This window comes from Rhinoraja longicauda, chromosome 18 (genome assembly GCF_053455715.1).
Source record: "Rhinoraja longicauda isolate Sanriku21f chromosome 18, sRhiLon1.1, whole genome shotgun sequence".
NCBI lineage: Eukaryota > Metazoa > Chordata > Chondrichthyes > Rajiformes > Arhynchobatidae > Rhinoraja > Rhinoraja longicauda.
In genome coordinates, this window is record NC_135970.1 from 18,308,940 (window position 1) to 18,541,144 (window position 232,205).

Here is a 232,205-nt window from a genome sequence, read left to right on the forward strand (position 1 = left end):
CCAGTTATTTACAGTGTATATTAATGATTTGGACGAGGGAATTGAATGCAACATCTCTAAGTTTACGGATGACACGAAGCTGGGTGGCAGTGTTAGCTGCGAGGAGGATGCTAGAAGGCTGCAGAGTGACTTGGATAGATTAGGCGAGTGGGCAAATGCATGGCAGATGCAATATAATGTGGATAAATGTGAGGTTATCCACTTTGGCGGCAAGAACAGGAAAGCAGAGTATTACCTGAATGGTGAACGATTAGGAGAAGGGGAGATGCAACGTGACCTGGGTGTCATGGTGCACCAGTCATTGAAAGCAAGTGTGCAGGTGCAGCAGGCAGTGAAGAAAGCGAATGGTATGTTGGCATTCATAGCAAGAGGATTTGAGTTTAGGAGCAGGGAGGTTCTACTGCAGTTGTACAGGGCCTTGGTGAGACCGTACCTGGAGTATTGTGTGCAGTTTTCGTCTCCTAATCTGAGGAAAGATGTTCTTGCCTTAGAGGGAGTACAGAGAAGGTTCACTAGATTGATCCCTGGGATGGCGGGACTTTCATATGAAGAAAGACTGGATAGACTAGGCTTATACCTGCTGGAATTTAGAAGACTGAGGGGGGATCTTATAGAAACATATAAAATTCTTAAGGGGTTGGAGAGGCTAGATGCGGGAAGATTGTTCCCGATGTTGGGGGAGTCCAGAACCAGGGGTCACAGCTTAAGGATAAGGGGGAAGTCTTTTAGGACCGAGATGAGAAAACATTTCTTCACACAGAGAGTGGTGAGTCTGTGGAATTCTCTGCCACAGAAGGTAGTTGAGGCCAGTTCATTGGCTATATTTAAGAGGGAGTTAGATGTGGCCCTTTTTGCTAAAGGGATCAGGGGGTATGGAGAGAAGGCAAGTACAGGTTACTGAGCTGGATGATCAGCCATGATCATATTGAATGGCGGTGCAGGCTCGAAGGGCCGAATGGCCTACTCCTGCACCTATTTTCTATGTTTCTATCTATGTAACACAAAACAAAAAAAAGAAACATCCATCACAGTGAGTCTCCTCCAGTCACCTCCTCACGGTGTTGGAAGGCCAGAATGTATTTTCTCTTCCCCTGCCGTCTTCATTACAGGAAGCTCATACAGTACACACTATACATAATAATGATAGAAACAATGCAACGACGAAAGCAAAACAGTAGAATGGTGCAAAAATTATGGTGCAATCTGGTGGATATATGGAATAAGCTGCCAGAGGAGTTAGTTGAGGCAGGTACAAGAGTCATAGTCATGCAGCGTGGAAACAGGCCCTTCTGCCCAACCTGCCTACATCTACCAACATGTCCAATCTACACAAGTTCCACCTGCCTGCGTTTGCAAATTATCCCTCTAAATCTATCTTGTTCATGTACCTGTCTAAATGTTTCTTAACATCTTAAATGTTAAGGGGCGTGGCTGTGTTCTGCAGCTGCGGCTCACCGGCAGTCTCTCCGTTTTTTTTTGTGTTTTTTTGTCATTGTTGATGTTAAATGTACGTTTTGTTTTATTTTTAATTCTGTGTATGTAAGGGGGTGGTGGGGGGGTTGGGGGAAACCTTTTTTTAAATCTCCTCCTCAACGGAGATGCGACCTTTACCGTGTCGTATCTCCGTTCGCGCAACGGCCTAACATCGTGGAGTCGGCGGCCTCCAGCTGGGATCGACCTCGAAGACTCCGGTCGCAGGGCCTGGACTTACCATCTCGGAGGCTTCGGCCGTGGGCCCTGCGGACCGCAACATCGGGAGTTCGCAGGTCCCTGGCTGGCGACCGGCTTTTGGGAGCTCCAGCCGTAGCAGCTTCGACCGCCCCGAAGCACGAGGCACGATCAACCCGCCCGCAGGCCCTTCATCGCCCTGCGTGGCCCGGCCGTAGCACTTTACATCGCCCGGTGGGGGCTCAGGACTCTCATCGCCCTGCGTGGCCCGGCCGTAGCACTTTACATCGCCCGGTGGGGGCTCAGGACTCTCATCGCCCTGCTCGGCTCGACCCTGGGACTTTCCATCGCCCGGTGGGGGCTCAGAACTTTCATCGGCCTGCTCGGCTCGACCCTGGGACTTTCCATCGCCCGGTGGGGGCTTCAAGGGGTTGGGAGCCTCGATCGCCTCGTGGCGCCACGGGAGAAGAACGAGGAGGAGATAAGACTTTGCCTTCCATCACAGTGAGGGTATGCCTAGAGCAATCACTGTGATGGCTGTTTTGTGTAAAAAATTGTATCTGTGTGTCTTGTGTTCTTTAATGTCTACTGCTGGACCCTGACGTGAGAGGACGCTGGCGTTGATTATTCGCCGCTTTTCCGTCAGGATAGTTTGTCTGTTTGTTTCTATGTTAATTGTATTTGTAAAGCGCTTTGTGCATGTGTTAAGGCGCTATATAAAATAAATATATTATTATTATTATTATTATTAAATAAATGTTTCTTAAATAAATGTTTCTTAAATAAGAAACATTTCTTAAATGTTGCGATAATACCTGCCTCAATACAATACAATACAATACAATATATCTTTATTGTCATTGTACCCAGGGGTACAACGAGATTGGGAATGCGCCTCCCTTACGATGCAATAATTTAAGTAATTAACAGCAACCCAACGAAACGAAACAATTGTAACAGTTTTTAGACAGGGTAAAGTGCAAGTTGATCTATGCGTTGTGGCCATCCGGCTCAGCAGGACCGGTTCATAGCAGCTATGGCCCTGGGGATGAAGCTGTTCCTGAGTCTGGAGGTGCGGGCGTAGAAGGCCTTGTATCGTCTGCCCGATGGAAGGAGTTCGAACAGACTGTTGCAGGGGTGTGAAGAGTCTTTGTGGATGCTGGTGGCTTTCCTGAGGCATCGTGTGTTGTAGATGCCCTCCAAGTCTGGTAGCTGTGTTCCGATGGCCCTCTGAGCTCTATGGACTACCCGCTGTAGAGCTTTCCTTTCTGCCTCCGTGTAGCTGAGGTACCACACAGGGATGCCATGCGTTAGGATGCTCTCTATGGTGCAGCGGTAGAAGGTCGTCAGCAGCTGTTGGGGTAGACCAGACTTTTTCAGTGTTCTTAAGTAGAACAGTCTTTGTTGTGCCTTCTTGACCAGCGCAGCAGTGTTATTGGACCATGTTAGGTCCTCCGAAATGTGAGTGCCCAGAAACGTGAAGCTGGACACTCTCTCCACACTGTCCCCGTTGATAGAGATCGGGGCATATTCCCCGTTATGTGACCTATGGAAGTTGATGATTAGCTCCTTGGTCTTGGTGGTATTTAGGGACAGGTTGTTATCCGAGCACCAGTCCACCAGGTTCTGCACCTCCGCTCTATAGTTTGTTTCATCCCCGTTGGTGATAAGCCCGATCACCGTTGTGTCGTCTGCAAACTTGACAATGGTGTTGGTGTCGAATGCAGTAACACAGTCGTGTGTGAAGAGGGAGTAGAGCATGGGGGTCAGAACACAGCCCTGTGGTGTGCCGGTACAGGGTGATAGTGGAGGACAGGTGCGGGCCCATTCTCACTGCCTGCGGTCGTTCCAGCAGGAAGTCCAGGATCCAGTCACATAATCCACACACCCACCACTCTGTGTAAAAAAGTTATCCCTCAGATTCCTATTAAATGTTTCCCCCTCATCTTAAAGCTATGTCCTCTGGTGCTCGATTCCTCTACTCTGGGTAAGATACTCTGTGCGTTTACCCAATCTATTTCTCTCATGATTTTGTACACCTTTGTAAGATCACCCCTCATCCTCAAAGGTACTATAACATTTAAAAGACATTTGGACAGGTATGTGGTAGCTCAGTGGTGCAGCTGGTAGAGCTGCTGCCTCTCAGCACCAGGGACCTGGACTTGATCTTGACTTCAGATGCTGTCTGTGTAGAGTTTGCACGTTCTCCCTGTGACCACCTGGATTTCTGCCTGACCGGGTTTGTTTCTTCTGGGTACTCTGATTATCTCCCACATCCCAAAAACATGCAGGTTTGCAGGTTAATTGACCACCGTAAAATTGCCCCTGATGTGTAAGGAGTGGATAAGAACGTGGGATAACATGGAACTAGTGTGAATGGGGATAACATAGAAGTAGAGTGATTGGTGGTCAGTGTGGACTCGATGGCCCAAAGGGCCTGTTTCCATGCTGTATCTCTAAACTAAATTACATGGATAAGAAAGTTTTAGAGGGATACGAGCCAAACAGGACTAGCCAAAATAAGCCAAATGAGCAAATGGGACCAGTACAGATGAGGCATCTTGGTTGGGCTTCTGTATTGTATACGATATGAGTTACGAGTCGATAAAGAAGGTGTAATAAAACAAATAATCAAATTATATAAGCGTGAGAGTCAATGGCAACACCTCTGCAAAGGATGTGAAAGAGTTGATTGGTTCAGGAGTCTAATTGCAATGGGAAAGTAGCTACCATCTTCCTGCAGTATTTGATCCATCTGATTCGATAACTGGTTGATGAGCAGTTTATGAGCAGCAACAACTACAGGCTACACTTGCAGTTTTTAATCCCGTTTTCACATGACAGGTAACATCCATAACACAATGGTGAAAATAAAGTCTGTATCAATGTTGTCAGACAGCTTGCATGATATCTAATCTTGCGATAGGCAGCAGAGCATGGTGGCTGATTAGACAGAGAGCTCCCTACAGTCGGACAAATAAACCTCTCCTAAATTCAAAGTAAGCGAGTGTTTAAGTTTTAAATGAGTACAGTACGAGTGGGGGAGTCAAAACAAAGAGCATAAAGATGCAAGAAAAGCAAGAAACAGAAGGACAGGCTCGAAGCAGCACAAACGAAGACAAAAACAAACAAGTTGACGGAGACGATGCAACAGAGGCCCTTCATGAGGGATTAAAAAGCATAAGTAAACAAATCAGCAACTTGAGAAGAGAATTAAAAGCGGACTTCACATCATTCAAAGACGAATTCAAGCGGGATATGAGAGAAGAGCTGGCTGAATTTAAACTTGAAATGAATTATCAGATGGCAGCGAACACGCAAGCAATACAAAACCAAAATAAAAAAACAGAAGAAGCCGCCGCCCGAATAGAGGAGCTGGAAACATGGAGTACTGCTGCAAACAATGTACTCCAAGAAACACTGAAAGATCAGAAGATACTTGTCGACAAACTGAACAATCTGGAGTCCAGATCCCGAAGAAATAATCTGCGGATATACAGTGTGCCGGAAGGTGCGGAAGGCAGCTCAGTACCTCAGTTTGTGGAGAAACTGCTCAGAAGTGAAATGTCAATCCCTGAACCGACAGATTTACAGATTCAACGAGCACACAGAGCCCTGGCACAGAAACCAAGCCCCAGCTCACCTCTGAGATCCATAATTGTTCACTTTCTCCAGTTTAAAGTTAGAGATGGTTCTCAAACAGGCATAGCAAAAGAAGATCCAACTTGGAGAATGAATGCTGTCTTTTGACCACGACTATACTACCGCTGTAGTACAACAACGTAAAGCATACAAACATGTTAAAAGCATCTGAAAAGAGGAAGGAATCCGCTTTCAGACACCATTCACCAAGACACGTATTCACTAGGACAGCGGACCCCAAATCTACAACAACGCAAAGGAAGCCGTACGAGAGGTACAACGGAGAGGCTACAAAGTGGAAGAGCCGCGGGGAGACACGGACATGCCGCCGCTGCTTGAACAACTCCGCCAAACGGCGCCGTGGCAGCTCGTCGGGAGACAGGGAGAATCAGAGACAGTCAGACGGACACGGGAGCGCCTCCAAGAATTCCAACGAAAGACTCATGCTTGAACTGAGATATGATTATGAAGGTATGCATAGACATGGATAATACAGTGGTCTCCGACACAATATGTTAGAATACTGAATTCTTAAGGAAACCTAGGTTTACAAATAGGTGCATAGATATGCATATTCATAGACAAATCCATTTATAAGCCTGGTTCTAAGAATATCACCAAGCATCACAGACCTCATGTGAGTGTTATTAATGTTGATTTAATACAACTTTCTTTACTAGATGAATCCGACTGTTAGGGAGATTAGCAAAATATTAGAGCTAGAATGAGTGGAGGGACCTATAGAGGGTTATTCCCCTTATCTAGGAGAGGGCCCTTTCTTAGTGTTAGGCTTCCCCCCTCAATTTACAAAGGGATTCGGGATCTATGGTGGTGAGAGAATACCCTTTTCTGGGAGTCCATCTATGTTTTGATGTTTTGTTTTGCCAGGCAAAACACCTTTGTTTGTTGATATGTTCTGGTTTGCTGTTCAGAATGGTTCTGGTGTTGAGTCTGATGTCTTTAAATGTTAATGGTTTGGGTAATCCAATTAAGAGGGCCAAATTCATGACTAAATTGAAAAAGAGAAGATGCATATTACTTTTTTACAAGAAACCCATTTATCGCAACAAGAGCACGAGAAGCTGAAAAGATTTGGATATAAAAACACATATTATAGCTCACATACTTGTAGTCATAAAAGAGGAGTGGCAATCTTGATATCAAACTCAGTTAAATTAGAAATTTTTAAAGAAATAAAAGACAAAGAAGGGAGGTATATCATAGTAAAGGGCAAAGTTGATAATAATATCCTGACACTGGTGAATATTTATGCTCCCCCCGATAGTGATAAACATTTTTTCAAATCCCTATTTGATATTATTGCAATGGAAGCAGAAGGAATTTGTATATGTGGGGGGGATCTGAATGTTGTATTGAATCATAGTCTTGATACGACAAGCAAAAAGAAGAATAAGAACCAGTTAACAAAACTACTAAACACTACCTGTGAAGAAATTGGTTTTCTTGATGTCTGGAGGAATTTTCACCCTATACGCATTACTCAATACCGCAATCAGTTTACTCCAGAGTAGACTATTGTTTAATGCAGAAAGAAGACTGCTATAGGGTAACGAATTGCAGAATTGGTGTGGCAGATGTATCAGACCATAATGCCATATACCTAACAATTCAAATGGACAGTAGAAGGAAAAACACAGTGTGGCGATTAAATGTTGGAATACTGAATGATAAAACAATTGTTAATGACATTAAATTGGAAAGCAAAAGACATCTAGAGGAGAATGACAATGGGGAGGTGGACCCATCCATACTATGGAACTCATTGAAGGCTGTAATACGAGGTAGGTTAATAGCTAGGGCATCACATATTTAAAAAAGCCAGAATGAAAACATATAATAAGTTGATATTAGATCTGAAGGATTTAGAACAGAAGTACAAAAATAATAAGGACCAGAGAACTTATAAACAAATAGAAGATTTGAGGGGACAAATGGATGGAATATTGGGTCAAGAGGTGGAGAAAAAAGCAAGATTTGTAAAACAGGCACATTATGAGCTAGGCCTTAAATCCACTAAATTACTTGCCCGGCTATGCAAACAACAGGTTGACAACACCATACACAAAATTAAGAACCCCTGTACACAGAAATTGAAGAGTGATCCAAAAGAAATAGAACATATCTTCCAGGAATATTATAAATAATTATATACACAAACCTCTACAGTAGATGGAGAATCAATGAGGACTTTTTAAAGTACAATAGATCTGCCCTGCATTGGAGAGACACAAAATAAAACAATCACAGCAGAAATATCACTGGAGGAGAAAGAGAAGACAAGCCCGGTGGGGGCTTCAAAAAGTTGGGAGCCTCGATCACCTCATGGCACCACGGGAGAAGAATGAGGAGGAGATAAGACTTTGCCTTCCATCACAGTGAGGGTATGCCTAGAGCAATCACTGTGATGGCTGTTTGTGTAAAAAATTATATCTGTGTGTCTTGTGCTTTTTAATGTCTACTGCCGGACCCTGACGTGAGAGGACGCTGGCGTTGTGTATTCGCCGCTTTTCCGTCAGGATAGTTTGTCTGTTTGTTTCTATGTTAATTGTTTTTGTAAAGCGCTTTGAGCATGCGATAAGGCGCTATATAAAATAAATGAATTATTATTATTATTAATTGGTAGGATGAAAACAAACAAGGCCCCAGGCAGCGACGGTTTCCCTATAGAATGGTATAAAATATTTTGGAATGAGCTGAACCCACTTCTTCTGAGAACCTTTAACTGGATCATCAAAGAAGGCAAGACACCCCCGTCATGGAAAGAGGCAATTATAACATTAATCCCCTAAAGAGAACAAAGACAAGGACAATTGTACCAACTACAGACCGATATCAATTCCAAATGTGGACTATAAAATATATTCTTCAATTATCTCCAAACGATTTGAAAAGTTCATGCCAGATTTAATTGATGAAGACCAGACTAGTTTTATAATAGGCAGACAAACACAGGACAGTATTAGAAGAACCCTACATATAATACATAAGATTCAAAAGGAAAGTACGCGCGCTGTCCTGATAAACCTAGAAGCGGAAAAGGCTTTCGATAGGGTTAATTGGGAATTCTTATATCAAGCACTAGGGCGGCACGGTAGCGCAGCGGTAGAGTTGCTGCTTTACAGCGAATGCAGCGCCGGAGACTCAGGTTCGATCCTGACTACGGGTGCTGCACTGTAAGGAGTTTGTACGTTCTCCCCGTGACCTGCGTGGGTTTTCTCCGAGATCTTCGGTTTCCTCCCACACTCCAAAGACGTACAGGTATGTAGGTTAATTGGCTGGGTAAATGTAAAAATTGTCCCTAGTGGGTGTAGGATAGTGTTAATGTACGGGGATCACTGGGCGGCACGGACTTGGAGGGCCGAAAAGGCCTGTTTCCGGCTGTATATATATGATGATATGATATGATATGATAAAGATTTGGCTTTACCAAAGATTCAATTCAAGTTATTAAAGCAATTTACCAGCAACCTACTGCAAGAGTAAAGGTGAATGGGTCCTTAACTGAGAGATTTGTGTTAGGAAGAGGAACGAGACAGGGATGTTGTCTTAGCCCTACCCTGTTTGCTATATATATTGAACCATTGGCTCAAGCGATCCGTCAAGATAGGGAACTGAGGGGAGTAACTATAAGAGACAGAGAACATAAAATTGGCCTTTTTGCAGATGACGTAATGATGTATCTCACAGATGTAAACACCTCCTTTCCAAGGATGATGGGGATCATAGAGAAATTTAATTTCTATGCAGGATATAAATTGAATATTTCAAATACTCAAATCCTCCTATTTAATTGTGGTCCTCCAGAAGAAATCAATCAAAAGTATAATATTAAACGGGTTCGATACAGTACACTCCAGTTGCCAAAGGACAAAGGTGGAATGGCACTTCCAAATTTTAGGATATATTTCTATGCAGCCCAACTTCGACCTCTAATTAATTGGTGTGAGGATAGTCACATAGCTAGGTGGAAAGAGATTGAGACATATATCCCTGACTTCTAGATCCAAACACTCTTGGGAGAAAAAGCGCTTCCTGGACATATCAGGAGTATAATCGATCCAATAACGATATTTACTTTAGAAACCTGGTTCACTCTTACCAGACAACTTAAATTGAATAAAGGACAAAAAGTGTTAAGATGGATAGCTTTGGATAGTGAATTTAAACCAGGGATGTATGACTCAATATTTAAAGAGTGGATGAAAAAAGGAATGACTGCATTTTGTACTGTTACTGAAAATGGAGACCTAAGAAGTTTTCAAGATTTGAAGGACAGATTTGCACTTCGGCACCAAGACTTGTTTAAATACCTCCAACTGAGAGAATATTACAACAAAAAAAGTAAAAAGGGAGGCACCAGAAGAAAATAATTCAGTGGTAGAAGTGATCGTCAATGCATATCATCAAAAAACATCAAGGATTATTTCTAAACTTTATCATAGTTTAATGGAATGTCAAGCTAAAATTACATTTTATAATAATAATAAACATTTATTTTTTATAGCGTTTTCCAAATGCTCAAAGACGCTTTACAAAAACAGTCAAGACATAAAAACAAACAGACAAACTATCCTGACGGAGAAGCGGCGAACAAATAGCGCCAGCGTCCTCTCACGTCAGGGTCCGGCAGTAGACAATAAAGAACACAAGACACACAATTACAATTTAAACACAAACAGCCATCACAGTGATTGCTCCAGGGACACCCTCACTGTGATGGAAGGCAAAGAAAAGTCTTATCTCCTCCTCATTCTTCTCCCGTGGTGCCACGAGGCGATCGAGACTCCCGACTTTTGAAGCCCCCACCGGGCGATGGAAAGTCCCAGGGCCGAGCCGAGCAGGACGATGAAGGTCCTGAGCCCCCACCGGGAGAAGAAAAGTGCCGTGGCCAGGCCATGCAGGGCGATGAGGGGCCTGCGAGCGGGTCAATCAAACCTCGCGCTTCGGGGCGGTCGAATCTGCTACGGCTGGAGCTCCCGAAAGCCGGTCGTCAGCCAGGGACCTGCGAGCTCCCGATGTTGCGGTCTGCAGGGCCCACGGCCGAAGCCTCCGAGATGGTAAGTCCAGGCCCTGCGACTGGAGTCTTCAAGGTCGATCCCAGCTGGAGGCCGCCGACTCCACGGTGTTAGGCCGTAGCACGAACGGAGACACAACACGGTAAAGGTCGCATCTCCGTTGAGGAGGAGATTGGAAAAAAAGGTTTCCCCCACCCCCCCCACCACCCCCCACATATACAGAGTTAAAAATAAATCAAAAGAAACATTTAAACGATAACAAAGACAAAAACAAAAAAAAGACAGAGAAACTGCCGGTGAGCCGCAGCTGCAGAACGCAGCCACGCCCCCTAGATGTAAAATTTATGTAAAATTTAAGTGGGAAAAGGAATTGAACATCACAATCTCAGAAGAAGAATGGCATCATATGTGTGTAACACTACAGACATCCACTAATTCACAAAAATTGAGAGAATTTAATTGGAGAAATTTGATTCATTTCTTTATTACGCCTAACATAAAAAGCAAGCAAATTCTAAGGCAACAAACATGCTGGAGGCAATGTGGCCATACAGATGCAAATCATGTACATATCTTCTGGAGTTGCCCAAAAATAGGACCATTTTGGGACAGAGTGAATTCAGTTTTAAAGGAGGTATTCGGATATATAGTCTCCAAGAAGTGTTCCATTTTATACCTGGGTAATATAACTACAGTGGTGCTGAAGGAAGATCATTACTTGGTTAAAATCCCACTTACAGCTGGCAGAAAGGCCATTACAAGAAACTGGCTTGTAGCACACACACCCAGACTTAGACAATGGTTAGACATAGTACAGGAAATATTTGTGATGGAGAAAATTACATATTCTCTAAGAGTGAAAGAAGACGAGTTTAACAGAAAATGGGAAAAATGGATTAGATATAGAAATAAAGACATAAACACTATAATTTTATTGACAATAATGTAAGTTATTGGAAAAGGTTTTAATAAGAAAATAGTTCTGTATACTGCATCATTAATTGTAAACTGAACTGTTGTAAGTTTTGTTGTTATATGTGTGTTTTATTTGTGTATGCATAAAAGCAATAAAGATTAAAGTGAAAAAAATAGAAAAGTCTTTAGCCTTATCCACAAATTTCTCATGCTTCTTAATTATTTCATTTCCTTTCATTGTAATTTTCTGAAACTAAATTAGTTTGCAAGGACATTTTGCCTACATTATATTCAAAAGCTAGATTCCATTCATTCATTTCCCTAATTCTGGCTGAACCAGATTCCCAATCCTCCAACCTCTGGAAATATTACCAGACCTTGAACCCAACCAAGTTTTCTATTCTTCTGACTAGTCCCTTCTTCATTCTCCCCCCATTCTCCTCATTATTGGCAGATATGCCTTTGTCTCCTTTAGTACTTATTCTGAAATTGAATCCCCACTCTTGCAATTCTCTTTATTAAGATTCATCCTATGAGCATGATTATTTTTCTAATCCCTCCTGTTATCTTCCTATGGTTCAATATCCATTTACCGCTACACCTTTAAAATAATATGGTGTTCCATCTACTTTAAAGACATTCTGGTGCTATTGTTCAAATAACAGATGTTTAGACAATCCATTACAATAGCTTTGGTAAGGAAATTTCTATATCCAAGTTAAGGAGGATTTTTTTTAGAATTCTCCCGAGGATCAGAAGCTCTGAGCCATTCTTTACTCTGAGCTATGTTTCATCAAAAACTTAATTTCATCCAGAATTATCTTTTAGAGATTGTTGATAATAAAGAAGGGTGATTCTTAGAAATTTTCACTTGTCATCAACTGGCACAATTAAAATCTAAAAATCTGTCTACTGTTCTGATACAACAACAGACAATAGGTTACATATTGTGCTAATGTCAAGTATGAAGTCTGAAGAAGTATCCCGACCTGAAACATCGCTGATCCATTCTCTCTGCAGATGGTGCCTGACCTACTGAGTTACTCCAGCACATTGTGCTTAGTTCAAGATTCCAGCATCTGCAGTTTCTTATATCCCCATAAAGCTCCAGTGTTGTTCATAACATGCTATATTATCCATATATTTACTATATTGTCAAGAAAATCTCAGAACTATTTCACTCTTTCAAAAAAATCTGCCACCAGGACATCAAATTGTCTTTTCTACACAACCACAAAAGAGACATATCATCATGCCTTTGGACATGAAGAACTGCTAGTCTTTTTTAAAATGTTAAAATAAGCTGCAAAAGTCAATCCTATATCTCAATTGCAACAAACTAAAAGATGCAAACCACTCAAAACATATATTAGTTATTATGGATGTGGTATTTTTCAAAATCTTAAGTTACATTACTGATTTATCTTCTTTCCACCATAAGAAAACAAACTTCCTGAAGTAGCGAGATGCAAAAATGTGCAGATATAAATTTAACACTATAATATGCATCAGTTTGCAAATAAAAACTGCTGGGAGTTTTTACTTAATCACAAAGGACCTGGAATTTAAACTATGAGTAAATTAAAATTACACTATCTTCTCATCTAAATTATGTTCCCAGATGGGTCATCAGGCTTGAAAGCTGCAAGTTGCCAAGCTTTGCTTTATCCTGTTTGTGAAAGCTGTGACAAATATGATGGAACAGATGCTGCAGTAATTCCTCATTAAAAGCAAATGGGATAATATAGGCGCCACTGATTGCATTGTTGTTTTTGCAGATGTCTCTTGAGCTTCACCTCAGAAGCTGAAAGAAGCAAGCTATAGTGGACTGAAGAATCGCAAAGTAATGTAATGTGTGGACATTTGTAAATAGGAATCATTCATCAACATTTTGGCCAAATCTGTTTCATGATCATTGCAGCATGGTTAACAAAGCAAAACATAGTCCAGGATCCATTTCAAAATTTAGCCGAAGGGCCCGTTTCTATGCTGTATCTTTAATAATAATAATAATAATGCATTACATTTATATAGCGCTTTTCTAGAAACCCAAAGACGCTTTACATATTAGATCTAACATAAAGATAAATAAATAAACAAACAGAAAAGGATGAATAAGGTGGAGCGACGGTCAATGATTGAAGGCAGTGTTGAACAAGTGAGACTTCAGTGATGTTTTGAATGTGGTGAGTGAGGAGGAGTCTCTGACGGTTTGGGGTAGTGAGTTCCAGAGGGTGGGAGCAGCGATGGAGAAAGCCCTGTCCCCCCAGGATCTGAGTTTGGTCCAGATGGGGGGGGACAGGAGGTTAGCAGCAGCAGAGCGGAGGGTGCGGGTGGGAGTGTGTCTGTGGAGGTGGTCAGTCAGGTAGGATGGGGCCAGGTTATTGAGGGCTTTGTAGGTCATGAGGAGGATTTTGTACTGGATTCTCTGGGGGATGGGGAGACAGTGGAGCTTGTAGAGGACGGGGGTGATATGGTCACGGGTCGGGGAGTGGGTGAGTAGACGGGCAGCGGAGTTCTGGATGTATTGGAGTTTATTGATGATTTTTGAGGGTGAACCATAGAGGAGGCTGTTACAGTAGTCCAGACGGGAGGTGATGAAGGCTTGGATGAGGGTTTCTGCAGCTGTGGAGGAGAGGGATGGACGGAGATGGGCGATGTTTTTGAGGTGGAAGAAGGCTGTCTTGGTGATGTGTTTAGTGTGTTTGTCGAAGGAGAGGGTTTGATCAAAAATGATGCCAAGATTCCGGATGTGAGGGGAGGTGGATACTGAGAAACCGTCGATGTTGAGGGTGAAGTTGTGGGTGGATTTGGTGTGCGTTTTTGGTCCGATGATGACGATTTCGGATTTGTCAGTTTAGTTTGAGGAAATTGATTTGAAGCCAAGATTTTATTTCAGTGATGCAGTTTGTCAGGATAGAGTGTGTGGCGGTGGAGATTGACTTGGTGGAGATGAGGAGCTGGATATCATCGGCGAAGCAGTGGAATTGGAGACCATGACGGCGGATTAATTGACCAAGGGGGAACAGGTACAGGATGAAGAGGAGGGGGCCGAGAACTGAACCTTGGGGGACACCTTGGGGGAGGGGAGCGGTGGGGGATTTGCAGTTATTAATGGAGATGAACTGGTGCCTGTCGGAGAGGTATGATTTGATCCAGGAGAGGGCAGTGCTCTAAACTGTCTATATCCTTCTTCCTTCCTGCATCTTCATGGAATCATATCCCTCACTGGCATCATCTGAATTAATATTTCTTTCCATGGTCTGCAGAGCACCTCATAACCATTTGTACTCAAAGTTAATGAAGTCACGACTTAAATTTACCTTTTCTCTTAGTAAGCCAACTAAGTTCTTATGAATTAAGATAGAAGCTTTGCTAATCCTCATCTCCACAATAAACTCTTTATTGCAACACAATTAATGTTCGCCAGCTGTTGATTACACAAGTCTTAAGCATCCTGTTCCTTCTAAAAGCTCTTTTTGCAGTTTTCAGTGAATCTTTTAAAAATGCATTAAAAATAACTCCTCCCCTCAACACACGCCCTACACTGAAATTATGAAACTGTTTCTCCCTTTCTTACTTCACTCAAACTTCCATTATTGGTATCTACGGTCTGTAAATGATCGCAAACAGCTACAAAGGAGGCCATTAAAATTAAATGTTCCTTTTCTGTGGAACTTCTAATGTGCCACACAGGATGCCTTAAAGCATTTTCAGCTATTTAAGTACTTCTAAAGTGTGATAATCATTATTATGTGTTAAATGCAGCAGCCAATTTATACACAGAAAGCTCTCAGAAATGTCAATTGAGGTTATATTTTATATTTTGAAGACTATTCCCATAACCCTCTATGAAAAGGGGATCTTTTGTACCCATCAAAGAGTGCAGGTTAGCTTGAATTTAATGTCTCATTAAAATGATGACAGTCTAATAGTACCACACCCCCTCAGTACTGCATTCTAATGTCAGTCTAAGAATATAAAACATAAAGGATATACGAGGCTCGTAACTACCTCCACCTTCATGTACATCTAGTGATGACCTGTGAAGTCAAACTAAGGTAGCAATACACCTCTAGCTTACTGGAGTCCAAAAGGAAGTTTCATATGACAAAAATGACTTTAATACTTTACCAACACATCATCCAAAAGACACCTCTAAATCTACTTGTGCAAAGGCCATGTTTGGCAGCCGAAGAGAATGAGATGCAACTGAGGCCAAGGAAAGTTCAAGAGAACCAGCAAAGGATAATCACCTTTAACATAACATCATGATGTTCAGTAGATGGCAGCATTTTGTGTCTCTCCAGGTAGTTTGCATCGATGGGTCTCAGGCAAATGCGACACATCTATGCTTAGGGTGTGCAGTAGCCATACAGAGTGAAAGCTATTAATCTTGCATCAGTTAGTTTTATTTATGAGATCTGTACATATTACATTGATGAACAAAAGTGCTGATTAACTATTATTTGTCTAAAAATTAACGCAAGGGCGTAACATGTAGTGCCTGCCTGGATTTGACCTGCTGGCTTGTTATTAGTCCTTAACTTTCCTGTTTGGCCAATACCTCTGTACTCAAGCTTCGTTAGGGTCCTGGGATAATATAGCCTCTAGTTATGGTGCAAAATAAGCCGCTGCACACACCGCTGAAGAGTGCCCATTGACCACATTCATCAAAATGGTTCAACAAACAATCTGCTGTAGGAACTGAGAAGGTGGAGCAGCATCTGTGGATTGAAAGGAATGATCAATGTTTCGGGTTGAAAGCCTGCATCAGGACTGAGAGTGGAGGGGGATGGTGAGACAGACATGGTTTCTTGTGTCTTCATTTTACTACTTCACTGCAAAGTCTGAATTTGAAGAAGTTTTCCTCATCTCTCCAACAGTAGTTATGGTACCTCTCACTGCTTCTCCATGATTTCTACTGCATCAACCATTCATTCCTCCACAGATGCTGCTCAACCCACTGAGTTCCTCCAGCAGATTGCTTGTGGCTCCAGATTCCAGCATCTGGAGTCGCTTATGACTTGATCAAAAGGGTCCCTTTAACTATTCCTGATCAGGAACAATGTTGACTGCTTGGCTTAAAATACAAACAAATGCTAAGATTAGCTACAGCCAACTCAAACTCCAAAGCTATCGTACGTTGTGATTTTCGTCTCATGGCTGAGTTGGAAAATGCATGGTACCTCTCCCATTCTGCAATGTGGTATATAGAATTAAAAATAGCCTATTTATGGAACAATCAACATCCTGGCTGCCTATGGAATTAACATACAGGTTGGAATGACTTTTTGTGTGAGCGTGCAGTTGGAAGCTCCGGACTTTGTTTGGGTTTAAAGCCAAATGTAGTCCTGCAGAATAGGGATGCAAACAAAAACCAATTGTATGAGACAGAGGCAAAAATGTTTTGAAAAATGTGTAGAACTCTGAATGTTGTTGATGGGAAGGATGGTCTAATTGCTATTTTATTGTCATTTAATATTAATTTTACTTTTTAAAAGATTGGAAGATACAGCATGGAAACAGGCCCTTTGACCCACCAAGCCCATGCCGACCATCAATCATCCTATCACACTATTTCTATGTTATCCCACTTTCTCAACAACTCCCAACACACTAGGGGTGATTTACAGAGGCCAATTAACCTACAAACCCACATGTCTTTGGAATGTGGGAGCAAACCAGAACACCAGAGGAAACCCATACGGTCAAAGGAACAGTGTGCAAACTCCACACAGACAGCACCCAAAGTCTGGAATGAATCTGGCTGCTTCAGATTCCACAGCACCCAAAGCTGCTTCATTGTGCCACACTGTAATTTTCTTTTATTGTCACTGAATTTATCATTGTTCAAGGTCACATAGATTGAATTGATTGAATTGATTGAAAGCTACAGCATGGAAACAGACCCTCGGCCCATTCTGACATGCATGATATTATGGGTACTGGAAAAATAACACTGAGGCTTAAAGTCATTTTGGACACACGGTAAATGTAAAAGATTAGTATATTGGAGCAATTGGAGGCTAGTTCTTGTATTGTTACAACAATATAAACTAGAACCTCAATAACAGCGTCCTTGATGGATATTGCAGTGTGTTTCAGTTACTGGCACTCCTGCTACAAACTTAAGTTGTGCTCAGGACCTCAAACTTTGAAAATGTGCCACTTGGGATATTGGGAAGGGATATAAAGAAATTGGAGAAAAAAGAACAAAAAAATGTTGGCAACACTCAGCATGTCAGGCAACATCTGTGGAAAGAAAAACAGATTTACATTTCAGATTGGAAACCATTTCCATGGAAGGGTTCCAGATATGAAACATTAACTCTTATTCACAGCATTTTTATTTTTTAATTTGAGATTATCATCTTTTAAAAACATTTTCAAGAAAGTAAAGAAATTACCAAATGGGACCCCTGGTCCCAACCCAAAATGTCACCTATCCATGTTCACCAGAGATGCTGCCTGACCCGCTGAGTTACTTCACTACATTGTGTCCTTTTGTGCCAATCAGCAGTGTGCAGTTCCTGGTTTCTGCATTTCAGTCTAGTGTTGTGCTGTGCTGAGAAGACCAGGCTGTCCCTGAAATGTCCAATGATTGTCATACCTGGGACAATATGTTTCAAGTTCCAAGAAATTATGTAATTCCAACCATCCCTAATGCCAAAATTACCAGACTGAATTAAATTACAATTCCAGAATGAAATTACAAAACCTTGAAATGGTTATTGTCACACCTGACTTGAAATTTAGAGATTACTAGCACGAGTGTGCCCGTTGGGCCCGTCCTCGTAGGGATCCAATGTAACCGGGAGGGGAGTGGGGGGTAGGGAAGGGGGAGGGAGGGAGGAGGGGAGGGATGGGGGGGAGGGGAGGGATGGGGGGGAGGGGAGGGGGGAAGGGGGGAGGGGGGGAGGGGAGGGGGGTGGGGGGAGGGAGGGGTAGGGGAGGGGGAGGGAGAGGGGAGGGGAGGGGGGAAGGGGGGAGGGGAGGGGGGAAGGGGGGAGGGGGGAAGGGGGGAGGGGAGGGGGGAGGGAGGGGGACCTCCCCTTTTCCCAGTACCCCTCTTTCCCCGTTGGGCCCGTCCTCGTAGGGTTTCCATTGTAACCGGGAGGAGGGGAGGGGAGGGAGGGGAGGGGAGGGAGGGAAGGGGGAGGGAGGGAGGAGGGAAGGGGGAGGGAGGGAGGAGGGAGGTGTGGAGGGAGGAGGGGAGGGGGAGGGAGGGGGAGGGAGGGAGGGGGGTAGGGAGGGGGGAGGGGAGGGGGGAAGGGTGAGGGAGGGGGACCTCCCCTTTTCCCAGTACCCTCTTTCCCCGTTGGGCCCGTCCTCGTAGGGTTTCCATTTTAACCGGGAGGAGGGGAGGGAGGGAAGGGGGAGGGAGGGAAGGGGGAGGGAGGGAGGAGGGAGGTGGGGAGGGGAAGGGAGGGGGGGAGGGGAGGGTGAAGGGGGGGAGGGGGGAGGGAGAGGGGAGGGAGGAGGGTAGGGGGGGGGGAGGGGGAGGGAGGGAGGGTGGAAGGGGGAGGGAGGAGGACCTCCCCTTTTCCCATTACCCCTCTTTCCCCGTTGGGCCCGTCCCCGTAGGGTTTCCATTGTAACCGGGAGGGGGGAGGGAGGGTGGAAGGAGTGGGGAGGGGGAGGGGGAGAGGGATGGAAGGGTGGAGGGAGGGGGGAGGGATTGGGGGAGGGAGGGATGGAGGGAAGGAGGGAGGGGGGAGGGAGGGTGGAAGGAGGGGGGAGGGGGAGAGGGATGGAAGTGTGGAGGGAGGGGGGAGGGATTGGGGGAGGGAGGGAGGAATGGAGGGAAGGAGGGAGGGGGGGAGTTAGGTGAGGAGGGTTGAGGGAGGTGGGGAGGGAGTTGGAGGAGGGGGGGAGGGAGTGGGGATGGAGGTGGGAAGGAGGGGGGAGGAAGGGGTTGAGGGGTGAAGGGGGACCTACCCTTTTCCCAGTACCCCTCTTTCCCCCACCACCAAGCCACCTCCGCAACGACCCCTGTTGTCCCCCTCCCCAGTCCCCATTCTCAGACCCCCCCCATTCTCTCTCTCCCCCAGACACACTCCAAGTGCTGTTTCGCAACACTTGCTCCGGTGGCCCACGAGCATAGAGGCCCCATGCTGATCTGGAGGGAGGAGGGGAGGGGGAGGGGAAGGGGGGGAGGGGAAGGGGGGGAGAGGGGAGGGAGCAGGGTAGGGGGGGAGGGAGGGGGAGGGGAAGGGGGAGGGGGAAGGGGGAGGGAGGGGGACCTCCCCTTTTCCCAGTACCGCTCTTTCCCCGTTGGGCCCGTCCTCGTAGGGTTTCCATTGTAACCGGGAGGGGAGTGGGGGGGAGGGAAGGGAGGAGGGAGGTGTGGAGGGGGGAGGGGAGGGGGAGAGAGGGGGAGGGGAGGGGGGAGGGGAGGGAGGGGGTATGGGGGGAGGGAGGGGGAAGGGGGGAGGGAGGGGGACCTCCCCTTTTCCCAATACCCCTCTTTCCCCGTTGGGCCCGTCCCCGAGGGGTGAGGGAGGTGGGGAGGGATGGGGAGTTAGTTGGGGAGGAGGGGGGGAGGGAGTGGGGATGGAGGTGGGAAGGAGTGGGGAGGAAGGGGTTGAGGGGGGAAGGGGGACCACCCCTTTCTTTTTTCAAAACACTTGCCCCGGTGGCCCACGAGCATAGGGGCCCCATGCTGATCTGTGTATGTTAAGTGACTTGCAATAAAAAACACAACTTTAAAAAACAATCAGCTGCTTCACACAAGCATTGTGACGTCACAAGCTGAAGACCTTGAAAAAAAAGGTTTAAAATAAAAAGATGTAAATTTGTAAAGAGTAGACACCCAATAGCAGCTGCTTGTCCATTGTGACATCACACGCTGAAGGGGGGGGGGGGACGGGGGTCAGCTCGAGCTCATCTCACAGGGGCATTGTGACATCACAAGCTGAAGACCTTCAATAAATCCGCACCACAGCGCCCCCTATAAATTAGGGGGGGGGGGGGGGAGCGCTTTAAAACCTCTGTAACTTAAAAAACATGCGACCGAATTAAATAAAAAATAATTTTCCAGCAGATAACCGCGTGGTAATTAAGGTGGTGCAAAAATCGTGGCGCTACGGTTCACCGTTTTGACGAAATCAGAGAAACCGTTGTTACGCGCATACCAGGTCAAACCCCCAAAAAAAATATACACAAGAAGTGAGTTTTAATAGTATACTAGACCAAGTGGGCCCGTTGGGCCCGTCCTCGTAGGGTTTCCATTGTAACCGGGAGGAGGGGAGGGAGGGAAGGGGAGGGAGGAGTGGAGGGAGGAGGGGAGGGGGAGGGGGAGGGGAGGGGGGGAGGGGAGGGGGAGAGAGGGCGACCTCCCCTTTTCCCAGTACCCCTCTTTCCCCGTTGGGCCCATCCTCGTAGCGTTTCCATTGTAACCGGGAGGGGAGTGGGGGGGGGGAGGGAAGGGAGGAGGGAGGTGTGGAGGGGGAGGTTGGGGGAAGGGGGGGAAGGAGGGGTAGGGGGAGGGGGAGGGAGGGGGATGGGGGGAGGGAGGGGGACCACCCGTTTTCCCAGTACCCCTCTTTCCCCATTGGGCCCGTCCTCGTAGGGTTTCCATTGTAACCGGGAGGCGGGGAGGGAGGGAGGAGGGAGGCGTGGAGGGAGGAGGGGAGGGAAGGGGGGGAGGGGAGAAGGGGGGAGGGGAGAAGGGGGGGAGGGGAGAAGGGGGGAGGTGGTGGGAGGGGGGAGGGAAGGGGGGAGGGGGACCTCCCCTTTTCCCAGTACCCCTCTTTCCCCGTTGGGCCCGTCCTCGTAGGGTTTCTATTGTAACCGGGAGGGGAGTGGGGGGGAGGGAAGGGGGAGGGAGGGAGGTGTGGAGGGGGGAGGGGAGGGGTAGGGAGGAAGGGGGGGGACCTTCCCTTTTCCCAGTACCCCTCTTTCCCCGTTGGGCCCGTCCTTGTAGGGTTTCCATTGTAACCGGGAGGAGGGGAGGGAGGGAAGGGGGAGGGAGGGAGGAGGGAGGTGTGGAGGGAGGAGGGGAGGGGGAGGGGAGGGGTGGGGGAGTGGGGAAGGGGGGAGGGAGAGGGGATGGAGGGGGGTATGGGGGGGGAGGGGGAGGGATGGGGGAGGGGAGGGGGAAGGGGGAGGGGAGGGGGAAGGGGGGAGGGAGGGGGACCTCCCCTTTTCCCAGTACCCCTCTTTCCCCGTTGGGCCCGTCCTCGTATGGTTTCCATTGTAACCGGGAGGCGGGGAGGGAGGGGGGAGGGAGGGAGGAGGGGAGGGGAGGGGAGGGGGGAAGGGGTGGGAGGGGAGGGGGGAAGGGGGGAAGGGGGGGGAGGTGGAGGGAGGGGAGAAGGAGGGAGGGGGACCTCCCCTTTTCCCAGTACCCCTCTTTCCCCGTTGGGCCCGTCCCCGAGGGGTGAGGGAGGTGGGGAGGGATGGTGAGGGAGTTGGGGAGGAGGGAGTGGGGATGGAGGTGGGAAGGAGTGGGGAGGAAGGGGTTGAGGGGGGAAGGGGGACCTCCCCTTTCTTTTTTCGAAACACTTGCCCCGGTGGCCCACGAGCATAGGGGCCCCATGCTGATCTGTGTATGTTAAGTGACTTGCAATAAAAAACACAACTTTAAAAAACAATCAGCTGCTTTTCGCAACAATGTTGAACCCATCTCACACAAGCATTGTGACGTCACAAGCTGAAGACCTTGAAAAAAAAGGTTAAAAATAAAAAGATGTAAATTTGTAAAGAGTAGACACCCAATAGCAGCTGCTTGTCCATTATGACATCACACGCTGAAGGGGGGGGGAGGGGGATCAGCTCGAGCTCATCTCACAGGGGCATTGTGACATCACAAGCTGAAGACCTTCAATAAATCCGCACCACAGCGCCCCCTATAAATTAGGGGGGGGGGGGAGCGCTTTAAAACCTCTGTAACTTAAAAAACATGCGACCGAATTAAATAAAAAACAATTTTGCAGCAGATAACCGCGTGGTGATTAAGGTGGTGCAAAAATCGTGGCGCTACGGTTCACCGTTTTGACGAAATCAGAGAAACCGTTGTTACGCGCATACCAGGTCAAACCCCAAAAAATAATATACACAAGAAGTGAGTTTTAATAGTATATAGATAGATAAAGTGAGTACTGGGATGAGGAAGCTACAAATATTAAATCACATAAAGCTAAATGTATCGTGCAATTATACTTTTCAGCATGTGTGTGTTATTTGTGTAATGGTAAAATGACAAATCAGAGCAAGAAAATCATCCAAGACTCTCTCATGATCTGTCTGAAAGTCCTGGATACTGTGATCAACTATCTTGCCAGGTTAAGTTATTTTCATATTTAAGAACGGTTCGTACCAAAATAGCACCATTACCTACTTCTGCTGTAGTTGGAGTTTAAACCATAATCTTCTCAATATATTTAATAATTCCATATCTGCTGTCATCCTCGACAACTGAACTTGACATCTTTTGAATCTTTACCTTACTTGTTCAGCCAGCTGAACCTTAACATTCATGCACCCTTAAATAACAAGATTTTCTGACACAGACATTAAACCAAAAGATTCAATATATTTTTAGTAAATGTTCATAATTTTCATTGCCGGTCACCATACACAGCAACATACATTGATGACTCCTTTATCCATTTATATACATTAATTTATTTGACAAATATATCAATCACAAACATTTAAAATAAACATAAAATTACCTCCTTTCTATTAAAAAAATATTTTTGGTCATACTGCCCAAAAGTCTTTCCTCACCATCAGATACCTACTTCCAACAAAAGCTGTGCCTGCATTTTGCAACTAAATAGTGAAGTGCAATGAGGAATGTATTGCTAAGGTGTAGAAACAATAACGATTTCTGGACATTTTATCATTTTAAGATCCACAAGTGACAATTTATGTTGGCTACACCTTTGGGCTGTCACTCTGATCTGAATTCAAATCCAATTCCAAAGTCAAACACAACATGTTGCTTCATTCAAAAATCTTTAGGAAATAAGGTAGATTACAGAATTGATTCTAAAATGATGAAAATAATTTATTTTGGAAAGTGCTCTTTCCACATTAGCAATAGAAATTAGCTTTGATCATAAAACAGTAGCACGCAATAGTTAATTTAAAAAATAAAAATGATTATAGGGAGAAAAAATTGCTTGTAAGTAATAATTCAATTCACCTGAACTTAAAGTTTATGGCCTCAAATGGGGACGGTGGGTCAAGAATCCATTTAATCTGTTTGCCTGATCACCTCAATCTCTTTTTAACATTTCTGCGAGACTACACCATGGCAACCTAATGGCTTTTTAGAAAAGGAGTTCTGCTCTTCTTTCTCCCAGTTATAAATTAAAATTCCCTTTCAAAGAAATTATCAGCTTGGCGATGACCACAACTTTGTCCTGTTGATATTTTTAAATGGCAAAATGTGTCAATGCCAACATGCTCAACTCAATAATCCGAGCCCAAGACCATTAGTTCTTGAGAAATCTAATTCAATAGAAAGGTATAACAGTAGTACACCTCCCAAGAAAGGCTCTTTTTACTGTTTCCTGGAAAATTGCCAGTATCTTCCTTATTTATATTTCACTCAGAAGTGGCTGTGGAAAAAGAAAAGAAAACAAGATTAGTGGGCATTTGGCAGTTACATACAATGATAAATCTTGCAATAAATACAGTCGTAATTGGAGCAGAAAATATAAGGTGGCGTTTGATAACTCTAGTTGCTGCAGAATGCCTGTTGCCACAATAATTTACTAAACATCGCATGCATTCACAAATGATACCTAGTGTCATCGCATGCATTCACAAATGATACCTAGTGGTCATCCAAAATTAAATTCCTGTTCTTTACATCCATTAACTAATGTTGTTGCATTTATCTTTCATGTTTTCTCAACAGCCCTTAAATCACACCAAAATAGGTGGATGATTCAAGACAGTCAGCACTGCCAAAACCATAGTACTACATCTAGTCCTGTCTTCATCTAATACAAGCCAGTCAGTACATTGTTGGATATAAATTGTTCAACCAGGGACAATATATATAATTATTTGGATAATCAAGGCCTGATTAGAAACAGTCAACATGGATTTGTGCCTGGAAGGTCATGTTTGACTAATCTTCTTGAATTTTTTGAAGAGGTTACCAGGGAAATTGATAAGGGCAAGGCTGTGGATGTTGTCTATATGGACTTCAGTAAGGCATTTGACAAGGTTCCACATGGAAGGTTGATTAAGAAGGTTAAATCGTTGGGTATTAATAGTGAGGTTGCAAGATGGATTCAACAATGGCTGAATGGGAGATACCAGAGGGTAACGGTTGACAATTGTATGTCAGGTTGGAGGCCAGTGTCTAGTGGAGTGCCCCAAGGATCTGTGTTGGGTCCACTGTTGTTTGTCATTTACATTAATGATCTGGATGATGGTGTGGCAAATTGGATTAGTAAATATGTAGATGATACTAAGATAGGTGGAGTAGTTGATAGTGAGGTAGATTTTCAAAGTCTACAGAGAGACTTGGGCCTTTTGGAAGGGTGGGCTGAAAGATGGCAGATGGAGTTTAATGCTGATAAGTGTGAGGTGCTGCATTTTGGTAGGACAAATCAAAATAGGACGTACAGGGTAAATGGTAGGGAATTGAGGAATGCAGTGGAACAGAGGGATCTGGGAATAACTGTGCATTGTTCCCTGAAGGTGGAATCTCATGTGGATAGGGTGGTGAAGAAGGCGTTTGGTATGCTTGCCTTTATAAATCAGAGCATCGAGTATAGAAGTTGGGATGTAATGTTGAAATTGTACAGGGCATTGGTGAGGCCAAATCTGGAGTATGGTGTGCAGTTCTGGTCGCCAAATTATAGGAAGGATGTCGACAAAATGGAGAGGGTACAGAGGAGATTTACTAGAATGTTGCCTGGGTTTCAGCACTTAGGCTACAGAGAGAGGTTGAACAGGTTGGGTCTTTATTCTTTGGAGCGTAGAAGGTTGAGGGGGGACTTGATAGAGGTTTTTAAAATTTTGAGAGGGACGGACAGAGTTGACGTGGGTAGGCTTTTCCCTTTGAGAGTGGGGAAGATTCCAACAAGGGGACATAGCTTCAGAATTGAGGGACAAAGGTTTAGGGGTAACATGAGGGGGAACTTCTTTACTCAGAGGGTTGTGGCTGTATGGAATGGGCTTCCGGTGGAAGTGGTGGAGGCTGGCTCGATTTTATTATTTAAGAGTAAATTGGATAGGTATATGGATAGGAGGGGATTGGAGGGTTATGGTCTGAGTGCAGGTAGATGAGACTAGGTCAGGGAGAATGGTCGGCGTGGACTGGTAGGGCCGGACAGGCCTGTTTCCATGCTGTAGTTGTTATATGTTATATGTTATAACTAAACACACCTGACAAGATAAGCACCAGCTCATACATTTCTTAAATAGTAGTGACCAAAGATACAAGTGGGAGAAAAGCTTTGTGGGTATTTTTTGGGATCATGATAAGGGCAGCAAAGTGGTGCAGTGGTAGAGCTGCTGCCTCACAGCACCAGAGACCTGTGTTCGATCCTAACCTCAGGTGCTGTCTGTGTGGAGTTTGAACGGTCTCCCTGTGATCATGTGGGTTTTCTCTGGGTTTTCTGGTTTCCTCTCACATCCCAAAGATGTGTAGATTTGTAGGTTAATTTGCTTCTGTAAATTGTCCCAGTTGTGGAGGACATAGAACTTATATATAGGTGATCGATGGTCAGAGTAGATTCGGTGGGCCGAGGGGTCTGTTTCCACGCTGTATCTTTAAACTAAACTAACATAACACTAAAGTAAATACACATAGGAGAAGTTAACTGTTCAGACCAATCCTTAAAGGCAAATTAAAGAATTTACTACAGGATAAGATCTTGCAATAATGTTATTATTTTCAAGAATGACATGCCGTGAAACTAGGTTCTTTACTATGCAAGGAAAATCAATGCAGTTTTTTAAAAATCCATTTCATACCAGATAGTCAAGACATCTGGATTCCTCATTTTATGTATGTGTTTATATAAACAGGAGCCTATGCCTGCAGTGGCAGGGGAAAGTGAAATATTAGTGCATGTTTCTGTTCTCTGGAATGGATTATTACTTCAGTGCCAAAGGCTTTTCAAAATGCAAGTGGTTTGAAGATAAAACCTCCAGGCACAATATTATAGATTGCAGTACATTACCTCTCTGGCATCATTGAGTATGGATGTGTGGGCGCTTGGTCGCTTCCATTCACATTTATAGAGCATCCAGGCAACAGTCAGGGAGAAGCACAGCAGTAAAACTCCCAAAGTATTGGCCAAATATGCCTCAGGTGGAAGCTTCATATATGGTGTAGACGAGTTGGCAGCATTGCTAAAGAAAACCATATTGATTAGATTTTAATTAAATTGGACATACAGGGCTGTTTTATTCTATTATTCTGTTTTATTCTATTTCCCCATAGCATAGAATTCTCCTGCCCTTAGCACTGATGATGCTTTGGGGTAGTTAGACAAGATACACATGAACAACTCAAATGTTTGACAAGGTATTTTTGAACCTTTCCTGAAACTTCTCAAATATTGTCAACACATCAGTCAATGACACAGTGATCCAGCTAGTGGAGCTACTGTCTTGTGGCTTCAGTCATCCATGTTTAATCTTGACTTCCAGTGCTATCTATGTGGAGTTTGTACATTCTCCCCATGTTTCCTCCCAAACACATGCAGGATGTTAAGTTTGGTCACCACAAATTGCCACAAGCATGTAGGTGAATGGCAAAATCGTGAGAGAAGTGTAAGAGAGGCGGACTAAAGTGGAGGACGTAGGCCAAAGGGCCTGTTTTTGTACTGATAGAAAAAAGCTTCCCCCGATACTTCACAACACTGTTACATTAAGTTGTGTTAGATAAGGGGATCAAAAACCTTGTCACAAAGGTGAGAGGAGAAGTATAAAGTTAAAAAGGTTGAGAAGGGAAATCATGAACTCCAATGGCTTCATTAGACATCAAGTGAAATCATGAGCCTAAAATGTTTTCTTCCGAAGAATTTTCTAGAGTTTGTTTCGTGCAAAATAAAAGGGTAAAATGGTGTGAGCACATTTCCCATCCTCATTCTATGGAAAGGACATTTTTATTTGTATAAAATCCTGCACAAAATCAGGGTGCCACAAGCACCTTTTCAATATTAAATCAATTTTGAAGCTTAATTACTGTAGAAAGTAATAAAAGCAACAGCAAGATCTGAACCGACAATGCAATTATGATGTGAAAAAAAAAAAAAGATCAGTACATGATTTAATCTGTTTTAATAATGTGATTAAGGGATAAATATTGGTGAAGAGATCAGGAGTCATTCTTTTGATTGATAAAATAGGAACTTATGTCTCCCCAACAAGTAAAACCAGCCTTACAATAAAATTTCATTTGAAAGATACAGCCCCAATAGTATAGCAACCCTTCAGTACCAAACCAAGTTGTCAGCCTTGATTTTAAGCCTTTCATTGGAGTTGGACGACCTTCTGACTCAAATGTGTCATAGAGTACCCCATCTACCCTAGTCCACCTGCAAGCATTTGCCCATATCCCTCTAAATCTTTCCTATCCATGTAGTGTCCTGATGCATTTTGAATGTTGTTATAGTGCCTGTCTCAACTACCTCATCTGGCAGCTCATTCCATATACCCTCCATCCAGTGCTATCAACTAAACTGTGCCTGGCACTATGCTTCAGTCTGTATCTTAACACACAAATTATCCTTGAAAGGGCTGTTTACTGCTGTTTTAGAGCATTAACCACATCCTCACAACACATTCAATCATCTAGAAGACTCTATAAGGCTAATCAAGCTGACTATGTCAGGCATCACTGTAAAAGCCCAAGGAAGTAATCAAAAGGGGGCGTGGCTGCGTTCTGCAGCTGCGGCTCACCGGCAGTCTCTCTGTCTTTTTTTTTTTTTTTTGTCTATTGTCATCGTTTAAATGTACGTTTTGATTTATTTTTAACTCTGTTTATGTGGGGGGTGGTGCGGGGGTGGGGGAAACCTTTTTTCCAATCTCCTCCTCAACGGAGATGCGACCTTTATCGTGTCGTATCTCCGTTCGCGCTATGGCCTAACACCGTGGAGTCGGCGGCCTCCAGCTGGGATCGACCTTGAAGACTCCGGTCGCAGGGCCTGGACTTACCGTCTTGGAGGCTTCGGCCGTGGGCCCTGCAGACCGCAACATCTGGAGTTCACAGATCCCTGGCTGGCGACCGGCTTTCGGGAGCTCCAGCCGTAGCAGCTTCGACCGCCCCGAAGCGCGAGGCTTGATCGACCGCTCGCAGGCCCTTCATCGCCCCGCGTGGCTCGGCCGCGGCACTTTCCATCGCCCGGTGGGGGCTCAGGCCCTTCATCGGCCTGCTCGGCTCGGCCCTGGGACTTTCCATCGCCCGGTGGGGGCTTCAAAAGTCGGGAGTCTCGATCGCCTCGTGGCACCACGGGAGAAGAATGAGGAGGAGATAAGACTTTTCTTTGCCTTCCATCACAGTGAGGGTGTGCCTGGAGCAATCACTGTGATGGCTGTTTGTGTTTAAATTGTAATTGTGTGTCTTGTGTTCTTTATTGTCTACTGCCGGACCCTGACGTGAGAGGACGCTGGCGCTATTTGTTCGCCGCTTCTCCGTCTGTTTGTTTTTATGTCTTGACCGTTTTGTAAAGCGTCTTTGAGCACTTGGAAAAGCGCTATATAAAATAAATGTTTATTATTATTATATTATATTATTATTATTATATTATATTATTATTATATTATTATAACATTTTCATTAGATGTAAATACACAGCAAAAAGAATGAGAACATGTTAATTCTACCCTTAAAGGGGCTTACTATCCAATTCAGCTACTGAAACAATCAGAGAATTCATTGGAGAACGTAAAAAGACCAAATACATTTGTGAATATTTTGCAAAATTAACAGTATCTCTAATAAGATTAAATGTAGGATGGGTCCACATCAAATCAAGAATAATTCATTGTGTTTACAGACAAGAAAATGCTTTGATCTTGAAAATGTACTTACAGCACAAAAATTAATTTTTCATTGATTCCCGAGAGACAAGCAGCAATAGTCATTGCTAAGAAAAAAATTCCAAAGAAGACATGTACATCTTTGTACGCAGCTCGAACCCAGAGTGGAGTACACGGCAACAAAAAGGACAGGAATCCCAGGAGCCACTATAAATTAAAGAACAAGTTGTGTCCTGTTAGCTGAAACTAACTGTAGTAAGGATGAGAAGATGAAGGTAGCTATTAAACGAAGCTTGGACAATCCCTCTTTGAAGATTAAACTCTCCTCTTTTCAGGTCTGTCTCAATAGTTAGTGAGGTATGATAACATCTTCTAAATGGGGAGAGAATCCATACATCGGAGCTGCAAAAGGACTTGGGAGTGCTGGTGCAGGATTCTCAAAAAGTTAATTTGCAAGTCGTATTGATAGTAAAAGCAAATGCAATGCTAGCATTTATTTCAAGAGGGCTAGAATACAAAAACAGGGAATGTAATGCTGAGGCTCTATAAGGTGCTGGTCAGGCCGCATTTAGAGTACTGTGAGCAATATTGGGCACTAAATCTGAGGAAGGATGTGCTGGCTTTGGAGAGCGTCTAGAGAAGGTTTACAAGAATGATCCCAGGAATGAGTGGTGATCGTTTGACGGCACTGAGCCTGTACTCGCTGGAGTTTAGAAGGATGAGGGGGACCTCATTGAAACTTTCTGAATAATGAAAGGCTTGGATAGAGTGGATGTGGAGAGAATGTTTCTACTAGTGGGAGAGTCTAAGACTAGAGGTCACAGCCTCAGAATTAAAGGGAGTTCCTTTAGGAAGGAGATGAGGAGGAATTTCTTGAGACAGGGTGGTGAATCTGTGGAATTCTTTGTCACAGAAGGCTGCGGAGATCGTCAATGGATATTTTTAAGGCAGAGATAGATAGATTCTTGATTAGTATGGGTGTCAGGGGTTATCGGGAGAAGGCAGGAAAATGGGGTTCGGGGGGAGAAATAGATCAGCCATGATTGAATGTTGGAGCAGACTTGATGGGCCGAAAGACCTAACTCTGCTCCTATCACTTCTGACCTTAAGGTTAACAGTTAATTGTGGTGAGAGTACAGTGTAAGGGGGATGATAAATGGCAAGTTTAGTTTAGAGATACAGCACGGAAGCAGGAGTAGATCGAGTATGCGCCAACCAGCGATCCCCGCACACTATCCCACACACTAGGGACAATTTACAATTTCTACCGAAGCCAAATTAACCTACACAGCTGTACGTTTTTGGAGTGTTGAAGGAAACCAGAGCACCCAGGGAAAACCTATGCCGTCACAGGGAGAACGTACAAACTCTGTACAGACAGCACCCGTAGTCAGGAAAGAACCCAGGTCTCTGACGCTGTATGGCAGCAACTCTACCGCTGCGCCTCCGTGCCGTCCTTTGTTGTGCCTGTACATGTTGGAAAGTTTAACAGTGCAATGCAAAGTAGATTGGAAATCTCCTCCCGAGGATCAGATACAGAAGCACACACCGAGGGATATGGAATTACTAGTTAATGGTACACTAATATCTAGGGAAATAATTCTGTCAACCTTACAGAATCACAGCAATGTGATTGACTCAAATATCTCTTCAGTTCAAGGACAATTTATGATGGTCTCTAAGCATCCTTGACATGTGCGCTGTCAGAAAATGCTGCTACACTCACTAAGAGTAGCAGGGAAAGTGGCAATGGATTTGACAATTATGGTAAATTTTCAAGTGTACAAAAAAAGCATTCAATGGTTAACTTTTACTGGTTTAGGTTTAGCATTATTATTGTCACGTGTATCGAGGTACAGTGAAAAGCTTAGTTTTGCATGCTATCAATTCAAATCTGATAATAGAACTGTGTTCTTACCTGCAAGCTAAAGAGGATGACTGTTGCAAATCCCACCCAGCTGTGTATGGAATACAAATTGGGAATATGCATCTTATTGTGGAATCCAAATGCTGCCAACAACCCAATGACGGCTAGAATCAGTGCACCAAGATTCAGGGCAGCATGTACCAACTTTAGGATTATCTTGTTGCTCAACCACGTGAAGGGCAACCTGTACACAAGAATAGCTGGGAGAAAATAAAACAAGCTAACCGTTAGAACTTTCCAAATTACAAATCAATGCAGATAATGGAAACTTGGAATAAAGTGAGTGGAAAATATTAGAGAGTACAGAAAATTAACTATCTACTGTACACATACATTTGCCACATATGTCCACAAATATAGATTTAAAAATCTGCATTTTTTGAAAGTATAAAATTGACATAGCTCTGTTTTGATAATAGGAATGATGTAACTAATCAATACAGGCAGATAATCCCAACTCCGTTAAATGAACTAATTACATTGAATTGTGCCTGCTGCTGGTTGATAAATGTTCTTAAAAACACGGATAAAACTGTTAATCATTTGAACTACAATTACATATACATAAGTAGCACACTTTGTGAAATGCTGTTAGTTTACAATTGCCTTTGGTTGCTGTTGTTTTCTTCAACTATTTATGTTTGTTTTTTTTTGTTGCTTTATTGTAATGTTCCGTTTTGATCTCTGCTCTCATTTCATGTTTAACAATGTGGTTTTGGGGCTGTTTAATGTAGACATTTAGTTTAACCTTCATAGAGGGAAGCAAGATAAACCTTCAGCCGCTGTGTGGTACAGATGCAGAGCTTGGAATAAGCAAGTTTACAGGAAATATGTAAAGTTGCCTGTAACCTATTTTACTCAAACCAAATATGTCGTGAGATGTAGTAGCATTTCCTTATGATACAGGTGATGTTGGCATGTGCAGCTAATGTAGTTGTTTCAGAATTTTGCTCAAAGCCATTAAGCTGGCAGAGCATGCAACTATATTGCAAACGTATAAATAAATGAAAAGCAGATCCAATTTACAGCAAGGTTTGGAAGATAAATAGCCTCACTTTTGCAGAGCATATTGCAACACCTAAATATTAAAAGGAATCTTTAACTCTGAGGGCAAATACATTCTGGAAAAATATTCCAAGCTTACCATTGCCATAGAGCACAAACCAAGACACCATGCAAAGAGGGTGCCAGTTAAACATCTTTCCTGTTCCATCCCAAGCAAAACCTCCTCGATAACATGTATTCCAGGTAATCACGATGATTACACAAATTAGACCAAAGAGGAGAGACAAACTGTACGCAAAATAAAACATGTTGCCACTCTTCACCTTTGCCCTGCAATGGAACAAAAAGAAATCTGCAGTTTCTTCAACTGACATTTGGAGTTTGACAATATTCCTCCAAATATCTATAACGTAACGTTCCTTATTCAAATGGAGGAAGAAAAGGTCGCAAATAATTAATTAATTTAAAAAATATGTTTTACAAAATGGAACAGAACCAAAATGCTCAGTGGAGAGTTATAATTATAAATCTAAAGTTACATACGTACATTTCTTGCCATTTCTGCACAATTACGAATTCTCCACGGGATGAGATTCCCCAGGGCTGGCATTTTTTCTGTGTTTTCCTAAATTAATGCTAATAGCGTGCAAATCCAGGTGATAAATGCAGTACAGGTTATCTGATATCGGGAAAGCCGATGAAAGAAAGAGGTCCCAATTTAATCAGCAGGAAAACTGGAGGAAAATGATGAATAGAAACTACCCATGTCGATAAATATTTCCTTTGAATAAATAATCCCAAACAAGGGGCAGTCGAAGTTTAAGAAGTATGTTAAACAATTATGGTGTGTGGATGATGTCAAGTTCAAATTTATCTGTGATATAAATGAATAATCTAATAGATTTGTATCTGAAAGGCATTCCTGGTTCCTACATTTCCAATTTCTACTTCCCTCGACCAAGGTGGCAAAGGCCAATGTCAGTGTACAAGTTATACGATATGATAGAACTTTATTTATTCCAGGAGAGAAATTGGTCTGCCAACGGTCATAAAACACAACAAGATACATGAAACGTGATATTAAAGTGATGAGTGGAAAGTCTATGATTGGGGATGTGCAAAAATTGGGGGGGGGGGGGGTGGGGGGGAAGGGGAGTCAGTTGATCCGAGGGGGATCAGAGCCGAGATCGGCAAACTGAATCGACTTCTTATAATCTACTCCTTTTACATTCTCTGGCTAAGTGTCAAAGATTTTATGCACGAAAAAGAGAATACAATAACTCCAGATAAAATAACCAATTTTGAATTGTTAAATGAAGAAACAGAAGGTCATAAAACTAATTTTTTTCAAAAGGCTGATTTTAAAATTGACTAAAACTACATCCGCAAGTGAGGAAATACATAATTGACTTTTCCAGCTAGAAGATCCTTAATCCATTATAAATCACCAGATGATGTTGGCGTAACTTTCTGTCTGTGTCATCATTACTAAAACACACCCTTTGTTTCAATCACACTGAATATCTATTGCACCTCACGCTTTAACTTTTGGCATTTAGAACAACCATAACATCCTTCTCCAAAATCCTCTTTATTGTTAACCATGTGTTATTTATAGAGCCATAGAATCACCTCCAATAGTTTATCTTACACTATTATCTCTGACATTGCCAATAAATGTATAGTTTGTCCCTCCTCTCAACTCTTCCGATTGTCTCTGATTCATTACCAATCACAATAGAGAGGAAACATTTTCTCAAATAAATGTTGTGAGGACCTACACCGTTATCCTTAGTCCCAATCTCCACTTCCTTGACATCAACTCTGTTAAGCAGAGAAAATAGGCGCAGGGGTCATTCGGTCCTTTGAGCCAGCTGATCATCCAAAATCAGTAACCCATTCCTGCTTTCTTCCCATATCCCTTGATTCCGTTAGCCCAACGAGCTATATCTAACTCTCTCTTGAAAACATCCAGTGAATTGGCCTCCACTGCCTTCTGTGGCAGAGAATTCCACAAATTCACAACTCTCTGAGTGAAAACAAAATTATTCATCTCAGTCCTAAATGGCCTACCCCTTTTTCATAAACTGTGACCCCTGGTTCTGGACACTTCCAACATCAGGAACAATGTTCCTGCATCTAGCCTGTCTAATCCCTTAAGAATTTTATATGTTTCTACAAAATCCCCTCATCCTTCTAAATTCTAGTGAATATAAGTCCAGTCGATCCATTCTTTCAGCCCAATCGATCCATAACTAGGGGAAAGATAAATTAACAGTGCAATTACTTACTGCCTATCCTGTTTTATTCACAGAGACACATATTCCACACCATCCACCCTTTATATCAGCTCACTCCCAAGCAAGTGCCTGCAGGAAAGTTCCCAACTGATGCGTTAGGTGACACCTAAGTAACACAAATAATGAAGTCATATGAATACAATAAGGGGCAGCTGGTAGAGTTGCTGCCTCACATCGCCGGAGATCCAGGCTCAATCTTGATCTTGGGTGCTGGCTGTGTGGATTTTGTACACGGCTTTCCTCTGGGTGCTCTGTTCACCCATCTCAAAGACGTGTGGGTTTATTGGTTAATTGCCCTCTGTAAATTGCCCCTAGTGTGTAGGGAGTGGATATGAAAGTGGAATTACAGAGCTAGTTTGGACAGGTGATCAGTGGTCAGTGTGGGCCAAAGGGCCTGTTTCCATGCTGTACCTTTTAGATAATTCAATCAATTAATAGACTCCGTCCCTCCCTAGCATCCAATTTTAAATGTTTCTGTTTGCCACCTATGTCCCAGACATGGGCCTTTATCTCCATTCATTCTGACTATATATTACCAGAATCTACCTCTGCATTATCTCATTTGCTCTTGAAAAACATTTTCTACCTTTGTCTATTTTAAGCATCCTTGATTAGTCTCCCTCATTCTGTCAATTGATATAATGTAGTCTTCCAAAACTCAGCTGCTGAGATTCCAACACACTATCTTCAGCCATTAAAACTGTAATATAGCTCTGTACTGCATTTCTGAAGTTCTATAGAACAGAACCTAAGAATTGGAATATTAGTGCCAATAGACAATAGACAATAGACAATAGGTGCAGGAGTAGGCCATTCAGCCCTTCGAGCCAGCACCGCCATTCAATGCGATCATGGCTGATCACTATCAATCAGTACCCCGTTCCTGCCTTCTCCCCATACCCCCTCACTCCGCTATCCTTAAGAGCTCTATCCAGCTCTCTCTTGAAAGCATCCAACGAACTGGCCTCCACTGCCTTCTGAGGCAGAGAATTCCACACCTTCACCACCCTCTGACTGAAAAAGTTCTTCCTCATCTCCGTTCTAAATGGCCTACCCCTTATTCTCAAACTGTGGCCCCTTGTTCTGGACTCCCCCAACATTGGGAACATGTTATCTGCCTCTAATGTGTCCAATCCCCTAATTATCTTATATGTTTCAATAAGATCCCCCCTCATCCTTCTAAATTCCAGTGTATACAAGCCCAATCGCTCCAGCCTTTCAACATACGACAGTCCCGCCATTCCGGGAATTAATCTAGTGAACCTACGCTGCACGCCCTCCATAGCAAGAATATCCTTCCTCAAATTTGGAGACCAAAACTGCACACAGTACTCCAGGTGCGGTCTCACCAGGGCCCGGTACAACTGTAGAAGGACCTCTTTGCTCCTATACTCAACTCCTCTTGTTACGAAGGCCAACATTCCATTGGCTTTCTTCACTGCCTGCTGAACCTGCATGCTTCCTTTCATTGACTGATGCACTAGGACACCCAGATCTGTTGAACTCCCCCTCCTCCTAACTTGACACCATTCAGATAATAATCTGCCTTTCTATTCTTACTTCCAAAGTGAATAACCTCACACTTATCTACATTAAACTGCATCTGCCATGTATCCGCCCACTCACACAACCTGTCCAGGTCACCCCGCAGCCTTATTGCATCTTCCTCACAATTCACACTACCCCCCAACTTAGTATCATCTGCAAATTTGCTAATGGTACTTTTAATCCCTTCGTCTAAGTCATCACAACTACAATTAAACTGTGATAATCCAGCATCCAATTGTTTGGAGATCCTGATAGTTTAGCTGAATGTGAGCTAAGGATCCAGAATGCAAGTGCGGTGTGTTCCCAAAGCCAGAGGTTTAGAGTGTGGCCAGGGTCACGGTATGAACTGTGGGATGGATGTTTGGCTGGAACAGGGGTTGTGGTCTGAAATACCAGGTAGGAATATGGGTATGTTTGTGAGAAGGGTCCAGTTTGATGGTATATATCCCCCTCTCTTTAACATCACAGTATTCACTGCAATATTATATTACTGTGCAAAGTCTAAAAAGAATGACCAAAAGTGAAATAAGAGAAGTCTAGAAAATCTGCTAGTCTGGCACAACAAAATCCAAATGTATGATTTCAGAAAAATGACTCAACAGTTTACATTAGTTTAACTTCAGGTAGTTTAACAGTTTAACTTCAGGTAGTCCTTACTTTCCCTCACTATCCCCTCCCCAGTTCTCCCACTAGTCTTCTTGTCTCCTACTACATCCTATCTTTGTCCCGCCCCCTCCCCTGACATCAGTCTGAAGAAGGGTGTCGACCCGAAACGTCACCAATTCTTTCGTTCCTGCGAGGCTGCCTGACCCGTACTCCAGCATTTTGTGTCTACCAACAGTTTACATTTGTATAACACATTTAATGCAGCAAAACACCTGAAGCTTTACATTTAATGATTTACACCTTACATTTAATGCTTTTGGAGATTTATAAAGGGCATGTTTTTATCCCTCAATCACCACTCCTTTTGTGGCCAGACTTTTCTCTTTCTAATCTCAAACTGCAATGTCACTCTTCGAACATGTCTCAAATTCTGCATTTTATAATTGACAGTGCTTTCGGTTGTCAATGCCAATGGCCTCCGATTTTAAAATCCGATCCAACTTCATTATGCTCGTTTAAAGACACTGCTTAGAAACCAACTATGACTATGCCTTTGGTCATTTATTTTAATATTTCCAAATAAGATTTAATTTTTACTTGATAACCTAACTGCCAAGCATGTGGGATGTTTAGCTACATTAAATGCACTATACAAATGGAAGCAGTTGTTGAATAGTTTTATGAAATCATTGCACATTTTGATTTCTAAGTACAAGTAACGTCGTACAAAAATATATAGCAAGATATATGGCATAATTTTTGCTTGTGCGGATGTGAAAATTAGCGTAAAGTATATGATTTATTTCTTACCAGCAGTTTGTTCTAATGTGTTACTTTGAAATAAAAGAGGAATTATGGCCTTGAATCTTCAAACTTCTTCCTAGACAGGGAAATCCGTTTATATTCCATATCAAAAAGATAGAGAGAGCTTAATCTGAGATTGCCACTCCGTCCCAAAGGTACATTTTCTTATCTCCTGTTTGATATTAAAGTCACTTTTAAACTCGGCCTTCAGGCAACTACCCGTCTAAAGCGCATTCATTTGCCAATGTATTATGTGAGTTGTAGTCCTGAAATGCTGCTCCTGACATCAACTCCCACAATGCAACTTCTTCGATCTCTTTTTTTAAAGGCGAATCTCAGACACCCTTAAAACCAAATCTTGCTCGTATAATTTCTCCACCATCTCCCAGAGGGTTCTGCAACAGTGGCAGAGAGGAGAGTTTGAAAGTTTAATTTTGTTTTAAAGATGTATTGCCTCCATGAGACATAAATGAATGGAACTAGATATTGCAGAGAAGGAAACCTAACCTATTCAGTTTGGTCTCCTTGTGACTTGAGATCAAACAATAAAATTGGCTTTTAGTTATCCTTTGAAATGGCCAAGCAAGTGATTCAGTTAAGTGAACAATTATGACTTTACAACAAATAACAGTTCTGCCAGTGATATTCATGTTGCAAGAACAATGTTTTCTTTAAAACAGGCACTGCATCCCAAACCAACCTGTTATAGGATACTGACCTATAACAGGCACACTATCCAATATCGGGACTGTTCAGGTGACAGTAAATTAGCGATGGTACTTCTGTTCCTCCATTACATGTAACAGTGGAAACAACTTTAATTTTCACTGTTAATTTTTGTCAGCAGAAATACATTGTGACATCAGTCTGAAGAAAGGTCTCGACCCGAAACGTCACCCATTCCTTCTCTCCCGAGATGCTGCCTGACCTGCTGAGTTACTCCAGCATTTTGTGAATACATTGTGACATCTTCCGTCACCAAGCTGTTAAACCTTATATCGTGGATGGAAATCTACTGCTGTATTTGTCATTTCAACACAGTACACGAGGAAGTATTATCAGTTGAATTTATTAATGCAATGGCTTACACTGTTAAATTTATGCTATATCCCCAGAAGAAAACAATATTGTAGTAAAACTAAACTACTCATTATTTAATCACTCTCTTATCAGGAAACTACAAAAATATAAAATATTCATCAGGTTCAACTAAGGATCAAAGGCACATCATCAAACAATTGGAATGTTGTACTTTTTTTCCAAGATTAGTTGGTAGGTCTCAATCAAGTTAATTTAAATGGATTACATATAAAAAAGCCTGATGGTTGTTGGGGAGAAGCTGTTCCTGAACCTGGAGGTCATGGATTTCAGACTCCGATACCCTCTTCCTGATGGCAAGACTGACATGAGAGCATGGCTAGGGTGGTATAGGATTTTTGATGATGTTGGCTGCCTTTTAGAGACAACGCCTCTGGCAAGACAACATCCCTTCGATGGTGGGGAGGTTGGTACCTGCAATAGACATTCAATGTTTAGAAGAGGTTTTGGAACATCATGGGGTTGTGAAAAACACTGTAAATGCAAGTACATTTTATCTGCAAAAATCAGAAATACAATAATGGAACATCTGGTAAGCACTGACCTTTTACTTTTATATTTCTCTGCTCTGGTGGCTATGAACAGACAGCAAGTACTCTGTTTTGTACAGAGAGAGTCAGGCTATATTAAACACAATGAATTACTCTGCCTCTGAAGTAGAACAACGTTTCTCTTTATGGGAACACTACGCAGATCTGTTATTGAAGTTAATGTTCAGCTGGTTTATAAGTCACATTGCAGAAGATTGACTTTGTTTATTGGAAGGTGCAGACATTTTGTCTCCAGAATTAAATTTGAATTAGATTTTTGTGGCGTCAGGAATATGACATCTGGGATGCTGATGTACTCGTTTATAGTGAGATAGAGAAAAAGATACATTTATATTTTCATACTACAATAATGTGTGTGGTTGGAGTTTAATTTTTGCACAACTGCCCAGATAGTGCAGGCACATATTACAGGCTCAAATGTTAAAGATGTTAAAGACACTTGAAACGTGATGCACTTTCCTATTTGCTTTTTCCCTTTTCCCCAATCATTCATCAGCTTCTCTGGCACCTTGAAACATTGAGTCACTCCTGTGTGGCTTTTGTTAGCCAAACAATCCGATAAAAGATTTTCAAAACGTGTTATCAAATGCATTTGAACCTGAAACTTGGTTATCTCAACAATCTTGAAACATCATCAAAATACTCCATTAAAGAGACCCTTTGAAAATGCTCATTTGGGCAACACCTTCCTTGAGAACTTCATTGTTAAGAATGAAATCTGGTGAGACAATATAAATAATAGTAAGGGTTTGTTCTCCTTCTGTGCATTTTTAGATAGTTTGAGTTTCACTGTCACAGCTCGAGTCTCACTTTCTTGGTAATAGTTAAGGGGTGGCACAGTGGCGCAGCGGTAGAGCTGCTGCCTTATAGCACCAGACCCTGCTTCGATCCTGACTATGGGTGTTATCTGTACAGAGTTTGTATGTTTTCCCTGAGACCACAAGGGTTTTCTTCGGGTGCTCCGCTTTCCTTCCACACACCAAAGATATACAGGTTAATAGGTTAATTGGTTTCAGTAAAATTGTCCCTAATGTGTAGGATAGTATTAGTGTATGGAATGATTGCTGGTCAGCGTGGATTCAGTGGGCGGACGGGCCTGCTTCCGCACTGTTTCTCTAAAGTCTAAAGTAAAGAGTCAATACTCTCTCAAGAGTCGAGTCAAGAGAGTCAAGAGTCTTTAATTATCATATGCACTGAAACGGAATAATTAAATTCTTATGTGCAGCCGCACAATTTTCTGCCGTAGAAGGCAGCGGAGGCCAATTCACTGGATGAATTTAGAAGAGTTATATAGAGCTCTAGGGGCAAGTGGAATCAAGGGATATGGGGAGAAGGTAGGCACAGGTTATTGATTGTAGATGTTCAGCCATGATCACAATGAATGGCAGTGCTGGCTCAAAGGGCCAAATGGCCTCTTCCTGCACCTATTTTCTATGTTTCTAACAGGTTTGTAAACACAGTAGACAATAGATAACATAATAAATAAACATTAAAAAGTTTGGTGAAGAGAAAATTAGCTTTGGTACACCTAACAATTTCAACAACTTTCATTTTCACTGTGCACCACGGTGACCACCGTTGTTGTTCAGAAATAATGTTCTATTGTTCCATCTATACTTTGTGAATTAGACTAATGTAGTTGCTATAAAACACAACATTTTGGAAATAGTCAGCAGATCAGACAACAAAGCGAGTTAGAGAGGAAATCTTTCAAGTAAATGACCGCTCGTTAGATTATAGTTAATATAGTTGCTATATCTTCAATATAAAAAACTGGACAGAAAGCACAGTATGAGTTAACTATTTATTTTTCCACAGATACTGTCCTGTGGAGAGTTTACGAACTTTTCTATTTTCAATGTTGAAGAGGGAAACAAGGAACAGCAGATGTTGGTTTACCATGTTGATGAAAGTTGTCGAGAATACCTCCCGGTCGGTAGATGTCGTTGCAATTGGAGGAGTAACTCAGGGGCGCCGGGCGGAGGTGTAGTGGCCGAGTCCATGAGGTGAGTGGTGGGAATCAGGATGTGTCCGCCATCTGCGTCCTGCACTATGCTGGGTCTCTATATATATCTGTATATATATCTCTCACTATACTCCCTCCTCTAACTTGCAGCGTCCAGGCTGCTTAGATTGGCTACATTGGTCTCCTCTGAGGCAGGAGATTATTTAATGCCTGTTTAAATGTAGAAACAATGAACTACTGATGCTGGCTTACACAAAAGGAGACAAAGTGCTCAGCGGATCAGGCAGCTTTTGTGGAAAAAATATTGATAGGTGATGTTTCGGTTCCGGTCCCTTCTTTGGACTTCTTCATCAATTTGAAGGGTCTCGACCCAAAACATCACCTATCCATGTTCTTGCGGGATGCTGCCTGACCCGCTGAGACTGAGTTACTCCAGCACTTTGTCTCCTTTTGTGTAAACTAGAGTCTGAAGAAGGGTCTCGACCCGAAACGTCACCCTTCCTTTTCTCCAGGGATGTTGCCTGACCTGTTGTGTTACTCGAGCACTTTGTCTTTTTTTAGTGCCCGTTTAGTGCCTGGTTGAATCATCCCTGGGTTCTTATCATTAAACAACACAGAAATGGAACTTGATCTATTTGGATTGGATGTCTTTTGGAGGAGATGCCAAACATATTACTTATCTCCCCCAGACTGAGATAATCATCATCAAACAAAGATTAGGCCAGTAAAGTCAAATGGCCTTTCCTGTCCCAATCTTTTATCAGGTTATAAAATTGATTCAACCAAGGAGAAAGGCCATTCACCCCATCCAACCTTTCATGGTTTTTACTAGCGTCATCTAGGTATTTCCATTCCATAGCTCTTTCCCAGTAACTGTAATCCTTCAAGTATTCATACACTAGATTTTTGAAAGTGTACAAGAAACTCGATGCTGGAATTCCTGAGCAAAAAAACAAACAAATATTGGAGGAACTCAGCGGGTCAGGCATCATTTGTGAAGGAAATAGACGATGTTTCAGGTCAGGCCCTTTTTTCAGACCAACTTTTTAAACTGCTTTTGGTGCTCCCAATGTGGCCTGTACTGATCTATGATTCAACCAACATATCCTTTCCCACTAGTTTTAAACATAATTTGCCAGTAGAGCTAAAGGGAAAAAAGTTATTTTCAAAAAATAATTTTCCATTTTCATGTATTTGTAGACTGGGCCAGGTCTGTCTCTTGCAGCAAAATCCAGGAACAGCTTCGTCCCCTCTGTTATCAGGCTTCTGAATGGTCCTTCCATCAGCTAGGGTTGTGTCCGATTCACCTCGACCCCATTGCAGACATTTGACTTCATCTCTGGAACTGAATACAATATCTAGAACTATATTCTGCACTTTGTATCTTCCCCTTTGCACAACCTATTTTACTTGAGCTTGATTTGATTGTATTCATGTATTATCTGATCTGATTGGATAGCATTCAAAACAGAGCTTTTCATTGAAACAAAGCAAAACAAAACAAATCTTATAATGACTGAATCTGACCTAATCTAGTCCACAAATTCTGGGTGAGAATTCCAAAGATTCATTTCCTTTTTCTTATCTCCGTCATGAATGGCCTGCCTCTTATTTTGAAATTCGCCCATTATTCTGGACATTCCATCAATTCTGTATCACAGATTCTAAGAATTATGTATAGTTTATGTTACACAAAATTTTCATTCTGCTACCCATTTATTGTATAGTTATTGTTTATTGTATATTTGTTTGTTGTATTGCAGGGTTAATGTATAAGCTGTAGCAAATAAGAATTTAATTATTCTATCCATATGACAATTAAATGGTTTTGACTCTTGATTCAGGTTTGTGATTAATTTTCTCTTTTGTATGCAGCTGCATGGAGTTCAATTGAAATGGCCACCTCCAGTCGGTATCCGCAAAGTAAGTCCCAGGGGCAAGATCGGTTTGATTACTTGCAAGCTCTTGTTACTGAATTTCAAGATACTGACAGTCAAGGTAAGTGTAGGATGGGGATCCTTGTGAATTTTGAAATAATTCATGTTCATATACGTTATAGGAGCAGAATTAGGCTATTCGGCCCATCTAGTCTACTTCGCCATTCAATCATAACTGATTTATCTTTCCTTCTCAACCACATTCCCCTGCCTTCTCCCCATAACCCCTGACACTCTGTCTTTAAATTGTCTTTGATGTGTTAGAATAGTACAGCATGGAAATGGGCCCTTCAGCCCACCTCGATCATGCCAGCCTTTTTGTCCATCAACAGTAATCACTCCAGTTCTCTATGCGAGTGGCTTTACTTAATTTCAAAACTCCAGTTTCTGATTAAATTATGTTACACTTCAACTGAATGCACAATTCTATCTTGTGATAACTTGTGATAATGCGGTGCTGGCTCAAAGGGCCAAATGGCCTCGTCCTGCACCTATTTTCTATGTTTTCCCTCAGGGATCCATTATTATTAAATTACAAACGTGCCTTGGATAGTTAATTTCTGTCCCTTGGATAGTCTTAGAATGTTAATTTCTGTCCCAAATTATTCTGAGAAAACATCCTCCAAAGTATTTTTGTCAATTTGATTTCCCCAGTCCATATGAACATTAAAGTCTCCCATCATTATATTAACTCTGCTAGAAATTCTATTTTTGTGTTTAATTCTATCTCCAACAGTACAGTTTTAAGGGGTCCTGTAAACAATTCCCTGATTTTACCTCTTGTTATTGCTTGTTTCCACCCACTCTAATTTTACTTTCTGTTCTTCTGGGCCAAAGTTATTTGTCACTACTGCCACCCTTTATTGTAGATACCAAGAACTGCAGATGTTGGCTTACCAAACAAGACACAAAGTACAGGAATGGGATAGGGCGTAGACTAGTCGACTGTTTTGCTGGACACTTGCGCTCAGTCCACCAAGGCCATTTGGATCTCCCGATTGCTAACCATCTTAACACCTAGATAGAGCTCTTAAGGATAGCGGAGTCAGGAGGTATGGGGAGAAGGCAGGAACTGGGTACTGATTGAGAATGATCAACCATGATCATATTGAATGGCGGTGCTGGCTCGAAGGGCCAAATGGCTTCCTCCTGCACCTATTGTCTATTGTCTCTTCCCATTCCCATACTGACCATTCTGCCCTGGGCCTCCTCCATTGCCCAAATGAGGCCACACGCCATACTGTCCATTCTGCCCTTGTCCTCCTCCAGTGCCCAAATGAGGCCACATGCTAACTGGAGGAACAGCACCTCATTCCACATGGGTAGTTTACAACCCTTTGATATAAACACTGAATTGTCCAATTTTAGGTAAACAACCCCCAACCTAACCACACAGCCCCCTTCTTTCCTCCTCTCATTCATGTGTCCCAACTGGATGTGCACTCATTTCTCCCTTTCCCCCATTCTACCCCCTCCCACCCCGCTACCGTGCCCACTTCCACCGATATTCCTTGATCTGGCTGAACATTTCACCTCTTCTTTCCTTATCCACTTATTTCTCACTTTTTAAATTTTCATCTCTCGCCTTTGTCCACCCAACTACCAATCAACCTGCTCCCCTCCCCCCCTTCATTTTATCTATCAATCGCTTGCCTGGCTTTGTCCTGCCCCCACCTCTCTTCCAGATTCCTTCCCCTTGCTGTAATCAGTCAGAAGAAGGGTCCCGACCTGAAACGTCACCTACCCATGTTCTCCAGACATGCTTTGTCCCACTGAGTTGCTCCTCCTGAATTTTGTGTCTTTGTTCGGTGTAAACCAATATCTGCAGTGCCTTCCTACCCACAAGTGTTGCTGGAACATTGAACCATAGCCACCTGATAAGATTATGGTCCAAGTAGAATGGGATATATAGCAGTACCTTAATGAGTTTTTACTAAGAAAGCATTGTTGAGGTTTTTTTTACAGAATACTGTTCCTTGTTTCATAAAACGTTAATAACTGAATACTCACTGAGAAACAGATTGAAGGATGGCTTTATATATCAAATGTGCATTAATGCTAACTCTGTTTTATTGTTAACTTCTCAGATTCAAAGGAGCAAGTTCTGGCAAACCTGGCTAATTTTGCATACGATCCCAGTAACTATCAGTATCTTCGACAGCTGCAAGTCATTGATCTGTTTCTGGACATGCTTACAGAAGAAAATGAAAGATTTGTAGAATTTGGAATCGGTAAGAAAATAAATGTTTGTATTTAGCCATCTCACTGCCGGTACTGTAGTCGGATTATATTGATCCTGCAAATGTTGTACATTCCAGGCCACCTGTTAGAGTAGCAAATACATTTATTCATACTTTCTTAAAGATTGACACCAAACATTTGTATGTTAGGAAAAATACGACACCACAACTTATTGCAATGAAATGTCTTTTTTTTATATCCACCTATTTATTTGATGTTCTATGATGTAGGTCATGGATGGGTTTTCCGTGTTGTAGAACATAGTTATATGGCACGGAAACATGCCCTTCGTCCCTATCCGCACTAGTCCAACCTGCCCGTGTTTGGCCCATATATCCCTCTAAACCGTTCCTATCAATGTACCTGTCCAACTGTATTTTAAATGTTGTTATAGTACCTGCCTCAACTACTCTGCCAGCTCATTCCATTAACCGAACACCATCTGATGATTGTGATATTTAAAAGATACCCCGACCTGTCCCTTTAATTTCACTGCTCAAGAACTGACCCAGAGATCAATTATAAACTACTTATTGTTATTGAAGAGGAATGCATATAACTGAGAGGACAGATTTAACAGACAGGTACTTCACTTGTTATTGACATTCTTCAAAGACAGTAGACTAAGGGAATTCACACAAACCATGGACGACATGGGCACCTGCTCCACAAAAGATTGATTACCCAACATGTTCTGGTGGCCCCGAGTTCCAAATCATGAAAGATGTCATATCGATCTGCAGGAGGCTTGTTGTGAATCCACATTGCATCTCAGGAGGCAGTTGAGCGGTGATGCAAGTGTTGGACCTTTCTTGTCATATGAAAGTAGAAGATTATTACTGAAAAATGAAATTTAGATGGTATGGGGCTTATAACTGTCCCGATCAATTTGTTTTCAGGACTTGTTTACTAAACTGCATTAATGATAAATGTAAAATGATTGGCTGCCAGTTTGCAAGCCTTGGAATGCGAAGCCACTCTTCCTTAAAGACAATTCGTATCGTTTAATCTCTAGATTTTCTTGTGGAGTCAGGAATGTGTGTTTTGTAAGTAATATTAATGTCCTCACAATGTTAATTTGGTGGCAAGGTTTTCTAATGTATGTCCCATTTTTTTTTAAATGAGAAGGGAATTATGGAACATTTGACAATTAAATTCATGTTTAATGAGGGTTGGCATTCATTATATTCTTACCCATAATTGTTGTATATAATCCCATTATTTTCATAGACCCTAGATTTGACAATATTTTGATTTCTCTCAGGTGGCCTCTGTAACTTGTGTCTAGACAAACAGAACAAGGAATATATTTTACAGAACAACGGAGTTCAGGCAGTGTTGGACTGCTTATCCAGCTCTAATGAGGACACTGTGCTATCTGCAATTACCACACTAATGTACCTGACGACACCTTTGTCCCGACAAGAAATTACAGCAGCGCCGGTTATTCAGTGTATGCTACGCTTTTCTCTGTCCAAAAACAAACGTCTGAGTAACTTAGCAAACTTGTTTCTCGAAGACATCTGCTCCGCAGATGATGTAGAAAAAGCCAGAAATCTGCAGAATCACACAGCTCTCGGAATACCACTTCCAAAAGAATAGGCTCAGAAAATTCTGCAACTTCCAGGAAGGACTACACAGGCTTGTCATAGTCTGAAGCAGTGCCATCACAAAAATAGCACATAATCTCTTTGCTCCACCTGAATTGCTCTGTCAGTCGTTTGTGGTATAACGACCAGCTAGAGATACCATCACTGTTAAAAATTATATTGAGGGTCTTATTCCTCTTGTTGATGGATATAAAGATTCCATATCATTATTTTGAAGGGCAGGAGAGTTTTCTTCTACAATAATTATAATGATAAATAAAAATAAATCATTATTATAGTATAATATATATCAGTAATATAATCATTAAATCACTTAATGTGATCATTATACTATGATTTGTAGAAGATTGTTGTTCACTATTTGGCTTGTCACATTTTCTAAATTTATAACACTAATTATTTCAGAACGTTCTTCAATGAGACCTGTGAAAAGGATTTTAAATGTGATTCATAAATGCAAGCCCTTTATTACAGTTAGAATGCTCCATTATCTTTCATTAATGAATTGTAAACTTGTTATCTATCCACATCCTACACATGATGTTGATGTTGCATAGTTTGCATGAGCAGGCAGATTTAGGCAGAATATACATTTAAAAAATGTTTGGAGACATGAGAGACTGCAGATGCTGAAATCTTGAGCAAAAAAACCCAAACTGCTCGAGGAACTCAGTGGTCAGGCAAAATCTGTGGATGGAAATTGACAAGCAACCTTTCTTCTGACTAATAGAGTAGAGGGGAGACAGCTGGTAGAAAGAGGGGAAGAGATGGGGCAAGAGCCTACAAATGATAGATGTGTCTAGGTGTGAAAGGGGTTGATTGTCAGATAAGTAGGGGAGAGCAGTTAGAAGGGTGGCGATGGTAACCAAGGCTGGAGATTTAGAAGACAAAAGAGTGCAGATCTGATTTGATAAAGAAGGTTGGTGGGGAATAAAATGTAGGATTAGAGGGGAGGTAGAAGGGAAGAGGGAGGAGGATGAAAATGGAGATGGGAGGAATGGGAGGAGAGAAAGGAACTAGGTGATGGGGTAGTGGAAAAGTGTGCATGGTTTGGGGGTGGGAAGTTGGGGGTGGAAAGGGGGTGGAGAAAGTTCACCTGCAATTCGAGAATTCAATGTTGATGCTGTTATACATCTTACAGTTCCACCATTTTCTGCTTCTGCAGAGACCATTCTTTCCGTGATCCCTTGGTTCACTCATCCCACCCCTCCTGTTATTTATCCCTCTTTATCTCCCATCTCCTTCTCTCCGCTATCTGACTCATCTGTCAATCAAAATTCCTCACCTGGATCCACCTATCAGCTCTTGCCCGATAATTACCCCTCATCACTTTCTACTAGCTATCTCCTCTTCATCAGTGTGACAAAGAGTTGCCACTTGAAATATCTCTCCAACTTTATATAATGCAGAATTCAGCTGCAAGAAGAGTGTATGACCTGGTGCGGCTGTATTTGGTGTGTATTGGTGACAGAGTATACACCGTAATCTGCTATCCCGTTTAAAGACACAAAATGCTGGAGTAACTCAACGGGTCAGGCAGCACAGCTGGAGAAAATAGATAGGTGTCATTTTGAATTGGGACCCTTCTTCAGACTGAGTTACTACAGCATTTTGTATCTTTCCTTTGGAAGCCAGCATCTGTAGATTCGTTTCTGCTGGTCTCCTGCTCCTCGACCCACCATTTTACTGAGAGTTAAGCACATGGCTTATTGAAGTCCTATTGCCAGACTCCGTTTAAATGTACCATGTCCCTGTTTCCAACAGCATCTTTAAACTCACCTAATTTTCTTTCTGTGTTCCCTTTACACTCGCAAGAATTTTTATTATATTACGCCAGAGACGCTGCCTGACCCGCTGAGTTATTCCAGCTTTGATTGTGTCTATCTTCGGTTTAAACCAGCATCTGCAGTTCCTTCCTACGCATTTTGGGTTTTAGTGCTCCTGTGGTGTCCTTTGAGTGCTTTCACCCAACGCAAATTGGAGGAACAGCATCTCATATTTCGCTTGGACAGCTCACAGCCCAGTGGTATGACTTGATTTCTCCAACTTCAGGTAGCATCGGCATTCCCTCTCTCTCTACCACACCACAAGTCGCACTAGGTTCTCGTTTTCACCCAACAAACAGCTAACAATGGCCTGTTTCCTTTATCATCGTTACTTTTTTGCATATCTTTCATTCATTGTTCTTTATCTCTCCACATCTCTCATTTCCCCATATCCCTAACCAGTCTGAAGAAGGGTCTCGACCCGAAACGTCATCCATTCCTTCTCTCCAGAGATGCTGCCTGTCCCGCTGAGTTACTCCAGCTTTTTGTGCCTATCTTCCTTTGAGTGTTGCAGAAGTGAGCGAGTGGGTGGCGCTGCTCTTCCCCTCCTCTCCACTTGGTGCCACTGTTGATGGTGCGACCGGACGTGCGCGCGAATGCGCATGTTCACGCTCATGGCGTCGCGTCCTCGGTTTCCATGAAAGCCCGAATGGCTGCGAGCGTGTGGACGGCGGGCCTGGCGACAAGGTGAGCAAACGTGCAGCTCTGGCCTCTCCCCCGGGTCACTACCAAGCTCCACGTTCTCAAGTTGTAGAAAGCACATTTAAAGGTGACAGAGGCGCTATAGGGAATTGATTCTTAGTGGCGCAGCCGGGAGAGTTGCTCCCTCGCAGCGCGGCAGACCCGGGTTCGATCCCGACCTCGGATTCTGTCTGGAGTTTGCTCGTTCTTCCTGTGACCGCTTGGGTATCTTAGAGATGCTCATATTTCCGCGCACAACACAAAGCCGTGCGGGTTTGTATGTTAATTGGTCCTCTGTAAAATTGCCCATGGTGTGTAGAACGGACGAGAAAGTGGGATACCATAGAACTAGTGTGAACGGATGATCAATGGTCAGCGTGGACTCGGTGGGCCGAAGAGCCTGTTTCCATGCTGTAATTTTCAATCAACTAGTCTTTGGCTGTTAGAGGTCTGGAGAGAGAGCCTTCGGGAGCCCACCTTCTACTTTATATTCACAAGGAACACACCTTAATTTACCCTTTAGGCGATCAACACGTACCCTGTAATTAATGACTAAATTATTTCAGTTTATTACTGCCAGTTGTTGGGTGTCAGTATACAAAAAAATGTCTGGATCCTAAAGGCACCCATCTCTAATTCAAACCCGTGACCTTTAATTCCATTTTGATTCATATCAAATTATATGAGTAAAGTTTTTTTTCTGTTCACTGCTACCACAAACCAGAATCTTTCATTGTGTCTGTATTGCCTGTACTATCCAAAAAGATGAATCTGGGGAATTATTGATAGAAAATAAGAAAAAGGCAGAGATTTTGAACAACTATTTAAAATTTGTCTTCATGCTAGTTAACAACATCCCAATAATACAAAATTGTGGATAAAAGGGAGGAACTCCAATTAATCAATCTCAGTAGGGAAAAAGTGTTAGAAACAATTGGGACTATAACAGTATAACAGTATAACAGAGCTTTATTTGTCATTCGGTACCGAAGTACCGAACGAAACTACATAGCAGTCATAGAAAAAAAGAACACAAGACACATAGCCCCAACACAAACGTCCATCACAGTGACTCCAAACACCCCCTCACTGTGATGGAGACAACCTGACAAGACATTTGGACCTGTTGGCGTGCATCTGAGGGTTTTGAAAAACAATGGCTGCAATGGCTATGTGTCTAAAAGTAAACCTAGCAATTATAGACCTATTAGTTTGACGTCTGTGGTGGGAAAATTAATGGAAAAAATACTTAGGGACAATATATATAATTATTTGGATAATCAAGGCCTGATTAGAAACAGTCGACATGGATTTGTGCCTGGAAGGTCATGTTTGACTAATCTTCTTGAATTTTTTGAAGAGGTTACCAGGGAAATTGATAAGGGCAAGGCTGTGGATGTTGTCTATATGGACTTCAGTAAGGCATTTGACAAGGTTCCACATGGAAGGTTGATTAAGAAGGTTAAATCGTTGGGTATTAATAGTGAGGTTGCAAGATGGATTCAACAATGGCTGAATGGGAGATACCAGAGGGTAACGGTTGACAATTGTATGTCAGGTTGGAGGCCAGTGTCTAGTGGAGTGCCCCAAGGATCTGTGTTGGGTCCACTGTTGTTTGTCATTTACATTAATGATCTGGATGATGGTGTGGCAAATTGGATTAGTAAATATGCAGATGATACTAAGATAGGTGGAGTAGTTGATAGTGAGGTAGATTTTCAAAGTCTACAGAGAGACTTGGGCCTTTTGGAAGGGTGGGCTGAAAGATGGCAGATGGAGTTTAATGCTGATAAGTGTGAGGTGCTGCATTTTGGTAGGACAAATCAAAATAGGACGTACAGGGTAAATGGTAGGGAATTGAGGAATGCAGTGGAACAGAGGGATCTGGGAATAACTGTGCATTGTTCCCTGAAGGTGGAATCTCATGTGGATAGGGTGGTGAAGAAGGCGTTTGGTATGCTTGCCTTTATAAATCAGAGCATCGAGTATAGAAGTTGGGATGTGATGTTGAAATTGTACAGGGCATTGGTGAGGCCGAATCTGGAGTATGGTGTGCAGTTCTGGTCGCCAAATTATAGGAAGGATGTCGACAAAATGGAGAGGGTACAGAGGAGATTTATAGACAATAGACAATAGACAATAGACGCAGGAGTAGGCCATTCAGCCCTTCGAGCCAGCACCGCCATTCAATGCGATCATGGCTGATCACTATCAATCAGTACCCCGTTCCTGCCTTCTCCCCATACCCCCTCACTCCGCTATCCTTAAGAGCTCTATCCAGCTCTCTCTTGAAAGCATCCAACGAACTGGCCTCCACTGCCTTCTGAGGCAGAGAATTCCACACCTTCACCACCCTCTGACTGAAAAAGTTCTTCCTCATCTCCGTTCTAAATGGCCTACCCCTTATTCTCAAACTGTGGCCCCTTGTTCTGGACTCCCCCAACATTGGGAACATGTTATCTGCCTCTAATGTGTCCAATCCCCTAATTATCTTATATGTTTCAATAAGATCCCCCCTCATCCTTCTAAATTCCAGTGTATACAAGCCCAATCGCTCCAGCCTTTCAACATACGACAGTCCCGCCATTCCGGGAATTAATCTAGTGAACCTACGCTGCAGGCCCTCCATAGCAAGAATATCCTTCCTCAAATTTGGAGACCAAAACTGCACACAGTACTCCAGGTGCGGTCTCACCAGGGCCCGGTACAACTGTAGAAGGACCTCTTTGCTCCTATACTCAACTCCTCTTGTTACGAAGGCCAACATTCCATTGGCTTTCTTCACTGCCTGCTAGAATGTTGCCTGGGTTTCAGCACTTAGGCTACAGAGAGAGGTTGAACAGGTTGGGTCTTTATTCTTTGGAGCGTAGAAGGTTGAGGGGGGACTTGATAGAGGTTTTTTAAATTTTGAGAGGGACGGACAGAGTTGACGTGGGTAGGCTTTTCCCTTTGAGAGTGGGGAAGATTCCAACAAGGGGACATAGCTTCAGAATTGAGGGACAAAGGTTTAAGGGTAACATGAGGGGGAACTTCTTTACTCAGAGGGTTGTGGCTGTATGGAATGGACTTCCGGTGGAAGTGGTGGAGGCTGGCTCGATTTTATTATTTAAGAGTAAATTGGATAGGTATATGGATAGGAGGGGATTGGAGGGTTATGGTCTGAGTGCAGGTAGATGAGACTAGGTCAGGGAGAATGGTCGGCGTGGACTGGTAGGGCCGGACAGGCCTGTTTCCATGCTGTAGTTGTTATATGTTATATATGTGACTGCATGAATTATCTGCAATCTTCTAAAATGCTCAATGATCTGAAAAAGGTCCCAGTGAATTGGACATTTGTAGATGCAATGCTAGTGTTATGGTCTCAACTATCTATAGTGTACATTATTGACTTGGATGAAGGGATTGAGTGTATTGTCGTCAGAATTGTTGATTATACAAATACATGTGGGAAAGCAAGGTATGAGGAGGATAGAGTCTGCAAAGGGATATAGATAGGGATTTATTAATCAGGGATTTATAAAAAAACTGCCAGATGTGGAGGAAGTCGGCAGGAAAAACAGAGTCCTGTTTAAATGGGGAGGGAATACAGGACATGGTAGTTCAAAAGGATCAGAGTGACCTTGTTTAATCAAACTCAGCGTTGGAAGTAATTGGAAGTACAGCAAGTAATTATGAAGACAAATGGATTGTTGCCCATTATTATCCAATTTCAAGCTTATCGTCATGCACACCGGAACACTACTGGTACCGGTACAGGTACAATGAAAAGTCTTGTTTGCAGCAACATCACAGGTTCATCGAGCTTGACAGAACACAAAAATAAATCAAATATAAGTTACACTCCACACACTCCCTACCCCCAAATCTAAAAGAAAGAAGACAGTGCAAAAACCAAGACGAGTGCCATAAACATGTAAGAGGTAGACTGAGGCGTTCCATTGTCGAGATAGGAATAGGGTTGTGTAGATTGGTTCAATAACCTGATAGTCGTGGGAAAGTAGCTGTTTGTGAACCTGTTAGTGTGAGACTTCTATACCTCCTGCCTGAACTAGGAGATCTTTGATGATAGATGCTATCTTCTTGGAGCAGCACCTTCTGTAGATGCTTTTGATAGAGTGGGGGGCTGTGCCCAAGGTGTGCACTCCTGTGCTCTGCCATACTAGGCTATGATGCAACCAGTCAGGATAATTTCTACAGTAAATTTTGAAAAGTTTAGGGTATTTGAAAAATTGCCAAATCTCTCTAAACTTTAAAAAAAGAAGAGGTGCTGGCACGCCATCTGATTGATTCCATATGCATGGCCCAGGACAGGTCAAATAAGATGTTAACGTCCAGGAATTTGAAGCTGCTTCTTCAGTCCACTACAGACCAACCATTAAAAACTGGTATATGGTCCCGCGACATCTTGAATCTGAAATCAGTATCGTGGCACCACTCAACCAGATGTTCCATCTCTCTCCTGTATGTTTACGCATCGCCACCGGTCCAAAACTAGTACTCCTTGTACTCTGCTAAATTATTTAAGCTCTATCAGACTACTGTTTTGGATATAATGATGGAGGCATTATATTGCCAACCCCAGTAATCTAGATCAGTAACCGTGTACTGGTGGTGGTGAGTGTGTCGGGTAGGGGGGGGAAAGTCAGAATCTTTTATAATGTTTTAATGTAATGTGCACATTTTTCTATCCTGTAATTGAAATACATCTCTGTGTTTTAGTTTCTTGCAGAAACCATGACTTTGCGTGAAAGTGCCACTGATTCTCTGAGTTGTTGACATTGACTTCACCGGGGAATGCTCCAAGTATCAAGCTACAGCCTTGTGCTGTCAGTACAAATCATCATACTGATCTTTGATCTGTTGGCCAATTCCTTCTCTGAACTGTTACTGATGGAAACAGTTGTTCCTTTAATAATATTCATGTAAGTGCTGTAAAGTATATTAACACCAATCGATGAATTTACCAATATCATAAGGGTGGAGGAGAGGGGAAGGTTGATATTATATTCAATTCTTTTGATAATGTTGTTATGTTCCATTCTTTCTTTTAACATTCCATACTGAATTTGAGACTCATTGCATCACGTATTGTGTACACTGCAATCTCAGAATCTTAAAACTGTGGGACTCCTCAATTCTTCCTTTCATGTGTCTACCTATTCTTATAATTTAATATACAAGCACAAAACAGTTTGTCCCAAATTTTGTTACAACTTTGTTAAACATTTCTTCAATGGCATTGCAAATGATCCTTCTGCTTGTGAACTATGACAGGATTTAGTGTGCACAATGTTGTATTATCTCGAGTTTAAGCAGAAATATTTATAACTAACCAGTTCACTGAATTGTTCTTCTCGTAATTATTTTAAATTATTTATTCATGAGATACAGGGTTTGCTGGCAATGTTGACATTTATTTTACATTCTTAATTGCTCCAAACTGAGGAAGTTGTTAAAAATCAACCACTTTGGTTGGTCTACAGTCAAGTATAGGCCAGGCAAGGTAAGGATGGCAGATTCCCTTCCTTGAAGAACATAGAGGGAACCAGGAGGGGACATGACCATTATTAATTTGGGGTTCTTTTAAAATAAAATTGCTTGCCATTTAGGGTTTGAATTTGTTTCTTTGGATTAATGTTCTAGATCTGTGGATCTGCATACGAATTTCTAACCATATTGAAGATTATGGTTTCTATCCCAAGTTTGTGATAAAACAAGTTTCAATTACTTGGCATTTTATATGAACACCCATGAACAATATATGTAGAGTTTAGTTATTTTTTTGTTATCATCTTTATTCTGTCCTGGTAGTGCCCCTTGCTCTAGGCCATAGCTCCTCACATTGGTTTATCTGTTTTAAGACTGTATAGAGGCATACTGACAACCAGCAAGTAGTGAAATTGGAGGTTTGTGAGACTCGTATCCCTCCCAAACAAAATAATCTAGGCAGAGACGAACAGCTAAAATGTGAAAAACTGAAAGAATGCTTCTTTAAGGTTATACCAGGTTAAAACAATATTTTTGCTCTCCCCCACTTCTTCCACATAGTAAATGGACATATAAATGAGAATTTAACCTGGAAAGGATGCCTAAAAAAATCAGAAGAATGTTTCTGTGACAGGGGAGCTTCAGTTATAAATAAAGGCTGGATAGGACTTTATTCCCTGGTGAAGGAGTAACTTTCTGGAGGTATATAAAATCATGAGGGACATAGATAATGTGGATGGTCAGTCGTTTTCCCAAGGAAAGGGAGTTTAAAAAGAGAGGTCGTAGCTTTAAGGTGAGAGGGGAAAGATTTAAAAGGGACCTGAGGGCCAACTTCTTCACACCTGCGAATGGTGGTTTTATGGTATGAGTAACCAGAGGAAAGTTTTGAGGTGGGTACAATTATAATGTTTAAAAGACATTTGGATAGGTACATGGATAGAAAAGAACCAAACTCAGTCAAATGGGACTAGCTCAGATTGACATCTTGGTTGGCATGGACGAGTTGGGCCAAAGGATCTGTTTCTATGCTATGATTCTATCAGAAATATTTAGCCTTTTATGGAGTTGGAATCTCTTAGCTGCACACGTTTATTTAACTCTCGTCACTAGGAAATATTTACCTCTTAATTAACTTCACTGAAAAGAGATTGGCTTAATACACTGACGAGATTGCTGTGCACAAATTGACTGACACATTTTCTGTTTTACAATGATGACTGTGTTTCAACAGTAGGCAATTAGTTTAAAGCACTTTCATGATAAGTACTATAAAATTGTAAGTCTGTTTTTATTTTAATTGCTATTTTCTTTTAATTGCCGTTGTTTCTGTGCAATTGATACCGAAAATCTAACTATTTTCCGTTTTTTCAGCATACAAGACATTGGAATCCTCTTCAATATCATCATCATCTTCCTGATGTTTTTCAACACATTTGTCTTTCAAGCAGGGCTGGTCAAGTTGTTGATTCACAGGTTTACAGGAACCATTATTATCTCTGGAATTTACTTTTTTCTGAGTGTCAGCTTACATGTTTGGATTCAGGTATGCAAGACATGCAGCAATTAGATGTGTTCTATTGTTCACTGTATTAAATTGCAATACTTTTTAATGATAAGTGTTGAGAGTTACGTGAATGTAATCTTTCTTTATATGTCGGAAAAAGTATTTCTGGATGAATGTTGAATATTTTGGTAATTAGTAAAGATAGAAAGTCCTTAATTCAAATCAGAGGGCTTTGGAAGCAAACTTGTAAAGGACAACATGGAAAAACTAAAATCTCAAGCTCTTATTGAAGGAGAAAACAAAATTCCCTCCTGGTCTTCACTCCAGTCTGTGTCAATTGTGGAAACGTGGTTGTGATGAATAGCCGCCTTCCATATTATTAATTCCATACATATAGCTGTCTTTTTCCACATTTATTTAAAGCTTGTTTTTGTCCTCTCCACATCTGTATGCTTCTGCTTACCCCTTCGCTACTAAGCAAAACCCAGATTTGAAAGTATTGCGGCAAGAATATTGTTTTCAGTCAATTTTCAAAATAGTTTATTCTGAATGCGCTGACTTCTTGCCTGGTTTCAGCTGCTTGGATCTTCTCTGATATTTAAGTTATGAATAGTGACAGGCAATTAGTTTGTAGGGAATTACCATTAACTCAATATTGTCTGAACTGCACTCAAGCACTGACTGCTAGATGGCCGTCATCAGCAGAAACATTGCTTCATTTTCTTCCTCTGACCACTGGCAGTGCTGGTAATGGACCATTATTGTAATCAGCTAGCAGTGTGCAGATTTTAATCTGACTGTATGTTCCAGTTATTAATTAAATAAATGCTGAGCTATCAGGGAAATTATATTTATTTAGTTTATTGAGAAATTCGGACAATTTGTCAGAGCACTCAGTGTAGGATGTTGACAAAGTAGAACAGAATACATCACAGGATGAGGCAAATCACACAGCATGATTAAATATTAGCAATAGACAATAGGTGCAGGAGTAGGCCATTCGGCCCTTCCAACCAGCACCACCATTCAATGTGATCATGGCTGATCATTCACAATCAGTACCCCGTTCCTGCCTTCTCCCCATACCCCCTATCTTTAAGAGTTCTATCTAGGTCTCTCTTGAAAGCATCCAGAGAATTGGCCTCCACTGCCTTCTGAGGCAGAGAATTCCACAGATTTACAACTCTCTGACTGAAAAAGTTTTTCCTCATCTCCGTTCTAAATGGCCTACCCCTTATTCTTAAACTGTGGCCCCTGGTTCTGGACTCCCCTAACATTGGGAACATGTTTCCTGCCATTAACGTGCCCAATCCCTTAATAATCTTATGTTTCAATAAGATCCCCTCTCATCCTTCTAAATTCCAGTGTATACAAGCCTAGTTGCTCCAGTCTTTCAACATACGACAGTCCCGCCATTCCGGGAAATAACCCAGTGAACCTATGCTGCATGCCCTCAACAGCAAGAATATCCTTCCTCAAATTTGGAGACCAAAACTGCACACAGTACTCCAGGTGCAGTCTCACTCGGGCTCTGTACAACAGCAGAAGGACCTCTTTGCTCCTATACTCAACTCCTCTTGTTATGAAGGCCAACATTCCATTGGCTTTTTTCACTGCCTGCTGTACCTGCATGCTTCCTTTCAGTGACTGATGCACTAGGACACCCAGATCTCATTGTACCCACCCTTTTCCTAACTTGACACCATTCAGATAATAATCTGCCTTCCTATTCTTACCACCAAAGTGGATAACCTCACATTTATCCACATTAAACTGCATCTGCCATGCATCTGCCCACTCACACAATCTGTCCAAGTCACCCTGCAACCTCACAGCATCTTCTTCAATTCACACTGCCACCCAGCTTTGTGTCATCTGCAAAATTTGCCAATGTTACTTTTAATCCCTTCATCCAAGTCATTAATGTATATTGTAAATAGCTGCGGTCCCAGCACCGAGCCTTGCGGTACCCCACTAGTCACTGCCTGCCATTCTGAAAGGGACCCATTTATCCCCAATCTTTGCTTTCTGTCTGCCAACCAATTTTCTATCCATGTCAGTACCCTACCCCCAATACCATGTGCTCTAATTTTGCCCACTAATCTCCTATGTGGGACCTTGTCGAAGGCTTTCTGAATGTACACTACATTCACTGGCTCTCCCCAGTCCATTTTCCTAGTTACATCCTCAAAAAATTCCAGAAGATTAGTCAAGCATGATTTCCCCTTCGTAAATCCATGCTGACTCGGAACGATCCTGTTACTGCTATCCAAATGTTCCGCAATTTTGTCTTTATAATTGACTCCAGCATCTTCCCCACCACTGATGTCAGACTAACTGGTCTATAATTTCCTGTTTTCTCTCTCCCTCCTTTCTTAAAAAGTGGGATAACATTAGCTACCCTCCAATCCACAGCAGCTGATCCTGAATCTATAGAACATTGGAAAATGATCACTAATGCGTCCACGATTTCTAGAGCCACCTCCTTAAGTACCCTGGGATGCAGACCATCAGGCCCTGGGGATTTATCAGCCTTCAGTCCCATCAGTCCAACACCATTTCCTGCCTAATGTGAATTTCCTTCAGTTCCTCCGTCACCCTAGGATCTCTGGCCACTAGAACATCTGGGAGATTGTTACTTAGTGAAGACAGATCTAAAGTACCGGTTCAACTCGTCTGCCATTTCCTTGTTCCCCGTAATAAATTCACCTGCTTCTGTCTTCAAGGGACCCACATTTGCCTTAACTATTTTTTTCCTCTTCACGTACATAAAGAAGCTTTTACTATCCTCCTTTATATTATTGGTTAGCTTACCTTCGTACCTCATCTTTTCTCCCCATATTGTCTTTTTAGTTAACGTGGTTTAATTTTAAATTATTTTAAAGGACATTACATTAAAGGAGAGATAATGATTAAGAACCAAGTCATTGCAAAGGATGAGTGGAAATGTAGCATATTTTTAAAGATAGTTAGAACGTCAGGATGAGGATAAATGGGTAGAATGCTTGCGAAGGTCAAGAAAGGAAAATTCAGAGTTTCTGTAAATTAGATCAAGATGATGCACGGATGTTTATGCAGTTTATTGGGTAATCAATTTTCCATGATTGAGAATGATTAACCCATAGAAACAAAGCTCAAGATAAAGCCATTGAATCATAGAATTGTTAAATCGTTTAATATAGGAGATTGTTCAATCTATTAGCTCTCGGTCTAGTGAATCTGCACCACTCTATCAAAAATCAATTTATTTAGTCTCACTTTTCTACTCTTTCTCCAAAACCAGATAATGTAATGCTCCTTCTTTATGCAACTCGAAATGTCATAAAGCAGTACAGCACAGAAACAGGCTCTTCGTTCCACCATGACCATGCCGACCAATTTGGCATACTGGGCTGGTCCCATTTGTCTATATTTGGGCCATATCCCTCTTCCTGTCCATACATCTGTCCAAATATCTATGAGTCATAATTGTATCTGCTTGCACAGCTTCCTCTGGCAGTTCATTCCAGATCTGGACTACCATTTGAGTGAAAAGGTTGTCCTGTGGCCCCTCATATATCTTTCCCCTCTTACCTGAAGCCTATGCCTTCCAATCTTAGAATCCTAAGAAAAGACTGTGACTGTTTGCTTTATCCATGACACTCGTGATCTTGCACACCTCAAAAGGTCACTCCTCAGCTTCCTACTCTTCAAAGAAAAAGAACCCAGCCGAACCAACCTCTCCCTATAATTAAAACTTGCTATAACTCAAACTCTCTATAACTTGTTATGTATAACAATCTTTGGTTTTGTTAATCTAGTTACTAAATTGGACAATGAATTTCCAGTAGATTCTTCACATGTTTAAACTATAATGTTTTATTTTTAATTGTTTACTGTACGTCATGTTATTACTTGCGAGCAAAGCACCAAGGCAAATTCCTTGTATACTTACTTGGCTAATAAAATATATTCAATTCAATTCAGTTCAATTCAGTTCTGGTTGATCTGATAAGGCTTGAAATACCATTTGGGGTAGGTATGCTGGGTAACCAGGAACATAATCAGGAATAGTTTCTTCCCCTTCATTATCAGGTTTCCGAATGGCTCTTCCATAAGCTGGGGCACCGTCTGATTTACCTCACCCCCACTGAGAACATCGAACTTTGTCCATGGAACTGATCCACTGCAATGCTGAGAACTATATTCTGCACTCTGTATCTTACCTCTTTGCACTGTCTATTGTACTTGAGTTTGAACCGCTTGTGTCTATGGTGTATCTGATCTGCATGTAAAACAAAGCTTTTTACTGCAGATGTGACAATCATAAACCTAAACCACAAATCTCTAGGATCGTAATAGAAGGATAATTTGAATCTGGTCATGTTTCTTTAAAGTTAAGATTCAGATTTTAGTTAAAAGTAAACGTCGTTCCATTTAATCTTCAAACCTAATGTAGGGAGAAAGCCAGAACATTGTATCAGGACTCATTTTGAGGACCACAAATGTTGGCAGTGTTTGTATTCTTAATTATGTCTGGGATGAGAAAGAAGGTCAAAGGGATTTGGTTTCCTTAGACAGTTAATCGTATTAGTTGATGCACAGAAGCCAGGGTGTTAAAGGCAATTCTAAATCTGTTTGCATGTCGATGAAAGTGGTTGTGTATGTTGCCATAATTATTTACTTAAGCTATTTAATCATGTTCACCTTAAATGCCTACATTAATTCTTATTTCCAACAGAATCTGCGATGGCGGTATAGGAGCAACTTCGTGTGGACAAATGGGCTTCAAGCACTTTTTGTCTTCCAACGGTTTGGTAAGAAAGTTGTCAAAGTTGCTATAGTTATCTATTTTTTAAGATACTTTTTTCACACAGCTATTGACTTTCCATGAGTTGGATTCTTTGCCATTGAACATAACAGAAGGAAATTTATTGAATCTCAGCCTTTTGCACCCAATGTCCATGTATACTCTTAGTTTTATTGAAATGTTGGTTTGTAGATATGTTCAAGAACACAGCAGTCCAAAAACGTCCAGTAATGGTATTGTTTGGGATTTATTTCTGAAATCGCTGAGATTAAATTCACAACTATACTTTGCAACACTAAACTGGAGGAAAGTAATGTGAACTGATTGTTCATGCAGATAAATGGAGAAATAAGAAACTACAAGTGCTACTTTATAAAAGTGCTGAAGTAACTCAGCGGGTCAGGCAGCATCTCTGGAGAACATGGATAGGTGATGTTTCGGGTTGGGCCCCTTGTTCAGACTGATTATAGTGGGGCAGGTAGAAAGCTGGAAGAGAGGAGGGGCAGGACAAAGCCTGGTGAGTTGTCGATCGACATAAGTAAGGGGAGGGGAGGAGGTTGACAGGCAGATTCATGCCCAGGGGTGAAAAGTGAAAAGGTGTGCAATTAAATTGGACTGTAATATGAAACACTGTAAAATCAATGAGGCATTGGCGTGAGTGAATTACAGGATTAATCCTCATCATATGCCATGCTGGAGCTCTGACTTCATACTCATGGCAAAGTGGAAGAGGCACAAGATGGAACCCATGTGATTTACGTTAGAAGGAAGCAAATATTTGAAAGCATCACTCTAAATGTCTATCATTGTGCAAAGAGAGGAGAACCAGCATTTGCTTAGAATTGAGGAACTTTACATTGCAGATTAATAAAGAAAATAAAGCCAACATTGTTCTCCAAAGTTGTCTGACTGGTTCTAATCAATTTTCACTGTTGAAAAGAATGCCAACTATTAGCAGATTGCCAATTGTTGGGGGGGGGGGGGGGGGAGTTGACAGTGATAGAATAATTCTTCTAAAACATTTTTGGTTGAGGCTGAGTTTGAAGAAACTACTTTATTGACCAATTAAGTGTTTAAACATGCATCTTGCCATATGACTAATTTATCTGCATTCAGTATGTTTATGTCAGAATGTCACACAATCTGTAATATAGAGAATTTCAAACGTGATGCACTAACCTGAAATGATTTAATTTTATTTCATTCCCAGTTGCTATGTTATACTATTATTCCTACAAAAGAACCACTCTTTGCCTTGGAGACCCACGATTATATGAAGACTCGGAATGGCTCCGGAATGAATTTTTCCGTGTTCGAAAATGAGTTGGCAGAGCATTGCAATATTCTGAATTAAAAATTGAGTATTTGACATGTTCAAAATTTGGACTAAATATAGAAAATATTTAACTTTCAGTATCCTACCCATATTTGTAGAAAATAAAATATTGTTTTTAAGACAGTTGTATGCAAATATGATTATTATTTTGATCTTGAGCAGTAAGGTGGTGATCCTCTAAGCATTTCACTGCTAAATCATGCATTTGCCATTAATTATTCTTTTCTCTGTACATTCATTATTACTTTTATTGAACTCTCACTAATCAAGATGTTTTGTTAGTTTTCTCCCACTTCATACCTTCCTCTTGGTGGCACATACTTTTGCTGTGGAACAGTTCTGTGGCACTGTTAATTCTTTCAAGTGCAAATTTGTTTTGAGCAAAGGTCCATGCATTTGTTTCTCAGCATTTTTTCTACCGCCTGTAAATAACACAAAAATTCCCCAGCCCCATTCTGCCCGCTTCGATCTACTTCCCACAAAAAATTACTCAACCCCAGATTGCCCGCTTCCATTAACTTCTAACAAAATCTGACTGCCAGGCTGAGGCCAGATCGAACATCTCCTCATGCCTACCCATTGACCCTGACCCCACATATTAACATCAAGCCTTCATCTCCTAAACCGTTACGGATCTCATCATCTCTGGCTATCTCCCCTCACAGCCTCCAGTCATATAGTTCCCTAGCCCCATACTGCCCGTTTCTATCTCCTTTCCAAAACAAAAGGTAAAACAACATTTTTCTATTGCTCCATCTGATACTCTTAGAAATTAAGTTGAATAACATCATATAACTTTGTACCCAGTAGATGCTCTACTGAATATTTTTTGTTTTATTTCCAGGGAGCTGGATGGATGGCATAGTAAGGGAACTGTTAGAATTTTGCAAGCTGTGTTGTTGTAAGGGAGGGGAACATGTTGGGGGCAGGTATTGTACCATCGCTAATTTATTGATTTATAAAAAGCACAATGAGCTGTGCCTCTGAGCTGGTTCCCATCAATAACCCAACAAATATGGTACTAAGGATCTTAATGCACTACATGGGAGACAGGTGACCAAGTTTCAGAACTAGCTGTATAAGAAAATAACTGCAGATGCTGGTACAAATCGATTTATTCATAAAATGCTGGAGTAACTCAGCAGGTCAGGCAGCATCTCGGGAGAGAAGGAAGGAATGGGTGTGTTTGAACTAGCTAATTGATCGATAATTGTTTTGAATTTTTACTCTATAGCTTGTTGTTGTATTTATCCACTTCGATCCTAACTTTTTAAATATTTTTACTTTATATTTTTGAGTCAAAATGGTATGCAGTACTTAGTTCACCCTAATATACAGTTCCATTTCTGCAATTTAACTTGAATAATGTGTTTTGTGGAAGCATTTTAAGTCCTGCTATTTTCTCCAGATGGATTTCATGATAACTGTTATTGTATTAAAATATATTTGTTTATTTTGTGAACCAGATTAGTATGACAACTTTTATAATAGATTATTTTCTTGAATATTTCTGTATCATGATTGTTTTGTATTAAATATGTAAAGAAAAATTTCAACAAGTTTATTGTTTTTTTTAAGCTGTTAATAGTTTATCATTGCCCTGGTGTTACCTTTTCGTTTATCCACCACAGTGAATAAGAGATTATTGTACTAAAGAGAGAGATACAAGGAACAGCAGATGCTGGAATCAAGAGTTTAAAAAAATTGTGCTGGAATAACTCAGTAGGTCAGCCTGCATGTATGGAGGACATGGATAGGTGACATTTCAGGTCAAGACCCTTCTTCAAACTACTAAATAGTTTTCATCGATCTCATTCCATCGGCAAGATCAGTTAATCCAGTTTGGGCTTTTCAAACATGTTCAATTGTTGAAATAAAGTTGAAAATATGTATTTTGGATTACTCAACCAAGGTGTCTTACCCTATTAAAGACAGCACTGTACACTGGATGTCATAGTTGCCACGTTGTACCAGATCTGGAGAGAGTGAAATATCAACATTGAACTAATTTTCCAACATAAAAAAAAAAAATTGTTCATGTATAATCTCAGTTTACAGCTGAGATGTTCTCATAGTAGAGAAGGATAACACGAGCTTGAATTAGTGATATTCAAAATGAGGAGTTTTGCACCAAAAGAAAGCTTTCCAGTGCAAATTAAGCATCCATTTAATTTTGAAAATTAGATTTAAGTTGATATCATCTTTTCTCTCGGGTAAAAAGCTCCAAATCCAAAGATCTCCAAATTATTTAAGGGAATTTCAAGTTGTGTGGGCACTAGTCTAGTGTAGTTTGTTTTTAAAATACTTTTCCTTTTGGTTATCGTAGCTGATAAAATTTGAGTGCGAGATTTTAAAAGACTCCATCCCCGTCTCTGTTTTAGTCCCCTCGTTATCCTGTCTCCTGCTCTCCATATCCCTCCCTCTGCCTTTACATTTCACTCTCCTTATCTGACACGCATGTCTCCTTTGTCTCTTAACCCACGCATCTGTCAATCAGACCCCCCCCTCCCCCCTTCCCTCACTTATGTCCACCAAACACGTGTAGGAAGAAACTGCAGGTGCTGGTTTAAATCGAAGATAGACACAAAAAGCTGGAGTAACTCAGCCGGACAGGCAACATCTCTGGAGAGAAGGAATGGGTGACGTTTCGGGTCGAGACTCGAAGGAGGGTCTGAAGAAGGGTCTCGGCCCGAAACATCACCCATTCCACCTCTCCATAGATGCTGTCTGTCCCGTTGATTCCTCCAGCACTTTGTGCTTGGCTGCATCCCACGTGATACCGGTTACCAGGAAATGACGCAAGGTCGCTGGAGCTGTTGTCATGGTGAGGCGAAGATGGCGAGAGGTGAGTGTCGCGGCGGCAGCGGCGATCCCGTCTCCAGCATAACCCGATTCAGTGATGCCGAGAAATATAGAACAAGTGAATGAAAGATATGCAAAAAAGTAACGATGATAACGGAAACTAGGTGAAAACCAGTTACTGACAATTAGACTCAACAAGACGACTTGGGTGGGGGAGGGATGGAGAGTGAGGGGATGCAAGGGTTACTTGGAATTAGAGAAATCAATATTAGAGAAATTAGGTTTTCCCCAACAATAATTAACAACAGCTTGTATGACCCGCTGAGTTACTGCTGCACTTCGCAACTTTTTTTGTTGTAAACCAGTGTCTGTAGTTCACTGTGTTTAGCCTGCATTCAATATGTCAATTCTTAATTTCCCCTCCTCTTCCAATGTAAATGTAGGCTGGCATTTAGAAGGATGAGAGGGGATCTTATCGAAACGTATAAGATTATTAAGGGGTTAGAAGCATAGAAAATAGGTGCAGGAGTAGGTCACTCGGCCCTTCGAGCCTTCGAGCCATTCAATATGATCATGGCTGATCATCCAACTCAGTATCCCGTACCTGCCTTCTCTCCATACCCCCCTGATCCCTTTAGCCATAAGGGCCACATCTAACTCTCTCTTAAATATAGCCAATGAACTGGCCTCAACTACCTTCTGTGGCTGAGAATTCCACAGATTCACCACTCTCTGTGTGAAAAAAAAACGTTCTCATCTCGGTCCTAAAAGACTTCCCCCTTATCCTTAAACTGTGACCCCTTGTTCTGGACTTCCCCAACATCGGGAACAATCTTCCTGCATCTAGCCTGTCCAACCCCTTAAGAATTTTGTAAGCTTCTATAAGATCCCCCCTCAATCTTCTCAATTCCAGCGAGTACAAGCCGAGTCTATCCAGTCTTTCTTCATATGAAAGTCCTGCCATCCCAGGAATCAATCTGGTGAACCTTCTCTGTACTCCCTCTATGGCAAGAATGTCTTTCCTCAGATTAGGAGACCAAAACTGAACGCAATACTCCAGGTGTGGTCTCACCAATGTCCTGTACAACTGCAGCAGAACCTCCCTGCTCCTATACTCAAATCCCCTTGCTATGAATGCCAACATACCATTCGCTTTCTTCACTGCCTGCTGCACCTGTTGGAGGCAGGAAACATGTTCCCAATATTAGGGGAGTCCAGAACCAGGGGCCACAGTTTAAGAATAAGGGGTAGGCCATTTAGAACGGAGATGAGGAAAAACGTTTTCAGTCAGAGAGTTGTGAATCTGTGGAATTCTCTGCCTCAGAAGGCAGTGGAGGCCAATTCTCTGAATGTATTCAAGAGAGAGCTAGATAGAGCTCTTAAGGATAGCGGAGTCGGGGTATGGGGAGAAGGCAGGAACGGGGTACTGATTGAGAATGATCAGCCATGATCACATTGAATGACGGTGCTGGCTCGAAGGGCTGAATGGCCTACTCCTGCACCTATTGCCTATTATAGAACAAGTGAATGAAAGATATGCAAAAAAGTAACGATGATAACGGAAACTAGGTGAAAACCAGTTACTGACAATTAGACTCAACAAGACGACTTGGGTGGGGGAGGGATGGAGAGTGAGGGGATGCAAGGGTTACTTGGAATTAGAGAAATCAATATTAGAGAAATTAGGTTTTCCCCAACAATAATTAACAACAGCTTGTATGACCCGCTGAGTTACTGCTGCACTTCGCAACTTTTTTTGTTGTAAACCAGTGTCTGTAGTTCACTGTGTTTAGCCTGCATTCAATATGTCAATTCTTAATTTCCCCTCCTCTTCCAATGTAAATGTAGGCTGGCATTTAGAAGGATGAGAGGGGATCTTATCGAAACGTATAAGATTATTAAGGGGTTAGAAGCATAGAAAATAGGTGCAGGAGTAGGTCACTCGGCCCTTCGAGCCTTCGAGCCATTCAATATGATCATGGCTGATCATCCAACTCAGTATCCCGTACCTGCCTTCTCTCCATACCCCCCTGATCCCTTTAGCCATAAGGGCCACATCTAACTCTCTCTTAAATATAGCCAATGAACTGGCCTCAACTACCTTCTGTGGCTGAGAATTCCACAGATTCACCACTCTCTGTGTGAAAAAAAAACGTTCTCATCTCGGTCCTAAAAGACTTCCCCCTTATCCTTAAACTGTGACCCCTTGTTCTGGACTTCCCCAACATCGGGAACAATCTTCCTGCATCTAGCCTGTCCAACCCCTTAAGAATTTTGTAAGCTTCTATAAGATCCCCCCTCAATCTTCTCAATTCCAGCGAGTACAAGCCGAGTCTATCCAGTCTTTCTTCATATGAAAGTCCTGCCATCCCAGGAATCAATCTGGTGAACCTTCTCTGTACTCCCTCTATGGCAAGAATGTCTTTCCTCAGATTAGGAGACCAAAACTGAACGCAATACTCCAGGTGTGGTCTCACCAATGTCCTGTACAACTGCAGCAGAACCTCCCTGCTCCTATACTCAAATCCCCTTGCTATGAATGCCAACATACCATTCGCTTTCTTCACTGCCTGCTGCACCTGTTGGAGGCAGGAAACATGTTCCCAATATTAGGGGAGTCCAGAACCAGGGGCCACAGTTTAAGAATAAGGGGTAGGCCATTTAGAACGGAGATGAGGAAAAACGTTTTCAGTCAGAGAGTTGTGAATCTGTGGAATTCTCTGCCTCAGAAGGCAGTGGAGGCCAATTCTCTGAATGTATTCAAGAGAGAGCTAGATAGAGCTCTTAAGGATAGCGGAGTCGGGGTATGGGGAGAAGGCAGGAACGGGGTACTGATTGAGAATGATCAGCCATGATCACATTGAATGACGGTGCTGGCTCGAAGGGCTGAATGGCCTACTCCTGCACCTATTGTCTATTGTAAAGCACTGTAATCTTTCTTGAAATTTAATTTTGGAAAATGCTGGTTAATACTCAAGCTGGTCAGGTAACGCGAGAGAGAGAGAGAGAGAGTGAGAGCGAGAAGAACAGTTTATGCTTCTGGTTAAATTATTTTTTTCAGTTCTGACAAAAGATTCCAGCTTCAAGAGTTTTTGTTTTCATTTTAACTCTCCTGCTTCTAACCTGTCTGGGCTCCCACTATTTCTCGGCATCTTAATGGTTGCTTCATCTCTAATGTTTTCTGTTGCTAGTAAAAATAAACCTGTTTCTTTTCCCAAGTTTGTACTCGATCTGATCAGTATTTAAAAAAATGCCGTTTAATGTTGTAAAACATCCTAAAATGCTTACTAAGGAGAGTAAATAACATTTGGCACTGACTCTATCAATAACAATGATCAAAGTCTGCTGAGAAGGGTTTTTAATAATTATCAAAGGAAGAAATAAAAGTAGGGGAGAGAAGATTAAGGAGGAAAGATTAGTGGATGGACCCCTGAAGATTTTGCCACCAATGGGTCTTGACCTGAAGCGTCACCTATTCCTTTTCTCCAGAGATGCTGCCTAACCCGCTGAGTTACTTCAGCATTTTGTGTCTATAATCATGGTGTAGACTAAGATGGTGTAACTGAAATTTGAATGATCCAGTGTTTGTAGAAGGTAGAAAGACCCAGGTGCATGAGGGAAGTAAAGTGAACATGGAAGTGGTGCACAGGAGAATAAGTTGTTAACGGGAGGGCCAAGAATGAAAATGATCATTTGAGTCAAAGGTTGCCGCTTGCCTGATCGGAATTTATTCGTGACTTAGAAAAGAGACCAGGCAGAAATTTCTTTGGAATTATTCCAAAATTATTCTATGATAGAATTACCTAGATTTAGCAATAAACAGTTCCAGCAATTGTGATAGTTAGAATAAACTTAAAATTAGCATGTGCTCCAAGAAAGGTCAAATTTAGCTTTTCCTGGTCATGATGACTAGTCTTTAGATAGACACAAAAGGCTGGAGTAACTCAGCGGGTCAGACAGCTGGAGGAAAGGAATAGGTAATGTTTCGGGTCAAGACACTTCTTCAAACTCGAAACATCACCTATTCCTTTCTTCCAAAGATGCTGCCTGACCCACTGAGTTTCTCCAGCTTTTTGTGTCTATCTTCAGTTTAAACCAGCTTCTGGTTCTGGTTGATTACTGCGCAAACACCTCATAAGTGATTATCTCGCGCAGGTTCCTTCCTACACATGACCAGTCTTTAGTTCACAGGTGCTTTATTTTTACTCAATCGTTTGTGAGGAACATGTACTAGTTTCTAATAATTGTTGTCTTTTACAGGAAAACCACCTCCAGTTGTATCCTTTTATGAATTAAAGATTATTCCTGATGTGCATGGACAAAGAATTGAAACGAGGAACGTTCGAGTCCCAGCTGCAAAAACTTTGCTGATTATGTCATTTTTGATTATGCCATTATGCTAGGATTATGCTATTTGAATCACATTGCTATTGTTATCTGTCCATAACATAAACATGATAATGCTGAATTGCCACCCTCATTAAGAAAAGTCTTATGATTTGGTTACACTTCTGAAACTTCAGTTAGCTAAAATATAATCTTCAATTAATAAAATGTTATTTGTGATCCTTCCTTAATTTTTTGCAAAAGCTCTCTCTGGCCCCACTGGAAATTCTCCTACTCCTCAACAGCTGGTACTTTGCAGCATACTTTGTGGCAGAGATCCTTTTTTTCGTATATAAAAGTAGGTTCTAAATCCTATGTTGTGAGTTTTAATCGTTACTTTTAATTGTAGTATGTGATATCTATGCTTATAAAATTGTATTTCTTATTTAAATTGATGAGTGGAAAAAGTAGATTGTGAGGGCAAAAAATTAAGATTTTTTGTCACTTTATTTTGAAATTTTTCAATATAGCTCTTGGTTCTTTTTTAAAGTGATATCCTTTCCAGTAGAATGAAAAAAACTGGAAGTAAAAGTTAAACATTTTAACTTGACTGAAAACTCATTACATACCTGTTTCACTATAATTTGGAGTAATTTGTGCTGTGTTACAATTCAGGTGGTACCTTTCAAAAGCCTTTATAATGGTCATTATCCCGTGATGGATTGGTTTACTGTTTGAAAGCCACAATATACATGCAAATTATTATGTGAGCTAGGATCATGAATGTCAGCAAGTTATTTTTGTATCTAAGTACTACATTTCCTGGCAGGGTAATCAGGTATTCATTGTGAGTGGGGTATCTGCCTTGTATAAACATAGTTACAGAAATACCTTTCGCTGCTGCTTACCTGCGATTAATGATCGTGGATGGACCAGTGGATGAGAGGCTTGTGAGCTATATGGGGAAATGTCATTTCATTAGTCTTACATATTTAATTTTAGAAGGAAGTAATCATTTACATGGTGACAATAAAATCCCAAATTTTGTTTGAAATATTTCAAAAACATGCGATTCTTTGAATATATGAAATTCAAGCCCTTAAGGAGAGCTTTAACATTATTAAGCACCAAATAAAGCAAAAGCCTGTTCAGAGTTTCAGTAACAAAAGAGCTGAGGCAGAGATGGAGATGGAAACAGCCGGTCTCAGTGAAAGGATATGAGATGGCTGCTCAGCCTAGAATTAGACACAATGCCAAAGATGGACAAAAATATTCAACTTAGTACAATGCATACAGTGTTTCTGAAGGTAGTGACTTTGGTATTACCAATATTCAATTGGACACTATTATTATCATATCATATCATATATATACAGCCGGAAACAGGCCTTCTCGGCCCACCAAGTCCGTGCCGCCCAGCGATCCCCGCACATTAACACTATCCTACACCCACTTGGGACAATTTTTACCTTTACCCAGCCAATTAACCTACATACCTGTACGTCTTTGGACCTGTACGTTATTGCCCCTCCATTTTGGATGCTGAGTAAGCAATGTCACAAATCAAATCCAATGAACCAGGAAAAGTTTGGTATGGGTGAGGTAGAGTTGGATGCTGTTGCCATGGGTACTAGGCCAGCAAAAGAAATTCCACAACTGAACATCTGCTGTACACTGGGGTGCAAAATGGCAAAGATTCACAACCATAATATTGAAGAATTTTCCCTTCCTCTCAATCTTAAATGGCCAACCATGTCTCCTACTAGACTTTGAGCCAAAGACAATGGTCTATCATCCACCTTGTCAATCCTTCCTTGCGTCTTGTATATTTCATGAGATTACCCCTTTTCTATTAAACTAATGTCTCTGGGAAGGCCAATATTTATTACCTGTCTATAATTCTCCTTGAAGGTGGTGGTGACTCACCGAACAGCTGTAGTTCTTTTTGGTGAAGATACTTCCATAGTCCTCAGGGGCAGGAGTTCCAGGATTTTGACCCAGTATTGATAAAGGAACAATACTGTATATCAGAATCAAGATGATATGTGCTTTGGAGAGAAATTTGCACATGTTGATATATCCATGGCCAGTTGCCTTTTGACATTCTTGGTGTTATGGAGTCGCACATTTGGAAGGAGCTGTTGGAATTATAGGGTCCACTGTTTGTCTGGGCCAATGTTCTGAATGTACTAATAACAAACAACTCTTGCTGCTTCAATCATTCCATGTTTTGCTAATATTCTTCTGCGGCAGGTCTGGGCTTGACTTAGACTTGAGATGTGCTGTTTCCATGTCTAACTTCTTGTCCAACCTGTAATGCTTTTTTGTTATATGTTATAGGTCTGGTGTTGCCCTATGCCTCTGCAGACCTGGCTTTGGATCTAGTCATGCTGTTTTTATACCTCGGGGTTGAAATAATAAGGATATTCTTTGGTAAGTAACCCCAAAACTATTTCTGAAAGTTTGAATATAGTTGAATCCCAGGGACATTATGTCTCAGACGTTTCTGCCTCATAACTTATGAAAGTAGATAATTTAGAATTCTAGCCAGTGCCATGAAGAAAATACCAGGGGGAATTTTTTTTAATTGACTTTATTTGATTGAAGGCTGAATGCAGTGTTTTGCCTTCCTTGGATCTTACTACTTGTCAAACAAAGTTTAAAAACTAATGTAGAAACAAAGAACTTCAGATGCTGGTTTATACCAAAGATAGATACAAAATGTTGGAGTAACTCAACGGGTTAGGCGGCATCTCTGGAGAAAAAGGATAGGTCATGTTTTGGGTCGAGACCCTTCTTCAGACTGATAGTAGGGGGTGGAGGGGGAAAGGAAGAGCTGGCGGTGAGAAAAGACCAGGACAAATCAGAAGCGGCAACAAATGACCTCTGGCTGGGTGGTGCCCTGGTATGATCTCAAGTGGGAAACAATGTGGTGAATTTTGGAACAGTTTAAATAACTAGGGTGAAGGAAGGGGGCAAGAGGGGAAGGGAGTGTTTGTAGCAGTTACTTAAAATGAGAGAATTCAACGTCTATCTAAAGTTAAAAAATATTTTTTGTTTTAAAAGTGATACTAAAATACTCCAGGTCAAGCAGTATCTGTGGGGAGTGAGGCAGAGTTAATGTTTCAGAATTATAACCTACAATCTGAAATTACAAAGTTATAAATGTTATAAATTTTAAGATGCAGAAAATGGCAAGAGGAGAATATAAAAAAGTATGTGATTGAATAGAAGGCAGACAATAGTAAATTACAAAATATATGATAATGCAAAACGGGATGATAAAGGGATAAGTGAAGAAACAAACAATAGGTCAAGGATGTGTAAGTGAGAATACTAGAAATTATTAAAAATAACATAATGCCGTAACTATGTACACCTTTCCCACTTCCTGCATTCCGAACAGAGAACTTACCCCCTTAACCCTCTTAAAATCTTCTTTGCACTCTTTTCAGCTTTGTGGCCACTTTCCTATTAGCAGGATGACCAAAACTGAACACAATGTTCGAAGTGCATGTCACCAGCGTCTTATACAACATATTGAATGAGTGCTGAGAAAAATGAAAAGTGTTGAGCAATTGAAATGAAGTGATGGGGCCAAAAGTACATGAACAAATTAATCTTGTGGAATAAAACTGGGAAGTAGTAGGGCAGGAGTGAGTAAATAGCATATTGCAAAGGAGACCATTCAATAAGGTAGAGAGATAATGGAGAAAATTCTGAAGGTTAACCTCTTGAAACCTGGTTCATTGGGGATTGCAGCTGTGTGGGAAATAAGTTGAGAGGGACAAATGGTTGACAATTAGGAAAGGAGAGGTGAGATTTGGCTGTGATGCCGAGAAAACAATAATTTTCCATGATCACAATAGTAAAATGGCTATTTGGGTGAAGTAACAGAGACTGGAACTGCAATTAGTCACCGCTTCTGCTGTGAAGAGCTGAATGTAAGATAAATATCTATCTAATGACTTTTTAAATTTTGCATTAGGTTCCAAGGGGAATCTGTCTCAACGCAAGGTGCCTCTCACTATTAGCCTGGTGCTTCTTGGGCCATCTACAATAATGGCAATTTACTATCTGATAATGCAGACCTATGTTCTAAGGCTGGAACTGATCATCAATGCAATATTGTTGGTGTTTTATGTCCTTGAATTGGTTCTGTACATCGTGGGCTTGATGAGTTTCTCAAGGTAAGAAGAACAATATCGCTACACATTTCAGATGATTTTCATTATTAAACGTTCATGCCTGTTCTTGCAAGCACAGTGAATACGGGTTTTTATTCAAGTTTGTAAGCGACTTTCAAATCTGGGCAAATTGTTCAGAATTTCGTGAACTCCCTTTCCTGCTTGTTAGTTGCCAAGACTGAGGGTGAAAACACTGAGCCCTCATGGAGATACAGCATGGACACGGACCCTTTGGCCCACGTCGACGATCAATCACCCGTTCACACTAGTTCTATGTTATCCCACTTTCACATCCACTCCCTAAACATTAGGGGCAGTGTACAGAGGTCAATTAACCTACAAATTCCTTGGGATGTCGAAGGAAACTGGAGCACGAAGAGTACATTGTAAACAGGAACAAGCTGGTTTACTTTGTATTCATCCTCCAAATCAGAGGCTCAGTTGTTGCTCTAGTTAACATGACCTAACCTGCCACCAAGCAGAATAGAATTCAGAATCTTCCGTTTGGTTCAAAATCATATTATACACTGAGTTGTGAAGAAAGTTAGGCTTTTCTTTAATTAGGTTAATTCTATTAAGAAGGAGCCACAGTTCTGAAATAAAATGGGAGAAGGCCATGTATGTCAAATACTGATCAATATTATAATTTGGCCAATGGCACTTCCCTTTCTAAGAAACGAGGGAGTTATTACATGTTATTGTTTTCCTTCCCAAGCAGAGGACATTGATTCAAATTTTGATTTAATTAAATGAAAATGCAAGGGAAGGGAAGACACGAGGGATAACCAAAGACATTTTCAATTTGAAGGAATTGTATGTCGACCACTATGCCTATTGTATCCATATAATTTAGTGTGAAGTCATCCCTCAGCCACACTATTCTATCAGATCATGTATCATAGAAATGGTTAGAGAGTGTGATTTGCTGCAGAAACTGTGCATCGGAATAGATAAAGTTCGTCAGACCCATTGAGATATTACTAACAGTGAAAAGCAAAAAAACATGTAACAAATTCACACATTATGGGAAATTGTATGTCTGGTTGATTAATACAGTCAAACAAATTCCAGGATACTATAGCTGCCCATTATGATACACAATCCAAGCAAACCAAGCACTTCCCGTATATCTTGCACATAAGATGAGTTAGCCTTGATCATATTCAAGTCAGGGCAGGGTTGGTAGGCCTAATCCTGTTCCTATTTCCTCATGTTCTTGTGTGCCTGCGAATATTTTCTTCTTTCCCAGGAAATTGAGCTAATTGATTTGCAATGTAAATAATAAGTTATTTACTTTAAGTTCAATCATTTAATTCCTTTTAATGAATAGTTGTTGTACCTGAGGCTTATTCCTAATATTTCACTTTGTTTTCTTAGTATAATCACCGCTGACTGAATATTTGAAGAAAGCGAACATCCCTTGAGGTGATCAACACTCTGTGCCAGCCAGTGCATATTTGTAATGCATTTATAGTATTTTTGTAAGCAGCTATCTTAAAAATAATGTTTATTATATTTTTATTAATGTATTTATTTTTGGTAATAATTCTGTAAATATTTTTGGATCTTTTTTGGTTCTAGTCTCTCCCCTGCAGTTGTCAAAGGTATCTTGAGCAAGTTTTATTGGCTCCAGGAAACATCCTCCTCTCTCTGCTGGTTCCTCCTAATTTGGTGGGGAAGATGCTGGAGTCGATTATCAAAGATGTAATAGCGGCGCATTTGGATAGCAGTAACAGGATTGGTCCAAGTCAGCATGGATTTACGAAGGGGAAATCATGCTTGACAAATCTTCTGGAATTTTTTGAGGATGTAACAAGTAAAATGGACAAGGGAGAGTCAGTGGATGTAGTCTACCTGGACTTTCAGAAAGCTTATGATAAGGTCCCACACAGGAGATTAGTGGGCAAAATTAGAGTACATGGTATTGGGGGTAGGGTATTGACATGGGTAGAAAATTGGTTGGCAGACAGGAAACAAAGAGTAGAGATTAATGGGTCACTTACAGAATGGGGTGTCGCAAGGCTCGGTGCTGGGACCGCAGCTATTTACAATATACATTAATGATTTAGATGAAGAAATTAAAAGTAACATTAGTAAATGTGCAGATGACACAAAGCTGGGTGGCAGTGTGCACTGTGAAGAGGATGCTGTAAGGATGCAGAGTGACTTGGACAGGTTGGGTGAGTGGGCAGATGCATGGCAGATGCAGTATAATGTGGATAAATGTGAGGTTATCCACTTTGGAGGCAAGAACGGGAAGGCAGATTATTATCTGAATGGTGTCAGGTTAGGAAAAGGGGAAGTACAACAAGACCTGGGTGTCCTAGTACATCAGTCAGTGGAAGTAAGCATACAGGTACAGCAGGCAATGAAGAAAGCTAATGGCATGTTGGCCTTCATAACAAGAGGACTTGAGTATAGGAGCAAAGAGGTCCTTCTGCAGTCATACAGAGCCCTGGTGAGACCACACCTGGAGTATTGTGTGCAGTTTTGGTCTCCTAATTTGAGGAAGGACATTCTTGCTATTGAGGGAGTGGAGTGTAGGTTCACGAGGTTAATTCCTGAGATTGCGGGACTGTCATATGATGAAAGAATGCAAGGACTGGGCTTGTATTCACGGGAATTTAGAAGGATGAGAGGGGATCTTATAGAAACATATAAAATTATTAAGGGATTGGATACGCTAGATGCAGGACACATGTTCTCGACATTAGGGGAGTCCAGAACCAGGGGCCACAGTTTAAGAATAAGGGGTAGGCCATTTAGAACTGAGACGAGGAAAAACTTTTTCACACAGAGTTGAGAATCTGTGGAATTCTCTGCCTCAGAAGGCAGTAGAGGCCGATTCACTTGATGCATTCAAAAGAGTTAGATAGAGCTCTTAGGGCTAGCGGAATCAAGGGGTATAGGGAAATGGCAGGAACGGGGTACTGATTGTGGATGATCAGCCATGATCACATTGAATGGCGGTGCTGGCTCGAAGGGCCGAATGGCATGGCTACTCTTTTAAATAGGCATGGGCCAAGTAACCACATACTTTGATCAAAATTTCCCATGATATTTGGCAAAGTTAGTGTGGCTGTAATTTCTCAGCACCCCATCCATCCATGTGAAGCACATTGTTTCTAAGGCTGGCACACCATTATTGAAGAGGGTGCCATCTAAAATATGCACTGTAAGAACCAAAATGTTTCTTCAATTGCATCTCCTAACCAACATTAAAAAAATAGGTGCCACAAGCACATGGTAATACTAGTCTGCAAATTCATAACTTCCAGACTTAGAGGTGTTTGTCATTATTTTCGATATGATGTCTGGGGAGCTCCAGCATCAGTTTCATGGGCACCAATGATTGATTTAAAATAACAATAATCATTTGTGCTCCATATGACATCAGCCAGTGGAGAGTTTTCCTTGTGATTCCATTGAATAATAAAGTACACCCCTTCCTTTCTACTCTCCCTATTACCTTAATCATAATAAACATCCATGTCTTGGAAGGAGTATAATTCAATAACAATGAGCAGATTATTTTGTACTTTATATATTTATATCAGATTTAAAAAAATAAAGTCCATAAAATATAACATCTACAATTTTGATTTCCATTTATTTATTTTAAAAAAGACAAGATTATCAGAATTAGAGTCCATATTTCCACTACTGCACATTGGAACATGCTATGCCAATATTATTATTCTCTGGAATATATTCTTGAAAATATGTATTTTTATATATCATAAATGTAAAGCTCATTTGCAGTAGCAAAGGAGAGGCATTACAATGCATGGGAGCCAGTTTTCAAAATACATAAAACTGCATGCATGTCCTCTAATTTACGGACACCCGACTGGTGTACAACCGTACATATGAACAAACGTTTAGGAGTCTGGCACGATGGATTTGCCAGCTGCTGCTGCACTGCAGACATCTTCTGCAATGTGGGAACTCAGTTTGCAGTCATATTTCCGACTTGCAAACTGTTCAGGTTACAAACCCTGTTGTAACTTGGAGAGGGAAGAGATGAACACATTTCTACACACAGCCGAGTGATGGGTGTGCATCCTACACTATAATCAGATATTGTATCTGGTACAATATCCAGGTACCCACCAATCTCCGTAAAAAAAACTTGCCCTGCACATCTCTTTTTAAATGTTGCCCCTTTCACCTTAAAGCTATCTCCTCTTAAAACTTTTTATTTACATCCCCTGTAAACATTCAGTAATCGGTTTGGTTGCTACTTAATGTTCACAACTTGGCATGTGAGATAGATAGGCCTACCCCTGCACCTATTGTCTATGTATCTATGTACCTTTATGTTATATTTACTCAAATAACTTTAAAAATTCTGCACCAATGCTTTTGTGGTTTGTTTTTGTTCCAATGTATCCATGAAAGTGGTGATTCTTTGAAATAGTGGCCAAAAATATTTACCTCCATGGTGAACCTAATGGTAATTGTTGATAAACTTGGAATGGGACCGTCAACTATGGAAATCTTCAAAATCGAACGTGATTCAGTCCAGTCAAATCCACATCTGTGCACTCTACTTGGAGTTTCTCATAATGGCATTGCAGGAGCTGCAAACCAAAATGATTTTTCACATTGCTCCTCTGAACTGATGCCCATGGACATAAGTTAAATCAGCACAAGCCTGAGAGCAAATATCTGAAGAAGTGTCCAGACCTGAAACATTACCTATCCATGTTCTTCAAAGATGCTGCTGCTTGACCCACTAAGTTACTCAGCACCTTTGTTTTTTTCTCTTATAAACCAGTATCTGCAGTTCCTTATTTCTATTCCAGCAAATGTTTGTGGTATTTATAGCTTTGTATCATTTCATGCAATATATTCAATCTAATGCAAATGATTTAATGCAGGTGGATCTTAACATTCCAATGGTAAATTGCATTTGTGTTTGGGAATATCGTCGTATTTTGCAGTCTGGTCGTCCACTGCTAAAGGAAAATTTCTGGAGCAAGATCTGGAGTGGGAGGCGTGATCTTAGAGAAATGTACATAATCATGAAAGGAATAGATAGGGTGAATGCACTTAATATTTTTCCAAGCATAGGGGAATCAAGAATTAGAGGGTTTGGTTTAAGGTGAGAGAAAGATTTAATATGTACTTGAGGGGCAACTTTTCTGCACAGAAGGTGGTGGATATATGGAATGAACTGCCAGAGGAAATAGTTGAGGCAGTTACTATAACAACATTTTAAAGACATTTGGACAGGAACATGGAGAGGTTTAGAGGGATATTGTCTAAAAGCAAGTAAATTGGACTAGCTTAGACGCGGCATCTTGGTCGGCATGGACGAGGTGAGCCAAAGGGCCTGTTTCTGTGCTGTATGACTCTTACACGTGCTGAAGCTTTTTTTTTCCATAAGGTCTGCACCATAGTTCCGTGTCTTTGATTGGCAGCCTCTGTTTCAGAGGTACAATTTGGCATGGCTACTCTTTTAAATAGGCATGGGCCAAGTAACCACATACTTTGATCAACATTTCCCATGACACTTGGCAAAGTTAGTGTGGCTGTAATTTCTCAGCACCCCATCCATTCATGTGAAGCACTCATTGTTTCTTAGGCTGGCACACCATTATTGAAGAGGGTGCCATCTAAAATATGCACTGTAAGAACCAAAAGGTTTCTTCAATTGCATCTCCTAACCAACATTAAAAAAAATAGGTGCCACAAGCACATGGAAACACTAGTCTGCAAATTCATAACTTCCATTATTTTCGATATGATGTCTGGGGAGCACCAGCATCAGTTTCATGGGCACCAATGATTGATTTAAAATAACAATAATCATTTGTGCTCCATATGATATCAGCCAGTGGAGAGTTTTCCCTGTGATTCCATTGAATAATAAAGTACACCCCTTCCTTTCTACTCTCCCTATTACCTTAATCATAATAAACATCCATGTCTTGGAAGGAGTATAATTCATAACAATGAGCAGATTATTTTGTACTTTATATATTTATATCAGATTTAAAAAAATAAAGTCCATAAAATATAACATCCACAATTTTGATTTCCATTTATTTATTTAAAAAAAGACAAGATTATCAGAATTAGAGTCCATATTTCCACTACTGCACATTGGAACATGCTATGCCAATATTATTATTCTCTGGAATATATTCTTGAAAATATGTATTTTTATATATCATAAATGTAAAGCTCATTTGCAGTAGCAAAGGAGAGGCATTACAATGCATGGGAGCCAGTTTTCAAAATACATAAAACTGCATGCATGTCCTCTAATTTACGGACACCCGACTGGTGTACAACCGTACATATGAACAAACGTTTAGGAGTCTGGCACGATGGATTTGCCAGCTGCTGCTGCACTGCAGGCATCTTCTGCAATGTGGGAACTCAGTTTGCAGTCATATTTCCGACTTGCAAACTGTTCAGGTTACAAACCCTGTTGTAACTTGGAGAGGGATTAGATGAACACATTTCTACACACAGCCGAGTGATGGGTGTGCATCCTACACTATAATCAGATATTGTATCTGGTACAATATCCAGGTACCCACCAATCTCCGTAAAGAAAACTTGCCCTGCACATCTCTTTTTAAATGTTGCCCCTTTCACCTTAAAGCTATCTCCTCTTAAAACTTTTTATTTACATCCCCTGTAAACATTCAGTAATCAGTTTGGTTGCTACTTAATGTTCACAACTTGGCATGTGAGATAGATAGATTTCACCTGAGAAATTCGCTGAGTGAAAGGTTTTATCCTTCCTCGCCGCTAGGGGGCAAGGCTGGTGGCACCGCGGGGGTTGATGGGATACTGGAGGACCATCACGTCGGCAAGATGGTGTTGATGAAAGGTGAGGCAGTGAGAGTCGTGTTGCTGTGGCAACCGGTGTGGTTTTCATCTCTTTGACTTACTTTGTAATTACAACATTGAATTCGTTGCAAATGTCTGCAAGCTAGTTTAATACGATTCACAATTGCAGAGTGTTTGCGGCAGTAGAGCCGCCTGTATTAGTCATTGGGTGGCTTGAAATGCAGTCCATGAGATGCCAAAGGGGTTGTTTAACTGAGAAATCTTGTTTCTTTTCGAGATTCGTTTTAAAATGGACGACTGTGTATTTTTCATCTTCCAATCATGTTCCAAAGTCAGTCATTGTGCCTTGCTTGATTGGGGTATGGGGAGAAGGCAGGAATGGGGTACTGATTGAGAGTGATCAGCCATGATCGCATTGAATGGCGGTGCTGGCTCGAAGGGCTGAATGGCCTACTCCTGCACCTATTGTCTATTGTCTATTGTCTATAATGCAAGTATCAGCACTCTTCGGAACTTTGATAATCAGAAATCCTGCAGGCACGGAATCCAACTGCAGCAACAACTAAAGATCGATGCAATAGGAGATCAGATCAAGCTGAATTTATGGTCTTGTATACAAGTATGCTGCGGCACAGGTAGAGTGAAAATCTTGCTTGCATCAGCGCCATGGTCATGTAGACTCAGATAACATAAAAACATGAGTAAGAGACAAAATGCTAGGAATAACTCAAAGGGTCAGGCAGTATCTCTGGAGAACATGGATTGGTGACATTTCCGGTCGGTACACTTTTTCAGACTGAAGGGTCTGACCCAAAACGTTGTCTATTCAAGTACACCAGAGATGCTGCCTGATCCACTGAGTTATTCCCCCACTTTGTGTTTTACTCAAGATTCTTGCATTTGCAATTTCTTGTTTCTACATAACAACATAAATTGTACACAAATTAAACATAAATTCTACAAAAGACTGAAAAGAGAAAGACTGCAAAAGAAAAACGTTAGTATGAAATACCCAATTAAAAATCGTGGTAATGAAAGAGGTGGTCCATAGTGCTCTGTTGATCAAGATTGTGCAGGTTAGTTCAAGAACCTGACCGTTTTAGGGAGGGAGGTAGATGTTCCTGAACCTAGTGATGTGGGATTTCAGGCTTCTGTACCTCCCGCCCAACGGTAACAGCGAGAAGAGGTCATGGCCTGAATGGTGAGAATTCTTGATGATGGATGCCACTTCATGCAGATGCTTCTGACAATGGGTAGGGCTGTGCCTGTGATTGGCTTGAATCCTCCACTCTCTGCAGCCTTTTGTGTTCCTGTGCATTAGGATTGTTGTATCAAGCCATGATGCAACCAGTCAGGATAATTTCAACAATGTATTTGGAAAGGGTTGTTAGAGAATTTGGTGACATGCTGAATCTTATTAAACTTCTAAGAAAGTTGAGACACTGGCCTCATTCATGATTACATTCGTGTGCTGGACTCAGGACAGGCCACCTGATATATCAACGCCCAGGAATCGACTACACCGCCGACCCACCAATGAAAATTCGATGGACAGAGTAGGGAAGAAGGATGATGGCAGATGGAGTCAAGTGATGGAGGAGGAGAGATGGAGTTTAGACAGGCAGGTCGGCGGTACCTGGAAGCTAACAAGGAGAAATAAAAGGCTGGTGGAATCAGTGTGTGGAGGGAGGTGAGGGTGATGGTGGAGACAGCCAATGGAGGGTGATAAACAGGAACACAATGTCTATCCTTGTTGGAATCTGATAAGATGGTAATAATGGGAATGGTTGAGAGAAGGGAGAGATAGAGGACAGATGGAACCAAGAGTGGGGTGAAAATTTATGATGGGCTGGTGGAGGGTGTATGGTAAAGGGAACAAAAATGGGAGGAGTGGAAGTGGATTGGAAGGAGAGAAGGAGGAAGACACAGCAGGTATAGGTTACATGAAATCGGAAAGTTCAAAGTTCAAAGTTCGTCTCATTGGGTTGTAAAGTACCCAAGCTGAATATGAGGTATTGCTCATAGTTTGCAATGGCAGTGGAGATGTCTTGAGGGCAGGGAGATTGCTGCGGGAATGGGTAACGGAGTTGAAATGACATGCAACTAGGAGCTGAGGATAGAGCACAGTACCTTTGCAAATCGGTCACTTCGCCTGGTCTTTGACTTGCTGAAGTAAAGGAAGCTACATGAGGAGCACTGCATGCGGTAGATGAGGTTGGAGGAGTGCTTGCGAATCTGTGCCTCACATGACGATCTGTTTAAGTCCCTTGATGTTGCTGAGGGAGGAGGAGTAGGAACAAGTCTAGCAACTCCTGTGACACTTGTTCTTGCACCTCCTTCCTCACCACCATCCAGGGTCTTAAGCAGCAATTACAGGTTAAAGTACCAGGGGTCAGGGAGGGATGAGTGTGGAGGGATAAGTGGACCAGGAAGTGAGTGGTCCATGCAGAAGGTGGAAATGATGGGGAGTGGAAGATGTGGCTGGAGGCAAGATCTAGTTACAGCTGGCAGAAAAGACAATAGATGATGTGCTGAATGTAGAGGCTAGTAGGATGAAAGGGGAGGACCGGGGGGGGGGGGGTCTGAAAGTGGTGTCACAGGTAAATAGGGAGGTAAAGAAGGCATTTGTAGGAAAAAATCTGCATATGCTGGTTTAAATTGAAGGTAGACACAAAATGCTGGAGTAACTCAGTGGGTCAGGCAGCATCTCGGGAGAGATGGAATGGGTGATGTTTTGGGTCGAGACCCTTCTTCAGACAGATGTCAGGGGCGGGGATGGAACAAAGATAGGATGTTATAGGAGACAGGAAGATTAGTGGGAGAACTGGGAAGGGGGAGGGGAAAGAGAGGGACAGATGAACTATCCGAAGTTAGAGAAGTCAATGTTCATACCGCTGGGGTGTAAACTGCCCAAGCGAAATATGAGATGCTGTTCCTCCAATTTGCGCTGGGCCTCACTGTGACAATGGATGAGGCCCATGACAGAAAGGTCAGACTGGGAATGGGAGGGGGAGTTGAAGTGCTGAGCCACCGGGAGATCAGGTTGGTTAAGGCAGACTGAGCGAAGGTGTTGAGCGAAACAATCGCTGAGCCTGTGTTTGGTCTCGCCGATGTAGAGAAGTTGACATCTGGAACAGCGGATACAATAGATGAGGTTGGAGGAGGTGCAGGTGAACCTCTGCAACACCTGGAAAGACTGTTTGGGTGCTTGGATGGAGTCGAGGCAAAGCGGCAGGTGTTGCATCTCCTGCGGTTGCTGAGGGTAAGAACCAGCTCTGCTAGGCAGAATCGAGTATTGGTAGATGGAGATTGGCTGGTTCTGTGGCTGAGGAAGAAACGGAGGGCTTCAAGATCATCCTGGTGGGGATGGAGGTGTAGAGTGACTGGACATCCATGGTAAAGATGAGGGAGTGGGGGCCTGGAAACCGGAAGTTATTGAGGAGACGGAGAGCATGTGAGGTGTCTTGGACATAGGTAGGAAGGGATTTGACCTGGGGGGATAGGATGGAGTCGAGATAGGATGCAGTCTAGGTAGGTGTCCCACCGAATTAATTTCCACCTACCTTGACTTCATCCAGTCACAGTGCAAAAGAAACAACGTTTGCTGAATAAGGAGGACATTTCAGATCTCCTAGAATGGAAGAACTCATCTTGAGTGCAAATGCATGGAGATGGAGAAAATAACAGAAAGGGATGGCATTCATACAAGAGAATGGGTGGGGTGTAGGCTAAGTAGTTATGAGAGTTGGGGAGTTTCTAGTAAATGGCCAGTAGATAGTTTGCTCAAGATGGAGATAGAGGTGTGGCTAATGGTCCAAGTTAATTTGAGAGTAGGGTGGAAGTTTGTAGCAAAGGTGATGAAATTGATGAGTTCCATACAGATGCTGCAAGCAGCACCATTGCAGTCGTTGTGCAGTGGAGAAAGAGAGCGTGGTAGGAGAGAAGGTTTGCAACAAGGACCGTTCATTCAGCCAACAAAAAGACAGGCCCATGCAAAAGCAGTTGTGTATTTTAATATTGAGGCCTTACCTAAGCTGCAGAAGCAGATACAATTGTGACGTTTAAAAATATTATGCCAGATACATGGCTTAAAGGGGTTTTGAGGGATATGGTCCAAATGCAGGTAAATATGATCAGCCCAATTTGGTAACTTGGTCAGCATGAACAAGTCGAGCCGATGGGCCTGTTTCCACGCTCTACAACTTTATGACTCTGTTTCAGCACCAACTTTGTTGAGGAAAGTAAGTGGATCCGCTCAAGAAAAAATTAAAAGATTTAATGGAGGTTGATATTTATTGGTTTGATGTGGAAACAAAGATCAGTGAAATCAAGGAATCCACATTTAAGTTTCTTGGATAAAACTTTCTCTCTGGAGAAAGCACTTTGAGTTCAACAACATAATGATGAACGAAAAATACAAAGTGCTGAGAGGCTACCTGACTCGCTGAGTTACTCCAGCACTTTGTGTTTTTTGCTCAAGATTTTAGCATCTGCAGTTCTTCTTATCAACATAATAGTGAATGGTTCTGTATCTGCAACGACTGCTGGTAGAGTGATGAATAATTTGAGATGATGAATTAAAATCTTTATATACTAGTAATTAAGTATATTAGTTCAATATATTTATTTCCTTTATTTTAGTGAATTGGTAAAGTCAATTATAATCCTTTGTACTAATTGTTAATTGTATTTCTATTACAGTGAATTCTGCTGTTGTTGTATCCTTTGGACTAAAATCTACCTGTCGGCAGGAGCTGTTGCATATCACTCTATTCTAGTTCAGCATTCTTGTAGCCTGCAATTGAAATGCAACATTTACTCCAGAGTGCCATTATCAGATGGGGTTGTAGACAGGGGTAGTTTGACTGTTGGTCTGACAGCTGTTGTGACTGTTGTATCTCCTTGTGAAGCAGCAATCACTCAAGAGTGGAATCAATACATTCTACATTCCAATCTTGCTCTTCAAATTTGTTGAGTCAAGCATTCTACATTTTTTTTCTCTTCATTGTCTGACCTTTCTTGCTGGCTGCTCTGTAAATCAAAAGGTAATGGCACTCATCCAGCATCTTGGAACATTTTAAATTGTGATCGATTTTAGTTTTGAACTAAATTTTCAATGCTATATTGAATAATTGTCGAGATTTTTTTCCCTCCTTGGGCATGAAATAGTATGTTGATCAAAGTTAAGACCAGTTAATTTGGCACAGATCTGAGATTGAAGCTGTGCTGATCCTGGTACACAAATTATGAGTTGATTTACACACTAAACCATTAAATTATCTATCAAATATTTATATCTTGATGTTGCAGTAAATGCAAGGATGTTTTGTTGTAGTTCTATGAACAACCTCCTCCTTGTGGAAAAATAATTTGCCATTTTAATCCTATCTTTAAGGATGCAAATTGAACTATGAAGTATGTTTTTTAGGCTTTATTGCAGGGAGACATCAGGCCAGGTTGAGATTTCTATCACTGTAACCTAATTACAAAGACAAAAGTGAAATATTTTTAATAATTACTGTGCTTCTTAAGAGAGAGAATCATTAGACTGTACACAGGATGGACAATGCTGTTGTGGATATTTAATGTTTCAGAAAGGTAGGTTGTTTACCTTATTAATTTCTTTGATATGATTTTTGATACAATTATCATTTAGCACTCAGACCAAGTGGTTGTTGAGAAGGTGGTGATGGGCTATTTGCTGCAATCTCTCTACTGGATGTACTCCCACAGACAGATAGAGAATCCCATGATTGACCCAACAAATCTGAAATCTGCAAGTTCAGAATATGGGTGAGGCCGTGGGGAAGAGCCCCTAGTGTACTTGACTTTGTAGCTTTGTTGAGGGGGATTCTGTAGGAATCCAGAAGCATCAAGATCTGAATGCTACCCGAGACAAAATTTATTTGAATGAAGTTTGGAAAATTATAAATTCATTCTTTATGTTTGTATTTACATTTTGGTGCACATAATATGCAGAAGAAATATTTTCTTTTTGCCTAAAACTTATTGAAAATATTATCTATTTTGAAAATTACTTTTTTTAAACGCAGTTTATCCTTTAATAATTTTCAGATACCAGCTTAAAAACCCTGGAGGTGAACTCAAGGAATTGTTCATGTTATGTAGTCCAGGTTGATGATATGTCGAGGTTTTACTGCAGTATCATTCCTTAACCAGAATTTCAACAGCTTTCCTCCATCCCTCTACAGATGGTTTACTATTTCAATATATTTTATTACATTTTTTACTTTCTTGTCACTTTCTTCATGATTATCTACAAAAGTAAGTTTTGCATTTTTATTACACAATTACTCAAAAAACCTTCACGTTTTTAAATTTCCAGGGAATTCATTAGTAATTTTTGACGTTTCAGGTCAGGTTTTTAGTTTCCCAGATGGTAATCTGGCTCTTGATTTGGTTCTTCTGATTCTCATGGGAATTCTAGAAGTAACAAGGTTATATCATGGTAAGACATTTTATTAAATTGTATATATTGTATTGTGCTGTCTGATCCTCTACACTACGTGTGGCATGAAGTTTAGAGAGTTCTGACACATTTAATTGGAGCTATGTTAACCTGCTATCTTTTAAGGTTTGCCCTCTGCTTCTCTGTGGAGGAAGCGAGATATATTCAACTTGAGGTAATTTGGGACTACAGGTATTTGTTATGGATGAAGAAACTTTCCCGAGAAAAACAGCTATCATGGAGAGAGGTTGAGTTGGCTATGTTTGAAAGATTTATTTATTTAAAATATCACAGTACTTTTTTTCACACAAAGTAACTCAACGGATCAGGCAGAATCTCTGGAGGACATAGGTGACATTTCAGGTCAGGGCCCTTCTTTAGAAGATTTGTCATTTATGAAATGGACGTGAGTGGCCAAAAATGGACAAATTGAGTATAATGTGGGGGAAACAGGGTTATCCAATTTTGTAGGAAGAATAGAAACGCAGAAAGTGGAGAGTCTAGGATTACGTGAGCATATAGAACAGACCCAGATCAGATCACCAGTGATCCTAGTGAATAGAACAGGTTTCAGGGCTAACATGGACTATTCCTGCTCCTACCTCTTCTGCTCTTATGCCAGGCCGCTTCGTGTCCAGACAATTTAGTGAAGTTGAATTTGAGGGTACAATTTTAAAAAATAGTCTTACATCAATGAATTGGAATGGAGAATAGTGAGGAGGGATAGAAAATAGAGAGACCACAGAATGCTGCTCTACAGAGGGATCAATGTCCTCATATGTGAAACGGAGATTAGCATATAGGTAAAGCAATAATTAGGAAGCCATTTGTCTTCATTGCAAGAGGCATAGAATCTAAAAGTAGGGAAATCTTGCTGCAACTGTTGAAAGTGTGGATGAGACTAGACCTTAAGGATAAACTTCCATCAAAGGCAATTCAGGACGGCTTCACCCTGTATCACCCAGATCTAACGTTACCTCTGCTTGATTGTATTATGATTTTCTAAAGGTTACCGTTATTTCTTAGAGTTTATTACAAGAGGATTTGAGTACAGAGGTAAAGCAATGATGTATCCACTGACTAAGGATTATAAAACATAGAATAAGGGTCAGAGAAATAGTTTTTGGCCATCTGACAAGAAATTTCTCCATGCAGCATGTGGTGGTGTTTCTTTGGAAATTTCTCTCCCAGAGGCAGGGAAGGCTCAGTCATTGATAAGATTTTCATGTATCAAGAGATATAGGGATAGTGCATGAAAATGGCATTGAGGTTAAGGTCCATAATGCTCTTGATGATTGACAAAGCAGTCTCTGATAACCTACTCCTCTTGCTCTTTCTTAAGTTTATAGCAAAATGGTGACTATCTGTCAAGCCAATACTCACAAAGCTGTCTATTCCAAGACATTAGATGGTGACTGGGAATGTGATTTTTTCCCTTTCTCAGCCAAACTAAGCTGAGCTATTTAGTGCAGTTGTTCTCAAAATGCTGCCTAGGTGACATCTAATTAACTAAGTTTGCATGTCATAGCTTGATCCAGAAACATTCTGATGATTTGATTTACTTCTACATTAAACAATGAAGATGCCTCAGATTTTGCTTTAAATTGTCTTTCTTAGTCCATCATAAAAGCTGCATTGACCTTTTTATTTATCCCCAGGTTTTAAAGGGAACCTGACTGAAGAAGCAGTTCCAGTAGTAACTAACCTAGTTCTGACAATTGGAAGTATGTTACTTTCCTTGTACTTCTTATTGTGGCAGACATATGTACTGAAAGCAGATGTAATAATTAATGCAATCCTTCTGGTAATCTATGGACTAGAGGAAGTACTGGACATAATTGCGGTTTCATCTTTTGCCAGGTAATTTGCCTTGTTTCTGAATTTAAGCATAAATGTCAGTGATACAGACACAACAATGATAACCATTACTTGTTCATCTTTGGTCCAAGAATACATATTTTGGAAGTTTTAAAAACCTGATGAAATCTCTGTTGGCTAATTAAGGATAATTGTGCTACTCAGAGTTAATTTCTTCTCAGTAAAGTTATACTGGGCGGCACAGTGGTAGAGCTGCTTGCTGCCTTACAGCGCCAAGTTCAATCTTGACTATGAATGCTGTCTGTTCGGAGTTTGTACATTCTCCGTGATTGTGTGGACTTTCTCCGGGTGCTCTGGTTTTCTCCCACACTCCAAAGACGTAGAGTTTTGTGGGTTAATTGGCTTATGTAAAATTGTAAATTCTCTCTGTGTAGGATAGTGCTAGTGTACCGGGTGATTGCTGGTCGATACACTCGGGGGGGCAGAAGGGCCTATTTCCACACAGTATCTCTAAAGTCTGAAGTCTAAAATCTTTGGTTTTATGTGATTTATGATTGGCATCAGTCAGATTTCATAGCACCAATAATTCCAATTAGAAATTGCATTTGGTTAAATAACGCAGTACTATTTTTGTGTTTTTGTCCTTCAATAAGAATATGTACTTATTTTCAGCATCCAATGTCAGCATCATGTGTGAAAATCTCCACGCTGCTTTGAAACACAGAACAGTACAGCACAGGAGGAGACTATTTGACCCAGCATGTTTAGTTTAGTTTAGAGATACAGCAAGGAAACAAGCCCTTTGGCTCACTGAGTCTGCGCCGACCGGCGATCCTCACAGACTAACGCGATCCCATACACTCAAGGGACAATTTTACAATTATACCATGCCAATTAACCTACAAACCTGTACATCTTCATAGTGTGGGAGGAAACCGGAGATCCCGGAGAAAACCCACGCAGTCACGGGAGGCCCCCAAATCCAAACTCATGTATCTCACTGGTTTCCCAGACGCTCAGGTATGCACATTGTGTCCAAAAGTCAGGTGTTTGTAACCCAGGGTGGACCTGCTTACACATTGATTACTCTCTTGTTGATAGATATCAAAATTAACTTGTAAGTCTAAACAAACACATGATTATGCACATTGACATTAGGCTAGAAATTATTAAGTGCCTGTAACTAGATTCACCTTGACGTGTTCTGTGAAAAGTTAGCCTATTTTAGAAATTATCGTTATTTTTTCTAGGATCTACATGTGACGTGACTGGACGGACGCAGCATTCATTTGGTTTGTCGACTATTTCCATTTCCTGGAGGACTTTGCAATTTGTGTCAAACAGAATCAGAACTTTTTTATTGAATAATTTCTATGAGGATATTGGGTAAATATAGGCTAATATTCTTATTTTTGTATCTAATTAACCTGATAGTCGCTTCCAAGAGGATCCGCAAACCACTGAGGCTGCTGCTTTGCCTCTTTTCATTCAACATCAGGAGGTGCCACAGTTTATCCTGCAGAAACCCACAAAACTTCTCTGCTGAGAGACAATGTCATCCATTCAGTGTCGTTCTGATTGGAAATGAAGTGGAAAGGAACATGAACCTGCATCCTAAATCTTACGCTCTGTAATCAATTGATTGAGAACAAAACTTCTTCAAATGCAACTTTCTTGATTAGTAAGGGCATCAAAGGTTGCGGGAAGGCAGGAGAATGGTGTTGAGAGAGAAAAATAGATCAGCTATGATTGAAGGCGGCGCAGACTTGATGGGCCGAACAGCCAAATTCTGCTCCGATGTCTTAAGGGGATATATTGTGTGAATCAAGGACCTCGATTGGCAGCAATTCTGTCACAATAAAATTATTTTTATATACGTGGTTACATTCTGTCTGGTAGACATTTATAGATGTCAATCATTGGGATGTTGTGTGGGATATCAGTAGCAAGGCTTCTGTGTAATGATTTATCTGACCACAAAGAGCCTTTAACATTGTGATGCTTATGCGTGAGGTTCAAGGATTGAAGTCTGACTGTTCACTAACAATGCTTCTTCATGTAGCAGACAGGTTTGAGGAGATTGCAATCATTCATCTTTGAGAGATAATGGTAGTACATCTGGTGGACTGTATCACTGTCCAACAAATATTTAGTCAAAGATCTGGGCTTCTACCTCCCAGGATTCTTGTTGCAGCATCTTGGATCATGTTGAACCATATTCAGACCGCGCATGAAGTGTGTGCCTATTTCCTGAACCACTGGAACATTTCTAGAATTACCAATGTAATAAGACCCAGTTAATGAGATAATTTGAAGATTTTGAACTTGCTGATGGAGGTAATGAAGAAATTCACATTGCTAACGGCTTTTGGAAAGAGGCATTGAAACCTTGAGATGAAGCTTCAACCTGTCCTTGCCTGCCCTAGCCAAATGATAGTGCAGCAGTTGGCTATCTGCTGTACTGCATCTACATGTGACGATGCAGGAAAAAAGGACAAAAGGAAATTTTACACATTCTACTTTAACCTTGTAGGGATGGAAGCATTTTAAAGTGTTAAATAATGCTCCATTGCCGATACTGTTATTCTAAACTTAATAAAAGACTGACCAATGCCAGCAGACAGTGTAGACTTTCATGGTCAGTACTTTATTTTCCTCAATTTCTTTCAATTATCCAGTTCTATTGAAAAACTTAGCCTCATGTATCATGAACAAATCGTTATAATCCTCTCCATCCTCCACTCCCTAAATTCTAGCCATGGTCAGGGCAAAAGATCAAACCATGATTTTGTTTTCACTCACCCTCATAATTTTTTTCATGTATGCTGGAAGAGGAAATAGTTTGGAGGCTTTCTAATTCCAATCATATTCTCTTATTAGGTTTCGCTAACTCAGGAGAGCTGACCAGGTGTAACTTGTAGCACATTAGCCACATGATATACAAGTTATTCATTAATGAACAATTTTCAATTAAATAGATTTTACATTTTCAGAAAATAGTCTTGTTTATTTTCAAGAGTCCTGCTTCAGTTATTTTTTTTGTTGCAAAACACAAAAAATTACCCAGTTCAATTATATTTATGGAAGTCAGTTTTGTCACAGGATCAGCAAGGACTCTCACTTCAATGGGGAAGATTTCAGTTGCTCAGTTTTCTAATATTTATAAATATATTGCTATTCAGGAACCTCAAAAAAATAATTTTATAAATGCTAACACAAAGTACTATTTGATTATATGAAGTTCTGTATGCTGCTAAACATGCTTAGCATTTCCAAGGATAAAACCAAATACCATCTGCAATTCATGTATGAGCAATATAAATCCATTTTATTTTTTGTCTTCAAAGAGGTAGTCGAGAGCCGGCTGCCCGGCTCTATGCTCCATGTTACGATTTTTGGTAAATTCCTTCAGCAAAGTCATTATCTCATTATCAAATTCAGGAGGAGTAGGCTTTGTTTCTGTTTAGATGAAAATGAAAGAAAAAAGGACACAAAAATCAACTAAACCATGAAATGACCAAATTTCAGAATGAGTACATGTGATTCAAGCACAATAGCCTCTTCAAATTGCACACAGCAGAGTTCTTTCCCATTAGTCATATTCTGGAAAGAAAATGAGCTTTGATGATGAAAATCATTGTTCAGATATAATCACTCCTTTTTTTGAGGACTCCGACTTTCAGGATACAACTCCATCAATTAAATGCCCACACAAAATTTTAATTCTTTATATCTGAATAATTTACTGTTCCTTGTTATTTAGTATCTCTTGATGGAAGATGTTGATGGGTACATTTTCAATAATAATAATAATAATAATATATTCCTTTATTCGTCCCACACCGGGGAAACTTATAGTGTTACAGCAGCAAAGTGGATAGCAAGAGATCATTCATTATAAATAAAAGATACATAAATTGTCATCAGTTTTCTGTGTGTTCTTAGCTGTTATTGTTGACTCGTCTGCTGGGAGCAGTGCTGGTTGTGCAGTCTCACAGCAGTGGGAAGGAAGGACCTCCTATATCTCTCCTTCACGCACTTGGGGTGAAGGAGTCTGTCACTGAAGGAGCTACTCAGTGCAGTGACAGTGTCCTGCATGGGGTGGGAGTCGTTGTCCAGCAGCGATGTTAGCTTTGCCATCAAAAGGGGCTGTGTTCTGCAGCTGCGGCTCACCGGCAGTCTCTCCGTTTTTTTTTGTTGTGTTTTTTAGTCAATGTTGATGTTAAATGTACGTTTTGTTTTATTTTTAATTCTGTGTATGTAGGGGGGTGGTGGGGGGGTTGGGGGAAACCTTTTTTTAAATCTCCTCCTCAACGGAGATGCGACCTTTACCGTGTCGTATCTCCGTTCGCGCTACGGCCTAACATCGTGGAGTCGGCGGCCTCCAGCTGGGATCGACCTCGAAGACTCCGGTCGCAGGGCCTGGACTTACCATCTCGGAGGCTTCGGCCGTGGGCCCTGCAGACCGCAACATCTGGAGTTCGCAGGTCCCTGGCTGGCGACCGGCTTTTGGGAGCTCCAGCCGTAGCAGCTTCGACCGCCCCGAAGCACGAGGCACGATCAACCCGCCCGCAGGCCCTTCATCACCCTGCGTGGCTCGGCCGCAGCACTTTACATCGCCTGGTGGGGGCTCAGGACTCTCATCGCCCTGCGTGGCTCGGCCGCGGCATTTTCCATCGCCCGGTGGGGGCTCAGAACTTTCATCGGCCTGCTCGGCTCGACCCTGGGACTTTCCATCGCCCGGTGGGGGCTTCAAGGGGTTGGGAGCCTCGATCGCCTCGTGGCGCCACGGGAGAAGAACGAGGAGGAGATAAGACTTTGCCTTCCATCACAGTGAGGGTATGCCTAGAGCAATCACTGTGATGGCTGTTTTGTGTAAAAAATTGTATCTGTGTGTCTTGTGTTCTTTAATGTCTACTGCCGGACCCTGACGTGAGAGGACGCTGGCGTTGATTATTCGCCGTTTTTCCGTCAGGATAGTTTGTCTGTTTGTCTGTTTGTTTCTATGTTAATTGTATTTGTAAAGCGCTTTGTGCATGTGTTAAGGCGCTATATAAAATAAATATATTATTATTATTATTATTATCCTCCTCTCTCCCACCACCTGCACTGAGTTGAGGGGGCAACCCAGGTCAGAGCTGGCCTTCCTGACCAGCTTGTCGAGTCTCTTCCCTTCCGCAGCTGAGATGCTGCTGCTCCAGCAGACCACTCCATAGAAAATGGCCGATGCAACCATCGTGTTGTAGAAGGTCCTTAGGAGTGCCCCCTGCACTCCAAAGGACCTGAGTCTCCTTAGCAGATAAAGTCTGCTCTGGCCCTTTCTGTATAGCGCATCGGTGTTTTCAGTCCAGTCCAGTTTATTGTTGAGGTAGACATCCAGGTACTTATAAGAAACTTATATCTTAGCTCAACAGTAATGCTCCTTATCTATGCTCATTTTGCATGGGTATTTAACCATCACTGGGGATAATTCATTGCAGTCTGGTCTATTTGTTAATGCCCCATCTGGAAACAGTCATACCTCTTTTTTTCGGGTTCCAGCATTATTCACAGAACCAACACCAGAGAAACCAATGATCTATTCATCAAATGTCGTTTTCCCACCCCTAAATCATCAGCCCTCCTCATTTCTCTGACTCCAGGTAAATGGAGAGATTGAGGGAGGTCCACTTGATCCTGGGTCCATCCATTCCAGCAAAGAAACAGTCCAGGGTTAGTGAAGTGATTATCTCCCTCTCTTGTCCACCTCTACTTGGCTATTGTTTAGGATAGAATGGTTAGCAGCACTGACCTTTTCTGTATTCATTGTTACTCGATCACAGACCTGACTTTTCATAGGTTAGAGTTACATTTTCACAGAACTCCCATGATGTTTGCAGCTTTACATGGAAAATTTATTGTTAAAGAAATAAAGTCACTCAACAATTGACTTTGAATCAAGATGGAAGATCAGTGAACAGTTGTATCTATACAAACCTGTCATCCAGTAGTAAATGTCCCAGTCGTTGGTTGGTTGATTGATCAGTTTATCGTACAAACTTAGCTGCTTCTCAGTCATTTCATTCAGATACTTTTTTGCAAAGAAACTGAAATAGAAATGTATACTTTTATTCTACAAATAAACCTCTGGTGTTGGGCTGTAACACAATATTTTAACCCTGGACAAGATTATTAGCAACTGAATTGTGCACATTTTTGAAAGATGCCACTTTTTCTAATGCTAATCAGACTGATGCCTTATCTTATGAAAAGCAACAGGCATAAAAATAGTATGAATATTAAATTCTCCAATTTTAGGTAACTACCCAAACTCCCTCCCTTTCCTTGGATTGCTTGGAATCATTTTTATTTTCATTAATCTTTGTTGAAGGTAACAAAAAAATATTTTATGTTGAGCATTAACTTATTTTAAATTGTTATGAATTCTTGGGTAAACATATTTTTATATTGTTAATACCAATTTCTGTAGAATTTTACATCTTAATCACATCAATGCTTCAATGGTACAGATCAGCTCTAAATCCTATTTCAGTAGTGATCCAACTCACATGAAGAATTCATCCAGGGATTTTCTGCTCCACAGTGATGCTGCCTGTTCTAAATTTGTGTTATAAGTCTGCTCTTTGTTAGCGGGGTAGGAATACTTAAGGCAGCAGAACCAATATAATATTTGCAGACGAGAGGAAATATAAAGTTAAACTGTCCCTACATTACCTCAAATAATTATCTGGTCAGAACAAGACGTATAATTCAGGAGCACTCTAATAATCCATTATATGGCTCTTGAGAAATTCACTAGTTCCCTGTCTGGCTCACCATGTATTGTTTGCTGTGCCCCCTTTCCACTCACTAGCATATAGTTCCATGCTTTCCTTTCACACTACGGCCCCAGTTCTAGCTTCCCATGTCACACAACTGATACACTAGAAAATTATCATACTGTGAAACATCTAAAAATGAATTAAAAGATCATTTAAGTATTAAACTGAATGACATCCACTAGTTCAAGAAAACCTGCTGATCCAGTTCCACCAAAGTTCTGAATATGCCACATAATCAGAGTTTTACTGTAATGCCTAACAGGATGGCACAGTGGTGCAGCTGGTAGAGTTGTTGCTTCACAGTGCCAGAGACCCGGGTTCAATCCTAACCTGTGTGAAGTTTACACATTCTCCCACATGTGGATTTCCTCTGGGTGCTCCGGTTTCCTTCCACATCCAAAAGATGTGCAGGTTTGTAGGTAATTGACTTCTCAATTAAATTGTAAATTGTCCTTGGTGTGTAAGGACTGGATACGAAAGTGGGATAACATGGAACTAGTGCGAACATGGTGGGCCAAAGGCCCTGTTTCCATGCTGTATCTTTCAATCAATCGATTAAAGACAGAGTGGCACCCGGAAAAGAAGCATACCGTAACAAATTGTAAGCGAAAAGTGTGAATCCATCTTCAAGTTCAGTAAGATCTCGTTTACCTCAGTAAGATGCAATTCTCTAACATTCCACGTTTACGGCTCTCATATAGCAGACGTGCTCGCTTCGTGTCCAGTGGCTCATTGGTTCGTTCTTCCCATGGAGGTAGTGGTATCCGTTTGATATCTGTCATATCATCAGAGGTATCACCACGATATGATCGCAGAGGGTAAGCGCCAAATATGGCCCTTGAAACCCTTTCTCTGGTCAGGCACCAAGCCTACAGAAAACAAGATGGAGCGTCTGCTAACCTCTGTATATTAAATTACACTGTTACATGTATCTACTTTGTAAATGTTGGTACAGCTGAGCAACAAAATTTATACAGCAGTGGTAGGTTCAATTAGGCCCATCATAGTGTAACATCTGACTGAAAGCTTCATAGAAATTCTACATAAATTTGGAGACACAAGATGCAGGAATTTAGAGCAAAATATAAACTGCTGGAAGAATTCAGAGGGCTGGTTGACCCACTTAGTCCATCTAGTGGTTTATGTTTTGCTTTATTTTTAATTTATTGCATACAAGAGGAATTTATAGCGAATGAAACCAAGACAATTGTTACTATAACATGACAAACGGCAGATGTTGGAATCTTGAGCATAACACAAAGTGCTGGATCAGCATCTGGGGAGGGACCGCCGGACAGATGATGTTTTGGTTCAGGACCGTGACAATTTATTCTTCAATTGGCACTCTGATGAGGGTGGGGAAAGGATTAGATTTGTTGTGCTGGCAGAGAATGATGGAGCAGTCCTTGAGGATATATAATTTAAAGAATATTTTTTTAAATTTGGACTCTTGGTAAATTGGGGAACAATAGAGGCCGGCAAGAATATAGTCAGGTGAGATATGGGATTGGACTGGATACAGGCAGCAGACTAAAGAGTCTGGTTCCGCTCGAGATGATGCCTTAAGAGTTTGTTGTAATCTATGATGAGGATATAGTATTAATAGTTATGGCTCAAGAAAGTTGCTAATCCAAAACTGAATATTGTATACGGATTCTAAAAACATAGAGGCAGCAAAAGTGCTGAGACAGGCAGTAGTGAGGTTAAGATGGAAACAACGCACAACATTTAGAAACCGATTTTATAATGGAAGATGATGTAAACAAGGCACAACTTGTATATAAAGGAACGATCATGACATAATTGTAAAATAATACAGCAGGGAAGAAGTTATTTGTCTACAAGTCTACACTGATTCTTAAAGAACAATTCAGGTGGAACTTTTGGAATTGGAGATGAAGATGCAGGGTGGGATGATGCTCTCGGGAGAGGTTGGAAGATGCAGGATGGGATGATGCTCTCGGGAGAGGTTTGGAATATATGTATAATATATAAAATATTGCAATATTGTGCAGACTTCACTGTCAAAACACTTCAGAGAGGTTAAAGAGAAGCTTGATCGAAAATGCCCCTTGTAACTGAATGCTGCCTGAAGAACAATGGAAAGACAGGGATAGAGATAGAGGCAGGGATGGGATTAGAGATGGAGGGCACAGGTTTAAGATGACAGGGGAAATATTTAATAGGAACCGGAGGCTACCTTCTTACACACAGTGAGTGGTGGGTGTATGGAACGAACTGCCAGCGGAGGTAGTTGAAGCAGGTACTATAGCAACATTTAAAAGGCATATGGACAGGTACATAGATAGCAACGGTTTTGTGGGATTTGAGCCAAACGCAGGCGAACGAGATTATTTTAGATGGGCTTCTTGGTCAGCATCGGCAAGTTGCCCGAAGGGCCTGTTTCCGAGCTGCATGACTGATTATAATTGGAGAAAGCTGGTTGGTTTGCCTCTGCTTTTTACTCACATTCCTAAGTATCGACATCCTTCACCTTCTCGTAACCCCGCAGCCTTACAACCCGGGGCAACGCACGGAAATCGTCGAGCTGGAGGAGCCAGGAGGGAAGGATTTGATGATATGGGGACCTACTGAACCGGCCCCGATCACCCGGGATTTGATGATATCGGAATCGGGACGAACCCGCGACGCGGTGAGCAGACCATTCACCGAGTCAAAAGCGGGGCGGAAGTACCCCCGATGTCACACATCATCGGGTCCGTGTCTCCGGCGCAGCTTGGTCCGTCCCCGAAAGGCGTCCGGGCGTTTAATTGTCCGTGTTCGCGCGGCGCTGCGCGGCTGGGGGAATGGCCGAGGGAGCCGACTTAATCGACATTTACGCGGACGAAGAGTTTAATCAGGTGGGTGAACATGAGTTCTGAGGACCGGGGGAATAAAAGTGGTGCGGGGTTTAATATTAGCGGAGAGAATAATTATTAGATCGCTCGGAGAAAGTGGGTAGGAGTGGAGATTGGCGGCCCAGGCCTTGGCTCGATTTCGAGAGCCGGGGGAAGATCCCTCTCCCGGGCTCCGCGTTAGCGGCAAAAAAAATCAGCATGGAGCCGAGTCCCGAGACCCATGAGGAGGAGAGCCCCTTACATGTTGAAATAAGTCACAGGAATTCACTTTTTTATGAAAAAATCCGGAAAATGGGAATTAACCTTGGATTTTATTGTCAATATTTTCACATAAAGAAAACATCCACGAGTTAAAGTTTATTCTTCCAGCGTGCCGCGGGTCGACGTGGATAAATAATGCATGCACTTGTAAGAAGCAATTTCATAAGCAAATAATATGACAGTAATCTGAAAGTGAGCATGATGTGCTGGCAAAAACCCACCCTTACGCCGGCATCTTAAAAGGGACAAGACGGTTTAATTGTTCAGATCTTCTCCATTAAGATCTAAATGGTGTATTTGTTGAGTATGGTAAGTTTGTTTATGTGCCTGGCAGCACGTTTGTAGTGCAGCAAACGGTTATCATTAATTGATCAGTCTGAAGAAGAGTCTCGACCCGAAACGTCACCCATTCCTTCTCTCCAGAGATGCTGCCTGTCCCGCTGGGTAACTCGAGCATTTTGTGTCTATCTTCGATTTAAACCAACATCTGCAGTTCTTTCTGACACACTCTTAATTGATCATTCCAAACGTTGTTCAGCGTGTCTGGATGTGCTATGAGAAGAGTTTTTGGCACTAAATGGGGAGAAGTAATATTAGAAAATCTAACAAAAAAACAAAACTATTGCAAGATTTATATTTTACATATATAGCTCTATCTAGGAGTGGTTTAGATGAAGACCTTTTATTTGTAGTGAATGCATCTGACATTGTTCCAATCAAAGTCAGTGTAAACAAACATAGTATTTTTTCGTTGGGTGTTTTTAAACTCCGTGTCCTTTTAGCAACTTTAGATACTGTGAATTATAGATTTGTTGACTACTTATGATGCAAAGGAGGACCATGTACTAACTCTTAACACTGACCAATGTTGACCCAATAAAAGCTGCCCAGCCTGGTTTCACGTTCAAGCACTTTACAAGTCAAATGCACATCCAAATAGTTTAAAATGTTCCCACCCTTTGGGCAGTTTGTTCCGAACCCCAACCTCCCTATTAGTGAATTTTCTTTTCCTTCCTCAATAATTCTACAAATAATGTAAATCTATTTTCACGGCTCAATGAAATAGAATCTTCCTATATACTCAATCTAGCTTCCCCACAATTTTATATGCCTCAATCAGGTTTTGTGCTTTTCTTCTCTGTTCAAAGAAAACAGGAAGAGTCACTGGTGATCAGCTGTTTGCAGCTCAGGATAACTTGGCCTTCTGCAGAAGTCTGAGATGTGCTGAATGCACCTTTAAATCCAGTGGAGGAACAGTCATTGAACAGGGGGCCTGTTTACACTTCTCTGCAGAAAGGACAAGTATACAAATGGCAACTCTACGTTGAACAGGTTGAAAGCTCTAGCAAAAGATAGATGCTGTTGAAAAATTATTTTGCTGTTATAAATTAGCTTTTTGATTTGAGTTTTAATGTGGTTCTAATTTTTATTTTTTCAAATAAATGTGTTTGAACAAGTCTTAATTTTTTAAATATCAGAAAGATTTAAATGTATTTAAGAAGCCTTTGACAACTAGCCTTTGCCAGAGGATAGGCAGCTTGAGATCTGCTCTTGGTATGGTGGCATTTCAACAATGCCAGCCACCTTTTGGATGGGGTAATCAACTCATCTGATCTTCTGCATCTGGAAAAATTATGTATGGTTGGAGAGAGGCTAAAGATGGCAGATTGAGGGCGGTCTGGTAGGTGCCATGAAAGTGGCTGCTGAGTGACAATGTGAATATTGGTAGTACCATTGATAACGTGTCTTTGACTACTGATCCCTTGAAAGTAGGATTGTAACAAGGATAGAGTTCCACTGCTCTTTACCTTTCACCCCACCAGCTTTTGTATCCAACACATCTTTCTCCGACATTTCTGCCATTTTCAATGTGATTCCACCACCAGTCAGATCTTCCTGTCCCCACCCCTTTCTACTTTCCTTAGAGACAACTCCCTCTGTACCACCTTGGTTCGCTCATCCCTTCCCACCCACACCACCTCCTCTCCAAGTAGTTTCCCCGGCAACCGCAGAAGATGTAACACTGGTCCCTAAACTTGCTTTCTCACTTACCCAGCAGCCCTTTCAGGTGAGACAGAGGTTTGCATGCACCACTTCCAAACACATCTGCTGCATTCAGTGTTCCTGATATGGCCTCCTTTCCATCAGTGAGACCAAGCACAGACTAGGTTACTGTTTCGCCAAAGACGTGCATTCTGTCCACCAAGGCCTGCTGGAGCTCCCGGTTGCTAGCTATTTTACCTCCCCTTCCCCTCCCATAAAGACCTTTCTGTCCTTGGCTCCTCCATTGTCAGAGTGAGGCCACATGCAAATTCCAGTAACAGCACCTCGTATTCTGCTTCAGTAGCTTACAATCCCATGGTGTACACTTTGATTTCTCCAATTTTGTTATACGCCCTCAAACTGAACCCCCCTGTTTTTCCTCTCCCATACCCACCCCAGTGCGCGCACCATCCACCGTCCCTCCAGTCACCCTGCTCCTTTCCCCTCCTTCACATGCGCCACCCCACCCATTTCCCTTTTATCCCCCATCTCCTTTTGGCTCCCCCACCTTTTCTCTCCCCCATCCCCTTCCACCCAAATCCCTCTCGCTGGCTTTACATTTCAAAGCTCTTCTCTCCTTATCTGACACCTTTTCATCTCCTTTTCACCCCTACCCTTTGTCACTTACTCCAACCATCTGCCAGTCATTCCTCACCTGTATCCACCTATCACTTGCCAGGCTTTATCCCACCCCACCTTTTCTTTCCAGTTTTCTCCTTCCCCCTACTCCTGTCAGTCTGAACATGGGTCCTGACCCAAAATGTCATCTGCCATTTCTCCCCCACAGATGCTGTTTGACCCACTTAATTCCCCCAGCACTTTGTGTTTTGCTGAAGTAAGATTGTAGGTAGAACATGATGTCATGAATGTGCATAAATTACACTTACCCTAATCCATTCTCAATATTTTTTGTTAACAAATTGGTTTGTATTTTTAAATATTTTGCTCTTTAGGGACAGTAAAAGCAAATAACATTCATTTGGAAACACATTTTACAATTCCACAATGAGAGAAGCAATAAGAGAAAGGCTTGTTAACTTTTTTAATTTTCAAGGATCAGCCAAATGAATTGCAGATTTTTTCCTCCAGTTCTCCATGTTGCTGTGTTCCTGCGACTTGCATTAATTGAAATATAAATGAAGACTGTAGTCTGCCAGCTGTTTTCTCAGCAGGAAATCTGAATAAGAGCATGCAATCTGTATGACCACATTTATTTTAAGGTGAAGCCATCTTAAGAATTGTTTCAGTTGTCCACAGCACATTGATCCTATCTTGGGCTACAGATAGGTAGACAAATGTATCATGGAGACCTAGGGGCCAGATATAATTTAATTCATCTTCCAATTAACTTTTATATATCTAAAGTTACTGGTATTAACACATCTTGGTGTTCAGATTTACGATTTGTCTGCCAATTAACAACAGCTTGTTCCAAATTTCCAGCCACTCAATATTCACACAGGACAAATTATATCGGAAATATAATCTCAGGACACGGGTGGCCAGGCAGCAAGGGCAAATTGTTCTTGACTCTTGACTCCAATCTGCATTTTATTAACCCAGAGAAGTAGTTTTTTTTCTGATCATGCCTGTTGGACAAGTAGTGTTATGGATGTTGCTGAGAGGAAGAATGTTCAAGGCTTCATCTCATCAGTGAGACCAAACGCAGACTAGGCAACCACTTTGCTGAGCATCAGCGCTCCGTCTGCCATGGGTACCTGGAACACCCAGTCGCTAGCCATTTTGATTCCCCTCCCCACTCCCATACCAACTTGTCTTTCCTCGGCCTCCTCCGTTGCCAGGATGAGGCCAAATGCAAACCAGAGGAACAGCACTTCCTGTTCCTCCTGGGTCGTCTATAACCTAAATCACATCAAACTTTGAATGCACTAATTTCAGGTAACTTGCTTGCCCTTAGGCCCCCTTTCTCTCCTTAATTACCCAGATCCGCACATTCCCTCCTTTCCCACAAACACCCTGATCCTTGTTTTTTTTCTCTATCCACTCCATTTGTCTCCTCACAACTCACCTCTCATATTTGGTCTCACACTGTACCTTTCCCATTATATTCTGTCAACTGCAGCAATTTGTTAACTCCACCAATCACCTCCCAGCCTATGTCACTATCTCCATAGCTCTCTCCCAAACCTGATTCCATCCACCAATCCACGCCTTCTCACCTGCATCCACATAGTGCGTGCCAGCTCTTGTCCCTGCCTCTCACCTCTAGCAATCTTCCATTCAATCTTCCATCCAAGCCTAAGATGTTTACTGTTCATTTCCCTCCACAGAAACTGCCTAAGTTCTTTCGTCTGCAGTACCTGCTGCCTTTTGTATTTCCATTGTTTTAGGTATCGTAAGTAATAGGAGCGAAATTAGGCCATTCGGCCCATCAAGTCTACTCTGCCATTCAATCATTGCTGATCTATCTTTCCCTCTTATTCTCTTGCATTCTCTAGAACTTGAAAGCTCTGTTAGTTAAAGAACAACTTGCATTTACATAGAACCTTTCATATCCCTTTTGAATTTCCCAAAATATTTTATAGTCAGTGAAGTGTTTATTGAAATCTAGTCACTGTGAAGAAGTGAAGAATATTTTATTGTCATATATCCCAAAACGGAACAATTAAATTCTGTAAGTAGTCAATTTGTGCTCCACAAGCACCAATGAGCTAATCACAAGCTAATCTGTTTGTGATGTTGTTGAATTAGGGATGGATAGTGCCTAGAAACATGAGGATAACTCTCTTGCTGTTTTTCAAAATAATGCCATTGGATTGATTATCTGCCCAGCATTGGATAAACGACGAAGAAGAAGAAGGGTCTCGACCCGAAACGTCACCCATTCCTTCTCTCCTGAGATGCTGCCTGACCTGCTGAGTTACTCCAGCATTTTGTGAATAAATACCTTCGACATGTTCTCCAGGTTTGCTGCCTGACCCGCTCAGTTACTCCAGCATTTTGTATCTATTTTCAGAAAATTGGTGACTCCAATCTGATGTTTCTTCTTACCCTAAAATATCTTATTATGTTTCCCTCTTTACTTATTTTGTGTGACTAGTAAACTCGCTATTAAACATGATTGAACCTAAGATCATCTTGCTTTTGTAAATCCAATACCATGTGTTGTCTTTCCTTATTAAATCTCAGGCAGAACTGGGGTGGTATAATTGCAATTATGTTTTCATTCTGGGTGTTTGTACCCTAACCACAGATTGCTATAAATGTTTGTGGTTTGTGCAGGAAGTGCTAGTTAATATTGAACATTCTCAATTATATTTTTATATTAGATGGTATTTGGGATTTCCCTGCACCTTCACAGATGGCGTGTGAACTGCTGAATATCGACAACATTTTCCATTTTTCTTTGAGGTTTAGGCCTTTTACTGTATTTTTATTTTATGTAATTTAATCGTGGGTTTCTGAGACTTTCGGTAGATTAATTTCTAATAGGAATGTAAACTTGGAAATCAACCTGGAGTTAGCAATTTTACTTGGGAACTGGATATTCCTCAAACCCTCATTAATGTCCAAATTACTTTAGGTCTTCTTAACAGATATTGCGTTCTTAAATCTCAAATAATCTAGTTTTCCTCAAGGTATAGAATTAGGTTATTTGACCCTTTGAGTCAATGTCAGGTCTCGGAGTAATTCCATCAATTGCATTCCCCCACTGATTTCCTGTACCTCATTTTCTTTCAAATGTTCATCATTCTGATTTTCCTACCACTTACTACATTGAGGGTAACCTAATCAACCAGCTCGTCTTTGGAATGTAGGAGGACCCAGGGGAAAGAGCACCCAGGGGCAACCTATGAGATTGCAGGGTAAATGTGCAAATTTCTCACTGACAGTGTGAAATATCAGAATTGAACCTGGGTTGCTGAAGCTATGAGACACCAACATTAATTGTTGCAAAACTGTACTATTCGTGAAGATGTACGAGTGTGGAAGAATGAAGGGTGATTTCGTTTATTTTTTAAAAAAACAAAATCATCAGGCTTTTATACAATATTGCATAGTGTGTGTGAATGTTTAATCCACTGGGTGTGATTTTTTTTTTAAATTCCAAAAATCCAAAGGGGTGATTTTGTTGAAACTTACAAATTTGTTACAGGTTTCAATGGGCTGGAGTATGTTTCTCTGGCTAAGGAAGCTAGAACCATGGCTTACAGCTTTAAAATAAGGCATCGGACATTTAGGACTGAGGTGAAGAGAAATTTCTTCACCCAGAGGATGGTGAAGCTAGAATTCTCTACCCCAGAGGATGCGGAGGCTCGGTCATTGAGTTCAAAACAAAAATTGATAGATTTCTGTATATTAAGTGTATCGTGGTAAGTGAAGCAGATAATGCAGGAAAATGACTTTTGGGATGAGAGGTCAACTTTGGTTGATGAATGGTGGAATTGACTCGGGGTCAAATAGCATCCTCCTGCTTTCATAAATTCTAATAACTTCTTTGTTAGGAGGTAATTTGTCCTTCAGTATAGATTTTGTTGATGACTTAACCATCATAGGCAAAATTCCTAGTCACTGTCATTATCTACTTGCAATGACCAGAATGTATAACTTCAATTGGATGCATCTGTGATCATGGTCAAACCACCAGGTTTCATATGAAGCTTAGACTTGGCTAATTTGACACAAGGAAACATGGAACAGATGGTTTTGTCTGAAAGGAGAAGTAACATCAATTTGGTGTGTGCAAATTATACTCGTACAGAAATTGATTAAGGAATTTAATTTCTTGAAGAAGATTTGGAATTTTTATATAACTTTGTACTTTTTCCTCTGGCTTTATGATGTGCTTATTTGAGTTGTATTTAGTTTGGAGAGCTCCACCGTGGCAAGATTAGTTTTGTTCCACCCCTTTCTTAGATTATAAGCAGATTGCCATGGTATGCTGAAATATTTACACTGCAGCAGTTGAATAGTTAAAATGCCTGTCAGCGCAATTGGTTCATTCGACCTTCCCATATGTGAGTTAGACCTGAAGCACTCCTATTTAGAAGTTTAACTCCAGGTGAAAAGTTAGCATTAACCTCTTGAGCAAAACTTTGAAGAAGGGTCCATATCCCAATCGTCGCCTGCCCAAACCATCCACAGATGCTGTTGACCTGTTGAGTTCCTCCAGCACTTTGCATAGTTCCTTGTGCTTCTACCACATACCATTTGTGGTGGGAGAAATTTGGATTTTTTGGACTTAAAAAAAAATTAGACGCAGTGGATTAAACATTCACATTTACTCTGCAATATTGTATAAAAGCCTGATGATTTTGTGTTATTTTTAATAAATTGACAGTGTCTTCTTGGTGTAACTGGTGACCACATTGAGTCTGTTGAACAACTCGCAAGTTTTTATTGAGATGAGGTGTGAGATTGTCAGCTCCCATTTGAAGTATAAGTAAAACAATGTAAACTGATGTTTTTAAATGTATAAACATGAATTTATATTCAACTTCCTTGTCTTTGTATCATCTCATTGATAGTGCTCAGTTAAATCGCCCTTGGTGTTTTCAGATTTCAAAATGCTGTGAGCAAAATACCGTAGACTAGAAATTTGAAATAAAGCAGAAAATCTTGTGAATGTCAGAGTTTAGTGTGATACATGATCAAGGCAGAAAGGTTTATAGATATATATATATATAGAAATATAGAAATACAAAATATTTCAATGACAAAAATTGAGAAGGCAAGATGAGAAAACAAAAGATCAGGCTGGGGAGATGTGGATTAGAGATTTGGAATGTAATAAGTGTAGGAAAAAAAACTGCAGATGCTGGTTTAAATCGAAGGTAAACACAAAATGCTGGAGTAACTCAGCGGGTCAGGCAGCATCTCGGGAGAGAAAGAATGGACGACGTTTCCGGCCGAGACCCTTCTTCAGACTGATGTCAGGGGAGGGGGCGGGACAAAGAGAGGATGTAGTCGGAGACAGGAAAACTAGTGGGAGAACTGGAATGGGGGAGGGGATAGAGAGGGGAAGCAGGGATCATCTGAAGTTAGAGAAGTCAATGTTCATACCGCTGTGGTGTAAACTGCCTAAGCGAAATATGAAGTGCTGATCCTCCAATTTGCGCTGGGCCTCATTCTGATAATGGAAGAGGCCCAGGACAGAAAGGTCAGATTGGGAATGGGAGGGGGAGTTGAAGTGCTGAGTCACCGGGAGATCGGGTTGGTTGAGACGGACTGAGCGGAGGTGTTGAGCGAAACGATTGCCGAGCCTGCGCTTGGTCTCACCGATGTAGAGAAGTTGACATCTGGAATAGCGGATACAATAGGAGGTTGGAGGAGGTGCAGGTGAACCTCTACCTCACCTGGAAAGACAGTTTGGGTTCTTGGATGGAGTTAAGGGGGGAGGTGCAACACCTAAAGGGACAGGTTTTGCATCTCCTGCGGTTGCAGGGGGAAATACCTGGGAAGGGGGTGGCTTGGGTGGACCAGAGAGTTTCGTAGGGAACGGTCTCTGAGTAATGTAATAAGATGCTTAAGGCACCAAATAAATGTGATTCTTTCAGTTTTTCATCTAATGAATGTTACTTGTGCAGGAAAATGCATCCTAGGAAGCAAGCTTTCACCTTTAGTAAAACCAGATGTATCTTTCTATGACCTGTAGGTGGAGGTATAGCATTCTCTTTGAAAATAAATTTTCCTTTCTTTAATTCTTAGAAAGAATATGACATTTTTCAGACACAAGAACCTGCAGATACTGGAATTTTGAGCAAACAAACAAAGTGCTGGAGGAACTTAGCAGGTCAAGGCAGTATCTGTGGAGGAAATAGATAGACAACGTTTTGGGTTTGGATCCATCTTCAAACTGATAAAGTGGGGAGGAGAAAGCTGAAAAAGAGATTGGGTGGGATAAAGCCTGGCAAATGATAGGTGGATACAAGTGAGAAGGGGTGATTGGCATGGAAGACATGGGTTAGCAGATGAGTGGAGGTAGAAATGGAGATGTCTCCATTTTACTTCTTGTCTTTGTCACTATCTCCATCGTGGTCTGGTTTGACTCAGCCACCAAGCATGACATCTGGAGGCTGCAGCACATCGTTTGATCAGCCGAGAAGGTTATTGGCTGCAACCTTTCCCCCATTGACAAACTGTACACTGTAAGGGCCAGGAAGTCAGTGGGTAAGATCATCTCTGACCCCTCTCACCCTGTCCACAAACTCTTTGAAACACTTCCCTCTGCAAGGTGACTCCAGACTGTCAAAGTCACCAAAGCCAGACATTAAACACAGCTTTTTTTCCACGGGCAGTAGCTCAACTCAACAGCTAAAAGTCTGTAGCCTCCTTTTGCTCAGGTATTTTATTTCATTCATCACGTGTTTAAATTATAATGTTTTATTCTTAATTGGTCACTGTATGTTGTGTTGTTACTTGCGAGCAAAGCACCAATGCAAATTCCTTGTATGTATACATACTTGACAAATAAAATTTATTCAATTCAATCCAATCTCCAGCCACTGATATCATCTATCCTGCTGAGTTCCTGCAGGGCTTTTTTTTTGCATATGAAACTTCACATTATTTCATAATGTGGTTTCATATGTGCCAGATAAAATCCGAATCTGAAAGCAAATTTACATTCAGTCTTCTTTGGGTATTTTTTATGCTGTTTAGCAAATTTTCGGTCACATGATCCTTACTAGGGGTGTAGGATCTCCTGAGATTGAATAAATTGCTCAGTTCATTTTATGGACCAAATTGAACTATTTATGGCCCTTTGAATGGACTGTGAGACTTGTTTCATTGTTATCATGAGTGACAATGAGTGCAATAGTACAAAGTGTAATTAGACCAGTGTGACAAAATCGCATTTTAGAAATTACTCTAGTTACACTGACTCCACATTCTTTCCTACATACTTACACTTTGGCTCGTTACCTTTTAAGAAAAGGAGACTTTGGAGGAGATATAACTGTATAAGTTGGCAATATTCACAGTGCACTAAGGAACATGTAACTGCTACTTTATATGATTGGGCTGTACATCATAAAATTGTTTATCCTGCACGTTTAGTTATACTGTTTTGAATGAAATGTATGTTTCTCTTCCAGGAGACTGATTACGTTGCAAATGATCAAGTTGACCTTTACGACGATGTAATAGCAGCTGCCGATGGTAATAACCACGAAGATCAAAGCTACGATGAGATATCGCCCCGGACACCTGGTGAGCCGCAGAAAACAGAAAATAGTGCCCGGCCAACCATCGTTTACACATATGGAGGCAAAAGGCAAGCTGTCTATGTGGGAAACCTAACGTGGGTGAGTGAATGTCAGTTTAATGTTATTTTGATGTGCATAGCTATATATTTAATGGATGACAGCTGCATTTGGGTAGGCTGAGAGGTTTCTTAATGGAGTTGCTATTTTTTTTCTGCTGTTATCCCTAATTTGCCTAGATTAAACACGTTTCTATTTGCAGATCCTGTTTAGGGCAGATAGTCTCGGTTCTTCCTACTGTTCAAGTGCATTTAATCCTATAGTGTAAAAACATTGGCACAAATCTGTTATCTATTACCTAGTCCAAAATCTCTGTAAGCAAATAATCGAATTCCTCCTAACAAGTGGATGGATGATAAGCTACAATTGAAGAATAATAATCTAATTCTCCATGGCCATTATCATAGCTCTGCTTTCTACACATTTTCAACTTGAAAATGTGGCTGCATTTTCCCTGGACTTTTCTAAAACTTTTCAGTGAACCAGGTTTTCTGAGGAAGGTTTAAAGTCTGGGACTTCCATATTTTGATCCAGTACCAGAAAACAGTTTTGTGAGAGCATAACTAAGAGTTGCCTTTGAGTTGAGGGATACTTTCTGTCTGTAGAATATTGAATGTTTTCCAGTAACATCTCTCTGATTTTATCCTCATTTGTAAAATATATCATAAGTTCCCTGTTATTGTGAGTACCATGTCTACTGTAGGTAAATGAGTAATATTTGTAATTGGCTGACATCAAAGAGATTGATGCATGCCAAAAGTCATTCTCATGGGTTGCCTTGCTTGATTGTTGCTCACATTCATTTGACAAACCAGATTAAGCAACACTGTTGAGTACACCAAATTAAATAAAGGTATCATAATATGTTAGATCTTCCACCTATGTTATGTCTGCTAGTTATGAAGCACATTTATTCCAGACTCTACCTCGGACTAATATTGTGGAAGTGTTGAGGGTAGGTTAATGTATTACTGGGTATTTGGATGCTGTCAGTTGTAAAAGGTCACAAGAATTTCTCTGTCCTTAACATTGTTCTTTTTAGGCCACAAAAGAAGCTAATTTAAAAAAGTGCATTTCATACTCTCGTTGTTCCAAGTGTTTAATGGTCAAATAATTGCTTTTTGAAATGTTGCAATGTAAGGAAATGAACCAATTTAGACGTACTAAGGTTCTACAAATAGCAATGAGATACATGACAAGCTCATTTTGCTTTTAAGAATTAAATATTGACTGTGATGTTTAGGAAATTCTATGACCTTATAGAATAGTGTTAAGGCATTTTATGTTACCTCAAAAGTGGAGCCAGGGTATTTGTTTAATGTCTTGTAAAAGTATGCAAGCATATTTGTCCCCATCACATTTTGAACTGGGACTTACTTGATTGTTGCTCGCACTCATTTGACAACCCATATTGAGCAGTAGTACAACACTGTTGAGTACACCGAAGTAAATAAAGGTATCATAGTGTGCTAGATTTTCCACCTATGTTATGCCTGCCAGTTATGAAGCACAATTCATTCCAGACTCTACATGGGACTAATATTGTGGAAGTGTTGTGGGTAGGTTAATGTATTACTGGGTATTTGGATGCTGTCAGTTGTAAAAGAAGTCACAAGAATTTTATTGTCCTTAACATTGTCCTTTTTAGGGCACACCGCTGGTGACAGGTCACCAATCAGAAAAATAACCCTCCACAACTACCCTTTGACTCCTTCCTCCAAGCCACTTTTGAATCCATCCAGATTCCATGTGATCTAACCTTCCAGATTAGCCTGTCATGTGGGGCCTTGCTGTGGACATGTCCACTGCCTTGCCCTCTTGAATCCTCTTGATGTCCTCTTTGGAGTACTCTAGCACATTTGTGAGACATGATTTCCCCAATTCAAAGTCATGCTGACTGCCTCCAATCAGCCCTTGACATTCTAAATGCAGGTAGACCCTGTTTCTCAGAATCCCCTGCAACAACTTTCCCACCACTAGCGCTAGGTCACGAGCCTGAACTTCCCTGGCTTGTCCTTCCTGCACTTCTTAAATAATTGTATAATATTATCTACCCTCCAGTCCTCTGGAACTTCACCTGTGGCAAATATGATGCAAATATCCCTATAAAGACCTTTGGAATTTCTTCCCTGGCTTTCCACAAGATCCGAGAATGCACTTGGTCAGGCCCTTTTAATCCTAATATACCGATACAATTTCTTAGGATTTTCCATGCAACTCCATATCATGTCCTCCTTTTGCTCAACTATTGCCGCCTTAAGTGTATTCCTACATTTCTTTACCCACCGAGGGATTTACTTGATCCCGACTGCCGATTTTTTTTCTATTTTCTAAATGGGGAAAGAATCCAGAAAAGAGGTGCAAAGGAACTTGGGAGTGCTGGTGCAGAATTCCCCAAAAGTTAATTTGCAAGTCAAATCGGAAGTAAAGAAAGCAAACTCAATGCTAGCGTTTATTTCAAGAGGGCTTGTATACAAAAACAGGGATGTAATGCTGATTACAGGGATGTAAGGCGCTGGTCAGGCCGCATTTGGAATATTGTGACCAATTTTGGGCACCATATCTGAGGACGGATGTGCTGGCTCTGGGGATGGTCCAGAGGAGATTTACAAGAATCATCCCAGGAATGAGTAGGTTAACATGTCGGCACTGGGCCTGGACTCGCTGGTGTTAAGAAGAATGAAGGGGGACCTCATTGAAACATACAGAATAGTGAAAAGTTTGGATATAGTGGACATGGAGAGGATGTTTCCACTAGTGGGAGAGTCTAGTACTAGAGGTCATAGCCTCAGAATTAAAGAACGTTCTTTTAGGAAGGGGATGAGGGGACATTTTTTTAGTCAGAGGGTGGTGAATCTGTGGAATTCTTTGCCACAGAAGACTGTAGTCAGTGGATATTTTTAAGGCAAAGAAAGATAGATTTTTGATTAGTACAGGTGTCAGAGGTTATGGGGAGAAGGCAGGAGAATGGGGTTAGGAGGGAGATAGATCAGCCATGATTGATTGGCGTAGACTTGATGGGCCGAATGGCCTAATTCTACCCCTATCAGATATGACCTTATGACATCTGACACCTGCTTCTTCCATTTTCCTGACCAGATCCTCAATATCTTTCATCAACCAGGGTTCCCTAAACTTGCTAGCCTTGTCCTTCGCCCTCACAGGAACATGCTGCCCTGTGCATTTGCCATCTCTATTTTAAAAGCCTCCCACTTACCTGCAAATAGACTGGCCCAAGCGACCTCCGCAAGTCCCTGCCTAATGCCTTCAAAATCGACCCTGACCTAATTTAGAACTATAACTTATGAGCCAGTCCTTAACCTTCTCCATAACTACTTTAAAACTAATAGAAGACAATGGAAGATACATTATCCCACTGCCAGTCAAATCTTCCCTCTGTACCCTTTCTGTATTCCTCAGGGTTCACTCTCTGTGATTCCCTGGTTGGCTCAACCCTTCCCCTCCCCAGGCACTCTCCCGTGCAATCCAAGGAGGTGTAACAGCTGTTCCTACACCTCCTCCTTTATCAGTGCCCAGGATTCTAAACGGCCCTTCCAGATGAGGCAGGATTTTTTTCCTGCACCTTTGTCTTTGCATTTGGTGCTCTCGATGTGACCTCCGGTACATCGGTGCAATCAACTTGGCTGCTTTGCCAAATACCTATGCTCTGTCTGCCATGGGCATCTGGAGCAAGCCATATTAATTCCTCTTCCCATTCCCACACTTACATATCTGTCCTTGGTGTCCTTCCACCAAGCCAGGGTGATATCAAACACGCACGAGAGAAACAGTGCCTCATATTCCACCTGGGAAGTCTGCCTGATATCATGAACAATGAATTCTTCAAAATCAGCTAATTTGCTCCCCCTCTGTCCCTTTCTCCTTCCTGATCTTCCCAGGTCCTCTCACAGACCCTTCTTTTCAAACCCATCCCCCAGACCATTATCACCCCATTTCCTTCGCTCCTGCCAACCACTCCACCTATCGATCCACCAGCTTCCTTATTTGGTTTCATGCTTCCTTTCCTGTCAAATTTCATCTTCTGCGGACCTTTGCCTCCAACTATTGCATCCCAATCTTTGTCATGATTTCCACTCTTCCTTCTTCCACCTAACTCTATTTGCCAATCAACCCTTCCACATCTGGATCCACCTCTCACTTGACAGCTTTTATCCTCCCCCTCCTCTCCCACACCTTTCCATGTTGGCTATAGGAGGGCCTACCTCAAAAAGGCAGCTAGCATCATCAAACACCCACACCACCCTGGCCACGCTCTCATTTCATTTTTGCCATCAGAAGGAAGGTATAGGAGTGTGAGGTTTCAGGAACAGCATCTTGCCAACAGCCATCAGGCCATTGACACGATGAACTTCAACTAAACTCCGAACTGCCTGAATTGTACAAGGGGTTTTAGGCTTTGTTTTGTTTTTGTACTATGTTGGTTTTCTATTTATATAACTTTTTTTAATTGTTTATTATATTAACAAACCTTTTCTGCTCTAACTCAATGGATCAGGCAACATCTATGGAGGACCTGGATAGGTGAAATTTTGGGTTGGGACCTTCAGACTGATTGTCGTAGGGGGAAGCAAGCTGGCAAGGAGGTGGGGTTATGTGTATCTCAAAGAGAAAGTCATGGTGATCTAGTGAGAATAAAATGCACTCGAGAGGTTGTACAATGTGAGAACTTATGAAGAAAGGTTGAATTCAAGAAAGAAGCAAAGAGCTCTCAGGCTATACAGGTGTTAGTGGAAATGTAAAGGGGTTGGATTCTCTGGTGAAACTGAGCCAGTTGGAAACAGGAAATGGAGTCTTTCAAAGTGGAGAAGGGCATGAGGTATGTCAGAGAGGTAACTCTCACTTCTCTGGAGGCTTCTGCGTCCAGATCATTAATATCATGCTGCAATATTAGATCAAAAATTACATGTGGTAATTTTCCAGATTTGTAATTTGAGGAATTATTTTGTATGCATTCCTCAAAATCGTCTTTGGGCATCTTGTTCGGCATGGGCAAGTTGGGCCAAAGGACCTGTTTCCGTGCTGTTTGACTCTTTGACCCTATAAGCAAAAGCGAGTCCGTGCAAATAAAAATAGACGGTCTTTAAGTGTAGTGAGAGTGTTATTAAGAGTGTGGTGGAAGACCAGAACGCTTTGCCTGGGTTGCTTTTGGAGACAGACACGACCGTGGCATTTAGGAAGTTTTTAGGTAGGCACATGGAAATGCAAGGAATAGAAAGACATGGATCATGTGCACGGCAGATGAGATCTGTTTAACTCGGTATGATGTTCAGTGCAAACATTACGGGCCGAAGGGAAGGTTCCTGAACTGTAATGTTCAATGTTCTTAAGGAGCAATCTACCTCACTTTTCCACCATCTTTAATGGTTAAAAAATGAGTTAAAATATGTAGTAATGAGCTGTAGTGTATTTTGGTTTCAGAACCAGCAAAAAAGTTGTTATAAATCTTATCTTTTTATCATTCTTATCCATTATTATCCTTGTGTTTTGTTTCATTCAGTGGACAACAGATCAGGATGTGGCAGATGCTGTCCATTCAGTTGGCGTGCAGGATCTATTGGAAATCAAGTTCTATGAAAACCGTGCCAATGGGCAATCAAAAGGGTAAGTGTGTGTGACTGAGCTACGCTTAATACCCATATCAACTTCACCACAAGGTATTAAATAGCACTTTTCCTATATGATGCATCTGATTCATTCCAAGATTATAGACGGTGAATTACTGTGGCTGTTGTGATACAGAAAAGCAGTGCAGGTATTTCATGTTAGGCAAGGTCCAACAGTTCTGCACACAGAACTCAGTGCTGCAATTTCACTATTGCAATGGAATCAGAGCATATTTATTGAATTAGGGTGTCAGCTGCAGCTTGCATTGCTGTTATTTACCTGCTGAAATTGCAAATGCATCAGCCACATGACACTAAAGTAATTGCATGCAAATGCTGACTGTAAATCATATCTCAATTTGTATGTTGATATATTGCAGGTAGAATCTCCATATGTGACACACTTGGAGTCACCTAAATGAGGAAATGAATTGCAGATTCCTGCCTATTTTAAACATATCTGTGAATGAGGAATTTTGATTTAAATTTAGTTTCATTCATTTTTATTAACTTTATTCTTCCTGTTGAGTTTAACGAAGGTACAAATGAGGAAAGCGAGTCAATAATTGGTCAGAAGGCAGCCAGGGTTACAGCCCACTAACTCATTATCACCAATCACTGGAGCTTTTGCCATTCTGGCCGAATCCTTTCAGTTTCATATCATATCATATCATATCATATACAGTCGGAAACAGGCCTTTTCGGCCCTCCAAGTCCGTGCCGCCCAGTGATCCCCGTATATTAACACTATCCTACACCCACTAGTGACAATTTTTACATTTACCCAGCCAATTAACCTACATACCTGCCTTCCAAAAGCAGGTTTAAAAATATATCCATTTCATCTTTGTGTTGATTGATTCCTCCCTTTGTAGGGCTTGCTACTTTCTCCCAATTAATTATTATTGGTGACAACCACATGAAAATAAGGTTGGAACTTTTTGTTGCTTCAGTTAAGTTCAGATCTCATCTTCAAGTTTAAAGTTGTTTGGTTACATTTTCAGATCTAGCACTATAAAAATATCCGGCTGCAATAAATTTTGACCTCCCAAATGCAAGTTTATGCTCGTGTTAGAAGTGTATATATTTTTGTATAAATAGTTTGGATGATTGAATATTATCCAAGGTATTTAAGTTTGCAGATCCACCTACTTTTGGACTGGTTGGTGTATTTGCTCAAGTGGTAGAGGGTTTAGAGAGATACCATGCACAAATGTACAAACCAGTTTTAAATAATATGAATATACCAGATCACTGGACAAGGAGATGCCAGGCCGAATACTTTGTAGATAGATGAGATGTAATGGGATTAGAACATGCAATCACAGAACACTTTTGATACCTGGGGACATTCCAAAATGCTTCACTGTCATTTAATTACCTTTTGACATGCGGTTTCTTTTGTGCAGAGGAAGTTAGGAAGAAGGAACAGAAATGTGAATTGCATTTCAATTGTCAATTTGTTTTCACAATAGCAGGAAATAAAAGTAGAGTTGTGATGGAGAGCCTTTAACAATATTGATTAAAAAGATGTTTTTATTAAAATATAAACAGGAAATGCCATTGAAGCATCTCTGAAGATAAATGGGCTGTTAATGCTTCAATTAAGCAATAAAAATTAGGATAACTGTGACCAAATGAGTAGCAGTGCACGCGCAAAGCACAGTACAAAGCCATGCAAACCAAAAAGGATCACAGCTAATTTACGGTCCCTACTGGGCTGGTCAGTCTTTTGTAGGGTATTAAAACAGTTCTATCCCCAAGGATGAAACTGGGTTTGACTGCAATGCCTTCACAGTTGAAAAATCTGGCTGCAGGAGTGCCGCTTGTCTGGCACTGGCAGAACTGTGTCAAAATGATGAACACCGAGGTCTAATATAACAGCAAAAAAAAAGAAGGGATGAAGCGGGTGTAGTGGTTTAATCTTGCTGTGTCTGAGATTAAAATTAGGACTGCCATTGTATATGCCTGGACAAGCTATTTCATGTTTCCTTTACTGCAAACTTATACAAACAAAACCATCATCAGATCAGAATGCAAATTTAGGAAGGTTGGTTTTGGCATATTATTCTGGATCACAATATAGGAATATGCAATGGAAATATGTGGAGACTTCACTTCAATTAGACTACACAAGTCATCCCTATTCTCAGATGCACACGCACACACTTTTTGTCCTTCCACTTTTCTCGCATACATGATCAATACCTTATCACCCAAGCATTATCTAAATGTTCATTTTCAAGTAAGAGTTTGTATTGTGAATGCTAACAGGGTGTTTGGAGCCACACTAGGATTGGTTGTTTTTGTGCACTTTCTATTAGAAATTTCCAGGATAGCAGCGAGAGCTAAGAATTTCTGATTATCAGTTATTCTCTCTCTTGTCCACTTCATGACCACCTGCACTGTGATGGTGCTGGTGCTGTTTAGTGGGTAACAACGTCACATGGCACAAACATAAACCTAAAGATAAAGATGAATAAAATGGGTGGCAGGTTTGCATCCCAGTTTATGCCCGAGCCCTGGATTTTGCTGAACTATTCAATGTCACTTTAAGATTGTATGTAGTAGATTCAAAGCATCTATTTGGAAAATGGAAAGTAGCAAGTGCTACCATTTCTAATAACAGTATAACAGAACTTTATTGTCATTCGGTATAAATACCGAACGAAATTTCAGCAGTCACAAGACACAGCAAAAAAGAAAAGAACACAGGACACACGACCCCAACACCAACATCCATCACAGTGACTCCAAACACCCCCTCACTGTGATGGAAGGCAACAAAACTTCCACTCTCTTCCCCCCCGCGCCCACGGACAGGCAGCTCGACCCCTACCGAGGCAACCGACACGCACAGCCCCCGCAAGGGGATGGAAGGCCCCGCGGCCGAGCCACACCGGGCACTGAAACGTCCCGCGGCCGAGCCGCGCCGGCGATGTTAAGTCCAGCGGCCAAGCCGCACCGGGCACTGAAACGTCCCGCGGCCAAGCCGCGCCGGCGATGTTAAGTCCAGCGGCCGAGCCGCACTGGGCACTGAAACGTCCCGCAGCCGAGCCGCGCCGGCGATGTTAAGTCCAGTGGCCGAGCCGCACCGGGCACTGAAACGTCCCGCGGCCAAGCCGCGCCGGCGATGTTAAGTCCCGCAGCCGAGCCGCACCGGGCACTGAAACGTCCCGCAGCCGAGCCGCGCCGGCGATGTTAAGTCCAGTGGCCGAGCAGCACCGGGCACTGAAACGTCCCGCGGCCAAGCCGCGCCGGCGATGTTAAGTCCAGCGGCCGAGCCGCACTGGGCACTGAAACGTCCCGCAGCCGAGCCGCGCCGGCGATGTTAAGTCCAGCGGCCGAGCCGCACCGGGCACTGAAACGTCCTGCAGCCGAGCCGCGCCGGCGATGTTAAGTCCAGCGGCCGAGCCGCACCGAGCGATGGAAGGCCCCGCGGCCGAGCCGCACCGAGCACTGAACCGATCCGCGGCCATACCGGGCGATGGAAGGCCCCGCGGCCGAGCTGCGCCGGGCACTGTTAGGTCCCGCGGCCGAGCCGCGCCGGCGATGTTAAGTCCAGCGGCCGAGCTGGAAGGCCCCGCGGGCGATGGAAGGCCCCGCGGCCGAGCTGCGCCCCGGGGAAGAGACCCAATAAAAGAAAGGTTTCCCACACCCCCCACACATACACAGCCAAAAACAGAAACAAAAACCATCCCAACACCGACACACGCAAAAAAAAGACAAACAGACTGCCAGAGAGCCGCAGCCGTTAGGCGCAGCCACACGTGACCGGAGCCATTGCAGCATCTTCTGCTGAGGATTGACGTGCCAATATAGGCCGTTAGTGTGTGTCATGACAGGAGTTAACTCGACTGTTCTCCAAGGTTGAAGAGCATACTTTTTTGTCCTATGCGTGAAGAATTGCTGTGAGGCATAAAAAAGCTACCGGAAGCATAGTACATAGATAGAGAGAAATCTAGAAATCACGCGAAAATGCTGTTTCATGATCAATAACAGATCTCTTTTTCTTTCTGTCTCTATTTTCTGATCAGGTTTGCTGAAGTGTATCTGGGATCTGAAAGTTCTGTTCAACGTCTCATGGAGCTGCTTCCACAAAGAGAACTTCATGGACAAAGACCAGAGGTCATGCCTTGCAACAAACAGAATCTCAACCAGTTTGAAGCACAATCCAAGAAAAGTAAATCTTTGGAAATTCTACACTGCATTAGATCTTCATTAACCTCTTTTCAACCCTGTATTTTTTTGACACAGAGTAATACCTGGTGTAGTGGAATTGTGAATAACTCTTTCTCATCCACATATGTCAGGAATTACTCTGGTCACTTACCAATATGCCCAATACAATCACTGTCTCTATGCAGCAGCTTATGTTTCCATTTGATTAATCTATTAAGTGCAAGTATTGTCATTAGATAATGAACTGAACTAGTTTAATGGATGCTAAATTCAGTTCTATGACTTTGTCATATTAAGATTACCAAGGGCAGGAAAATCATATTGCTCTGAAATATATACAGGGTAATGGGAAAGCAATAACCAAAATGATTGTGAGGAATTTGCTTCTGCTACGTAGCAGCAGCACTGGTAGAAGATGTGAATACTTCTCAGTATAAAAGAAGTTCTTCAGTTGGAGGATACAGTATATAATTGGATTGCTCAATTTGAGACTGGGAGATTGTTGGAAGTATCAAATCATGGACTTGCTATTGTTTTCACTAACTCCTGCCCATCTGTTTAATATGACAAATGTTTCTATTTTTATATTTGTGAACTGTAACTTTGCTTTTAAATGGATCTTATTTAAAATATGATGGAAGGAAAGCGAAATATCCTATATTCTTTCAAAAGATTTCATGTTGTGTTGTGCCCATGTTGGCCTTTACCGTCAGTGTTCCCAGAGTCCATGATCTCCTGCATGTTGATGTTGCAATAAAATCTTGTGTTCATGCAATTCACTGCACTGAGGTCTATCTGTGCTGTGCATTTGAGGGAGGAAGAGAAAGAAAGCTCTTCATTATGGTAACTATGGAGACTTCAAACTGATCGACGGGTAATGTCTTACACGTTGTACATTATTTCTCTTTACCCTTCAAGGGTTAGGAATAACTCCATCCTCAAATGCTGGAAATACCTTTTACATCACTATAAAATATGCTAAATTTGAATTTTTGTGTATCAACCACAGGCTTCAGAACGGCTTCTCAGTCCAATGGTTTTATTGGTCTTCATTTCAGCATGTCCCATGTTTCAAATGCTTGCAGTTTCGGATTAGCTTAGTCTTCCAAATGCACATTAAAAATATAATTATAAATATAATTTCTTAAAGGGGCAAGATCAACACTGATCTACCAATTACTTATAGTTTCAGGAAAAGTTAAATATTTTTGAATGATTAATGTTGGCATTGGGAACTAGCTGGGAAGTTACTGAGTCCAATGGTGTGAGGAGATTTAATTAGCATGCAGTTAATTTTCATCTATTTTTATCAAAAATCAATGCTCTTCTGAAGTTCCCTTTTGCTCCTTTAAGTTAACATGCCCCAGTCTGTGCATTCTCTCTCACAACATCTTAATTAAATCTAAATCCAAGAACATTGCATGGAGGTCTCCAACTCGTAACTCATTGTTTCACAGTAAATGTAGAACTACTTATTTCATTCAGTCTCTCTTTCTACATGAAGGTTACAGGTTTTTAAATTCTAGGATTAACATAGTTATTTCTTAACTCCTATGTTTTTAATCTTTGTTTGTTTTCTGTTAGATGGGCTTTTGTCCTTAATGGGTCTGCCCCATGCCCAGTCACCTTTTAGAAAGTTACTTAAAATGAACATGTGTTAATTCAGCTCCCTTACAGCGTCAGGCTTCATCTCATGTCACTTTTGGAGTGCTGAGCAAAATTTTATATTTTTATCCCTAGCACCAATAACATAATTGCCTTTTAGTCTGCGTTTGTACCTGTGTGTGATAAATGTTGTAACTTAAAAATAAAACACGTTGATCACACAAATCAATCATGAAGCCTGATGATACATAATGTCATAACAGATATTCCTGTTAGCTTTACTTTGCATTATTCTGTTTGTAGTTCTGGAAATTATGGTAAGTTGGCACTAAATATATAGAAACTGAAAATTTGTATCATAGAATTTAAACATTCCAACACCAGAGGAAGTATGGGCAAGATTGTTGGCTGACCCTAAAACTAAAGCAGTGTTTGTGATTTTTGTTGTTGAGTTTGATGCTACCCAGCATGTTTTGGTGTATGTGTCCACTTTAATAGTGCCAGGAAGCAGGAAAATATCGGAATGGGGGTGTAGTTAGGTTCTGTTCTTTATTAGTATTGAATTTTCCTCTCGTATTGAATACTTATTTGGTCCTTTTTCTCCTGAATATAAGGACTATATTTGTATTGGAACTTGGTTTCCTGACTGATCTTGTTATTGATCTAGTCATGACTGCCACCCCTTGTATGAAATTGAATAATTTAACTTGGCTATTGGATGTTTATTATCAATTACTTTAAGTCCCTTCCCCTTTGATTCCTCTAGCCTTGCTTTCCTCTCCACTGACTTTTCTTTCTCATTTATCTCCTGCTTTTTTTCATCCCTTTCTGCTGCATCCCTGTTCCCTTCTTTCTTTCCTGGTCCTTTCCTTTATCCTTTCCCTTTAATTCTTCTCTGCTCATTATCCTATCTTACTTCCACTTTCCACTCTGTCACTTTTATGGCTTCCCCTTAATTCCAAATTCTTCATCGGTATTCCTTTCCCAATTTTTTTCCATATCAGCTACTTGACTTTCCTGTTCTATTCTCACTGTTTTGTTTTTTTCATGCCTTATCGCTTTCTTCTTCCCCCCCCCCCCCCATTTCCCTGCATTGCTCCATGAAATCTTAATCTCCTCCCTTCTCTCATTCATCCTATACCTTTTTCAGCTTATCCTCTTTCTTCATTCTCCTTTCAGCCTCACCAGCATGCCCCACTCCCTGCCACTGCTCTACCCACACACCCCACTCTGCATACCCTTTCATTTTCTGCTCCTTCCCACACATTTCTCTTTGCTCCCATTCTACTCTATTTCCTGTCTGGTCCCTCATAGTACCTCTGTCCCCTTCTTCTTCATATTCTTTTGTTACCTCTTGTGAACCTTCTACTTCTTCTTGGGCACCCAAATACCTCACTAATTTTTCTCGCGTCTGGAAAATATGGCCTCTGACATTTTTATCACTTGCAGTTGAAATTGCAGCTTTGGTTAGCTAACTAATAATATTTTTGAACCTGGAAATCTCCAGGCCATTACAGTTTAGTATAACAATAAAAGCCATCCACATGTTAGTAACCAGACTTAATCCTACCCCCATCTCTCTTTTCCATCTTACTCCCCTCGCTCCCACCCAACAGTCAGTCTGAATAAGGGCCCAGAACCAAAAAGATATCTGTCTATTCCCTCCACAGATGCTGCTTGATCTGCTGAGAGTACATCCAGCACTTTGATTTTTGCTCAAGATTCCAGCATCTGCAGTTTCTTGTATCTCCAATAATAACCATGCAATTGTTTGTATCGGACACGAAATCTTGAATTATTCAACCGTGTTCATTCAAGTAACTTGTTTTTGGAATGATGTGTGAAAACTGTTGAATTGGTGGAGAGGATGAAACAATTTACAAAATTATAGTAACTGGAAAACACCCTGTGACCCAAGAACATTCTACTTTTGTCCCACAAAATTACTGCATCATTTCAGTTTAGAAAGTAGTTTCGTTTTAACATCTATCAGTTTTACCCATTCTCTGAGGGGCTATTGATTAAAATGGACTTCCGTACCTCTTGTTCTCCCACTGTATTAAAGGAACTGACATTAAAAACATTCAGTTGTCAGGACATTGGCAAACCCTTGGCATTTAAATCAGATAGCCATCTTCATACTAGATAAGAACACAAGTCATAATTTTATTTGAGTTAAGGAACTTTCTACATATAAGTAGGAACCCATATCCGACGTTTCCAAAAACAGTGACAGTGAGACTGTTCTATTACTATAGAATAATGAAGGTATAACTAACATTGCCAGTAAGTGAAGAAAATCCAAGTGTTAATTATATAGAAACAAAGATTTGATTCATGCAGAAATCTGATGGGACTCTCCTGAGGAGCTCAGAGATTGTGGTCCGGGGATGCGCTGTGGTGAAGCATCATTGTGTTCTCAGCTGACATGCATGTGATGGTATGCACATTACGTGCAAAGAGCCTAATCAACTGAGCCTCAATCCGGAATTCAACACAGAATGTTTCTCTATCACACGTTATTGAAAGACCTACCTTTATTCACACTATATTTTATGTAGCAAATTTCCAATAACAGGGCATAAGACTTTTCATATCTGAATGAAACATGAACAGTGAGGTTATTAAATCCCTGCCAGTCAGATAAATCCTCCATCCTCATTAATAGTTTACAGTGGTAGAAGAAATAAACAGATGAGAACTTCTGAATCGGACTTTAAAGAGCAAAATCTTATCGATTTACAATACAATACAATACAAACTTTATTGTCATTGTGCAGTGTACAAGTACAGAGACAACAAAATGCAGTTAGCATCTTAACCAGAGTGCATGCGATGGAATAGTAAAACATATAATATATACAGTAATTCAGTAGCGGTAGTGGAAATTCTGGTGAGCGAGATCAGTCACTGATGGGAGGAGTGCCCGAGGGGGGGTGGGGGTGGGTGGGGGGGTGGCAGCAATCACCGAAGCGCAGAGTTAAGTAAGGTAACAACCGCAGGAAAGAAGCTGTTCCTGAACCTGCAGGTCTGGGAACGGAGAGACCTGTAGCGCCTCCCAGATGGGAGGAGGGTAAACAATCTGTGGTTGGGGTGAGAGCTGTCCTTGACGATGCAGCGCGCCCTCGCAGACATCGCCTACTCTGGATAGACTCAATGGAGGGGAGTGAGGAACCGATGATGCATTGGGCAGTTTTCACCACCCTCTGCAGTGCTTTCCGGTCGGAGACAGAGCAGTTGCCATACCATACTGTGATACAGTTAGTAAGGATGCTCTCGATAGTGCAGCGGTAGAAGTTCACCAGAATCTGAGGAGACAGATGGACCTTCTTTAGTCTCCTCAGGAAGAAGAGACGCTGGTGAGCCTTCTTGATCAGTGTTGAGGTATTGTGGGTCCAAGAGATGTCATCAGAAATGTTGACACCCAAGAACCTGAAACTGGAAACACGCTCCACCTCCATCCCGTTAATATGGATGGGGGTGTGCGTACTACCCCTAGTCCTTCTGTAGTCCGCTTTTAAACTGGATTTAAAAGCTTAGCCAATAACTCACTAGAAATTATTAGGCTTGGAATCCTGTTTATTCTAAATTTTCTGTTGACATTTTCTCATCTCATGCTTTTAGGCATAATAGCATTGAAATCAAGGATTCTCTATTTTTGTTTCAAATGAGTCGGCAAATTTCTATTTATTTTTTCATTGAACAGAGTAATGCTGGATTTTGACCTCAGTTTGACCACATTCTGCTAGGTTGCCATGGATAAACCTTTCATAAAAGGTAGACACAAAATTCTGGAGTAATTCAGCGGGAAAGGCAGCATCTCTGGGGAGAAGGAATGGGTGAGGTTTCGGAGACCCTTCAGACTGATGTCAGGGGAGTGGGTGGGACAGAGATAGAATGTCGTCGGAGAGAGTAAGACTGGTTCCGGTTTCATTAAAGGTTCTGCAGTTTTTTGATGCTCAAGATCTCTTAGATGATATATGAGCCATGCAGCTCTGAAAGCATCTCAACCCTATTATACACTGAGTGTTATCCAAAGTTTCCAACTTTTCTAAGCTGCATACTTAAACAATCAAATCTAATGTGTACACTAGTGATACTCAGCTTTACCACCTCCATTGTTACTGTTGCTGTGCTATCTGACATTACATCATAGATGATCCTCATGTGTTGCACCCTCTTAGGCTCCCATATGCTATTCAAATCCCCAAACCTCCCTCCCTTTCTAATGTTTTGCTCTGGCTAAATCCAACGTTGATCTTACTGCTTTTTAAAATATTCCGAATGGAGTTTCAAGCCTCCACACCTGAACCAAGAGAGTCTTCCCATCCAGCATCTACCGGCCAGAACTCGTTCTTTAATAATGTCAAAACCTTAAACCAATGGCTTTATCAGTGGCAACTTTGACCATCTAATAGTGACATCCCGATTTTTAGTCCATGTAACAACGTGCCTGGGCCCTTGCATTCGTGTCTTAAGTTTGGGTAAATGGAATGAGTGGTTTTCTTGTCACTTTGTCCAGTGGCATATCATCTCTAACAAAGTGATTAAAAACGTCGTCTTTGCATTTATGAATCCTTTGCCTAGCCATGCCTCTTCTCTCTGCAGCATTACATGCTACTTGCTCCTTGTGACTTTCAACTCTTGTGTTGGTTTCTGTATCCTCACACATGTGGACACCTCATGAACTTTGCAGAGTCTTTGCACTCTGGAATTAATGAAAAATCCCAAGCATCTTTTGCCATCTTCAGTAATTTCCTTAAAATCTATTTCCCTAATCACTTCTCATAAATCAATTCCCAATTACAATTCCTTCTGATTACATTTCCAGGATACAATCAAATCTAAATGTAGTTGTTGCCACACCTGGGTTTTAAAGTCTATTTAAAATTAAAGTTTAGGTTTCTAGAGAGAACAGAGTGCAATTACATTCTGATATCTGCACTAAAGACCAGGGGAAAAGAAAGATAATTAACATTGGTGTGATGGTAGGAGGGAGAAAATAAGTTCAGATTATATTAACCAGTGCCAACAAAATAGAGACGATGTTTAAGACAGAATGGAGTCTGGTGATGAGCAAGGGGTTGGATGATACATGTGAGGCTTTCATCTGAATCCTGCATGCGAGTACAGAAAAGTGTCGGAAGATTCACTATATGTGAAAACAATAAAGATCTAGTCAGGCATCAGGCTAATAGCTGATAGTTATGAAAATAACATCACAGAATGAAAACTGGATACTCAAAATTTTCATGTCTTTCATTTATTTTCCATTGGTGCAAGCAGAATGAATGTTTATTTTTGAGTTCATGTGCGTAGGCACTTGAAAGCTGACAAGGCATTTTCTTAAAGTGACATTCAACAGATTGAGCTGAGTATATGCATATACTGACCTCTGTTAAATGTAACTCCTGTGATTATGAAGCTGAAAAGATTTATGACAAGAAAGTTATGGAAGGAAAGTAAACTTGTCTGATAGGAAGTTCTGTCACTCATGAAATCATGTTGGAGGACCTTTCCTACCAGAAAAAGTATTTGAGTCATTATTACTCTGAGGTGCAGTGAAGATTTGCTGTTTAAAAAGAGTGACATGCTGCCAACCCATCTTTAGAATGATTTAAACGTTATTTTAAATGTGTAGAATTTAAATTTGTCCAGTGACTCTCAACACCACACAAGAAGGGTGACCAGAAGATGAGGGAAAAAGATATAAATGAAATATGATCTAAGAAGACTAATTGCAAAAAGAAAAGCATGATTGTAGGGAGGGAAAGATGGATTGCATATCTGAATAAGAGAGAAAAAATAATTTGATGCCGAAAGAATTTAAAAGCAGTTTCTTATCTTTGAATCACTGGAAGCGCAGACCAAGTTCACATACCTCAAGTTTAGAAATACATCATACATCTACATTTCCTCGTGTCTTTGATGTATTAAAGTTTGTTTACAATATTCAAATCAGAAATTCTTCCAGTGTAAAGTGTTACTAAATGGAGATTTTTAATCAAGCAATTTTAATATCTTACACAAGAGCCACAGTGGTGCAGTGGTAGAGTTGCTACCTTACAGCGCCAGAGACCCAGGTTCGATCCTGACTACGTTGCTGTCTGTACGGAGTTTGTACGTTCTCCCCTTGACTGCATGGGTTTTCTCCGGTGTTCTCCCACACTTCAAAGACGTTCAGGTTTGTAGATTAATTGGCTTTGGAAAAGATTGTAAATTGTCCCTAGTGTGTAGGATAGTGCTGGGGTGATTGCTGGTCGGCACAGACTCGGTGGGCGGAAGGGTTTGTTTCCGCACTACATCTCTAAACTAAATTAAAAGAGCTCTTTACTTTGTCGTCTTTCCGCATCCTTTATAAAAATACCCTCTTTTTTGGATGGCCTTCAATAATTTTCCCAAGTTACCATTCTTGTGTGAATCTTTCTGGTGAGTATCATAAGGCTTTTATACTGTGCAAGTTTTCTTGCAGAGATGAACAGATAGCTATTTATTCTTTAAGTAGTGTTAGTGGTAGGAGGTTGATGGTGGCTGGCTGATAGCAGCATTATTTCCCCTCCATAACTTATCTAACATAGAATAATAACTTTATATCTCATGTACAGGCTAATTTTCAATAACAATAGATAAGGAAATAAATTGATGATGTTTTGGTCTATTTGTCCATGTAAACTTTTGTATAGAGTCTTCTTTCACAATACCACTGAGAAAATCCTACACAAGCAAATAGAATGAACTTTGTTGCAGTGGGACAGTTGCTAGAATCCAAACGTTGATTGCTCTTCTAATTTATTGTACAGTTTTATAATGAAGGGGAAAGATGGATATAATGGGTTTAGAATAGATTCACATCCAGTTGGTTTTTCATTGTTATGCTTACAGAGGAATTTGAGTTCACAGTGAATTCTATTGCCTCAATTCATTTGATTGGAGTAGCAGTGAACGTACTACTTCCTGAATAGAAAGCATCCCTACAATTATAGAAGCTGGTTCCTACCGACAATTCCACACTGACAATTTGGTTCAGCTGTAGGAAATTACTGAACTTAACCAATTTTTTTGAAAATAAATAACTTTCAATAAGAATATATTGCTTTCAAGTAAAATGGATGGGTTATAAAAGCCAATATTTCACCAGTACAACAGGTCATTTTATCCTAAACAGTATTACACTGAGTTAGTTATAATATTCCAGTTTAAAAAAAATGATTAACTCTGTAATTAAAGTTATTTTAGTGTCAGTTGAGGGAGCTTAAAAACTTACAAGAGGCAGAAAATAGTAACGAGTTATTTCATTGTGAATTTTCCAATGCAGATAATATAATTTTGCCATAATTGTCTCCAATTTGTTATTGAACTATCGCTGAATGATTAAAGGTGAGTCCGATTATTACCGCCTGGAGAACAAGTAATCTTGTCCATTACTCTCAGTTAGAGGCTGATGACAGTGACTTTGGCCCTTCTCCAGAATCCTCCTTGGTTCCAGGTGTCTTCTGAAGAAGGGTCTTGACCCGAAACGTCACTTATTCTCCAGAAATGTTGCCTGTCCTGTTGAGTTACTCCAGCTTTTTTTGCCTATCTTCGTTCTTCTCATTGGGTCTTGTTTCATTCAAATCTACTTAGATCAAATGTTCTCCCAATCTTTGAGCCGCCATGATATTACAAAAGCAGGATGATAATAAAACAAATTCCAGTGTTCTTCCTTTGCCTGGTCTCTGTTTAATCTTCCTTTGGCAGTAGGATTGGGAATCCAAGTTAGGAGTGGTCAAATGCTTGTCTCTTTTCTCCAATTAGTGACAAAACAGTTTTGCCTTTGAACTTTTCAGAATGCCTTTTCACATTTTTAACAAAAGCCTTAACTAAATGGAGGGTCTAGCTCAGATGTAACCAGATGTGGAAGAAATAAACACTGAAACACGAGAGAATACTTGAATACCTTTCCCTCTTTCTTGATTTTTGCTGTTGGGAGATCTTTGTAAATGTTTTTTGGAAAAGGATAAGACTATACATACATGACCTTTATTCACTTCTCAGTAACCTCTATTGTGTTCTGCTGCCACTTCCCCATCATAATTACTGTTATTTCTTTGTATAAATCGCTATCTATATGTGACTCAAAATGTTTCTTGGGAGAAATAGACTCCATGTGAAGCATCTCTTTGATTATTGAAGGTCCAATATAAATGACCTATTTTGCAGTGAGCTGATACAGCCTTTCCCAACGACTTAGCTCACATGTTCACTCCCATAATTTCCTTGCACAGGTCTGCTCCTTTGCTTGATCTTGCAATCGAATAGTGGTGACCATCCAACAGCGAAGTGTCAACTGCTGCTGGGTTACTTTCTGTAAGTGGTACCACGCTGTCGAAAAGTCATTAGCTAAGCTATGAAGGCATGACTTAGAGTAATCTGGAAGATGGAGGTTAATTTAGAAACTATTTTGCCAACAGCCTCAGCACTGCATTTTCAGGAAACCTGCTCCGTGCTTATCGCTGTAACGTGTTCTCTTTCTCTGTGAATTTAACTTGTGACGTTTGTTAATCACCTCGTGTTCAGCAGTGGGAAGCAAATACAATTCTGGCTTTGTTTTAAAATTGAAATCATTTATGGGTTTTTTAAATATAAAAACTTGTACTTGACTTTTACTTTTGTAATTATTAACCAGCAGGTAATCCTGGGTTGCATAAAGAACATTAAGTGTATTAGGCTTGCTGAATTCAGCGTTCATGTGCTTATTCTATCACACTGATCTCCTTAATCTAGGCTGCACAGAAAGCATTCACTCCACTGTGTCTATCCCAGCTTTTTGTGGACTGTGGACGGTCATTTCCCTGCTTTTGACCTATTGCTCTGCAAATTGTCTTTCCTCGCATGCTGAACCAATCCCCCTTTGAAGGAATTATCTTTTTATTAAACCATATTTCCAGCTGTGCAGATGAATTACAGATAGTTTTCAGGTGATATTTGCAGTGTCGATGGGTTAATTGGTGGTGCTTCATCATGACTGCTGCGTTACCAGTTCTGCTATTGTGCACAGCGGGAGAAACATAATATCTTTGATGTGCTGCATTTAGGGTGCGCTCAAAAATTCCAGTGTTTCTCTGAAGGCAAAAACTACATCTTCACTACCTTGAAATGAACAGCCATTGTCAGTAACCAGGACTCAAACCAGTTCCTTTCCTTAAACTTACATAGTTTTGGAAGTTTTGCAACTGGGCATCGTTTACGACCTTATGAGAAGATAAGGTGTGCAGAAATTTTGGGATAATGTCAAACATCCACATAATACATGTATATAATGCACATGTCATGAACAAGCTTGGTGACTGTTGATTAAAGATAGCGGTGCCGATCCTAATTCCCCAGTCACATACTTCTGATTCCTGATCTCACAAGCATTCTCCTTCTGACATCGATGGTGTACTGCACTAAAAGCTAAAATTACCAAACTAAGACTTGATTTTTTTCTGTTAACAGATAAATCAAAATAACTACCTTCAACATAATTGTGAGAACAAAGGATGAACCCATTCTACTATTCACTGAGAAAATGGATAATCTGTATCCCAATTCTATTAACCGTTCCTGGCTTCATAACCCCTTCATACCTTTGGCTGTTAAAAGTTTTAATATTACTGTTAAAATACTGTTAACTGTTCTTTGTGGATGAGGGTACCACATTTCTTCAGGACATTTTGTGTGTGAAAGTATTCCTCGACTTCCAGAATGGTCTGCTTTTGACTTTGTTGCCTCACCTAATCTAGGACTTTCCTTAAGCAGAAGTTGTTTCTTTTCATCCTCCTCTCAAAATCCTAAAAACTTCACTCAGTCACTCCTGAAAAAAATCTGTACAGATTTTGGTCAGTAACTACAATGAATCTGTTCTTTAGTGATTTATCTATTCTGCAATCCAGGGCATGGAACTCTACACAGCATGCCCGACGTGGTCTACCCGAGAACTTTGTTTTGCTGTAGCAAACCTTCCTCCTCATTACACCCTCTATATCTGAATCCCTAAATCTCTTTGGGTATTTAAAAGATATTCAGAATTATTTTGGACTTAACATCCATCTGCCACAGTTTTGTCTATTCAGTTAATCTATTGATGTCTCTGTAATTTTGTGCTCCTGTCAGCATTACTTTCTATGCCACCTACCTTTGCAACCATTGGCAAACTTAATAATATTGTTCACTATTGTTTTAGTTGGGCCATTATAAAATGTAATGAATATTTGAAGACCCAGCAAAAATTCTAGGGAGCACCAATTATGTTCTCAATGTATGTTCTCAATCGACCCAATTTCTATCTTTTAACAAGATGAACAATTTGCCATGCGCTTTATTTTGGGTAACAGGTTATTATATGGAAGTAAATCAAATGTCTTCTGAAAGGTCACATTAGTTTTGTTATTTCTTCAGCAATTTCGGTTTGGTTTGTTGGATACAAATCAAAATGAATGTTGAATTGAAGAAACCACAAGTACCTGAAGCACCTTCCAATTTGGATAATGACTTTAGCAAAAAGTTGAGTGTTGAACTAACAAGTCCTTACTAATGCCCTGCTGTGAGTAAATAGTCAGGGGATAATACATTAGGAAACTTCATACATAATGTTTCTGCCAACATTCTGTGAAGTGTATTTTACAATTCTTTTAATTTTTTCATAAAACCAAACACCAATGGCTTTGCTCATCGATTAATAAAGCAGGTTTCAAAATAACTTGTAGGACATTGAAGGAAGGCAAAAGAATATAGATGCTGGAAATCTTAAATAAAAATAGAAAATACTAGGTATACTCGGGTCAGGTTGCATCTTTGGAGAGAGAAAGCGCTAACATCCACCTGAAACAATAAGACAGTTTTCTGCAGATGCTGCCAGACTTGCTGAGAATTTACAGAATTTTCTGTTTGTAGAACAGGAAAGGAACTCTGGAGATAAAAAAAAATCTATTTGCCACGGTGAAAGTGGATAGTACTTAACCAGGCACATGTGTTTTTGCTTTCATTAAGTACTCGGTGTACTAGTGAGCAGTCGATAAATGGACACCAAGAAACATTTAATCTGTTTTGAACTTGCTGAATTTAGCAGGTTGAAGAAGCTGCTGTCAGCTTGCGAGTTTAGAAGAAAATGTAGTTCTGGAGACGGCAGAATCCAAATTAGATTTTGGCATAGATTGTTTTTCATTTCTTAAACTGAATAATCTAAAGCTCCTGCACTTGAGGCTGATGCATGGCTGTTTTGCCCAGATATGAAAATACTTGGAATGTTGGTCGAGGCAGATACAAATAATGGCGTATGAGAGGCTTTACGATAGGTACATAGATATGCAGGGAATGGAGGAATATGAATCAGGTGCAGACGTGCGATTATCTTATCTTGGGCACAAACATTGTGGGCCAAAGGTTCTGATCCTGTGCTTTACTTTTCTATTTTCGATATGGAACAATTTGTTGGTAACAATTTGGTGTTTTTCTGAGGCAGGAAAGAGAATGATGAAAAATGTTAAAGTAAAGAAAGCTGATACTTCTGGATTGAGGAATATCAGTAATTCATAGCAGCAGACATTATTCTGTCATTTATTGCATTTTATTCCCGTTTTGGTTTGGAGGATTTTAAACTTACAATTCTTTAAGGTTAACTTGAGAGTTAAAATAAAATTCAAACACCCCATCATCACAAGTCCTAATAGCATCTGAAAAAAAGGCAGTTGTGTGGAAGGATAGGACCTTAAAATATTTGCGTTTTTTATATTATATTACAGTTGTACAACACATTGGTGAGGCTGCATTTGGAGTATTGTGGTCAGTTTTGGTCACTGTGGGACAGGAGGGATTTTGTCAAGCTGGAAAGAGTGCAGAGAAGATTTACGAGGATGTTACCAGGACTCAAGAGCCTGAGCTATAGGAAGAGATTGGGCAGGCTGGGACTTTATTTTGGAGTGTAGGTTTAAGATGAGAGGGTGGACGATTTAATAGGACACATAGAAAGTCTGAAGAGGGGTCCTGACTCAAAATGTCCCCTATCCATATTCTCCAGAGCTTGACCTGCTGACCTATTGCAGCTTTTTGTGTATATCTTTGCTATAAACCAACATCTGCCATTAATTTTTATTACATTAAGATTTAATAGGAACCTGAGGGGCAAATTTTTCACAAAGAGGGAGGTTTGTATCATCATATTATATCATATATATACAGCCGGTATGGAACGAGCTGCCAGAAAAATAGTTGAGGTAGGTACTATAACAGCATTTAAAAGACATTTGAACAGGTACATGGATAGAAAATGTTTAGAGGAATATGGCCCAAATGCAGGCAGGTGGGACTAGCGTAGATGAGACATCTTGGTCAACAAGGAAAAGTTTGGCCGATGGGTGTTTTTTCACACTGTGTGACTATCTGACTCCATGGCAGAACAGTGAGTAAACATGCAGTAAAAATAAATACATTTCAATTGCCAAGAGGTAGTATTTTCTGCTTCCTGGATTCTGGATAACGACTTCTCCACAATTATTATTAATCATATTATTTTGCTGTATTTTCTTTTTATCTGCACAGTGGTGAGACTAATAAAATTGGGGAGAAATGTTTGACCTTGCTAGCTGGCCATGAATTACAGAGAAAAGCAAGCACTCTTCCCATTTCACCTGAGGATATATCAAATATATTACATTGCAAAGGTGGGATAAGAGCCGTGCTCTGTTCTCCCTGTCTGGAGCTGACACCCCAGCTTAATCTGAGGAGATCTGGTTGTTTGAGCAAACTACACCTAAATCCTTGGAGATAACTTTATAACCGTACTCAACAGTTCGTTCCAATTTGGCAGCAGGTACTAGGCAAGAGTGTAGTTGTTGGGGCAGCTGGTGGTTCTGTTTTCAAAGTAGAATATCTGAAATGCTGTTGACTCAGGCATTGAGGCTTGCGTTAAATATTCTTCTTTTCTTGTGCGAAAGATTTCGCATATGAGAGCATATTTAATAAAATTAGAATGCTGATTTTGTGTTATAAATGTTTTTGCAGGACAAAATCCGCAGAGAAGCCAGTCACATGACTCAATAAATTCTCCGGACCACCGCGATTCCCCATTGCCCCGGAGAGGGCCATCACCTGCTGAAAATGCAGTCCCTCCTCCCAGGAGGGATAAGTTACCACTTGCCTTCCACATGTCAGGGCGGTCTCCTTATGGTGATATCCCACATGGACTTCCACCTCCAGGCCTCCTCCCCCCTCCTATGCCACTTCCTCTCAACTCTGGATACGGGCCACCACTTCACATGCAGCCAGGGCACATGCCATTACCTGGCCCGTTCTTAGGTCGACCTGGCCCTCCTGGATCCATTGTACCTCCATTGCTACCCGGTCTGCCTCCCCATCTAGTCGTGCCTCCTCCAGGTGCCGTCCCACCTGCTCCCCACATCAATCCAGCTTTCTTTATACCACCAAATGCCGGCTTGCCTCCACCGGTTGATAACAGAGGACTCCCTCCACCACCATCAGATTCCTTTGGAAGACCACCACCAAATCAGTTCAACAGAGAGGAATTCAAGCGTGGAAGGTAGGAACAGAGTAATGAAAGGTCATCTGTATTTGACCTTCATTAGCTTCTGTTTTTCTTTTTATTTAATTTTCTAAATTTATGAGTAAATGTATTGGAATGGTATGAATCAAGAACAAAAATAGTATGAATCAAGAACAAAGATTTGAGCTGATTAATCACTAAGTGGACACATGATGAATAATTAGCATTTGTTGGTGCTTCTGATTTCTATCCATTGACAGTTGGATTGTTTGGATGTTAGATGTGTTCAGACAAGGGCACAACTGAAGCAAAAGTTGCAACACTAAATTTTGTGCACTGTTTTTAATTCCCTCTTTTAAAAAAGGCCTGGAGTGTTTGAGGATGCTTTTTTTTTTTCCGGGAGTATAGAAGGTTGAGAGGTGAACTTATAAACATTTCTAAAATCCATAAAGGACATAAAGTGAATAGCCATAAAATACCCATTTTATCAGGATGCCTCACAGCTTGGTTTGGGAACAGCTCCATCCAAGACTGCAAGAAATTGCAGAGAATTATGGACACAGCCTAGACCATCACACAAACCATTCTACACTCCATCTACTGTCCAGCAATTATCCCTTGATTTCTTCAGTGTTAAAAAATCAACTCAGCAAGTGCCAGGTCAGAAATGCCACCTTGTCTGTAAATGACAGATTCATTATCCTGAGTCTATGCTCCTAGTTCTGGGCTGTTCAGCCTGAGGAAACAGTGTCTCAGTTGCTATTCTCAGAATCATGGTAGCTTCTGTGAAATGATCTCTCATTTTTCTGAAATCTAGTGTGTATAGATAAACCTACCTCAATCATTTGTGATGACAACCACCTCAACTCAGCAGTCAGCTATATGGCACTGTCTCCAAGGCAGGGATATCCTTCCTTAGAATTAAAGACCCAAATTACATTCAGTACTCCCGAAGTGGTCTTGCCAAAGCCCTCTACTATCGCAGCAGGACTTGCGTTATTTACACTTACCCATGTGAATTTAATTATTCGGTCATATTTGTTCCTAGCTCAATTTTTTAAGGTGATTTCGTCTTTGAGAGAACTGACGAGTGATAAACAACTTTAGCATTTAAAATGAAGTGGTATTCTTTCACTTTACTTGTAAAATTGGGACACATTAATGGCACATTTGCCTGGACTGCGATGACGTTGCACACTGGGTGTGGGATAATCTCTGCCATCTGGATTCAGAGTATGTTTAGATGCATAGATTTCAGTTTGCCCCTATGAGGTCTAATAGTTGTATAAATAAAGAAAGATTCCTATTTAATAGTATGTGCAGAATTATATCAGAGATGTTGTTACTTTATTTTGATTACTGTATTAATAGTGAAGTGTCCTTGCCTTGTAGAGATCCTGATCCCAGTAGTCCTCCTTTAAATGAAGCAGATTTCGAAGAGATGATGAACAAGAACCGAGCAATCTCTAGTAGCGCCATCTCCAAAGCTGTCGCCGGAGCCAGCACAGGTCAGTGATTTTGCAGGATGCAGACCCTTCACATCAAAACCCTCAGCACTGAAAGGCCCATCAATTCAGAAAAATATATACTTGCTTACCAGGAGTCCAGAATAACTGTTTCAATAAATATCACTTTAACCGTTTGCTCTTACCTTGATCACCTTAGAGGGTTATCCTTCCAGGGGTGTTTTTCAGAAATAATATGATGTCTCACTTTCAATACAGTAATGCATTGTGTACAAAGTAAGGTATGTAGAGATAAGAAAGGACAAAAGAGGAAATTTTGAAAGATTAATATTGATTAAAGCTGCCCACTGTAAAGCAGTGTTTGCCCCTGCAGGAAGAGAACATGGTGATCAGGATGCTATGACTATGATCAGGTAGTATAAATGGAATCAAATAATATCATCCTTGTGAGCTGCAGAATACTGAGTGAGGATGCTCTCTTCTAATTAATTATATCCATTTCAATGTGCTGTTGGACCTTCCACTTTAGTAATCAACACATCAAAAGTGGAAACATTAGTCCAATAATTCCAGAGCCACAATGTTAAAATGTAACAAATCATGAACTATAGCAAACACATTCAAGAAGGACAACATTGTATTGGATTATTGGATATGTCGCCAAACAACACACAGGATCATTCCAGGCTTTTACTTTGGAATTATTAATGTGTGAATTGGTGCAGAGTTCAAACATTGGCTCAACTTTTGTGTTATGCAGGAGACTATGGGAATGCCATCGAGACGTTGCTTACTGCCATCGCATTGATCAGACAGTCAAAAGTTGCAGCAGATGACCGCTGCAAGGTTTTAGTCAGCTCTCTGCAGGACTGTCTCCACGGAATTGAGTCCAAATCATACGGGTCAGGATCCAGGTATGCAAATATTGAGTAGAAACTAGGAACTGCAGGTGCTGATTTACAAAAAAAGACACACGGTGCTGGAGTAATTCAGCGGGTCATGCAGCATCTCTGGAGAACATGAACAGGTGACCTTTTGGGTTGAGACCCTTCTTCAGACACATACTGAGCAACATCTTAGTTTTCCTGGTTGAAATTATTATCACTTATTAGTAGGAGGATTACTCTCATATGATGGTACCCAGGAGTTATTGTCCAACAATTTTTCATTAGACAGTAGAAACAAAGGAACTACATGTGCTGGTTTATAAAAAAAGATGCAAAATGCTGGAGTAACTCAGCGGGACAGACAGCACACTTGGAGAACATGGGTAGGTGACGTATCAAGGTGAGGACCCTTCTTTACAGAGTCATACAGTGAGGACACAGGCTCTTCGCCCCAACTTGCCCTCACTGGCCAACAGGGCGGCACGGTAGCGCAGCGGTAGAGTTGCTGCTTTACAGCGAATGCAGCGCTGGAGACTCAGGTTCGATCCTGACTACGGGTGCTGCACTGTAAGGAGTTTGTACGTTCTCCCCGTGACCTGCGTGGGTTTTCTCCGAGATCTTCGGTTTCCTCCCACACTCCAAAGACGTACAGGTATGTAGGTTAATTGGCTGGGTAAATGTAAAAATTGTCCCTAGTCGGTGTAGGATAGTGTTAATGTTACGGGGATCGCTGGGCGGCACGGACTTGGTGGGCCGAAAAAACCTGTTTCCGGCTGTATATATATGATAAGTTATGTCCCAACTGCACTAGTCCCACCTGGCCTTCCTAACCATCTTCTTTAGACCTTTATTATTAGACATAAACTGTCATTGGCAGACTTAACTTTAATAGATTAAGCTGAGCTAACTGTGCATAGGCCAAAGTTGAAAATTGCAATGTTCCAATATAAGAAATAAAAGCAGGACGAGGTCATACTGTCCCTTGAGCCTGCTCCACCATTCAAGAAAACGTCCACTTTCCCATCCTAATTCCACCTTCATTAATCCCTGTTGGGACCTAAGACTTGTTTTCATCATCTGAGACTCATTTCCAGATTTGATGTTGTGATACGGTTTAGTTTAGTTTAGTTTACTTTACCATTATTGTCATGTGTAAGCACAGTGAAAAGTTACCCAGTCAGCGAAAAGTCCATACATGATGACAATCAAGCCGCCCACAGTGTTCATGCGTAGTACATAAAATGTTACTGCCCAGAGTAAGAGTGTACGTGTTGGGGGTTAATATATTATCATGGGAAGACAATAGCTGACTAAGAATAAAGAGTCTGGATGGATGGGTAATTTCCTGTTTCGCAGTCAATAACTAGTGGAGAGCCGCAGGATCGATGCTGGGGACTCAAGGATTTATAATCTATATTAATGACATGGATGAATAAAAGGAGTTATTCATTAAATTTGCTGATGATGCAGTGATGAATGGGTTGGCAAATAGTGAGGACACATAAATCCTACAAAGGAATATAGAGATGGGAACAGGCCAAATATTGGTATGTGATAGGTGGATACAGATGAGGGAGTGGGGGGGGATTGATTGGCAGATGGTTGGACAAAGGCCAATGATGAAAAGACAAAAAGTGAGAGATAAGGATAGAAGATGGGCGATTGTGAAGCTAGAGGAAGAGATAGGTGATAGGGGAAAGGGACGAGTGGGTACACATCCAGGTAGGGGAACAGGGAAGAGGAGGGGAGGATTATTTGTAGGTTAATTGCCTAAAATTGGAAAATTCATAATGATGTATGATGTACTGTTCCTCCAATTTGCATGTGGCCTCACTCTGGCAAAGGAAGAGGCTGAGGACAGAAAGATCAGAATGGGAAAGGGGAGTTAAAATAGTTGTTAAGCAGGAGATCCAGCAGGCCTTGGTGGACCGAGAGTAAGTATTTGGAGATATGGTCGCCTAATCTACGCTTGGTCTCACCGATGTAAAAGAAGGCCACATTTCTGTCCTGGGCCTCCTCCATTGCCAGAATGACGTCACATGCAAACTGGAGGAACAGCACCTCACTCCTTCCCAAATTCCTTTCTCTGGCTTCACAATTTGAGACCTAATGTGTATACTAATGGATGGTTTTCAATTATATTTCTGAGAAAGGGTTTCCTTGCCTTTCCTGCTTTCAACGAACTTGTTTAGAATTTCCTCAATTTGTTTTATCTTTTTTAAATACAGGAATCATGTTAGATGCATGCTAGTCCTCTTGAATTTATTCAATTAGTTCCCTTTCCAGTTAAATTATATCACATTTTTAAGTAAGACTGTAATATGATAGTTTGTTATTTTGCACCTTTCTATTGATATGTGTCATATTTTCTCATAATGATTTTCTCATTTTATTAATCTCCTTAATACCGAGTAAAGTAGTTAATATTTAATGTTTTCCTTTTTAGTTAATTGATACTTACAACTGTAGAAACAAAAAACTGTAGATGCTGGTTTATACCAAAGATAGACACAAAGTACTGGAGTAACTCAGCGGGTCAGGCAGCATCTCTGGAGAAAAAGGATAGTGGCATTTCTGGTCGGAACCCTTCTTTAGGCTGACCTGAAACGTCCCCATCCTTTTTGTCGAAAGATACTGCCTGACCCACAGAGTTACTCCAGCACATTGTGTCTCTCCCTTCTAACTGTATCTACATTCAAATAAGCAATCAAGTGATGCTGCTGAAATTAGGGTTTAATTAAATTTGCATTTGCAGAAAAAGAGATCGATCACGAGACCGAGAGTACAGCCGTTCCCACGACAGGAGCCGCAGGCACAGGGAGCGCTCTCACAGTGAAGATCGACATGAAGATTATTATCGAGAGAGAAGCAGGGAACGTGATCGGCATAGAGACCGAGACCGTGACAGAGAAAGAGATCGGGACAGGGAATATAGGCACCGCTAAGGTATGCTTTGTAAACAAAAACAGTTGAAGTGTGATAATAACATTGCTATTATCTTCTAATTCTGCACCCAATTAAATTCTGTATGATGCAGGGGTTCTTGTGGTGTAAGCAAATAAAGAGGCCTCTTTGTACAGCAGATTCCACAAAAAAGTGTTGGGATGATGATATTGATTAAAGATAAAATTTTAACTATTTCTTTCATCTTTGAATCTAATGCGAGATCTGAAGGACACACCTCTTGAAATCACAACATTTGCTCCATTCTGCCTTAAATATTAATAATATGGATGCCACATCTGTGACTTCAAACTAGGAGAAAAACAAACTAGTTTTGTGTTCTTGTTCAGAATTCACTGACCCTGCTGGAAAGTGCAAATGCTTTGACATCAAATGAGGGCAGGGTAGGCCTTTCTCCACACCTCCCCCACCCTCCTCTGTGGTCCTCTCTAGAAGGACTTGATCGGCATGGCAGTGGACCTATTAATACCAGTTTAACTACTACAGCAAGCCAATGGGTTGAGAAGAGGTGAAAAATGGAGGAAAGTGGAAGATCAGTGATTATTTAGATGGAAGGTGTATATAAATGCAGTATCAGTGCTCTAGCCTTACGCTTATGGGTCTTACCAAACTAAATTAATACCTCTTTTTCCTCCTCCTTCCTCTCTCTCTTCCTGCCTTCAACCTGCAGTGGAGAATTTTCATCTTTGTACAGATCCTGGATCAGGAGAAAAATTTAAAAAAAAATCAGGAAGACATTTTGAAACGAGTGAAGAAAGGAGCTGAATTCTTGGGAGAGGTGTGTGCCTGAAGTATTAGTACACACACAGCTGCAACTTGAAGAATTTCTCCAGATGGAAATGGATTTCTGGAACATATTATGTTGAACAACCTGTTTTCAAAAATTACATTAAACATTTTATACATTCTCAGTTTCTTTAAAGGTTGCTGGCTGGTCAGATCTTTTTACAATGTACTGTAGGTGCAGTTGGCTGGGAGGACATCTTCAAAAGGATGTTGCATGTTTGATAGTCTGCCATGATTGCCCATGCCAATATTTTCATTGCTTACAAATGACATTGAGCCTGAACTTGCTCAGAGTCATTGATCAAACGTTTAAGGGTATAATGTTTTCAATAATATGCATCATCTTGAATAAAACCCTATAATTAATGTTATCTGTTTTGTTTTCTGTGGACACATTGGAACAGGTCTTCTGGTATCTCATGATTTCATTGGCGATAGCAATCAGAAGGATATGTTCCTGTCAGGAAGTTTTACATTTTCCATGTTGCAAGTGCACAGATGAATACTGACCCTCAGTGCTCCTGCTCCAGTCAAAGAGTAAATGTTTTTTTAATTTTTTTTGTATTTAGAGAGGATAGAGTGCAGGACAAAGAAACTTTTTTTGTGCCAAGGCCTGGTTGAAGACCCTATTTTAAAAAAATTGTATATAGACAGTGCTGTCGTCGTCCAGATCACCCCTTAGGCACCCTGATGCCAACTTGGATCACACCCAGCCAACGGAATTAATTTTTCTTTGTGATAGTAGAGTTGGAAAAGTATTTTGGTTGTAAATTTAAGATAAATAAATGAAGTTTTCTAGTATCTTTTACAATATAAAATACAGATTTTTTTAGTAAAAACCATGTGTAGAAAACCCCCTACAATTTGATGTTACCTGAAGATTTTTTTAAAACTAAATTACAGCATGCTAGTGATCTCAGATTGTTCAAGTAACAAAAGTATCTTCTCGCCACTCCTAGTGAGCAGTTTTCTTTTATGTGCCAAGCTTAGTTCTTGGAAATCCTCTCCAGCCACTTAGCCAGGCTCAATGTTACTTCACATCACTGTTACTTTAAAAGAGGAAATCTTACTGAACTTATTATTTTTGATAGGTAATAAATAATAACAGAAGACCATGCCTAAAATTAACAGTTTAACTTGTTTAAAAGATTAGAATAAGTTGTTGAGAATTACTGGGCAAGTGTTGACAACAATCTTGGTGACAGATAATGCAGTAAGCAAGACAAATCTTTCCCTTCCCAAGAAGTAAGAAGACTTTGAATTTTCTAAGCCTTTATGATTCGCACATTGTCAGGTATATTACAGCAGGGCCAGCTGCAGTTCTGCCGCAGTAGGGTGGTGAGAAATGATAAAACATTGTTATGACACCACTGCAGTCTTTGTGAAATACATTTTGCTCTTTGCCACTGGATGTCCTCAGTGAACTATTGGAATAACATATGTAACTGACTCCCAATCATCTTAAATGAAAGCCCCACTCGTTCACCATCAATATAATACAGGCTCCCCCTCGTAAGTAGCTGATAATGTCAATGGCTGCGCCTTTTATGGAGCTGTGGGCGTCCCAGGGACTCTCTTTTTGTGAAGTTTCTAACTAAATTACTTAGTGTTATTAAAGCCTTGAAGATTGCTGTAGCCTTTGTCATGCCCTTTCCCCCCTGGAAAAGAAGTCACTCACACCAGATCAGGATACACTTATATGTACAATAAATTAATGCACATGGATGACATCTAGTGGCACAAAATGAGCATGGTGAACCCTCAGCATTTTGGTTCAAGCTGGCTGTTTTAAAATCCCCAAACCAATTGTTTTCAGTTATGAAGAGCTGTTGTTTGCACACATCCAGCTTTAAAGTGACATACTTTTCAATAGTTCTAAGTAGGCTAAAAAAACTGAACACCATATCGTGCAATAATGTCTTCAATAGCGTCATGGTGGAGGTCAGTGATAGAAATCTTGAATGATAACACAAGCTGCTGTTTAGGTGCTTTGTAGGAAGTTTCTACCTGAGGACTAATGTATTGTAGACCATGAAGGAAAAGCAAGTGAGACAAACGAATTACTGCTAAAAATGTAGCTACTAATCAAGTGATTTATTTCAAAGTACACCTTGATGACTTGTTGCACAGGCAACATACTAATGGTGAGAATTTCTGAAATTTGCCAGCAAGCTTTGTGTGGAATGTTTTTTCCCTTTAAGCCCTAAATTAGGCTAGACCCTCATTAAGTTTTTGATTTTATTTGTTTAGTGCTTTGCATTTTCAAGAGTTTGAAATGAGAATACCATGACTATCCTGAGACTTGCAGCTGGGTTGGCACCTGCTGGCCTGGTGCTGCTGCAATTGGTGCCAGTACTAGAGGGGAGGAGAGGAATGCAGGAGAAATGATGGAAGAACTAAAGCATTCCACATAGAATTTCAATCTTTCTTCACTTGGGACAGTTTTCTGCTTTCTTTTTTTAAATGGTAAAAAATATTTTTTTTAGTTGTACCAATTTAAGGACAAGCAATTTGTCAGTGACTTTGTATTGTGCTTGTGCGTTTACTGTGAAATTAAAAAAATAAAATTGTTGCGTGTTTTCTTTTGTAGCTTGTTACTCTGTATATTTTAGTGACACAAAATACACTCCAGTGCATTAAAATGTAGATTCCTGATACCTTGCTGTCTTTTTCTTTTAAAGAGCTGCATTTGTAGAGGAACAACCTACAGATGAGACACATCTGCAGCTAATTTTCCACAAGGATCAAATACAATGAATTGAAGTCGTTGGGACCTGACCAAACTTATGTCCTATCTAACTGCATACTATGCTCACAAATCTAGTAAAGCTAGGGTCCTTGATAATCCAATTTGCAAGTATTTTTTAAATTATTCAACCTGAATTGAAAACATGCTCCGCAAAAAATTGAAAATTCATTTGTAAAATAGCAGTTAATCAGTTATGGGATCCATTATTTCACAAAATGCTGGAGTAACTCAGCAGGTCAGGCAGCATCTCAGGAGAGAAGGAATGGGTGACGTTTTGGGTCAAGACCCTTCTTCAGTCTGAAGAAAAAAAGCCTCCCACTTCTTCAGAATGAAGAAGGGTCTCGACCCGAAACGTCACCCATTCCTTCTCTCCTGAGATGCTGCCTGACCTGCTGAGTTACTCCAGCATTTTGTGAAATAAATACCTTCGATTTGTACCAGCATCTGCAGTTATTTTCTTACACTATGGGATCCATTACCTGAGTAATGATTTGTTCAAGACAATTAAAAATGAGGGCTATAGGGGAAGAGAATCAAAATGAGCGCCCAGAATTTTATTAGGAATTGAGATGTGTTGAGGAACACTTTAATTATATCTTTAAACATGTAGGTTTGTTAAACATACGTAGGAAGCAAAAATGATAGATGGGCATAAGGGATATTAGTCTTTACTAGTTGAGTCTGGAATTTCTGTACTAGTTGGATTGTAGCGAGAGTACTGTATACTCTATTGATCATCCACCCCAACTGGAGATAATAGAAAAGAAAATACTAAAAAAAATTATACAAGTCTATAAAAAGTGAGGAGGTAAGATACATGTTGGTTCTTTAGAATATGATTTAAGAATTAATGGAAAGAAAGGAAACAGCAGAGACTTTGAATACGTATTTTCTTTGTGCCTTCAGTTATAGCATTCCAACTACAGTGGAATGTCTGGGAGCAAAAGGAAGAGGAAAAGGAAAAAGGAGCAAAAGGAATTTTTTTAAATTCCATCTCTTGAGAAAAGGATCTGAGAATCTAATGACAAAAAAGGCCGGTAAGTCTCCTGAACCTGGTGACCTGCATCCTAGATATGGCTGCAGAGATAATGAATGCATTGTTTGTGATCTTTGAACTGGACAGGTTCAAGCAGATTGCACCATGCCTAATTAGGAAAGGAAGGAGTTAGTGAGCAATACAGTAGCAGGACACTTGGAAAATGAATGTAATCAATCAGATTCAACAAACGGATTTATCTACGGGAAATTGTATTTGATATATTTATTGGATATAACAAACAAAGTGGATAAAGACAACTAGTAAATAAAATGTATTTCAGTTCCATAATCACATTTGACAAGGCACACATGGAAGTTACTGCACAAGCATCGGGTTAATGTCGAACTATGCAGAGGAATTACACAAAATACTTGAGTCAGGCAGCATCCCTGGAGAGCATAGATGGGTGATGTTTAGGAATAGAATATATGGAGAGAGATTATACAATGCTTATGTACTGAGTGTATTCTTGTACAAGAAGCCCAGTTTTCGAACAAGTATAACAACCAACAACAAAAAATAAAATGCTGACATCTGGCAAAGGGAAAGTATAAAAGTGGCGATGACTTACAGCATTTGTACAAGACATTAATTAGTCCACACCTTCAAATGTGTGCACAGTTTTGGTTTCCTTATTTAAAAAGGAAAATGTTTAAATTAAAAGCAATTCAGAGAAAATTCACTTGTTTCTTGAAGGGATCTGATGAGGAAAGTTGAAGCAGGTTGGGCCACTACTCATTGGAGTTAGAAGAATGAGAAATTATCTTATTGGAATATTTAGGATTCTGAAGGGGTTTGGCAGGATAAACACTGAGAATATATTTGAACTCATGGGCAAATCTGGAATGTTTCAGGGTAAGATGTTGCCCGATTAAAATGGAAAAAATGTGGGATTTTCTCTCGTAAAATTGTGAATCATTTGAAAGGAACTCGTATTTCAGGTCGGAGGGTTGTCACCAGAATAGTTTCGATGAAGGGCCTCTATCCTTGAAACATTGACTCTTTTTTTCCACAGATACTTCCTTAATGTCTGAGTGTCCAACTTTTTATGTTTTTGCTTTGTAAGGTCAACTGTTCGGAATCTAAATTTAGTGCCTCAGTTGATGCTGTGGTTGTACGGTTCGGTGTATTAAAGTAGCAGATTTAATACAACAATGGCTTGCTGAGATTTCTTTTCTGTACTACATGTGCTCACAGAATGTAATTTTACTCATTGCTGTTTTGCTATTATGTTCACTATTAGTGACTCAATTAACGTTGCTCAATTATTAGTGACTCAATTTATCGTTGCCTAATTTGTTATTACATTGTCACTTACATCGCTTTATCTTCCAAGGTACGTCGCTCAGGTGATCATTGTAAATCAGTGTGGATATATCTTCCATTATTCTGTAATATTTGACCAAATATTTTCCCTGAATTAATTCTGATTACCTCATCCCAAATGCTCATCTGGTGATATGAAGGTGCCTGGAGCTAAACAGCATTGAAAGGATAAGAGTCCGCAAAGTTTGAAATTTTACATTGGCTCAACACTATTGCATGCACTGTAATTATTACAAAGGTGCTCAAGTTACTGTCAACAACAATCTTTTTTTCTCATGGTATAGCTGAAAAGATAAAGGCCAGTGCTAATAATGCCTCTTGCAGCATTATCGATAAAATTTTATCGATTTTAGGAGAATCAAAAGTTTGTTAATGGAACAAATTGAAAACTTGACGATCAAAACCAACAAAATATCCCAACAAGTTTAATGAGTATTCAGCAAAGCTAAATCTATGTTTGAAGATGTGAAGGTCACAGAAGCTTGAGGCTGGAAGGATGAATGTTTTGGAAAGGTAATTTCAATCATTTAAGCAGCGTTAGAATTTTCATAACATTAAAGGGGAAGCTGAGGCTGAAAATTGCTGCTGCTGAGAGATTCTCCTAGAAACTTCAGAAAATTATTGAGGAACAAGGTATCTCACTGAAGCATTCTCAATGTGGGTGAAAGTGGACTCTTGCAAACATGACAGATGGGCTTGCATTTCATGTGAAGGGAAGATAATGCTTGGATTTAAAGCAGTGAATGACTAATTAACTTTGCTCCTTTGGGATAATGTTACTGGCGACTTTAAAATGACACGTATGTTGGTCTTCAAAGGTGTGAAATGTGCCCTACAGATTATTAGACGGACCATCTTCCAGTGATGTATAAGGACACCAAGAAATCGTGGATGGCTTCCATTTTTAGACAAAGACTGATATTTATGCAGTTACCACATGGAACAATTATTGTTCTGAAGAGAACTTGAACATTATTATTATTTTTATTATTCTCAATGCTTCTGCCCAATCCTGATAATTTAAATGACTCTGTGGAGGTCAATTTCCTCTCTCCAGGTAGACAATAGGTGCAGGCCATTCGGCCTTTCGAGCCAGCACCACCATTCAATGTGATCATGGCTGATCATTCTCAACCAGTACCCTGTTCCTGCCTTCTCCCCATATCCCCTGACTCCGCTATCCTTATGAGCTCTATCTAGCTCTCTCTTGAATGCATTCAGAGAACTGGCCTCCACTGCCTTCTGAGGAAGAGAATTCCACAGATTTACAACTCTGACTGAAAATGTTTTTCCTCATCTCCGTTCTAAATGGCCTACCCCTTATTCTTAAACTGTGGCCCCTGGTTCTGGACTCCCCCAACATTGGGAACATGTTTCCTGCCTCTAACGTGTCCAACCCCTTAATAATCTTATATGTTTCGATAAGATTCCCTCTCATCCTTCTGATCATCATGATCATTTTACCACCACAAATGGCCTACTTTCAATTCATACTTTTAATGGTAAACCTTTAACCAATTCTTCAAGGCTATTGATGGTGATGAGTGACAAACCATAAATCTGTCACAATTGGGGTGAGGACAACATCCTGAATTGTATCAAAAGTAGTGATAGAGTATGGGAAAATGCTTCCAAAGTTTTATGCATAGTACAACACGAAGTGCTGGAGGAACTCGGCAGGTCAGGCTGCACCTGTGGAGGGAATGGACCTGAAACTTCGTCTATCCATCCCCTCCACAGATGCTGCCTAGCCCGCTGAGTTCCTACAGAACTTTAGTCTTTTGCTCAAGATTGCAACACATTCAATTTTTTGTATCTCCATTGAATAGTATTTGGCCAAGGTGAATCAATAATCAATTAGTTTGGAGGTGTAGGAGCCATTTTTGCGTTTATTAGTTATTTTTGCTTATTATTATTATTACCTTGTATCCTACTGTAGTTTGGACACTATAGAGTTAATGCGATGCTTACGTAGGGGCTGGGCGGAGCTAGAGTTACAGCAGTTGAGTACGTGCTGGCAGAGAGTGTGTGTGAACCAAGGAGGTGCTGACAGAGGTTCAGCCAAAGGCTCCGCCAAAAGATTCATTAGCCAAGATGTAATCGGTTGTAAGTCTTGTTGACGAGAAGATTAATACAAACTCCGCCAAAGTTATATCTGGCAGTTCGTATCGATCGCATAGACTGTGGTAAGATATGGAATTTTACCTAGCAAATCAATAACCAGTTGATGACAAGAGATATGCCAATATGTTTATTGCACCTTCAATAAAGACTAACAATTAAAATGTCAAGGAGGATCTCTTATTTATATTTGTTCGAGTCATTAGGCTTATCGCTCACCCCGTCTATGCAAGTGGCAACTTGGGAGCTAATTGATAGACGAGAAGCTGGCCGCTACAGGATGCTTCACAGATATTGTAGAAAGTTTGAGAATTGAAAACCCTGGGTTTGTGAGAAAGGCAGAATCTAAAGAGTTGGAAACCAAAAATATTGAGGGAGTACTTGAATCCATTTTGAGAATTCTTGAATGAGAACTTGCAATTTCCTGAACAATAAACTGCTGCAGAAGAACTCCAAAGAACGTTAAGAACAAAAAAGAATGGCAGAAACATTTCGTTTAGTCCAAATGCAATGCAGATTTTAATATACAATGACTTCAACGTACAAAGTAGCCCCACTGTCGGAATATGGAGGTTCTTTGATGCTGCCCGTGATACTTATGAAGAAAAATAAGGGAAGTTCCAAACATTCAAAATTGCATTATTTTAAACAGTGAGATAAATTATTTTAATAATAATTGACTGTGGAGGCTGGAGATCATCAGACCATAAGGCTTTGTGCTGCATGATAAAGAAATCATAGATCGTATTCATGGTTCTTCATTCACTTAAGTTTCCAACCAATGTTTCTTCACTCTTTGTACATTCTAACTATAATAGTTTTCTGTGAATTACATTTTAAGCAAGGGAGAGACTGGACCATTCTTCTGGTTTAGATTTGGTAGCTGAGAGAGGCAGAATTATAAAAGCAACTGCCAATTCATAGCTTCTAAACAGCATGGTATGCAAGGACAATGGGAAAAATACCTTAAAAGTCATTTCTTTAGGACGTGAAAGGTTTTTCTAATCAATTTTTCCAATTTATTTAGCTTGATGAGATGTGATTCTGTTTGGCAATGGGGCAAACAATGTTTTTTCCTCTTATTTTGGTGTTTTGCTACTAACTTTTAATTTAATTTGGATAAACTTCAATTTGGATAAACAACTCTAAGCCAACAGTTAGCAACAATAGCCTGGTTCGGAATGACCAAATCAATGTTTTTGTTTGGAAAAAGTATTTAATTTTAAATTGAGAGGCTAGAATTCAGAGATATTTCCTCCATACAGTTTTTCATGCTCTACAACTTGTGATATAATAATCTGTGTATTTTCTGCACGTTTCACGGTGATTTTGTCTGATGTCACAAAGATATGTTCCATCACTGTAGTTACCCTGCTCCAATACTCTGATGTCATAAAGTTGTAAAAGTAACCCTGCAGATGTAACCCGTAATTTAAAGTACAACAAGGGAAGATGGTTTATAGAGTGCTTCCAGTTGGTCTGATCAACTCAGCCCAGAAATACCTGACTGCAGAGAACTTCAATTTCAGAGTGAATGCTACCAGTAATATCTTGAAGATAAAACAGATTTGGACCATTGAGTTTTTGAAGGAAAATTCTCCTCTGGTCCACATCAGGAGCTCTCTGAGGAGGTATTTAGCTGGAGATAATAATGGGAAGATCGCATGTGATCAGGAGATTCCTAATCCTTATAACAAGTTTGTGATGATTGCACATGAAGGTGGCAAGGTCTCCTTCCAATCTGACGAGACGAAACGTTACTTGGGAGGAGCAGAGGATAATATCACTTGTTTTGCCCAGGCAATCACAGAAAGTGAAAAATGGGTGATACACCTGGCTATTCATCCCAACATCAACATGTTCAATCAGGGCAAAAAGAAATATCTGCGTTACGACGTCAAGGCGAATGCAGTGCTGTGTGACAGTGACCTGCCCTGGGGCCGAGACTGTGTTTTGACACTCATCTTTAACTTCAAAGGTACACAGATCAAGAAAACTTTGAAAATAAGTTTAAATATTGTTGACACTATCATGCAAGTTCATATGTTATAGGAGCAGAATTAGGATATTCAGCCCATCAAGTCTACTCTGCCATTTTCAATCATAGCTGATCCATCTTTCCCTCTCAACCCCATTATCCTGCTTTCTTCTCATAACCCCTTACACCTTTACCAATCAAGAATCTGTCAATCACCTTAAAAATATCGATTGACATGGCCTCCACAGACTTCTGTGGCAATGAATTCCACAGATTCACCACCCTCTGATTAATGGCCTTAAAGGTCATTAAAGATTAGGAAGGCCTTTAACGATGAATCTGACATTTACGGGTTTCCACCAGGAGATACTGGAGCGGGAATTCTAGTTCAGAGGATGTGATGCCATTTGTAGCAATCATGCTGCCATGAGATAAAACTACCAACAATAGTAACCTGTATAGAAATTTTAACGTAGCACATTATTCCAAGGCGTTTCAGACGAATATTATAATAGAGTTATTATAGAAAAGACTTACAGGGTGGCTTATAAGATGATATTTTATCAGCTAACCAAACATTTGGTCAAATAAGTAGGCGCTTGGGGAACAGGATAAAGAAAGAGGAAGGTAAAGAGGTAGAATGACATAATGGGCACTTGTGAGTTTAAAACTTTGGTAGATGAAAGTGTAGCTGATAATGATAACTCAAGCCCTCCATTCCCAGTAACATCCTCATGAATCTTTTCTGCATCCTTTCCAGCTTAATGATAACCTTCCTATAGCTGGGCGACCAGAACTGTCCATAATACTGCAAATGTGGTCTCACGAATGACTTGCATAGTTGTAGCATGATATCCCAGCTCCTGTTCCTAATGCCAAAGGTGTGAAAGAAGGTATGTCAAATGCCACCTTCACCATCCAGTCTACCTGCATCACCACTTTGTGGGAACAATGTATCTGCACCTCTAGGTCTCTTGCTCTTCAACAATCTCCAAGGCCTTACCATTTACTGTGCATATTTTGCCCTTGTTTAATTTATCAAATGCAACACCTTGTATTTGTCTAAGTTAAATTCCAACTGCCATTCTTTGTCTCCCTTCCCCAGTTTATCTAGATCCTGCTAATGTTAAATCAAATTATTTACCTTCAGTCTGAATAATCACACGTGATACTGGATTAGCACATCAGATTTATTCCACCATGGGGTTCTTCCCGAGAAGATCTCCAGACACAACACTAGTGTCTGAAGAGACCTCAACTCAGGAGAGGGGAAGAACAACTTCTCCACGATTGTTTACTTTTTTATACAGAAAAAGAGAGGTGTGACAAAAAGAAATCAAGGACCAATTACACATCTAATACAATTCCCATGGTTACAGAGAAGACAAAATCATTGATACAGGTCACATGCTCAAAAACCAAACCATTAATATAAGTCACATGTTTTTAGATAATCCTAGATAATCTTCTTCACTGATCATTATTACACTACCAATTTTTGTGTCATCCACAAACTTACTGACCATGTTAACATTGGCACCCAGATCACAAATCCAGATCCAGATAATCATGTGGTAAAGTCTCCAATATAGGCATGTATTTAATAAATGATTCTGAAACTGTTGTGCTACAATGCTGAGAACTATATTCTGCACTCTGTATCACTTCCTTTGCTCTACTTGTTGCACTTGAGTTCGGCTTGATTGCATCTGATTTGATTAGATAGCATACAAAAAAAAATTGTACATCGTTACACATGACAATATAAAACTAAACCTAAACCTACTTGTTCGTGGACTTTGAACAGAAAAGGAAGTTAGCTATTGAGTGATAATTTCGGACCACGGAGGCATTAAGAATAAGTATTTTGAGTGATTTCAATCAGAGCTATAACATCATTTTGTTGTTGACTGTAACCAATTAATCTTAGAAATATCAAAATAAGTTATAATGTTAAAATTTACTATGATATTAAAAAAATGTTACCTTTCATTTTGTTCTTGAAGAGAAGAAATACAGTATCAGGACAAGTTGTGGAGATCTTATTGCCTGCAATGGAAAGCTTGAGGGATATCAGTCATCACGGACGATGTACATCCCAGAGATAAGGTGTGGAATGCTTTGCTTAAAGGACAATGATGGAAGAGTTTTGAGTGGAAGGGACACTTATATTCGAACTTTTAAAACTGACAGTCCCAGTCTGGATGAACTCTTCTCACCTGACCCAAGCCCTGGCCAAGTCACCATTCGATCACTGTTCAGCGGCAAATATGTCAGTATTAGAACAGGTAAGAAGCAAAAAAACATTGTGACATTGGGAAACGTCATGGGAACTTTCATAAACAACTTAGATGTTAGGTATGGGAATATGAATCATTATAACTTCCCTACCAAGTTTGAGGTTCACAGCTCTCCTTTTGTTACACCAACAAAGCAGAACACTGAATAATGTAGAAACAAGGAACTGCAGATGCTGATATACAGAAAAAGGACACAAACTGCTGCAGGAACACAGCAGGTCAGGCAGCCTCAAATATTGTTTGTTTAGTTTAGAGATACAGCATGGAAACAGGCCCTTCAACAACTGAGACCATGCCGACCATCAATCACCCATTCACCTGTTATCCCACTTTCTCATCCACTCCTTATATACTAGGGTCAATTTTGCAGAGCCCAATTAACCTACAAACCCACATGCCTTTGGTATTTGGGGATGTGGGAGGAAATTAGAGCACCCAGAGGAAACCCACACAGTCACAGGGAGAACGTGCAACCTCCGCACAAACAGCACCCAAAGTCAGGATCAAACCCAGGTCTCTGGCACTGTAAGGCGGCAGCTCTATCAGTTGCAATGCTATGCCACTATTCCCCAGAGATGTTGCCTGACCTGCTGAGTTATTCCAGCATATTGTGTCTTTTTTTTACTTTAAGTAATGGTAATTTGAAAGTATCTGCTGGAATATTTCAGGAAATTAGTCAAAATAGTTTGAAGTTAATATTTCAGGTGTATTTTTTTTCATTCAACTGTTCGGTTTGGTTCCTGGCTTCTTAGAGATCAGAACCAAACAAAATGATGTTCCAAATGGTAGAGAGGTAAATCCCCATTCGCCAATGCTACCAGAAAATCCATTAGAATTTTTCCTCTCCAAGGGATTTAGAAAATACTGTTCAGTAAATAATCTGTCTGAATAATACTTCAGGGAGCTTTTTAATTAAATGCAATTACAAATTCAGACCTATCATAGGTAACTGGTCAAATTCAATGGTCCCAGTCAATCTTATGAACAGTGTGTGCCATGATAATTTGCCTGCTCTATCTATTTGAACTATTGTTGGTTCAGTAATTGTATATTGTAAATTATATAATAATTCCATTTGTTGTGCTTTGACTTAGCTAGCTTTCATATGCATTATGTAATGTCAGAATCAAATCATTAAGTTTGCCTACTTCATAGTAATGTAAACAATAGTTTCAATCAAGCTTACTAATTGAATATAACTTTATGTATGAAAGATTAGAATTAAAATCATGCAAATATTCTACCGCATTTCTCCGTCTCTTCACAAAAGTCAACCTTCCATTGAAAGAATTTGACATCTTTGTAGATTTCCAGTTTTGAAAAGCTTTACTGCTTACCCATGTGCCCAACCCTCTCTCACTGTTTTTACAGTCCATCGAACGGTTTCATTAATTTTCCAGGTTAATGGATTTGAATACTGTTTTCAATTGTCAAAATGTATGGACAACACACCTATTTGCAGTCAATACAAATACCAACATCAAAGCTAATGTTCAAAATCTAAATGTTTCAACGTCTTTTCATTTTTTTATTTTTTTTTTATTTTATTTTTTTTTTAAATTTTTTATTGGAGATAGGTACATAACCTGTTTACATCTTTACAGTCATACATTTTTAAATTGATAATATTGTCAATTATTATTATATTGTCTCCAATACCTTTTGCCCCTTTTTTTTTTTTTTTTTAAACTAGATAGAACTAAAGAAATAGATGAAGTAAAGAAAGAAAAGAGAGAGAAGAAAAATAAAAACAAAAACAAATTTTAAGATAAGGAAAAAGTTAGTTAAAGAAGAATGGAAAAATTTATTAAAATAACAAAAACTTCATTCGAGATATATTCGTACATTTCAAAGTATAGCATTTCATCCATTCTTTAGTCCGAGTGCTAGTCAGGTTCCTGTGCTGAACTATTCTGACCCTTTAAGTAATCAATAAAAGGAGACCATGTTCCAATGAATAATTCCTGTTTGTCCAACAGGGAAAATCTGATTCTTTCCACGTTTAAGGTCTCCGTCATTTCTATAATCCACATTTTGATTGTGGGGGCCGTAGTGCCTTTCCAAAATTTTAGAATTAATTTTTTTCCTGTTATTAAACTATAATCAATAAAGTTTCAATAAAATGTCAACATTTAGAAGCTACATTATTTCATATGTTTGCAAACTGTATAAAAATTAAAAAATTCTGGGTAAATATTTTCAGCATAATATCTAAAGTAACCAGCACACAATTGGACCCAGATCCAAAATTAATTATACTCGGAATATTAGAATTAAATCAAACATTTAGAACAACTCAACGTCTTTTCAAATGTACAAAATGAACTTTGCTTTAAAGTAACTATCTCCATTGAAAAAATGAAAAACAAATCCAAATATTACAAATGGACTGGGTTTTTTTCAATTTTATTTCGGTGATTACAATTCATTAACTGTAAGGATGATGGGAAAAGAATCAGCCAGGGCTATCAAAAAAATAATTGGATAAGCACTTCCAGGAAAATAACAAGTCAAGGAAAATAATTTGCACAGTGTGTGGAAAAGCTGGGGAATAGAACAGAATGGATTGTATTACCAGACTGTATAAGGGTCTTCCCCTTGCTGAACCATTTTATGATTCTATCACTTTATTAAGGTCACCTCTTCCTTCTTTCTCCTCTTTTCTATATTCCATGAATCCCCTTTTTTGTCTCCTGATTTTGCCTCTTCTCTGTCTCTCAGGTTCTTCTGTCTGTTTTTCTCTTCTTTTGCTTTAACACAAGGCAACTGGATCAATTGACCATCATCTGTGCATTTTTAGAACCTGCTTTGTTCTATATACAAAAGGAAATTTGTGGAGATGGAAAAGTGCAGTGGGAATAAAGATTAAGCATTCTTCCCAAGATATTTTTTCAGAACTATTTATTCACTGGATTTCAGTGTGGCAGTTGTACTATTGTCTTAATTCGTTCATTAGTTTGTATACCTCCATGTGGATGTACCAAAATGTGTTCTAAACCAACATTCTTTAATATACAGCACCTGGGCATAATTTGTAACAAGTGCTTTCTGTTGGAAGGTCCAAATTCTGGAACAAGCTGTTTGTAATCGCTTCAGCAAATATATGACTATTCAAAAGTGTTTTATTGTCATGTGTCCCAGATAGAATAATGAAATTCTTACTTGCTGCAGCACAACAGAATACTTAAACATAGTACACTGTAAATAATATGATAAACGAGAGAAAAAACAGTTCAGTGTGTATATATACACATGCCCACAAGTACACACACATATATATATATATATATATACATACACACATACTCAAAAAACAAACAATAGTAGAATAATAATAATAATAATAATAATAATAATAATAATAATAATAATAATAATAATAATAATAATAATAATAATAATAATAATAATAATAATAATAATAATAATAATAATAATAATAATAATAATAATAATAATAATAATAATAATAATAATAATAATAATAATAATAATAATAATAATAATAATAATAATAATAATAATAATAATAATAATAATAATAATAGTCTATTGAAGTTCAGAGCTTATTTGACGTTGACGTATTTAATAGCCTGATGTTTGTAGTGTTTAATTGCTGTTCCTGAACCTGGACGTCACAGTTTTCAGGCTCCTGTACCTTCTTCCCGATGGCAGGGGTGAAATCAGCATGTGGCCAGGATGGTGTGGGTCTCTGATGATGCTGGCTGCCTTTTTCATGCAGCGACTCCGATAAATCCCTTCGATGGTGGGGAGGTCAGAACCGATGATGGACTGGGCAATGTTCACAACATTTTGCAGTCTTTTCCGCTCCTGAGCATTTAAGCTGCCATGATGATGCAACCAGTCAATATGCTCTCTACTGTACACCTGTAGAAGTTCAAGAGAACCCTCTCTGATATACCGAATCTCCGTAATCTTCTCAGGAAGTAGAGGCATTGATGTGCTTGATTTATAATTGCATCAGTATGCTGGGTCCAGAAAAGATCTTCGGAAATATGCAAGCTCAGGAATTTGAAGTTTTTGACTCTCTCCACCATCTGGACATGAACAGGATTGTGGGGGTCCTCATCTTTCCTCCTCTAAAGTCCACAATCAGTTCATTGGTTTTACTGATATTGAGAGCCAGGTGGTTGTGCTGGCACCATTTGGTCAGTCGGTCGATCTCACTTCTATACTCTGACTCATCACCATCTGCAATTTGTTCAACAACGGTGGTGTCGTCGGCAAACTTGAAGATGGAGTTCGCAGTGTCCAGCTACACTGTCATGAGTATAGAGTGAATAGAGCAGGGGACTGAACACGCAGCCTTGAGGTGCTTCTGTACTGATTGTTAATGAGGAAGAAGTATTTCTATCAATTCGAACAGACTGTGATCTGTGGATGAGGATCCAATTGCAGAGGGATTTGCAGAGTCCCAGTTCCTTGAGCTTGGTAACCAGCTTTTTTTTCTGAATCAAAAATATTTATTCAATTATTAAAATAATATATACAATACAATAAAGCCAAAATAGAACCAATCACCGTAATACAAGACAAACAATAAAATATTATACAACTATGTTACAACCCTTGTCCATGATGCATTCAACTCCCTGCAATGCCCAGCGGTCCTGGAAATCCCCCAGGGTGCCTGTGGGCAGCGCGTAGTCCCTCTCTAACCCCACCCGGTTGCGGACGTAACCCCGGAAAAGGTGCAGGCAGCTGGCTCGGGCAGAGCCCTCTTCCGCCTGGCGCCGTGACTTGCAGATGGCCAGCTTGGCCTGATAACCAGCTTGGAAGGGATGATGGTATTGAACGCCAAGCTGTAGTCTATCAACAATAGCTGGACATAAGTGTTTTTATTGTCCAAGTGGTCCAGTGCGGAGTGGAAAGCCAGTGAGATCGCATCCTCTGTTGACCTGTTGTGACGGTTGGCGAACTGTAATGGGTCGAGGTTCTTGTTGCGGTAGGAGTTAATATGCACCATTATCAACCTCTCAAAGCACTTCATCACCACGGACGTTAGTGCCACTGGTCGAAAGTCATTGAGGCACGTCACCTTACGCTTCTTGGGCACTTTATTATTGATGCCCTCTTAAAGCAGGAGGGAATCTCAGACCTCAATAATGAGAGGTTGAAAATGTCCACAAAAACTCCAGCCAGTTGGTCTGCACAGGTTTTAAGAACTCGACCGGGTATACCGTCAGGTTCAGGCACTTTCCGAGGGTTCACTCCCCTGAAGGATCTTCTGACGTCGGCCTCTGTGACTGTGACTGTAATACCATCAGGGTGTATGGGGGATTCAGGAAGGCACATCAGTGTTCTCCCTATCAAAGCGTGCGTAGAACGCATTGAACTCATCAGGGAGTGATGCTTTGCTGTTACTTGAGCTGCCTCCTGAACACTCGGATGGTTTTTGTAGGAACACAGTCCTCCACACATTTCCTTCTGAAGTCTGTAACGACTGTGGCAAATTCATTCAGATCCGCTGCCGAGTCCTTGACCATGACCCAGTCTACTGATTCCAAGCAGTCCCGTAGTTTTGCCTCTGCCTCCCCAGACCAGCTCTGTGCAGTCCTCACCGCTGAGGGTACGCTCTCCAGTTGCTGCCTGCATGCAGAAAGAAGCAGCACCGCTGAATGGTCAGATTTCCCGAAGTGAGGGCGAGGGATTGAGCGATAGGCATTCTTGATGGTCGTATAGTAGTGGTCAAGGGTGTTTAATCCTCTGATGCTGCAGGCGATATGTTGGTTGGTGGTAGTTTGGGAGTGATTTTTTCAGGTTGGCTTTGTTCAAGTCTCCAGCTATGGTGGTAAAGGCTTCGGGATACGCTGACTGGTGCTTGTTAACTACGGCATGCAGCTCCTCCAATGCTAGACGGACGTCTGCCTGGGGTGGGATGTAGCCCGCGATCAGGATGATGGAGGTGAATTCCCTCGGGAGGTGGAAGGGGCGCCACTTCATCGCCAGATGGTCCAGGTGCAGAGAGCAGGAGTTAGAACTGCCACGTCTGAGCACCACGAAGAGTTGACCATGAGGCAGATGCCCCCACCTCTCCTTTTCCCAAACGCCTGCGTTCGGTCCATACGTTGGATGGAGAAACCTTCAGGCTGGACGGCTGAGTCTGGGGAGCTGGGTGTTGTGATATTGCAGAGACTACTTTGTTGTATCAAAGGACTACTTTGTTTGCCAGTGTAGTAATGTGTATATAAGGGAATGAGGTGATTAGGTGGCCACTCTGGTTCCAAGTGGCCTTGGAGTAAACAGCCTGGATATAAGCTCCAGCATTGTAACCTTTTAAACATGTGTACTCGTGGTCCGTCCAGAGTCTCACCAAAGGTATAACAGATACCGGACCACGAAGTACAACACTGGGGTGAGCCAGAACACACAGCATTCCCTCAGCTCCCTTTGAGAAAGCAGCCTTGACCTTAAGTCCTCCACTTTATTTTCCAGTGATTGTGCATTGGCTAGTTGGGAGAGGGGGTCTGCTGTTTCTTTTATACAGGTAAGCTGAGAACTATTATATTTGATGATTTTCTGCTGTGCTGCTGGCAACATGTCGCCACAGACAGGCACCATCTTGGGAAGGAAAAGAAAAACGAAAAGAAATAAATAAATAGAAATAAAATGAAATAAAATATAAAATAAAATAAATATTTTGAGCCGTCCATTCAGAGTCACTTTGCTATATTACTAATAATCCTGATTCATTTTGTTAAAATGAAGCGTTCAGTTCCATTGAAAACTTGATCCACTCTTCACAGAGACATGTTGGTTTAGTTTAGTTTAATTTAGTTTAGAGATACTGCGCTGAAACAGGCCCTTCGACCCACCGAGTCCACGCTGACCAGTGATTCTGGTATATTAGCATTATCCTACACACTAGGGATAATTTACAATTTTACCAAAGCCAATTAACCAACAAACCTGCACGCCTTTGGAGTGTGGGAGGAAACCGGAGCACCCAGGGATAACAGCAGTCACAGGGAGAACGTATAATCTCTGTATAGGCAGCACCTGTAATCAGGATCTATGTTTCTATGAACCTGGGTCTCTGCCGCTGTAAGGCCACGCATCACCTGCACCATAACAAGTTCTGTGAATTACTACCCACCTTTTGAGTAAGAGAGAAAAAAAAACAGACAAAAAGGTTATAATTAGTAAATGCAAATAAATCACATGTAATTTTTCACTGAAGTACTATTGTGATCCTTTGAAAGGTGCTGATGTCTATGCTCTACAGATGCAAGTAACAGACACTGAGATCTTTCAGATAATCATCAATAACACGACTAGGAAAGCTTGCTTTCTTGGTATTGGAAAGGACTATCTTTCAATGGTAAGTAATCAATTAAAGATCTGATTGAGAAACTTGGTAGGGAGTGAAGTAATCGGGTGCAGATTGGGTATACATTGGCAAATTTGATTGTTTTGTTGCTTTGATTTGAAATCCTCAAAATGTGGAGCATTATGGTTGGAAAGGTTATCAGTGTTTTAGCTAATAGTGTCAAAAGAGCTGCATTGATATCAGTCCAGAGGCAGTCTGGTATATATATGGTTTTGTGGCTGATGTATATTAAGTGTTAAGTGCCCAGTTACAATAGCCTTAAGAAATTGTTCAATGTGATTAACTATTGTACCATTTAATGTTCAGTTGAGAGTCAGTGGCCACCATTCTGTTCTTTAAATCAAAGCAGGAAATACTGGAACTAATCAGCAGGCCAGACAGTATCTGTGGAGATAGTAACAGAGTAATGGTTCAAATCCACAAAATTTGGAAAAGTTCAAAATCAAAGATATTTTAAGGTACAGTAGACAAAAGAAATATCTGTGATGGGGGAGTTCAAGAAAATCTGAATGCTGCAATTGGGGGCAATGCTGGCTAAGGGAGGTAGTTAAGGCTTGTTAATCACAGCTGATCAACCAGAATGAGGTATAAGTAGGAGATGAATATAGACAAAGGAGATTTTTTTAAATACCGCAGGAACCTGGTATACATTGCACTACATGTTCTGGAAATCTGAAATAAAAGAGAATTGTGGAAATACACATTTACCATTAATGGCCATCATTTCCACTGGTACAAACCTGAAAGACTGGTGAATTAAAATTGTTGGACTCAGTGTTGGGTCCAGTTGCATGCGATATGTCACCTGAAAAATGAGATGCTTTATGCAAGCTTTTGATGGCCATTGTTGCAACCGTGTGAGAGTCCAAAGATAGGGAGTTCAGTGTGGGAGCATGCTGGGAAATTAAACCAACAGGGAACTATTAACTCGAGGTGTGCATGAAGGAACTGCGGATGCTGGTTTAAACCAAAGATAGACACAAAATGCAGGAGTAACTCAGCAGGACAGGCGGCATCTCGGGAGAGTAGGAAAGGGGGACGTTTTGGGTCGAGATCCTTCTTCAGGCTCTATTAACTCGAGGTTGTACTTGCAGACTGAAGAGAGGTGTTTTGCAAAGTGCTAATCATTTAGATTTGCCACTGTATTGGAGATCATATTATGACCAGCAAACAGTGCACCAAACTGTAAAAAAATACAAGTGAATCACTTCTTCACCTGGAAGAAGTATTGGGTTCCTGGATGGTGTGAAAAGATGAGGTGAAGAGGAGGTGTTGGATCTCCTGTTTCTGCAAGTTAAAGTGTTGTGAGAAGAAAATGAGAATTGGGGTAGATGGGAGAGTGAGGGTATGAACCCTTTTGAATGCTGAAATGAGAGGGAAGGGGAAGATGTACATGTTTGGTACTGGCATCATATTCAAGGTGACTAAAATGATGGAGGATGATTCATTGGATGAGAGGCTAGGGACATGGAAGATGTGGCAAGGGAAATGAGAGGGAGAAAAGGAGAAAGCATGCAAGCATCTATTGCTTTTCAACATTAATACCCCACATGACTTATTTCTTCCAAACTTAATTCTATTATACCTATAATATATTCTATTTATAACAGACAAAATTAGCACAGGAATCATGAATAATTTTGATTGAGTGAACAAGCAGAAACTCTTTTCATGGCAGAAGTGTCACAAACCAGATCACATAGATTTGGGATAATTGATGAAAAGAAAAATTGGTAGATTAAAAATAATGTATGTGTTATGGTCTTGCATGGATTGTGGTTGCCCATTTTATCCTTTACATTTTTATTATTATCACTTACTTCATCCATTTTCCAATCAACCCCTCCCCCTCATCTGCATCCACCTATCACTTGCCAGGCCTTGTTCCGACCCCACTGTCTCCAGCTTTCTCCCCTATTACAATCACTGAAGAAGTGTTCCTATCTGAAACATATTTATTTTCTCCACAGATGCTGCCTGACCTGCTGAGTTACTTCAGCACTTTGTGTTTTGCTCAAGATTCCAGCATCAGCAATTCCTCATGTCTCCATCCTTTTCATTACCTTATTAGATCTGTAACATTTAGAATCCCCCCAGTCCTTTTGGCAGCATCGAAGGACTGGGGATAGAATTTCTGCTGTTACTTCCCTCACTAGCCTAGATGCAACCATCCAAACCATCCAATAGTATCTTTGAAAAGTATTGAGGAAAGGACAGGGCAACGAGCTAGATCTTTCACAGAAGATAGACACAAAATGCTGGAGTAACTCAGTGGGACAGGCAGCATCTCTGGAGAGAAGGAATGGGTGACGTTTCGGGTCAAGACCCTTCTTCAGATTGAGAGTCCGGGGAGAGGGAAACTAGAGGTATGGAAGGGTACAAAGAGAATGTAAGGTGTGAAAAGGACAGATCAAAGCAGATGGTGATCAAGGAAATGTAGAATGGTTCATTGATGGTTATGGGGAAGATGACAACAAGGCATCAAATTAATTAGGACGGTGAAATTAGACAGAGAACTCGGGTGGGGAGGCACAGAAAGAAAGGAAAAGCAAGGGTTACTTGAAGAGATAAATCAATATTCATACAGCTCGGTTGCAAGCTGCCCTAGCAAAATATAAGGTGCTGCTCCCCCAATATGCACTTGGTCTCACTCTGACATTTGAGGAGGCTCAGAACAGAAAGGTCAGAATGGGAATGTGAGGAGGAGTTAAAGTGTTTAGTAGCCGGGTGATCGTGTTGGCCCTGGCGGACAAATACAAATTGGAGGAACAATACCTCATATTTCGCATAGGCAGCTTACGGTGTACATATTGATTTCTCTAACTTCAAGTAACCCTTGCTTTCCCTCTCTCTCTCCGTCCTCCCCATGCTAGTTCTCTGATTAGTTTCATTGTCCTGATTAATTTTACTGTTTGTAGGCCTTGTTGTCACCTTCCCCTCAGCCATCAATGAACCCTTGTACATTTCCTTGAACATCGTCTGCTTTGATCTATCCTTTTCACATCTTACATTCTCTTTGGACCCTTCCATATCTGTACCCTTTCAGTCTGAAGAAGGGTCTTGACCCGAAACGTCTCCCATTCCTCTCCAGAGATGCTGCCTGTCCCGCTGAGTTACTCCAGTATTTTGTGTCTATCTTCGGTGTAAAGCAGCATCTGCAGTTGCTTCCTACACTAGCTCTTTCACAGGCCTGGTATAGGTAAATTCCTTCCTTCCATACTTTGTACTTCAAAAACGATTTGCACATCAGCTGCTGTGGTGACAAACTCATATGCTTCTTGATGCAGTTTCAAGATACCTTTGCTGGGTATTTATGTTTTAATTTAAAAACCTACTGTTATTTTTTGCATGGCTGCAGAAGGAACCGATATCTGTGAACATCCAGTGACATTGGATTCACATCAAAAACTCACAATGAATAATTAAATTAAATGTGCATTGGGAGGCCAATATGGAATTATTACTAAAAGCAATAGAACAAGGAAATTAAATTTACATTCATTAGAGTAATTTATGAGGCAGCCAGGAAGTTCGTGTTCTGGGACTACCTCAGCACAATTGGACTATACAAAGACTTCTGGATAATTTCAAACAAGTACATTAGGCAAAGGCAGATCTAAACCTGCTTATAATGTCCATTATCATATAACAATGGCAAAGAATCATTCCAATATTCTGTATCATGGCTTACACAAAAATTGATCACTTGAGGGAGGCACTAATACATTGCCACCAATACATTACTGGGGGATGACCAGAAGAATTATCCCTCTGATGTAAGTTGTCCCTTCAAGGGGCAAGAAAGATGTATTTTAAAAAAAGAATATAAATGTACAATAGGACCCTTGCATCAAATTACTTTTTAAAAATGTCTTTAGGGTCCTCAAAATACGATTGTGGGAAGCCCTATTCTGACTGATGATTGTTGGTTTAATATTGTGTACAATGGACCTAAGGTGACGATAAAGACAGGAGATGGAAAACACCTCACCACAAAGTCCAATGGTCAGCTTATGGTAGAATATTTTTCAACTGGTGAGTTACAATTTATTCTTTATTAATGTATGCATATATAGTAACATATATATTATGCTGTGATATAGCTCCTCTGATGGCCTGGTAGAGTACTCAGAGCAGCAGCTAACTGGGTTAATTCTCAGCTTGTGATTCTAATTCAACAAACCATATGTATGGAGACACAAGAGATTAAGCCTTCCACTCAAAGGCTTTGGAGATGTCCTCCTTTTTTAGGAAATTGAGCTAAACCCCTCCTTCAAACCTCCTACAAAGTGATTGATGTTGCCTTCAGCTGCATTTCCTCCAATAGTCACACATCTGCTCACAACCTGTTTCCCTCAAGCAGCATAGGGATTCCTCTTAGGTATTCAACTTTCACCCTTCACATCCAGCACATCATTCTTCGACATTTCTGCCAGCTCCACTGTGTTCCCAGAACCCGTCACATCTTCCCCTCCCCAAACCTTTCTGCTTTATGCTAGGATCACTCTCTCCGTTACTCCTTAGTTTACTCATTCCTCCCCACCCTTCCCTCCCCTGCAACTGTTGAAGGTGCAGCACTGTCCTTACATCTGCATTCTTATCATCATCCAGGGACATGGACAATCCTTCCAGGTGTCGCAGAGATTCATTTGCACCTGCTCCAACCTCGTCTACTGCATGATATGACCTTGGCATGGCCTCCTCTATGCCGGAAAGACCAAATGAAGACAAAGTGACTGTATGGTCACCCAGAGCTCACAGTTGCTAATTTTTCCAATTGCACCCACCTCCCCCCTATTCCCACATTGACCTGTCTGTCCTTGACCTCCTCCATTGTCAGAATGAGACCAAATGCAAACTGAATGAACAATACCTCATATTCCGCCTACAATCTGATTGGATGGACATTGAGTTCTCTAATTTCAGGTAACCTGCTCCACCTTGGTTCCTCTCTCCCTCTGAAGTTCTGCCCACTGGGATCAAAAAGTCACAACTTATGACCTTTAACACATTGTTCAACAAAAAATGCATCGCACAAAAATCAGCAATTTGAAGAGTTCTTGCTGGGATGCCACTTTTATATTCTCCCAGTCATTTTAGTGCAATAAAAATCTGATTATTGGCAGTGTTGAGCACAGAGCAAAGTATATCCTCACTGATAACTGCAGGAATTGATGCTTTAATCTGTGGCCACGCTACTACTGCTACTTGCATTGGCTCAGGGGCAGTTCGAGCATGTACACTCCATTCTAAAGTGCCCTCCATAATGTTTGGGACAAAGATCCATCATTTATTTATTTGCCTCTGTACTCCACAATTTGAGATTTGTAATAGAAAAAAATCACATGTGGTTAAAGTGCACATTGTTAGATTTTATTAAAGGATGTTTTTATACATTTTGGTCTCACCATGTAGAAATTACAGCAGTGTTTATACTGAGCCTCTCCATTTCAGGGCACCAAAATGTTTGGGACACAGCAATGTCATGTAAATGAAATTAGTCATGTTTAGTATTTTGTTGCATCTCCTTTGCATGCAATGACTGCTTGAAGTCTGCGATTCATGGACATCACCAGTTGCTGGGTGTCTTCTCTGGTGATGCTCTGCCAGGCCTGTATTGCAGCCATCTTTAGCTTATGCTTGTTTTGGGGTTTAGTCCCCTTCAGTTTTATCTTCAGCATATAAAAGGCATGCTCAATTGGGTTCAGATTGGGTGATTGACTTGGCCACTCAAGAATTGACCATTTTTAGATTTGAAAAACTCCTTTGTTGCTTTAGCAGTAAGTTTGGGATCATTGTCCTGCTGCAGAATGAACCGCCAGACAATGAGTTTTGAGGCATTTACTTGAATCTGAGCAGATAGGATGTGCCTATTGAGTGGTTGCACGGCAGGCGAGGTCACGCCCTCTGACCCGCGCTGTTGCCACGCAATGCCTTCTGGAGGGCACGCTGTGTACTGCAGACAAGCACTCACTAGGACAGGGGTTCCCAACCTTCTTCGTTCCGTTTATCCCTGGCAACTTTTCAAAAGTTAAGGGCCTGTCCCACTTAGGCAATCTTTTTGGCGACTGCCGGCGACTGTCAAAGTCGTAGCAGATCGCCAAACTTTTCTTTTACCCGACGACAATGACCACGACAATGCCGAGTCAGGTCGAGATTACAACGTCTTCTGAAACATCGCGAAAATTCCCACGCTGTCAATGCTTCTCCGGCGTCCTGGTTTTCGCTGAAATCACTGACAAGTCGGTAAATACTTGAGAGTTTTGAATGACAACATCTTGTATGGGTTACTTAAAAACCAAGCTTCACTGTAACAAGGAATAAACTGGATTTACCTCCAGTTTACTAATAGCTGTATTAAAATTTTTTTTTTAAAGTGGTTCAGTGGATTTTTGTGAAAAGTGTGTGGGCATTCTTTCAAAATGTAAGGGAGATGTATATCTGGTTTCTGGGTTGCATATCTGGGTTTGGAGCTCACTTTAAATGTAATGGCTGAGGCCAAAAACATCGCGAAAATTCCCACGCTGTCAATGCTTCACTGGCGTCCTAATTTTCGCTGAAATCACTGACAAGTCGGTAAGTACTTGAGAGTTTTGAACTATAACACCTTGTATGGGTTACTTAAAAACCACGCTTATCTGACCGTAAAACTGTCACCTCCAATCTACCTGTCAAATGTCCTGATGGTAAATAAATTGGTTAAACACAAGCATTTTATGGTATTTTGAAATGACTTTACTTATTTTAATATTATGTGCTTCTAAATGCATCTTAAGAGAACCTATCAAACCTGGGGACAGCATGCGACAGCGACCGCAATAAACTACGATGCCTGGCGACAACTATGTATAAACGCAGCTGTAATTTTTACTTGGTGAAACCAAAATGTATAAAAATGGCCTTTAATAAAATCTGACAATGTGCACTTTGACCACATGTGATTTTTTTCTATTACAAATCTCAAATTGTGGAGTACAGAGGCAAATAAATAAATGGTCGGTCTTTGTCCCAAACATTATGGAGGGTATTGTATGTCCCAGGAAGGTCTTTATCTGGAGGTCAGTGTGCCATTATCTCAGATCCATGCACACCTTGACCGCTCCCAAACCATTTGCTGATTTTTTTTCTCCTCACCTGCCATAGTCAGCACATGGCCAAAACCCTTGTTATAGAACAGCCAAGTGAGCCAATGCCACTGTGGAGGCTAATTATCATCATTATACTAAATTAGGTGACTGCATAATATAGGAATCCACCATCACTTAATTGCTATACTACCACCATTCCAAATGAGCTACAATCTTTCCCCTCTCCCACTCCACCCTTTTTTTTGCCTTATCTGCATGCAATCTAATTGTTGATGCCGCTGCAAATTGAACAATACAATACAATATATCTTTATTGTCATTGTACAGGGCATCCGCCCACTCACACAACCTGTCCAAGTCACCCTGCAACCTCATAGCATCTTCCTCACAGCTCACACTACCACCCAGCTTTGTATCATCTGCAAATTTGCTAATGGTACTTTTAATCCCTTCATCCAAGTCATTATTGTATATTGTAAATAGCTGCGGTCCCAGCACCGAGCCTTGCGGTACCCCACCTGTCACTGCCTGCCATTCTGAAAGGGACCCATTTATCCCCACTCTTTGCTTTCTGTCTGTCAACCAATTTTCTATCCATGTCAGTATCCTACCCCCAATACCATGTGCTCTAATTTTGCCCACTAATCTCCTATGTGGGACCTTGTCGAAGGTGTTCTGAAAGTCGAGGTACACCACATCCCCTGTCGATGTTCCTAGTTACATCCTCAAAAAATTCCAGAAGATTAGTCAAGCATGATTTCCCCTTCGTAAATCCATGCTGACTTGGAACGATCCTGTTACTGCTATTCAAATGCTCCGCAATTTTGTCTTTCATAATTGACTCTAGCATCTTCCCCACCACTGATGTCAGACTAACTGGTCTATAATTTCCCATTTTCTCTCTCCCTCCTTTCTTAAAAAGTGGGATAACATTAGCTACCCTCCAATCCACAGGAACTGATCCTGAATCTATAGAACATTGGAAAATGATCACCAATGCATCCACAATTTCTAGAGCCACCTCCTTAAGTACCCTGGGATGCAGACTATCAGGCCCTGGGGATTTATCAGCCTTCAGTCCCATCAGTCTACCCAACACCATTTCCTGCCTAATGTGAATGTCCTTCAGTTCCTCCGTCACCCTAGGATCTCTGGCCACTAGAACATCTGGGAGATTGTTTGTATCTTCCTTAGTGAAGTCAGATATGCTCTGGTCCTCCATTCACCTAAGAAGTGAACCATTTAGTTCATTTTGTTTCTCTCGTACTCCCTTCTGCTTCCCAATGTTACATTTAATTTGTTACATGTCTGCCCATTTCCCGCTGTTTACATTTCTAAAACTGTCATCATCTGCAAAGTTTGAAATATGTCTTGTATTATATCCAGGTCCCTATCATTAATATAAATCAAAGAGCAGCTTTGAATCCATTACCAACCCCTACTAAAAACTGCTGACTTCTGTGCCTTAGCTCATTTATATACACACATCTAATTCACTTTGATGTTCTGATATCCATCATGAATGCTTTAGCAAATGCCTTTTGAAAATTCAGATGCACAACATCAAACCTCCCAATGACTGAAGAAGATGGTTTTATTTTGCCAATATTAAGTTTGAAGGAGTTCTGAATAATCCATGACTTCAAAATTAAACAGGACCTTACTTTGTTAAACATACTTTATTCCACCAGTGACAAAGTTGGGTACTGCTGCTGATATTAATCACATTCCATTCAATCAGTCCCTGATTTTACGGTGGATTAATAAGGTGCCATGCAGTGACTTTCACCTTTGGGTGGGTGGGTGGGGAAAGAAGGGAAATTAATATCAAATAAGCAGGAAGTTATTAGTCCCTGACACACTCTGAATACCTACATCAGCAACTTATGCCAAATGATCACAAAATGAGCACTGACCAAAACATACAAAGAGCAAAAAAGATAAAGGAATAAAAATCGAAAGATCCGAATATGTATTCTGCCTACTAAAACTGTGCAACAATTGATCAAAGACCCCTGAAGATATAAACAGCACGTTTTGATTGTTGGTTTGCAGATAATTCTCAAGAATTCATTTTGAAACTCGTTAACCGACCACTCCTAATATTACAAAGTGATTTGGGCTTTGTGGCATTTGGTTGTGGGACACAAAGGTTAGATGGAGACAGGCCCACTTATGAGGCAAGTCGGATGACTTCTGATGAAGATGGCTACTACCAATTCAAACTTGGTGAGTTTATTATCTGCTTACTTAGTGTAATAACTCTTTTGAATAAACTTTCATTGGTTTCAGATTTGCAAAACAGCACCAGTTAACTCCAGAATAAAACATTTTTCATTTCTGATTTTTCTACCTTTTCTTCTTACTTCTGAGATGCTTTTGCAAAGGTGTAAAAACAAGAATGCCAAAGCAATTCAGCCAGTCAAGCAGTATGGAAATAGAAACTCTTTAATGTTTTGGGTCAGTGACCCTCCTCAGAACTAGGGAAGAACATAGGGTCTACAGTTGACAAATCCTCAAAAGAAAATGAGAAATCAATAGACAAATGGAGTCAGGTGGAGATGGGAGGAAAAAGAATAGAGTCAGAGACTGGTAGCAGATAGGTGCAACCAGATATGGGAGGGATCGCGGGCAGATTACTGCCTATGCTTTTCTCCTTCTTATGTTTCCACCTAACACTACCAGTCTCTGTCTGAATATTCTCCCCACCCCCACTTTGTTTCGACACCCACTCCCACCATGTGGTTACACCTATCACCTACCATCCTCTTTCTCATCCCACCCTCTCACTTCCATTACCAGCAATCTTCCCTCCTCACTCTCAGTCCTGATGCAGGGTTTTGCCCTGAAATCTTGACCATCTCTTTGCCTCCCCAAATGCTGCTAAATGTGATGAATTCTTCCAGCAGTTTCTTTTCTGTAAGCAGATAGGCACACTCTTTTCACAAACTGTTTCATCAAAGTAGATTTAGTTTCAGTGAAATCAATTTGATCCTAGAAATACTGGAAATAAAAATATGACAAAGCCAACATTTCATTTTTATCGGAACTCTTTTCTCTACTTACCCAATCCCTGGATCTTTTACTCTGTTTAGCCACTTTTAAGTACCCCTTGTTTTGTATTTATCTTTCTGCGGAATTTGCAAATGGTTTGTTTTATTTTACATTTTTCAAGGTTGGCAACTGAGACACACCATGAAGCAGCACTGAAGACAGAGCTTTATTCTCATTGCAATAAATAAATCCATCCATAAAGCTGGACATTTTATCAAAGGGGATTTATGCAGGAAAGATAATACAAACTTGGCTAAGCAGTTGGAGGTGAATCTGCCACTTGAGACTCTGAGGCAAGAAGTAATCAAGAGGCATAAATAAATGCACTGAGTATTCCCTGTATAAAGCAAAGATTCTCTAGCCTTTCATCTCTTGCTTTGTCTACCCATCTGCCAATCAAACACATCACCTGCATCCACTTATCAGGCTCTATCCTGCCCCCACCTCTATTCCTGCTTTCTCCCTCCTACTACAAACTTCCCTTGTCCATGTCCTCCAGAGATAATAATAATAATATATTCCTTTATTTGTCCCACACCGGGGAAATTTGCAGTGTTACAGCAGCAAAGTGGATAGCAAGAGACATTCATTATAAATAAAAATAAAGATTAGGATAATTGTCATCATTTACTGTGTTTTTTTAAAACTGTTACTGTTAACTGGTCTGTTGACTGGTCTGCTGGGAGTAGCCCTGGTTGTGCAGCCTCACAGCAGCGGGAAGGAAAGACATCCGATATCTCTCCTTCACAGACTTGGGGTGAAGGAGTCTGTCACTGAAGGAGCTACTCAGTGCAGTGACAGTGTCCTGCATGGGGTGGGAGTCGTTGTCCAGCAACGATGTTATCTTTTCCATCTTCCTCCTCTCTCCTACCGCCTGTACTGAGTCGAGGGGGCAACCCAGGACAGAGCTGGCCTTCCTGATCAGCTTGTCAAGTCTCTTCCCCTCCGCTGCTGAGATGCTGCTGCTCCAGCAGACCACTTCATAGAAAATGGCTGATGCCACCACAGTGTTGTAGAAGGTCCTTAGGAGTGCCCCCTGCACTCCAAAGGACCTGAGTCTCCTCAGTAGGTAAAGTCTGCTCTGGCCCTTTTTGTACAGTGCATTTATATTTTCGTTGCAGTCAAGTTTATTGTTGAGGCAAACACACAGGTACTTATAAGAGTCCACTCTCCCGATGTCCATTCCCTGGATGTTCACCGGTGTCTGGGGGATGAGGCTGCGCCTGCGGAAATCCACCACCATCTCCCTGGTTTTCCCCGCATTGATCTGAAGGCAGTTCCGCTGGCACCAGTCCACAAAGTCCCTGGTCAGTTCTCTGTACGCCCTGTCATCGTCGTCTGTTATGAGGCTGACGATGGCAGAGTCGTCAGAGAACTTCTGTAGATAGCAGTTTGCTGAGCTGTGCCTGAAGTCCGCAATGCACAGGGTGAACAGGAAAGGAGCTAGCACTGTTCCCTGCTGAACCCCTGTGCTGCAGAACACCATGTCCGAAACATAGTCCTTTGTCCTCACATACTGTGGTCGCCTGACCCTCTGCGTTCCTCCAGCACTTTGTGTTGCTTTTTTTCGTCATGCAGCATCTGAAATTCCTTAGGTGGACAGAAAATGCTGGAGTAACTCAGCGAGCATCTCTGGAGAAAAGGAATGGGGGACGTTTCTCTCCAGAGATGCTGCCTGTCCCATCAAAGATGCTGCCTGTCCCGCTGAGTTACTCCAAAATTCTGTGTCTACCTTCGATTTAAACCAGCATCTGCATTTCTTTCCTACACATTTCCTCTGCAATTCCTTATGTCTCCATGTGATAGAAGATGGAGAGAGTTTATAGAAATGTGGGCAGAATGAAATAGAGTTTATGTGCATTAGTGCAAATGGGTGGATGATGGTTGATATGGACTTGGTGGGTCAAAGGGCCTGTTCCATGCAGTGTTTCTCACTGACTTTAAAATCAAATGCTATTTTACAGTTCTATTAAATCCAACTTGCCCTTTATATGGTGTGCTCTGTTTAAAATCCTTGGTTAAGACTTGTCAACCGACCCTTTAATCTGAATAGTGGCAAATCCCGAGTTAACATCAGTCTGTTTCTTTCTGTTCTGGGTCAGTGTCCACAGACAAGTATTGGGAAATGGATAAAGATGGCTACGTCAGCGGTACAGGGAAGCAGCCAATCAACTTCATTATCCAGCTGGTTGGTTCTAACGTTCTAATCCTCAAGGCTCCCAATGGCAAATACATGATAACACAACAAAATGGAGACTTCAAAGCAACAGGGGAAGATGCCAAGTCTGCCACTATGTTTCTTTATTGATCAACTAAAGATGATCTGATTTTGAAAAAAAAAACACGTTAAATTCCCGAATAAGTCTGTATGAATAGCTAGAAATAAATTATATATATATACTTTAAGATTTCTTCTTGTTTTCTTTCATTCAGCTTAGTTTGTGATTGGGGAGCATCCTAATCAAGAGCAGGTAATTTACACGGATAGGCGACCCATTTTCGGTCCCAACTCAAAACATTGCCCATCCATGTTCTCCAGTGATGTTGTCTGTCCCCTTGTGTCAAGCACGTTGTGTCTTAATTTGTAAGCCAGCATCTGCAATCCTTGTGTGTCTACAGGTAATTTACAGTTGCTCTCCAAGACAATGTTTAAAAATGTAGAAACCAAATTAAAGATAAGGATTTCCTAACTTAATGATACTTTTAAAACAGTAGTCAAGAAGTTGCAGATGTGATTATATGGGTTTGCAAAGCTTCGTATCATATAATCAAAGAGCTTGTGTAATCTAAAAGGGAGGAGAAGAATAGAGGTCAGGAATTCTAATCTGGTGAGTTTACATATTAGATAAAATAGGAGATAGATCAAACATATTAATTAAAAATGCAATTTGATGATCATTCAAGCAATAAGAGGATGCCAGTTTAGGAAGAACAAGGTTTAGGGGAATAATAAGACTGAAGATAACTTTGAAACAGACATTGGAAGAAACACGTAAACTCAATTTCAGATCAGACAGGACGATGAAGGTAAACCCAAAGAAGGAACAAAGATGGATCCATTAAACGTAAGAGCCAGGTTGTGCTGATTGGACTTCCTATAAAATATTGTGTGAACTGTTTTCTAAGAACGGAAATAATCAATAAACAATGCCTAATGAGAGAACATGTAAAGTTCAAGAGTCAGCAATTCCACCATAGTATTGTTAAAGGATTGAAGATTACACCAATTTAGAAAATATTATGCAGACCAAACTTGGTGAGGTAATTTTCAGAACACTAAATAAAATACCAAGATCTGGAAAAGTGGAAAACGGCATTCCTGTGGAATGGGAAGAGTATCAACTTTTGTGAGTGGACATAGCATGATTTGTCTACTGTTGTTTGGAAAAATGAGCTAGATAATTATGAAATAGGTTTGGGTATGATAAGGATTTTATTTGTCGATGAATAGGGAGAACTCCAGTGAAATGAGATTTTACAGACTAGCAAATCTGAAATTTGAATATTTTTCCAACTTCTTCAATCTGATTTCAGTCAAAGCATCAGCATTTGCCTTTAGAAAATAAAATCTAAATTATGAGAAATCTCACTCAAAGTCTTAAGCAAGTACAATGGCATTATTAAAAAGCCATGGCAATGAATAGCAACGTACAAGTACTCTTTTTATACAACCCCTTGTGATTATTGTTTGGAAAATGAAAACACGAGGATATTTTGCTGGTAAGGATATGATTTGCTAATGAAAGCTGTATCTCTTTCAAATTTTTAATATCTTGAACATACAATCGGAAAAGCTATTTTTTTGGCTATGTGATTTTGTGCATGCAGTTTGTATCCATTTAAATAAAACACGTCATGGATTCCACAAGCATTAATCAAATTTTCTGTCTAGAACCAAGGGCTTCTTTTAAACTTTGCCTGTTGCTAACCAGTACTTTACTTGGGGAATTGAGAGATAAAACCATGTGGAAGGTAACTTGACCTTTCTGTCTTATTTATTTATTTGCCTGTCTTAAGTTCTTTGATTACAAAAATGTCCTGTATGATGATTGCTTTTTGATAGATTCTATGAGATTATAGGCAGAGGAAAAATGTAGCTAATGCATGGAATTGTAGTATGCAAAATTGAAGAATTGAAAAATGCGTCAGTGGTGAGATAAATCCAAGATTAAAGAGCACAACTGCAATATCCTGTGCTTTAAGTCCTTTATGTCCGACCAATCCAATACAAGAAGATCAATTAGTACCTGTTCAAAATATAATTGTTTCTGTCTCAAGTTATTTAAATATTGTCACTTTGTGTCATTTATACAGACCAGTTGTATCCAAAATGATTTCAGAATGTTTTATGATTACTGAATTATAACCAACCTTTTTTTAAAAATGGTAAATAATGAACTCATAGCTGCCTTGTAATTAATATGTACAATATATGTGCTAATAATATAATTAGCAGACAACAATCAGGTCAGAGTCTATGTTGCCTAAAGAAATCACAAAGTGAAATAACTTCTCAGCCTTCCACTTGACATGCTGTGAGAAGGAGCCACATGTTCCAGGGATTTCCATCCTGTATCTAGTATGGAATAACATAAAATTTCTGGACAGTTGGAGTCATGTTTGCTTAAATAAAACTCAATTTCTCAGACTTATTTTGCTTATTTTATCCTGAATTAATCAGAATTTTGCTTGTTTTCCTCCCACTATCTTTAAAATCATAGTCATACTGCTAACATCTCCATGCTCAAGTGTGCATCTAAGCGAAATTGATTTGCCTGCATTTGACCCATATACCTTTTAACCTTTCCTGTCCATTTTCCTGTCCAAGTGTCCCTAGTTCTTAAATCCCCAACCCTGGTTATATTCACTCCACCCAGGCCTTTCATGATTATATACACCTCTATAAGAGCCCCCCTTGAATCCCCCTCGTGTCCATAGTTCATCATTTAGTATCTCAGGAGAACATGGCTAGGTGATGTTTTGACTCTGATGAAGGGTCCCAACCCCAAATGTCACCTATTCATAGGCATCAAAGGTGAAGAATTACTCTAGCACTTTGTGAACCAGCATCTGCTGTTTCTTGTGTGTACGTCCATCGGTTAGTGTTATGCAGTGTTCAAGAGCCTGATAGTTGTTGGGAAGAAGCTATTCTTAAGCCTGGTGGTCACGGTTTTCAGACTCCTATACCTTTTTTCTGATGGTAGGAATGAAATAGGAGTTGGGCCAAGGTGTGTGAGTCTTTGATAATGCTGGCTGCCTTTCTCAGGCAGGGCCTCCTCTAGAACTCTGCAATGATGGGGAGGGTGGTCAGCACCCTTGATGGTTCAACCAAAGAGAAAATGTTTGAAACACTGATTAAGTACAAAAAATTATTTTTGAAGGGAAATGACAGGTAAGTAAAACAAAATCACATTTATTTTGGAAATTGAGTTGACTATTATTTGGTGGACGCAAATACAATCCGTTGTTTACGAATATTGGTGCTCCGTGTAAGCGTTTTAGTTTGTTTTTAAAGTATTTTGGGAATAACCTGTGTTGTTTTTGAGAAATGTGTTTACCCATATAAACTCCAGCAGGAGGCTCTTCGTTCCTGGGAGACGAACCTTCAACGTTCAGCAAAAGGCCAAGTCCAAGGTCGCGCTCTGCGCCACCTGCTGGCCGGAGGACCACGTGCCCAATCTCCCGTCTCCAGGCAACCAGCGCGGGCACAGCAGAGCGGAGTGAGGCGAGGCCGGCGGGTGCGGGGTCACATTTAACATGGAGACCCCGGCGGGTAAGGACACAAGCGGCACACTGATAGAGCAAAGAGAGCTCGAAAAGCCTGCCAGTGAGCCAAGGAGAGGAGCAAAGGATCATCTCCTAAAAATCATGAACTTGTCAAGTGTTTATACTGAGGAGGAAGGGAGGCATTTCTTTACTTTGGAAAGGGGAAGAAATGTGGTTACTGGAGAGCAGTGATCCCACACGTAAAAAAATACTATGCATTATTTGTACGAACTAAAATATGTGCAAATGCTTATAGTTTCAGGGCTTTTATTTTTCATATATAATCTCTATGCTTATTCAAGTTTGAAGTATTGGAAATGGCCCATTATTTAACATTAAACTTCGTTGCCATGAAATGTCTGCACAATTTATCCCAAAACTGAGATTATCATCTACTTTGCACTGAGCAGAATGGCATGTCATTTGGACTCGTGCATTAACGATCATCACTTGGTTGAAGTAGCAGAAGATGCCTGGTATAAGTAGAACCCATATCTTTAGCAAGGAAAGGAATAAAGTTGTTGAAAATCAAGAATGTCAAGCCGATAGTCAAGAATGTCAAGCAGGCCAGTAAGGCTAATTGCCATCCGTTATAAAAATGGGTAGGCTCTCCATTTTGAATAGTTCCAGAGTTTTAGTCCACTTCTCCAGGAATCAATTAGACCGCATGAAAAATGATTTTGGTATCATGGAAGCAAATAGCATGGAAATAATCCAGCTCTCTTCAGCTTTCTCCCCCCCGTGCCCCCACCTCTCACAATCATCTGAAGAAGGGTCCCGATCAGAAACGTCACCTATTCATGGTCTCTGGAGATGCTGCCCGCTGAGTTACTCCAGCACTTTGTGCCTTTTTGTGTACACCTGCTTTTGCAATTCCTTCTTTCTTCAGAAACAGTCCCTTTTGGCTTACCTCATACATGCCAGCCATGATACCTAGCTACACCACATTCCTGACTAATCTTTTAAAGAGATTCATGGCTTAACGTTAATTGGTGTTCAGAATGGTACGATTTTACCTTTTCTCCTCCATTTAGCTTGGTTTAGCTCATCCTTTTAATTGGACTCCAGTCTGCATGCTTGGGATAGATGAAAAAGGGTCTCGACCTGAAACGTCACCAATTCCTTCTCTCCAGAGACGTTGCCTGTCCCACTCAGTTACTCCAGCATTTTGTGTCTATCTTCAGTGTAAACCAGCACCTGCAGTTCCTTCATACACATGCATGTTTGGGATGATTATGTTCCTTTAAATATTGCAGTTACAGTTGATTCCTCGGACCTATTGTCCATGAATGGAGAAGAGAAGGAAAACAAAGGTACAGAAGGACCCACTGAAGAGGTATTGTAAATCAAATTACTTGTCTGTTTTCACCAAACTATTGCACAATGAACAGCAGGCCAGACAATAGTATGCTGGTGCAAGCTGCACTGTTGATATGTCACTGTCTTGGATTATATGATCAGTGATATGTATCATTGGTTTGCCACTGATTATGTTATTACTTGGCTTTTTTATGATCCTGCAGAACCATCCAGGAAGAATGGGGAGGCAAATATAATGATGAGACCCTATACAATGATCAGGTTTTTCATGCCATACTGGGATCATGTGAATGAGCCAAAACAAGTGCAATGAATACTTGGAAAGAAGCAACTATGTCAGGCTGACTTTCATTAAACTGTCAAAGCATTAAAAACCTCTGAATAATTTAAAGACCTGAAGAAACATTCAAAACTATGGGGGCACCTGTGGATTTGCTGCCTTACAGCGCCAGAGACCTGTGATTGATCCTGATTACGGGTGCTGTCTGTACACAATTTGTACGTTCACCCTGTGACTGTGTGGGTTTTCTCCGGGTGCTCCGGTTTCCTTCTTCACTCCAAAGACCCTTAGGTTTGTAGGTTAATTGGCTTTGGTAAAAAATTGAAAATTGTCCCTTGTGTATAGGATAGTGAAAGTGTATGGGGATCACTGGTCAGCGGGTCGAAGAGCTTGTTTCAATGCTGTATCTCTAAACTATTCCATCCAAAATCCTTTTTTTTTTAAACCCAAGGAAAATAAAATTTAAAAAAACCAAATGAGGCAGACACATTCTCTTAAATAACTACTCTAAATGCTTTTAAACATTTCACAACACATAAAATAATTTTAATTAGTAATCCTTTAGAGATTTTTTAAAAAGTAGAAAGATTTCAAATAATATTTTTTTAGCTATCTGATAGCCCACTTACATGAAGAAAACCTGAACATATCTGCAGACTGCTTAGAGCAAGTTGCCCTTCTCCCGCTGAACGTTGAGGAGTCCAATGCCAGATTGCAGCTGACTTCCCATTGGTAACCTACTGAAAGCAACTTCTGTATTTCTTTGTTTTTTTACACACAGCAGAAGTTTGGAAGTTGCCGTCAATTATGGTTGAAAAGATTTCCCAATTCCAGACTGAGTTAAAAAAAATAGACACAAAGTGCTGGAGTAACTCAGCGGGTCAGGTAGCATCTCTAGAGAACATGGATAGGTAATGTTTCAGCTACAGTCTAAAGAAAGGTCCCAACCACAGACGTCACCTATTCGGCACGGTAGCGCAGCGGTAGAGTTGCTGCTTTACAGCGAATGCAGCGCCGGAGACTCAGGTTCGATCCTGACTGCGGGTGCTGCACTGTAAGGAGTTTGTACGTTCTCCCCGTGACCTGCGTGGGTTTTCTCCGAGATCTTCGGTTTCCTCCCACACTCCAAAGACGTACAGGTATGTAGGTTAATTGGCTGGGTAAATGTAAAAATTGTCCCTAGTGGGTGTAGGATAGTGTTAATGTGCGGGGATCGCTGGGCGGCACGGACTTGGAGGGCCGAAAAGGCCTGTTTCCGGCTGCATATATATGATGATATGAAATATTCTCCAGAGATGCTGAGTTACTCCAGCACTTTGTGTCTTTTTTTATTGTATTGGCTTCCTGATACTCCCATATTTTCCCTTCCTTTCCCAATACTCAGTGACAAGGCTAACTTCTTTCTAGTCCATAAAGGGGTAGAATGAAGACATAAAGAGGTAGAAATTACGTGGCAGATGGAACAATAAATGGGCTCATGGGTTACTGTTTGTTCGTATAAGACAAAAGCAAGCTTGTGTTTTAATGATGTAAGACAGACAAATGTTGGAAGACTAGAAGCGAACGTTGCATCAATGGGAAAACTAATCCTGAAGATAACCAAATAGATGACTTTTTGTTTAAAACTTATCCTGATCCAAATCACATTTTGAAAATTGATTCCAAAAGTGAAGCTCTAATGTCAAATCTGTGTGGTGAAATAAAATAAATAAATTCTGCTTTGTTTGAAGGATGCAAAGGGGAAGGAGGCAAAGGATTACGCACTGTTTGAAACTCTGTGTGATACAGTTGTGTCATCTCTAATACTACTGCAGGGTAGCATCACTGAGGTATTCAACAGACATTCGCCTATTCACAAATCTCGGAATATATCCCTCAAACCTACTTTTAATACATAGTGTTGTAATACTACTTGATGAACCTTGTTTGTGAACCAGCACTGCATTTTCTTTTCCTCCTGCCTGGCTTTTACTGCCATCATGGGAGGTTGTTGTTATTTATGAGGACAGCCCAATAGAATCTGATCCCAACCTCATAATGCCTTGCCATATTACCTTGTTGAAGAGTCAAGCCATCTGAAATGTTTGACATTCCAAGGTAATGGCTTTTATTGATGGTGATATGTAGAGTGAAGATATCTGATGGTCTGTAGCAGGACCACAGATCGCTTTCTGGTTCTGGGCTCTGGTTCTGGTTCAGGCTTTGCCTGAGATTATTCATAGTTCCTTTAATGTACAGGTTTGTGATTAGGTGGTCCAATTGTGAATCATGGTTAAAGATTATTAGGCAGTCTGAAGGCAGCAGAGGGATTGCAATAAATCAGTGGCTTGTGGCAGTTCTTGACAAGAAATAAAATAATTGTCCATTTTTCAGAGATTTATTTTATATTGAGAACATGATGAACAGGTGAAGCAGTGTTGTTATTGTTAAAATATTTAAAGGAAAACAATGAAAGTGTTATCTACGTTAACATAATAAAATTGAATTTGAACTTGTGCCCAAGTGATTCTTAAATACAGCAAATTGCAAAACACTAGGCAGTTTTTTATACATGTGTTCAATTTATAAATGTTTCCAATATTTGCCTAATTGAGATGCTCCAATAATCCTTTCAATAGGTTCAGTAAAATAATACTTTCACTAAATGCTCATTAAGATAAAGGAAGTTTGCCTGGTAGTTGACCAATTGCCTTTATTTTATTCCTTCTTTCACATCCTACCTAACTTAAGTTTGTACAGATCTTAATTCTAGTTAGAATCAGAAATTAAAATAGTGTTATAGTAAAATACTGTGTGCATTTCCACAGTTATTTTGGAGTGCCCACTCCAAGATTGCTCCTGTTTGGAATTCCCCACCCCCTGTATCCATAACCTTGATGTGTAATTAAGCAAGAAGAGCTCTTTTACCAAGTGAAGCCACTCAATTTTGCTTCACCTATTCCATCTCAGAAAGAAGTCCTTACAACCTTATTTTCATTATTCTTTCCAGAAAATCGATGATTCTTTGTAAATTCTGAGGACTACATCTTTCACTATCATGGAGCATAAATTAGTATGAGCTATTAATTTCTCTTCATCTCTTTGGTTTTCCCACAGCTTCTGGATTTCAAGGATCAACTGATGAATCATCCTCTTCCAAGCAACCTCCTTGCTCGTTTAGTTGTGACTACAGGGAGGATTTTCCGAAGGTATTGCAAACACTCACATTGTATTGAGATTGAGATCATTGCACCATCTTTTACTCTTAACTCATTTATTCACCAGCATTTAAAAATGTGCAGATACTAGCGTCTGTTATTCATACCCTCATCGTATGATGTTGTAGTCTTTTAAAATATAACCCTTGGCATTGCCAATCCTGAATTATCATTGTGTTAACTCTGAATCATATATAGTGCTCTTCATGTGCTGCAGCTGGGTAGGTGGAAGGAGGTGGTGGCTGGGGGTGGTTTTGAAGTGAGTATAGAGAGAATCATAGTTTGTTTGAAGGAATTGGAACCAGGAACTGAAAATGGCAATATTTCTGCAAGTGTGGGAAAGTTGTGTAAAACTGATTGATTGAAAAATGCATCATGGATCACCAATTCCATGCCGACCATCAATCACACTAGTTCTGTGTTATTCCACTTCTGCATCTACTCCCAACACACTGGGGGCAATTTACAGAGGCCAATTAATCCACTCGAATGTTTTTGAGATGTGGGAGGAAACCAGAGCAGTTTGATGGAACCCACACAGTCACAGGGAAAATGTGCAAACTCCACACAGACAGGATCTGAGATTAGGATCAAACCCAGGTCTCTGATGTTATTTATTTGAAGATGGCAGAAGAAAATGGATGACAGATCAGGACCAAAATTCTTAGTTTGAAGTGGGAAGCAAATCAGGGATCAAAACCAACATATCAGAGGGAATTGAGGATCAAAACCACTATTGGAATGAATTATTTTTCCTTGTTAGGGGTATCTGGAGCCAAGGGTTGGTCATACGAGAAAAGAAGTAACTATCCCTGATGGAGGTCAGTGAAACTTTGGAATTATCTACCAAAGGTGGCAATTAACTAGCTCAGTCATTAACTATATGAAGACAGAGTTTGGTAGATTTTTATATATTAAGGGAATCCAGGGATACAGTTAGCACAGGAAAGTGATGTCAGGTTAAAGATCAGCCGTGATCTCATTGAATGTCAGAGTTGGCCTGTGGAATTAAATGACCTACTCCTCTATTCTTGCCCTCTTAAATATTCTCTTTTCATGCAATTAATAGGTTAAAAAAAAAAAGCTTGATCTAATTATGGCTATTTAGTTTGCCTCTTTTTCCATCTCATAGTTTTAACTCTTGGTGAGATACCACCATTTAGCATCTTGGCTCTTGGCTGCTTACCTAATTGTACATGGATTCAATTCTTTTGTTTTACTGAAAGAAGAAATTACTTGATGAGGTACCTGAAATGTGTTCACTTTCTGTTTTCATTGCTCTCTCTCACACCCACCCTTTTGTGTTTGCGGCCCAGTGCCTCTGACATGTTTACTCCGACCTCTGAGCTTGTCCGTCTTGTACGATTCTACGCTACTCCCTGGGAACAAAAGAAAGAAATCCTGCAGCGCATATATGTGAATCATGAGAGGTATGGATGCATGTTTCCACATTATAGAAAATTAATTAAGAATTGAATTACTTGATGGTATCATATCATATCATATCATATCATATATATACAGCTGGAAACAGGCCTTTTCGGCCCTCCAAGTCCGTGCCGCCCAGTGATCCCCGTACATTAACACTATCCTATTTTGAATAAAAAAACATCATCTGAATTTGCCGCTACACGAGAAAGCAATTAAACACTTCACTCTACAGGTTAAGAGATCCACAGCTCTAAACTGCAGGAGTATGGTTTTAATTTGATGGAAGTAAATGTTAAAGTGCTTCCATAAATGCAGCAAAGCATGACCTTAATCTACCCATAAACATAAGATGAACCCTTGCCAATCCCAAATGGGCAACTGCCTATTGGAGCGGGCCGTTTTTATAGATAAAGTTGAAAACAATATTTTTAATCTGCTCCCAATAGTACAAGAGATTATAAATGATTCTTTAAATAAAATATTTCTGTTTTTTATTTGCAGGAAAAAGCATCAGCTGAATGTGGCAGTGAGGAAACTGCAACTTCTTGATACTCAGGTAAAATGCAAGTTGGCTAGAAACAAATAACTGATCAATCAAGAGGATGTGAAGCCCAGTCATCTAAACCAGAAGCATCATGTTGATTCTTAGTTCTGGTTTAAGACAGGTGACCTCAATTTGGCAAACCTATTGGTGATAAGACAGACTTCTTTTGTATTTGGACAACAGGAAAGGTTGCTGTGAGAGTAAAATGCAGTAGGGCATTCCTTTTGCAATTCCCTTTTATTGAGACACAAGAAACTGCAGATGTTGGTTAACAAAAAAAAGGTACAAAGTGCTGGAGTAGCTCAGTGGACTAGGCAACATCTCTGGAGAGCACGGATAGGTGATGTCTGAAAAAGGGTGCTGACCTAAAACGTCCCTTATCCATGTTCTCCAGGGATGCTCTGACCCGCTGAGTTACTCTTTTTTGAGTTATTCTGATATTGTTGGTTTTCTTGTCACATTTACTGATATAGTGAAAAACTGGTGATATGGTTGCGTGCAATCAGGCAAATTATATAATAATAATAATAATAATAATATATTTATTTTATATAGCGCCTTAACACATGCACAAAGCGCTTTACAAATACAATTAACATAGAAACAAACAGACAAACAGACAAACTATCCTGACGGAAAAGCGGCGAATAATCAACGCCAGCGTCCTCTCACGTCAGGGTCCAGCAGTAGACATTAAAGAACACAAGACACACAGATACAATTTTTTACACAAAACAGCCATCACAGTGATTGCTCTAGGCATACCCTCACTGTGATGGAAGGCAAAGTGATGGATTCATGAGTACATCACATAGTGCAGAAGGGAAAATAAATAGACTGCAGATTATAGTATTACAACAACTGAGAAGTGCAGAATTTTAAAAAAGTGCATGGACTGCAACAAAGTAAATTGGAAGGTCAGGAATTCATCCTTAGTATATGAGAAGTGTGTTCAAGAGTCTGATAAGAGCAAGGAAGAAGCTGTTCTTGAATCTGGTGGTATGTACTTTCGAGCTTTTGTATCTTCTGCCCAATGGAAGAGAAGAGAAGAGAGAATGACTAAGGGTCTGAATAGTCCATGATTATGTTGGCTGCTTTCCCAAGGCAGCCAACATTAGGAAGTAATCTTTCTTCGCCCTAGTAACAATGTGGTTGGACCAGGACAAATTGTTGATGATATTTGGTGACGTTGATGGGAAGGTTGTAGTCTTGATACCTTGTTACTAAGCATTCTATCTCCCTCCTGTACTCCGTCTTGTCATTGTTTGAGATCTGGCCCACTTTTAATTTTACTTCCTGGTCCTAATGGTTTTCGTTAAGTAGTATTTCAAATTAATCGTATGTTTTCATTTTTGTTCTTGGAGCCATTTCCCCACTTTTTCAAGTGCCTCTCCTTTCCACAGTATCTAAGAGTATCAATGAATAAACAATAGACTCTTAATTAGCTAAACCTAATTGTTTTAGCTTGATCTTTGCACAAAACTGTCATTTATTGAACCAAAGGAAAATAACTGCAGATGCTAGAAATTGGAAATAAAATCAGGAAATGCTAGAAAACCCCAGCAAGTGAGGCATCACATGTGCATAGAAAAAAATAGAGTTAACCAGACTTCACATTTCAGGTCAATGAAAGAATATCAACACAAAATCATAACTCTTTTTCTCTCTCCACTAATTCTGTTTGATCTGTTGAGAATATCCAGCAATTTATGATTTTATTAATGCTTTTTATCTGGTTGTTTACAAATGGTTTACTGCTAAAGGTTGTTTTTCTGTTTATTGTTGCAGGATTAACACTTCCACAATTTTGTTGGTTTGTCTTCTTGCACTTTGAGATAGTTCAATAACATTAGCTTTTTATCAATTGAATGAAACACTCCTTGTTCATTCATTTTTCATTTTTGCTGCTACTTTTTGTTAATTTTATGCCTGATCTTATGTAAAACTTTTGGTATATATTTTAAATTTGAGATTTATCATTGTATTCAACTTTTGTACAGCTGACTTAGATGTTAACAGGGTCAAAATTATTAGGAGTTCTTCCAGTCTCTAATTATTTTCAGAGTTTCAGATTTACTTTTGTTCAATAATAGTGGATATTATAAGTAAGGCACTGGTAATGTCTGCTAAGGCAAACTTGCCACAAACAAAACTGCCGCTCTTATGTTATCTCCGATTGCTTTCCTCAGCACTTGTTACTGAAGGATTCATTTTCTGACAGATTGAAAGCAGTTCCTTGTACTTTAAGCTGCACTAAATATTCTGATGCTCAATTCTCTCCATGATCACTTCTTACAATTTTTCCTTTTAGACCAAGTGGTTTGCACGGGAACGTCAAATCCTGAACTGGGAGAAGTTGTTTGTAAAGCTGACGGTATGTGATTTTGCAGCACCTTGGACCATACTGACAATGCAAGAACAGGCCATACTTTAGGGATGAAATTTTGATGGAATTAACCTATTTTGATGGAATTAACCTATATGAACCTATTCATAAAGGTTGCATTCTCAAGCAGAGCCATTCAGTTATGTTTGCAGTCCTTTAATATGCTAATGACAAGACTGAACTGCAGAGAGCAAGGTTATAAATGCCAAGTAAACATCTGTGTTCTGTAAATCTGAAGATATTTTAATTTTAATCTTATGGCAATTTGTCTTTGCACAGACAACAAACGCGCATGGGAGAAGGTGGAAATTTCGGGTAGAACATCTGAAAAGAAAAGGTACGCTGAGGTAGGTGAGAGTCTCAGAATTATATTCAGTCACTGATGTTTCCAGAGCAATTGTAGTTGAGAATTGAAGATCATCCTCATTGCCATTACAGCTCAGAATGTCAAAAGTTTGTAGGGACTCCTACTCGATCAGAGAAGAGAGATGGACAGTCTGACCCCAAGCAACATGTTGTATCAAAAGGGACAGTAAGTGGTATTCTTCATCAAAGATTGCTCAAATGTAATTATTTATTATCTGCTTGTTCAATTGACAGCTGATGAAAATTTAAAAAATCCTCCTGTACTGGAATTCTAAAACAAAAACAGAAAATACCAGGAACACAGCAGGTCAGGAGGAATCTGCAGAAAGAGAAACAGTTAACATTTCAGATTGAAGATTTAAGAGGATGTTGATTTAATCATCAGAGAAGATTTAACAGGACGTTGCTCGGACTCAAGGGTCTGACCTATACGGAGAGGTTGGGCAGGCTAGGGCTTCATTCCTTCAAGCGCAGGGGAGTGATTTTATAAAGGTGGAGAAAATCAAGAGAGCTAGATTTTCAAAATGCCTTCAACGTGGCACTCTATAATAAACTAAAAAGTAAGTTCAGAAATTGTGAACTCCGGAGACAAATTGCAGTGTGGTTTGCAAGCTGGCTTCAAGACAGAAAGCAGAGAGTGGGAGTATCGTGTAGCAATTCACAGTGGAACAAAGTGAGTAATGATATTCCACCAGTAACAGTAATAGGATTATCACTGTTTATAATTTACATTAACAATTTAAACTTTGCAATAAAGAGTTTAATTTCGGATTTGGAGATATGGAGGGGCAGTGAATACGGAAGTGGATTACAATAAAATGTAGGAGAGCTTTGCAAAATGGGCAAATTATTGGCAGGTTCAATATCAATAAATACCAGGTAAAGCATTTTGGTCGGTGAATACAAATATTACTGAATAGTTATTAAGTTGGAAGGTCCAGGTCCAGGTGTGGTTAAGGAACAAAGGAATCTCTGAGTACAAATATTTCAACCATTAAAAGTTGCAACCTTGGATTAGCAAGGCCGAAAGTAAACAAGCAAGGCACTATGTTTGTTTCGAAAGAGATGTGGTGAAGTCGTGCTAAAGCTGTGTCAAACCTTGATTAGATTGCACTAGGAGTGGCGTCTACCACCACATTAAGAAAAGATATTGAGGCAATGGAGAGGAAAGATTTTTACAAGGATGACACCAGAAATGCAACATATACATGTAAAGAAATTATGAACATTTGAGTAATGAAAACTGAGGGTGACTTCAGAATTTGGCACTCACCACCACGGGGATTGATTGAAGTGAAAATTACAGATACATGAGGAGAAGGCTCAACAAACAAATGGTGGAGAAGGATAGATATATCCAAATGAGGAAACATTAGAGGAAACTCAAATAGACCAAAAATGCAGGCATTAGGGTTAGGCTGAATGCCCAGTTTGTGTTCTGCATATTCTATATCCTATGTTATCCGGAGTAAATAGAACGGTATTACTGCTCCATGAAGGAATCTTCAAAATGTCTGGCAGTCAGAGAGGATCAAAAGGTTGATACAGATGGAAGCAATGAGGACGAAGACGAGGAGAACGAACACAGTGATTCGGAGCAGGTCCCAGCAGAGAGAGTAAGTCTTTTCCAAAATGTAATACATTTTTGCACGTTCATGAGAGAAGAGAATTAAGTAATTTATTTTGTACGTTTTTTTAATACAGAAATGCAAGATGTCCAAATTTATTTCACAATCAACAAAGTATTCCCTTCTGTGACTTACAAACATCCAGTAGATATCAATGAGATAAATGACCAGTCAATCTGTTTCGGTAGTGTTAAAAAAAATGTAGATAATGACTAGAGAATCCCCCAGTCGTTTCGATCTGTGCAATAGAAAGAACAGTAAGATCACTTATATCGTGGGAATACACATAGACACTGAGTATAGATGCTGCCTTACAGTTTATCGATACCCTCAACATTTTTCACTGGTTAAGGACAATCACTTATATCGTGGGAATACTTTTGCAGGCTACAATAATTTGGAACTGGCAAGAGTTTGAGAGACACCTCTATCCCTCATAACCATGCGGACAGAACAAGCGTATTCAAGAATTTCCTAAGTAAAAAACAATGGTGACCCAGCATTTGTGAATCATGATAACTTCACCATTTGCCTCCTCCAAATCACGTGAAAGTAATTTTACTTTCTTTATGCACAATTCCAAACCAGAGTTTGGACATTACAGCATCTGATTTTACATTTCTATATTGACCTTGGCACAGATATTTTCATTCAATTCTCAAGGGCTTTTGTGTTCATAAGTTATAGGATTAGGCCACTCAGCGCATCGTCTACTCTGCCATTCAATCAAGGCTAATCTATCTTTCCCTCTCAACCCCATTCTCCTGCCTTCTCCTCATAAGCCCTGACATTCATACTAAACAAGAATCTGTCAATCTACACCTTAAAATATTCTCAGACATGGCCTCAGCATTCATCTGTGTCAATGAATTTCACAGATTTACTAAAGAAATTCCTCCTCATCTCCTTTCCAAAGATACATTATTTTATTCTGAGGGTATGGCCCCTGATCCTAGACTCTCCCACTAGTGGAAACATCCTCTCCACATCCACTCTATCCAGGCCTTTCGCTATTTGGTAAGTTTCATTCAGGTCCCCCCTCATCCTTCATAACTTCAGCGAGTACAGGCCCAGTGCCATCAAATACTCATATGTTAACCCAATCATTCCTGGGATCATTCTCGTAAACCTCCTCTGGACCCTCTCCAACCCCAGCACATCCTTTCTCAGATATGGAGTTCAAAACTGCTTACAATACGCCTACTACGATCTGCCCAGTGCCCTATAAAGCCTCAGCATTACATCCCTGTTTTAAATTTCTATTCAAAATATGTTTTGCTTGTTACTCGCCTGCTCATGTGTATTAATTTTTTTCTGCATTTTAAAAAAAGAAGAACACCATTGATGGTGAAGCACAGACAGAACAGCAGACAGAAGAGCAAGGGACATGGACAGGTGATTCTGTCCACTGCAGGTAAGAGACGGTACAGAAAGGGCAATTAACTTGTGAGCAATTCAAGTACTTGTGCACACCTTTTACTTTTATCATTAAATCGGTACTCCTACACAGTTACTAATTGGAAAAAAAACCCAAAGTGCTGGAGGACAGAAATGCTAGAGTCACTCAGTAGGTCAGGCAGCATCTCTGGAGAACATGGATAGTTGATGTTTTGGGTCACGACTCATCTTCAGACTGGAGAAGAGTTTAAAGAAGAATTCCAGCCCTAAAAGTCACCAATCCATGTTCTCCAGTGATTCTGCCTGGCCCGCTGAGTTACTTCAGCACTTTGCATCCTTTTGTTTAAACCTGAATCTGCAGTTCCTTCTTTATACAAAGTGCTGGAGGAACTCAGCGGATCTGGCAGATTCTGTGGAGTGAATGGGCAGAAGACATTGGGACTGAGTATTTTTTTTCCTTTGCGGTGGCTGAATTTGTTGAACATGGGCCCCTACCCTGTTCATTAATAAGATGCTGATTACATAATCATTATCCTCATAAATCAACAGAAAATAAACTTACACAGAGTAAGGCTGACTCTTCTAATTTACAGGAATGCTACAAAGCTATGTTATTCTTTCTTTTCACATTCTTTAGTTTTTATTGTTCCATATTAGATTTTTTCTGAAAACTCCAAAATTTGTTACCTAAAGTTGTCCAGCTCTATACTGTTATTTCGGCCATTGTCTTAGACACAGTTTCAATCTAACAGTATAACAGCCGCTGAGCATTGGTATTCATTCACTTCCATATTAATGGTATGTTCTGTTAAATTTCCAAAGTCTAAGTTTAGTTTATAAAGATACATGTTGTGTAGTTCCATACTGGTGTGAGATTGAATCCATGGGAATCATGCTCTTAAAATTAAATTAGGAGTTTCAAGCATCTTATTTGTGCTGCTCCTGATTTTCCACTAATTAATTTAATAACCAGAATCAAAGTGTATGGATGAATTGGATGAACACCTTTGAAGCTAGTTCTTTGATCCATATTCTGTGGTGAAACTTTATGATGGAAATGTGTGTTCTTAGTACTTACCTTACAGTCTCGAGAGTTTCATTCTAAGTATTCATTATTTAGTGGATATTAGTAATGAACATTGACCTATGGTGAAGGCCTGCATTTACTTAAGCCCGTCATCTACTTATTTTCTCACAGATTTCTCACTGTGTCAGCGACCAAGTTCTATGGCTGCTTTGAGCAAGGTCTGTCGTGCTTCATAACATATCAACAAGAACGTCAGCAGATACAGCTTGTCCAGGCCCAAGCCAGGCAGAAAAACAAAGCATTAAAACAAGTCAAAATAAATGAAAGTAAACAAGGTAGGATGTACAGTGAGGTGATACTTATGTCACCATGCTGAAAGAAACATTTTCTCGGAAATAATTGATTAACGTCGCAGCTGTCATAAACTGTTTTAATCCAAAGAATATCAGTCTTTCCCTGATGATTCAGTGGGTGAATGTATTATGGATAATTCTAAAATATACAAAGAATAGGATTTATAATTAGTAGAGGTCCTGATGTGAGCAACTTCAGAAAGATGGCCAGACTGATTCAAGTCAAAAGGACACAAAGTGCTGGAGTAACTCTGCAGATCAGGCAGCATTTCTGGAGAACTCGAAATGACAGTCATCCATGTTCTTCAGAGATGCTGCCTGACCTGCCTGATCTCCAGCACTTTGTGTCTTTTTAATTTACCTAAATTATTGTATGTCTCAATGTGGTCAACTTTCATTCCTCGTATCCCCCCGGTCCAATTTCTCCCGACATGTCCAAGATACCTCACATGCCCTTCGTCTCTTCAATGACTTCCGTTTTCCAGGCCCCCATTCCCTCATCTTTACGATGGATGTTCAATCACTCTACACCTCCATCCCCCACCAGGAAGGTCTTAAAGTCCTCTGTTTCTTCCTTGACCGCAGAACCAGCCAGTTTCCCCTCTACTAACACTATACTCAACCTAGCAGAGCTGGTCCTCACCCTTAACAACTTCTCCTTCGACTCCTCCCACATCCCCCAAATCCAAGGCATAGCTATGGGCACTCGCATGGGCCCCAGCTATGCCTGTCCCTTTGTAGGATACGTTGAACAATCCCGGTTCCAGACGTACACTGGCCCTATCCACGGACTCTACCTACACTGCATTGATGACTGTATCGGTGCTACCTCCTGCAACCATGCAGAACTCATTGACTTCATTAACTTTACTACTAATTTCCATCCTGCACTCAAATTTACTTGGCCCATCTCCGACACCTCCTTACCGTTTCTTGATCTCACCGTCTCCATCATAGGAGAAAGACTATCGACTGACATCTATTCCAAAACCCACTGACTCCCATAGCTATCTAGACTACACTTCTTCCCATCCTGCTTCCTGAAAAGACTATCCCCTACTCCCAACTCCTCCATCTACGCTGCAACTGCGCCCAAGGTGAGGTGTTCCATACCAGGACATCGGAGATGTCCTCATTCTTTTGGGAACAGGGATTCACTTCTTCCATCATAGATGAGGCCCTCACTATGGTCTCTTCCATATCCCACAGCTCCATACTTGCTCCACCTTTTCCCAGTCGCAACAGGGACAGAGTCCCCCCAGTCCTCACTTTCCATCCCATCAGCCGTCGCATACAACACATAATCCTCCGATATTTTCACCACCTCCAACGGGATCCCACCACTAGCCACATCTTCTCATCTCCACCCGTTTCTGCGTTCCACAGAGACTGTTCCCTCCGCAACTCTCTAGTCAACTCATCTCTTCCCATCCGAACCATCCCCTCTCTAGGTACTTTCCACTGCAACGGCAGGAAATGCAACACCTGTCCCTATACCTCCCGCCAAGGACACCGACAGTCTCTTCATGTGAGGCAGAGTTTCACTTGCACCTTCACCAACCTCATCTACTGTATCCATTGTTCCAGGTGTGGACTCCTATATATTGGCGAGACCAAGCGCACGCTCGCCGATCATTTCACTGAACACTTCCGCTCAGTCCACCTAAACCTACCTGATCTCCCGGTTGCTAAACACTTTAATTCCTCCTCCCATTTCCACACTGTCCTTTCTGTCCTGGGCCTCCTCCATTATCGGAGTGTGCCCCAATACAAATTGGAGGAACAGCACCTCATATTTTGCTTAGGCAGCTTACACCCCAGCGGTATGAACATTGACTTCTCTAACTTCAAATAACCCTTGCTTTCCCTCTTTCTCTCCATCCCTCCCCCTTCCCAGTTATTTGACCAGTCTGCCTGTCTCCGACTATGTTTTATCTGTTTGCTTTGTTGTTGTTATCTTCTCCCAGCTAACAATGATCTATTCTACATTTTCCATGATCCACATTCTCTTTGTCCTGTTTTCACACCTTACATTTCCTTATCTATGTCTCTTCCTCTCCCCTGACATCAGTCTGAAGAACGGTCTCGACCCAAAACGTCACCCATTGCTTCTCTCCAGAGATGCTGCCTGTCCCACTGAGTTACTCCAGCATTTTGTGTCTATCTACAAGTTTTTCATTTTATTCTTCTCAGCTACTGTGAGTGAAGGCCCTTCTTAGTCAATCTCCTCATTGGATCCATCTCAGCTACACTCAGCACAAAAATGTAATATTTATATTCATTCAAATCAACTATCAACTATCACACTATCAACCGGATACGTTTCATGAATGTAATTTATATTTAGAAAAAAGGAAATTTTAAAATCAGGAATGTCATGTATATTTGTTTGGAACAGTGGAAGGAGTTTATCCTAATATCTTATGAAGGTTATCACTTCTGTTGAATAAATTAACCAGTGTTGTAGAAAAAGTGTGTGCCACAATTGTTTGGTTATATGATTTACTTCTGAGAATGAAGAAGCCAATGGCAAGTTCATCATGTACTCATGCCATAAGTTTTATTTGGAGAAAGCCAAACATAATTTAAGGGTATCATTGTTATATAAATGAATCCCTCTAAAAGTGAAATAAAGTTTATCAGTCTGGGCATGACACGGTGGAATATTTAACACACAATATATAAAAATGTTTTTTTTTATTGCTCATCAAAATGTAGAGTTTAAATGGTATACAATGAAATTTCAGGACTGCTCTAATTTAGAATGCTTCTGACCCAGAGACACTTGTGTGCAATCGATGAAGAAGTTAGGTCAGCACAGTAGCACAACACCAGAGACCTGGATTCAATGACCTTGGATCCTGTCAGCATGGAGCTTGCATGTTCTCCGTTTGATTGTGTGGGTTTCCTTGGGTGCCCTGGTTTCCACTCACATCCCATAAACTTGCTGGTTGGTAGGTTGGTCACTGTAAATTATCCTTGGTGTATTGATGAGTGGTGGAAACTGGGGGAGGAGAGGAGAGGTTACTGCTAATGTGGGGGGGAAAGGGATTAATGTAGGATTAATGTAAGAGCCATTTGTGTTTACTAGCTGTCTTAGCATATTATATTATTTTGTATCCTGCTGTATTATTTTTGGGCACTTGTGGATTGTCATGAGATGAATACTCGGCTTACATATATGCGCATATGTGTATATATGGTCTGGGAGGAGCCAGAATTATGAGTATAATTGGGAAGGCAGTGACGTTATGCGTTAGACACAAGAGGAGCCTGGCAAGATATAAATTCTTACCAGATCTGTGACTACAGATATACTAATCTGTTTGTATTACTACTTCAATAAACGACTCATTTATCTGAAAGGCCGTGAAGATTTCTCTGTTGTTTGCGTCAAGGATAATCACTCCACTCCTTTCGTGAAAGTGGTAAGCTTAAGGATTTTATTGGGAAGGACTGTTGCCGCTACAATTAATGTAAATGACTTGTTGATGATTGGTATGGACTTGGTGAGCGAAAGCATCTGTTTCATACTGTCTCTCCTATTATGTATCTTTTTTAAAAATCCTGCTGTATCCTGACTTGGGAAAGCATTTTGGAGCCTTGTCAAAGGATCTTTACTCGACATGTATATTTGTTGGGATTGCTGAATACAGAAAGATGTGAAATGTTTCATTACCACCATTGGCATCTTTTAATCTCTTATATTGGTGTAAAGTTGTAAAATAAATTTTAATGAAGCATTGCACTGGTAATAAAATATGCACTGTGGGGCTAGTGCTGCAACCTGAATGGACACAAACTGTTGGAATAATTCAGCAGGTCATGCAGCATCTCTGGAGAACATTGGTAGGCGTGTTTCAGGTCAGGGCCCTTCTTCAGACTCACTGTAACCTGAATGGTTGTTTTTAAGATCTATTCGTGTTAAAAGTTACAAATATTTGTTTCTTTGCAGATTTGCCTCTGACTGGGTCAGACTCTGGAATTTTAAAAGCACCAGAAGTACCTAAGACTGATTTTACAAAGTCAGCTGTGGAGTCTATGCTGACCGGGTACCCAATGTTTTCCTTCTTTGTTGATTTGTTAGCTTCTTGAAGTCAGAAGACCAGCAATATTTTTCTTCTGATTAAAAATTGTTCTCAGCTGGAGTAGATAGCATGGGCTTCCATTTCTGGATTGCCATCAGATAAATTAAATTGCTGTACTGAGATAATATCCATGCCAAAGGACACAGAATGATGCCATTCCCTATGCAATGCCCCTCATGGAATATTACAGATGAACTTAGACCATAATGTTCTGGGAGCCCAGTTGTTGGGTACATCTGAAACAACATGGTCTCACTTTGCAAAGCAGTAAACTTGGAGGCATAAAAGATACCTACATGCTTGATCTATACCCAAACTACACTGGCCTGCCCCGACAATTCCAGATCTCTCGCCTGTCTCCAGTTCAGTATCTCTCAACCCCATGTTCTGTTCCTGCCCCTGTATATTACCCTCACTGATGTACTGCTGGTCCTGATTTCCCACCAGCCAACCAACTAAGTGTGCCACACTCCTCTCGGCTGCATTGCAGATCCCCCAAATATCCTCATTCTCAATCCACTAGTCTCCTTGATTTCTCTCTTCCCAAATTACCTGGGCTTGAAATTAAACAGTATTGATTTCAGTTCCACATAAAATAATAACTTGTCTCCTGTTTACCTTGAGTGTCTCCCGAGATTTGCTCGCATTTTAAAATTGAAGATGGGTGTAACTTAATTGCAGCTTCTTCACAATCTTCTCTTTACAACATTTGTGATATTGTACTGTGTACATTTTAGATCTTTTCTCTTGAAGAAAAGTATTTGCTTCGTATATTACCATGTGAGGAAGAGAAAACTAAAAATCCACAAAGGAAGTTGAACACTCAGATTAAAATTAATTCATGGAAGCCGTTTGCTCTTATATTCAGGACTGATTTTTATTTTGCATGTCAGTACTCAAGGAGCAAAGTTTGAAATGACAAAGGATTCAGCTGTGGTGGAGGTGTTGCTTTTTCATGATCAGAAAGGAGTGATTGCTGAGGGGGAGTTCAAATTGCCAGAGGTAGGAGTTAATAAATTAATGTTTATTTTTATTACAATTTAGGTACCAGTAGGATTATTGGCCACCTCAGTCAAGCAAGCCATAATGCCTTTATTGCCAGATCCTTAACTGTCCGCTTAAATCCATTTTGACTGTTCTTTCTCTTCCTCGGCAATTCTGCCCATCCTCTAATTCTTCAAACCTCCAACCCACTTTCTGGCACATCCACAAAAAAAATCTCAGCTAAGCAGAGATCAAATCTGCATTTTCCGGATCACTTGCTCATATCAACTTTTCAAAACTTGCCTTTTTGATTGCAAATATTATAAATGAAATCAGTTTTAAGGAATTTAAATCCAGTCATGAACAGTTGCGGAACATGGGATTAAACTATAAACAGTTGAGTAAAAATTGGTTGTCTCACTCTAGCATTGTAGACACAAAACTTATTCTTTTAGTTTTAGAGATACAACATGGAAACAGGCCCTTTGGTCCACAAAGTTCAAGCCATCCATCGGTTACCTTTTCACACTAGTTCTATGTTACCCCACTTTCCCACTCCCTACACACTCCCCTACAGGGACCAATTAACCTACAAACCAGCATGTCTTTGAGATGTGGGAGGAAACTGGAGCATTCGGAGGAAATCCATATGGTCACAGGAAGAGCATGCAAACTATGCACAAACAGCACCCGAGGTCAGGATCGAACCCGGGTCTCTGGCACGGGAAGGCAGCAGCTCTACCAACAGCTCCACTGTATCGCCCAAAATTGCAGCATTTCTAAAGTGGAATCATTATCTTTTTGGTACTATAAAGAGGTTATTTAACCAGTATTAATGCTGGGAGAGTGTCTAATTAATAAATTTAGATGAATTTAACTATTTTTATGCAATAATGCAATATCTAGTTGATTTGCAAGTGCTTCACTAAATCATATAAAGGGACTCAACGTAAGATTAGTCTGTGCTGAACTGAATATAATTGAAGGGACTGTGTAAAGGAAACTAACTACATGTGCTTCGTGTTGCACTTAACTTGTAAGAGTTTCTTTGGAGGCATTTATTAAAATATTATGCTGCTTAGATTTGGTCCCTTAGTATTGAAGGTGCAATAATAGACAATAGGTGCATGAGTTGGCCATTTGCCCCTTCGAGCCAGCACTGCCATTCAATGTGATCATGGCTGATCATTCACAATCAGTACCCTGTTCCTGCCCTCTCCCCATACCCCCTGACTCTGCTATCATTAAGAGCTCTATCTAACTCTTGAAAGCATCCAGAGAATTGGCCTCCACGGCCTTCTGTGGCAGAGAATTCCACAGATTTACAACTCTGAGTGAAAAAGTTTTTCCTTATCTCCGTTCTAAATGGCCTACCGCTTATTCTTAAACTGTGGCCCCTGGTTCTGGATAATGTTCCATTCTCCAGCACCAGCATCCCCATATCTCTAAACAAAACTTAATTTGTGTAAATAAATAAAGTAGAATATAATTATTTGCAAGTAGAGAGACTGATTCCCCAATACTGACTTCTCATAGGATCTACTTATGGAACAGAAACATGTAAGTGACAAAGAAATTCAACTTTTTACTCCTGGATCTGCACGATTACCAGCAAGAATTATTGCAGCTTTGTGCATCAGCCTCAAAGTAGAAGAGGTGGAGGAATCATTGTCAAAGGACCAGTCCACTGAGGCTTGGAGTCTACAAGAGCTTGTTTTGGATGTCACAGGTAAAACTGATCATGAAAAATATACAGAAACACAATAAAGCTTTACAAAACTTTGGTCAGACCACATTTAGTGCAGAAAAGGCTGGGAATGTCTGGGAATGTCGCCTAGATTATAGAGTATTAGTTATAAGGAGAGGTTGGACAAACTTGGATCCTTTTCTCCAGAGCATCAGAAGTTAAATGGAGACCTGATCTAAATATATTAAGTCATGAGAGGCATAGATCGGGTAGACAGTCAGAACTTTATTACCAGGGTGGAAATGTCAAAGACTAGAGGGCACGGCTTTAAAGACCAATGGAAAATGTTTAAAGGAGATGTGAAGGGGGAATTTTTTTACACAGATAATAGTGGGTGCCTAGAACATGTTACCAGGGGCGACGGTGGGAGCAGATATGACAGTGGCGTTTAAGAGGCTTTTAGATGTGCACAAGGATGTGCAGGGAAATGGAGGGGTATGGATGACATGTAGACTGAGGAAATTAAACCAACTTAGTTTCAAATTTGACACAGGCATTGTGGGCTGAAGGTTCATTCCTGTGCTGTACTATTCTATGTGTAAGAAGAAACTGCAGAGGCTGGTCTATACTATTCTATGTTCTCTGTTCTAACAACCCAGACCTTAATTGGTCTGCTGGTCAGAAAAGTTATATTCTGTGATCATAAAATCTTCACACTCACCACAGTTTTAATTCATTGATTTCACAAGCATCAAAGGCCACCATTACAGAGTTAAGGCCTCACAAATATTGAAATATTGAACTCTGATTAGAAAAGTGAGAACACGGTGCTCTTTTAATTGTGAAATGAATAAATCACTTACAATTCGAAAGAGTCCAAGGAAAGAAATCCTGCTCTGCCACTGTGTTGAAAACAACCCTCTCCTTCTATAAAATAATAAGATGAGAAATAGGATTCGGAGTAGGCCTTCGAGAATGCTTGGCTTTCATCAGGATCATGGCTGATCTTCAACCTCAAAGCTATTTCTCAACACTATCCCCAAATTCCCATGGAATTGTGTTGAATGAATGTAACAACTGGGCTTCCACAGCATTTCATGGCAGTGAAATATATAGGTACATTTCTAAATCACAAAAGAAGTAATGTCAATCTGAAATCTTTCTTTGAAAAAATATAATTGGACATAAATTACAGCAGGATCTTGATCAGATGGGCAAGTGGGCTGAGGAATGGTTAATGGAGATTATTGCAGATAAGTGCAAGGTGTTGCATTTAAGAAGTCAAACCATGACAGGACCTTCACAGTGAATGGCAGGGCCCTGGGGAGTCTTGTAGAGTAGCGGGTTCTAGGAGTGCAGAAATATGGTTTCCTGAAAGTGGTGTCACAGGTAGATAAGAGTGGTCAAAAAGGATTTCAATATATTGGTCTTCATTAGTCAGGGTATTGAGCATGGATGTTGGGATTTTATGTTAGTCGTACAAGACGTTGGTGATGCCCCATTTGATGTATTGTGTTCAGTTTTGGTCACCCTGCTACATGAAGGATGTCGTTAAGCTGGAAAGAGTGCAGAGAAGATTTACAAGGATGCTGTCAGGACTTGAGGGCTTGAGCTAAAGGGAGTGATTGAGCAGGCTAGGATGTTATTCCTTGGAGCTCAGGAGGATGAGGAATGATCTGATATAGGTGTATAAGACCATGAGGGATATACTGTAGATAGGATGAAACATTTTGCCCAGTCTTTTACCCAGGGTAGAGGAATCAAGAACCAGAGGACATAGGTTTAAGATGAAAGGGGGAAAATAGGGACCTGAGGGGCAACACTTTCACACAGAGGGAGGTGAGTATATGGAACAAGCTGCCAGAGGAGGTAGTTGAGGCAGGTATTATAACAATGTTTAAAATACATTTAGATGATTACATGGATCGGAAAGGTTAGAGGGCTGTTGGTCAAACATGGGTAGATGGGACTAGCATAGATAGGGTATCTTTCTCGGCATGGGAAAGTTGGGCCAAAGGGCCTGTTTCCATGCTGTATGGGTCTATGTCTATGTTCCTATTTCTAATGGCTTCTATGATAAATGAATAGTATAGTAACACCACAATTATTCCAGCTTCAATCCCTAATTGCTGGGGCTCTTGGTCTTACCGATATAATGACAAGCAAATCATCGTTTCAAATTGGGCTTAGATGTTTAAGCAGGTGTCATTTAAATTTTCCTCTCCAGCACTTGTAGCTGGAAACTGTACATGCATACTGACAATGACAGGATTGAATTCAGTTTTGATACCCTCTCTAGTTTAAAAGTATGTTGACACTCACAGGTATATTACCAGGGTATTCAATCTCAAAGAAATTAAACCTAACAAAGAATCAGTGACTCAAAGAGGCTGAAAGGGAGAAATAATAATATCACATAAATGATAACCCTTTGTTCAATCTTGTTCTTTAGTGTAAATTGGATGGAGTTGGCATAAATCATCGTGAAGATTTTGTATTGCAAGTTTCTTGTGGAGATAAGGCAGATCTTGGTGAAGTACAGCAGAGCTCACAGTTTCTTCTGCACATTTATGACAATTTCATCTGCTTAGTCATATAGTCAGGAAAATAGACCATGCTTTTCCCCAAGGAGGGGAGATAAAATCATCTAAGTTTATTTTGAGCCATCAGAAATCTAAACCAAGAGCTAGATGTAACAGAATTATTTGTCTTTGATTTTGTTTTCTCCCCATAGGGATAGACCTTAAGGAGACGAGCCAGAATGAGCTTGAGAAATGCCTCAGGAAACCTGAGTTAAGAGAAAGCTGCACTTCTGCCATGTCATGGGCTTCCTCCTCCGTGGCAAAACCAGTAAGTACAAAATACAACTGAATGGTAAACTGAAATTAAAAGGAAATATGAAACTAGCCAGGTACTTTTTCTACTAATCATTATCAAGTGATCTCTGTTAGCAAATGCTGGCGTGTAGGTGTTCAGTGAGAACAGGACTAGGCTTTGCTGCGCTGTGGTTGTACTGAGAGTGCAGAGGAGATTCACCAGAGATTCTCCACCTGAAGAAGGGTCCGAACCGAAACCTATCCAAGTTTTCCAGACCTGCTGAGTAACTCCAGCACTTGTGTCTTTTTGTTTGTAAACCTAGCATTTGCAGTTCTTTGTGTCTATATTTCACCAGGATGTTGCCTGGATTAGAGAACTTCACTTATGGGACTGTGATTTTTTTTCGTAGTTGAGTAGTCGGTTTACATCATGTTGCCTTACCAAATACAATTGTAAATATATAAATCTGAATCTTTCAATTAGATTCCAATGTGACTTGCTTTGTTTGTCCATTATTCTTTCCTATTCTGCTATTTAAACAAGTTTGTATAGATGGATACAAACTTCTCAGCAGCAAGGTGCAGGCTTGAATGATGTCTTCATCCTAAAATTGACATCCAATGCATTTTGTGAAGTCAACTAAGTGCTAGGACGTATGCAGTTTAAAGTAGAATTCCAAGGAATGTTGAACAGAGGGACCTTGGGAGTTTTGTTTAATTTAGAGATTCAGTACGGTAACAGGCCTTTCGGACTACCGAGTCCAATCCGACCAGCGATCCCCGAACACTAGCAAAATTCTACAACTCAAGTCCATACTTTTCTGAAGGTGGGAATGCAGGTGAATAGAGCGGTGAAGAAGAAGTCTGAAGAAGGGTCTCGGCCTGAAACGTCACCCATTCCTTTTATCCAGAAATGCAACAATTCCCGCTGAGTTACTCCAGTATTTTGTGTCTATCTTCGAGTGATGAAGAAGCTTGCCTTCATATGTTGGGGCACAGAATATAAAAGTTGGGATGTTATTTAATGTGAGATGAATGAGTTCTAAAGTGGTTTTGAGAGAATTTTCTTTTACACAGAGTGGTTGATAACTAGAACTCGTTGAAAGAGAAGGTTGTGGAATCAGACACAATCACTAAATTTAAGAGACATTTTGAAATTCACTTGAAACAGGCAAGTCATAGAAGGATATGGAGCTAGCGTGAGCAAATAGTTTAATGTAAATGGGTATAATAGGCAAACATAGACATGGTGGACAAAGAGCCCGTTTCTGTACTGAACAACTCTGACTCTGACTCTTAAATTAATCAATAGCGTTCTCCCTGTTTTAGGGTTTGGTTCCCGAGGAACAAGTGCAGCTGTTGATAGAGGAACACAATCTTCAGCTCTCCCAGCTACAGGAACAGCACCAGTGAGTAATTGTGGCTAACTGCAAATGGAGATCATAAATTTCAAGCGCGTGAACAGAAGACTGATGCTTATTACAGGAATTACCATCTTTGTTATGAGCTCAGTGTTTTAGAACCAAGCCATTTGAACATGGAAATTGAATGAAATATTGTTTGACATTATTGATTTTTCACCATAAGATCCAGGATTTAATCTAGCACAGAAAGGAAATGGAGGACTGCTCTCTATACAGGAGACTAAATATGTCATTAATATCATGAACCTGAGTTCATATCAATCTAAAAACAGTGAACAATTCCACTTTCTTGAAGGATGGTTGTGGTTTTTTTCCAGTGTAAACTCTATCGTAAATAGATGAATAAGGAGTTTTCTCTTTTAATTTTTTTTTTCACTCCTGGTTGTCAGTTTAAAAGGCCAGTTAAGACCTTAATGAAATGAGTTGGGACAATCTGTTTCCAATGTCCAGTGGACACGAGTGTTTGCTTACACATCATGACATCTAGCATATCTGGTACAAATTCATTGTCCAAAATCCAAGGATTTTTTTTAAAGTAGAACATACAACAGTCCAGCACAGGAACCTCTGGCCAACAATGTCCATTGCTGAACATGATGCCAAGTTAAACCAAGCTCATGATCCACACCCCACTATTCCTGCATATTAATGTGCCTATCTAAAAGCCTCTTAAACACCACTATTGTATCAGCTTCCACTATTATTCATGAAAGTTTTGCTTATCCCTTGAAATGGAGGAAGAATGGTTGAGGAAGAGTAAGCATTGGACAACATAACAGCGAGAAAAAAGTGCAAATTGGCAGCAAAGTTTAGGCATCAAGATGATCACTTGACTAGAAAAAGGAGTGAACTGAGCTGAAACAAGAATCTTCCATGCAAACCATAACAAGCTCGGCACAGCTTCAGCCCATGCAGGTTCACGTTTTAACTGCAGGAATTAAGTTGTTCAGTGTCAGACAAAGGCGAATGAGCTTTTTTATTTTTACCTCCCTTCTTCATCTAGCTGCATCTTACAGCCTTCTTCCACCTCAAAAACATCGCCCGTCTCCGTCCATCCCTCTCCTCCACAGCTGCAGAAACCCTCATCCACGCCTTCATCACCTCCCGTCTGGACTACTGCAACAGCCTCCTCTATGGCTCACCCTCAAAAATCATCAGTAAACTTCAATACATTCAAAACTCCGCTGCCCGTCTACTCACCCACTCCCCGATCCGTGACCATATCACCCCCGTCCTTTACAAGCTCCACTGGCTCCCGATCCCCCAGAGAATCCAGTACAAAATCCTCCTCATGACCTACAAAGCCCTCCATAACCTGGCCCCATCCTACCTGACTGACCTCCTCCACAGGCACACTCCCACCTGCACGCGCTCTGCTGCTGCCAACCTCCTGTCCCCCCCCCCCATCCGGACCAAACTCAGATCCTGGGGGGACAGAGCTTCCTCCATCGCTGCTCCCACCCTCTGGAACTCACTACCCCAAACCGTCAGAGACTCCTCCTCACTCACCACATTCAAAACATCACTGAAGTCTCACTTGTTCAGCACTGCCTTCAACCACTGACCGTCACCTCACCTTCTGTCTCCTTTTTCTGTTCGTTTACTTATTTATCTATTTATTTTCTTCTCTATGTTCTAGTAATCCCTGTAAAGCGTCTTTGAGTGTTTGAAAAGCGCTATATAAATGTAATGCATTATTATTATTATTATTATTACATTGCTCTCGCTTTTCCTACTTATGATGTAAATTCCATGACTTTGACCTGTTCAGAGATGGTGTCAATTATTTAATGCATTTTTGGTCTTATTTCCAATCAACAGCATCGGGAGTTTTTTCCTATTATTATTTCTGTTGAGCATCCCTCTTTTATATAAAATATGGTCAATCAATTAGCACCAAAACCAAAGCATGTTATCACAGCAAGACAAAGAAAGTAGAAGCCTGTGTTGTTGGAAAATACGCTCAATGCAAATGTGAAGTATCAAAATAGGTTAAATATCCCCGTTTGGGTGAATACAGAATCTCATCGGTACTCTACTGTAAAATTTCAGACATCAAATGAGGAGCATTCTAGAGTCTTTCAGAACATCTGTACCAGACTGTGCACTCGATCAAACTTTCTTGACAGGTGGGTAGAGTGTGCAGGGACATCCTTGCATTTGAATGTTGTTTTATATATATGGAAGTCTTTCATTGTCAGAGATGTAAGTTTAAGAACAACGAAATATCTCTACTTCAGTACGAATGTAAAGAGTAAGACAGACAAAAGTTGTGATCCCAGAAATCTTAATTTGATACTTTTCTATCTGATAGGAATACAGCATTGAAATAGTAAGCTAAAACTTTTGTGTTTTTGAATTGATATGCCAGAAAGGATACCAAGGTCAGAGAGCGCACATTTGACAGCTGAGAACAAGAATTGTGATGAAGAGGCAAATGGAGAATGGACACAGAATCATTCAGCTCGAGGTGTCAGATCAGCACAAACTGCTCCAAAACCCCCACCAAAAAGGTGAGGAACTGATAGCAGCTAAATCACCTATCTGCAAGAAACCAAGGAAACAGAATTAGGTTATCAAACTAAAATAAGTTAATTTAGATATTTTTAAGGATTTAAGCAAAGTTAAGTTTTTTTTAGTGAAGAGAACACATGTGAGGATACCCATCCTTGATCAGGACTCAGTGATTTTCAGTGGAAAGAACAAACGTGAATGTATGGTAGATAATCAGGTATGCTCAAAGCATGAGTCTTAATGAGAGACGAAAAGAGATTGAAAGAAACATTGAGCAGAACAAGGCTTATTCACTATTGTACAGTGCATAAAGCAACGAAACATCAGCAGATCCAATATTGCACACAAGCTGACACTGCTAATAAAGCAGGTATACTGGCTTGGTACATCTTGAAAATAATGGCCTCACAGGTTTACCAAGGAAGGCTTTGTATCCTCATGCAAAAGGACAACCCTGATAAACTCTTGATCTGGTCTGAGAATCGGCATAAGGCTATTTAAGCTGTTCTATGTCTCAGCTCATGGAGCAAACCCATTCCTTTATTATAACCTATTCTCCCTGCATTCTGATCAATAACCTCCAGATTCTTTCACTCACCTATACACGTGTGAATGTTAGGTGAACATTCAAAATTATGGAGAATTGATGGAAATGTGGGAAAGAAAATGGGATTGATTAGTGTAAATAGTCAGTGTGAGCTGAAGTGCCTGTTTCTGTATTTCTCTATGACCCCATAAATTAGATACCTTCTTGGTCTTTGGAGACATTAACACATTGAATTTTATGACTGAAACTGTTAAGAAAGTTGTTAAAAAAGTATTTTACAATGCAGATATCTTCTTAATATAAGTGAGTGAACAGTTTGTACACGTCCATTTTCATGATTCACCATTGCCTCCCAAGGTGTTAATAGTTGACATACTTGACTTTGGTTGTTCCCTTCACTTAATATGTTTGACTGCCTCACTTTATTCCTCTGTCTATTTCCCCTCAGTGCTGCTGCAAGACAAAAGATCAGCGTGAGCAAGAGTCTCCTGCTGAAAAAGAAACTTCCAGACGATGTAAGTGAGAGTTAATAAAATAACTCTAACCTATTTGCAATAGTGCACTTTAATGGCAGTTTTTAAAAATTGAAGAAACAAGGCAACAGGCAAAGGATTAGAGAGCAGGATACAACAAACATTAAAAAGACAATGTAAGTCCCAAAGTAGTAATTAGTAGTAATTGTGTTGGCCAAGATTGGACCAACGTATTGAAATGCAGAGCCAATAGCTTATTCCTGCTCGTGTTCCTTTTGTTTTTACATTTACATGATACGATAATTGTTTTTGTTTAAACTGTGGATTTTAGCAGGACAAGCCAATTGAATTTTCTGAATGAATTAACAGGAATTAATCAGTAAATAAAGGATTAATCTGTCCTTTTGAAACAGAATTTCACTGTCATATTATCTGGGTACTTTTCCAACTATGTTAACTTCCTATGTTAGCAAATGAATGCTATTGGGAAGATCAGCTTCTGGGAAAAGTAGCCATACAGGTGCAAGTAGTCACAGAGATATCCATTCAGGAGCAGTGGGGGCACAAAGAAATCAGCTATCATAATATTAACCTTGAAATCTGTCATGACTTGACAACTTGATCCCTGTCTCAACATATCTACTGCCAAAACTCTCTTCCATGACTTTACCACATTTATACTTGATGAGTCCAGCACACTCTGGCTCTGCTGCCACTTTCCATAAACTCAACAAACCTCTGCTATCCATTTTCTAACGTACAAAACTTCCGTTTACCTGTCCTTTTTGTGATTGCTGGTCTATGTTGCACCTAGCTAAACAACAGGGGGTATGGGGAGAAGGCAGGAACAGGGTACTGATTGAGAATGATCAGCCATGATCACATTGAATGGCGGTGCTGGCTCGAAGGGCTGAATGGCCTCCTCCTGCACCTATTGTCTATTGTCTCAAAGTTTTATAATTCTCATTCTTTTGGCAAATTCCTCAAGGGCTTCATTTTTTAAACCTCAGCAACACCCCCCCCCCCCCCCCCACACACACACACACAAACACACCATCGCCATTTATCTTTTCGAGGTATATGCCTATCCCTCTTGAGCATCACCATTCAAGCCTACAACTGGCAATGCCCTTGCCATGGCTTTCCCTCCTCTATGTTTTCTCCCTTTTTACTTTTTATTTTTTGAAACCTACTTTTAAGATTGTAACCCTAACATGTTACTTCTACTTTGGCCCAATGACCTGTAATGATTTTCCAATTCTCAAACCAGTGCACCCTCTGATTTACTTAGGAAAAGGCATTTTCTCCTCATTTTGGTGTTATATTAACCAAACTAACATTGCAAGCATTCTTATATTGAGTGGACAGAAATTCGTCCTAATTTTAAGCTGCATATTGAAAAGACAGAGTATAACCCAACTCAAATTGTCCAGGTTCAGAAAAATGAGGAGCATTGTGGTGTGCTTTAGGTTTGGGAGAGAATGAAAATACTGGAAGAGAACATGTGGAGAAATAAACATAATACAATTGAGAAGCTTCAGTCTGAGACAAGCAGCAAACTGGAGAAACAGCTCTCAGTTCAAAAGAGACTTCAACTGCATTCAGATGACGTGGCACATGATAGCAGAAGCAAAGGTTTGTGTTCTGATTCAGGACTTTACACATGTTAAAAACAAGTCAAACTTTTAGTCTCTATGTTCTGCTGGTGCTATCCAGAATCTTTTGTTTTGACCCATTATCCATTTTCTCCAAAAAACAGTTAGGATTCTGTAGAGACTGTTCCCAGCGCAACCCCTTGGTTAACTCATCCCTTCCCACCCAAACCACCCCCTTGCTAGTACCTTCCCCTGCAACCGCAGAAGATGCAACACCTGTCCCCATACCTCCTCCCTCGACTCTGTCTAGGGACCCTGACAGTCCTTTCAGGTTACGCAGAAGTTCACTTGCACCTCCTCCAACCTCATTTATTGTATCCGTTGTTCAAGATGTGGACTCTTATTCATCGACGAGTCCAAACGTAGACTGGCCGATCTTTTCGCTGAACACCTTCGCTCAGTCCGCCTCAACCTACCTGATCTCCCGGTTGTTAAATGCTTTAATTCTCCTTTCCATTCCCACACTGACCTTTCTGTCCTAGGTCTCCTCCATTATCAGAGTGAGACTAAGTGCAAATTGGGGGAACAGCATCTCATATTTCACTTGGTATGAATATTTATTTCTCTAACTTCAAGTAACCCCGGGATTCCCTCGATCTCTATCCATCCCCCACTAAAGTCGCACCAGCTTCTTGTTTTCACCCAACAAACAGCTAACAGTGGGCCTGTTTCCTTTATCATTGTTACTTTTTTTGCATATCTTTCATTCATTATTCTTTATTTCTCTGCATTATCGTCTATATCTCTCGTTTCCCTTTCCCGTGACTTTCAGTCCGAAGAAGGGTCTTGACCCGAAACATCATCCATTCCTTCTCTCCAGAGATGCTGCCTGTCCTGCTGGGTTACTCCAGCTTTTTCTGTCTATCTTTGATTGATTGGAATGTTGGCCAGAACATTTGTTCACTCATTAACTCCTTTCTTTTTCCTTGGTAGATGAAATCTGCCTCCCAGCACTGTTCATGCCAATGAAGACCAGACAGGTATTTATGCCAAAGGCTCGTTTATACTTCCATCCATCAGGTTCGGCAGGCTTCTTCCGCCTAACGCAGGCGCCATCAGTTTTCAGCCTTCCCCCTTTGGGCTGCAGCACCGTATCCTTCACAGAAACACACCGGACTAGTATTAAAGCAAGGTAATATAAGTCGAAAAGGTTGTACAAATTTCTGATCAGGTCCAATGGGGATTAGTGTGTACAATGCTGACTGCACAGAATATTATTACTTTGGAAAGAATTGGGAAAAAAGTACGAATGATTATTCCAGATATTGAGATTATCAAATGTGACAGGAAGGCAATTGTACATTTGGTTGTTGGTGAAAAGGCAGCCTATTTTCTTTTTAATTCCCTTGTAATGTTCATAAGATATAGGAGCAGTATCAGGCCATTTGGATAATTAAGTCTGCTCCACCATTCAATTATGCCTGATCTATTTTTCCCTCACAACCCCATTTTCCTGCCTTCACTTCATAATGTTTGACACCCTTACTAATCAAGAATCTATATATGTTTTAAAAATACCCAATGACGGCATCCACCACCACCTGTGGCATTGAATTCCACAGATTCACCACCCTCTATGTAACAAAATTCCTCCTTATCTCCACTCTAAAGACATATCCTTTTATCCTGAGGCTGTGCCCTCCGGCCCTCATAATCAGGAGGCTGAACTGCCAAGATGGAAAAGAACCCCAGGGTTTTACTAATGACATGTTTGGGAGTTACTCCAATCTCTGTGTTGCCCAAACCTAACACTCTCATACACTTGTAAAACCTCTCAAGGTTGAGTTGTTCAAGTTGTACTCGAGGGATTTGAGCAGGGAAATCTCAACTTTGGGGCTGGTGAAGAAAAGTGATCGTACTTCATTGTGCGAGTTGCTGCTTTTAGTTTGAGGTATAAATCTGAGTTGATTATTTCAGCTGTAAGATTCCATTGCATTGTACATTATTCTGAAGAAGAGTTAAGGGAGTTATACCCACTGTCCTGCCAGTACTGCAAATCCATCAACCATCTTCCCTTAAGAAAAGAAGTCAGCTTGTCATTATGGTATTGTGTGGGACTTGTGGGATTTTCCTGTGCTATTACAGAGCCAAATAATTTATCAACTGCAAAATCCTTTGGGAGACACTGAGATTGTGTAAATGCAACTCTTTCCTTTTTAAAAATTATTAATTGGTTAGGAAAAGCTTTGTGTAGATTGGGAATGCCGTAGAAAAACCCAAATTCAACCTTAACCCCGGATTGCTGTTCAGAGGATGTCTGTTCTGAATCTGTTGAACCCAAGTGTCACATTGCCAATGACGTCAGTTGTTCAGGATAACTCTACCCCAGAAGAAGCTGAGACTGTGGTAAACAGGGTGACACCGGAGCCATACCCCACGAATCAATCTTGGGCAGGTAGTATGAGCATACCCGAAGAGAAAAATTAACCGAACCAAGATTCCGAAGATTGGACGGTTTTGTCCGAATCTGTTGGATGGAATTGATTGAAAGATACAGCATGGAAACAAGCCCTATGGCCCACCGATATCTCGTCAACCATTCTCACAACCTCTGTCACCAGGGAGTGCAAAGGCAATATGTGCATGGGAAAACCACTATCTGTAGTTTGAGGCCTGAGGCCTCCAAGCCTCGCAGAACTGTTTGGAAACATATATCCTTCATTGTCACTGGATTTAAATCCTGTAACTGCCTTTTCAAGGTCAATTAGAGATGAGCAATAAATGCTGACTTTGCTGGCGACTGCCATACCATAAAAAATTAATAAATACATATTTGAAAAATCTTCATTCTATAAATCAGTTAGATTTGGCCTGCTTTTCATTATATCATCTTATTCAGATTGTACCTTGCCAAGAGTGGGACTGAACATATCTGCTCCATTGTTTTCTCGCTGATGATGAACTCTAGGAATTTTCCTGCTACTGATGCTTAAACTTATGTTTTTCATTACTTAGATTTTTATTACCTTTCCTCTTTTCACATTTTAATGTTTAAATTGAGTTGTAATTTTTTTCCATAATCCATAATCTTGACATCACTCTATCTCTATCTCTAGCATTACATTTTCATTCCCCACCAGTTTCACTATCAATTTAGCGTTGCCAATATGTCTCAACAACAATCAAATTTAAACAGTTTGTAATGTGTCGGCTTGACCTTTATCTTTGATCAATTTACGAACTTTTCCTATTCCATGCGCTCTGCAATTCTTTAACCGTTGTTCGATCTTTGCCCCCCCTTATTATGAGTGGTTACAAAATGTGGCCTCAACCACATTTTGCATGATTACACCTCTGTTTATACTGAAATTATTGGCTTTTGGTGAAAATGGAAATAAAATTAAATGAACATGATTTTTGACGACAACATTTTCTTTCAGAGGTGACTTTAGACTTCAGAGATACCTCGCAGAAACATCAGCGATCACCCCGTACACTAACACTATCCTGCACACTAGGGACAATTTAACTTTTTTTTTTATTAGTCAATTAACCTACAAGCCCGCATGTCTTTGGGGTGTAAGAGGAAACCAGAGCACCCCTAGAAAACCCACGCAGTCACAGGGAGAATGTACAAACTCAGTACAGACAGCACCCATAGTCAGGATCAAACCCGGGTGCTGCTGTAAGGCTGCAACTCTACCACTGCAAGAATACTGTTAGAGAATATTGAGGAGTTACAGAATTTTAATGATCAAAGATAAAAGAAGAACCAATCTTGAAAATGGCAAAACAACCCATTCATAAGTTAACTTGCAAGTATACTTTAGGCTAAGAAAACCAATCACCTTAACGTATTGTTGCAAGTTAACTTTAGTTTAAAGATGCAGCTTGGAAACAGGGACGCACCCCGATCAGGGACGCTGACCAGCAATCACCTGTCCATACTAGTTCTATCCTACACATTAGGAACGATTTACAGAAGTCAATTAACCTACAAACCTGCGTCTTTGGGATGTGGGAGGAAACATCCAGAGAAAGCCCACGCAGTCACAGGGAGAACGTACAAACTTCATACAGTCAGGATCAAACTTCATAAAGTCAGGATCAAACCCAGCTCCCTAGGCTACTCTACCGCTGAGCCACCGTGTTGCACCGTTGGGAACAGGTTGTTTTGCCATTTTGAAGATTGGTTCTTTTTTTAACCAAAAAAAAATTATTAAAAAAAATATCCCCTATCCGTATAATTCTATAACACCTGACTATCCCCTAACCGTGCAAAGGAAACATATACTTTGAGTACCCCAACTTGAACACCATTAAATGTTTTCAATTTGTTTTTGATGTGTTTTCACCATCCAAGCTTGTTGACAACCTGGATGTTGGCACTTGGGCACCAGATGTACTTCAGTATGTTTCCCATATTGCTCTTATAAATGTGTGTCTCCAGTGAGTGTCTAGAGATTATTTAGTTTTGGAGAATATTCAGACAAGCCTAATCTTGTTCTCACAGTAACATCTACAAAAACAGTTTCTTCACAAAATTGCCTGGTTCATGTTTAATCAGGATGGTCGGTGAATATCTTGGCTTCTTTACTTCAGTTTGTAAATCTGTGAGCATTAAAACTATGTGTAACAGCTTTATCAATTTACTTTCACTTCGGAACATACCGTCCTCTGAAAGTTTCAATGTATCACCGCAGGTGATTCATCAACAACTCATTGGATGAGAGCCTCTTTCAGTTACATCATCAGCATGAGGATGAGATAATTATTTGTACCATATCATTGTGGTATTCAATTTGGGTTATATATTGTCTCAATTATCTAGCAGAGGTCAGATGGAGTTTACTGATGTCTAACATTGATCAGAAAATTAAATCTAGAATATAGAAATAGTTTTGACACCATGTTAATATGATTTTCATGCACACCACGCCTGCTTTTACTGTGCCCAGGAAGCCAGGGCGACACCTACTTGACAAATATTTAAAATAATTATTTGATGGTGGATACAGGAGTGAACTGTGTCACATGTGTTTAGGACATGAAAAACATTTTTTTCTGTTTAAAAAAATTCACCAAATTAAATACACCTGTAGTTTGTTTTATTAACATGAGATTATGTGTATCAGTATCATCATATGAAATGATGAAAAGTATTGTCTGAAGGATCTCGACCCGAAACGTCACTCATTCCTTCTCTCCAGAGATGCTGCCTGTCCTGCTGAGTTACTCCAGCATTTTGTGTTTATCCTCATATGAAAGGGCATCCCTACCTCATTCAACTAATCAACTGCATGCTATAGGTCTTGTTTAAATAGGTTCGACATGACAAGGAATAAGAAATTATTATCTGTTTATTTTACGTTAAGTATAGAACAGGAAATGACCCTTTGGCCCACAATGTCTGTGCTGAACATGCCAACTTAAACTAATCTTCTCTACCTGCACTTGATACAAATCGTTCCATTCCCTGCCTATCCACATACCTACCCAAAAGCCTCTTAAAAGCCTCTGTTGTATCTGCCACCACCACCACCACCACACCTTTTTTAAAAATTATTTTTTATTTTTTTAATCAAAAAATACTTTATTCAAGTAATAAATATTTACAAAACATCTTCTTTTTAACAACCCCATCCGACATTTCCGGAGGTTACATGTTCAATAGAGGTATTCCTTTCCAAATTTACATTGAAATTTACAGAATCCCTTATTTGGAGGGGCGTCTCCACCACACCCTGCCCCCCATGTCCAGCAGCGGAAGGGCCCTAGACTGCGGTCCTCCCCCACAGAGCCTTGGTGTTGGCTGCACAGAGCTTCAGTGCGTCCCTCAGCATGTACTCCTGCAGTCTGCAGCGGGCCAGTCGGCAACATTCCTTGACGGACAGCTCGCTCCGCTGGCAGACCAAAGAGCGTCTTTCACCGAGTTGATGACCTTCCAGCAGCACTCGATGTCAGTCTCTGAATGCGTCCCTGGGAACAGTCCGTAGATCACAGAGTCCTCTGTGACGGAGCTGCTCGGAGTAAATCGTGACAGGGACCACTGCAAACCTCTCCAGACTCTCTTTGCAAATCCACACTCTGTGAAGAGGTGGGCCACCGTCTCCTCTCCGTAGCAGCCGTCCCGAAGGCAGCGTGCGCTGGTAGTGAGGTTCTGGCGGTGCAGGAAGGATCTGACTGGGAGTGCTCCCCTCACCGCCAGCCAAGCCAGGTCTTGGTGCTCGTTGGTGAGTTCTGGCGATGAGGCATTTTGCCAGACAAGCTGGGCAGTCTGCTCTGGGAACCACGCCACAGGATCCATGGAGTCATTCCCCTGCAGGACGTTCCGTGCTGACCACTGCCCGATGGACTTGTGGTCAAAGGTGTTGGTCCGGAAGAACCTTTCCACGAGCGACAGATGGTGCGGCAATGTCCAGCTGACTGGCACATTGCGTGGCATGTGCGCCAGGCCCATCCTTCGCAACACCGGGGACAGGTAGAACCTCAGCAGGTAGTGGCACTTGGTGCCCATGTGCCTTGGCTCTACGCTCCGCCTGATGCAGCCACACATGAAGGTGGCCACCAGGATGAGGGCGACGTTGGGCACGCTTTTACCCCCGTTGTCTGCCGACTTGTGCATTGTGGCTCGTCGCACCCGGTCCATCGTCGACCCCCAGATACAGCGGAAGACGGCCCGGGTGATCCCCGTGCAGCAAGTACAAGCAGCACAGCAGCACCGAGAGCACCTCACACCTGATGACCAGATTTTTCCCTGTGAAGCTGCTTCCACAGCTCCAGCTTCTTCCCCACCTTGGCTATCCGCTCCAGCCAATTCTTGTCACACGCCTCAGCCTTCCCGAACCAGATCCCCAGCACCTTCAAGAAGTCAGGCTTGATGGTGAAGGGGATGGAAGATCGGTCGGGCCAGTTGCCAAAGAGCATGGCCTCGCTCTTCCTACGGTTTACCCTGGCCCCCGTGGCCGACTCAAACTGGTCGCAGACGCTGATCAGTCTGCGGACCGACCCTGGATCCGAGCAGAAGACGGCGACATCGTCCATGTACAGGGAGGCCTTGACCTGAGTGCCCCCACTGCCTGGCAATGTCATTCCTCTTATGCTCGCATCCTTCCTGATGGATTCGGCAAAGGGCTCAATACAACAGACGAACAAGACAGGGGAGAGAGGGCAGCCCTGCCTCACTCCAGACCTGACGGGGAAGCTGTCTGATTTCCACCCATTGATTTGGACTGCACTACAGATATTGGTGTAGAGCAGTTGTATCCACTTCCTGATTTCCACCACCACCACTCCTGGCAATATGCGTTCCAAGCACCCACCCCCTCCTGTGTAAAAAACTTGCCCCACACATTTCTTACCAACTTGCCCTCCCACCTTAAAGCTATGCCCTCTAGTCTTTGACATTTCTTCTTTGGGGAAAAAGGGCAATGCATGTCCATCAACGCCTTTCAAAATGTTATAAATTTATATCAGGTCTTTTCTACCTGCTGTCAACTTATTTGCAGGCAGCATTTTTAAAAGGTATATATATAGGCGATACAAAATACAAAGCAGATTGAAAAAGGCGAAACAAGATACAGAGCAGACTGCTTCCTGGTGCACGGCCTCAATCGCAGGAGCACGGAACCTTCATGAATCCTGAGCAGCTGTTGCTGAGGTCTGAGCGATTCCAATGTGTGTTTGTCCCAACTCTCTTGTGGACTTGACTAATCAGCGTTCGGCTGCAGTGTCGAGTCACCCACTGACGCATCCTCCCCAGCGCTGTGTAGAGGCGTGGACAAGCATCACTCACTCCTCCTCCACCACCACCACCACCATTATGCTCAATCCCTCCTTTGAGCTCGCGTCTTCTATCGGCGATCTTAATATTCTGTTTAAATCCTCAGTAAACTGAATGGTTAGTGGTGCCCTCGAGGATGGCAAGGAGAGCGAGCAAGAACTGGGGAGACCAGGAGATCAAAGGGTTGTTGTCCATTTGGAAAGACAGGTCCATCCAGGATCAGCTGGCCGGAACAGTCAGGAATAAAGACGTGTTCGTGAGGATTTCCAACAACCTGGAGGAACTGGGGATCAAACGCGACTGGAAGCAATGCCGAGCCAAAGTGAAGAACCTGAAATACGAATATAGGATCATGGTGAATCAGAGGAGATCCGGGAGGAGGTGCAAGTCCATGCGTTTCTACAATGAGATTGATGCGGTGTTGGGCTGCCGACGCCTCCAGGCCGAGAGGACACAGGACAGGACCTTCCTCAATGTGGTGATCAAAGAGGAAGAGGTGGAAGAGAGATTGCAGAAGGCAGCACCTGCTCAGACATCGTCCGCCTCCGAGGACGTTGCAGGTAATCTCTCAGACCAGTCTGCAAGCCAACGGGGAAAGAAAGATTCGTTGCACTATTTTTGGAATATGCCTCCTTTAAATCAAATTAATCCTGATCGTAAAATATTACAAAATGTAAGATTGCAGACGGTAACTTGGAAAATATCAAATATAGTTTTTAAGACGTCCGAGATTTTTAGGCTCTCCCTTCAGTGGTACTTACTGTCTGCACGCACACCTTGAGAATAGCTGGCAGTGTAATTAAATAACAATGTCAACACAGCACAACAGCGGCTATTTATTTTTTTAAAAAGCTCTCGTAGTAAAAACATTAACACCAAATTACTGCAACGAATCTTCACACCACAGAGCCTCTGTTTAACATTTCGGATACTCATCGAGTCACATGTCCACTTATCCTGAAAATATCCATATTTTCTAATATTCAAAGCACGGATTCCTTGAAGCTGTTTTACTGTGGTGGCTGCAGAGACAAGATTTGGGGAAATTGCAAACCAACGCTGCGTGATTTTCAATGTATTATTTTGGCCTGTTGCTTTTTTTTTGTGGCATTCGTGCAGATAACCAATAAGATTAGTTAATGTAAACGGATGGTGACCGATGGCCTTCCATCCCCTTGCGGGGGCTGTGCGTGTCGTTTGCCTCGGTAGGGGTCGAGCTGCCTGTCCGTGGGTGCGGGGGGAAGAGAGGGGAAGTTTTGTTGCCTCCATCACAGTGAGGGGGTGTTTGGAGTCACTGTGATGGATGTTTGTGTTGGGGTCGGGTGTCCTGTGTTCTTTTCTTTTTTGCTGTATTTTGTGTGACTGCTGAAATTTCGCTCGGTGTTGTGCCGAGTGACAATAAAGTGTTGTTATGTTATGTTATATGTTATGTTATGAATTGCCCCTAGTGTGGAGGGTATGAATGCGAAAGTAGGATAACATGGAACTAGTGTGAACGGATGGTCGGTGTGGACCAAGGGGCCTGTTTTCCCGCTGTATCTCTAAACTAAACTAAACTTACCTAAAATAGTTTAAACAAACTAAATTAAACAAATAGAATAAATAGCCATACTTTGCCTATATGTCCATTTGCTCCCTCATGCAGCAAATTCATGGATGGGGTCACAGAGTTTGTGTCTGCCATGTCTTCTGTGACGAAATGTAAATTTGTGTAGATACCCACCTGTGACCATCCATATGCTTCTTGTAGTCAGCTGCCTTAAGTGATTTAGTCTGTCCACTAACACAAACATGTCTGAAGAAGGGTCACAACCCTAAATGTTACTTATCCATGTTCTCCAGGGATGCTGCCCGACCCGCTGAGTTACTCCAGGACTTTCTGTCTTTTTTTTTTACACAAACAAGTAGCTGTGTTGCACTGCCCAGAATGTCTGATATCTCGGGGCGGCACAGTGGCACAGCAGTAGAGTTGCTGCCTCACAGAGCCAGAGACCTGGGTTTGATCCTGACTACGGGTGCTGTCTGTACGGAATTTGTACGTTCTCCCTGTGACCGCATATGTAGGATAAAACTAGTGTACAGGTGACCCTTGGTCGGTGCGAACTCGGTGGGCCGAAGGGCCTGTTTCCGCACTCTATTTCTAAAGTGTAACGTATAAAGTACAAAGTCGTACAAAGTCTATATTGAGCCACAGATCTTGTTCAGGATACTGGGAAAGGAATTACTATTCTTGCCCTCTATTTGGGAAAGGAAATCTGACTGAGGGTTTCTGTTCTTCATTGTTGTTTGCTGTGCCTGGTGATAATACAGATGTGTGATTGTGAAATGAGATGGGGAATTGGTTTCGGAGAACCTATTTAGGTTGAATTTTGCCACCAAAGGAAAATGGAATTCATTGGGTGAGCACCATTTTCCAATGGGATGAAGCGTTCATCTGATGAGGAGGTCAGATCTTTGCTCATTGGAGTTCAAGAATTGTAGGGCACCAGTTCCCACTGGAACTGTACCCCGATGTGTGAGGGAGACTAGAAAAGTGGCAGAAATGGTTAGAAACGATTTAGAGACATAATCTTTATGAAAATAGTATGATGACTGCACCGTGCTATAACTATTCTTCCTGTCTCCAAAAAGCCAAGGATTACTGGTCTTAATGACTACAAGCCTGTTGCACTAAGGTCTGTAATCATGAAAACCCTTGAAAGACGTGCTGGCCCACCTGAAAAATATAACAAACCCCCTGCTGGACCTCCTGCAGTTTGCATACCGGGCCAATAGATCAGTGGATGACGCAGTCAACCTAGGCCTATACTTCATCCTCCAGCACCTAAACTGCCAAGGGACCTATGCGAGGATTTTGTTTGTGGATTTTAGCTCTGCATTCAACACCATTGTGCCAGAGCTAATACACTCCAAACTCTCCCAGTTGACTGTGCCTGAACCCCTCTGTCAGTGGATCACCAATTTCCTGACAGACAGGAAGCAGCATGTGAAGCCGAGAAAGCACATCCCGGATCCGCAGACCCTCAGCATAGGAGCACCGTAAGGCTGCGTAATCTCCTCTCTCCTTTACTCTCTCTACACCAACGACTGCACCTCCCCAGACACCCCTGTCAAGCTTCTCAAGTTTGCGGATGACACAACCCTGATTGGACTGTTCCAGGATGGGGAGGAATCTGCCTACAGACAGGAAGCGACACAGCTGGCGTCCTGTTGCCATCGCAACAACCTGGAGCTCAATGCTCTTAAGACAGTGGAATTGATTGTAGACTTTAGGAGAGCTCCACCTCCCCTTCCCCCACTCACCATCAACAACACCACAGTCACATCTGTGGAGTCATTTAAGTTCCTTGGAGCCATCATCTCCAGGGACCTAAAATGAGAGGCCACCATCGACTCCACAGTCAAAAAGGCCCAACAGAGGATGTACTTCCTGCGGTAGCTGAGAAAACACAATCTGCCACAGGCAATGATGGTCCAGTTTTTTACTGCCATCATAGAGCCAGTCCTCACCTTCTCCATCATGGTCTGGTTTGGCTCAGCCACCAAGCATGACATCCAGAGGCTGCAGCGCATTGTTCGATCAGCTGAGAAGGTTGTTGGCTGCAAACTTCCCCCCATTGACGAACTATACACTGCAAGGGCCAAGAAGTGAGCGGGCAAGATCATCTCTGACCCCTCTCACCCTGAAAGCCGCCGCAGCCAGACAAGAAAAACTGCTTTTTTCCATGAACTCTACTCAACAGCCAAATGTCTGTAGGCTCCTTTTACTCTGGTATTTTATTTTATTCTTCACATGTTTAAATTATAATGTTTTATTTTTAATTGTCTATTGTATATCGTGTTGTTATTCATGCGAGCAAAGCATCAAGGCAAATTCCATGTCTGTATAAATACTTGGCTAATAACATTTATTTATTCAACTCCCAATCTCTCTGCCATAACTTAAAATTGGGAGAAAGACACTAATCTATATACTAAAACTCTTGTTTGTTTGTTCCTGAACTACAGCCAAAATGGTACACGATAGCGCAACAATTTTAGGCCCACCTTGCTCACTGTGGTCCCTTTGGTGCTAATGGAAGAAGTTTCATTGAAATCGGTGTTATATTTTTTAAGTTATTCACGTTTTAAAGTTTAAATCTATCTGAGGGAGGGAGGAGGGAGGAGGGAGGATAAGGGGTGTTGAGGGGGAGGGAGGGGGGAAGGGGAAGGAGGAACAAGGGGGGGAGGGGGGAGAAGGGTGGGGTGAGGGAGGAGAGGGTGCTGCACCAATGCAGGAGAGGTTTGGGTCCAACGGGTCCACTTGATCTAGTGGCCTTTAAATTTGCCCGAGCACTCACACATTGTTGTATGCCACAGTTACTGCCAGAGTTTCCTGTGCCCCACCTGCCGCCACCATCAGCAGGGATGAGGAAGAGGATGAAAATCGGCCTGAACCACAATCTGCAGCAGATGGTGTTACAGGTATGTGCAGTGTTTAGAGATGAATGTTTAAAGTAGGATTGGAAGCCAATGCCTACCCAGTGAAAGGGTGCTGCGACCGTAGTGCTGCGGCAGCACAGTGGCGCAGCGTTGGAGTCACTGCCTTACAGTGTCAGAGACCCGGGTTTAATTCTGACTACGGCTCTGTTTCCGTGCTGTATCTCTAAAGTGTAAGGCAAGTATATACTTCCTTAAATAGGGAGGACAAAATTGTACATACTACTCCAGAAATGGTCCTATCAAAAACCTGTACAGCTGTAGCAAGACTTCCAATGAAGGTCAATATTCCATTTACCTTCCTCATGAATTTCTGCACCTGTGCACCAGTTTCTGTTTCATGTACAAGGACACCCGCATCTTTCTGTAGAACAAAATTCTACCACCTCTCCTCTCTAACCTCGCATTTCCACGTATTATATTCAATTTACCAATTCTTACCTCACTCAGTTAACCTAGCTGTAACCAATTTCAGACACAGTGTGCTTTCCCACCTATCACTATATCATCAGTAAAATGGCCACAGAACATTCAGTCCCACCATCTAGGTTATGTATAGATTGTAAATGGTAATTTTTAGGTTGGCATGCAGTAACTGTGGAATGATGCAAGGATCAATATTGGAACTGAAACTAACCTATTTACCCCTTATTTTCTGTGAGTTAACCAGTCCTCTGTCGATGCTAATATATCATCATCATATTTCAACTCCTATGTGCAATAAGATTGGGCATCATATTCTTCCTAAAATGTGGTGTCCAAAGTATTCCAATTGTAGCCAGTTTAGAGTTGCATGTAGATATCCAGTTCTAGAGTTCTACAGCACGGAAACAGGCTTTTCGGCCTGACTTGTTGACCCAACTCCAGCACTTTGTGTCCTGATGCTGGTTTACACAAAGGATCAACTCAACGGGCCAGGCAGCATTCTCTGGAGAACATAGACAGATATGTTGCCTGACCTGCTGAGTTACTCAAGCATTTTGTGTCATTTTACTTATATGGCTTTTTGATCCAGTCAATCATTGCTTTGACAGCAAATCATTGACCAGTGAGAAGGTAGCAAACACATAAATTCTTTGCTTGTAAATTTTTGTTCTATAAAATAAAGTGGAATGGAAAGTATATACAGTGCCCTCCATAATGTTTGGGACAAGAAGCCATCATTTATTTATTTGCCTCTGTACTCTACAATTTGAGATTTGTAATAGAAAACATGTGGTTAAAGTGCGCATTGTTAGATTTTATTACAGGGTATTTTTTATACATTTTGGTTTCACCATGTAGAAATTATAGCTGTGTTTATACATAGTCCCCCCCATTTCAGGGCACCGTAATGTTTGGGACACATGGCTTCACAGGTGTATGTAATTGCTCAGGTGTGTTTAAATGCCTCCTTAATGCAGCTCTCAGCAGCTAGTCTTTCCTCCAGTCTTTCCACCACATTTGGAAACTTTTATTACTGTTTACAAACATGAATGAATGAATGAATAAATTTATTGGCCAAGTATGCATATACAAGGAATGTGCCTTGGTGGTCCGCTCACAAATGACAACACAAACATACAGTTAACAATTTAGAATAAAGCATAAAAACATCAAAACAATAAGGATACAACATTACGGTCTAAACATGTGGGTGAAAATAAACCTGAGCAAAAAAGAGACCACAGGCTTTGGTTATTGAGTAGAACTATCACTCGTGGAAAAAAGCTGTTTTTGTGTCTGGCAGTGGCTGCTTTGACAGTCCGGAGTCGCCTTCCAGAGGGAAGTGTTTCGAAGAATTTGTGGCCAGGGTGAGAGGTGTCAGAGATGATCTTGCCCACGCGCTTCCTGGCCCTTGCAGTGTACAGTTTGTCAATGGGGGGAAGGTTGCAGCCAACAACCTTTTCAGCTGTGCAAACGATCCGTTGAGCCTCCGGATGTCGTGCTTGGTGGCTTGGTGGCTGAGCCAAACCAGACCATGATGGAGAAGGTGAGGACGGACTCAATGATAGCAGTATAAAATTGGACCATCATTGCCTGTGGCAGATTGTGTTTCTTCCGTTGCTGCAGGAAGTACAACCTTTGTTGGGCCTTTTTGACTGTGGAGTCGATGGTGGCCCCCCATTTAAGGTCGCTGGAGATGATGGTTCCAAGGAACTTAAATGACTCCACAGATGTGACTATGGTGATGTTGATGGTGAGTGGAGGGAGGGGAGGGGGATCTCTTCGAAAGTCTACAATTAGTTCCACTGTCTTGAGAGCATTGAGCTCCAGGTTGCGATGGCACCAGGACGCCAGCTGTGTCACTTCCCATCTGTAGGCAGATTCCTCCCCATCCTGGATCAGTCCAATCAGGGTAGTGTCATCCGCAAACTTGAGGAGCTTGACAGAGGAGTCTGTGGAGGTGCAGTCGTTGGTGTAGAGAGAGTGAAGGAGAGGGGAGAGTACGCAGCCTTGCGGAGCTCCTATGCTGAGGGTCTGCGGGTCGAGATGTGCTTTCCCAGCCTCACGTGCTGCTTCCTGTCCGTCAGGAAGTTGATGATCCACTGACAGAGGGATTCAGGCACAGTCAGCTGGGAGAGTTTGTAGTGTAGTAGCTCTGGCACAATGGTGTTAAAAGCAGAGCTAAAGTCCACAAACAGAATCCTGGCATAGGTCCCCTTGTGGTCTAGGTGCTGGAGGATGAAGTGCAGGCCTAGACTGACTGCGTCGTCCACCGATTGGCCCTATATGCAAACTGCAGGGGGTCCAGCAGGGGGTTTATGATGTTTTTCAGCTGGGCCAGCACAAGTCTTTCAAAGGTCTTCATGACTACAAAGGTAAGTGCGACAGGCCTGTAGTCATTAAGACCAGTGATCCTTGTCTTTTTGAGTACAGGGACAATAGTGGAGACCTTGAAGCAGGCAGGGACAGTGCAGGTTTGCAGGGACTGGTTGAAAATGTCTGTGTAGATCGGTGCCAGTTGTTCGGCACATGAGGACCAAAGTTGTGCCAATGAAAGTCAAAGAAGCCATTATGAGTCTGAGAAACAAGAATAAAACTGTTAGAGACATCAGCCAAACTTTAAGCTTACCAAAATCAACTGTTTGGAACGTCATTAAGAAGAAAGGGAGCACTGGTGAGCTTACTAATTGCAAAGGGACTGGCTGGCCAAGGAAGATATCCACAGCTGATGACTGAAGAATTCTCTCTATAATAAAGAAAAATCCCCAAACACCTGTCCGACAGATCAGAAACACTCTCCAGGAGTCAGGTATGATTTTGTCAATGTCTGCAGAAGACTCCATGAACAGAAATACAGAGGCTACATTGCAAGATGCAAACCGCTGGTTAGCTGCAAAAATAGTATGGCCAGGTTACAGTTTGCCAAGAAGTACTTAAAAGAGCAATCACAGTTCTGGAAAAAAGGTCTTGTGGACAGATGAGACGAAGATTAACTTATATCAGAGTGACGGCGAGCAAAGTATGGAGGAGAGAAGGAACTGCCCAAGATCCAAAGCATACCACCCCATCTGTGAAACACGGTGGTGGGGGTGTTATGGCCTGGACATTTATGGCTGCTGAAGGTACTGGGTCACTGATCTTCATTGATGATACAACTGCTGATGGTGGTAGCATAATGAACTCTGAAGTGTATAGACACATCCTATCTGCTCAAGTTCAAACAAATGCCTCAAAACTCATTGGCCGGCGGTTCATTCTGCAGCAAGACAATGATCCCAAACATACTGCTAAAGCAACAAAGGAGTTTTTCAAAGCTAAAAAATCGTGAATTCTTGAGTGGCCAAGTCAATCACCTGATCTGAACCCAATTGAGCATGACTTTTATACGCTGAAGAGTAAACTGAAGGGGACTAGCCCCCAAAACAAGCATAAGCTAAAGATGGCTGCAATACAGGCCTGGCAGAGCATCACCAGAGAAGACACCCAGCAACTGGTGATGTCCATGAATCATAGATTTCAAGCAATCATTGCATGCAAAGGATATGGAACAAAATACTAAACAGGACTACTTTTGTTTACATGAGATTGCTGTGTTCCAAACATTATGGTGCCCTGAAATGGGGGGACTATGTATAAACACTACTGTAATTTCTACATGGTGAAACCAAAATGTATAAAAATGGCCTTTATTAAAATCTGACAGTGTGCACTTTAACCACATGTTATTATTTTCTATTACAAATCTCAAATTATGGAGTACAGAGGCAAATAAATAAATGATGGGTCTTTGTCTCAAATATTATGGAGGGCACTACATTGAAGTGAAATGCAAAGGAGAAATACTATAACAGTGCTTTGGCCTTCAAGCTTAGAACCAAAGCTAAATTTATGGAATGTAATCGATATCGGGAGTGGATTAGAATTTGCTGTTTGGAATGTGAGTTTAGGAAGAGTTGAAGGCAGAATTGCTGTTCCTTTAATGAAACGCTAGACCAAGTGGACCCGTTGGGCCCAAACCTCTCCTGCATTGGTGTAAGACCCTCTCCTCCCCCACTCCCCCATTCCCCCCTCCTCCTCCCTCCCTCTTCCCCCCTCCCTCCCCCCTTCCACCCCTCCCCCCCACTCCATCCCCCTCAATCTCCCTTATCCTCCCCCTCCCTCCCTAGGAGATGGATTTAAACTTAAAAATGTGAATAACTTAAAAAATATAACACCGATTTCAATGAAACTTCTTCCATTAGCACCAAAGGGACAACGGTGAGTAAGGTGGGCGTATAATTGTCGCGCTATCGTGTACCGTTTTGGCTGTAGTTCAGGAACAAAAACAAACAAACAAGACTTTTAGTATATAGATATAACACCTTCAAAGTAGGCCACAATATTAATTCAATTTAAGGCAGCACAGTGGCGCAGCTGGTAAAGCTGCTACCTCACATCGCCAGAGTGTGCGATGGTTCAGATCCTGACCCCAGGCACTGTCTGTGTGGGGTTGGCACTTTCTCCATGTGACCGCGTGGGTTTCCTCTGGGTGCTCCAATTTCCTCCCACATCCCAAAGACATGCAGATTTGTGGGTTAATTGTCCTTTGTAAATTGCACATAGTATGTAGGGAGTGGGCGAGAAAGTGGGACAGCGTAGAACTGGTGTGATCCATGGTCGGCATGGACCCAGTGGGTCGAAGGGCCTTTGTCTATTCTGTATCTCTAAACAAAACTAAACTTTGTTGAGTTTTTGGATCACGTTGTGGCTGAATCTATAAAATTCTAGATCAATGGCATTAGATACTCATGAGATTCTTTCAAGGAGAATAGTTTGGTTGGCTACTGTTGTGTTGTAATGGGACTGGATAATTTATTGCTGCAACTTATCTTGATTCCTTATTTAGCAGAAACAGAAGCTCTGGCAGAAGAGGAAAAGATTAGCACAAGCTCGGAGGACGCTGGCACTACTAGTAGGAAGAGGACGTCACCTGAGAAGGGTGGGTACCTGAAAAATGATCGCTCTTATGAATAAACGGCCAAAAATTACTGGTAGTAAGATAGTAACCATATCCGTAACCTCTTACTTCCCTCAGTAGTTCTCTCCAATTATTTCCACCCCATAATCTTGGTGTACCACATGGACGGACGTTCTGTCTCTGGTCTGGCAGTCCGAGCTGCTCTTCCTCCACCAACTCCTAGACATTGTCACGTCTTCGCCTTGAGCAGTGCTGGGGCTCTAAGGGCAATAAGCCATGGCCAGAGATTCTATTCTAAATTGGGGTTAAAGCCGCTATGACTTGTAAATTGTCTCAAAACTAAACACCAAGACTACAGAATGAGGCACACAGCCATTGAAATCAGTAGATACCTGTGGTCACCTGTGGTCGGTGATCTCAGCTAAAGATGCAGCAAATCCAACAACTCTCCTGAGTGTAAGGGGTTTCTGCGCCGAGCTTTCGCCCGACCTAAGGTCCCCGTGCCTTGCTCTGATCCCTTGACCAGGCCGCGCACACTGGTTCCCCGTGAGTGGTTCGACCCACTCACCCCCTACGGTTCTAGACACAGGAGCGTTTATAGTGCAGAAAAATTCAACCAGACCAGATTTGAAGACCAGGGTTTAAATGGAAAAGGCTTTTATTGAGCGCTTGGGACTATTGTCCATGAATACTTTTACACAGTTCAAAAGACATATGCATAACTACACGAATACTTTTACACAGTTCTAAAAGACATATGCATAACTACACGAATACTTAGACACAGTTCTATTAGACATATACTTGACTGTAAGATGGGGAACGTACGACACATCGCAAAATTGACCAACACATATTCATTTACACACCCACGTTTATTCAAACCACCCTCCCCTCTACACTAAACTATGTCCAGGATGTGCAGGATCGGGGTACATGCTCACCATGGGGCTATTACTGGGGTTACTGGCTGTTCGTGCTGCTTCTCCGCTGCTTTCCGTGAGGGTCGTGCTTGTCCCTGAGTTTCTTCCTTCCGTTTCTTGCGTTCCTGGCCAGTCGTTGCGAGCGTTGCTGTCCCTGCTGCGAGCGTGTCTTTCTTGCCTGTCTTTTCGTCTTCCTCCTGGCTTGCGTTCCTTGCAGGTTTTCTTGCAGGTTTCTTCTTGAGTTTAAAACCCAAATGTCATGGCCAGTTATACTATTCTGGCCCGTCCTATCTCCCGCCAGATCTCGGGATCTCTTTGTTTAAAAGATATGTATTGAGTTTTCTCTCTGATCTGCGTTATGTCCGGGGGTACCGGTGATGGCCAGACGGTGTTAATTGGTATTTCGTTGCGAGGTGATGGGTTTAACTGGTTTCCCATCACCTACCAGGTAGTTTTCTATGGGCTATTGTGCCCCCTTAATGAGATTAACTGTGTAGGTCGGCTTGGGGCATTGTGAGTATGCTGATGTCAGCGCCCCAGTATCTGGACTTCGACCTGGTTTCGCAGGTTTCTGCATGGCCAATATCCATCCATTGTTCTGGCCGTGGCTTTGCAGAAACTTAGAGACTGGGCTGTAAGGTTTTTGCTTTTGTGGCTGGTCACGAAGTCCTGCGGCCATCTTAGGACCCACGGATTGTGACATCCCTTGGTAAACTGACCGCAGCCTTTCTCCGCTATCAGCCCCAGTCTCCCGTTTAAAATGTCCAAACTGCAGCTCTTTGGTTTGGTGTTGCTTGCAGAATGAGGGAAAACTTCTCAAATCTTACATGAGTCCCAGTGAGTTAAGGCGAGAAAAATTATATAAATTAATCTTATGGATACTTTGCCCTAATTTTTGATTGATTGAATGATACAACATAGAATCAAGCCCTTTGGCCCACCGAGTCAACGTCCATCACCGTTTCACACCAGTTCTAAATGTTTCTATCTCCAGTGTACCAGAAATGTAACTGGGTCATCTAAGTAAGCACTGTAGCCACAATGGCAAAGTTTATTTTAGTTTAGAGATGCAGCATGGAACAGGCCCATCAAGTTCACACCGACGTGAGGTGTGATCTCATTGAAATGTGCCGAATAATGAAAGGCTTCAACAGAGTGGACGTGGAGAGGATGTTTCCAGTAGTGGGAGAGTCTAGGACCAGCGAGCACAGCTTCACAATAAAAGGACATGCCTTTAGAATGGAGATGACAAGGAATTTCTTTAGCCAGAGAGTGGTGAAACTATGGAATTCATGGCCACAGTCGGCTGTGGAGGTCATGTCATTGGGTGCTTTTTAAGTGGAGATTGATATGATCTTGATTAAAAAGAGTGTCAAAGGTTATGGGGAAAAGGCAGGGGAATGTGATTGAGAAGGGACAATATAACGGGCATAAATGAATGGTGGAACAGACTCGATGGGCTGAATGGCCTAATGGTCTTTTGTTCTTGTATTTCTGCAAGTCCATCCTCCCAAGTAGTCTGACTGCTAACTTTTGTCCTTTTGTAGATTGCTTGATGCCAAAAAAGAGGATGAAGGTGAAGCGTGGAACCATGTTTCAGAGACACATTGGGACCATTATCAACACCTTCATGGACTATCAGACGAAGGCCGAGGAGAGGTTCTACAAATGGGAAGAGGAGCGACGACGGGAGGAGCGAGAGCATGAGCTGCGGATTATCCAATTGTTGCTCGATCACTCCAGGTCCTCGATGATTCAGACGCCTCAGACTCCAGATTATATGCGATCACTGCACAACCACAACACCCACATATTCACACCTTCTCCCTCAAACAATTAATATTTGTTTTCTACTGAATATCCCATGGTTTGTGGTGCTCTGCTCTGTTTGCGCTATTTTGGCCAGGAGTGGTTATGATGCAGTTTTTACCTCCACGGGATCCCAGGTTAAAGAAGTGGAGGGGATAGAGATCTGGTCAACTTGAAGATGTGGTCCCTTGGTAAATTACTATCCATGTACACTCACTGAACTCATCTATCTTTGAGTGTTTCAACAAACTTCTAGCTAGACCAGGGAAGAGGAATCCAAATTCCTGTGGCTGATTCTCCAGGTCACTGTTCTATCTAAAAGAACATGTCGGGGGGGGGAAGGAGGTCAAAATTGGGCACAGATGAAAGAAGCCCCCTGCTAATTGAAGATCCTGCTGACATTTGCTGCTCACGATCGTACACAAACGATTGGACTGGGTACCAGGAAGCTACAATTCTGGCACAAAACTGCAGTCGAGAGAGGAAAGAAAGTTTAATTATAAAGGCCAACAGTGGCGGTCAAAAGCATTTAAAAGAAAAGGATTCGTAACAACCATAAATCCCCCCTTGAAATATTTATGTATTTTTAGTTGCCTTTACAATGCCACAGTTCTTGTTTTTCTTGGCTAAAAAGTTCCCAGCTGGTTGCGACTGAACACAAAGTACTGGAGAAACTCAGCGGGTCAGGCAGCATCTGTGGAGGGAACGGACAGTCGATGTTTCAGGTGGGGGCCCTTCTTCGCCTGTTCATTTACCTCCACAGATGCTGCCTGACCTGCCGAGTTTCTCCAGTACTTTGTGCTTTGCTGAAGGTTCCAGCATCTGCAGTTCCTCATTTCTCCATTTGACTGCTACGGACGTCTGATGTTGTGGTTTTCAATTGCACAGGAGAAGCAGGGCAATGATCAGACCTTCAAAGGAGGTTAAGTGATGTTTATTTCAGGCCAAACCAGCTTGTCACTTGTTCACTGGGTAAACCATTAAGTGTTATTTTTGCTGTATCAGAATGCTCGCGCCTCAGGTTGGAGACAGTACCCCTGATAACCCACTGGGTAAATTATGAGATATGGTGCTAGAAGGGAATTGTAATGCCCAGTTTTGATTTCCAATAGCAAGTTTGACAACCTCAGCATAAGTATTTTTGGAAAATACTTATTGAAAATAAGTACTTAATTCCAATACTTTTAAAATGTTGGTAATGAACTTGATGTCACCCTGTATGAGAAATAATCAATGTATCCAATGCCTGTAAGTGGTTTTGCATTGGGTGGTTGTTACAATTGGTGAATGATGTAATAGATTAACAGAGAACATGGCCATCAGTTAATTTCATTGCCCCCATTCCTTTCCCATATCCTTGCGGTCTTCTCTCCTTCAGGTATTATAGATAATAGACAATAGGTGCAGGAGGAAGCCATTCAGCCCTTCGAGCCAGCACCGCCATTCAATGTGATCATGGCTGATCATTCTCAATCAGTACCCTGTTCCTGCCTTCTCCCCATACCCCCTGACTCCGCTATCCTTAAGAGCTCTATCTAGCTCTCTCTTGAATGCATTCAGAGAATTGGCCTCCACTGCCTTCTGAGGCAGAGAATTCCACAGATTCACAACTCTCTGACTGAAAAAGTTTTTCCTCATCTCTGTTTTAAATGGCCTACCCCTTATTCTTAAACTGTGGCCCCTTGTTTTGGACTCCCCCAACATTGGGAACATGTTTCCTGCCTCTAACGTGTCCAACCCCTTAATAATCTTATACGTTTCGATAAGATCCCCTCTCATCCTTCTAAATTCCAGTGTATACAAGCCGAGTCGCTCCAGTCTTTCAACATATGACAGTTCCGCCATTCCTGGAATTAACCTAGTAAACCTACGCTGCACGCCCTCAATAGCAAGAATATCCTTCCTCAAATTTGGAGACCAAAACTGCACACAGTACTCCAGGTGCGGTCTCACTGGGGCCTTGTACAACTGTAGAAGGACCTCTTTGCTCCTTTAATCAACTCCCCTTGTTATGAAGGCCAACATTCCATTGGCTTTCTTCAATGCCTGCTGTACCTGCATGCTTCCTTTCAGTGACTGATGCACTAGGACACCCAGATCAAGTCAAGTCAAGTCAAATTTATTTGTCACATACACATACACGATGTGCAGTGAAATGAAAGTGGCAATGCCTGCGGGTTGTGCACAAAAAGAATTACAGTTACAGCATATAAATAAAGTTAATAAGTTACTATTAGTGTCGACAAAAATTTAGTCTCTGGGGTTATAAAAGTTGACAGTCCTGATGGCCTGTGGGAAGAAGCTCCGTCTCATCCTCTCCGTTTTCACAGCGTGACAGCGGAGGCGTTTGCCTGATCGTAGCATCTGGAACAGTCCGTTACTGGGGTGGCAGGGGTCCCTCATGATCTTGCTTGCTGTGGATCTGCACCTCCTGATGTATAGGTCCTGCAGGGGGATGAGTGTAGTTCCCATGGTGCGTTCTGCCGAACGCACTACTCTCTGCAGGGCCATCCTGTCCTGGGCAGAGCTGTTCCCAAACCAGACTGTAATGTTGCCGGACAGGATGCTCTCTACAGCCCCAGAGTAGAAGCAATGAAGGATGCTCAGAGACACTCTGAATTTCCTCAGTTGTCTAAGGTGGTAAAGGCACTGCTTAGCCTTACCCACCAGTGCGGTAATGTGCGTTACCCACGTCAGATCCTCTGCGATGCAGACTCCCAAGTATTTAAAACTGCTCACCCTATCCACAATAGACCCATTTATCTCCAGTGGCGTGTACGTCCTTGGATGTTTAGCCCTTCTGAAGTCCACAATCAGCTCCTTTGTTTTAGTGACATTCAAGAGGAGGCTATTGTCCTGACACCAGAGTGCCAGATCAGCCACCTCCTCCCGGTAGGCCTTCTCATCGTTGTTGGAGATCCGGCCCACCACCACAGTGTCATCAGCAAACTTGATGATGGAGTTTGAGCTGAACCTGGCCCCACAGTCATGTGTGTACAGGGAGTACAGTAGGGGGCTAAGGACGCAGCCCTGGGGGGTCCTATGTTCAGGGTGAGGGAGCTAGATGTGTGTTCCCCCATCCTGACCACTTGGGGCCTGGCAGTGAGAAAGTCCAGGACCCAGGCACACAGAGGGGGTGCTAAGCCCCAGTTCCCGCAGTTTCTCAACCAGTCTGCTGGGGACTATTGTGTTGAATGCTGAACTAAAGTCAATGAACAGCATCCTCACATAGCCCCCCTGGTTGTCCAGATGAGAGGGAGCGGTGTGTAGAACCTGGGAGACCGCATCATCCGTGGACCTGTTCGGACGGTATGCGAACTGTAGTGGGTCCATGTTGCGAGGAAGGAGGGCGCAGATGTGCTTCTTGACTAGCCTCTCAAAGCATTTCATGACAACCGAGGTGAGGGCCACCGGTCGGTAGTCATTTAAACACGCTGGAGAGGCATTCTCCAGATCTCGTTGTACTTCCCCTTTTCCTAACTTGACACCATTCAGATAATACTCTGCCTTCTTATTCTTACCAGTATTGATCCAGTTCCTTTTTGGGAGCTATTGACGAGTCAAAGCATCTAAAAGAAAAGGTTTGGTAAGAACTATAAAGTCTCCCTTGAAATATTTGTCTTTTCAGTTGCCTTCACACTGCCACAGTTCTTGCTTTTTTTGGTTGAAAAGTTCCCAACACCCATCTTCACATGATGAGGAAACGCCTTCCAAAGCTAAGTGTTTGTTGCATAACGATTTTGACGATTTTGTTGCTGTCACATTCAGTATGTGGCACCAGGACTGTGTCCATTCAGCCATTGTAAGCATTTCCTCTTTTTCCACTCTTGTCTTAAACCCTTCCTTATTTTAATGCCATTCTACAAATTTGTTCCCATTGCATTTTCTGCTTTTCTGCATTAGGGCAAAAACCAAATGTCTCCAGTAACTGTAATCTCTTATCCATGCACCCATTCTTCTCCAAATCCTTGTGTCCTTTGTAAAATGTGGTGCACAGGAATAACTACAGTGTTCCAGTGGGTCATGTATTATCGTTGTAAATTGGATTAGTGCAAGCTCCTAGCTTACTCCATGCTTCGAGTTGGAACAACTACCCGTATAAATCAGGCAATGTACTACACGGTTACTGGCACCAGCACATCAGTCAATGGATGAAAACTGGAAAAGAGAGGAGGTTCACAATAGCTGCTTTCAGTAAATTGACCTAAGTATTTAATTTAATTTATTTGTAAACAGGATGTAGACATTGCTGGCAATGACAGCATTTATCCTCCAAACCTAATGGATCCTGAACTGAGGCAGTTGGGATTCAACCACAGTGGGAGTTTGGAGTTACAAATAGGTCGGTTTTGGTAACAGCAGATTTCATGGTCTGAAGGGCATTCGTGAACCAGAGGTTTTTAGAACAATCTCCGACACAATACTTAATTAACTTTTAAAAATAATTCACTCAATCATCATCACTGCAGGTAATGTCATGAACTATTAACGAATGATAACTCACGAGCTGTTAGGATAAGTGCGATTTATAGAGTCAAGAGTGCACAGAAACAGGCCCTTCGGTCCAACTCATTTTATGCCAACCAAGATGCCCCATCTATCTCGTCTCATTTGGGAGATTCCTTCATTATATTATCTTAGGACCAAGCAACTGAGGTACTTGGTCTCAATTTCCAGACTTTGATTAATAAATACATGAAAGCTATATAAATTAGATCAATCACACTGCACTTTTGAGCATCATTGCCTGTAATGATACGGTAACTTGACAGTGTATTGCAAGAGCCAGCCTTGTGTATATGTTAAGTGATGCTGTGTCCGTGAGATCTTTCATTGGAATGCTATCCCTCATGCTGTAACAAAAATAATGAAAATGGCAAAACTAGCCATCTTCTGTTTTATTAAAAATTAATTAAATGTTAAAATATCCAATGTACCAGAAACTTAACTGGATCATCCAATTAAGCACTGTGGCTCAAGTGGCAAAGTTTAGTTCAGTTTAAAGATACAGCATGGAAACTGACCGTTCAGCCCATCGAGTCCACACTGACCATAAATCATCTGTTCACAGACTAGGTCTGTTATCCCAGTTCCTCAACCACTCTGCAATTTACAGAGACCAATTAACCTACAAATCCGCACTTCTTTGGGATGTGGGAGGAAACCGGAGCACCCGGAGGAAGTCCATGCAGTCACAGGGAGAACGTGCAAACCTCACACAAACATCACCCCGAGGTCAGGATTGAACCCAGATCTCTGGCGCGGCACCACCAGCTGCTTCACTCTGCCGCTCTGTTGAGGTTGGTTATTTTGCAACAAATGATTTATAATCTGACATTCCTTATCCCGCTGTCACAGCAAGAGTGTGAAAGAGTTTTTTCCGCTTGCCTGGATGTATTAAGTTGTAACAAAAACTTACTGAATTTTGCCCAATGGGAAGATTTTCATCAGATGGAATGCAGCTTCAAGAAGAGTGCAACCACCTCCAGGTAATTAAGGACAGGCCTTAGCAATTAAGGAACCACTGAAGAGGCCTTAGGACCTAAGGAGCCATCCCCAGGGCAACAAGGGGAGGGCATTGCCAACACCAGCCACACTTATAAATTAAGGACAAGCAAAATGTCTCAATGAGTTGCTGCTAACAGATACATTTAGTCAATTCAGTTTGTGCCCTAATCACTGCTTAAGTGGCACTGATTTGCTTGAGTGTAGAATTAAAATATGAATCATTGCATTTAATTGCATCAAAACATTAGTATTAAAGTAGGGAAACGGGTGAAGATTGCAGCATTCCGTGACATCAACACCCACAATAAAATAGAAATAGCTTCAGCTGAGAGCAATATTGGCTGAATAATTAATATCTCATCTACAAGACAGCACCTCCAACAATGCAGCGCTGAGTGTTGATCTACATTATGTGTGTAATGTCTGTGGCTCCATTGTGACTAGCACAATAAAGAGTCGTCCGACACCCATGAGATCTGCGTGTAGTCCAACTCTATTTTAATGAAAAGCCTGGCCTCCAGAGGGCGCTCGCATTTACATGTTGATGATGAATACAAACCTTGCATACATTACAATGTGTACACATCTTGGGTTGGATTCAAAGGGCTGAGTAAATCGGGTCTGCTGAATTAATCCGTAGAGAAACAAGAAAACGCAGATGCTGTTTGAAGAAAAGTGCTATGACCTGAAATGACGCCTGCCCATGTCCTCCGCAGATGCTGCCTGACCCACTACTCCAGCACTTTTTGTGTGCTAATTTGGATGATACACAATAAAGGTTCAGCCGAATTTACTGTTACTGAAACAGCCCATGGGTAACCCAGCGGCTGTTAAAGTCCCATAAAGGTTGTGATCTTCAATTGCATGGTTCAGAGAGCAGTGTTGGGGTGGTCTAAGTCATACTGCACACTGCCAATATCAGTGTTGTAGTACACTATTCATACAACTAGGCACTTGCATTGTAGCTGTAGCCATAGCAAAGTGCTCTGAAAGGGACCCACTGCCACACAAACAACAATCTTCCAGCTACTGAATTAGGCGATGTAGTGAATGGGTGTAGAAAGAAGGAACTGTTTACAAAAAAAGGACACAAAATGATGGAGAAACTCAGTGGGTCAGGCAGCATCTCTGGACAACATGGATAAGTGACATTTCAAGTCGTGAACCTTCTTCAGACTGTCTGAGTGTCAGTGTGTAGTTGTCTGAGATGGGTTGTGATCTAGGATGCTCCAAATGGTTTGGCTGAGCCTTTATTCTGTATCATCTAGAACAGACAACAGCACACTTATTCCCTGATCTACTCTTGATAATGAATGATCAATATGACAGTTTACTAAGATTTATACAAATATTATTTTATTTTATTAATCTGCAAGAATGAAAACGGGGT

General features: G+C 41.1%; 10 protein-coding genes across 17 annotated transcripts; 8 read left to right on the forward strand and 2 right to left on the reverse strand.

Moving 5' to 3' along the window:
• Positions 1-22,780: 22,780 nt before the first annotated feature.
• Positions 22,781-37,660, reverse strand: cyb561a3a (cytochrome b561 family, member A3a). Of its 2 annotated transcripts, XM_078414780.1 has the most exons (7): positions 37,425-37,660; positions 34,452-34,566; positions 32,300-32,490; positions 31,147-31,355; positions 29,281-29,435; positions 26,423-26,594; positions 22,781-23,836 (listed from the first exon to the last, which is right to left on the reverse strand). In XM_078414780.1, the coding sequence occupies exons 3-7, from the start codon at positions 32,466-32,468 to the stop codon at positions 23,816-23,818; spliced, it is 726 nt and encodes a 241-aa protein (XP_078270906.1). In that variant the 5' UTR covers positions 32,469-32,490; positions 34,452-34,566; positions 37,425-37,660; the 3' UTR covers positions 22,781-23,815. The 2 variants fall into 2 exon arrangements, with proteins under 2 accessions (XP_078270906.1, XP_078270905.1); XM_078414779.1 differs by lacking the exon at positions 34,452-34,566.
• A 3,383-nt stretch (positions 37,661-41,043) lies between these two features.
• Positions 41,044-47,037, forward strand: armc7 (armadillo repeat containing 7). The gene is made up of 4 exons (XM_078414781.1): positions 41,044-41,073; positions 42,909-43,031; positions 45,058-45,201; positions 46,476-47,037. Exons 2-4 carry the CDS (start codon positions 42,929-42,931, stop codon positions 46,811-46,813), a joined length of 585 nt encoding a protein of 194 aa, XP_078270907.1. The 5' UTR covers positions 41,044-41,073; positions 42,909-42,928; the 3' UTR covers positions 46,814-47,037.
• Positions 45,066-63,911, forward strand: tmem138 (transmembrane protein 138). 2 transcript variants are annotated; one of them, XM_078414783.1, is made up of 5 exons: positions 45,066-45,201; positions 54,048-54,250; positions 56,187-56,358; positions 61,040-61,115; positions 62,319-63,911. In XM_078414783.1, exons 2-5 carry the CDS (start codon positions 54,123-54,125, stop codon positions 62,429-62,431), a joined length of 489 nt encoding a protein of 162 aa, XP_078270909.1. In that variant the 5' UTR covers positions 45,066-45,201; positions 54,048-54,122; the 3' UTR covers positions 62,432-63,911. The 2 variants fall into 2 exon arrangements, with proteins under 2 accessions (XP_078270909.1, XP_078270908.1); XM_078414782.1 differs by lacking the exon at positions 45,066-45,201 and adding an exon at positions 49,217-49,334.
• A 1,254-nt stretch (positions 63,912-65,165) lies between these two features.
• Positions 65,166-77,337, forward strand: LOC144602087 (transmembrane protein 216-like). 2 transcript variants are annotated; one of them, XM_078414784.1, is made up of 6 exons: positions 65,166-65,289; positions 69,507-69,523; positions 69,837-69,930; positions 71,913-72,005; positions 73,561-73,762; positions 75,137-77,337. In XM_078414784.1, exons 1-6 carry the CDS (start codon positions 65,238-65,240, stop codon positions 75,153-75,155), a joined length of 477 nt encoding a protein of 158 aa, XP_078270910.1. In that variant the 5' UTR covers positions 65,166-65,237; the 3' UTR covers positions 75,156-77,337. The 2 variants fall into 2 exon arrangements, with proteins under 2 accessions (XP_078270910.1, XP_078270911.1); XM_078414785.1 differs by lacking the exon at positions 65,166-65,289 and adding an exon at positions 65,312-65,410.
• Positions 77,338-80,578: 3,241 nt separating this feature from the next.
• Positions 80,579-90,740, forward strand: LOC144602292 (transmembrane protein 80-like). Of its 4 annotated transcripts, none has more exons than XM_078415207.1 (7): positions 80,579-80,609; positions 85,271-85,287; positions 86,761-86,854; positions 86,946-87,038; positions 88,697-88,762; positions 90,107-90,148; positions 90,291-90,740. In XM_078415207.1, exons 1-7 carry the CDS (start codon positions 80,594-80,596, stop codon positions 90,488-90,490), a joined length of 528 nt encoding a protein of 175 aa, XP_078271333.1. In that variant the 5' UTR covers positions 80,579-80,593; the 3' UTR covers positions 90,491-90,740. The 4 variants fall into 4 exon arrangements, with proteins under 4 accessions (XP_078271333.1, XP_078271335.1, XP_078271334.1 ...); XM_078415209.1 differs by having other exon boundaries at positions 88,697-88,898; positions 90,291-90,343; XM_078415208.1 differs by lacking the exon at positions 90,291-90,740 and having other exon boundaries at positions 88,697-88,898; positions 90,107-90,224.
• A 758-nt stretch (positions 90,741-91,498) lies between these two features.
• sdhaf2 (succinate dehydrogenase complex assembly factor 2) lies at positions 91,499-98,403 on the reverse strand. The gene is made up of 4 exons (XM_078415211.1): positions 98,147-98,403; positions 96,329-96,546; positions 94,833-94,942; positions 91,499-92,315 (listed from the first exon to the last, which is right to left on the reverse strand). The coding sequence occupies exons 1-4, from the start codon at positions 98,162-98,164 to the stop codon at positions 92,185-92,187; spliced, it is 477 nt and encodes a 158-aa protein (XP_078271337.1). The 5' UTR covers positions 98,165-98,403; the 3' UTR covers positions 91,499-92,184.
• Positions 98,399-143,109, forward strand: LOC144602291 (cleavage and polyadenylation specificity factor subunit 7-like). The gene is made up of 9 exons (XM_078415206.1): positions 98,399-98,538; positions 108,900-109,109; positions 114,586-114,689; positions 118,729-118,874; positions 133,499-134,033; positions 135,390-135,505; positions 136,224-136,377; positions 139,106-139,296; positions 139,985-143,109. Exons 1-8 carry the CDS (start codon positions 98,485-98,487, stop codon positions 139,293-139,295), a joined length of 1,509 nt encoding a protein of 502 aa, XP_078271332.1. The 5' UTR covers positions 98,399-98,484; the 3' UTR covers position 139,296; positions 139,985-143,109.
• A 5,678-nt stretch (positions 143,110-148,787) lies between these two features.
• Positions 148,788-171,414, forward strand: LOC144602088 (fascin-like). The gene is made up of 6 exons (XM_078414787.1): positions 148,788-149,313; positions 151,320-151,601; positions 158,837-158,955; positions 162,843-162,999; positions 168,108-168,281; positions 171,209-171,414. Exons 1-6 carry the CDS (start codon positions 148,788-148,790, stop codon positions 171,412-171,414), a joined length of 1,464 nt encoding a protein of 487 aa, XP_078270913.1.
• A 3,396-nt stretch (positions 171,415-174,810) lies between these two features.
• Positions 174,811-208,344, forward strand: LOC144602159 (uncharacterized). The gene is made up of 23 exons (XM_078414895.1): positions 174,811-174,879; positions 176,129-176,208; positions 178,203-178,301; positions 179,569-179,660; positions 180,986-181,099; positions 181,602-181,656; positions 183,956-184,018; positions 184,310-184,377; positions 184,469-184,562; positions 185,896-186,012; positions 187,356-187,438; positions 188,621-188,784; positions 192,758-192,854; positions 193,784-193,892; positions 195,411-195,603; positions 198,296-198,411; positions 199,707-199,786; positions 201,854-201,930; positions 202,173-202,314; positions 203,311-203,377; positions 204,805-204,970; positions 205,924-206,081; positions 207,241-208,344. Exons 1-23 carry the CDS (start codon positions 174,864-174,866, stop codon positions 207,415-207,417), a joined length of 2,427 nt encoding a protein of 808 aa, XP_078271021.1. The 5' UTR covers positions 174,811-174,863; the 3' UTR covers positions 207,418-208,344.
• A 4,334-nt stretch (positions 208,345-212,678) lies between these two features.
• LOC144602295 (uncharacterized) lies at positions 212,679-230,277 on the forward strand. Of its 2 annotated transcripts, none has more exons than XM_078415218.1 (4): positions 212,679-213,273; positions 217,073-217,177; positions 222,507-222,596; positions 225,046-230,277. In XM_078415218.1, exons 1-4 carry the CDS (start codon positions 212,850-212,852, stop codon positions 225,336-225,338), a joined length of 912 nt encoding a protein of 303 aa, XP_078271344.1. In that variant the 5' UTR covers positions 212,679-212,849; the 3' UTR covers positions 225,339-230,277. The 2 variants fall into 2 exon arrangements, with proteins under 2 accessions (XP_078271344.1, XP_078271343.1); XM_078415217.1 differs by having other exon boundaries at positions 212,681-213,273; positions 222,504-222,596.
• Positions 230,278-232,205: the final 1,928 nt, after the last annotated feature.

What these genes read in the sequence shown, in the direction of transcription:
- cyb561a3a (XM_078414779.1), bottom strand. Translation starts at nt 32,468, where the DNA reads ATGTTTTATTTTGCGTACAGTTTGTCTCTCCTCTTTGGTCTAATTTGT. An exon ending in TCATCCTCTTTAGCTTGCAG is followed by an intron (nt 29,436 to 31,146) that starts GTAAGAACACAG and finishes TTTAATTTATAG; the next exon opens with TGGCTCCTGGGATTCCTGTC. An exon ending in TACTCAATGATGCCAGAGAG is followed by an intron (nt 23,837 to 26,422) that starts GTAATGTACTGC and finishes CTTTTTCCACAG; the next exon opens with CCACTTCTGAGTGAAATATA.
- armc7 (XM_078414781.1), top strand. Translation starts at nt 42,929, where the DNA reads ATGGCCACCTCCAGTCGGTATCCGCAAAGTAAGTCCCAGGGGCAAGAT. An exon ending in TCAAGATACTGACAGTCAAG is followed by an intron (nt 43,032 to 45,057) that starts GTAAGTGTAGGA and finishes TTAACTTCTCAG; the next exon opens with ATTCAAAGGAGCAAGTTCTG. An exon ending in ATTTGTAGAATTTGGAATCG is followed by an intron (nt 45,202 to 46,475) that starts GTAAGAAAATAA and finishes GATTTCTCTCAG; the next exon opens with GTGGCCTCTGTAACTTGTGT.
- tmem138 (XM_078414783.1), top strand. Translation starts at nt 54,123, where the DNA reads ATGCTCCAAGTATCAAGCTACAGCCTTGTGCTGTCAGTACAAATCATC. An exon ending in GCTTACATGTTTGGATTCAG is followed by an intron (nt 56,359 to 61,039) that starts GTATGCAAGACA and finishes TATTTCCAACAG; the next exon opens with AATCTGCGATGGCGGTATAG. An exon ending in TTTTGTCTTCCAACGGTTTG is followed by an intron (nt 61,116 to 62,318) that starts GTAAGAAAGTTG and finishes TTTCATTCCCAG; the next exon opens with TTGCTATGTTATACTATTAT.
- LOC144602087 (XM_078414784.1), top strand. Translation starts at nt 65,238, where the DNA reads ATGACGCAAGGTCGCTGGAGCTGTTGTCATGGTGAGGCGAAGATGGCG. An exon ending in CCTTTTTTTCGTATATAAAA is followed by an intron (nt 69,931 to 71,912) that starts GTAGGTTCTAAA and finishes TATATGTTATAG; the next exon opens with GTCTGGTGTTGCCCTATGCC. An exon ending in AATAATAAGGATATTCTTTG is followed by an intron (nt 72,006 to 73,560) that starts GTAAGTAACCCC and finishes ATTTTGCATTAG; the next exon opens with GTTCCAAGGGGAATCTGTCT.
- LOC144602292 (XM_078415207.1), top strand. An exon ending in CTTCATGATTATCTACAAAA is followed by an intron (nt 86,855 to 86,945) that starts GTAAGTTTTGCA and finishes TTGACGTTTCAG; the next exon opens with GTCAGGTTTTTAGTTTCCCA. An exon ending in AGTAACAAGGTTATATCATG is followed by an intron (nt 87,039 to 88,696) that starts GTAAGACATTTT and finishes ATTTATCCCCAG; the next exon opens with GTTTTAAAGGGAACCTGACT.
- sdhaf2 (XM_078415211.1), bottom strand. An exon ending in GAGAATTGCATCTTACTGAG is followed by an intron (nt 94,943 to 96,328) that starts GTAAACGAGATC and finishes TTTCTATTTCAG; the next exon opens with TTTCTTTGCAAAAAAGTATC. An exon ending in CATTTACTACTGGATGACAG is followed by an intron (nt 92,316 to 94,832) that starts GTTTGTATAGAT and finishes TCATCTAAACAG; the next exon opens with AAACAAAGCCTACTCCTCCT.
- LOC144602291 (XM_078415206.1), top strand. Translation starts at nt 98,485, where the DNA reads ATGGCCGAGGGAGCCGACTTAATCGACATTTACGCGGACGAAGAGTTT. An exon ending in GCCAATGGGCAATCAAAAGG is followed by an intron (nt 114,690 to 118,728) that starts GTAAGTGTGTGT and finishes TTTTCTGATCAG; the next exon opens with GTTTGCTGAAGTGTATCTGG. An exon ending in TCATACGGGTCAGGATCCAG is followed by an intron (nt 136,378 to 139,105) that starts GTATGCAAATAT and finishes TTGCATTTGCAG; the next exon opens with AAAAAGAGATCGATCACGAG.
- LOC144602088 (XM_078414787.1), top strand. Translation starts at nt 148,788, where the DNA reads ATGGTTTATAGAGTGCTTCCAGTTGGTCTGATCAACTCAGCCCAGAAA. An exon ending in ACTCATCTTTAACTTCAAAG is followed by an intron (nt 149,314 to 151,319) that starts GTACACAGATCA and finishes TTGTTCTTGAAG; the next exon opens with AGAAGAAATACAGTATCAGG. An exon ending in GAAAGGACTATCTTTCAATG is followed by an intron (nt 158,956 to 162,842) that starts GTAAGTAATCAA and finishes AAATGTCTTTAG; the next exon opens with GGTCCTCAAAATACGATTGT.
- LOC144602159 (XM_078414895.1), top strand. An exon ending in TGCAACTTCTTGATACTCAG is followed by an intron (nt 181,657 to 183,955) that starts GTAAAATGCAAG and finishes TTTTCCTTTTAG; the next exon opens with ACCAAGTGGTTTGCACGGGA. An exon ending in AAAAGAAAAGGTACGCTGAG is followed by an intron (nt 184,378 to 184,468) that starts GTAGGTGAGAGT and finishes TTGCCATTACAG; the next exon opens with CTCAGAATGTCAAAAGTTTG.
- LOC144602295 (XM_078415217.1), top strand. Translation starts at nt 212,850, where the DNA reads ATGGCAAGGAGAGCGAGCAAGAACTGGGGAGACCAGGAGATCAAAGGG. An exon ending in CGCCTCCGAGGACGTTGCAG is followed by an intron (nt 213,274 to 217,072) that starts GTAATCTCTCAG and finishes TGTATGCCACAG; the next exon opens with TTACTGCCAGAGTTTCCTGT. An exon ending in GAGGACGTCACCTGAGAAGG is followed by an intron (nt 222,597 to 225,045) that starts GTGGGTACCTGA and finishes GTCCTTTTGTAG; the next exon opens with ATTGCTTGATGCCAAAAAAG.